This window comes from Catharus ustulatus, chromosome 20 (genome assembly GCF_009819885.2).
Source record: "Catharus ustulatus isolate bCatUst1 chromosome 20, bCatUst1.pri.v2, whole genome shotgun sequence".
NCBI lineage: Eukaryota > Metazoa > Chordata > Aves > Passeriformes > Turdidae > Catharus > Catharus ustulatus.
In genome coordinates, this window is record NC_046240.1 from 5,767,688 (window position 1) to 6,004,007 (window position 236,320).

Here is a 236,320-nt window from a genome sequence, read left to right on the forward strand (position 1 = left end):
GTGGGGAAGGAAGGTGGCTCTGTCAGCTCAAAGTGGCACAGGGTGGAGGAAGATCATCTAGATCTCAAGTGAGACCCAACAGGACAGGGAATAGGAGCACCTGGGCTCAGAGCTTCTTAATTTTTGGCCAGACTTCTTGGGAAGGGGAGGCTGGCAGCCAACAGGAGGGATTGGGATGGATGTTGGAATGGATGCAGGACTGGGATGAGGACAGGCAGAGAATGGGTGTAGATCCATGGCCAAACCTCATTTGTCACAAATGTCTCCTGCAAGACTCAGCTCTGGCAGAGGGACCTGTGGGAATCTGATGCAGAAGTCTGTGGGAACAGCCCAGGAGGGCTGTGACACCCAGATGCCACCCCACCTTTCCAGGGACAGCTCTGGCTTTGTGCTGGCAGTGCACAGGTGCAGGTCCTCTCCTTCCCCAAGTCCTGGTCTAGGATGGGTTAGAAACCTTGCACTGACTTTCTCTGAGGAACAGGAGGCTGATGCTGGGGTTTGCCTTGCAGAGCTGGACATACCAAATCCTTGGTGTGCTGCTCTCCTGGCTGGGGGTGGGTGCTTTGAGCAGGGTCTGGGGTGCAGCTTTATGCTGGAGCTGGAGCCTCCCAGGGGCTCTGCAAGGCTGGAGTTCTGGGGGAGCCAGAATAGATGGGGCTGGGCCAGGATGTGGGGATTAACCCCAGTTTAGGGTGTGAGATGCCATTGGGGTTGCAGTGGGCTCTGAGGGGTCTGCATGGAGCCTGGGGCACTTCTCTGACTGGTGTAGCCTGGATGGGCCAGTGCAAACCTGGACAAACATCAGGGTCCCAACACGACTCTTCCACATTCCCCTTGCTCCCCTGGCCCGGCTGCCAGCGAGCTCTTCCCTGCAGGAGGTGGCTGCACACCAGGAGCTGTCAGAGCACCATGCCTTGCATTTATCAACCTGCTTACAGAGCCTCCTGCAAGAGGAGATGCCAGGGAAAGGTAACGAAGCGATGGAGAAGCTGGCTGATTTCCTTTTGCTGGGACTGTGCTGTGGTTAAGGCACCCAGCAGCAGGTCAGATTTGGGAATTCATTTCCTTTTCCCAAAGAAGAATGCTGGGGGTTTTGTTTTTTAAGACACTGAAGGACTTTGCCAGGAAAACTGCAAACTGCAGTTGGGCTCTCAGAGCAGTTGCTCACTGCGAGCCACTGGACCCAATGGAGAGGAGATGTGGCTGGGGGGCCTGGCATCAGAGTGTCACCACCAGTCCTTGTCCTCCACTGCTTGTCTCCACTGCAGACACCTTCCAGGTGTGCCCAGCTGTGCACCAGACTTGGGGTTGTTTCTGTCTCATGTGATGGTATTAAATGTCCCATGGGATGGGGATGCTGGAGAGTGATGTGATGGTGGAGCTGGGTACCGTCCCAGGTGTGGTGTTGCTGTCTCCCACCTCAATTCACCTGGAAGCTCTGCTGAGAAATCTTTGAGAGCCAAGACCCTCTGAGGGATCCAGTACAGAGAGCAACCAGTCCTGGGAGAGATAAATGAAGACTCTGAGCTGCAAGAGGAGTAATACAGGCATGGGAACAGCTCAGTGATTCTATTCCAGCCCCAAAGGACCAGATCTCTGGGAAGCTGGTCCCACACTGCATCATGAGGGTAGCAGAAAGGGTCAAATGCAGCCACTGCCTTCTTCAATGTTAAACCCTTTCATCTACCTGGGAGAAGAATTTGAGGTATTGAGGACCTGTTGCCAACCCTTAAATCTCTCTTTGGGCAAGAGAGTGGACAGTGCTGCCAGCATCAGGCAGAGATGGGCAGCCTGAGGCTGAGGGAGCAGGACATGGCCAGCATGTACCCAGGACAGGACAGATCCTGCATCTCCCACTGTCCTGAGCCCTCACACTGCAGCAGCCTCAGACACTGGGCTCTCCTGTAGAGAGACTGGGTGCTGCTTTACAGGGATTAAAACGCAGCCTTAGATGCATTTTTCTCTTTCCTCGATTTTTTTTTGCATCCTCGAGGTGCCCCAAAGGCACCCACAGCACCTGGGCAGACGGTGGCCAGGGACCAGGGATGGTGTGTGGAGGTCCTGCATCAGGCAGACAGAAGGATTTCAGGCCAGTTAAAACCTCTTTGGGAACGGCCTCTCCAAGCCCAGCAGCCACAAGGATGCTGTTGCAGGTGGCTGCAGTGCCAGCCTGGTGGCAGACACCCAACAACCCGTTTGGGTGGCCCTGTCCCCGAGCCAGGCAGCTGTCCCTGGGGAAGGCAGAAGGGCAGTGCCTGGGCACGGGCAGTGCTGGCACCCGGCTCTGTTGGAGAGGGCAGGTGCTCCCGGGGTGATGCCCAGTGTTTTGGCGGCTCTGAGCCGGGACATCGGGAGGTTTGGGAGAATCTGCCCCCCACAGTGGAGTCTGAGTTGAGCTCTAACTCCTGCCAGGTCCTGCCAGAGCCGTGGTCCCTCTGCCCAAAGCCACTGGCTCATTTTGGGGCAGAGTGAGCACCGCCCAGGGACAAAGGAGCCCCAGGAGGGCCCCTGCCTGTCTCCCCCCTTCCTTTGCTGTATCTCTCCCCTTTTCTGCCCCCCTCCCCCTTCCCCCCGTCTCCCAGTCTGGCTTGCTCTAAACCAGTGCTGCGGGATCAGCTGATGCTTTAATACTGGCCCTGGCGACAGCTGGAGGATGCTGCTGCCTGCGGGGGCTTTGCTCAGTGCCACCCCCCTCCCTGTGACCGATGGGGACCCTGCGGCTGTCCTGCACCGGCCCCACCGCGGTGGGCACCACGGTGGGCAGCTGGCCAGTGTCCAGAAATCCAGTCTGCACAGGGATGGAATATATTGGCGGGAGGGAATGAGTCCAACCGCATTCCTCCAGCCCTCACCGGGACTAGGGACGGGCACTGCCCAGAGAGGCAGTCTGTGCCATTTTACCGTGGGTTTTCCCTCCTGGAGATGGAGGAGAGGGGCGAAGGAAAGGAGGGGGTCTCGCCCCCTTCTCTGTCCGCCAGCGGGGCCGGTCCCGGTGCCAGGAGAGGCGGGCCGGTTTCTGGAGGAAGGGCTGCCTGTCCCCCGTCCCCCCTCCTTCCACCGGGGCTGGCGGCCAGCCCCGAAGTTGCGGCGAGGCGGGAGGACACACGTCCTGTCCTTCCACCGCCCCCGGGCTCCCCCCAGCCTCCATCCCCGCATCCCTCCCCCGCGCTCCTCCCGACCGTCCCGCCCGGGCAGCCCCGCCGGTCCCGGGGCGGGGGGAGATGGCTGCCGGGGCTCGGAGGTCGCCGAGACACCTGCTGCCACCGGGCCCCCCCCCGTGCACACCCGCTCCGCTCCCGCTCCCTCCTTCCTCCGCTCCCGTCCCTGCCTCCAGCCGCCGCTGCAGAGCCGCCGCCGCCGCCGCCAAGGACGAGCCGGGACCGACGGCGGCCGCCGGAGCCCCCCGCCAGCCGCGGCGGGGCCCGACCCTGCCCCGGGGGGCTGCCCCGCAGCACGGGAAGCTTTGGGAGAGCCGAGCCCCCGGTGGGACGAGCCCCGCCGGAGCCGCGGGGCATGTAGGCACCGAGCAGCAGCGGTCCCGTAAGTACCGGGCGGGCCGGGGGCAACCGGGGCCCGACGGGCTCCGCTGCCGCCCTGCCACCGCCGCCAGCAACTTTTAGGGATGAGGAGGTTGTTTTCTCTGGGGTGGGGGTTCTCCCTGCCCGTCTTCCCCTAGCTCAGCATCCCTCCGCATCCCCAGAGCTCCTGCTCGCATCCCGGGCACGGGACGGAAAGGAGCCTTGATCCTGGGCGCTGCTCTGGGGGGCTCTGGGGGAGAGGGAGGAAGGGAAAACTGAGGAGACCTCCCTGGGTGCCACCAGCCCTGTGTCCCCCGCCGCCACCTTGCGTAACCCAGCTGCAGGCAGGACACTTGGCGTTTATTTTTGGTTAATCCATATTCGACCTTTTTAAGCTGCGTTTCGGTGCGTGCGTGTCTGGGGCCCTGAGCATCGCCCCGGCCCGCAGCCCCCGGCCCGCAACTGTTGCTGTCGGAGGCGCGGGCGAGGAAGGGGAGGGTGGTGAGGAAGAGAAGGGTGATGCCGGGTGCTGACGGATGAAGGTTGAAAGGAGACGGTGCTTGCCGGGGGCTGCCAGTGCTTCTCTCTCCCGAGTCATCCCCCCTGCACGGGGACAGGGATGAGTTTTCTTTGAGGAGGTTTTGCTGCTTTCTTTCCCTTCTGAGGGGCTAGATCGAGGTCTCCTTGCTCCACAGGGGTGTCCCCATCGGGGAAATGACGAGCCTGGCACATTCTGATGCCCTCCTCTGTGCCCCCTCTCCTCCCCACATGGCTCCCACCAGGTCTGGCTTTGCTCTGTCCTTTCCGTCCATCAGCAGCACTTCCTCATCCCCTGGCGCAGGCTGCGTTTTTCCTCTGATTTCAGGCTCGCAGGCTTTTTTTGGGGGATAAGGTTTCTCTTTCCTGAATGATATTTAGCATTTTGGAGTTTTATTTCTCCCATTCCTGAGGTCAAAATATCTGCATGAATTCTCCCTCTCTTGGAGCAGGGAAAGGAGTGAGGGCAAAAAAAGAGGTTTAAAATGAGGAGCAAACTTTCCCTGTTGTATTAAAATGACATTTCAGGATCTGGTGAGAGGTGAGGGTTCTGTTGGTGCCTTTAGCATGAGGTTTCTGTGGCTGTGGTGCACCAGGGGAAGTTGTGCCTAGGAAGATGGTTAACCTGCTCAAAACTACCCCAAAGCAACAAAAAACAAGTGCCAAAGCCACCAAGCAGCTTTGTGGTACCCTCTGGTCCTTGGGGAGGCTGCCAGGAGGTGGCATTGCCTTGCCCAGGCTCCCAGCCATGGCCACCTTCCTCCTGATCCTGACTGGCCACGGGCCCTTCACTTGGCTGGAAAACCTCCCTTTTGGGAAAGTCTTTTCCCAAGGGACCAATTCTGCAGTGCTTCCTGCAAGGGGTTGGAAAATGTGGATTTTCTTTTAAGTTGTCAGGGGCTTTGCTGTGTTGTGCTGAGCCCAAGACCAGCCCCAGCTCTGGCAGCAGCTCTGGGATGGCTCAGCTTCTCCCCAGCCTCCACCACTTTCCTGCTATCTGTCATTCCCCCACAAAAAAACCCCGAATTCTCCTGTACTCCTCTAGCTCAGTATGAGAAACAATGGGCTGGAAACACATGGTGTTAGCTGGGCTGGAGGAGCTGGTTGCCCTTTGCCTCCCAAATTCAGCCATTTTGGAGCAGCCTTGTCTCCAACCTGCACATGGAGCCCTTGCCAACCACAGGATCTCTGTCCTTAACCCTTCCATCCTCTTCCATGTCCACCAAGGGCTGTGGTGAGCCAGCCTGACTCTGTGGTGGCACTGGATTCCTGGAAAGGATGGAAATTCATTGCCCTGGTTGTCTCAGCACTGACTGAATGATGAGCCCATGCCCACCTCCCCTCTGCTGCTGCCATTTGTGCTCTGGATGTGAGGGATGGGGATATTTTCCACCTGCGGCTTGGTCCATGAGAAACCAGATTGCTCAGCCCTATCCCCAGTCCCAGCCAGGAGCAGGGGGTGACAGAGCTTGGCATGGCAAGGGACAACCACTGGTCTGTGCCTGGATCACTCAGTACTGGAAAAGGCTCCTGAGTTGGGCAAGAGATGAGTTGAGGAAGAGGAGGATACGGGCCTGGAGTAGGTGAGGTGCCAGGGCTGGCGCGAGCAAACCCCATCAATCACCACAAGGGCCCAGAGTATATTTAAATGTCCTTGAGGAGGGCTCAGACGGGCAGTGCTGCTGGCAGGGCGGTTCTGTTTGTTTTGGGTGGCGTGTTGCTCCCCTTCCTCTCTGCTCGGGTAGCTGATGCCGGATTCCCGATGAATTATTTATCACAGGACTAAAAATACTTGGGAATTTGCAGTGAGGAGCAGGCAGTGCAGGCTGCCCTGCCACTGAGCTGGCCGTGCCGGAGCATGGGACGCTGCCAGCATGGCATGACTCACCTGCTGCCCTCTCTGGCCAAGGGGCCCTGGCTGCGGCCATCGGTGTGGCGTTGTGGCTCCTGCAGCTCCACCAGCTGTGATGTGGGGTGGGGTGGGGGATGCAGTCAGGCAGGGGGAACCCCCTGGGTGATGGTGGGTGCTGGGAGTGGGTGATTCCCTATGAAACTCACCTGGTTGAGAGAGATGCTGCCCAGTGAGCATCAGTGCCCGGACAGGTGCCCGAGACTTCCCGGTAGCCATGGGGTACAGGAGTGAAATGAGTGGTTTGTGTTCCTTGTCTCTCTGGAGGTGACAGCCCCAGTGCTCAAATCTGCACCAAGCAGCTCTTGCAGGGTGCCCAGCCAGGCAGCTGTTGGGTTTATATCCTGCATTTTCAGTCCAACACGCCGGCAGTGTTTCGCAGTGTGCTGAAGCAGTGTCCGTCACTGCGGCATGGAGCAGCGATGGGGTGCAGGTCACTGGGGCAGCCCAGACCCCAAAAACAGCTGGGACTCAGTAAGAGGAGCATCTGGCTGTGCTGGAGACACGTTAAGCAACAGCAGCTTTTAATTGCAAGTGACGTTTCTTAGCACCAGCTGGCACCTTGCTGCATGAAGCAACACTGGTGTGTGGCTGGTGCCACTGTGGAGGGCTGCTTGTCCCCCTCCCTGCTGCCCAGCTCGGCATGAGGGTCACAGCCCTGGGGGAAATGGGACTCAGAGGGGCTTGGATGCCCCTGGCCACAGGTTGGTTTTGCTGGTGGTCTCTGAGAGGTGAACTCCAGCACAAGGGTGCATCAGGGTGGGCAGGGATGTGTCCCCCTTCAGGGGACTGTCACCCCAACTGCTGCAGTGTGAGCACCCACTGGCAGTGAGGAGCTGGGGATCTGGCAGAGAGAACGTGCCCAAAGAGCCCCTGAGCGCCTGGATTTGGGGTGCAGCCAGCAGAGACACAGTGTGAAGGGTGTCCCATCTGGGTGGGCTCTGCCAGCAGCGGGGACACACTGCAGGTAAAGAGAAGAGGAAGGAAAGCTGAAGGATGCTGTGGAAAACTTGGAGGGAATACTTGGAGATACGGAGCCAGACAGGTGCATTGGTTGGGATTTTGTGGCAGAGGAGAGGCTGAGGTACAGTGATGGGCAGAGACAGGCAGCAGGACAGGCAGGGGACCAGCTACTACAGTGACTGTGATTTGCAAAATCCCAACAGGCAGGGTGCAGACCTGGACCATCCCTCAAGGGCAAAGACTTTGAATATGGAAGGTGGCTGGCTGCTGCAGAGAGAGGCACCAAGGAGCTGCCAGCCCCTCCTGGCACCTGTCCCTGCCCCTGACTGAAGGGATTGTAGGGACCAGTGTAGCAGTGGTGGCTTTTGGGTGGGACGGGAGGGCAGCAGGAGGGAGATGGTGATGGGGTGATGAGGACAGGGTGGTGGTGGGAAGCAGGACTGGCTGAGAAGAGTTAGTGGTTGATAAGACTGGAGACAAGTGACACAGCACTGAGGGGTACAGTGGTGGTGAGTGCAGCCCTGTGGTCATTCCTTCACCACATGTCCAAGAGAGGTCCAAGGGGTCCCCTCATTCCCTGAGGCCAGCCCTCCATGGTGACATCCCAGGGCAGTGGGGAGGGCTGGGGCGAGCGGGGCTCAGGGTCCTGATGTGCAGCTGGATGCGAGGGCTGTGTCCTGTGCTGGCAGGGACACGCTGGTGGACATGGGCAGAGCGCCGGCACACACTCTGCTACTGTGGATGGTGCTGGGCTGCTCGGCCGCCTTCACGGACATCCTGCTGCCGGGCCCTGAGGAGCCAGTGGTCAACGTGGCCGTGGTGTTCGGGGGCACGTCCTACCCTCTGCACATCCGCTCCCGCCTGAGCCCCCAGAGCTTCCTGGACATGCCCCTGGAGATCCACCCCATCACTGTTGTCGTCAACAACACCAACCCCAGCACCCTCCTCACCCAGATCTGCGACATCCTCGCCAGCCACAAGATCCACGGCATCGTCTTTGAGGATAACGTGGGCACGGAGGCCGTGGCCCAGATCCTTGACTTCATCTCCTCCCAGACCCAGGTCCCTATCATCAGCATCAGTGGCGGGTCTGCAGTGGTCCTGACCCCAAAGGTGAGGTGCTCACTTGGCATTTCCAGGGGGGATGTAAGAAATGAGGAACTGTTAGAGCTGGGTAGGGAAGGGATATGGAAAGCTGGAGGGCAGAGGAACTGCTGGGCTGCAGCCTTTGGGATCAGGGGCACTGGTGGATCAGTGTCTGTGGCTGACTGGGGGGTGGGACATGGTGGGGACTTCAAGGAGGGGCCCCATTAATGGGATCTGGGATAGGATCTCAACTCCCTGTGGAAGGGCCTTCCCTGGTGTGCTGCTTCCTGTGTTCACCACAGGATGCTGGGTTGGTGGCACTGGGGCAGTGGCAGGGTTATCACAACCTTATCTTCCTCCTTCTCTGCTGGGGCTGGATCCTGCCCTGGAATAGCCAGGTGGGCAGCATGAAGAAGCCTTGCTCAGCTGTGGTGATAATCTCAGGTGCACCACAGGATTTGTGTCTTTGCTCCTCGCTGGCATCAGAGACTGTCAGTTACTGTCACCTGGGAACTGTCACCTGGGAACTGCTGGTGGCAGGAGAGCTGGAGCCAGGCTGGAGGGTCCTGGGTGTGGAGGTTTGGGTTATCCCCTCACAGCAGCTCATCCCACCCTGCCTGGGCTGGGTGCTGGAGGGGTTTCAGTGCTTGCTCTTCCTGGTTGGAGATCCTGCCCTTCTTCAGGGAACAGATTTTGTGCTTTTCTTGCATAGTGGTTTGGGGTCCAATCCTCCTGGATTGCCCCCCACAGCCCTGCCTGTACCCACTGAGGCTCGTGGAGCACCTTGAACTCATTGTGGATGGGTGGCACTGGGTGCAGGGGGCTTTGGTTGGTGCAGTGAACTCAGGTGGGTGTAGAGGGCTCAGATGGACCCTGGAGCAATGGAAAAATATCCACGGCTTTGCTGTCCGGGTGATTTTCTGCAGCTTTCTCCAGGGCTTGGGTATTTCAGGGTCAGTGGAGGGATTTGTCTTCTCCTCCCTGTCTGGGATTTTCTGGGGCTCACCCCAGACCACTTCTCTGGAGGTGGAGGGGGTCTGGGTGGCAAAACCCTGCTGCCTGCACGTGACCTTCGGCAACTGCCATTCGCTGAATCATTTAAGACAGAATCAGACCAATTAAGGTTTGCTAATGAGAGGCCAGATGGCCGGGGAGGTGGAGCGGGAGGGAAGGAGCCACACAGGCTCAGGCTGCAGGTAGTGAGATGAAGCAGGGATGGGATTTATGCTCCTGGCAGAGCTCTTGCCCACCTCCTTCTCCTGGTTTAAGGAGAATCTGATGATCTCCTTTGGAGGATGGAGGAATTTTTGGTCAATGTGCTAAGAAATGGATGTGAAGCTGCAGGAGTTGACCCTTTGCATGGGGTGAAGTTCTTAAGAGGAGGGTTAGTCTGATTTTGGGTATCTCCAGCCCGTGGGCTGCACCAGTTCATGGCAATCTTGAACTTTCCATGATGGCAAATTCAAGGAGGCTTGCATGGGTGCAAGAGACCTGGATCACGATGCCAGAGCAGCCCCTGATCCCTCTCCTCCCTCAGGAGCCCGGATCAGCTTTCCTGCAGTTGGGTGTCTCCATTGAGCAGCAAATCCAGGTGATCTTCAAGGTGCTGGAGGAATACGACTGGGGCTCCTTTGCTGTCATCACCAGCCTCTACCCAGGCTACAACATCTTCCTGGATGTCATCCGCTCCTTCACGGATGCCAGCTACTTTGGCTGGGAGCTGCAGGAGGTGCTCACCCTCGAGATGAGCCAGGACCAGAGCAGCTCCAGGACGCAGCGGCTCCTGCGCCAGATTGACGCCCAGGTGCTCATTGTTTACTGCTCCCGAGAGGAGGCTGAGTATCTCTTCTCCATGGCGGAACAAGCCGGGCTTGTGGGGCCTGGATATATCTGGATTGTGCCCAGCATGACAGTGGGCAACATGGAGGTGCCACCCTCCTCCTTCCCAGTGGGGCTCATCAGCGTGGTGACGGAGAGCTGGAAGCTGAGCCTGCGGCAGAAGGTGCGGGATGGCGTGGCCATCATTGCCATGGGGGCAGCCAGCTTCTTCCGTGCCCATGGCTACCTCCCAGAGGTGGGGCGGGACTGCTGGACCCCCACCAGGGCCACCACCACCAACACAAGCTTCTACCGGTGAGGCAGGGGATCCCTGGGATGGGTGGGAAATGGGAGGAGCGGGGAAAAGGTGAGGGAAGGGGTGGGGGAGGAGGGGGATGGAACTGGTGAGCAGCAAGGATGATGCTCACTGAAGGCTGCAGCTGATAGTCCACACCTCTTGGCTGGGATTCTCCTGGAGCACCTCCCCAGAGATCTCCCAGCATCTCCCTTGCCTTTTCCCATGTTTCTTGGCAACTCAGGACCCCTGAGGGTCTATCATAGCTCTGTGGCACCTTGGGGCTGCTGTGGCAGTCTGTGCACCCTCAGCCCTGCACTGGGCCATCATCCTTGGTGCCTCCTTGCTGGAAGAGCTTTTTCCAGCTCCCCTGTGCCCCTTGCATGGGGGCTAAAGCTGGTCCACAACTCTCAGCCCCACAGCCTGGGTGGAGGTGGAGGTGGAGGTGGAGGTGGAGGTGGAGGTGGAGGTGGAGGTGGAGGTGGAGAAGGAGAAGGAGAAGGAGAAGGAGAAGGAGATGGAGAAGGAGAAGGAGAAGGAGAAGGAGATGGAGAAGGAGGAGAAGGGGGGCTGTACAGTGCAGGGCCATACAGCCAGAGGCTTACAGGCTCTGTGTCCCACCAGGCACCTCCTCAATGTGACGTGGGAGCACAGGGACTTCTCCTTCAATGAAGGTGGCTACCTGATCAGGCCCACCATGGTGGTGATCACGCTCAACCAGCACCGGCTCTGGGAGATGGTAGGACCCCCAGGCCCCCTGGGATGAGCACTGCAGGGTGGCTGGGCAGGGTGAGCCTGAGACCAGGCACAGGCTGGGGTCCCACCCTGGGGTGGGTTTTACCGTGCAAAACCCAAAAGTACCGTGGCTGGTCCCAAAAGCACCCATGGTGCTGTGGTGGGGATTTGCAGCAATGGTGAGCACCCAAGCTCTGCCAAGAGTTGTCAATTTTCCCTTGCAATTCAGGTGATAAGTTCAAAAAAAGTCAGAAATTAAGATGCCCACCTCTGGAGAACAGCAGCCAAACACTTAGATCTGAAACAAGATGCATGGGGTGTTTTTTGGTAGTTTAAAAGTATTTTGGGTAAGGTTTGGCCAGGTTTGTGCTCACCCGAGTGTGAAGCTTGGGGCTCAGGAGGAAGCACCTCACCCCATGGTCTGGGGGTGTGTGGGGAAAGGGATGCTGAGATGGGCCTCACCAGGAATAAGCCCCAAAGGTGGGAGGATGGATGTAGGATTATGTGTGACCCACAGAGCCCCACGCTGGGGTGACCATGCGCTCTCCCTTGGGGGCAGGTGGGCAAGTGGGAGAAAGGCATCATCCACATGAAGTACCCGGTGTGGCCCCGCTACGGCTCCTTCATGCAGCCCGTGGTCGACAACCGGCACCTGACAGTGGCCACCCTGGAGGAGAGACCCTTTGTCATCGTGGAGAACACGGACCCCAGCACGGGGGTCTGCGTGCGCAACACCGTGCCCTGCCGCAAGCAGACCAACTCCTCCCAGAGGTGAGCAGGAACGTGGAGCTCGGCAGTTCTGGCCACCACTCCCTTGGCACTCCTTGGATCAAACAGCATCTCTGTTTGGTCCAACCCATCTTTCCTGGTGTGTTTCCAGCGGTGATGGCCTTGTGGATCCCTACACCAAGCTGTGCTGCAAAGGTTTCTGCATCGACATCCTCAAGAAGCTGGCCAAGACGGTGAAGTTCTCCTACGACCTCTACCTGGTGACCAACGGCAAACACGGCAAGATTGTCCGTGGGGTCTGGAACGGCATGATTGGTGAGGTAGGGATGGGCATGGCTCAGAGCCCTGCTTTGACACTCCCTGGAGAGCACCACTCACCCCTGACCTGGGGCTTTCCTGGTGAGGATGGGATTTGTGGTGGGACTGTGGGCAGGGGACAGCTTGGCATGAACTCCTCAAGATGAACACCCCCACAGCAGGCTGTGTCTGTGCCACTGCTCACTTAGGAATCTGATTTTTTTGTTTTTCAAAAAGGCAGAAATTAAGGCTGGAAATGCTAGAGATGAGAAAATGCCTGGGGAAAGTGGTCTGGGTCCCTCTGCTTGTCCCCCTGCCCATCCCAAGCCCACCTGCCCCTTTTCCAGGTGTACTACAAGCGTGCAGACATGGCCATCGGCTCCCTCACCATCAATGAGGAGCGGTCTGAGATTGTGGATTTCTCCGTGCCCTTTGTGGAGACGGGCATCAGTGTCATGGTGGCCCGGAGCAACGGCACCGTGTCCCCCTCCGCCTTCCTGGGTGAGCCCTGTGTCCCCCTGTCTTTCTGCACGTTCATCCCATGCTTCCTACAAATGCAAATCGGAAATATTGTTTGGTTTTAATAACTTTCAAGGAAAAAAGCCTAAGTCATAAGGGAAGGAGATTGTGCTGTTGGCTTTGGGGCTTCTTCCTTCTCTGCCTGAATAATCCTTTTATTATAGAGATGGAAACTGGAGACTGAGGCTGGGCTCAGTGGTTTTCTCCTCTTCATTTTTTTTGTGTGGAGGAGGGAGGATGGGGACGTGGGGGGATTTGCCAGCTTGGAGCTCTCCTCTGGGGACACATCTCTGCCACCATCACCAGAGGCAGTGGTTAAGACAAATGTAGGAAACCACCAGTGCTAAAAGTTTTATTTAATGAGTTTTACACCAGCAAAGCTGCAGCCTAGGAAGGGGAGGAGACTGGCCAAGGTCGTCAGGAAATTCAGCTCGGGCAGGGCTCTCAGCTCTTGGCAAGGGCACAGCAGCAATGTCCCAGCTCAGCTGGGGCTGGGCTCTTGTGTGGGGAGGGGGCAGGTGGGTGCTGGGGATTCCATGGAAGGAGGGACCACCAGCCTGGGCACATCCTCCTCATCCTCCATGCCACAGAGCCCAAAGTCCCACAGAGGCAGGGTCACCTTCACCAGCCCCAGGGACAGACGGAGCATCCTGCCCTGGTTTGGCAGGACCAGGGTCTGCTGTCCCCATGTCCCCATGTCCCCATGTCCCCATGTCTCCTGGCTCTGCGCTAATGAGCCACAGCCCCGTCAGGGGAGGCCTCTCCTCCCTGACAGCAAAGGACGCGCTGACAAATGGACCTCGGCGGCTGCTTGTTGACGGCTCAGATGTGTCCCCAGTGCTCCTGCTGCTCCATCCCAGATGATCCTGGGCAGGCAGGGGCTCATTGCCTGTCCCCACTCATGGGGGGCTCTCCCCAGGGCTCAGCAGGGCTGGGGGGCTGGTTCTGTGCCTGATGCAAGCACAGTCCTGTGGCCAGAACCATCATGGGGAACAACCTGTGATCCCATGGGAAATTCTCCTGCAGTGACCCTGGAGATGAGCAGCATTTTGTAAACATCTCCTTGTTGGTAAGAATCTGATTTAGTCTAGGTGGGGAAGCATGGCTGCATCCCCTAGCTCTGCAGCAACCTCCTTCTCTCCTGATTCCCTGTGGAGATGTTTGGCCACGGTGCTGCCAACTCCAACTCCTCTGCAAGGCGGGGCAATAAGCAGGATGAGCCCCATCCATCCAGGAGGGCTCTTGGCAGTCCTCAGAGGACCAGTGGATGTCCTTCGAGGCTCACAAAGTTGTACTTGCTTTGCAGAGCCTTATAGCCCAGCCGTGTGGGTCATGATGTTTGTCATGTGCCTCACTGTGGTGGCCATCACCGTCTTCGTGTTCGAGTATTTCAGCCCTGTTGGCTACAACCAGAACCTCACCAGTGGCAAGAGTGAGTTGGGGAGGTGGGAGCTGGGAGGGGAAACACCTCCCTGGCTGGGCTGACAACTCTCCCCTCTGTTCCCTGTCCCTGCAGGGCCAGGAGGTCCCTCCTTCACCATTGGCAAGTCCATCTGGCTGCTGTGGGCTCTGGTCTTCAACAACTCAGTCCCCATTGAGAACCCCAAGGGCACCACCAGCAAGATCATGGTGCTCATCTGGGCCTTCTTCGCCGTCATCTTCCTCGCCAGCTACACAGCCAACCTGGCTGCCTTCATGATCCAGGAGCAGTACATTGACACTGTGTCGGGGCTGAGTGACAGGAAGGTAGGGCTGCTCATTGGGGTGGGAACCCTAAAAAATCCCTAAAAAAACCCCAACCTTTTAGAAGTTACTGGCAGTGATGTATGTGGAGCTACACATCACTGCCAGTTGGCTGGGCATGAGTGCATAAGCAGAGGGCTGGCTGTGGGGAGGGGACATGCTGGGGACACGCTGGGCACTGTGTGATGCCACGCCCTGGGGCTCCCCATTGCAGTTCCAGAGGCCACAGGAGCAGTACCCACCCTTCCGCTTCGGCACTGTCCCCAACGGCAGCACCGAGAGGAACATCCGCAGCAACTACCCCGACATGCACACCCACATGGTGAAGTACAACCAGCGCTCTGTGGAGGACGCCCTCACCAGCCTCAAAATGGGGTATGGCTCCTGGGATGGGGTACGGCTCCCTGGGATGGGGTATGGCTCCCTGGGATGGGGTATGGCTCCCTGGGATGGGGTACGGCTCCCTGAGATGGGGTATGGCTCCCTGGGATGGGGTATGGCTCCCTGAGATGGTGTATGGCTCCCTGAGATAGGGTATGGCTCCCTGGGATAGGGTATGGCTCCCTGGGATGGGGTATGGCTCCCTGGGATGGGGTATGGCTCCCTGGGATAGGGTATGGCTCCCTGGGATGGGGTATGGCTCCCTGATATGGGGTACGGATCCCTGATATGGGGTATGGCTCCCTGGGATGGGGTATGGCTCCCTGGGATGGGGTATGGCTTTCAGAGCTCCTCCAAATGGCATACAGCACCCCCAAATAACTGTGGCTCCTTGGAATGGGGTACAGGACCTCCCAGATGGAGAAGGGATTTCTCAACTGGGCTACAACCCCCCAGAAGTTGGATGTAAGTCCCCCAGGCTGGATACAGCTGTCCCAGACAGGGTATGGCTCTGTGCATCTTCCCTGGATGAAGTACAGGACCCCCAGACAGGGCACAACCTGCTGCAGATGGGGTGCTTCATTCTGCTCCCCTCAAAAGGGATGCAGCTCACCCCAGATGGGGCATGGTTCCCCCAAGTGGTACACAACTTCCCCTAAGGTTGGATACTTCCCCTCCAAGTGCGGTTACAGCACTCCAGGATGGGTCAGGGACCTCAAGAGCACATAGAACCACCCCCAGATGGGCTACAGCTTTCTGAAAGGGATTGAGCTCCCCAAATAGGCACAGCCGTCCCCCAGAAATGGGCTTTCAGACCCCCCTCACCCTTCCTCCTGTTGGTGGGGCAGGAAGCTGGATGCCTTCATCTACGACGCGGCGGTGCTCAACTACATGGCGGGCAAGGACGAGGGCTGCAAGCTGGTGACCATCGGCAGCGGGAAGGTGTTTGCCACCACGGGCTACGGCATCGCCCTGCAGAAGGACTCGCGCTGGAAGCGGGCCATTGACCTGGCCCTGCTCCAGTTCCTGGGAGATGGTGGGTGCTACCTGAGCTCCTGTCCCCATCCTCACCCCACTCCTGCCCTGCAGATTAACCCAGGGCGCGGGGCTTTGGTCCTCAATCTCTCTGCAGCCTTCACAGCTGACCTCCTCATGGCAGGATGGCAGTGAGGGACTTCACCAGCTCCTTTCAGGGGATATGAAGTCCTCTGGGTGTTGTGGGTGTCATTCCCTCTGGGGCTGTAAAATCCTGGAGATGGCTGTGGACAACATCTGAGGGTCTTGAGGAGAAGCCTGGGAAGAGGACAGTAAACATGGCTGGCTGGCACATGGGTGGGGGACAGAGTCATGAGAGGGCCCTTCAGAGGGACAAGGGGCTGGGGGGATGCTCAGGCCAATGAGCACTGGGTGATTCCAGCTCCAGAAGCTTAAGGGTCTCTTTATCCTCCTCCACCCATAGTAGGATGGAAAGGGACAGGGATGCACTTAGGAAGATGATCCCCAGAGGTGGATTTTCATCCCCTGCACTGTTGTGCATGTCCCAGGTGACACCCAGAAGCTGGAGACAGTTTGGCTGTCAGGGATCTGCCAGAATGAGAAGAATGAGGTGATGAGCAGCAAGCTGGACATCGACAACATGGCTGGGGTTTTCTACATGCTGCTGGTGGCCATGGGGCTGAGCCTGCTGGTCTTCGCCTGGGAGCACCTCATCTACTGGAAGCTGCGTCACTCCGTCCCCAAGTCCCACAAGCTTGACTTCCTCCTGGCCATCAGCAGGGTGAGGGATGCTGACAGGGGCTTTCGAGGGGCCCAAATGTCTTCACACGGTGTCACAGGGCTGGACACAGCTTGGTGGGCATTGTGCTTTGACCTGCATGGGAAGGACTGGAGATATTCTTATTAATGTGAGATCTTGGTGAGAAAAGCCAGCTTTTGGGGAAAGGGCTCAGTCCTGGGAATGACCCCACGTCCTGATTATCATCCCTGGGGAAAAGGGTGATAGATGATGGTGTCACCCACGCTGACAAGTGCTGGGGGTGCTGGGGAGGGGGTGTCTGAAGCTGCCTCAGCAGTATGAATTCAGACCAGCAGGGTGGTGTCAGGGGGGCAGGACCCCACTGACCTTGCTGACAATGAGGGGGGCCTTTTCTCCCCACAGGGCATCTACAGCTGCTTCAATGGGGTGCAGACCCTGTCGAGCCCCGGGCGGGCACCCAGACCCGATGTCACTGCCAGCTCAGCCCAGGCCAATGTGCTGAAAATGCTGCAGGCGGCCAAAGAGATGGTGCAAACAGCCAGCGTGGGCGGCTCGCTGGAGCAGGCCACCCGCACCATCGAGGACTGGAGCAACCACAGCGAGCGCCTCCAGACCACCTTCTCCCTGAGGACACCCCAGCTCGTGGTGCAGAACAGCACCGGCGCACACCGGGAGCCCCCCTCCAGCCTGCACCCCGCCGAGAGGCTGGGGAGAGCCTACGCTGCCAAGGGTGCTCCCCTGGGGCTGCCGCTGCCCCAGCCCATCCCTGTGGACTCCCGTCTGCACGGCGAGGAGAACTGGAGAGGGGAGAACGAGCACCCCCGCCTGCTGCACCCCCTGAAGTTTCGGGGGGGCGGTGTAGGGGATGAAGCCCTCACAAATTTCCCCCATCTCCTGGTGAAGACTTCCCCAGGAGGGGATTACGGGGAGCAGATGCTGGTGGGGAACCACATCGGGGCTCCCCTCCCGCCCCCCACATCCCCCAGGGACCTCCCACCACCGGACATCTACAGGGAGCACAAGCGGCCGTCGGGACGTGGGGACCGGCTGCAAAACAACCCCCTGCTCCAAAACAACCCCCTGCTCCAGAGGGACGGCACGCACGGGGGCTCAGGGACTCTGCCCCGGCTGCTCTCGGCAGCGGAGAAGAAGCGGGAGGTGAGCAGCGCCTTCCTGCCTCCATCCTGCTCTCGCGGAGCCTTCCCCAAAGTCACCAGGACTTGCAGAGCCAGGGCCGAGCCGGCGCGGCCGGAGGCGGCGGCGATGGAGCGGGAGAAGCTGAGCCGATGGGCGAGCTCGGCCCGGGTGCCCGGGGAGCGCGGCGACAAGCGGAGACCCGCGGGGCTGCGGCGCTGCGGGGCCGCTCGCCCGCCCGCCCGCTCCGACGTGCCCGACCTCTTTCCCCAAGCCGAGGCCGGGTACGGCTGCGGCTCCCGGTGCCCACAGGCCGCTGGCCGGCTGCCACCGCACTCTCCCGTGACCAGGCTGCCATCCTACCGGGAGGCTTGCCGGCAAAACCCCCGTGCCACCGCCACCGTGCCGGCGTGCGCTCCCCGCGCCTGCATGAACTCGTACGCCAACCTGCCCCTCTACGCGAGACACCTCTGGCGGGGGTCCCCGCCGCCCCGGGAGCACCCCGGGGTGCACCGCTGTGAGCGGGGCTCCGGGCGCTGGGACAGCGCCTGCAGAGACTGCGGGAGGCGCGGGGAGCTGGCCTTGCTGCGGGCGGTGGGCACGGAGAGCAGGGACCCGCTGGGGGCCCGCGGGGTGGCGAGTCCCTGCGCCGGCGGGTCCTGGCGGCGGGTCTCCAGCCTGGAGTCGGAGGTGTGATGGGGGGACAGGGGAGTGTCCGCACCCCTCTGCCTGCCCTTGGCCCGGGTATCCCCACGGGCCAGCCAGCGGCTCCCGGCCGGGCTCCGGCCTGCCGGGGTCCTGCTCCGCCTGCAGCGGGATGCTCCAAGCGGCTCGGCGGGTCCCGGTGCGCTCTTTGGGGGAGTCAGAGGAGCCCGGCAAGGGCTGGTACATGCTGGGTTGAGTTCTCACTTCAGGCGGGGCTGGCATCGGGGACGCCAAATGCACCGCCGCCGTTTCGCCGTCACGTTTTGGTTTCATTCAAAGGACTCGAAGCGCCATTTCCAGGTCATTAAAAAGACATTTTCAGCTGCCTGGGGACCCTTCTTCCATCCTCCGGGGCTGCCCTCGGCATCATGGAGACCATGAATATTCATGGTCCTGTGCACCCCCTCCCCGTCCGTGTCCCGTTACTGCTGAGCCGCGGCACAGGCTCGTCCCACCGGCGAAGGAAAGCTGGAAAAGGAAAATGGCAACGGCTCCGAGGGTTTAATGAGGAGCCGTGAGCCTGTGCAGAGGCTGGAGCCGGGGTTCATGCCCCCTGCTCAGCTTTGGGGTGTCGGGCACTGCTGGCCCTGGGCTCGGGTCCGTGAGCGATGCTGTCACAGCCGGGCAGGGATCTCCAGCTCGGCACAGCAGCCCCGGGGAAGGTGTGCTGTGGGGAATGAGAAAGAGAAAAATTCCTCCCACCTTCCCAGGCTGATAGAGCCATAAATCAGGTGTGATAGATGAGCCGGGTTTAATTCTTTTCTTCATGTACGTCTGACACAGCCCTTTCCCTGGCGGGCTGGGGCGCGAGCAGAGGCGGCCGCGGCTCACAGCAGCCCCAGGCAGGGGACAGAGACTTTGGCAAATGGCAATTGAGGCTCCGGGGCCCCCAGGGCTGTGCCGGGCGGTTCCAGCCCCATCCCAGAGCAGCACCACGAGGCTGCAGAGCTGCCCGTGACTGACTGGCAGGCTGTCCCAGCCCTCAGCCCCTCTTCTCAGCTGCTTTGGCATCGCCTTCCTCCATGAGCGTCTCCCCGGGAAGCTGCTCTAGAGCTCCTTCTATTTTTTTTATTTTAAATTTTTTTTTTCTGTATTAAAACACAGTTGTTGGGGGTTGCTGGCAGCCACCGAGCAGCCGGGGCCGGGAACAGCGAGGGGATGATGGCAGGGACTGCTCCGGGACATCCCAGCCCTGCCCCAGGGACGGCTGCAAAACCCCGAGGAGGTCCAGAAGGGCCCGGCCACGCGTGGTCCAGGCTCAAAAGCATTGGCAAATCTGGCTGTCCGTCCATCTGTCCATCAATGCATCCACCCATCTGTCTGGGGTTAAATCCAGCCAGTCCCCCCATCCCCCAGCCTGGCTGCCATCACACACTGGTGCCGGCGCTTTAATTCCCTTTACTTATTTATCATCGCAATTGTCTCTTAATGGCTTTGGCAGCCCCTCCAAGCCTCCTGGCGAGGGTGGGAGGTGCTGGTGTATAAATAAAAGTCATAAATAAATAAATCCGATTGAAGAGGAGGGTAGTAATCCAGGCTACCACAGGTGATGGCACCCACTCACCCGGGGCAGCTTTTCCAGCAGAGTGCCCCAGATGCCCCCGGAGTGACAGGCTGGTCCCTGAGAAGCTTCAGTTTCCTTAGGAACTTTCCCTCAAATTGTGGCTCTCTGGCTCAAGGAAGCCAGCATACACAGCTGCAGTCAAACCCGAGCTGAGGTTGGGGCTGTGACAGCAAAGGGGACCAGAAAAGGGAAAAAAAAAGTACTAAAAATCCCCAACCCGCGTTTTAAATTAATTAGTGATGTCCCTGGTGACTCAGCAGAGGCCAAATGGAGCTGTTTCATGTTTTATAGAAGGGCTTTGCTGCAGGAGGCAGAGGACAGCAAGGGACAGGGTAAATGGGGTGCAGGGGGTGCTCCCAGGGGAGGTGGCCCCAGGGTTGGGTGTCAGCACCCAGTGTAAGGCCAGGGCTATTCTGGGTGCCCCATGTGAATGTCCACAACCCTGGCCACCATGGTGGCATTTGCATAATCATCTTTACATGTCCATTGGGATGAAAAAGCACAGTTTTTCTCCCATTCCTGGTGCCAGGCACTGGGCACTGGTGGGAAAGGAGATGTTTGGGGCATGGCCAGTCCAGTGCAGGTGGCATCTGTGACCCTCAAGGACCAAGGAAGGACTGAGCTGCTTCTGCAGCATCTTCCTGCTCGTGGGTACACCAGGGACAAACCTTCAGGGAAGCAGCAGTCTGGAAGCACCCTCTGGCTAAGCTATACAAAGAGGGGCTGGGTAATTTAGTGTTTAACAGACGTTGAGGGATATTATTTCTTTTTGGTGAAATTGTCTAATCAATCACTTTTTAATTCAGCCTGCTCTGGCACTCGGGACACCTCAGGAGGCTGTGGGCTGCTATGAAGAGAGAAATAAGGCTGGATCACTGCTGGGCACCCTCCTCTGGGGCTCAGCCCCACTGTGGGGGGCAGACAGTGTCCCCCCAAACCCACCCCCACCTCTGCCAGCTCTGACATCTCCATAGCAGGTCCTATTTTCACTGCCCCACTGCTCAGCATTGTAAGACCCATCCTGATGAGGAGAGGGGGAGCAAAGCACAGCTCAGCCGCTGGGATGGGGTTCCAATGGCAAGGACACGCTGGTGCTGCTCTGGGGAGATGGTGACTCAGGTTAGAGCGGGTGGAACTGGTTAAATCACAAACCAGTGACACATACAGAGCCAAGAAGGTGCTGGGGACAGCTGCCATGCCTGTGCCCAAGGATGCCTGGGGGAGCAGCAGGTGTAGTCACCTCCTGGTTGCTGCCTCCTGCCAAGGCAAAGCCATGGCACAAAACCTTCCCCAGCTGAGACTCTGCAGCAGGTGCCCTTCCCTGAGCCACTGACAGCTCCTGGGCTGCCCAAATCCATCCAGGGGCAAGGCTGGTGAGCACTTTCCCCAAACCTTCAAACAGCTGAATCCCCTCAGGGACACACAGCTCCTTGATGGTGGTGAAGCTTTGCCTAAAGCTTCAACTCAAGTTCAAAGTTTTTCTTTCCCTGGCCATCGCTCTTCCAAGTGCTGCAATAGACTGAATTCCTCCCCAATTGCCAGTTTGGCCTCAGATTTACAGCCCAAGCCCCAGAATCTGCCGCTGCTTGTGAGGTCCTTCGAGAGAATAACAGCAGAAAGTGTTTATTTCCATCATAAAGATCTGCTTTAATATTTTAACATAAATCAAGCTGCGCTTTATGGTGATAATAAATTTGCTGGCAGAAACTCCTTTGCAGCCTGAGGCAGCAGAGAAATTCAATTTGTTTGGCTTTAAGTGTAAGGAGCCGTAATTGAGAAGGGGAAAGTACAGATGTTTTAATTGAGTTTGCAGCTAGCACCCAGAGTTGCAGTAGGCTAATAGAGAAGAGGTTAGGGTCTCCATTAGCCTCTCCACTTGCCACTTCTCCTTGACCTGCAGCCCCATCCGTCACAGCCATCCCCTCCAGGAATAGCAGCTCCGTGCCTAAGCACGAGGAAGGAAGGGATGGAAAAAGAAGTCAGATCAAACCAGATGTATAATGTACATTTTATTGGTTTTAATCCCATTTTTTTAAAACTAATTACAGTCAGGACAAAGCATCACATGTGAATCTGCAATAATGAATTGTTAGTGCTGATAATGGCCAAATAAAAATAGACTTATTCATGATGAGTGAGAGGAGAAAGCTTGTGCCCTGCACCACGGGGTCACCCAGCATCCCCTCAGCCAGTGCTGGCTGCACTGAACCACCCCCTTCCCGCTATCTCAAGTAATTTTTAAGGCATTGCTATGTCATGTTTTATATGAAAAATGTTCTTTGCTGTAGAGCTTCTTTCTGTTAATCACCCCAATTCCTCGGATATATTTGTTTTGCTGCTGTGCAAGGACAGCGGGTGTCTAGGAATTCATGGATATTTATTTGAGAAGCACTCATGCTCCTTGGGGAGCAGAGTCCTTCCCAGTAAGGTACCACGGCAAAGGCTGGGGCTGGAACACAAGCCCTCAGCATTCCATCACATCCAAAACCTGGATCCAAGCAGCTCTTGGAGGAGCAGCCCCTCAGAAGCCACTGCCAGGGGGAGAGGGGAACACACCGGCCAGGGAAAAGAAGGCACATCTTTAAATGCAAGAGATGGCAGGAGAAAGGGTGCCAGGCTAGGCTCCCTCCCTCCTGAGAAGGGAAGGAAGGGTAAAGGAGATGAAATAACAGAGAACAGCAATGAAATGTGACGACAAGAGACTGAAATGGGCGTGTGGAGGGCAGGAGCTGAGCCAAGGGCCTTGAAGCACATGGGCAGCTCAGGGCAGACAGCCCTCAGCCCCTCCATGAACCCACACCTGCACTCTCATGCAGAGGAACAGCCCCCTCAGCATCTCCAGCTTCCAAAGGCTCATTTCATCAATGCATTCAATTCTCCTGCCAGCTCTGCCCAGCTCCCAGCTGCCACACAGGTGGCTTCCAGCACAGCTGCCCCATGAATCTGCCCTCCAAACTACTGCTTCCTAAACAAGACACCAGCACCAGATACCTGTAAAACACCTTCTTAATTTGGTACTGAAGATGCCACATCAGCTCTCTAGAAGCACTTGGGGATGTTTAAACTCACTAGCAGGGGCTGCCAATGCCTGTTTAGGATCGAGCTGGAGAGAAGATGAACAGTCTCTGCAAATTCTCTCCAGGCAGCTCGGCAAGGACACAGTGGCAGTGCTCAGGCTTGAGAGGTGCAGGGTTTTGCTTTAAAAGCCATGAAGTGGTTTTATACAGCTCCAGGTACTTGCATATTCCCCCAGGAGGAGCACTTCAGGTCATATGGAAACCAGAAAGTCCTACTTGAAAACAGAGCTTGATTAAAAAGAGCTGCAGCTCAAAGCTTTCTTTAGTGAGCGATGACATTTAATATTGCAGCAAGTGCAGAGGGCAGGAGGATCTGCCATGCACCTGGCTTTGAACCTGCTTTGATAACAGGGGGGTTTAAATAGTTCAGGGGAAAACTTTCTAAGTTCTTCCTTCTGTCAGGAAACCCCGTATGATCTGTGCCCTAGGGCTTCTGAACACAGGACCTGGTGACAAAGTGTGGTGTTACAGTGACCACGGCCATCCTGAGAGCAGCGACTCTGCTAGAGCTGCCTAAGGGAGGAGCAGCCCAATTCTGAAAGAAGCAGAGCAGGAGCAGCCACAAGCCCACCTTAACCCTGTGCAGAAACACAAGAGGGTGAATTCAAGCCCAATTCTAGCAGGGTTTCAGGTTTTGCTCGCTTGTTTTGGGAGCTCTGCTGCTGCAGGCAGGGCTGAGCCAGGGCACAGCCACTTCCTCCTGGCACCAGCTCATTCCCCTGAGTTAACACCCACCTTGTTTCAAGGCTAATTACCCAACGCGGGAGCTGGGAACGCATCAGTGTGCACAGCCAGAGCCTCTCGCGTGTCAGGACTGGGTAATTAGCACCTCCAGCCCACACCGATCCCAATCCCGGCCGCTGGAGTCAGGGCCTGGCTGCTTGTACCAGCCCGGGCAAAGCTGAGAAAGGTAGAAGGGCTCTGCCAGAGGAAAGCTCCGAGTCCTGTGCCGGTTTTCATTCCCTTTCCAGTGGGAAGAGCTGTACCCCTGCATGCAGAGGAGCACTGCTCTGCTCAACCGAGCTGCCACAGCAAGGGAGAACAGGATGGAAGTGTGAATGTAAACTCCCAGGCTGGAGAAATCCAGCTATAAGCAAAAGATCCCCAATCCCAGGCAATGTGCACGAACATGATAATGCCTCTAGAAAAAGAAAATGTAACAGCACAAAATTATTTCCTTCTGAATTAGGTCTATTTATACCCTTATGTTTTCCTTCAGCTGGCACAGGAGGTTGGTCTGAAGGAGTCTCAGCAGAAAGAAGAGACTCAGTTATCCCAAACTCCTGCTGGATTTTGCACAGCACATTCCTGCCTTTGGGAGAAGGGACATTTAGTGATGCAGCCAAGGCTGCCTCTCTCCTGTGTGCCGAGACCTGCAGCACACAGAGAACCACAGAGGGACAGACAGAGAATGTGCTGCTCTGCCAGAGCCAAAGGCAGGAACGGCTGGACACTGGTTAACCGTGTAGGCTGCCAAGGGCTCAGCCCCAGGGCTTTGTCTGAGAACCAGAACCGTAACAAGGCTGAGTCCACTCCACCCTCACCCAATGTGGAGTGAAGAAAGTCTGTGTCACCACGCCAACAGCCTGGAAACTTCCCTTCATACTGCCTCTCCCCCTCAGAGCTCCAGAGGGGGAGCTGAAATGCCGGAGTCTCTGGAGCTCCATCAGAGCTTTGACTCACTCAGGACAATATTTGCAGTCACAAACACGAAGCAAGAGAAACCCCAGATGAGCACGAACACAATCCAGAAGCTGTGCCGGAAAGGGGAGAGGTGCTTGTTCACCGTCCCGCTGCCGAACACCAGCTGCGTGTCCTTGCGGCTGCAGTAGGCGAGGAAAGCCGGGATGAGATACTGGATCCCATTCCCAGCATAGGCTCCTGTGATCCCCACCAAGGACTCCAGATCGTGGGTGCAGAAAGCCACCAGCACCGGGGGAATCAGCGTGATGGCAGGAAAGACAATCCTATCCACCACCCACGGGTAGGTGCCCCCTTCTCTGTGGAAAAGGGTCTTCCAGTTGTTGCGCAGGGTCACTGCGATGATGGGGAAATTGGTGCTGATGGTGAAGACCGGGAAGAGGCCCAGGAAGTAGCGAATGAAGGCCACGCTGATGATCTCACAGTTGGTGAAGTTGAGCGTGTACATGTCCATGAGGGAGTCGTTGCGGAAGCAGTAAATGGCAGTGAAGGACAGGAGGCTGTAGAAGGCCAGGATCAGGATGTAATCGAGCAGCACGAGCTTGTTGACGTGTTTCTTCTTGGAGATGGGGGTGATGAGGGACGGCAGGGAGTGCTGGCACATGAAGGAATAGACGCACACCCCAAACAGATTGCGGATGCCCGACAGCTGGGCCATGGACGGGTGACCTTCAGCTTGGCCTCTGCTGATGCGGATGAGGGCCAGAATAATCATGAGGATGAAAGCTGGAGAGAGAGAGAAGGTCTCAGGTCAAGCCCAGGCTCCCACTCCTCATGACCTCCTCCCATTGACTGGCAGTCTTGGCAGCAGCTCTCTCCTGCTATGCAGGAGCATCTCCTTATCTCTTTGATGCACCTCCTTATCTGAGGGTGCTACATTAAAGGTGAGGTGCACAGGAATTAATCATGATTTGCTGTCAATGCCAGTCAGCAGATAAGGGAATGGGCTCAGGCATCTCCCTCCAGTCTCCTTCCCACAGAGATTCACCCTCCCACCCCCAAGAGCACAGGGCTGCACCAAGCCCTTCAGAAGCAGAAGGCTGACATAGCTGGCTTTGGTCCATGGATGCTTCTGCCACACACACACAGGTTAAATACCATCATTTCAAAAAGGCTTAGAGATGTTTGAGCTCTGACTTGGCTCCAGCCAAGCCCAGTAATAGTCCTACACGTTTCCAACTGGACTAATGTTTTCAAGACCTCCCCTATGTGCACAGGAGCAGCAGCTACCAGCAAGCTTTCCTGTCCCTGGGATCTGTCAAGCATGATAGAGCAAGAACTAGCCAGCCATTTCCTGGGCAGGAGGAACAGGCTGTCTGTACCTAATCCCAGGGTGGAGAAGCCAGTCTGGAAGGGACTAAAGCAGCACTGAAAGACTGCTATTAAAATTCATTGTTTCTAGACACAAAGTCTGCTTGTCTACCCTTCACTTATGTCAGGAAAAAGCCTAACAACATTTTACAAAGCTTATTACAAATAACAACGTGCCAGGGACAAAATGAATTGAGGAGATTGGGCTAATGCCCTTATTACTTTGAGGGTGGAAATTTGAGCCAGAGCAGTTACTGTGAGACTTTCATTCCTAGCATGGCATATAAAAGCAGCAGAAAACTAATTCTGGTGTCACAAAAATTGCATCAACCTGGGAAAGATGATCATCAGCTGCTGGAGTTAACAAGTAATGGGGAGAAAAGGACCTGCCTGGCAGGGCAGCAAGCAGTGAGATTTACAGTCTGGTGCTGCAATGGGTGAGCCACTGTGGCTTGCACACAGCTGTCCTTGCACCAGTCTGAGGCACAGGAACAGAGCTGTGAATTATCAGGCAATGAAAAAATCAACAAAATGCTGAGACAACTACTACAGACAACTCTGAATGTCATTAATATAAATCCAGAGGAATTAAGCAGAGCAAGTTTAAGCAGTTCAAGTCTATAGGAGGCTGGCAGGAGTGCTAGGAGTTGGGCAGGCTCACCATGGGGTGACAAGATCACGAGCTTGCTCTGTGCCCAGTCCTGCTCCCAACAACAGGCAGCTGGAGATGGGAAACCCTGCCAGGGAAGGAAACAGCTAGACCAGTTAATGAATGCTGCCTCTTCTTGTGCCCAGCAAGATCAGATTAACCTCACTGAACACTGCCTCCCATATATCCCCAGCCCTCTCCAAAACTCTCTCTCAGAAATTCACGTTCTCCTGCAGCAAACATCAGCTCCATGCTGAACCCTTCCCAAGCCACACTCTGCATTTCATCCTGAGTTGCCTCAGGAAACCTCTTGCTTCCAACTGTTTTCCAGTGACAGAACATGTCTACCAGCCCTCCCCAAACACTGCACTGACAGCAGCACATCCATTCCTTCACGGTACCACGAGGCCAGGTTGTTTTGGGAGTGCTGGGCTCTATTTCCTCCCCAAGGGCAGTCACAGAGAGCTATGGAAGGCATCAGCTCATTGCTCTGGGGGTGTGCAATTCCCCTTGCCTTCACTCAAGCCCAGCAGGTGAGGGGCACTGTGCACAGGGGTACAGTTGTTGTGCCTTCCCCACTGCTCCCCAGAGGGGAGGTGCTTGCCAGCCATATCTGCTCAGCAAGAGACGCAGGAAGAGCTGTGTTCCAGGTGATGTGACATTGCTGCACTCCCCAGGGCTGCACAGGCTACAAGGAAGAGGAAAAGATGCCCTGAGTAATAAGACAAAGCAGGTTGGGCAGCTCTGGAAATGTGCTGAGACTGTACCTTTCCTTCTTGCCTGGGAGAAGTGGTTAGGCTCTGCAGCTCCATCCTGAGCTGGTCCTGTATCTGGGCTAAGACATGACTCACAAGTCTCACACCTCTTCCCCTGCACACTAGACAGTGAATCTTCTCATGCTCTGCTCAACACAGTAATGAGTGACCTATTTCCATCCCCCACTCTCACCATTGACTCAAAGCCCCACCTTCTGCACCAGTACCAACAGGACCACATCAGGGGAGCCTTCAGGCAGGCACCCCATGCTTGAAGAATCTCCCACAGACTCTCCTCTGCCTTGATATGTGCTTTTTTGGCAAGGAACACTCAAGAAACAATTCTTGTGGACTCTCTAAATGATGGATAGTCTTTGGCTTAAGCAACTAGAATTTAATACATTTGTTTTACATTAAATATGCATTTCAGAAATTTATTAGAATTACAAGGAGCGAGGATCCAATACTAAGATCCAAACTAGTTTTGCTTCCAACAAGGCAAGATCTGCTTCCCCTGCCTGAGCACTGAGTGCTCTGCAGATGCAAGATCCTTGAGAGAAAAGGTGCTGGGTAAACTGGAAACACCCCCTGCACAATTCCAGCCTCAGAGAGGACAAAAGCCCTGCCCCATGGTTGTTTTCTCTCAGCCCCTGAGGCAGAAGAGTTTCTCACTCCTGGAACTGGAGAGCTAAAACACTTGCCTGTCAAATTTATCTCTCTGTCCCTGAGAGGAGGCCAACCAAAAAATGAAACTTTGAAACCTAGATATGGTTTGGATGATAAGTCAAAATGAAAAGAAGATGACAGGGTGATGGACAGGCAGCTTTGAGCAGAAAAGAGGCAGCTCAGGATCCTCAGGCACACAAAAAGCTCCCACTCACATCCCCTATCCAGGACAGCAGGCTGAAGGCAGAGTCACTCGACACTATTTCATGTCACCTACTGTTGTCACATCAGCAGTGCAACAGCATTCCTTCCCCACAAGGATCCTGGTGAAGTAAGACATGGATTCACAAAAAAAACCCCCTTGGTGGGTTCTTCTCCACACAGAACAGAGAATACAAGCAATGTATTCAAATATGAAACACCTTCAGATGATGATCAACAACACCCAGAGCCACAAAGCAAGGTTGACAGTGATGGCACCATGGATTGTTAGTTGGTTACATGAAAAATTTGCTTTAAGCCTTGTTTTATATAAATGCTTAAAAAGCAACCAAGGGTTTTTCTTGTCCTGATTTTTCCACAGTGTTAAACCCACTCTAAGCCCCATACCACAGGTTTGGCAGTCAGCAAAGCACAGAGGCCACTTCTTGTCTCATCTTGTCTCCTCTAAATGTTCAAGAATCATTTTTAGTGAAGGATCTAAGTGAGCCTGAGGAAAAAAATAAAGAGGGGCTATGCCATAAAGGAAAATTGTGATGAATGTCATCCCAACCATCCAACTGCCTCTCCTGCAGACTCTCTTTGCTCCCCTCACTTTTTGAAGAACAAATGTTCTTCTCAGATAAAGCAGACCTTGCAGTCAGCCACTGCTGCCTCTCCTGCTTGACTCAGATGTTGATTCAGAGACAGGGCAGTTCTGCTCTGGTTCTTGCAGGTGAAGTAAGGATGAATATGGATGAGCAGACATCCAAAGTAGTACAGTTTGGGAAATATGGGAGTCTGGGGATATTAAGAAATACATTTTTGTGCATTTTGATAGAAACATAACAGAGCTGCAGAGAAGCAGTGAAGATAATCTAGTCATTCTGAGTTTAAGAATCGTTTTACAGTCAGAGAAAACACCTCTGTAAATGAAAAATGGTGTTTGTACATGAGCTTCATCTCTGCAGAAAGGCTATTGCAGAAAAGAAAATAAGTCCAAGCCTCAGACACATTTTTTCCCCTGTCATGGTTGGTTCCTGCAAGAACAGATGCTCAGAATGAGTTTCTGGTTTAACCGCCCTTGCACCCCTGCAAGACATGGTATTTGTGAGATGTTCACATCTTCTCCAGAACATCACACGTGTGCCTGCCACCCCTTGCAGGGAGCAGAGAGGCAGTGGTGTGCAGCCACCCCACGCCTGGCTGCTCCCCCACCCCCAGCCATTTGTCTGAGCTGGTGCCACGACGCGTTTGTGGCAGGGCCATCCGTCACCGCCGGCTGAGGGTGTGACAGAGCTTTCCTGTCCAAGCAGAGAATCAATATGCCAGGAAATAATGATAATGGATCACCCTATCCCAAAACACAGCACTTCCTTCCCTTTTCATACATTAAGCAGCATGATGGATTCCAAGAGGAAGACGTTTTCGGGAGCTTCCTAAACTCAGTGTCTCTGGAAAGGAGATTTCTCCACACCTCAGTCCTGTATTAAGTCAAAACACAGCAGGCCCCTCTTAAACAGAGGAACAGATCTCATTTAGTTTAACATTAGGCAGCTCTGTCATAGAAAGGGTACAAAAACAGGAGCATCTGCTCTGCACACACTGAATGGGCCAGGAACAGGTCATGACAGTCCTACCTTCTGCATCCCCACCTGACACTTGTGCTGTCTACTTCCCTGCTGATGTCTTTCTAGGATGCTGGTGCCCCTTCTCAGAGCCATCTGCCTTCCAGCAGTGATGTGGGCAAGCTGAAGAGCCCACTGTAACTCTGGAACCACCAGGCATTCTGGATCCTGTGGCATTTGAAGTATTAAAGCACAGCTGGAGTCCAACATGCTGGCAGGACAAAGTATCTGAAATTAAGACATTGATTTTTAAATTTAAAACTCATTTAGCCAGTTTCTCTTGCAGAAGCTATATCCTGCCACTTGTTCATGACCTCCAGCTCTCCACAAACTCCAGAACAGCAAGTGATTAACTTCTCCAACCTTCAGAGGGGGTTTCTATATGAATTGACAGTAAAGGGGTAACATGAAAACCAGGTTTTGCTCAATTAGATAAGGGAGCTGGAGTAGTTAAGGATTTGATTTGACAATCACAGAGCCTAAAACACCATCTCTAGGAAGATGAAGGATTTATGAGTGCAGAGGCTGTGGGGAAGCAAGATGGATATGTTCATAGAAGACAGCAATTCTCTGGAGAGAAACGTCAGAAGGAAAAGAGGAAGGAAATTACTTCCCAGAAGAAAGGTATGAGCAAAACTTGTGGAACATCACTGTGGCTCCTTCCTCTAGTGGAGAGCAGGGACTCTGGACAGTGTTACCCTCCCTGCCCTAAAGCCTGAGGCAGGGTCCACATGGCAGGGGACTGTTGCTCATACACAGAAGTGTGATACAGCTCACCAAGAAGGCAAGAAAAAGCCTCTCAGGAACCTCCACTCCCCCAGGCCTGGCTTGTTCCTGCTGCAGCCAACTCAGACACTGCTGCCTTGGGCTTTTCTTCACAAAGGGAAATTTCATTTAAAAAGTACTATCAGGACTTTCTGGCAGCCAAAAGCAGTTAATTTGAGCTTCTCTGCTCGAAGGGCATAATTTCCCTACTTTTCTTCATCAGGCTTGCAGTACCATAACCAAGATTTACAAGTAGTTTCCCCAGCTGTGGTAACAACACCTGCCATTAAAGCAGTGTAGCTGCCCCATCTTAGCCCACATCAGCTGGTCCCACAGACATCTGAACACCAGTAAGTCCACAGGAGAAATATGGCCTTGCACTCAGGTGTTTATCACAGATGCCTTTTCTTAACATATGGGAAGGAAAGCAGCCAGTGAGGCTTGTTTGCTTCTGGGGGAAAATTACCCGTGTAGTTTATGGTCCTCTGTCCAGCAGTCACCTTTGGCAGAAGAATCATAAAACTTCTGCAACCAGGACTCTGCTCTGAGCTCCTCTGCTGGCTTGGCCTATTAACTCTGACAGTCACTTCTCTGTCCAGGTCATAATTTACTATTCTGAGAGAAGGGAATAATACACACTTTGGTGTCTCTGTGAATCCAAACTATGGCTCTGCATGATTTGGAAAGCACTGGCTGCAGAGCACCCATGTCCTGTGACATCCAGGTGCTCTGCAGACTCAGCCACATCTTGCCCATCCTGCCTTGGGCCCTACACAAGAAAGTTTTTTTATCATCTTGTTCCACCAACATCCACTCTGAACAGAAAGCAGCTTTTCAAGCCACAGCACCACTCTGAAAACCTGTGTGGGCACTGTCACCCAGACCCTTCTGCAGGGTTGAATGCGCCCTTACATTTCCAGCTCCTTTTCAGCTCTCAGACCCATCAGTGTCTCCTGCTGCCTGAATAAAGTGCTCTTTTCAGGAGCATCAGCTCCTCAGGCAGGATCTCAGTCCAGCACTCCAAATCACTCTCCATCTGTGTCTGAAGCTCACAAGGCTCTTTCTCTCACACAGGCACTGCTTCACCCCACTGCCCCCCACAAACAGCACTGAAATGAGCTCCTCAGCCGATAATTCCAAAAGCAGGCATGACAGAAGCATAACATTTTAACTAACTCTTCATAAATATATTCACTTCTCTTAGTGAATTATTTACCCTGGGCTCTGGCAGCAGCTTCATCTGCTCCAAAAGGGATATAAGAACATGAAGTAACTTTGTTGAAGCAGCTTGTCAGAATGAACATGCAACAGTGTCCTGATTTACAGTCCAATTCCCTCATCCCCCAGTACACCCTGCAGTGTTAAAGGAGAGAGGTAGAGATCACGGTGATCCCTCCTTAAGCTATTTGCAGAAAGCTCAATTTCTGATGTGAAAAGAGGCCACCCACCTTGAGGACTGTGGGCACTGGCAGACTAATTTCTCAGCAGGGGACTGTAAATGCAGGACTTCACATAACTGTCACCCCCTCCTAAATCAGCCTCTCTGTAATTCTCAATCTCAGCACTTGAAGGGATGTAGCACAGTGACTCCCGGTTTCTGCAGCCAGTCAACTCCAGCACAGATAGTTCTGCTGCTAAGGATGGCAGTGACTGTTACCTGAGACTGCTCACCAGGTGAGATGGTCTGAGATCTCTGCAGAGCAGTGCTGCAAACAGCAGGGCTCTGGTGGAAAGATCACATCTACCACAGAAGCCACCAGACACAAGCCAGCCCCACTAGCACGCTCTGGACAGCCCTTTCCTAGTTTCTGTCCCAGAAGCCTTCTACCAAGTATCCTGGAAGGGAATGGGGTGGAGAAAAGAAGGGTTTAACACAGACTTCTCAGAAATTCTTGTCTGCTTTCCCTCCATCTTATTGGCCAGGGGAAAGAGCTGGGGTAGAGATTTTATTCCTGAGCATGTAACTGTGAGATCATTGTTTGGGCAGGGTTGGGAAGGCTCTGTCTCTAGGGCTGCATTTACTTGAACAGACGAGCTGTGATCCAACAGGGAGAGAGAACTGAGCCTGTTCAACCAAGCCCAGAAGTTTATTACTTTATAAACTATCTCTTCATTAAAATACAATACCTTCTAATAACTGCAATACAGCATCGTGAGCAGCACACAGAGCACAGGCCCCATGTGGGAGCTGTCTGGGAACATTTGGCAGAGACAATTTAATAATAGCAGCAATAATCACGCTACCAATGTCTTTAGAGCCAGCAGTCCTCACCTATAGAGCTGGACATCTCAGGCTGCAACAGGCTGCAATTAATCGGGTTAGCTGCTTAATACACAATAGCCCAATGTTTGCTGCTCAGCTCCACCAAGCTCTGTCCTTTTGTTATCTCTCCTAATCCATATCCTATCCCATGATGCTGCTAGACAGTTATAATCCAATATTATCCAATAAAAAAGAGGTAGGGCTGTGCCCCAGTGAGCTGTATCCCCTCTGCTGTGAGGTGCATGGGAGTTGCCTGGCTCAGTCCCTCTTGTTGGGCTATGCCCTTCAGCAGCTCACCCCTAACAGTGCCCACTTGATCAGGATTGAAGAAATGAGAGGGAAAAAAACCAGCTAGATAAGCAAGTCTCTAAAGAGAGCAATCCATCACCACCATAGATTTAAATCCAGGGGAAAAAAAAAAGCCTGAAATCCAAACAGCAGAATTGGAAATACCAACAGCTCTAAATTTATTGATGGCTTAGTTGGTTTAGCCTTCTGCAGAAAGTTCTGCTCCAATAACCTTGTAAGAGACCTGGAAAAAGGCTCAAAAACTGGCAAAGGAATTACCTAACAACAGCTCTACACTTTCCTGAGACAGAGGTGGAAGAGAGGTGAAAGGAAAGAAGGAATTACACTTTGGGGAAGGACCCTCCTCACCCCATAGGAACAATTTTTACTCACGTGGCTCCAGCATTGGCTGAGCCAACAAGGTTCTAACCACAAATCAAAACAAGCTTCACTGAAGGCACCATCGTCAGGATTTAAACCAAATGATTTTCATGACTGGCCCTTTCTCCAGGGAAGCACAGTGGACAGGCTCTCTGTTGCACCCCTTAGGGTGCCTCTGCTCCATCTCCCAAGGCAGCTTAGGTACCTGCAAAAGGCTGACAAAGCAGTCTCAGGAGCTTTTGCTTTTGGGAAAGGGATGAGAACTTGGGCAGGCAAAGTCTTACTCTTCTGCCAGCTCCTGGAGACCAGAGATCTCTAAGCAAGGATAAGGCCAGCAGTTCAAGCACCAACTGCTGCATTGAATTTAACCACTGGCACACACCAATGCCAAGTGACAATCAGATCTGCAGCCAGGTGTGTAAGCTGCTACTCTTCAGAAGACTGGCAACAGCTCGATTCCTCTGGAAGCCTCTCTGCCACCAGCCCCACTCCACCTGGAGACACAGATCCACCCTCTGTGCTCCTATCAGTCCTGGCAGGGAAGTGCCTTGCCATGCCAGCCTTCTTTCCAGATGAGCTGTCCGTGATCAACAGGCCCAGACAAGAGCCCATCTGTCTGGGCTCTCTAGCAGCACAGCTTTTGGGCTTGCAAGCTCCTCCTTCAACTTTCTCCCTTTAGAGGCTTCAGAGGTGCCTGTCCTGGCTTAGTCCCTTATTCTGGGAGGATGCCAGAGAAAGGGCTGATCCCTGGAACATCTCCACATTCTTTGAACTGGCCCATTTTTAATTTCCAGCTCAGATCCCAGTGTTTAAGCCTATTTTTCAGAGAGAGAATGAGTTGGGGTTTTTTTTATCTGTTAGGTGTGGAATGAGACTGCTGTAGGCTTTGATACCCAATGTGCTGCTTGTGATGAGAACAAGGCTCTGAAAGAGGCTGGTGACATTTGATTATCACCTAGATCAGGAGAAAGAGGGGAAGCAACTTTCAAAGGCAAGGCTGACACTGTTACAAACACCAGCAGAAATGACCTTCACACACAGCTAGCTCTCTCTGCTGCCAAGAACCATCCTCTCAGCTGCTATCATCTGAATCACCAGTACACCTGAGGCAGTGCTGCTTGACATCAGCCTCTTCTACTCTGAAATCCAGGGACTTTCTACTGGGCTGGGGAGAAAAATGTGTGGTGGGTCCTATGGGAAGCACATTGCAAAATCTGTACTGACCTCCTAACTCAGGGAGGCTTGATTGTTTCAACTCATGATGCAAAGCATGGGTCAGATTCCCATCCACACCAAGCCAATGAGCACAGGTAGGCTGAATAAGCCACTGTCCACATGGGAAGGTTTTCTTCCCCCCACACAATAAACAGGTAGGCAGGAAGCTGGAGTGTTGCTCTGCTGCTCAGAGTGCTTTGCAGAACCATTCTCAGCACCACATGGCTGAAACCAGCCCAAGGAAGTGAAGCAAAGGTACAGCTTATACCAGGACAAAGAATTCACATCTGGCCACTGGCATGCAGGCAGGAAAAGTCCAGACAACCACAAAACACTGCCCAAGACCATTCTTTAGGATCTAAGCTCTCTAAACACCAAGCTGTGTTTAACTCACAGCCCTGCTTTTGGAGGAGGTGACAGTTATGTGAGGACATGGGAGAAGCCACTATAACAAATCTCAGCAGTATGGGATTGATCCTTATGCCGGGATCTGCAGCAGGAGCTTTTCTCTGCTCCCTGCATCACATGGCTTTTTGACAAATTGTCTTTCCCAATAAATCTATCCCTCATTGTACACATACGGAATCCGTTCTCCTAAGTAGCCACTGAGGTGCTGTCAGGGTCATTAACTATCATTATCTGGGGCAGCTGTTCCCCAGCGTGCTGACGCAGGAATCAATCAGGCTAAAGTATTAATTTCCCCTACACTTCTCCAAACACTGCCTTTATCCCTCTCCATCAAGCCATGAAAGGGAGGAGCAGTTCTGCCATCATGCCAAGGTTCAGCAATCCTCATACTGGAAGGAGCTGGCTAAAGGGAAACCAATGGCAGATCAGGCAGGCATCAGACTCCCAGAGACAGGATGATTTCTGACTGATGTCTTTACCAGGAAAGAGAAGGCAGGGTGATTGGAATCAGGCCAGTCAGCTGAGCAGAGATCACTCTCATAAAGAAAAAAAAACCATGCAAAACTTTCTCATTTCCTTTAGTATCCCTTAATGTGATAACCTCTTTCTCTGAAGAATGGGGGTGCTTTCAAACCTTTCATGTGCTCAGACAACAAAGGAGAAAAAACAGGCATTCAGGATTTTCACACCATCCAAAGTCAGGATTTATTAACTCAAACTGCTCAACATCTGAGACTTGAGAGCTTAAAATCCAACTTAATTTTCCTGGATGTCAACTGCTTAACCCCATCTCAGGAATTCTCTAGAACAGAGGATCTCTATTCCTCTGCAGTGACTGCCAGTCACTTCCAAACAGGATGAATTCACAGAGAAGGGACAATACCCAACTGCAGTCTGGTCAAGAGTATGGGTGTAATGGGAAATAGTTAGAGAAGCAGCTTTTCTTCTTACTCCAGTGATAAGTATAAACAGAGCTAATTCTATGTCTGAATGGTCTGGATTCACACACCAGGAGACTGTTAACTGGCAGAAATGTGGGTCACTAACCTGCAGAAATGCTCTTTATTAGCCCTGGGTATCAGTCACTCTGTCTAGGTGACACAAAAATAGACAAACCTGAACATAAACCCTCACAACCCACACACACCTCTCAGCCTTTAAGGGCATACACACACAAGCCAGACATGAGGCAGCTGCATCTTTGAATGACAAAGGCATTGAGGAAAAAAAAAAAAAAAAAAAAAAAAAAAAGGAGTGATGTCTTACTCTCCTTAAGGGAATGATCTGTCTTCCCAGAAGTTCTTGACAATATTTTGAAAGAACTCAAGGGAGCAGGACTTCCCAAGGACAACACACATTGGTTTGGGGGTTTCCAATGCAGCACATCCCACCATAAAGGAAGACCGAGGAAAATAAATGCAAGCAGATGATAAAACTAAGGGTGAAGGTCTGACAGAAATGCCTTTTTATCCTCAGAGCAAAATAAAGACTGTCCAAAATCTGTTGTGCATACACTGTGAGAATGAGAAACTTCCAACTGGTGAGTATCACAGCCAGCACCCAGACAGGAGACTGCCCAACCTCTTCTGCCCCCCACACAAACCAGACTAAAACCTCGCCATGTCTGATTGAAAACAATTTAGTTTGTTTTAATCAGAAATTTCATCTTAGACTAAAACCTTTCTCCTCAAAGATTTATTACTCCTGTACAATTGTTCTCACAGATGTTGCTTTGACAAGCACTTGCTTCCAAACAAGACCTTGCCAAAGAGAAGCGTCAGTGGTGTGACTCAGGTTCCATTAATGGTAAAGAGGAGGCCGAGCCTCTGCCAAGACTCACCTATCCATCTCATGAGGGACGTCATGATTTGAAGATACTTGGTCTTCTGCACATTGAAGAAGGTGAAAGGACCCAGGAGGAGCGTGAATGCTGCCTGGAAGGACAAAATCACAGATTAGATTAAAAATCAGAAATTCTGCCAGCAAGATGAATTTATCAGAAGAACAAAGCTTGCATTGAAAGTTCACCTCCAGACATGTCTGTTTGTCATGAAGCATTCTTTGTTGCTTAATTTTACAGCTAAGTTGGCCGAGACACAAGGGGGTCAAGTAAGCTGCTGGGTATCAGAGAACATGCCTGGGGAAGAAGCAGAGCTCAGGATCTCTTGGCTCTCAGCCATTTGCTATCAGTGCTGTAGCACTCCTTTACTGACACATTTCAGTAAAAGCTCTCAGTGCAGCCTTACGGAACGTTAAATATTAAACTGGGGCTTCTTTGCCCAAGTACATGCTCAGTTTCCATGTGAATAGCAATAGCCCTCACCAGTCTGCTTCCATTAGCATTGATGGGGTGGCTTTGGGGTATCCCAGGCTCAGCAGCAATGGAGCCAGCTCTGCCTGGAGCTTTTTTCCCCCATGCTTTAAGTCGCCTGTGTAAAACATAGAGGGTTTTTTATACAGGTAAAAACAGATAGTGGGAGGCTACAGTGTAACAGGTCAGCTCTTGGAAGTTGAAAATCCGTGTAAAGTAAGGGGAAAAGTCATCAAAGAGATACTCATAAGAGAGAACTTAATTCAGTGTGGAAGGTAAAGGTTCTACAATGAAGAACTTCCTCACTGCCCTCTTGGATGTCTGTCAGGAGACTAGTGCATCACAGAATCACAGAATGGTTTGGGTTGGAAGAGACCTTGAAAACAATCTCATTCCAATCCCCTGCCATGGGGAGAGACCTTCCTCTAGACCAGTTTGCTCAAAGCCCTGTCCAAACTGGCCATGAACACTTCCAGGGATGGGACAAATTAAACTGGGGCACATTGCAGCACCAGTCTGTTGCATATCTTCCAGCTGGGCTGCAAAATACATCCAACAAAGATCCATCCTAGGAATCTGGACAATAAAGCTTCCCATGAGAGTTTCTCCTAGCACTTCCTAGAGCACACAAGGCAGCCATGCTATCAGCCCCTGCCCAGAGGTGACATGTCCTGCGCAGCACTGAAGCAGCTGTCAAGCCTTACCTACCCCAGAGAAAAAAGAAAAGGCTTCACTGCAAGAAGAAACAGACCCTGGCTGCAGTCTGAGCAGAGATGAGAGAAGCTACTTGTAAGAAGGAGATAAAATAGGTGGTAGAGAAGAGAGCCCTGCCTGTCCTCCATGGGATGGCACTGGCTAGCAATACACTAACAGGTCCAAATGCTGTAAGCAGGCAGTGCTTACAAAGCCACAGCACACACAGCATAGGTTTATAGAGCATCCCAAAGAGATTTTTAACGACAAATATTCAACATTAATATTTACACATTGCTCCTTTCCATGACTTCTTAACACAGTTCAAGAAAAGGTGTCACCAGAAGCCAAGAACTGGGACTCAAAGGGGCAGGTCTGCCAAGCCTCAAGGTCTCTGTCAGCCCCAACAGAGTCAGGACAGAACAGAATCCAAGCTATTTTAAGACCAGTACAACCCCAAGAAACCTTTTTTGAGACAGTTTCAGAATATCTGCAAGGCAAATTGGAAATGCCTCGCATCACAAGTATTCTCAGGTGACGAAAGTAAACCCAGAAGGGGAGCAGGGGAGAGAACTCTTGGTTTGACACATTGCTTTGTGGAGATATATTCTGATCTGAGACCCATTGCTTACACCAAGTCTTTACTGCTTTAGTGCTCAGATTAAAAAAAAGGACAGGACACATGCACAGAATTCAGATTTGTGAAGCAATTGATGGTTGTTGGAGGAAACGCTGAAATCACACAGAACACGATGCCACAGGCATAACTGGCAAGACTAAAAGCCAAATCAGGTTTAACAGTTATGGGACTCAAAGTTTTAACTTAGAAGCAAACCAGTCAGTTACAAACCTTTCTTTACTCTTCTCCCTCTTGTTCCTTTCTTCTAATTGGGACCTTAACTCCACTCTCCTGCCTACTCCATCCTAGAGCAGTGCATAAACCCCAACAGACTAAATAAACTTTTGACTAAAAAGTGATGTAGGGCAAGGGCCCAAAGCAAACAAAAGTTGACACCAACTGTCTTACTGACAAGTATTCTTGATTTTGTGACTAATCTCTTTCAACCTCCTCTGCCAACACTGCTCAATACAGCCTCCCTTCAAATCAGTTTATAGCTCCTGCATCAGAAAACACTGAACACAGAGAGATGAACTAAGGATGTGATTGATAATTAAGGAACAGGTGTCTGCTGCAAATGAGAATGTTCCAGAACCAATTGGCGAAACATCCCCTCAAACCATAGCGAGGATTGACACAAAATCACCAAGCACCAAAGCAGCTGGGTCTGAAACCCAGATTTGCCTCACCCACCAAGGAAAGGAGATGTGTCAATGTGGATTTGGGGCTCAGTACTGAAAAGAATCAAAAAGCATCCTTAGGTACTGGAAGAACCTGGGTGTCCTTCACCTTTTGCAGTTATTCTCCAGTTCATAGAGCACCTTAAAAAAACAAATCCATTCAGCAAAGGTTTCAACTCTCCTCCTCTCTGGCCACTGCTGTTTAACTCATGGGGAAGAGATGCAAGTTGTTGTGCTTGAATGGTTCAACGTCCCCCCATCCCTTAGGATGATTGGTGTCTTCTGTTTTTAACAAGATCCTGGTCCAAAATAGCCAAGAGAGGGATTATTCTAGTGCAATAGAAATTTCTTACCTTTTCCACTTGACACCCATTAATGATCCAAGATGAATACCCATGGATCAATACAAACAATGCTGAGGCCTGCAATGAGATGAGGTTGCCTTGCTTTGCAGGGATTTGTGCCAACTGTTAGGAAGGGAAGCTACAGAACACACTGAACTGCCTGGAAGAAGAAAGCCTGGGCAGAACTGGACATTAAATATCCACATCAACATCATTTTGAAGTGAAACTGTGTACAGCTCAACAGGATTAAGCACAGGGCAGAAAAAAGGGAAGAGTTTCTCACCCACAGCCAGGATATGAAGACAAGGACTCAGTCCCTGGATTAGAGCTAAGCTCACCATCAGCCACCAGAAGAGTCCCAAGGCCAGGAACCCTATTCAAAAACACATCCTCAAAAGGATGAGAAGAGACCACAGTGCTTAGCAGGAGGATGTCCACTTCCTCTACCTCACTGTGCCAGACACCTCAATGCTCTTCCAAGCCATTAAGTTAATTAGTTTCATAACTTCTCCCTAAGGAAAAAGTAAGCCCAAATAAACACTTCAGACATATACCCAAATTTTCTACCTGATGTTTTCCAAGCTCCAGTTTTTCCCTGAGGGAAATAATTCAAAAAGTACTTCATTACACATGTAATTCAAACAATCTAAAACCTACATGGAAAACTACCAGTCAGCCCTGTCAGAAGTCAAATATGCAGAGCCCCAGCAGATGAAAAAAACCCTCCCAAGTTTTCCAGTTCACCTCTTGAGTCAGCTGAGGTATTTTCTAGGAGTTTATCATTCTCTTCCTAAGAATCAGCAAATAAACCCACCCAAGGCAGAATGGGCATAGTCTACTTTGATTAAGATTTTTCTGCTAGTGAAGTGGTTTATTAGAAACAAGCAGGCATAGGGGGCTGATTCATTGCTAAACTGAAACAAGGTAAAGGAACGTCTCCTTCAGCTAAGAAAGAGAACTGAATCTATTAAATGCTGTCTAAATTCACAGGATGGCAGAGAGAAACCATTACAGTGCTTTTGCACAGGGCTGGCTATTAAGAATTATTCCCTCATTTCCCTCCAAGCTCCTCCATTAAATGGGAAAGGCCAGGTAAATCACCAGGCTCATAGTGAAGGCTATGTGGTTTCCACACACAGCCAAGTAAATGCAAAATTCTTTATTTTTTCTTCCTTTCTCATACTGAAAAACAGCATGAAAATCCAGCATACTAATGACTAGAAAAGATGTGTTTTGTTGCTTTTAATGACATTTCCAGTCAAAAAATGAGAAACCAGTGAGGGTAAAAGAAAGAACAGCAGCTTGTCACCCTGAATTACACTCTTCCCTGCAGGCTAGTAGGAGCCACAAGCAGCACACCAGCTTGCTCAACCCCTGGGAGGGACTTCAAACCCATTCCTCCCACCAAGCCACAGCAACACAGGCACCAAGGTTTGGGATCTTCCCTGAGCTGGCAACTCAGCTGATACCACTTTCCCAGCCTCTGCACCTGTCAGCTCTCAGTACTTCAAAATGAAAAAGCAGGCTGGTCAACTCGTGTCTTATTGCCACAGGGGAACTAACTAGGGCTTACCATTGCCTGGAATATATTTTTATATATATCTATATATTTCCAAAAGTCTATTTTATTAAAGCTCTTATGTTAAAACTTGGTTACATAACCTTGTTTATTGGATTATCTTGCAAAAGCAAGAGTAAGATCAAGCGTTAATAGGACATCTGGTTGGTTTTTATCAGCTTAGCTGCAGCCAAGAGGACCACCAAGACAGCTCTCAACCACTAAGTGATGGCCAGCTAATGCCAGGAGTCTTTCAGACCATACAAACATGCTTTAAGCCAGTCAGAGGGCTGTTTGACCAAACAGGTTCTTTATTGACCTGAAGGGTCCATCTATCACTCAGAACCAGTATGGTTCAATAGCTTTCATCTGCTGCTTAGCATGTGGCTTTTACAGCAGCATCCAATAAAGCTCAGGAAGCACAATTAGCATCCACAATGTGGCTGATTCATGTATTAGATACAGTAGTTACAGCATTATGGCTAGTGCCTGCATACATTTGCAAGAGGACCATCTGAAAAACCAGCCTCATTCCTAACTGTCATCAGAACTTGCTTGTTTTCATGCTACACAAACTCATCTGTAAGAATTGCATCTGGTTTTGGTGCTTGCCAAGTAGTGAATTAAAAACAGTAGCTATTGCTTCTTATTGATTCAGAGCGTTGAAACTTTCAGAAAGATTGGGTGGAAGCAGAGTATGTACCTGAGCAAAGGGAGACCATGATTGTTAAATGCAGCAAATGTGCCAGGAGCAGTGTAAAAAGTGCAAGAGCTTTTGAATAAAATCATTATGCAGCACAGGGCTATCATACCAATGAGAAGTTGCTAAGTTTCAGATAACAGGGCAATGATCCCTCAGTTTTAATGTGAAGATGGAGAGGAAGTGTTGCAGTGCCCACTCCTTAGATACCCATCTCCCTTTTCCTTTCCTCCTCCCTGCCTTTCACACCCTCATTCAAAACTAGAACCCAAACCATAACATTCCTTGGACTTCTTGCTTCCCTTTGATAGAAGTGACATCTCAGACAAACTTCACTTTAGGATGGAATCAGCTCCATCTCTGCAGATACTGATATTTAGATTTCACAGCTGTTGAGCAATGGTACCTCTGCCCCAAAAGACAGCACAGCAAATAACTCTAAAGAGTGGCAAGATAAGATCTCATAAAAGTCACTGGTTTAATAAAATGCATCACTCTCCTTGGAACACTTTGACACTTTTGTAGGAAAGACAAGGGTTGAGTGCTTGATTCTGGACTGTGGGTACACAACATTCCCACAGCAAAGCTGACACCAACAAGACACAGGCTCGACTGAACAGGCACTTCCCAAAGGAAGCTTTGCTTGATTCAGTGCTCAGATGCAAGGAAAGTCTCCTTGAGCATGGCAGGCAAAACCAGACATTTCTTACATGCTGTCAGGAGTGGGAACTCTGACACTCACTCTGCTTCTGCAAGATGTCCCCAAGCTCAGAGCTATTTCACAACTCAGATGAGCACTAGAAGGGACAGATGAAACAATCCAGCAAAACCAGACTGCACAAGTGCAGAGAGCAAACAAGATGTCAGGGAACTGGGATACTCTGTTCCCACCTCAGCTGCTTTTCACTAGTGTGTCACACGTAAGGAAAAAGAAGTTCAAAAAGCAAAACTGGATTTATTGGCATGGGCACAAGTCAGAAGTTTTACTCCTGGTTGGAGGGCTGAACCAGACCTACCACCTTTAGTAATTCCTTAGGAACTGGTGTTGTATTCAGATCCTCAGGGAATTTCTAGGGCTGACTTTGGAGAGAAATATAACATGCATGGTGCATTCCCCACTCCATAAAGATAACAGCTTTGTGGCATTTCAGACCTACCTGCAGCTCTCCCAGCACACACCTGCAGCCTCTGCAAGCTCCTCTGTACTCTCTTCAAGTTGTGGCTACTGCAGTGCTACCCCAAGGTGGGCTCCAGTTACTCCTGCCAGGACCCCAGGGCTTTTTAGCTAAAACACCTTAAGGGAAAAGGGTCTTGAGCATGGCGTCCCCTCTGCCATCTCTTGTCCCCTTCACTAGGGTGACAAGGCCATGTTTCTGTCCTACATGAGCTCATATCTCAAGCTACAGAGCCAGATGGCCTATCAGCAAGGGCGGCGATCCAAGCTTTCCTTGGTAAAGCTTTACCCCTTGCAGCGGACAGTACAAATATAAATACATGGAAAGAGTCTGATTGCTCAGGAAGGAGCTTTTTAAAGAGCTAAAAAAAAAAAAAAAAAAGCTGAAAATCCACAGCCTCTCAAGGTTGGAGGCAGGGCTGCAGCAGGGGCTGTGCTGATAGGCAGTAAGTTATCAGCAGACAAGCTGTTACGAAGCTCAAAGTTGGTTGAAAAGAGATAAACCAGCCACAGAACAAGGATTGCTCAAAGAAGTTGAGAGGCAAGAGGGATTTTAACCTCCAGATCCCCTGCAGAGTCAGGAAGTCACAATGGAGGGAGGCCATAGCCACCAGACAATCCACAAGGAATATTTATAGCTGAAAAAACAAGGGCAGTTATGCTTTGGGTACAGCAGGCAGCTGCCACAGCAGCTCTGGTAATTAACGTGCTGCTCTCGGGACACCTGGCAGAGCTTTATAATCATAACTCACACCAGGCACATTCCTGGCACTGAGGAGCCCTCACCCACCTTCCTCCCCAGTTCCTGCAGCAGGGAGGAGGCATCCTCCAGGAATTAAGACCTCGGCTGCTGCCAGGCTGGTTTTTGCCAGGAAAGCAAAGTGGCCTTTCACCCACAGTACCCTTTCAGCTGGATGCTTCCTCCCAACAGTTCCTGTGCCACAGTGATCCTTCCAAAATGGAAGACTTTCTGCAAGGGATGAAAAGAAGTGCTTGTATCCCCAAAGACACCAACTGCAGTGCATCTGAACACTATCTAGAGATTTTCAAAGGCTCTAGCTCAGCTTGATTCTAACTGGCCACGCAGCAAAAAGGTGTAGTCATGCCAGCTCCTTAAGCTCTGATCTTGCTGGTCATCCAACACACCAAAAAACCAGCTGTGAGCTGGGCAGCCTCCACAGCTCTGGGAGGCCAAGGAAGAGGCAGCACATGGACAGCAAGGCAGTACTTGTGGGCTCTCCTCTCCTCCTGTTTCTGGAGCTAGTCAATCGCTGAGCACCAGGAACTTTCCACTTTGGAAGAATACGCTGAAATACCAGTTCTTTCTCCACTTAATTTGAAGGAATTCAGGCACAAACTGTTCTCAGAAAGTCATTAGGTGCAAGGATTCTGTTCCTGGCATACCTGAGGTGTGCAGGATCACAGCCAGCAGCAAGCTTACGCTCTCTGGGGTAAATACACTTCCATTATCATTTTTCACAACGAGAGAGAGATAGAGGCCAGCAATAACCCCGAGGTGACTAGCATCTAATTTTTTATCATTGGAGTATTTATGGCACAGCCGTTTGCAGCATCTTGTAATCACTTTACTGCCTCCTTGACCCCTGGCTCCCCCTTATTCTGCATCTCCTAATTGCATCTGAACAAGCAGGAGGGAAGCAGCAAAGTGGATAGATGCAGGACAGCTGAATACTTGGGTTGTGATACTTGGAAGGACAGCAGAGGAGGTACAGGGCCAAGTTTGGCTGTACCCCCCACCACCAGCTTGCTCTGATCTCCTACAGCTTATGCAAGTGGAGCTTTCCTCCTTCCTGACACTGGGTGACCTTGAGGAGTTGTTCTGCCTCCCCAATTCATTAGCATGGTATGAGAGATTAATGAGTTTCCTCCAAGAAAGTGTGAGGGCATCATCTTCATGCACAAATACTGCCCCAAATTCCTGCATATTCGTAGCCTCTCCTGGCAGGGCATTGGCAACTCCAACAATATTTATATTGACTACAAAAGCCCCTGGGTTAGACAGCACAAAGCAAGGGAGATGTGGACCAGCATGACACAGATGCACAGAGGGCCCTGCAAACATGTCAAGCTACAAGCTGCCAGGGTTAGGAGGTATTTGGGCTCAGCAAGGATGAATGTTCCTGAAGGCCACTAAGCCCTTGTCTGCCACAACACCAACAGTGCTTACACCACTAAGCCGTTATTTGTCCCCTTTACTTTTTCCCCCCCCTACAAACTTCTCAGTGGAGTTTTGCAGGATTCTCCAGCTGCCTGCAGGATGTAGCTTCAGGGGCAGCATCATCCTGCTCACTGTGTCATGCAGGAGTTGCCTGAAGGGAAGGAAAGTCCCTCACTTTGAAAATGCTTAGCACAAGAGAAGAGATAAAGCCTTGCTGCCTGGGGCTAGTGGGGTGTCTGCTCACTTCCAGCCCTCTTCCCTGTGCAGTGCACACCAAACAAGTGCAACAGGCTTGGGAGATCAGCTCTGCCCCAGAGCATTATACTGACTTCAACTTACAAGATAAATCCCAGCTGCATTATTTGTATTTATAGTCCTGCTTACAGAAGCATGAGCTACGTGTGGGATTTGCTGATGTAGTCCAAAAATCCACATTTTTGGACAAGAGCATCAGTGATCTCACTCAGACATACAGCACAATTTAGGATGGTGTAAAGTTGCAGACTTATTTAGGAGTAAAAAGATATATGGGTCTGTCCCAGAGCTATACTCCACAGCTTCTGATAATATTCATAGCAGCAGAACTGCACAGTTCTGCAGCCCTGGTACTTTCTACCTGTATATTAAAGAATTAATGGTAATTTCAGGGGCTAAGAGATCAAGACTGCTGTCTTCCTCGATGAAAACACTGATGTGAATCAAGCAGGCAGCAAGGTCAGACCTCTGTTTAAAAACAAAGCTGGTGCTAAAGCACTGACCAGAACACTGGAAAATATGCTGTTAAGAAAAAGGCTTATATTGCATTTCCCAGGGGATTGTTTAGCTGACTTAACAGGTCTTCTCCAGCTCTGGCTCCTAGGATGCTGTTGCAATCACTGCAAAAAGTAACACTGCACAGGGAAATGTGTTTATTACTTATTTTCTACAAATGTTCTGAAAACCTAAGATTTGTGGCTCTGCTGGAACAGCCTATTCCAAGAAAGGAATTTTCAAAGGCCCTTTTTAAACCTTTACCACTAGGTGTAGGGAGTGGGTGATCACACATATTAGTTCTGACACCTGCCCTATTCAGGAGACATTGGTCTCCAATATCAGGAGAGAACAGTGTCAGCTTTGGTGCCTTGCTGCCCAAATGAGCTGACTCCAAAGGACAGCTTTATTCAGGGAAAGCAGAAGCATGGCCCCTCAGCCTTAGCAGGGTGGCTGTACTGCACAGCAGGGCTGTGGTTTGAGCCCAGCATCACCTCTGGTGAGCTCCCAACTGCAGAACGCGCAGAAAAGCAAACAGAGATCTATCTAAAGGCACTGCTTCACTCTGTTTGTTTAGCATCCAACACCACATAAGTCAAACCAAGCACCAAAGGGTGCAGGACATTCTTCCTTGAGGAAGCCAAGAGTGTCTGAGCTCACTGATGGCCTCTGCCCATTGTATCCCTGCCTCTCTTGCACCTTGCTTCTCTGAAGGGCTGGTAGCACCTGCAGCACACCTGGCTATGCATTCAGGCAGCATCACAGCACCCCTCCCTTCCAGACAGCCCCTGCCAGCCTGCTGGAAGTGCCAGAGGGGCAGGATCGGTCCTTTGGAAAAGCTCAGTGTCCAAGTGACAAGCTCAACCACAGCTCCACTTAGGAAAAACCCACTTCTCATTGTGAAGTGAACAGACAGCTTTGTACAGAAAACACATTCCAGTCCCCTGCACTATTGATTTTCCAGTGAAAAGAGACAAGCTAATCCATTAATGTTAGTTGCTTCAAAGCATGGTCTTGCAGTTGCTTCAGTCTGGTCCCAAAGGCTGACTCTCTCACCCAGTGTTTGCCTTCTGGCTGATGTTTCTTTTACTCAAAAGGCCATCAGTTACAAGGAAGCAAGAAAAATCACCCATCAGAAGCTGAACTCCAGCTCTTAGGTCACTGGTACAACAAGTTTATATTTCACTTCCACACCACGACACTGATGTGCCTCCCCTCCTGACGGCTCAGGAGGAGCCTCTTTTTCACAAGGCCAGTTATTATCCAAAGATCCCTTTGCATTAGGAAACACAAGCAGTGTGGCAACCTCTAGCAGAGCCAGTTTATCTGTCACAGGCATATGATGAGCAAGCAATTGAAAGGATTTATTGATGAGCCCACAGAAGAACGGACCAGGATGAAGGAGGCAGGATTTATGCCATATTAACAAGGCTGTCTGCCAATTTCAACCTATTAGTTGCACAATAAAGAGTTGAGACTTGCATTCCCATCCCACATCCAGACACCATTTATTTCAGCAGAACTTGGCTCCTATTCCTCTTCAACCACTTCAGACTAAAGCAACAACTTAACTGACCTTTCTTTTTGGAGGCTGAGTAGATGAGAGGCATGAGAAGACTCCAGTCAGCCTCTGAGACAGGGCTTTTAGCCAAGCAAAGCTGTATTTCAGGGGCACCTATAACAATGTGGCCTATTGATATTGATACATAATGCAGTACTAATTCCTCTCATGTCAGAGCAATGCTTCAAAACTCAGCTGACCTGGACACACAGAAATGGCACAATATTCTGGACTCTTGAAAAGCTTTTTCTTATTTTGAAGGCTTTCAGAATTGCCCTTATACACAAAAGTAGCAGCTGCCTTTTTTGTACATTTATTTATTTTTTGTTATAAGAAATATAATGCAATATTTTGGGCAAGAAGGTCTTACCATTAATAACTTCTTATAGGATATGCAGGGTGACAAGCTAATAGTGCCCCAGTCCTGCTGCATCCTTACTGCAAGCTGAAGTAACCTAGAACACAACAATGCTACAGTTTAAGCAATTTATTTAAACAAGATGATGACTTCACACCATCAGGATAAACTTCCATCAGCTTTCCTTCCTTTCTACTGGCTCACTCTGGGAGCCCAGTACAAGTGCCCCAAACCTTTCTGATTGATGTGCTGTGAAATCAGCCCTCCCTGGTCCAGCTCCTGACACTGAGGCAGCTTCTTTCCCCACCACAGGTTCTCAAGGTCTCTAGACATAGAGACCTGTAAGAATAAATATCCAGGAGACAGCAGCTGTGACCCATTTATTACTGAATGTTGCTGCAGGGCACAGCTGAGGAAGGCAGGGCAGAGGAAAAGCACTTGCTGCAAAGGGCATGGTGGAGAAAAACCCAGGTGTCCTTGGAAGAAGTACTCTGCTTGCAGCACTGCTCCAGCTCCCAGTTGGCAACAGACAGCTTAGATCAAGCAGGGATGTACAAGTACTGCCATGAGGGTTCCTCTCGTATCACTGCTGGGAGGCAAAATATAAAAAAAAAAAAAACAACAAAAAGAAAAATCTAAAAAAAATAATCTACAGAAGCCAACAATGGACCGAGAGGCCACAAGAGCGTTGTGTACCAAACAAGCTGGTAAAAGTGCCCCAGTGCAGGTAAATGCATTTGGAAAGATCTATTTTGACAATAAAAATCTGAGATACCTTTACCCAGAGCAAGGCACAGGCAGAGCCAGGAAGGAGAAACGCTGTGGAGGGAAGCAGAGCACGTACAGCAGGCACACTTATCAGCTCAGCCTTTGCATTTGCCGGTACTGAGCAATGGTACAACAGTGTGTGTGTGTCCTCAGAGCACCCCCTGACCCCCCTGCACAGCTCCTGCAGCTGCAGCCAGCCCTGCTCTGGTCAGCGATCAGAGCGGCGGGCCAGGGTGACATTGTCCCCTCCTGAAGAGGGACAGTAAGCGCCTGTGAGCCCGCTCATTTTATTCACTGCACAAGCACGTTTCCAACTGGGATAATCTCCATTAAACCATCTGCGCTGCCATGCTCGCCCGGCCCGCACCCGCTGGGCTGCCTGCGATACTGCAGCATCTGTGAACCGGCACAAGCGCGCGCCACGTCCCCTTCCCAATCAGCTAAAAAAACCAACGGAGACTCAGACAGAACAGATGCACCTGGTGGCTTTGACGTGCTACTGAGCCAGGCTACCAGGAGTACCTGTGCCAGTGCCTCCTCTGAAAGGCACACGGCTCCCCTTGAGAATTTAAGCCATTTCCTTGCCACCATGGGAAGACATCGTGTCCCAGACTGCCAGAAGAGGAGGGCTGAGAACAGAGTAGAGGTTTCCTGGTGCAGAACAGAAGCTTTGTTTGCCAGGGCATGAACACAGTTTGGATCAGACCCTCTGAATGGCTGCTGATCCCCAGGATTTCATCTCTTATTTGTCTCAGTACCTGCTTTCTAGAAATAGGGACTATCATATCACATTCCCACATGACTTGGGCAGAAAGACAAGAAAGTGTTACGATGAAAGATCTGAAACTTCAATCTGCTGCCCCTTCCCCATGACCTCCCCAGCATAGCCCAGTGGAACTTACAGAAAGCATGATAAAGCAGCTGCACTGAAGTGTGAATTCAGCACTGAGGGAATGTGACCCTTCCTCAGCATTGCCAGAGACAGCCAAGGGACCTGGGAGTCACTCCAGCTGTTGAGGACAGAGCAGGGTGGTAACGGGTCTGAAGCAAAGATAGAAAGCCATCGATCTGCTTTAACTGTGATCACTGCTTGCCTTAAACAAGGTCGCTGGGCTGCCCAACACACACCTTTCTTGGAAGAAAATCTGTCCTGCAGGGTCTTGCCCTCACAGGAATGGAACAGCACAGCAAGGCTCACCCTTCAAACCTCCCACGTCTTTTATGGTCCCAAAAAGGAAGCAAATATTAGCAGTAGGTGATGGGAGAGGAGCAGAAGTCTATTTACATATTTCCTGCCCTTGCCTTCACTTATTTATTTGGCAAGTATTTATTTTCCAATGCAATTTATAAACAAGAAGCAAGACAACCATTTACTCAGACAAAGGTTAATAGGGGCCTAGCAGTCTCTGAAGATTCTGCAGACACACTTAGGTGTGAAATCTTGGAGCAGCAATAAAGATGCTGTACAGACAAGCAAGTCTCAAGAGAAGAATTTAATCTGTCTAAATATTCTCATTATGTACATAGTTTTCAGCTTCCATTCACAGTAATCAGAGCAGAGACAGCTTCCAGAAGCCTTTTTAGACAATAGGGCGTGAAAAAGGATTTTTACATCAGCTATTATTCTTCACTCCATCCCTGGATTGAAGAGTCAATGTTTGAAATGGTTTTTGTTGAAAAGAAGACACGGCGTTGGGAGAGAAAAAGTTGACAGGAGGAAGGCAGCACGGGTCTTTGGCAGACTGGTGGGACTTGGCACAAAGCAGCTCCCATTGGCACCATTTGTCCAGAAAACCTCAAATAGATTATTCTCCTCCAAAATAGGTTTTCTCTAGGGTCATGCACAGAGTATGAAATATAACACTACATCCAGAGAACTGCTTCACTGGATCAGGCAAGAAGTTTCAGCTACATCCACACATATTCCTCCTAAAAGTCACTTAAAACTAAATACAGTACTAAGATAAGGTAGGAAAACTAGAGGCAGGCATCTAGGACAAAAGGGCTGATCCAAAAACTCAGCTGCTTTCTTTTGGGATCACAGTGTCCATCTGTCCCCTTGCCACAGGGGAAACTTGTTTGCAAAAAGAGACCTTGTTTGTCCACTGAAACGTGGAACCTGAATTATTCCATCAGGCAAGAATTCAAAATAGAAAGTTAAGAACACAGAATAGTTCTCTATGGGTATGATCCCCTGGGACCAAGAGAAGCTGTACTCTTGATGCATCTCTCCCCTCCTAACTTTCATGTTGCATTTTCCCCTTCAGACAGGCAGGTTTCAGCTCTTCTGGATTGTTCAAAACTCTACTTCTAGACACAAGAAGCCTGGACAAAACGTGTAGAGATAATTACAGTGGTTTCTACTACATTTTTTGCTTGAAGTCAAGTGATTTCCTTGCCCTGCCCTTCCACCCCCAAGTTTCTCTCAGAAAGTTTAAGAGCTCAACCAGTCACTAGTTGTCCACACTGCAAACAGGACAGTGGGGAAAATATTAACCAGGACAGCAGGTGAAAAATTTTGGCCATCACAGCCACTTCAGAGACAGCCCAAACTCAAAGCCAGGATCAGTGCTGTGGTCTGAGTGTTTTATAAATTATTACATCTCTTATCCCTCTCTAAAGAGTTCACCATCCTCCTCATTTTCTGGAGAATGAAATCACACAGGGCAAGCAGGGAGTGGGACTGGAAGAGATGGAGGGAGAACAAGTCCCAGTTTACTCCCACCCTCACCCAGTAGGAAGCATTAGAGACTTTTAACAGAAAAACAAAACTCAGAGGTAATACTGACACCCAGAAGTACCCTGAAAACAATAGCAGTAACCCACTGCAGACTGGTCTGCTCTCCCACAAACAATCCCACCCTCCATCTAAGGGGGCACAGAGAACAACATTGAAGCCTCACCCCAATTACTGAGCAGGAAAGGATTAACCACTAGCAAAGACTTGGCAGATATTTATTCTCCAAATCTACAAGACAAGCAGAGGGAAAAGCTCCTCTGAGAGTTATGTACACAGACTGCAAGTCTAATGCTTACACAGTCTTAATTTTTTTAATTTTGCAAGTCCTAACAACAATTATCTTCATGAATTATAGACATAATATCCGAGAGACACAGGCAGTAATTAATGCATGTCTGCCTTTTCTGACTAGCTCCTTCTGCTGGGTCAGGGAGAGTTATTGAAATTCAGGAAGGAAATCTTCAATCTTCTAGAAGTTTTAAAGAAACAGACTGAGACAAAATTTAATAAAGCAATAACATTTCTCTTAAATAATTAACTAGACTTTGACATTCACTAATATTTCTGAGGCCCGGCTCTTTCGCGGTAACACTGGATGTGATCCACTACATGTCCAAAATGCACTAACTCCAAAATTACCTCTGGATTTCCCTGCACACACACAGCAATCCTCATTCCTTCTACTTAAAATTCTCACTGAGACCCTTAACAGACGCCACACTATGCAGCACTAGCATCCTTTCCTCCTCCCTACCGACATCTGTCTCCAAATACGAGCGCTCAGCACTCCCCAGACTCTAGAGAAGCCATGTTCATCATCCTCTGGGAAAAACCCTGAGTTCAGAGCAAAACCCCAGCACAGCACTAGATGCAATAGACAATCCTGAACTAGACAAAGCTATTACTAAGGCAATGTATAGCACTGGATGTTGTCTAAGCTGGTAGTTTCCATCATCTTTCAAGTAGCAGCATTAACAATTTTATTCACATAAAGAATGGACTCAATGATCCTTGTGAGTCCCTTCCAACTCTGGGTATTTTATATTCTAAGCACTCAAGTGAGTTTAATATACTTCAGTGTCTTGACAACAATTACCCCCAAGTGAATATTACTTAGCCAGCCATTGAAAAACCCAGTGAAGAAAAACCCAGCCTTTGGCAAAAACATCTCACCTGCTTAAGCAATATAAAGCTACACACCAAGATGGACAGAACCCAAACTCAAAACCAGAAGGATCATTATGATGGCCAACAAGTTCAAACACAACCATGTCACCAAGAATAGAGAAGGGGGTATTTGACTAAAAACCAAAAGTTTCATATTTTGTTGTTCACTTGAACTGCATTATTCCTATAACAAAAAAAAATCCCTATGCACTAGAAATAGAGTTTAAATGGCAGCAGTGGTCATCCCAATTCCAGAAGCTCACCAGATAGAGCCTGTAAGCATCAATCCTCCGAATTGGCCCCCAGCACTTGTCCGTGTCGTTGTACTTTGTGCCATCTCCAACACTGCAAGAATGGTTGCCAGTGACACTGCTGGGAAAGGAGGGAGAAACAAAAGACAGTAATTAACTCCTAGCAGATGTCTTCCCCTCTCCTGCATTCAAGAAAGAAGAATGAGCAGAAGCCAATCCTCCTCTCTGTCCCTGACCACACTCACTTCCTTACATTTTCTGGACTGTGTAACACAGCAAGTCACTGAGTACCAGAGATTTAAAGGCAAATTCTTGAATTGCCTGCAGTTATTTGTCAGTTCTGTCATGTAATCATCGAGCTGGCGAGCTTAGATCTTTCATGGTTCGCTGAGGTTTTCCATTTTTGAGATAGAAGTCCAAATCCGGAAGCCCAGATTTGATCAAACCAATTTTTTTTATTATCTGTTTCTTTGAGAAAGGCACCACTCCCAGTCCAGAGGTAAGTCCATGTACCATCACCCCTCACCAGTCTCAGGTTTAGTAAGCATCTCACCCCTCAACTCTTACCCAAAGAGACAGAGAAGGTAACATATTGCAGTACTGCAACCAAACTATGGAGCAACAAGTCTCATGTCTGCAAGTGGTGAAGCTGGAAATATTTCACACCTGAGGACTTGTCTGGAATCAGGTCAGCTACTTTGCAGACAGGCAGGAGGCACTCAGGTGGGGAATACAAAACAACTTCACCTCCCACCCACAAGAGATGAGCTGTCCTTGAGTCATTTCTCCACCCCATGCTTTGGAAAGTACAGCTGATCCTAGTCAGAATTCTTACCCCATGACACCCTAAGGCTGTCCTGCTCCCTGGCAGCACACAGCCCCTCAGGAGTAAGCACACTTACCAGGTCACCTGCATTAGGGAGACTGGCACCGCTGCTGCATAGATTGCCAGATCTCCATAGAGGTAGATAATTATGCAGAAATAGAAGAGGTTGACACCCACTGCAGAAAAAGAAAATATTGTCCACATTCAGCAGAGTACACAGAGACTCTTGTTCTCTGCACTTCAAATATACAAAATTTTGAAGATATTCCATCACCATTTGCCTCCATAGTTTCTGCAGCAAACTCCACCCAAGCTCAGGGAACAGAAACTGATGGGGCATGAGGGGTCTCAGAGCATCACTCTGCCTCCTTCAATACCTGGCACTGACACTAAATAAACCCTCTAGTTCAAGCCCATCCTGCAGTCAAGACCAACAGGTCTCACATAAGTCACCTGCCAGACAAAGCTGTCAACTCTGAACAGCCACAGGCAAACATCCAGGTGATGCTCTCAGACTCAGCGTGAGCACAAAGTAAAATGCAGAGAGAATGTTTTTAGGCTCTGCTGATTCCCAATCCTCTGACTGCAAACCTGCAGGACCTTCACAATATGGATTTGTAGGGATTTGGCCCTGCAGAGCTCAGATTCCAAGGGGCTGAAATGGAGCTGCTTTGGGAGATTCCCTACCACTGGCAACTTCAGCCAAGGCACAATCCTGCAAAGCTTTGAAACTGTTTCTGCATCCCACTTACTCTGATGCCACCACATACACTGTTCCTGCCCCTACTAATTCCTTTGGATAAGTTTTTTCTGTTTTTTAAAAAATTATTTTTAATTTAAAGCCTGCCCTGACTTCACCTATGAGATTAAAAGAAAGTCTTTTACAAATTAATTGGGTGCACAGAACAGCCTTATTGAGGCATGAGACACTGCTGTGAAGGGCTAAAATCTAAGGGGATAAAGAAATGCTTGATGAGACTCCAGGATTCTCTCCTTGTAAGCAAGAATATAAATAAATATATAAATAAATATCACCAACAAATTGGAAGATATTTTATTTCCAAGTCAGATGAGTAACAGAATAAAAGGCTCAAATTTATTTAATTTAGGAAACTGACATTGAAGGAAAACAGCTCAAGAAACCTGCCCATACTTATAAGATGCCACCTGATGCTTAATCCCAGTACAGCTTGAGCAAACCTCACACTCACAGCTGTGGCAACTATCAAACAAGGACAACACTGCTGCAGGAATGAGGACTCCTTCCTACAGTGCTTGGGTGTCCCAAAGCTTTACCATGTTTTGCCATCATACAGCCCCTGGATGTCTGGAAACATTATTAGGCAATCTCCTTTGTTTAAATAAATTATTCCATATGCTGAACCTGCTTAGCATGACAGGGGCTGTGTCAGGAAAGCACTGAGAGAACTCCCCTGCTTCTGTACAGTAGCACACTACATCAGTGCTCTAGAATTGTTCCTGGAGACAAATGGACTTACTGCAAAAATTGTGAGAGCATTCTATATAGTTCTCCCCTTGTTTTCTTGCTCAGTGAAAGATGTCTTCACAATTAGGGAGTCTCTGCATTGTTCTGGAGACAACAACAAACTACTTACCAGTCTTCTCCAATTTCCCATTAGGAAGGGTTGAAGGTTTTAAAAACTATCTGACATAGGACAGAAGCTGCAGAGACACTCAGGACAACACAGACTCAGATAGATATTTTGTTTTGGGATCTGTGACCGGTCTCAGGACCCAGCTGCCCCACACACACAAAATAAAGTTGACATGACCAGCTAAGCCACAGCAGCACCAGCCAGTACTCAGCAGCACTCCCATTCCAATGCAGACCTCTCTGTGTGCAAGAAGCACAGGTGACATTCCTCTCCCAAACTCATGCTCTCCAAGATAGGAAGACTTCAGCATCAGCTCTTTTATAAACTGCTGCTGACCCTCTCTGATCAATACTTTCATTACTGGGCATAAAACAGGGTGAGAAAAAAAAAAAAAGCAATTACTTCCTGTGAGAAACAGCATGACAGATGTGCCTAGAATCTATTACTGCAATAAATGATTGTTCATCCCCAGAAGGAAGCACCCAACATTAAAAAGTAAAAAATTAAATCAAGAAAAAAAGCAGTTTTTCAGAGCAAGCTGCTTCAGAAGAGCACACAGTCTCTTCACAGCCTAAACCTAAGTCAGCTCCCTTTAAGAAAGCAGACAATCTGAAATTGAGATTTATCCCCAGCTTACCTCCTAGGACTGCAGATTCAACTCCTGTCAGATTGTTGAAAATAAGAATCAGTCAAGGGAAAGGAGCAGAGAACTCACTAGAAATCAGGGGTTTTGAGGTCTACTGCACAGCTTTCATCAGCCTTCCCTCTGGAGGCTGTAAAGCCCTCCATCACCTTGGGCTTGGATCCATACTTTGTATATCTTGAGTAAACATCCAGACATTTCCCAGCTGTGAAACCTCACAGGCTGGTGCTTGGAACTAAGAATTCCCCAGTGTGGCCCAGTCTGTAGCCCAGCACTAAGTGGTCACTGAGCAGCTGCCCTTGCTGAAGGCCTTTCTGTGCAGCTGTGGGGAGGGAGGACCTTCACCTGTCTGTCTCTGCAGCCACCCAAAGGCCACAGGGTGGCTCTGAATCAGTGACAGGGACGGAGCCTTACTGCTAAGATCAAAGGGAAAGCAGCAAATGAGTCACAGCTGCCTCAGCCCTTTGCTGCAGCACCTCATCCCATCTGGAAGTCACAAGTAGGGTCAGGCCATGGCCTGCAGCTGTTCCAGCCACCTTCCTGCAGATGGAGTCACCCCTTTGGATGGGGCTGAGTAGACCCTGGGGAGGATCCCTAACACAGAAATCAGATAACTCTGGCTAAAGCAACATTAAGAAGAGGGATTAAGATTTAAGAGTACTAAGCAGTTTATTTAACTTTGCTTGGAAGCTCCATCAGTGCTGATGGAGAGAGGACACATATTCCCAGCACCCTCTACTGGCTGAGAACCAGAGAGGCCGAGAACCTGCCTGGCTTCTGGGGGTCCTTTCCAGCTCCCCTCTGAAGCACACACAAAGAAGGGAACTCCTGACACTTGATGAGAACACAGCCTCCTGTGATCCCCATCCCTCCACAGCTCAATCCTCAGCAATACTGCTAAACCCTGCTACATGACTGCTCTCAAAGCACTTATTAAATACTACTCTTCAGAAGAACATCAAGAGACAGGGATGTGTTCACCATATTTTACATATAGCAAAGCAAACAAGCAACAAAACTTGCCTAAGGTCATAACAGCTCAGTGGAAAGACCAGGAACAAGATATTTCTGACACACTTCACTTCTCTGACTAAAAATATGGCAGCCTAGTCCAAGGTGGATTATTTTGATAGTCCTAAGTGATTCAAATCTACAAAATCCCAGAAGAGGCATATTAAAAAGGTTTTTTTTCCAATTAACTTTAAAATAAAAAATAAAGTTCAAAGGATATTCACTCCTTAAGCCCAGCTGTCCTTCAGAGGCAACAGCTTTACGCTGGTATAACACTGATGTAATGTAGTGGAAAAAACCCAGCCTTCCATCACCTCTTTACAAGGTGGCCAGCAAACAAGGCAAAACATCACTTTACACAAAAAAATGGGGCCTGACAGGCTCAAAACTGCACAGCCATGGTGTCTGATGATGTTCTGTCTCTGTGCAGCATTTCATTGTCCTGCTTTACAGGTTTCAGAATCCTCATCGCTGTGGTTTGCATTTCTATCATGCACAGCAGTGGATGGGGCTTTATTAAAGCAGGGTTACAAGTTTGTTCCCTGGCATACAAAAGACACTTAAAAGCAAAAAGACAAGCCAGCTGTCTATCACATCCTCAGCAGGGACCTCTTCAACAGTTCATGTCCCAGTTCTCTTGATGATTCCCCAGACAATTCCTAGAAGCCCCTATCAGAAGTCTCTCTCCTTCAGACTGCTATTTACAAGGCTCAGGGAAGCCTGAATGTCTTATTCTCAAATGCTACAACCAAAATGCAACTGGAAAACATTACTGCTAGGCTCTACTGCTTCAGACAGTGGAGACCAAAGAGGACAGAGGCAGTTCAGAAGCAGGTGAAGTGCAGTCAGAAAAGGCACTGACTTTCACTTGACTGTATCAAGAAACTGCCCCCATAACCTGCAGTGTTTTGCTGGTTCCACGCCAATCACAGCCCATAAATACTTTATAGAAACACCACACAGGAGGATGAAGACAGTCCACAGAGAGAAGGAACAGCACATTTGGGTGGAATTATCACAAACTCGGGATGCAAACCCACACTGAGAAGTATACAAACTTATAGAACAGCCATACACACAATGTACAGGACCCAAAGGGACTTTGGAAAATGTTCACTTACCTTTATTGAAAAACATGGAAGCCATCTGACCCATTTCCACCCTCTCTGTGATTTCAAAGATATTGGCTGAGCCACGTCTCTCTGCAAGTTAAAAAACAAGAAGTGTTTCAATCAGTCCCTCCACTAAGCCCTGAGGCCAGATTACCTGGATACTTGGGAAGCTCTAGCAGCAGTTTGAAGGACAGTATGTACAACTCCACAGCTGCAGTCACTGGGCCAATTACTCTGCTAGTTTAAAGGTGTTTAGAAAATAAGATGTTCTCATCTTAGTGACCTACAGGGAAAAGATTTTTATCAGGCTGCAGAAGGCAAACTGAATTCTCAATGAGTCTTATCTTGCAAGTGCTGAGGACTTTGGGATGGGAGCATGTGGAATTAAGGTGAAATGGAAGAGGAATCCACTGTCTACAGAGAAGAGGCCTCACACAGGTAGAAGCATGAACTGGGTACTCACGAACTGACAGGATGGGCCGTGTCTCTGCTCGCTCGTAGCCATCTTGGAGGAGAACATCACTGTCAGACACTCCAGAAGAAGAATCCTCATCTTCATCATCCTCCTGGATGAAAAGACAGACCACTGTGAGATATCTGCTGCCCACAGTATAGACTGTGTCACCCTCAGTGTCATGGTCACTTCCAGACAATCAAAGGAAGGTCCCAAACAGGGAGGGGAGGACATGCAAGCAAAGGCAATACCAGGGAGCCCAGGGGATGCTGTGGAGGGCAGAGCTAGCAGAGGGCAGATGCTAGCAGAGCAGGCTGAAGTGAGTGACAGACTCTGTTGCCCCAGCCCCAGGTCACACACATACACAGCAGCACCGCCCAATTCATGTAGTGATAAGTGGCACAAGGAAGTTGGAAACTTCAGGCAGATCTGCAGTATTGCAGAACTGGGAGAAAAAAAAATAAATCCATACATATTTAACCAGCACAAGCAGGTGTAGTTCCTAACTCCAGGGGAAGCCTGGAGTCCTAAAGCCAAGGGTCTAAATCAGTGCAAACAATTATGCCTCCCTCTGATCCAGTAAAGCCACAAGTAAGTTTTATAGCAAGGACATAATTCAGAACTGTCCACAACCTGGGATACTGCCCAAGTAACAGCAAGGACATCCCAGCCTGTCCCAGTTAAATGACCTGAGATCAGCAAGGATTTATAGTCCTCAGCACACTCCAAATAGCACCAATATATTGGCTGCCACCTCTCCACATTCACTGAGCAGCGCTTCTGGGCAAGGAGAGCATGAAGAAGAAATTTCAGTAAGAAATGTGAACAGCACAACAGATTTTTCAAAGCAGGAGCTGAAAATCCTGTCTTTAATGAGCAACCCCACAGGGAGCTAACAGCTATATTTTATATGGCAAAGTTAAGTACAGTAGAAATTTATTTCTTTAGAGTTAATAACAAGGCAAGGCAAAGATGCAGGGGAATGCCAGGAAAATCCTACGTGATAGAAGAACAGGAGGAAAAGGAGAATTAAACCCCACACAAACTTTGCGTTTTTCCATTCTCTTCCATCTCAGCTGGGCGTTTGCAGCAGCCATGGCTTCCACCACAAAGGTCGTAGTCATATAGCTACAGAGAGAAGAATTCAATTGATATCATCAGTAATAGTCAAGAACTGTCACTGAAGAGAGATGGAGAAAAATTCCCATCTGTTTGTAGGAGCAAACAAACAAAGCAAAACAATCCTTTTGCCAGCTCCCCACACACTGTTTTGATAGTGTTTCATCTCAGTTTATTGCTCCCTTCTGCTCTTGAGATTCAGGTGTTCAAGCAGACCACAACAGGCAATAAAATATAACACACCTTCAGATACAATAAGACACTTTAGATATTTGGAAGGCACGTTCCTGGTGTTCCTGTGGGTTGAGGGCAGCAAGAGAACTTTGACCTTTGCTAGAAAGCAAATTTCCTTCCTCTTTTTAGAACCTAGGATAAACCAAGCTTTATTCTGAAGCTCGTGGCAAAGGTACTCTGGTCCCTTAGAGAATCTTACCCATGGCATCAGAAGCAAAGCAGCAGTACAAGAACAAGGAGCACATCACACACGCAGGCAAATACTGGAAGCCAGTGAAAAAGCTGTCCAGGGAGACAGGGAGAGCTACTGATGGAAGGAATATCATTATCTCAGCTAAAACCAGTCCTATAAAGTTAATCAATAAATTTTAAAACCCCCTCAAATCAATCCTATTTAAGGCTGTAAAGTGGTTTCTCACTGAGAAGCCTGTCAAGCTGAAATAAGAGACCAGTTTTTAAACAATAAAGAAGAGCTGAGGCCTGTGTAGCAATTTCCACCCAGGTTTTCCTACACCAAAGGTGCTCAGTGGCATGAGGAAGTCACAAATATCAGAACAAAAGCAACAGAGCTCCCAAGACATGTAGCACTTTGAGCTGTGTCTTCTCAGCTTAATTCAATGCAGTTCTGGTGCACACATTTAGAGGTTTGTGCTCTCCTGCTGACCTTGAAGGTTTGTATGCTGGTACTGAATTCCATATATTGAATTTATGCTTTTAAATTAACGCAGCCAAAAGGAATTGCTTCTAAAGCTCCCAGTTATTGGTAACCCCACAGATCTCACTTTACCAAGCCCTTGCAGCACCCAGCTCTGAAGTGTGGCACTCACAAGCATTTGGCCATACAGTCTCCCTGTACAGCAGCATAGAACAGATCCCAAAAGCTCTGCCTCCAAACCAAAGGCACATTCAGGCTGGCAGAGCTGGTTACTTTAAAAAGCTAGCACTTCAAAATCCATCTGTATAAATGGCAGGAGGGAATTTTGGTTTCTTTTATTTTAAAACCAAGCAAGAAGCAAGCAGGGATTCCCAGCCCACCAGAAGATGGCAATTGTAGCAGTAACTCCTCAGAAATCAGTGCTGCATCCACAGCCTTCAGCTCCACCTGCTGCTCCAGTGAATCAGTGTGACAAACAGGAGGCATCTCCAAGGTCTTGGGCAGCAAGGGTCTAGAGGACCTGGCTGGTCTAGACAAGCCTGGCTACACAGGAATTTGTGTTCCTGACACTTGTAGCTGTGACAGCATTGCCAGAAGCCAAGAGAAAGCTTACACTCCTGCAAGTCACAAAGCAGCAAAGAAAAGACTTGACCCTGTGCTGCCTGTGATCTGGTTGGGTTTTGGGGAACTTATCTGTGACAGAGGCAAGCATGAATTCATTCACAGTGAGGACAATGTCAAAAAGGTAGCTGGGATAAAGGTCCCAGAAGACTCTGGACTGGAGGAAAAGTCCTTACCACCAGCCAGGAAATGGGATGTAGCAGAGTCAGGAAGTGCATCCCTCCCAATTACACCACTGCAGAAACCAACACTCAAGGAGCAGAACAGAGCACACAGGAAAACAGCAAGAGTCTTTACATAGTCCTCACCCAGCTGAACCTCCCAGTCCCCTAAAGACACACACACACACACACATCCTACCTCATGAATCCCAGGAACATCAGGAGGACGAGGCTGACGAGCCACCCTGCTGTGGCAAAGGCCTTGGGCATAGTCAGGGCTCCTGTTCCCACAATGAGGTTGAACATGTACACCAGGCCAACCTGCAATCAGCCACAGGAGCCAGCATCAGAGTGTGCCAGGAATCATCCAGAACACCTCACATACACCCTGATTTAAATGGAGGGGGCAATCTCTGAGCCAGCAGGGTGGGAACAAGTCTATGTGCGAAATAACTGGAGGAGGGGACTGAAATACAAAGAAATCAATGTGTGTGTCAGCACATTTCTGGAGAAAGTTATATTCCCCTCCATTTTTCTAAATATTTTAAATTATTTTTTTCTCTCTAGATTGTATAAAAGTTATAAAGTACATGAGATTTTGTTTGTTTTCTTTTGTTTGTTTGGGTTTTTTTGTTTGTTTTCAAATCACTGCCTTCTACCTGAAGGTCTGTGCTGTAGGTTGGAGTCTCCTTTTTTTCTGACCTGAACACAAGCAGTTATGACTATGAACCTTTCAGGACCTTTTTTTTCTAGTCAAGCAGGAAATATCCAAACAGAATTCTAATTCAAAACCTGCTTGCCATTTTACCAGTTAGAAGCTGAGCATATTCTGAAGAAGGGATTTTACTTTCTGAGGGAAAGGATTTTATCTCCTCTGGCAATGAGCTTTTTCAGTGTCCAGAGACAAAAGAGAAGTCTGCACTTGGACAGAACCCTCTAAGCTATGAATTTAGCTCAATTCAAGATCAAAAAAATCAAAGTTGTTGTGCTCTAGTGTTTTGTGTTATTTTTTAATATAGGTCAGGGTCCCTCCAGAGGAAAGCCAGTAAAGAGCTGTGTATGAGCAGACTTTTCTGGGCATGGAGCAATTAACATCAGGAGAACTATTCCCCAGTGACCCTGGGAGCACTTCACTGGCATAAGCACAGCAAATTCATCTTTTGCTGAACATCCCAGAACACTGATTTTCCTTTGGTCAAGCAGAAATGAGAATGGTGCCTGTAATGTTCAGCCTGCTTAGACATCTTCAGGGAAAGAGGAGAGTCTGAGCCTTTCAGATTACTCCAGGAAATTCATGCAGCACCAGCATCACAACATGGGAGCAGGTGACACTAATCCTTGAGGGCCCAGACATCCCAGTTACTGTCTCACTTCTCCATTTTCTCAGTTGTGTCCTATTTCTGCAGCCTAATATCCACTTCTCCTACATTTAATAATTAATATTTAAAATCCAACACACAGATTTCAGGGGTGGTTCTATATTTATGAGTTCACTTCAAAAAAAAAGGCTTTACAAAGTGCTGTTTTGAAAAGCTGGCGTTTTGTGAAGACCTGTGGCTATGAAAACTGGTATTTCCAGTAATTTAGGAAAGCAGTAATTTGCTCTGCAGTTGCACAAGGACACCACATTACAGGGAAGAAACCTCTTAATTACTCACCTTCAGTGAAGTGGTATAAAACAAATTACTGCAACAGCTGCAGCTAAGTAAACTTTGAGAAATTAAAAGGAAAATGTTTATATAAAGCAACAAAAGGGAAGAAAGTGGGACAGTTTCAATGTCCCAGTCCCTCCTGTTTATGCTAATGACAATTTTGGTTGATGAAAACATTAAGAAAATATAAGTGGGCAGAAGGATGAAAAGCTGGTATGGGACATGAAGCTCTTTTTAGCACTTTTAGATCTATACTTTAAGCACACATTATCCCTTTACTTTATGAAAAGTGATCTGTGCTGTAAAAAACCCCACATAACTACAAACACTAAGCATCTTTAACCACCCTTTGACCTCCATCATCTCCTGAAATGCTGAGGTCATGTCCATGAGGAAGTAGGATTTGCAAACAAAATTGCTGAGGAAAGACAATTTTGAAAAAAGTCTCGTGACCAAACCCCCAAGCAGTGGAACTTACATAGGGAGAGTAAAGCTCTCCAGTGTCAGTGATGCCACCTGCCATCCTGGAGAGGGAGGGGTGCCCCAGAGCCAAGCCAGAAGGGTATTTTTAGGAGAGTGTTTTCAACTTCTGTTGCCTTTAACCTAGGGAAACATAACACTGTGTTATCATTGCTGGGAAAAGGAAGAACTTACAAGTTAGCTTTGGCACATCAATTTTCTGGTATTTGAACAGATTGCAGCAGGATCTTGCCCTTCAAGCAGACCCCACTCGGTTCAATACTCTGTGAGAAGTTTTCATACCTGTTAAACTGGTTTAAAAAGCAATCAAAAGGCCCTGCCCTTTCACAGCATGTGATGATCAAACTTCATCTTCTCCAAACAGCCTGAGGGGCTGTTTCAGATAACTAAAACCTCAAGAGGAAAAAGGACTGCCTTGAGGATGATCTCAAACTGCTGCTTCTCATGCAGCTACTCCTGGCAAACATGTGCCTCCTGCAAATCAGAAAACCAGCCTAAAGTCTCTCTTCCTAAATTCAAGTACAGAAATAAGTAGACAAATGAAATTAAAGACACATCAAGATGCTTTTCACACACCAACATTTCCAAAGTAGAAGTATTTAGGAAGCTTTATATTGTATCAAAAAAACTGGAAGTGTATGGGGGAACTGAAGCCTTCGGGAAGGTTTCAGTGTCAATGATTACCCATAGTTGAATTAAGGGCTTCACACTTCCACACGTGCTCCTGCTCAGCCACACCAGCTGGGACAAACCATCAGAACAAGATGAGCTCCACTAAAAAACACAGTTATACGCTTGTACACCCACGCTGAATGCCAGAAAAGAATCAGGCAGCATAGCTCACTGAGGTCATAACTGGACCAGCCTCAGAAAAAGAGATCAAACACCACCGTTTATAACAAAACTCGGCTCAAAACACTGAAGGCAAACTTGGCAAAGCAGCAAGACAAGGGACGCTCCGGGATTCAGCGTCCCCGTGCAGGCCCCACCCCAGGCGGGGGGAACCGGCCCCAGGGCCCAGCGAGGGGAGCACAGCCCCCCGGCCCCACCCGGCCTGTCCCACACACGAACACTGCCCGTTCCCCCTGCCCTCTCCGGGGGAGCTCCCCCCGCCCCACAGAGCGCCTACAACCCCGGCAGCCCCCTCAACTCCGCCGCTTTCTCCCCACGTGTCCCCACACGCCCGGGTCGCGCCTCTCCAGTGCACACCCCGACCCACACCAGGACCCTCCCCAGGCCTCTCCCCACCCGTCGAGCCCCACCCCAGCCTTCATCCCACGCTGTCCCCACACAGAACCCTCCCCAAACCTCCTCTGAGGGCCGCGTCCCGCCCGGTGTCCCCCGGGACCCCCGGCCCCTCACCGGCAGCAGCGGCAGCGGCTCGTGCCGGCGGCCCCGCCCCCGGCCGCGCGGGGGCACTCACGGCGCACGCGCTGCCCCGGCGCGGGGCCTTCCGCACACGTGACCGGCTGGCGGGGCGGGGAGGGCTGAAGGCCCGGCCGCCATTGGGTGAGGGTGAGGGGCGGGGCGCGGGAGGGGACGGGGCGGGGTCTAAAAGGGGCGGGAGAACGAATGGGCGCGGCCCACAAAGGGGCGTGACAGGAAGAACGGGGTGGGGCCATAGAGGGGCGTGGCCGCGCCGGGGAAGGGCGTGTCCAGGAAGGCAGGAGTGGGAGGGGACGAGATGAAAACACCCACCGCGATTGGGCCACGGGAGGGGCGGGGCAGAGGCGGGGAATGGGCGGGGCAGTGGGGACGTGGAGGGGCGGGGCGGAGCGAGGAAGGGGCGGGGTCACACGGGGCGGAGCGATGACGTCACACGTCCCGTGGCGGGGAGGTGTCGGGGTCTGTGCGCATGCGTGGAAGGGGTAGCGCAGGCAGACCCCGGTGCCGAGTCCCGATCCTTGGGCCCGGATCCTCCCCCAGCCCCAGGGGTCCCTCGGGATGTTGGAACAGGGATTCGGGATGGTTAATGTGGGGGTAATGGTGCGACCTGAGAGATCCGGACAGTGAGAGCCGCCTCTCGCTCCCGAAAGGCGCCAGGCCACGCTGCCCCATCCCTTGGCCTCGCCTCAGACACGGAGCGGGCTGTTGGGTCTCTCCCTCAGTGCAGAGGCCATGAAGATTAACCAGGACACGGTGCTGCGAGGAAAGAAGGTGACGCTGGTGCCCTACACTGCTGCACACGTGCCCCGGTACGTGCCCCGAGCGCTCCCTGGGCGCTCCTGCACTATCTGCTTCCACTTCTCCCTCTGAGGGCAGTGCTGGGCTCAGGAAAGGTGCAGGGCCCGCTCCTCCCTGTGAATCAGTCAGCACAGGTGCCCTCCGTGCCCGGCACTCCATCCCTGTGCCAGCCCTGCTGGCGGGGACAGAGAACTCCACCTGTGCCACTGGGAAGTACCTGGCTGGGAGTGAGCACAGCAGCTCCTCTGTTCAGTGCGGCCTTTCCCTGGTGATGGGGGAAGAGCAAAGCATGTAAAGCCAGGGGATGTTTGATGAACTAGGCATGCCAACAGTTTGTAAAGTCAATCAGCACAAAGATACCAGCGTTAATGTTTGATCAGTGCCCGGGAGGTGATGTGGGATGAAGTGCACCAGAACTCAAAAACATCAGGTTTGCATTGGACACCCCAGACAAAGCCACAGGATGGGCAAACTTCCTCAGTTTGCACAGAGAAATCTATCTGTGTTAGACAGATTGTGTGGAAATTCCCTCTGTGTTAGATAAGGGACTTGTGGATGCATTTTAAGTTGCCACAAAAGCTGGGCTGCTGTTTGCAGAACAGCCTGACCCCTGGAGCTCAGGGAGGGATCCTGCTGCGGTGCTCAGCTGGGCACTGATGTGGGGCTGGGTCCCTTGCCAGGTACCACGAGTGGATGCAGTCGGAGGAGCTGCAGCGACTGACAGCCTCAGAGCCCCTCAGCCTGGAGCAGGAGTACGAAATGCAGCACAGCTGGCGGGATGACGCTGACAGTGAGCATCTGGAATGCTTTCTGAGGGAGGGTGGGAGCCGTGAGCAGGTTCTTTGCATTCTGGGGAGGACCCACAGTGAGCTGAGAGTGCCCCCTGAGTGAGTTCCCGTAAACCAGAGGGGATGTGAGACTTTCTACAACAGTAGCTTGAACTGGTTTTCCCATTACAGCTGATATATACTCAGGGAAGTGGAGAATATCCACTTCCTCGAGCTGTTTGTGTCCTTTTTTTGTAGCAGATTTCAGAGACTGTAGTGATTTATTTCCCACAGCATTTTGTGCTGAGCTAAGAATCATTAAACATCACTCCTGCACAGCCAGCACTCCCCAGGTCTGATTGTTGCAATAAGGTGGAAGTGGGTTGTATTTCTCCTTGATAAATTGAATGATTTTATGGTCACCTGGTTGAGGTGTGTTGATTGAATTGGTTCCCTGACTCTCCTACAGGTAATGAATCACTGCCCATAAAAACCTGGTAGAAATTTAGTGAGCTGGAAAATACTGAAGCTGGCAAAGACCTCAGTCTGGAGCATTTGTCTTAGGTGGCACTAAAAACCTTACTCAGAGTAGCAATAACATGAACCAGGTGAATCACTCAGTCTCAGCTTCTTGTGCACTAAACAATTCTTTGCCCCTACTTGCTGCTGAGTAAGACAAGGCAAGGAGACCTCAGACATGGGAAGTTTTCACAAAGTTTTCACACTTCTTCCACAGGCTTTTTCTAGTCTTGGTGTCTGTGTCACCCTCACAACAGATTTTCCCAAGTATTTGTTTCATTTCTGTGGGTGGGAACAGGCACACCTGGTGTGGGAAGCCAAATTATTAACTCTTCCTTGCTGTTAACACGTGGAAAATGTTCTTCCTCTGTGCTTTACACCTTTAATTTCATTCTTTGGTAATTTATGAATAATTAGCACACTCTGAAGATGCTGCCACATTCCTGTTTTCCCCAGAGTGCACCTTCATCGTGCTGGACTCGGGGCGCTGGCCTGGGCAGGCAGAGGAGAGCTCCATGGTGGGGGATGTGAATCTCTTCCTTACCAACACTGAGGACCCGACCCTGGGCGAGATTGAAATCATGATTGCAGGTCAAGTTCTGCTTCCTAGCTTGGGGTCTGTCACTGTGGCTGTGTGCTGCAGACAGGTGTTGATGTTCCTGCATCAGCTTTATATTCTCATGCTTTACCATGGCTTTTCAGCCCTGATCAGCCCATGGTGTGTCCAGGTCACAGCCTCTTCTCAGAAGTGCCTGGTGTGGCTGGTTTGTCTGCCCTGACTGGATGCTGACTCTGTGCTGTGTCTTTCAGAGCCCAGCTGCCGTGGCAGAGGGTTTGGCAAGGAGGCAACTCTGCTGATGATGGCCTATGGTGAGCGTGGCTCAGTGCACAGGAGCAGGAGTGTGGTGGGGCTGGGATCTGGGAGCACCTAATCCTGGTGATACAGGCAGAGTAGTAGGAGATGCATCTGCCCCATCTTTTATAGATGTGCCACATAATAGGAGTGCCTCTCTCTCTGATTTCTCCTGCAGGAGTGAAAAAACTGGGGATCACCAAGTTTGAGGCTAAGATTGGTCAGGAAAATGAAGCCAGTATCTGCATGTTCAAAAAGCTTCACTTTAAGGAGGTGCAGTAACAGCCCATCTCCTCAGAGAATGTGAGCAGCATTTGTTTGCCCTGTGGCTGAGACTGAGCTGCTTTCTCTCTGTGTGCTCCAGGTTGCTGTGAACAGCATTTTCCAGGAGGTGACGCTGAGGCTGGATGTCAGTGACCAGGAGAGACGGTGGCTCCTGGAGCAGACAAACCACGTGGAGGAGAAGAGCTACGCTGAGCTGAAGCAGCCAGCTGGGGCGCTGGACAGCTGACAGACACCTCCAGACACCAGCTGGGTTTCCAGGGAGAAGTTGGACTTTGTTGCAAGGTCTGGGTGTGGAGGACACCAGTGAGCCAACTCTGGAATTGTTTTCATCCGTCTCCTGCAGCTGTTTTGTCATCTTGTCAACTTTGCACTTTGCTCTGTCAGCCTGGATTACTGCCTGAAACTTGGACCTGGGGATCAGCCACTAACTCACAGGTTTGGCTAGGAATGACTCTCATTTTGATGGGCTGTTCTAACAGAGCCTAAAAGCACCAGCAGTTGATTACTGGACAAGCAGAAACTTCTCTCACTGCTCTTAAATCAAGATTCATCAGCGAGGAGGTTTCATGTACTGGCAGCTCTGTCTTTTTCACTCTTGAATAAAAAACACATCACAAAGATCAGAGGTGCCTGAGCACTACGTGGGGCTCAGCTGCTTTCTTTGGCAGCTCAAGGAGTGGTTTAGAAGTTGTAAAGGACAGCAGACACTCTTTAAAGCCAGTTTCCTGGGGTCTGGTAGGTTGCAGGGGTGCACTGCTGGGTCCTGGCAGGGAGAAGCCCAGATGTGGGTGAGCACAAACAACGGACAAGTTAATATGATGGAAGTTGTTGATATTGGCTGATCAAGATTAGAGCTGAGCCCCACCATGATGAGGGGGCTGAGAGCTGCAGGAGGCTTCTGAGACAAACCCCCTTCAGCTTCAGGGCTGTGCTCCAGATCTGAAAACCTCAGGCCAGCAGTGATGTTGCACTTGATTTTCCTTGGCTACTTTGATGAAAGCAAGAACACACTGAAAGGAGATAGCTCCCTTCTTCCACCAGCTCAGGACTGCTCTGCTGAGCCTGGAGGTTCCATTTGCTGCTCTCCACTAAGATAAGGATGAATTTGGGGGAAATATCTCTTACTGGGGGCAGATTTATTTAGGGCAGGAGTTATCCAGCATCTGCTGCAGTAAATCTGAGATCCATGGATGAGAAAGAGGCACTTGCCTGACTCACTGGACAAACTTCCCTGTGCAGTTACTCAGCCTGACCTCTCCTGCCCTACACAGGCTGTCCACAGCAGGGAAGCTGCTAAGAGGAGAGGGCAGAAGGTAAGAAGGATAACTGATGCTCCTGTGTGTTTTCCTTTGGTAACAGCAGCTGTAATGGCTAATCCTAGACCACAAATTACCTGTTTCAGTAACAGAGGATCAGGTAGTAACTTTCAGCTTTGCCCAGGGATGTTTTGGAGATTGGCAGTCTGTGGAATTTTTAGTGTTGCTGTGCCTGTATTTTTAGGGCCTAGGGGCTTCAGCTTTCCAATTTTAGCTTATTTAAATACATTACTCCTGTGACTAATATTAAAGCCAAGCGTGGGAACAGTGTATCATGGCATTTTAAACAAGTATTTAGTGTGGATTCAGTTGTAGTGAAAGCTTTGTGTGGTGGTAAAGTGGAGAGCAGCTCTACTTCCCGCTGGGATTACCATGACAAGGGCTACTAATCCTCCTGCTCCTCGTCACCTGCTGCAGGCAGGAATGGATTGTCTTCCAGAACAAGATTTACAGAACCTGCTGGGTGAACTGCTGGCTCTGGTGCTCCTTCCCTGAAGTGTCTCATCCTTCTGCCAGAGCAGCAAGGCCAAACTGGCAGGAGAGATGTAGCTGAGCTGGGATTTGCTCCCCTAAAACCTCACCAAGGTGGGAAAAATAATTTAAGCTGTGCTGCCAGGAGGAAGGGGCAGGGTGATGTCCTGTCAGCTCCCCATGCCCAGATGGTTGCTCTGGAGCCAGCAAGGGCCCTGCTTGGCATCCCCGGTCCCCGGCAACGCCGGCGCTGCCCCGGCTCCGCAGGCGGCTGGGAACAGCCTTTTCCTGGCAACCCAAAACAAAGTTGGGTCTGTCCTGGAGCTCAGCCCACCCCAAAGGGGAGAAGAGTCCCAGCAGGGCTCAGACAGGCTTCCCACAGGGAACCAGCTGCTCTGACCAGGCCAAGAGGCAGAAGGTGCTGCTGGGACCCAGTGAGTGCCCCCAGTCCTGCCCTGCCCCACCCTGTGGCATCCGTCCCAGGCAGGGGTGTCCTGCTGCCCCAACGGGATGAGCATGGGAAAACGAGATGGGAGCTCACCTTCCCTCAGAGGGAATCTTGCAGAGAATGAGACAGGTTGGAATGGGCTCCCCCAGCCTCCAGGAAGAAGTGACAGCCTGCACCTCCCCTGGAAATCTGGTGGCACTTTGTCACTGGGGTGTCATTTGAGGTGCAAAGAGCTGTGACCATTCCTGTGCTCAGGTGGAACAGCTTCTTTGCAGATTTGGAGCACAAGAGTGTGCATTAAGGGTGGAATTTAAGATACCAGACAGGCACAGCCCTGTGTTGTCCTACTGTGCCACCAGTCTGGCTTCACTGAGCCACCAAGGGCTACATCCATTCATTCAGAGGGACCTTCCCTCAACTCAGGCTCATCCCAAAAACCTCCATAGGGGCTGGGGGCACATTTGGGCTGCCCCAACAAAGCTGTTGCCCTCCAGCCTGGCCAGCAGACCCAGATTAGAGCTTTGCATCACCCCCCTCCCCCTCCCCACCCCCAGCACTCCCCAGGGGATTAAAGCCCATTAATCACTCCAAGGCATTAACCCCCACTGGGACCAGCCAGTGCCTCCCCAACCCCCTCAACCTGTCCCCTCAGGTGCTGAAGGGTCCCCAAACCAGGCCCAGTGTCCCCCAGGCCCTTGCAAGGCCTCTGCACCCCCTCTGGTTCTGGAAGGATTTAGCTTTAAACCAGATTTGTGAAGTCAGAAAGGTTTATTCCAGTAAACAGAATTTTTTCTTGAGTTCAACAGTATAACAACACCTGATTGCAGCACATGGAAACAAAACATCCACAGGAAGAATTTCCACAAAATACAGGTAATAAAAAAAACAAAAACAGATGTGATTGGAAAAATGCTTATCTCAGGGAAAAAAAAAAAGTCTATGAGAAGCTTTTAAATTAAACAGTGTTGGATTCAAACCCTGATTGGCTGTCTCCAGAAGTGTGCAGGAGCAAAGGAGACTATTATTGCTTGCTGTGCTGGCTCCAGACACCCTCTCCTCTCCCAAAATTGCCCCAGGGCAGGGTGCTGGGCACTCCCCAATGCTGGGCACCCATACCCCTCTTTGCAGCTGAGGAGGCAAAGGGACAGGGTCACTGTGGACGGAGCTTGCCAGGCCAGGGTCAAACACCCCGGCTGTGGTCAGTGGCTGGGAAGGTGGGGTTTGGTAGAAGACATTAAAAGCCTCAGGTTTTGCAGTTAAAGGGTAATTTGGGGGGATCTCAAATGGAGATGGGTTTGGGGGGGAAACAGGGAACAATGAGGACCAGGAGTGTTGGGCATCAGGCCACCCCAAATTCTTGATCCCTCCCTGCTTGTGCCTGCCAGGATGTGCAGGGCTTCAAGGCAGGGCTGGAGGAGCACCCTGGGGATGAGCTTTTGGGAGGGGGCACCCCCAGCACCCCCATCCCAGAACCCCTCTGCAGGGATGCTCACTGGCCACCAAACCCCAGCACCTGGGTCAGGGTGGTAGGGAGCAGCCCCACATCTGCTCATGGCAGGAGGAGAAGAGTGCAGGAGAGGTGGGCATGGGGCTGGGGGGAGCTAGAAGACCCTCATCCTGCCTGAGGGCCTTCACAGGTTGCTGAACAGTTCATTTTTCTTGCTCCAGTCCATCTGGGGTGCCCTCTTGCTGGTGCGCTTCTGGTGCGCCCGCTCCTTGGCCACGGCCAGCGGGATGTCGAGGTCCAGGAGGGAGCCGGATGCTGAATGGCGTTTGTCACCCTCCTGTGCGTGAGGCTGGGGATGAGAGGCAGTGTCAGCCCCGCTGTGTGTCCCCTGCACAGCCCCATGTCCCACTCTCCAGCCTTCCCCCAGCATTCTCAGCCCTACCTCGCTGTGGGTCTCGCTGGAGTTGGGGGACACAGCCAGTGGTGCGGGGCTGGACGGGCTCTCAGACACCGAGTTGGACCGTGGCTCTCCTCCATTTTCCTGAGGGGAGCAGGGAGGGAGGGTGAGATCCAGCCCTGGGGCTTCAGAACAGCCTCCAGAGCTGCAAGTCCCACCCAGGGTGCAGTGAAATCCATCCTCCCCACACGTAATCCCCTGCAAGCTCCAGGCACATAAATACTTCTAGCACTGCCCATCCGGGGCGGGGAAGGATTAAACCCCGGCCTGACTGCCCTGGCTTTAGCGGGAGGAGGAGGGTGGCTGCAGGGCTGGGTTCTACTTCCCTGCTGCAGCATGAGGGCTCCCAGCCCTGGAGCATCAGAAAGCAAAGGAGAGGAGGAAAACAGCCACCTCCATACTCAGCACCACGAGCATCCCCCTTCCTGGAGGACACCAGTTCCCTTCCCACTGGCACCAGCTCTTGTGTGACAGCCTGAGACCCCTGTGGTGTCTGGTGGCATCACCCACCCATGGGCAGAGGGGACATGAACAGGAGGGTCCCTGACTGGAGATGGGCGTAGATGGAATTAAAATCAAGATGAGGCTCTTACCTTCCCTATATCACCGTTGGCAACTGGTTCTGGCAAGGGACCTGTGGGATAAGGATGTGGGCACCGGGTGAGGATGTGTTTGCTTTGTCCCCTTGCCAGTGGAGGGTAAGCCAAGGCTGTACATGGCCAATGCTCACACAGCACTGCCCAGGGTCTGGCCAAGTCCTGAATTTTTAACCATTCACTGCAGCCAGCGCTGTGTCACAGGGGAATGCTGCCAGACGTATTCCCATGATGGCAGCCATGATGTGGAGCCTGGTGACACCCCCTCCCCATCATCCTAGGGACCACTGTGACAGCAGGGAGAGGGCCACAGGGGAGAGCAAAGGGCAGCTGATTCCTGTTTGCTCCCCAAGCCATAAACCCTGCCAAAGTGCAACCCAGGGCCATAAACCTGCCCACGTCAGCCCCACCAGCCCAGCACTGGGCCCTCAGGCAGGCAGGGAGACACCAAACCCAGGTGACTCTGTTTGCTCCCAGGGTGATAAGACCACCTTCCAGGGCTCAGCACCCTTAGATTTGGTGAGAAGGTGACACAGAGCCACCAGAGGTGGCACAAACCCCTCCCAGCAGCACAATCCCCAGCCCACCTGTCAGGTGCTGCTCCGAAGGCACCACCTTGCACTTCTTGAAGAACTCATCTGTGAGGACATCCACCACCAGCAGCCTGGTCTCGTCACCACTTGCCTTGATGGCTGCCACCACGTCACCGTGCTGCTTGCCTTCCATGCACACACCATTCACCTGCAGGCACCACATCACCACTGAAGCCAGGGGACATCCATCCCTCAGAAGCACCACTGAGGGGTCAGGTACCAGCCTTAGTACCAGTCACAATCCCAGCACAGCCACCCCATAGCCACAGGCATTTGTGGCCTCACAGGGATTACCAGTGAAGCCAGAAAAACCTCATTAAAAGCAGATTTTCCTCTGAGTGATTGGCATGGAATCGAATGGGCAAAGCTGTCAGGGAACTCTCAGCAGAACATGGACTCAGGGCTGGCACAAAACTCTTGTGCCATGCCATGGTCTCCAGAAAGCCCAAAAGCTTCACTCCAGAACAGGCAGCAGCCCCACACCCTGGTGGGCAGCAGGGCTGGGGCTCAGTTGGTCCTTGCTCTTGTGGATCATCATCCCACGTGAGCTGGCACAAGCCTGAGCTCATCCCCACCCCCGTCACACCTGACAGCAGGACTTGTGACCATCGTGCACCTTGTCCCCAGCCTACCCCACCCCAGGGGCATCCTGAGGACAGGGGACAGTGCTACTGCTAATTAACCCCTAGACAGCTAATTACTGCTCAGTCCCAGCCCTCCACAGTGCTGCACCCCTGGGTGGGGACCGGCAGGCTGGTGCAGGTCAGGTGGCTGTGCCGTGAGTCACCGCCAGCACCAGGGACACTGTGAACCTTCCTGGCCAAGGACAGCTGTCTCCCAGGCAGCAGGATGTGAGGGAGTGCCAAGCTTTTCAGAGAGACCCCTCAGACCTCCCCTCAGCCCAGCACACCTCGATGATGCGGTCCTGGGGTGCCAGCCCTGCTGCCTCAGCCGGCGAGCCGGGGTCGACGGCGCGCACGTACTGCCCTGGGCGGCTCTTGTCACTGTGCAGGTTGAAGCCATAGCCATCAGGGCCCTTCTTCATGTGGCACAGCCGAGGTCTCAGCTCCTTCTGCAATGGGAACAATCTGTGGGTGAACTGTTCCTGCACCCCCAACACCCAAGGACAGCACCAGGAGCCCCAGACAGCTGCTGGAATGGCAGGGACACCATCCTCAGCTGGCCACCTGTGGGCACTGACACCTCCAGATGGGATGCATGGTGCCAAACACCCTATGATCCTGGGCTCTAATTAATTAATTAGGTGCAGGGCACACTAATTGCAGTGAAACATTGAAGAAACATGTTATTATGTGTGTGTTCCCAGACCACACTCTTCCTTTTGGGATCAGGATTGCAACCGCCATGAAGGTGGAGGAGGAAACACAGCCCAGGCTGCTGGGAAGCAGCCCCACTCCACCCCATCCCACTCAGAAGCTTTGGCTACTGGAGAGGTCTCAGGTGCTGGCACAGGTCCCCTCCATCACCCCCTTTGCCAACTGTAGCCCTTCTCCATGGCAAACCCACGGGCTCAGGGAGATCCCCCACCCCAGAGCACCCCACAGCCAACTGTCAGCAGGGAAGGGGCACACAGGGCTTGGGCAGGCAGCTGGAACCCAGCTGGACCAGCTGTAATGCTGAGGCATCTCCATGCCCCAGCATGAACTTCCAGGATTGCAAAACAGAAACCAGCTCCAGTGGGGCGGTGCGACTGGGATGTTCCTCTCCAGGAGGCAACACCCAGCTCATCTGCACCCGGTTTCACCTTGTCCTGTGGATCCACCAGTACCTGGAGCCAGGGAGCCCTGCTGGGGCAGCCACAGCCACTCACTTAGCCCACTTGGTGCCCTCTAAGCTCCCCACACGATGAGCAGCAGGAAGAGGCAGGAGCATCCTCGGGAGCCTGGCACACAGGAACTGCCTTTGCTCACCCAGCAGGGATGGGATGTCCAGGAAGCATCAGAGGAACCAAATGACATGAACCTTGCACGTGGCACTGTCAGAACTGCTCTGACCCTAGCACCCCATACCACTTTTACAGTTTATATATAAAATTATTTGATCCCACCTTGACCACCAGAGCCTGGGCTTTAATTGGGCTCTCCCAGCAGCCCACTCAGCCTGCTGGAATATCTCTCACCAAGGGGACTAGTATTAAATCTTTCATCCGAAATAATTTTTTCTCTGTTGGTACACAGAGCATCACTGAGGACAGGCACTGCAGGAATTTGCCCTCCCACACTTGCATCAGGTGCACTCCCTGCACAGCAGTCTTGCATCTTGTCATGAAATCACCTTTGCCCACTGCAGGGACAACCTGGGGTGCTGACACCCCATATCTGACACACCGGTGTGGCACGGGGTTCCATGGAAGCCAAGGTGATGCACCTAAGATTGCTAAGCACACCACTGAGATAAAGCACAGATAAAGCCCCAATAAAGCCCCATCCACCTGCACAACGCCTTCCCTCATGGTCAAGGCCGGCCACCACCCCAGCTCCACTTGACAACATCCTGGGAAGGGAGGTGCAGGCAGCACCCAGCACATCTGCCAGGAGTGAAGGTGAACTCCGAGATGTCTCAGCACTGGAATGCAGGAATCGCTCTCCACACCCAGTGCAACAGCCCAGCTGTGGATTCCCTGGCTGGGTGGAGGATTGTGACCCCCACGACTTCGTCCCTTCCACCCTCCCATCCCCCCGTGCCCAGGTAGCAGTGGGTTCACAGGGTGTGACAGCATCCTCCACCCAGGCAGAAATCCCAAGCAATGGTGAGGACAGACAATACCCAAAGTAAGGACAAAAGGCAGGAGCTGCTGGAGCCTGGAGCAAGGCTGCACCTCCCCAGATCCCTGCCCTGGCTCGACCCCGAGCAAGGGGTTCAGGCTCTGGAGCACCCACACTGCCGGTGCCCTTGGCAGCGCTCTGGGGCTGCTCCACGCCGATAGCTCAGGACAAAGCCAGAGGGAGCACCCAGCAAGTGGTGCTGGCAGCACTCCCAGGAGAGGAGGAGGAGGAGGGAGGGCTTCGCTCCCACCCATGCCAACAAAGCCCTGGCAGCCTGGGCTCCCTGAGATGCTGGTGCCATGAATTTTTAGGGGGGGATGGGTGGACAGATGTCTCAGGACACAGGGACAGGTCACGGCAGTGAGGGAGGCACTGATCCTGCAAAGGCAGCTGGCCAAGGCAGCAGCACTCGGTGAAGGGCAGCCTGGCCAAGCCATGACCCGACCACAGCATCCCCCAGCAGCTCCTCCAGCCCAGCGAGGCTGCCAGTGCCAGCCCAAACCACAGAAACCCTGCGGGCAGCCACCATTCTGCCTCACAGGGAGGAAAACAAATGCATCTGATCCTCCAGCAGGCTGAGCACCCCATGGCAGGGCATCCTTCCAGCCCCAAAGTCCCTTTGGGCTGAGCAACGTGAGGCAAGAGGGTTTGGGGCCAACACCCGGGGTGTGAGCAGACCTGTGGCTACGGACCTGGGAAGCGGAAATGCCCCTAATTTCTCTAAGCCGCTGCATCCTGTCCTGCAAGGCCAGCAGCTCTCCCACCGCGCTGGGATTAGCCGCAGAGCCTCGTTACAAGCAATTACAACCTCAGTCAGGGAGGGCAGCGGGGGAAGCTGGAACCAGCCCCTGCACAGCCATGCCATGCCACCCCTCCTCTACACCCAGGGAAGGCAGAGAGACCTCTGTCTGCAGAGATGCCTGCTTGGGATGAGGACTTCTGCAGCATTGCACTGCTCTTCCTACCCTGAAACAGGATTTGGGGCTCAGCCAGATGCTTCTCCCTCCGCAGCATCTCCAGCCACCTGGCAGGACCAGCAATCCCAGGATTGTGATGACCCCAGCTGCACAGTATGTCAGGACTCACTCCCCACTTCCCAGCCCTCCAAACAGCAATTTCAGGACAGCTTTTGAAGCCTCAAGTCCCAGGAAATTCCCCGCAGCCCTACAAGCAGCACCAAGCCTGCTGGCGGCAGCAACATTCCCAGTTACTCAAAGAGGAACACAACAGCTCTGAGGATGCCTGGGCCAGCAAATTCACACGGGTCCCAAAATCTGGCGCACACATTCGGGCTTCATACAAAGGGGATGCAAAGCAGCCTCCTTGCAGCATCCCTGTCACGTCCTGTTTGACTGGAGCTGCTTTTCATGCAGCTGCCTCGAGAGGAAATTTAATTCATTTCCTAATTAAACACCAGCTACCCCGGTGCAACACTCCCAGCGCCGGGGGAACTGCTCCCTGTTACACTCTGAAACCCAGCCCTGGGAGGCTCTCCCAGGTTTTACAAGGAGCCTTGCTGGCAGGAAGGGCTCACACTGAATTTGCAAGAGGGAAGCTGGGGCTGGTAGCACATGCCTTGCCCTGGTACCAGGCCACTGTGCTGGCAGCACCGACGCTGCCCTGGGAACACTGTGTGGTTTGCATGAAACTTTCTCAAGGCACTCCCGAGCAGCTGAAGGCTCCAGAAACAAACGTGGGGGAAGAGAAACCGTCACAAGTCTTGGTGGGTGGACACCCCCATGGCACAGGGCCCCAGGAAACGGGGCTGACCTGAGGGGTGTGAAACTGTCACCGTGCTGGCTCAGCACTGCAGACAAGGGTGCATGGATCAGCTCCCCAGGGAGGCTCAAAACCTCCACCACAGCAGCAGGGGGATTTGCACACTCAAGGTTTGATAGGAGTCTCCCACAACTGCCTCAGGGGGTGTCCAAGCCCCCTGACAGTCCCAATCATGCAGGACCCAGCATGGTTCACAGAGAGAATGGATTCTGCTGGAAGGTGGGAGACACTAACTAAACATTGCTCACCACAAGCAGCTTTCCCAGCTCTTGAGCATCTCCAGGCTTGTTAAACAAATAAAGTCCAACCCAACAAAGCAAACAGGACTCTGACGTGCAAATCTCCCACTTCTCCTGTGATGCCAGGGAATCCCATCAATCCACAATGATGGGATGGGGCTGTGGGGGGATGGAGCAGCCAGACTGGTGCCTGCCAGTGGCCAGGAACAGGCCATCAGTGTCTTCCTGCCTGCTGGAAAGAAATCCCTTTCTGCCTGCTCTGGCTTGGCTCAGCATCCAGCCCAGCATCTTCCCACTCTGCTTGGTGGGTGCCTGGCCAGGGTGGTATCTCTAATCCCACTTGCCTTTTCCACTGGGCCCTGCCCCCAGCCACAAGATTTCCTGTTGCTACCTGTTGAGAAACCGTCTGGGGCCTTGTGGCAATGTCACCCCATGTCACCCGCTTCCTGCTCTAGTGAGGAGAGAAACCACCAGCAGAGAAACCGCCAGTAGTAACTGTGCATGAGCTGTGCCCCAAGCCTGCTTCCCAAAGACCAAGTGAGGAGAGAAACCACCAGCAGAGAAACCTCTAGTAGTAACTGTGCATGAGCTGTGCCCCAAGCCTGCTTCCCAAAGACTGTGGGCAATCCTCAGCCAAGACTGTCCCCAAAGCCCATGAGTTTCTTCAGCTAGGACTGTCTTCCAGAATTCCCATGGGCATCTTCAGCTTCCTAAGCTCTTTCCATCACTCCAGCCAACACAGCGAGCAGGCAGTGATCCCACAGCACGAGAGGGCTCCATCCTCTTTGGGGACAGCACATCCTCAGCCCCCAAGCCTGGCAGGGAACTCACCTGAGCTGCATTAACAATATCCCTTTTATTTTCCCCAGCTCACGGAGAGGTCTGGCAGCAGAAAGCAGAGCACAGTCAGTCTCATATCCCTCAGGGAGCACTGGCACTGTGACATATGGGAGAGCAGGCACGTTGTCCCTGCATGGGGCAGCACCCGAGACCGGCACGGGGCCACACGCAAGGATGGGATGACAGAGGGGACAGTGAGCAAGAGAGACAGAACAGGGATACAGCATGGCTGTTGCCACACAAATAAGCCCATCAAGGAGGTGCTGGAGTGATGTTTTAACCAGGCAGGGATGAGAGCTGTGCCTGCATTGGATCAGCCCAACCAGGGGAACAAGCACAAGGCTAAAGTCCAACAGGAGACACAGCTCAAAACCACCCAATCCTCAGCAAAACCCTATGTGACAACAGCTCAGTGAGGCACCATGGTCTTCCTGGGGCTCAGCATCAACACTGAGAAGGCTCCACTGCACCAACCTCTCTGAGAACAGGTCACAAGATTTCCCCAGAAGGTTCCTTACACTGGGGACACCAGGAGCCTGCTGCCCAGGGAGCCATCCACAGGTCTGTTGTAACAACAAACACGTCTTTGCTGGGTAAATAAAAAGCAGTATTATCTCCCAGAGCGTCTCTTAGGAACCACTTGGGGCATAAAAGGTCAGCTGTTTCTCAACTCCCCACCTTTCTACATCACTTTGTTTGTGCAACTGCTCGCTCCCACGCGTGCTTAAGGTCGACATTCCTGAGTTAGGAAGTGTCTGTAGGAACTGAGTGCCACGATCGAGCCCCCAGCCCGGGAAGGGCTCTGCTATCCCCACTCCACACTCAAAGCACAGTGACTGCCACCAACACCGGCAGTCTCAGCCACAAAACCACCCCCTGCCACGGGTTTTTGGTTGTATTTTGGGGTGGGTTAGTGCCAGCCGCCCTCAGCCCAGTCCTGGGCTCAGCTGCACGCCAAAGCTCGCCCTGTTGCTTTTCTCACGCCGTGTTCCAGCCCCGCAGACAGGGACGGGCCGGAGAGCTCCGGGACTCACCGGGTTCAGCTACGGGTCCAACCCGCCCGGTGTGCCCGCCTGCCCCCGCCCTCACCATTAAGGGAAAAAATAGTTATTTAGAATAAAAAACGCAAAGCAGTCGGGCGCGGCAGGACCCGAGGTTTCCGGGGAGCCGCGTTTAAAGCAAAGCAAATAAAGAAATAATCGAGACCGAAACCACACACGGCGCCCATGGCAGACGCGGCTCCTGCTCGCTCGCTCGCCTGGAAGGCGACGACCCCTCCTCGGACAACACCCTCTGCACCGAAAACTTCCGTGCCCCAGCGCCCCGGCCACTCATTTACCCGCTGTTCGCCTCCGCTGGGCTCCCGCGCCGGGGGCTCCGCCGGCACCGGGGCCGCCTGCCCGCCGTCCACCGGCGGCTCGGCCACCGGCCCGTCCCGCTTCGGCAGCTGATCCTCGGCCGTCGAGTCTACGACGAGGAGGCTGACGGTGCCGGCGGCGGCGCGGATCCGCTCCACCACCTGCTGATGGCTCTCCCGCTCCACGTTCTGGCCATCCACCTCCACCAGCCGGTCCCCAGCGCGCAGCCCCGACCGCTCGGCCGGCGAGCCCGCCTCCACTAGCCGGATGAACTGGCCCGGCTTGCCCTTCTCGCCGTGCAGGTGGAAGCCGTACCCGTCCGGGCCGCGCTCCAGGCGGCACAGCCGGGCGGCGGGGCCCGCGCCGCTGCTCATGGCGGGGGACGCGGCGGGAGCTGCAGCTGGTCCGTCCCGCCACCCGGCCTCAGCGCACTGCGCGGCAACCGGCCCGCCGCTCGCCTTATATAGGGGGGCGGGGCCGGGTGCCGGCTGCCGCCAATGGGAGAGCGCGATGGGATGACGTCCGCCAAATAAGGAGAGCAGAGGGGCGTGTCTATGCAAATATAAACGTGTGGTTATGCAAATGATGCCTGTGGATATGCAAATGTGCCCTCGCCCCGGCGGGGCGGGCTGGGCAGGGCGCGGTGCTGTCGCCGGGCCGTGGTGCCCGCAGCGGGGACGGACCGCTCCCCTCGGGGGTCCGACCGCTCCTCCCTGGGGCTGGGCCACCCCTGCAACCACCTCCGCCTGTCCCTGGGGCCACCCGAAGCCCCCGCGGCAACTCCCGATGCTGGCTGTGCTGCCCCCGCCGTGCATGGGCTCTGCTGCCGTCTCGGAGACAGCCCCGGCGGTGGCCGGAGATCGGCGGGGCGCTCCCAGCTGGTCCCGCTCCGCGGCACATCCCGGGAGGCCTCTCGGGGAACATCCATCCCATACCGCCGCCCAGTTCTCGAGGGCTGCAGTCGGTCCCAGCGCTGCTCTGATTTATAGGGTGGAGGGATGCTTCAAGCTTTGACAGTAAAATAAAATCCCCAAATCGAAACAGCGTGGGAAAGCAGGCTGGGAAGAAGGCAGGTAACTCGCTTTGCAGTGGAAATGAGATACCAGCCCTGGTCCCCCAGCCACCTCTGAACCTTGCTCAGCACCCTAGAGCTGGGGGCCAGAGAGGGGGAAGATGGAGGGACCCCCAGAACCCCAGGGGATTTGCTCTGCCCTGGCTCCGTGTTCTCTGCTCGTGGATTGAGAAGCAGAAGTATCTGCAGGGGGTCATGAGCGTGTGAGATCCTGGGGTTTGGGCTCAGCCGGGGCAGAGAAGGCAGTGACAAGCCTGGGCTGCTCCGGCGATGCCACAGGGCTGCTGTGCCAGGCAGATCTTGCTCCTAAGATTGTCCCAGAGAGGGTGGCACAGAGGAGCCATAGGTGTCTCCAGGGCAGGGCCTGGATGAAGTTCCTGGGCAAAGGTCCTCAGGAGAGCCAGGATGTTTAACCAAGCTGCAAGTGGGGGACAGCTGCATGCCATGGGACGTGTCTCTCACAAGATGCTCTGCCCCAAAACCCTGCTCAGGGACCCCAGCAGCCGAGGAACCCCTGTGTGCTCGGGGTGGCCGTGCTCCAGCTCTGTGGGACCCAGCTGGGAGTGGAGGGTGGACTCATTTGTTTCCTCCACTCGGCTGAGCATTCGCCCGCAGCCACTGGGCCCTGAGAAAAGCGTTGGAGAGGAATCCCACGGCAGCCGGCAGCAAATGCCTGTGGAGAGGAAAACCAGGGCAAGCGTGTTGTGGTATGGCCCCAGGATGGGGGGATCTATCACCCGTGTCACAGCCGTCCCCTTGGCAAGGGGGCTGTGAGCAGCACAGCCCCACAAGTGAGCTTCTGGGAAGGGCAGATGCAAAGCTAAGTCAGGAAACAAAACCCAGCTCCAGCAGGACTGGTCTGAGCACAGGACCATGATAAGGAAGAAAGGCAGCAGCAAAGGAAACAGCTGAAACTGCGTTTGGGTCCAACAGTGCCTGGGGGATGTTGGGCACAGGCAGGACCGTGGTGCCCCAGCTGTCTCCTCCTGCCCTTTGCCTCTTGGAGTGAAGTTAAAGGAGCTCAGGCAGGAGGGGGGAAGGAGAAAAGAGCCAACGTCTGTTTGTGTTGAAGCCATCCAGCATTTTTTTTTTGCAGACATCAGCCAAGCGGCAGCAGCAATGCCATTGGTGGGAAGACGGAGTTATTTGGGGAATGCTGGACTCCGCACCATGAGAACAGCAGGGGAGGAGGTTGGTTTTAATTTAACAGGCCATGTTTACTCTTCCCCTCTCACCTTTGGTCAGTCTGAAATGTGCAAGGAAAGCCCCCCCCGGCAGGAAGGCAGGGAGGAAGGGGCTGGGGTGCTTCCCCCTCCTCCCAGGGCCCCCCAGCCCGGCTGCTCGGCAGCGCCTGTGTGCAGCAGCCTCCCACGTTGCAGACCCAGGGCAGGGATTTCTCACGCAATAAACAATCAGACAGATGCAAAGCCTCAAAAATATTCAGCTTTAATCTGTAAACTTGCAAAGAGAGACCCAGGAGCAGAGCAGAGGTGAAGGAGGCACTGGGGCAGGTGAGACATGAGCAGTCAGGCACAGGGCCAGGGAAGATGCTTATGGGGACAGATGTGCTGGACAGTCCCTGAGTCCTACGTGCAGCAGTGCCATACCCTCCACAGCTGCTCTCTGCATCAGTGCTTCAGCTACACAACCAAATATTCACCATCTGACTGCTCCGGGTAGTGCTCAGGGGAGTGGACAGTGCGCTCGAGAGAGCAAAAGAGCTGGGCTGAGCACCAGGGATGTCCCTGAGCCCCACGGGTGCCCAAGGGAGCAGTGCTTGCTGGCTGAAGGCTCTCAGGCATCTGGTCTCCAGAAAGTGGGTTCCAGCTGCTATTTGCCAGCAGCAGCAAGGCATGGTTGTATTGCATGGGAGAGAAACCCAGCCTGGCCTGGGAGGTGGCAGAGCTGGAGCATCACCCCAGGTGATGCCACTGTGGGCAGCTCCTGCATGAGGCTGGAGATGGTTTAGTCTGGAGGCATTGAAATGAAAAACCCTTTTCTTGTTTAAAAAAAAATAAAAATAAAATTCTCTGATTTCTGTGTCTACAACATGGAGAAGCAAAGTTTTTTCTGAATTGCTTTGCGTACCAGAAGCGCCCCAAGCATTGCTCAGATGCTCCCAGGGGAATTTTACTCCTCATACCAGCTGTGTGGGCAGGGAGCAGGTTTGGCTGGACCCTTCCCCATCCCAGCCCTTCCCTCGAGCAGAGCCAGGATAAAATGGGGACATCATTGGCTTTGTGGTGGCAGGAGGATAAAAGCCATTGGCAGCAACTGCAGAAACGAGGAGCCACAGCAGAGCGTGGGCATCGGGGTGTGGGGCAGAGCTGAGGTTCCTTGGAGGGAAGCCAGAGCCTGGCAGCACCAGGGACACAGGGGTTGGACCAGGCCCTTCCAGTTGGACAAGAGCAGCACTGTGAGCAGGAATAGCTGCACAGGAGGGCAGGACTGGGGGCTGCAGGGGGGCTCATCCATGGCACAGTCCCTCCAGCTGCTCCAAGGGTCCCTCAGTGAGGAGTGTGGCTGTGTCCTGCACCCTGCTCATGTGATGGAGGTGTTGGATCACCATGGCTCGCTGGCCAGGCTGGCAGTCACCACGCCACAGTGATTCCCACGGTGGCACAAAGGTCATTGCTCTGCAGGGCAGCAGGATCTGAATCCTGGCACCAGGGCAAGGGCTCTCCTGATGCACTCTGCTTCACTGTACTGTCCCATCCACCTTGGCTTGTCAGAGCTTGGTTCCCTTCGGTGCTTGAGGGCAGGACTGGGCCCTGCTCTGCCTCCTGCCTGGGGCCCCAGGCCTGCCAGCTCCTCTGGGCCACCCTCAGGAGAAGGCACAGCAGCTGGATTTCTTCTTCTGTGACTCGATGTACTCGTGGATCTGGAAGCGGGGCTCATCCAGCGGCTGCACCGCGCGCTGCTTCAGCTCCCTAGGGTGGTGGGGCTGTGTTACCCCCTCCCACACTGTGCTGGTGTGTGGGAGGTGGTGGGGCTGCAGGGGACACCTCCTTTGCTCAGTCCCTGGCCCCAGGTACTCACTTGGCAATGGCCAGGAAGGCCAGCTCCACGTTCATGCCTGTCTTGGCACTCGTCTCCATGAAAGGCACTCCATACTCCTGCAAGAGCAGCATGACTCCATCAGTGGCTGTGCCCAGATGGCCTCCTGGCCCTCTGAATCACCCCTCTAGCCTGGACAAGGCTTGAGGGTCATCCCCTCCCTGCCTTGCCCCAGGATTTGCATACAAGTGACTGCTGTGCTGCCCCTGCAAGAGCCAGGCAGGTCTGGGCACTCAGAGGGGACGGCATGGGGTCATGGGAACCCTAGTGACATGAAATTGTGTGGGGGGGACTTAGGTTAGACCTTGGCACAACTCACCCTGGCCAGTGATGCTCCATCCTCCGTCCTCACAGCCCTCTCACTGCTCACATCAGCCTGCCAAGGAAAGGAAAACCACACACCAGGCTGGCACTCTAGGGCATCTGGCAAACCAGAAGTGTGGGGTGTTGAGGAGAATGACAGGAACAGAAGAATTCACTGCCCAGAGAATCTGGGATCTGTGGAGCACCTGGGACCTGGGGACACTGAGGATCTGGAGCAGTACCTGAGAGCACCCAGGACCCAGGGAGGCTCTGGTACCCTGCTGAGCATCAAGTGCCCAGCATCATCCAGGATCCAGGGGACATCCAGCCCCAGGGGGATATCCAGTTGGGCACTGGGGCACTCAAGCAGCATCTAGGACCCCTGGAGAGCATCTGAGACCTTGTTGGGCCCCTAGGGTTGGGTGCAGGGGTGCATGCAGGCCTGGGTGGGCATTCCATTGTCAGCAGTATCCAGTAAAGAATCCCATTCGAGGAGCATCCTGTCCCTGGAGCCTCAGCCTGGTGCTGCCACCCGCTGGCTCCCGGGAACACTGCCCTCTCCGACCCCCCCAAACCCCGGGATCACCTCTGCCCTTGGCTGAGCCCAGAAGGCAGCAGAGCCCCATCTCTGCACAGCCATGGGGATGGCAAGGGCACAGCACAGCAAACCCCAGGGTGGGCGAGGACCCTGCGCTCACCTTATTGCCCAGCAGCATGATCACCACATCCTTCTGGGCATACTCGTGGATCTCTGTCAGCCAGGCCTGTGGGGCAGCAGGACTGTGTCAGGGTGAGGAGTACTCCTGTCCCTCCCCCAATCAGCCTTCCACCCCTCAGTACCCCCCTCCCTTCCCTCTCAGCCCTCACACCCCCTCAGCACCCCCATCTCTCCCCCACGAGGACAGAGATAATGAGTTTTCTTGGCACAGGCATTATTCCAGCATCACAGACGAGCAGTCCTGAAAACACCCTGTCTGCTGGCTGCAGCCCAAACTGTAGTTCACATCCTTCCCAAACCACATTTTCTCCCTCAGGCATTCACCATGTCCTTAAACAAAACTCACCCAGCCATGCAGCACCCAGCCAGGTGCCCTGGGATGAGCTCCCAGCTGGCTGGGTCTGGCCAGAACAGCCAGTGTTTACAGGGAAAACAGGCTCCCAACTGCCCCAAACACCCAGCCAGCCCAGCAGGGCACCCACAGCCCATCCTGGGGAGAAACACTCCCAGCCCACGGTGGGACTCACACGGATGTTGTCAAAGGACATCTTGCTGGTGATATCGTAGAGCAGGAGCAGGGCTGGAGAGGAAGAGGAGGCAGAGGCATTGTTACACTGCAGGGTTGTGCTCTGGATGGTCTCCCCATCCCTGCTGCACCCCAAACTCACCCTGGGCATCCCGGTAGTAGGCGTGGGTGACGCTGCGGAAACGCTCCTGCCCTGCAGTGTCCCAGATCTGCCAAGAAACTGCCCTGATGAGAGCAGGGAGAGCAACCTGCCCGAGCTGGGTCTGCTCCTGCCCCTCCCAGCCCTGCCAGACCAGCACGCTCAGCCTCAGGTGGATTTCCATCTGGAAATTTCTTCCCCCCTCCCAAAGCTCACCTGCAACTTCACCTTCACACCATCCACGGCCACCACTTTGTTCTGCAGAAGACAAGGAGAGCACATTTATCAGCCCAAAGCATGTCCTGGTGCATGTGCCAGCCAGCCCTGGCGCTGAGCTGGCATTCCACAGCCCCTGAGCTGCTCTCCCCGGGCCAGTGGGATGAATTTAAGCTGTGGGGCTGGACCTGGGTTGAAGCCTCATTGCTACAAACCATGATCCTGCTTTGGCAGCTACAGGGACAGCCCAGAGCAGCAAACTCTCGAGTCAGGGTGAAGAGCAGAGTCAGCAGAGATGAGACAGCAAGATCCCAGCTGCCTTGGATCCAGTGCCTCGTCCATCTCCTACAGCCAGAGTCCCTGTCCTGTGGCTCCCAAGTCCCCTAATGAGTCAGACTGTCCAGCAAATCCCAGCAACACCAAACTGCTCTGGATCCTGCTGGGAAGCTCTGGGATTCAGCAGCCCCTGGGAAGCTGGCAGAGCTGTGGAAGTGGGGAGGCATGGATGAACCACACATAAATTTGCATTTGTTAATAACATGTTGGTGTGCTTTTATGTTTGCTCACCAAAAAGCCCTGATCTTTCTGATGGGACTCTTCAGCTCCATGCTGCACTAAAAATTGAGCCTGTTTGCAGTAATTTAAGGGCTTTGGATGCTACAAACTGCCTGGGCATGCTCACTGCATGATGCTAGGAGTCCTACTCAGGTTTCCTTGCTGGTGGAGCCTTGCTTGGTTCTTAAAGGACGTAGTAAACACTGAGCTGGAGGGGTTGCATGTAGCACACGGCATGGAAGGAGGAAATCTCCTGGGTCAGGATGGTTTGCAGCCAGGTTGGGCTGGGACTGAGAAAGGAAAGAGGTATTTCCAGCTGAGCTGGGAAGGCAGATATTGAGGCTTAAGCAATCACTGTTCTCATCTTGGAAGCGCAGGGGCTTCTCTCCAGAGGCCAGAAAAAAGAAAAGCAAAAACTACTGAAAAGCTATTTTAATACTCTTAAAGAATCATCCTTGGAGTCTAAAAAGAGAAGACCCCTATAAATAATTCGGTTGCCTGGAATTGTTTGAAATGGAAATTCAGCCCGTGTGGAGATGACAGCATTTGAGCAAATGGGCTGGATAAAACAAAAACATGCCCTAGAAGACCCTGGAGATTACCTAGAGCAGTGAACCATGAGCTGCAGGAGGGGATGCTAGCACGAGGCAGAGCAGATACCTATGGGCTGGCAACACCTCTGGGGGCATTGAGCCCAGCAGATTTTCCTTCTTTCATGGTTTTTTCATAAGGATAAGCCTCATGGCCTCTTCAAACCAAACCCACAGCCCTCTCTCTCCCCCAGTCCCTGATCACCAAGCCCCAGTTCCACGAAAAGCCAAGCACAGGCAGGCAGCACGAGTGGCAGCAAAGGGGAGCAGCTGCAGCTGCGGGGGCAGAGGAAGCTCTGACCGCACTCGGCACGTGTCGGTGGTGTGGGCAGAGCCCTGCCAGGGACACCCCCGTGACTTCCTTCCTGCTCTGCCCTGTGCTGCCAACAGCTGGGCCTCCCTCAACACCCCAGAGAGACCCTGCAGCCGAAATTTGGTGAGCAGAGAGCAGCTCACCAGGATCTGGTAACCCTAACAACTCCTCAGCACCTTTCCAGGCATGAAATTACAGCAACCAGTGTTTGTCCCTGCCAGCTGTTGGCTTTGGCCTGCATGATGGAGCACACTGGCACCCCCAGCCCATGAATGCAGCTGGGATGGGTTAACCTGGACTGTGTGCTGAGTTAAAGGCAAGAGGCAGCAGTACCAGCGAGCTCTTCTGTCTGTTCCTGCTCTCCCAGACAGGGTGGAAGGGTTCCAGCAAGCACCTGCTGCTGGTTGGGAGATAACTGGAGGTACAGAGGCTGGAAACCCCCATTCCCCTCCCCAGCACCCTGTCCTGGCCCAGGTGTGTGCTGGGGGAGGTGAGAGGCTGGCAGCCGTGGTGGTCTCACCCGGAAATCTATGCCCACGGTGGCTATGAATGTCCCGGAGAGAAAGGCCCCGTCTTTGAACTGGAGCAGGAAGCAGGTTTTCCCCACGCCCGAGTCTCCAAGTAACATCACCTGCAAGATGGGCGCAGGGAGAGATGTCAGCAGGACAGGGAGGGAGCAGCACCCCTGACTGGTGCTGAGCCCTCCCCAGCTCCTTCTTTCCCTTCGTTTCATTCCCCAGGGCTGGTCCTTATGGCTCAGGGAAGCCCCACGGGAGCTGGGAGTGGGATAGGATCCCTGAAGGTGCAGCCAAGCAGGGCTCCAGGGCAGCAGAGTATCCCCAGCCATGAGAAAGGGGGAGAGCTGGTGTGAAAGCAAGCACTGCAGCAAGAAGAGACATCTCCTAGCCAGCCCCTGGCCATGTCCCAGCCTAGGAGGCTCCTAGAGAACCGGCCACAGCTCCAAGTGCGTGATGCCACCTCCGCCCACGCTGTGCCCCTGACCCGGGTGTGCCAGCCCGAGGGCTGATGCATGGCTTGGGCAAACCCTGCATGTCCGGGACTCTGTCCCTGTCGGTGCCTGCTGCAGACACCAAAGCAAACACGGTGCCTTTCCCCTCCTGCTAAGCAAACAGGATCAGCCCAGGCTCTCCAGCCGCTCCAGCACTGCTGGAGTCAGGCAGGGAACCATTCTGGGCTCCATAGGCACAGCCTTTCCCGATCCTGTGCTCCTTCTGCCTTCCTGCAGCAACCTGTTCCTGCCCCAGCAATCATTAACCTGACTGCATCTGGCCCCCTGCGAAAAAAAGCAGAGAGCAGGACTGCAGCAGGAAGGTCCATCCCTGCATGCCCACCCTGATGGATGGGTGCTGGAGCTTGCAAAGTAAATCCCTGCAGCCCTGTAGCCTCTGGGGCAGGCAAACACAGTGGGCCACCTTCCACAGACATGGCACAGCAAATGCCAAAGCTGGTGGTTGGAAATGCTCTGCCTCCTGCCACCACTTTGCTGGTCAGATCCTTTCCAGGACTTGTGGGGAGCTGGGAACACTGCTCAGTTCTGCCTCCACCTCACTCCAGAGCAAGCTGAAAACTGATTTTCTCCCTCAAACACGGAAATTGCCCCTCCACGCAAAGGAGTCAGAGAGGGGAGGATAAAAGCAAAGGGAAAAAAGAAGTTTAGAGAAGATGGCAGCGTGCAGGGCCACTTTGGAACGGGCTCAGTGAGGCAGCAGGGGATGTCGGGGCTGGCACCATCAGTGCTGGGCTCAGCCTAGGGCTGTATATGAAATTTAGGGGGTGAAAGTTTCATCAGCCCCGTGCCTCCCCTGAGCTGCTCAGATAAGGAAGGTGCTTCCTGGGGCAACCCTGGGCCAGGGTGGGGAAGAGGGGGACACTCAGGAAGGAGGGCAGAGTGCAGAGGGGCGCAGAGACATCCACAAGCAGCATATTGTGGTGTGAGTGAAGGGGAGCCCTGGGCTGGATCCGGGGCTGAAATGCTTCTCCCACCTCGGCCCTTGGGGTGCTGTGATGGCCTGGATGGGGTCCTGCTCCCCCTCCCTGTGCCACGGGAGCGCTGCTGCGGGGCGGGCAGGAGCCCCTGGCCCTGGGAGAAGTCTGACGGGCTTTAAGGGGGGCAGAGCTCGGTCCTGCTCCTCTTACCCCCAAAGCCCTGCTCCTGCAGCTCCCTCCTACTGCCACCCCCGGGGCAGGGCCCCCATCTCCACCTCCCGGGGACAGAAACCCCAATCCCCGCTCCTGCAGCACCGGGGGACTCCCGGGGCAGAGAAGGGCTGGGGATCAGCCGGGGCTGCCGCCTCCTTCCCCTTCCCCTTCCCCGCTTCTCGGCCGCTTCCTGGGCGCGATCGCAGCAGCGGAGGAAGCGGCGGCCCCCGGGACCCTTCCCAAACCCCTCCTTGTCCCCCCCGAAAACGGGGAGCGAACCCAAACCTTTCCCCTCCGGCAGAGCTGGGAGGGTCCATCCCTGCTCACCCCGCGCCGCTCCCCACCTTGCCGGACAGTTCGTAGTCCCGGGGCAGCGCCGGGGGGTCCCCGCTGCTCCTCGGGGGTTCCCCGCTGCTCCTCGGGGGTTCCCCGCTCCCCTCGGGGGTCTCGCTCCCCGCCGCCCCACCGGGGCCGCCCATGCTGCGTCCGATAGCGGCCGCCGAGTCCCGGAGCCAGCGGGAGCCGCGGCCCCACCCGCCTTCCTCCTCCTCTTCCTCCTCCTCCTCCCCGGCCGATGCCATCCCCGAGGCCGTGCCTCCCTGCCCAGCCCGGGCAGGGATGATGAGGAAGAGGCTGAGGAGTGCAAACCTGCCCCACTGCATCCCCACGGTGCTCGTGTTTGCAGCGGCTTGGCCGGCGAGCAGAGCCCCGGCACATCCCTCCGGACACACCGGTGGGGAGAGGAGGAGCTGCTCACCCCGCTAATGAACAGTCACCCCGCCCCAACAGAGTGTGGGGATGGAGACCCCCGTGCTGCCAAACCCCTCCGGGACAGTGGGGATGGCAGCTCCCGCCCCTTCTGCGCGGCCCCAGCGGGGCTGAGCTGCGCCCCGGGTGAAGCCCGGAGGAAGCGGAGCAGGAGCCGCTGTCCGGAAACCACGAGCGGTGCCGAGCCTGTTCAGCGGTGCCGAGCCTGTTCAGCGGTGCCGAGCCTGTTCAGCGGTGCCTGCGTCTCACCCGGGACGGCTGCCAGCCCTCCCTGTCCCCCCGCTGCTCGCAGCCCCCTGCATCCCACACAGCCTTTGGGACCCAGCTGATACTGTGCCTCATTTGGGAAAAGACTAAGTACGGCGATGGGGGAGAAACACGTGGAGAGAGATGTTGTGTTACCCAAAACTCCACCCTGTAAAAGCCCCATACGAGTCCATGCTCTACAGCTTCCCAAGTCTTCAGTTTTAAAGTCATCACTTCAAGTACAGGAGCCTTGAGCCCTCTCTGATCTACTTTCCCTGGAATATCTCATCTCTCCACATCAAGGATAATCTCAGGGCAGCCCCCTCCCTGCTCACACCACTGGGATTCAGGGGTGAAGCGCAGAGCTGTGCTCCTCGCTGCTCTGCAGGTGAATTCCATGCACGGCCACAGGAGGTGCAGTGCCAGAGATGCCCTCTGGAATGGCATCCACCTCCGTGCCTTCTGGGGCTGCCAGCTCCTGCACCAGCCAAGCCTTCCTCTGCCCCCCGGGAAATGGAACCTGTATTTCCAGTCCTGTAACTGCGCTCAGACCCAGCCAGGGGATTTATAGCTCATATGTGCTCTTTGGCCAAGAAAGTGCCCAGAGCTGGAGGCTGGAGGCACCTGGAGTTCCTGGAAGTGGCTGAACTTCCCTGCAGCAAGATGGGGAGGGGGTTGGAAGGATATAGAAAACCATGCTGGTGCTCCTGGAGATGCCTGGCAGGGAAAGTGCCTGGCTGAGCATCACTTCCACACACTGGCATTTGCTGCGGGAGAAACAAGGCAGCCAGAAGCTGATGGAGACCAGTGGTGTGGCTGAGCCTCCTCTGCCTGCTCATGGCTCAGCAGGGGCACCCTTGGCTGCTGGTCCCTGGGGTGCTTGACCCCAGACCATCCCCATTGGGGCCAGATTTTCCTGCTTCCTTTGCTTGGACTACAGAGAAGATTCCTGTGGGTAATCACATCCCCATGGGTACCAGCCCCAAGGATGAGTTCCAACATTGTCACGATGCTGAAGGGATGACAGTCCATCTGGAGTAAGGTCCCGAGCACTGTCCCTGTCCTGAGCTCCCCCAGGACAGGGGACACAGACATCAGAGCCACTTGAGACCCCATGGCAGCTCTACAAATAGCTCTGGATGGCAGCCAAGTGCTTTTCCCAGGCACTGTCACCATCTGCCTGACTTTTTTCCAGGGCCCTGGGCAGGACACAGGCTGGCATCTCCCTGGCAGAGCAGGGCAGCTCCAAAGTCAACTTTCTGTGTGTGAAGCATAAGGCTGCACTCAGACAAGCCCCATCAAGGGTTTTGGAATATGGAGCTTCATCCTTGCCAGCAGATCAAAGCATGCCAAGAAGCACACAGCCAAACCAAACTCTTCATCCAGCAGCACCCAAAGCAAAGTATCCAATTCTTGGTGCTTACCACAGATTCATAGATTCTGATTTCCCAAATAAAGCTGCTCCCCAAGGGTGAGTGCACAGCCAGGGACCAGGGACTGGGCACTTACCGTGAACCCAATGCCCACAGTGGCAGAGAAGGAGCCAGGAATGAACTTGCCCTGATCAAACTGGACCAGCAGAGATGTCTTCCCCACGCCACTGTCTCCAACCAGGATTGTCTGCAAGGACCAGATAAAGAAGTATCAGTGGAGGTGCAGGTGATGGGGGATCTGGGGGCCAGACATTTGGCTAGGTGTGCTGAGGGATGTGGCAGGAAATGTAGCAGGTTCAAGAAAGACCCACCCCGCCCCAGAACTGTCACATTTGGTTCTGTCACTTGCCCAGAGAGGAATTCCCATCCCTTTGTCCATCTCTTTGATTTGAAATGTGCTCTGGGATGAGCTTCAGACCAAACCCACTGTGCCCTATTCAGAGAGATGGGAGGGAAAGTAAAGCACAGCCTGTCACGGAGAGTGAGCAGTAGAGATGCTCCCACCCCAGCTCGGGAAGCTGCCGGGCAGAAGCAGCCTTGGCTCACACAGACTTGTTGCAAGACCTCTTTGGGAGGACTTTGGAGTCACTGGATTAAGTCCAAAACTCTTTAGTAAAGAGAGCATCTCTTGCAGCTGCTGCACACAGCCGCTGCCACTGTCACACAACCTTGCTGGGTCACTGGGCTGGCTCTGTGCTGCCCTAATATTGTGAACCCACACAACTCCCTCCTGCAGTGATGGGCTTGAAGTCCTGGAGTCTCTCTGCCTCTCCAGCCTCCCTGGGAAGCCCCAGACCACTCCCACACCCGAGCAGAAGGGACAAGGGAGCTGTGCTGGTGTCAGAGCTGTCACCTCCTAAGCAGCTCCCACTCTGCCAACCCACAGCCCTGGTACCCACACCGCACCCCTGGGCAGCTCATCTTCCCTTCTGCTCCTGCCCTCAAAATCCCTGACCTGAGGGAGACCTGCAGTGCAAACAGAACCCCTCCCTTCCCTCTGCTGTTATCTGGGTTTTGTCACAGAGCCACTGGCAAACATTCCCATCCTTTCAGGAAACCAAGGAACTTTCAACCTTTTTGCAGGACACGAATTAAAATAAACACTCTGCTACCAGCCTTCTTGCTAGAAGTGGTTTGAGCTTTGTCATTCAGGAGAGGGGTGTTCCTGCAGCTGCAGTTCTGGCAGAGTGTCCCCTCTGTTACTGGTTCCCTGTCACCCCTGAGGCTGCAGGGATGAGCCAGGGAGATGCTGGGACTAAACCTCCCCACCCTCTGCATCCACTTCTGCTACACTTGGCTGCATCTGGTTTTGCCCTGCTTGGTTTGTGTTTGTGCAGCTCCAGCAGCCTTGCTCTATCCTGTAACACCTCAGTCCTTTGTGTCCACCCTGAAGGGGCTTCAGTACCTCCCCAATATGTGGGGGAGCCTCTGTGCACACCCAGCCCTGTCCTTCTCCTGCCCCAATGTGCCCTGGAGTGTGACCAACCCTGGCACTGCTTCAGGCACTGCATTTCCCCTTGTGAAACACGGGATGAGTGTGAAGGAATGTGTTTAATAAATGCCTGAACAGCCCCAGCAGATCAAGGCCTGATTCCATACCTGGGAGGCCATGTGGCATTCACAGCACCTGGAACTATGGTTCCTGCACCCCACAGGTCCCAAAGAAGTGAAACCAGCAGCCAAGGAGCTTGAGGACCACAAACAACGCAGGGCTGTGGACTGGCAGTAAATCCTGCCTTGCATAAAGCACCACTGCACAACCTGCCTGGAGCCTGTTCATGCCAATACACTTGAGTGAATGTTTGCATCAATGAATCAGCACTTCCACTTGGAAAACACGTCCCAAACACTGAACCTGTCCTGGGAAAAGCCTGACCTGCTGAGTAGAGCTGTTGGCAGGAGGGAGCCCTGCACCTCTGCCAGATGCAGGCTGCTGCACAGACCTGTGTGCTGAGAGGCAGCAGCCTGTGCCCAGATCCACAGCCAGAGATTTCTCCCTCCTCCCTGCCTGGGCTGTTTGCAGGTCACTTGTACATTCAGAGCAGCCTCGTGAGCTGGGAGCTTGCACAGGATCCAGGGGAATGTTGGGAGGCAGAAATCTCTGGGCCAGAGGAACTGGGTCACCCCTTTCCTGGGGGAAATTTCCCTGCCCAAACCCCCCTTAGCTTTTCCCTAGGGCCCAGAACTCTTCCCAGTGTAAAGAAAAGGATATACCCAGGAGCAGCTGGATAGGAAAACACTCCAATAATTCATTACCACGGGGCTCCTGCACCTTAGTGTTGTGTACTTTGGTGTTACATACTATTTCCAGGTAAAATACTGATGCTGGGATGTGCAACAAGACTGGGTGCACCCTGCAGTGCTGTCTTTGGGAACAGTTAATGTAGAGAGCAGCATTAATTATAGAGGGAGAAGAGCTGGTTGAAATGAGCACCAGAAAGCCTCCAGAGCCCAGGGTTTACAGAGAACATGTATAAAAGGCAGATTCCTCTATTAATAATTTAAATGGGATTCATAATAGAGACAACTCATGAATTGCTTCATGACTTAATAATAACAGTAACATTTGCCCTGGATCAGCCAAGAGAGGGCTCTGTGAAGGGACAGCACAGTGGAAATCACTGTGGGCTTCCTGGTTACCAAATAAACAAAAAACAAGAACAAAAACCCCACTGTGGGAAAGATGGGGCTAGTCAGCCCTTGAAACATCTGACTGGACATAAGTGAGTCATGATAATAAAAAGTCTCCCAGTGACGAAATTCCGTGGCTGTCCTGACTCTTTCACCATCCTCAGCCACAGACTGACATCCCCCACTCCTACTCAGCCCCACGTTTTTCCAGGGATTTTTTGTTTGTTTATTTTGTTTTGTTATGTTTTTTGGGGGGTGGGGTTGTTTGTTTATTTGGTTTTTTTCGTGGAAAACTTTAGTAAAATGTTGCAGATTCTTTTTGGTGCTGTCGATCCTCTCTGCCTGGTGGAGATGGAGCAGTGCTTTGCCAGAGCTGGGCAGGGTATAGAGGGAAACCTGACTGAGATCTGGACACTCACTTGGTGACAGTCCCACATCACCACTGCTGAGCCCCAGTGCAATCAAAGCAATCCTTGTTTCCAGCTAAAGGAAATTATTTCCTCTGGGTGGGCAGAGGTAACCTGACTTCTCCACCACCCCAGAGCCCCAAAGCAGGTACAGCTTGTAACACCCTCCTGAAAAGACTTGTCTGCCTGCTCTCCCTACACCTGGAGTTAGTTTTGGAGCTAATTCAAATGGAGATAGATCACCTTCAATCAAAATCATTGCTGGCTTGGCCTGCAGACACACGGCAAAATAATTCAAACTCCCCATACTTGCAAGGAAAAGAGAGATTTTGGTGCAACCTGCCAAGGGAAGGGAGGTTTTGCACGGCTGTCAAGGCAGTGCAGGGAGGCAATGGCTGCAATTCCAGTGCCAGCCAAGCAGGAGGAGATCTGGGACAGTGTGTGTGTGGGCTGAGGTTGTCTTCCCAGTTCATTCTCAAGATTTAACATGCAGAACCTGGACCTGAGCTAAATATAGCTAATGGAAACTTGACAGGGTAAAGCCCCAGTCAGGGGGTGCAGGGAAGGGAGAAGTGCCCTCCACAGGCTCTGGTGTTGCTCTCAACGAGCTGATGAAACCCCAAACCCACAAGTCTGTGCCCAGGTGAGCAGGATTTATCACAACAAATTGTGGCAAATGTGTAGGTGTCCCCCAGCACAGCTGCCTGCAGAGCTCAGCTGGGCCATGGCACTGGGAGAGGTCTGAGGGTGAAGATGTGGCTGCTTTCTGCCCCTCAGCACCCTGCTGTCATCATCTCTCAGGCTCAGACTCAGTCTCTGAGACTTCTTTTCAACCTGCTCTTTGTACAAAGTTGTGCTGCCTCCCCCCTGCTCCAGACAGTACTCAGGGATGGAGCTGGATGCTGCTAGAAGCTGCATCCCTGTGTGCCACAGGGACAGTACAGGGCTGTCCCCACCTGCCCAGGCACCATTTCACCATGGCCAGGACACTTACACTGGCTTGAGAGAGAGCCTGGAGCCCTCTGCCAGCCTGGCTGGGCCCTTGCCTTGGCAGAGGCTGTACCTCAGCCTTGCAGACATGAGCTCTAGAGCTGTGCATCAAACAAAACCTGGCTCACACCATGCAGCAGATCCCTGTTTGCAACCCCCTGTTAACACCTTGCATCAACCACAGCCAAGGAAAACATCCCTCTGCCTTTGGGTCTTGTTCCAGCTAAACCGATCCAGAAATCACACAGGAGGAAGAAAGATTGGCAGTGGGTCAAACCACCTGAGAGCAGAATGCATCATTTTGTATCAAGCAAAACTTTTCTGGAACAGCCCAGAATAAACCTCTGCTGTTGCTGCTTTAGTTAGGTCCTGGCCCATTTCCTCCCCAGGCCTGGGACCAACCAGAAATCATTTAATCCTTGTCTCCAGTCTGCAAAGCTCTCTTGGGGTTTTTCAGCACATCTGCTTGCTCAGACATGAGATCTAGTGAGGTATTTGCTGCCTCACTTCCCTGGAGTGACAGCAGCCCTGTTTCTGCAAGACAAGCAGCCCAGCCAGGAGAGGCAGAAAAATACCACGGGAAACAGCAGGGAACAGGAGACTGGAATATTTTTTTTCCCGGGCAGGTCCTCTGCCCAGACCCTCATTTCCACCAATTTCATTCCTTAACTGCTGCAATTCCTTCCTGGAGAAGAGAGAGTTAAGGCTTTGCAAAGAATCAAAGTTTCTCAACTCATCCCTGGGGATATGTTCTATGTATTCCATGTACAACAGAAATGACAGCTGCTAGTAACTTATAATTTTCTGCTAATCAAGGGCTGGGCACCTTGCCCTGAGTACAAGGAGGTACAGAACAGACTGGGATTTGTGAAGAGGGATCCACAGAACCCCAGCCCTTCCCCTGTCTTGTCCCATCCCCGCTTTTCCCGAGGGTGCCAGTTCCTGCAGAGTCACTGGGGACTGCAGGAAAGCAGCGTGAGGACAGCAGGAGGGAGTGATGCGTGGATCTATCACAAATCAGCATCTCCTCCATGGCTCCAGGAGCTGCAGGGCAGCGCCTGACTGCAGAGAGCAGAAAGCCCTGCTGCTGCTGCTGCTGCTGTCCCCGCAGCACAGCCCGAGCGCCCCGAGCCTTGCGGGGACAGCCCCAGCCCTGCCCGCCCTCCGTGCCACCGCAGTTACAAAACAGGACTGAAAAAAGCACAGTCCCAGGAGCACTGCAAAAGAAGATTTCAAAGCAACAAGGGCAGGAATCTCTGGGACACGGCTCTTTCATGGCAGGGAAGTCCCGGCTAGTTAATCTGCTTCTGGCAAACAGAGCCCCGGGGTTCAGGTGCCCCGGACCCGCCGAGCCTGCACAGGACAGCGGGAGCGGCTGAAGGGCGGCTGCGGGCTGTGCCGCGGGGCTGGCCCGGTTCCAGCAGTCCCGGCTTCCCAAACACGCTGAATCCTGCCACCCCATCAGCCGGGATGTGGCTGGGACCGGAGCCAACCCCTGCAGGCTGCCCATCCCCACAGTGGGGAGAGAGATGGAGAGCTGCGGCCGCACCGGGACGGGAGTGACAGACGGACCCCACCGGGAGACCAGGAGAGAGGAAGGGCAGAGCGACGGAATGTGTCGGGAAGTTCAAGCAGGAACCCTAATCCGTCTCCCCGCTCTGCAGTCCCCTCCCGGGTGCCCCCATCCCCATCCCCATCCCCATCCCCATCCCCATCCCCATCCCCATCCCCATCCCCATCCCCATCCCCATCCCCATACCTTGTGCAGCAGCGCCTCGTTGTAGCCGTCCCCCACCATGGCCGGGGGGGCTCGGGGGTGCCCGGAGATGCCCGGAGGTGTCCGGAGATGCCCGGAGGTGCCCGGGCCAGGCCCCTGAAGCACCGCGGACAGCGCCCGTCCCGCTCAGCACCGCGGGCAGCGCCCGCCCCGCCGGCACCGCCCGGCTCGGTTCGGCACAGCCCGGCTCGGTTCGGCACAGCCCGGCCCGGCACAGCCCGGCCCGCTCGGGCACCGCTGTCCTGCCGTGCCCGGTGCTCGCTGCCGCCACTCACGGGCTCTCCCGGCCGGCGGGGGCGCAGCGGGGAGAGGCCGGTCCCGCCCGGGGGCGGGGAGGCGGCGGGAGCGTCCCCCGGGCCGGCAGAGCCCGCCGGACTCTCCGCAGAGCCGCGGGTCCCTGCCCAGCTCTGTGCAGGGTGATGCAGCCCCCGAGCCTGCACAGCCGCGGGTCCCTGCCCGGCTCTGTGCAGGGTGATGCAGCCCCCGAGCCTGCACAGCCGCGGGTCCCTGCCCGGCTCTGTGCAGGGTGATGCAGCCCCCGAGCCTGCACAGCCGCGGGTCCCTGCCCGGCTCTGTGCAGGGTGATGCAGCCCCCGAGCCCGCACAGCCGCGGGTCCGTGCCGTCGCCGCTGGGAATCGCTGCGGGAGCGCCGCGGGGCACGGCCGGCCCTGGCACAGAGATTTTGGGTACCAGCTCCGGTCAGTGCCGAGCTGAGAGCACGAGGTCAGAGCTGCTCCAGCCCGGATTCACCGCAGGCTCGTTGGCACTTAAGGAGCCTGATGCCCGGTTGACACAGCCCACAGAGCCCACGGGCAGGGGTGAAGCTCAGAGCTGCGTGGTGACCGGTGTGACACCCCAGGGAGGCGGCAGATCGTGCTACCCAGGCCATTTCAGCTTCTTTACCAAACCGGTGCTGAGCCTGGTTTACCCTGGCATGTTCACTTTGGCATCCCACTACATTTACAGAGCTCAGTTAGGACCTTACTTAGAGTAAAAAAAATTGCTATAAGAAACAGGATAACGCTGTGCCTAAACCTGAAGGTGACAGTCAATATCCCGCTGAGATCCTTTTCTTTACAACTCCCTTCAGAGCAATCGGCTGTTGTCGATCTTTACTCAGAAGTTTATTTAAGAGGGACTCGATTCAGTCTCCAATTCTCTCTTCCAGATCAGCAGATGGCCTCAAGCCAGAGGAACAGACCATGTTTCCAAGAGCCATCTGCACCCGTCCGATTGCTGTTTGACTGCCTGGGCCTGACATTGCTAATTATATCTAATAATAATATGCCCATTATTTCCTCTGACTGCGGAGATGGTTCTGCTGGGTTAGATGATTGGACTCAGAACCAACTGCCAGAAAAAAAAATTAAAACCAATAGGGACAGTGGGGTTCAGGCTTGCCTGAGGCCAAAAAGCCCATCCTGCAGCCAGACCATGGCCTCATGCACTGGAAGACCATCAAAAGCACAAAAATAAATGACACCACAAGCCCTGGTGTCTGGATCAGAAAATTAACAGGTGCTTCAACATAGTGCACACACCCCACAGTAGGCAAGGCCAAGAAATAGAGACCAGCAAACCTCAGGGGGGCTTCAACAAAGTTAGGGCAACTCTTAAACACACCAAGAACTTGTCAAAACTCCCAAACTCCCAGGACATCAGCACAATTCCTCCCATGGATGCGCCAGTGCTGTCATTGAGGATGGAGACTTCATGGCACCATCCTGAGTGCGTGCTCATCCTTCTCCTGGCCCACAGGGGTGGTACTGGCTGAACCAAGCTGCTGCTGGGCACCACTGACCCCAGAGACCCAGATCTGCTGCAGGGACTGCACAGCTCTGCCCTGGGCACCCAAACTGTGCAGGCACTCAGACAAACCTCTCCTGCAAGGAGGGGGTGTACAGGACAGTGAGCTTCCAACATCTCACTGGGTCTGAGGCTTCAGGTCTGCTTATCCCTGGATGGGAATCTCTGGCAGGTCTCTGCTGCAGGAGAAGCTCTGGGGCTCAGAGAGAATTCCCTGACTTCTTAGCTCGAGCAACATTTGTTAACTTCCCTGAGCACAAAGGAGAGCAGGGAGGAGCTGCTGTGGCTGCAGAGCCCCACAGAGCCACGCTGTCCTTTCCCTCTGCAGGCACTGGTGCTGCACCAGAGACACACTCAGCCCTGCAGGTTTAACCTCACTGAGGAGGAAGAATATTTTCCTGTCTATCATGTTATCTCCAAATGTAATGCAGCCTAATGAGACAACACAGATTGTTGGCAAAACACAGGCACCAGCCCTGTTCCAAGGGCTTTATCCACTTTCTCATGCTGGAGGATCTGACCCATTGCAGATAAGTTATAGCAGCTTTATCAGAGCCCAGCAGCCCAAAACCTGCATCACTGCCTCCCTTCAGGCACCAAGGAATGCATTTCTCCACCACCCAAAGCAAACCACTTGCTCTACCAGCCTCCCCCAGACCCAGCAGAGATTTCTGGCCTCCAGTGAGCAGTTCATAGCCCAGAGCAAGTGCTGACCAGCTAAAATCAATGCAGAGCAATGAAATCAGAGGAAATGACCTGTAAAAGGCAGGAGTGATTCCAAATGAACCTGCAATTTAGATCCATTATTTGGTGTGTTTGCTGTCAGACTACATCTCTGGTAGCTGAATTACTTGTGTATTTGCCTTGAGAAGTACAGCTCTAACAGTGGAAGATTTAAATCCAGCTCAGGAGTTCCTGCTTCACTGTCCTTCTGCTTCTGCTTGTTCTCTGCTGCCAACCCCATTAATTGCTGTAGCATCTCCCTGGATTGCCTGTACATCTGGAGAAATTGGAGCCTTGCTGAAGTTATCCCTTCCCCATGAGCTAGGAAGGGATCAGAATTTCATCCTCTGAATCCACTGATGGATTCTTAATTTCTTTGCATTAAATAACCCCTGCCTTGGCCCTTTCTGGCTAAGTCCAGCCTCAGGTGGAGCCCAGAGCAAATTCTCCACCACCACAAATGCAGGAAGTATGTTTTGCCACTTTTACTGGCTTTGCTAAATCAGGAGATCTGGGAATGATCTGGATTTATCTCGGTTATCTGAGATGGCAGCGGAAAGGAGAGATCAGACAGTGCCTGCTCAATCAGCCAGCACTAAAGCAGCTACATCATTATACTCAGCCTTATCTCCTAAGGACAATTTCACCAAACTTGCTAAATCTGCCCGTGAAGAACAAACTGAAACAACCTGATTATTTTTCAAAGGCCCTAGATTAAATAACAGAGTTGAGGATTGGAAATATCATTGAAGTCCGGAGAAAACAGGACTCTGGAAAGGCTCAGCTGTGGTGATGGGTGCTACAGTGGGATGAGAACTGGGGAAGATCTGTTTGTGCTGGGCAGGTATTGACTCAATTACTGCCTGTCTCAGGAAGGCTTTGAGGCTTTTTCTTAGGACCAACACCAGAGAGTAAGCCCAGATTCATAATCTTGCAGAACTAGAGCAAAAAAGCATCACCTGACGGTGTTGGGCAGTGTCCTGTTCCTGCTGGGCAGGGGCTGGGAGCGCTCCCAGGGCAGGCAGGGGCTGCAGGGGCTGCAGGGGCTGCAGGGGCTGCAGGGGCTGCAGGGGCTGCAGGGGTGCGGGTGTCAGCTCATCCCACGCCCTGTGCCGTGCCCGCAGCACATCCCGGTGCCTGCCGGGGCTCTGACACGCTCTGCTCGCTGATGGGGCACCGAGCCACGCGAGGGTGCCCGCCCCAGCCCTGCATGCAGCACGGACGGAAAGGCAAATTGATGTGCTCTTGTCAGGGTGCATCAGCGGGATTCCTCAGAAGCGTTCCAGCAACGCATGTCTCACAGAGCAGCCTCGTCTTGTGCTTCCCGGGCTTCTTTCTGTCGAAAAAAAGAGGTCTTGGCTTTCAGGATCCTGCAAACCCCCCGGAGATGCTGGTTCAGAGCGGAGTGCCTTCCCTGCCCTGTGCAGGGCTGTGTTTATCCATTCCCCCGGGCTTCTGGAGCACCTCAGCACCTGTGTCCTGGCTGGGAGCTGTGGGGAGGGCTCTCTGCAGGGCTCTCCCCACTTTGCTCATCACACTCTGTTGCTCTGATTTGTGTCTGAATTGCTCTACTTCCTTTTTTGTTTCACCCTCCAACTGACACTCACTTTAATTGGGATAAACATCGCAGCTCCTCCTGTGACAGACTCTGTGTCAGCACTCTGGGCTTCCTCATTTCTGCCTGCTCTCATCTTGACCTTCTGCTCCAGGAGGATGTTCACACACTGCTGTTTGTTTGGGGCTGGAGCCATCCCCTTTGCAAACCCCTCACTGACAGCCCCTGGCCAGTGTCCCTCTCAGCCAGGGCCCCTTCACACAGCAGGTGAGAGGAGAAATGTTTGAGTAAAACCCCGTGTGGGAATCACAATGCTACATCATCCTCAGGGGATGGGAGGAGATTTTCCTTCACCACTGACACAGTCAGGGTCTCCATGGGTGTAACACAGTCCTGGGGATTACCATGATGGGGAGAAAGTGACCTCTGTGCAGGGAGTCCCTCTGCACTGGGCTGGGCAGCTTCTCTTTCTGTCCAGGACACAAACCTGGGAAAGAGGGAAATGACACCTCACATCTGATGGTGATGGGATAATAATGACACAGTGGATGTGGCTTGAAAAATTCCCCAGCAACTCATCCAAAGTTGCTCTTTGAAGGAATGCTCCTGTCTGGCTTCAGGTAACTGAGAAATCCTCATGCAGCAAATACCCCTGTAGGCACCTTCCCTGTACACGTTCCATCCAGAGCCTCTACCTCCGACCACCTCTCCCAATCCCCCTCTCACTCCAAGGGAAGGGTGGGAAGGATGCACTGTGATTTTCCAGGCAGTGGCAGGGATGCATCCCTAAGGAGGGTGAGGTGGCTGGAGTGGGAAGCTTCTCAGCACAAAGCAGGTTTGCCATCTCCAGCCACTTTTTGCAATTTAGATCTTGCTGTAACTCGCAGTGTTTTGGCTCACAACCAGTCAGCTGGGAAGGAAGGGGTTACTTGGTGACCCAGAGCTTCCTCTTGTCATGGCAAGGCATTGAGAGAGAAGAGGATTCTGGAGGTTTGTGCTTTCTGCTCTTTCCAAGGGGTATATTGGAAGAAAGCCAGGGAGCCAACTTTGCTTTGTGTGTTTGGGTCCCAAAACTTTTAGTGGAAGCATTTAATTCTGGGAAGAACGGCGTTGTCACTCAAAATCCCATAGCTGTCCCAAAAAAAAAGTGGTTTGGGGAGGAAATGAGACACTTCTTCTTGAGAAAACAAACAAAAGCAGCCCAGCTCAAGCTGGCTGCCCACTCCAAAGCCGAGGAACAGTGGTTCAGGGGTTGGATGGCTGTTCACCATCCCAGTCCATCATGGGACAGCAACCCAGCATCAACCAGCCCATCAACCTGCACCCACTCTACCCCTGTCCCTGCATCTCTGCTCTGGCCAGGCCCTCCAAAACTCCCCAAAACCTTTTGGCTCTGTACAGGGGAAGGGCTGTTGGTCCCTGCTGGGATGGCTATTATGGTGGAGGAACCTGCTGTATTTTGGCATTTTCCTGGGAACTCAGTGACTGTTTCAGAAGAAAAATAGAGTCTCTGTCATGGAACACCCCCGGGGGTGAGTCATGAGCCCTGGGTGGAGAGAAGGAAGGAACTGTTCTAAAAAGAAGACATCCAGGGTCTGTGGGTAAGTACTGCCCAAAGAAGTCACAGGAGAAGACAGCTTGGAAAACTCTTAGGACATCCATGTGCATGTGGGCCTGGCTTCATCCTGAAGGATTTTTTGTGAAAAACCACGGAGAAAACTCCACCTCGGGAGCACGAAGCTGGAAAATGAAGATTTTCTTAATTTGGATCCTTTTCCTCATGACAGCCACGAGCACAGGTCAGCCAAATCTGTATCAGGGGTTCTGGGCTGTGGTTGTGGCATTGACCAGCTGATCCCAAACTCTTCCTCGGGCAGTTACAGGGTGTGATCTCTGAGATTCTCTCGTTCCCTGCCATGTGAACTCTGGGAATAAGGCTTTTCTCTTACTCACATACACCCTTCTCTTACTCTCTTACTGCCATACACCCTTGATGGGGGCTCTTTTTTTAATAACTGGGACCCTCTCACCTCCCCACTGCATGGTGGGTGCGCAGGCACAGCTTCCCTCGGGCTGTACCCCAAGGGCTCAGACCCTTCACGGTTCCCTGAGGCAATGCCAGCATGGGTTTACAGCAGCTCTCTCTGTCCCCTGCAGGTGACTGGGCAGTGACAGGCCCCAAGCAGGTGAGAGTGGAGCAGGGCAGCTCACTGGAGGTGTCCTGCAGCTACAAGCCACGCTACAAGCTCAGGTCCAAGTACTGGTGCCGCAAAAACTCTGCCTTGTTTTGCTTCACCTACATCATCCAAACCAATGGCTCAGAGGTGACAGTGACACAGGACAGGGTGTCCATCAGGGACAACCACACAGCAAATTCATTCACAGTGACCCTGAGCAGCGTCACACTGGCAGATGCAGGCCAGTATTTCTGCGGGGTGAAGAGGATACTGGCGATCAAGGGGAGGCACAGCACCCAGGTCATGGTCTCTGCAGGTAAAACAGGGCTGGGAGCAAAGCTGGCATTAAACTTCCCTCTTTTTCCTCCTCTGCAGTGCTGAGGCATTGCCTAGATACCTCCATACCCACCCCCTGCACCTTCATTGCTGGAGAGACTCCTGTGCAGGGTACAGGACAGGGGATGTGGGGTCTCAGCTTTGCTCTGACTTTGTTTTCTTTGCCAGCTCTTTCAAGCACGACTGAGGACAGCAACATGACCCCGCTGACCACCAATCCTCTGTGCCCCAGGGGATGTGGGGAGCCTCCAGAGCTGTGAGTCAGACCTTGGGATCTGGCCAAGCCCCCAACAGCATCCCCTTTTCCCATGCATGTACCTCCCAGCTTTGTGTCCCCATGGAGCATCCTGGGGGTGAGAAGGGTGGCTGGCAGACATGCAAGTGCCCCAGTCCCCATCCTCATTCCCAGACCCTGCTGAAGCATAAACTCCTTTCTCCCACACAGGTCCCACTTCGGTGTCACCTTGCTGCTCCTGCTCAGCATCAAGGTACTCGTGGCACTGGCCATGGTGTGCGGGGCAGCCTGGGTGAGGAGCCGGGGCAGGAGCCGTGACCAGGAAATCCTGCAGCCCTTGGAGGTATCCAGCAGCACCAGGGCACGGGGCAGCCCACCCATCCCAACCTCCTCCAAGCTCCAGGGATGCCCTCCTGCCTGCCTGGCCCCCATCCTGCTGGGGCTGTGCCACCCCTCACAGCCTCCCCGTGCTAAGAGGGGCTCAGCTCCTGGTACCCCTGGAAAGCCTGAGCCCCTCCTGGCAGCCCCTGTGCTGGAGAAGGAAGAGTTTGGGGTGCAAGGAGCCTGTGTCTGTTGAACTGCAGCTGCCAACTGAGGACAATTTTGCAATAAAGGCAGGGTATCCTGCAGGACCTTGTCTGCTTGTCTGTCTGTCAGTCTGCTCCTTCCTTCAGCTGCCAGCACTGCCTGGGATGCCCGTGGCAGCCAATGCTGATGCACATTCTTGTGTGGGGACATGCTGGATTGTGGCTGGGGGGGACAGGGGGTCACAGGGGCCATGCAGGCTCTGCCATGGCTCAGCTGAACTTCCTCATGGAGAGAGGAGCCTTCAGCCCCAGGAGCCTCAGCCCTGCCACCTCTCCCTGATCCACCAAATGCCTGTCTCCAGCTGAGAAATAGCCAGGGAAGGGTGTCCTTCCACAACTCTGCCCCCACTCAGCAACTGCAGGGTCTGGGGACACAGGGGGAGGCCTGGAGGGACCTGATCAGAGCATGGGGCTCCTGAGCCACAGAGGGGTTGTGCTGGGAACAGCCTGGTGATGGCAGGAGAACTGAGTGCTGCTCTGGGATAAGGGACTGGGGTCACCCATTTCCTTCCCCTGGGAAGGACAGGGTGGTCATGCAGGAGCTCTGCCCAGCCTGGAGGATTGTCTGGGGTTTAGGTGGTCCCTGTGTCGTGCTGAGCTGCCTCTTCTGCTGAGTGTTCTGCCTGTCCAGAGGGGCTGGGCAGTGTGGCAGTGAGAGGCAGGCTGTGTCCCCACATAGAGACCATGCTGGAGGAACAAAGGGGAGACCCTTTGAGGGTCAGACAGGGGACAGTGCACAGTGTAATCTCAGTGACCAGGAGAAGTGGAAACTCTAGGAAACAGGAAACTGCTGAATCTCCAGCAGTAACGGAGGTGGTACCAGAGGCAAAAGAGGAAGCGAAGCCCCAGAGACAGAAGGAAGAGGAGCAGCAGGGCTGCCCCGACACGTCCATGTGGCTGCTGCGGCTGCTGGCCCCGGCACTGCTGCCAGGTAAGGCTGAGACCGCCGGGGCTGGAGCCCACCCGGGATCCGCCAGAAGAAGCGGGAGGTGCAGCGGCAGCGCTCCCGCGGGTCCGTGTGTCTGCACAGGCTCCGGGACAGCGACAGTGCCCGACATCCCGCAGAGATTCCTGAGGAAAGCCCTGTCGGTCACCTGCACGTACCAGCCCGGCCGGGAGATGTTGCCGAAATTCTGGTGCAAACGGAGCACACGTACTGGTGTTAGCTGTGTGGTGTTATCTGTGCCGCTTACATCGCCAGCACCTCGAAACTGCAGCCCGAGGGGCGGTTCTTCATTCTGGACAGCTGAGCATTCGGGATGGCCGTGGAGCGTCTGGTCAACGAGGATGAGGGCACGCTGCGCTGTGGGATGCAGAAGCGATTTTTCCCGTTACATCAGAGCGCTGATGTGCAGGTGATCATAACCCCAGCTCTATCCTTGAACGTCTTCCCCACAGCGACAAAGGGAGGAGGTTTCACCCTGTGCATGACAGGAACACGGTGCCCGTCCGGCACCCGCTGCATCCATCCCGTCCTTCCTCCGCATCTGCAGCCCCGGCCGCTCCTCAGGACACCGGCAGCACTTTCCGCTCCTTCCCAGGCTGGCCGGGCTGCAGCTGCTGGTGCTGCTGGCCCTGAGTGCTCCGGGTCAGCCTGCGGGACCCCCCGGCCCCGGGGCAGGGGCAGGGCAGCACCGGGGCCCCGCCGAGCCCTTCCTGCTCCCCTCCGGCTCCAACAAGCGCTGCTGCCCCATTCCCCTCGTGTGTTCGGGGATCCCCTCTGTCCCGCAGCCCCGGGCATCCCCGCGCTCCGCCCCAGCGCTGTGACCGCGCCGCGGGGCGGCCCCGGGGGCGGGCCGGGCTCCCCGAGAGGAGCCGGGAGCGGCAGCACAGCACGTTAAACCCCTCGGCCATGCGGCTCCTGCCCCTGCTGGCCTGGGCGCTGCTTCCAGGTAAGGCTGAGCCAGAGCCCCGGCTCGGGGGATGTGCAGCTGCGGCGGCAGCGCTCCCCGGCTCCGTGTGTCTCCACAGGCTGCGGGGCAGTGACGGGACCCGGAGAAGTGCGGGGACACCTGGGGGGCTCCCTGTCGGTCAACTGCACGTATGAGCCGGGCCAGGAGATGTTGCCGAAATTCTGGTGCGAACCTAGTAGAAACATATTTTTTACCTGTGATGACGACATCGTCATCACCTCGAAGTCGGATCCCGAGGCGCGGAAGGGCCGGTTCTCCATCCGAGACAACCGCACACACCGGGAATTCACGGTGACCGTGGATAATCTGTCCAAGAAGGATGAGGGCACCTTCCTCTGTGGGGTGCGAACGGGAAGATTTGAGTATGATGAGAGTGCTGATGTGAAGGTGATCGTGTACCCAGGTCAGTACTTGTGGGTTGCAGGTCCCCCATGTCCAGCATGGATGTGTCCCCCTCCAGCTGTTTGGAGCAGGGGCTGCAGTGGGGGCAGCCTGGGGCTGATGGGTGCCCATGCAGGTGGGACAGCCCCAGGGTGTGTCCCCAGAGTGTAGTAGGTGCCACCATCACTCATTTCCTATTCTCACTTCTCCCAGGAGCCCCATTCGTGGCACCCAGCATCAGCCATCTCCATTACTGAGATGCACTGTGCTCTCTGTGTCCAATTTTCTCCCTCCTTAGCTCTTGCTGGCCTTTTCTGTGCCCTCCTTGCCTTACTATGAAACACTGGGGAGTTCCTCATTGCACTGTGCTGCCCCATGTCCCACTTGGGACAGGCAGCACCTCTGAGCATCAGGCCCTGGCTTTAGGAAACATCCTTCTGCATTGCCTTGCCAGGGATCAACCCACATAGCAGGACAATATATATGTGGGTTTGTTGTGTTAGTACTAAATGAGGCATGGTGTGCCCAGACCCCCTTTCTGCAGGGTGAATCTGTTTTGTGCATGTTTTGGGGTGGGACTGAGGCTGTGAAAAGCCTTGTGGGCAGGGGAAGGATCTCACAGCACTTTGACCTCGAGATGTGTCCTCTGGATGTGGCAGAGGGGACCCAGCTTCTCCTGCTGTGACAGCACATAGGTAGGTCACTTCTGACTCACTGTAAGACCCACACCATTCTCCCCCACAGAGATCAACCAAGCCTCTGCTCTTTTTATTACAGCTCCTTCCACCCTCCCATCATCGACCTGCACCTCCACCACGTTCTCTGATCTTACTCCCTCTGTAACAGGCCACACAGAGCCAGTTTCCCAGGGGGAAATTGTGCAACCAACATCAAACCCCTCCACCCCTCAAGAGTGAGTAGCAGCCCCTGCTTACAGCAGCCCCTTTCCTCCATGAGCTCTCTGGTGCAGCTGGAGCCCTGCAATCACTGAGCTCTTCACACCTCCCTTAAGGATCCAGACCTCCTGTTTTTGCATTTAGAGACCACTCCACATAGAAGAATTGTTCTGTGTGAGGGTAGTGAGGTCCTGACACAGGTTGCCCAGAGATATTGTGGGTGCCCCATCCCTGGAAGTGTTCAAGGCCATGCTGGATGGGGTTCACAGCAACCTGGCCTAGTGGAAGGTGTCCCTTCCCATGGGAGAGGGTTGCAACTGGATGACCTTTAAGGTCCCTTCTGACCCAAATAATTCTCTAATTCTATGACAGAAATTCTAGTACCTCTAGTCAAATGGGAGAAGTGGTTTTTGTCTGCAGCATCGACCTCATTTCCTTCCCCAAAACTCAGTGGAGACTGTTTGTAGGAAGCCAAGTGCTGCTGCTGTTCTGTTCTTTGTAGCCACACACAGCCCAGCAGACATAGTTGAAAAAGCATGAAACCAGAGTGTTAGATCTTCCCTGCTTCTCTGTTGCTTGTGGGAGGTGATGCCAGCAGGAGACAAAACCAACACTCCCCATCAGCACACTCAAGGGTGTGCTTGTTCACCAACTTTTCCTGCTTGTCCATTACAAACGAGGCCAACAAAGAGTGGAGTTAAACCAGAGCAAATGCAGGAACCTATCCTTAAATCACTGCAGACACAGCAGCTCTCAGACCCAAGCGTCATTTTGGTTCTGCAGTTCTTGGTTTGCTCTGCTCCATGCCCAGCTGGCAGCCTGACCATCCCATGCCTGCTGTGATGGGCAAGCCCTGCACCCCACAGCAGCTTCCTGCAACCCTGCTGCATGCTGGTTCATCCTGAGAAGCTTGACAACATAAACTCTTTTTTCTTGCAGCTTGGACATGGTTGAGCACATCCTCACTCCAGCCGTCATTGTGGTTGTTTTTTTGCTTATAGTGGCTGCTGGTGTTCTGGTAATACTCTCCAGGAAGAAGAAGGGTGAGTGAAGTTGTCAATGCCACACACATCCTGTTTCTGTAACAGAACCTGCTCTGCTTCCCTTATTTTCCTCTCTGTTTCTTTTTCCTCCCCCATTCCCTTCTATCATTGACACCTCCACCAAGGATGTCTCCTTCCCTCCAGGGAACAGTGGGACCATCCCATGGGTGTTGTCCCCTGAGAGCAGGAAATTACAGCTCTTGGGGTGGGTGCTGCTGGGCACAGGATCTGTCTGTGTTGGTCTGGGCACCAGCAGCTTCTCCAGATGGGCTCACTCGCGTGGGCCAGGCTCACACTAGGCCTGATGCAAAGTTTAAGGCCAGTGAGAAGGATGGGGTGGGACAGGAGGGGACATTCCCAGCTGGAGGGTGGGGTCTGGCTTTATTTGAAGAACTGCTCCAGTTCAGATGGCTCATGGAGTGTCAACTTCCTGTCTGGGTTTGTGGCAAGGTTTGCAGTGGCAGTGCAGTTTCTCAATACGTTTCTTTTCTTCTGTTTTCACTCACATCCAGCCCATTCCAGCACAGACATAGAGATGGACAGAACTCACAGCATGTCACCTACAGTAAGGAAAACCTCATGAGTTCTTGGGATTCTGTGCCCCAAGTTCACATGGGGAGGGGAAACGCTGCACCCTGAGCTGCCAGAGCCCCTGCTTTCAGCCAGGCTCGTGGCACTTCAGGCTGGGAGGGATCTTTTGGGCTCTGTTCCCCAACAGAAAGACACAACCAGGGAATTTGTGTGGCTATCACCGAGTATTCCTGGGAAAGGAGTTTAGGATTGAGCTGAGAGGTTTCTCTCCACACCTCTCCAATCATAGGAGATGCTTCTCTGGGTGAAGCAGCCTTGGGAACCTGCAGCAAAGCACACCTGAAGTGGCTGCAGGGTAGCTGCTCCTTGCTTACTGCTTGCAAAGTATTTTCTGGTATTTTCTGCCAGTCCTTGAGGAGGGTCTGGTGTCACTAGAATTCCCCTGGGGAATACTGACCCAGCCCTTGCTTCAATTTTTATTTCCACCCAGTGCCCCTGCAGCCCCCATCAGGACAGGCAGCAGGCTGGGAGATATTCCCACCCTGTGGATGCAGGGTAAGAGCTCATCCTTTTCCATCAGGACACAGAAACCTTGAACTACGCGGCCGTTAACCACGGCATGGCCGAGAGCCTGTACAGCAATGCCGAGGCTGTCCACCGCCTGGAAACGCCCCCCATGGAGTACACGGAGGTCAGGCAGAGTGCTCAGGTAGGAGAATGCCCAGCTGGAGTGGATGGGTGACAGAATGGGCAGGAGGATGGGCTGGGTGGGGAAGGAGGGGGCTGAAAAGGGAAATGCCAAACTGGGGTGCGGGTGGCCCTGGCTGATGTGGGTTCCCTCTCCGGTCCCTGCGGCTGCTCCTGGGTGCTTAAAACCTCACAGAGAGGTTTCAGCAGATGGTGTTTGCCTCGAGCAACCCATGAAGGATGTTTTTTGTTTGTCTCCCTCCTTTCCCAGCCTTTGGAAAAGGAAAGAGAGTCATTATATGCCAAAGTGCAGAAGCCTGTGCCACGGCAGGAACAGATCTACGCCAATGTGCCATCAACTCAGCAGCCCAGTGAAGAGCTCTACGGCACAGTGTGGGGGACATGAGCAAGCACCCAGCCCAATAGGCTGCCCCTGCTGCTGGCAGCACCAACGAGGCTTGCACAGAGGACATGGGGTTGGTGTTCTGCTCAGGCAGGAGCCAGCTCGACAGCAGAGCTGTTGCTCTCCAAGGCTTGGATGTTCCTTTGAAGCAACACCAGAGAGGATGAGGTGGTGTGGAGGCACAGAGAGGGTTGAAGATAAAGTCATCCCTTTGCAAATGCAATTTGGAGTCCTCATCTGTACAGCAGTGGTGCTGGGAATAAAGCTCTCCCCTTGAAGTGGGGTAGTCCAGGCCAGAGCCCCAGCAGGCAGGGTGTGGGAGAGGTGGGCAGGGGAGGTGAGGCTGGCTCTCTGTGCTCACCACGCATCCCTCTGGCTCCTTTGGCTGCATTGTTCGTGTGGGCTGAGCTCCCAAACCCACTGGTCACCTCAGACTGGCATTTTTTCATGCTAATGCCAGCTGGAAGCTCCTGGGAGCCAGGACAGTGGGAAATGTTATATCCAAGTGCATTTGCAGGGGGTGCTCATGAGGAGGGTGAGGTGTATCAGGATCTTGGTGTAGAAATGGCATCTCCCCCATCCCTGGTCCCACAGGCTCCCAAGCAATTTGCTCCTGCTCTTTCTCTTCCAGCACCCCTGAGAAGCCCAACTGGGAGCACACAGCTGGGCTGTAACCATCACCTTGCTCTTCTCTGCTTTGCTGATAACCTTTTTTCTGACACCCACAAAACACTTTCTGTGTGAAGTGTTACTGCTTCATCAGTGACACCGAGAATCTGATGGCATCAGCCACAGTGTGTCACTGTGTTTGTACAGCAGGTTCCCACCTGCTAAAGGGTTTATGGCCACCCTGAAAGCAGCTCCAGCCCCTTGCTGGTGCCCAGCTGGGCTCCAGCAGTGTGAGACCTCAGATCTTTAAGGACAAGGACTCTTGGGGCTCCAGTACAAACTCACAGCCCCACCACAGCTGCTGCAGCATCCCTGCCCACTGGAATATTCCATGTATTCCAGCTCCTGGCATGCTGATGCCCTCCCCTGTGAGTGTTCTCACTTCTCCAGCCGAGTGCCAGGCAATTCATCCATCCACTCCCACAAAAAACAGCTCATAGGGCTGGGTCTCCATTTGTGATGGGCTGGGAGCAGAAAACCTGAGCTCTTACACATACACGGTTCAATGCAAGTGTTTTTGACTAAGAGATGAATTTTCCCTTGCCATGAGAATTTGGGCACTGTAGCTTTTTGTAGCAAGGCTGTTTTCAGGGCTGGGCTGCTGATTTACACCACAGCCAGGAGGAGGCTGGTTCTCACTCTCTCCAAACACCTGAAAGGAGGTTGTAGTCAGGTGCAGGTTGGTCTCTTCACCCAGGTAACAAGCAACAGCACAAGGGGAAATAGAGCACCACAAGGGGAAAGAATTCTGCAAGTTGTGCCAGTGGAGGTTGAGATGGGATATTAATGAAAATTTCTACACCAAAAGGTCTGTGAAGCCCCAGAAAAAGCTGCTGAGGGAAACGGTAGAGTCACAGTCCCTGGAGGGGTCTAAAAGACATGGAGATGTGGCACTTTGGACATGGTTTAGTGGTGGCCTTGGTGGTGCTGGGTTAATGGATGGTCCTGATGTTCTTAGGGATTTTTTGCAACCTGAAGGATTCTAGGTAGGGAGCCTTTTCCTGCTGGTGTGGAGATGCTGAGGCAGCTCTCAGCTCTTGAATCATGGACCAAATTGCTCCTGTCAAAGGGGAAGCCCTTCCAGAGCTCAGCAGGCTGCTCAGAGCCTTTTTTAGCCTGGGGAATCCCTCCTTACGAAAACCTCTTCCTCTCAAAACCCTCAGGGGCGTGGAAGCTGCAGTGCTCCCTCAGTTTTATTGGCAGGATCTGCCCACGAAGTTCACAGGAGGTCATGGAACTCCCAGGAGCTGCTATCACCACCCAGCCACTGCTTCCTGTTTCCTCTGCTGAAATACTTCTCTCCAGTAGCTTTTACAGGGGAAAGGCTGAGAGACCTGGGGGTGTTCAGCCTGGAGAAGAGAAGGTTCCAAGGAGACCTCAGAGCCCCTTCCAGTGCCTAAATGGGGTCCAAGGGAGCTGGAGGGAGACTTAGAACGAGGGCCCAGAGTGCCAGGACAAGGGGAATGGCTTCACAGGAATTATTCCTGTGAGGGTAGAGATGCCCTGGCACAGGGTGCCCAGAGATGGCTGCCCCATCCCTGAAAGTGTCCAAGGCCAGGCTGGACAGGGCTTGGAGGAACCTGGGATAGTGGGAGGTTTCCCTGCCATGGCAGGGGGGTTGACACCAGTGGCACAGGCACACACAGCAGTCACAGGTGGCCACACAAAACCATATGTGCACACTCAAATCACTCACAGTCCCACACACATTCACTCACATCTTAAGGTACACATACACACACACACAAATACTCACTCACACTCATTCACACTCACATTATCCCACATTCATTCACACTTATGTTCATTCACACTCACACATTCACTTACATGCTCACACTCATTCATTCTCACACACACATATCCTTTTGCACACTCACTCTCGCATTTGCACATTCATTCACTCTCATTCACATGGATTCACTCACTCACATTTATTCACTCATTTACTAACATGCTCACGCTCATTAACTCCCACTCATTCCCTCACATTCATTCACTCACATTCACTTACACTTTCATACATTCATTCACTCTCACATTTATTTAACGCTCATTAATTCGCTCACATCAATTCGCTCACATTAATTCCCTCTCATTAATTTCCTAATTTACATATTCTCTCACATGCCCCGCCCCCTCGCATTGGCCACGCCCCCGCCCCGCTCAGCCCCGCCCCCCGGTGCCCGCGCATGCGCAGCGCGGCGGCGCGGCGGGCCATGGTGGCCGGCGGGGCGATGGTGGCCGGCGGGCGGGCGCGGAAGCTGGTGCGGCGCTACCGGCTGGCGGCCGCCACGGCCCTGGCCATCCTCCTGCTCCAGGGGCTCGTCCTCTGGAGCTCCGCCGGCCTCGACGAGGAGGGCCCGGCCAAGGTGTGCCGCGGGAGGGAGGGGGGGCGGCCGGGGCCTTCCGGGGGGACGGTGAGGGGAGAGGGGGCCGTGGTGAAGGAGGGCGGTGAAAGGGCCGGGAGGCCGTGAGGGGGCTGAGGATGACGCGGGAGAGGGGAGGGCTGAGGGGCTCGAGGTGGGCTGGGGGTCACGGGAGGACGGTGGGTGCTGGAGGGGGCTCTCGTGGGGAGCCCTTGGGAGGGACAGTGCCTGGGGGTCGGAGTGTCCCGTGCTCAGGAGTGGGGACAAAGCGGGGGGACTCTGTGGGGCTGGCAAGGCCCAGCCTGGGGTTCCTGGGGTAGGGGGTCCTGCAGCCCCAGGCTGCTGGAGGTGTTGGCGGTGAGCAGTGGATGTTGCTTGGGGGGCTTCTGGCTGCAGCAGAGCAGGGTCACAGCACCGGAGAAGGGGGCCCAGGGTGGGTTGTGTTGGGTCTGGCATAGAGTGGGGGGGATTGATGGGGATCTTGTGCTTGTGGTTTGGGGGATGTTGTGGGAAACTGGGGTCAGGGGCTCCCAAACCAAAGAATATGGAATTCAGAGAGCTAGGACGTTTGTGTGAGCTCCTGTGTAGGTGTTTTGGTGAGAGGTGTCCCTGTGAAGTGGGAGAGTACAAGGACCTTCGGAGCTGCTGATGTCTTTACACCAGAACACCCTGCTAAGGCCAAATGCATCACTTCTTTCTTGTGAGTGTGGGGAAACTGAGGCATGGTCTGGTGAAGGAGTTTACCCAAGGTCAGACACAGAGCAGGTATCAAAGAGGACCCAGGCTGATGAAGCGTGTTGCTGCCGCTGTCCAACCAAGCTCCCACCTCTTGGTTGTTAACTTGGAATTGTTTATTTGTTGGGAACTGCCCAGACTCTGCTATGTCTGTGTGGACCAGTGGCTGAAGCCTCTTACTGCCTCCCTGGTGTGGAGGGATCCCATGGTCAGCAGGTGTAAAAAGCTTTCCTTGAGAGTGAAGAGGTGAGAAGGGGAACAGGGCAGCCCCTTGCAGTGGGAAGCCACTCTTTCAGTGACACCACTCTTTCAGCAGGTGAATTCCCAGCCTTAGGCCTCCTCCTGGGCCACAGGGATGGCTATGAGCACCTTCATGTGCTGCCCTATGCCCATCACCAGCACAGAACCAGGGAATGAATGTGGCAAGGAGAGCGTTGTGGTCTGGAGGCACTGGAAGAGTGAGGGCAAACTGATCTGGCACCAAGGAGTGCCCAACTGCTCCTTTACCTGTTCTGTGACCTTGATCAAATTACTTCACCCATCCTGGCTTCTCCTTCCGTCTGCACCATCCTGCACTGCATGTCTGCTGTTCTCTGTTCCTGCCCTTCACAGCTTCCTGGGTTGGCTCATTCTGCCTTGGTCCTTGCCTGGTTTCCCCATGTCTTGTCCTAAAACTGAGCTGGGCAGCTGAACCACCAGCAGTCCTGGGAACTCACAAACCTCTTTGGAGAAGACAAGAGCCATCCTTAACTTCATGGACAGCCCGAACCCGTTAGCAAGATGGGAAAAGTCCAGTTAACCTTTGTTTCTTATAAAATGCAAAGCTCTCAGTTTCTGTGCCATCCTGCAGCTTCTGATTTTGGCCAGACCTAGAGGAGACACCATTTCCCTAGGGTATTTCTGGTAAAGCCAGAGGAACAGTCCCAGGAGAGTCTGACCTTGCAGAGAGGATTTGTGTAAGTTTGGAATTGCCACAGTAAATGGCTCCTTCCCACTAATGGACAGAGCTCATCCCCACCGTGAATGGGCTGTTAGTGGCTGTGGAGAAAGAGATACTCGAGTCCTGGAAGCGCTGTGGAGCTGGCTGTGCCTCTAGGATCCATCAGTTCTCTTCCCAAGCCCTATTTTGGTGTCCTGCAGGCTCTCTGTGTTCACCAAGCAGATCCTTTATGGGGTGCAGACCTGCAGTATCTGGATCTGTCTCCATCTGCCCAAGTCAACACTGTTTCTCCTGGAAATCTTGTTCCACCAGTATCAAACAACACAGTCCCTATGCAGACTGATGGATGAGAGGGGAAATTCCAATTCCTGCTGTGGTCAGCATGAGTGTCTCCCCACACAAGTGGGAGCCTGAGAGACCAGAGCCTCTGTCATTGTGACACCCACAGCTCCTGAGCGAGCACGTGAGCTTCCTGAAGCTCTTAGTCCGTGGTGGAGCTGGCACCAGTAAAACTCAAACCACAAAGTTTCCTTGTGGGTGGAGCAGAGGATCTGTCACTGCAGTGTTTTAGACACTTGGTCTCTTGTCTTTGTCTGTCCAGGGAGGAGGTGGCAGCTCTCTGGGGCCTGTGTGTTGGTGTGCTCTGTGTGCTGTGGCCACAAGAGAAGCTTCCTAGGAAATGTCTTTTCTTCTGGAGAAGAGATTCCTTGATAGTTCCTTTTCCTGTCAGCTTGTTTTTAGGGGACTTACTTCAGCCATTTTATCTCGGGATTCCTCTGATGACTTTGGAACGTTTTGGTGCTGGTTTTGCCTGATGAGTGCTGGTATATGGCAGAAACCAGAGTCAGACAGAGAGGGAATCCTGCAGAAACCAGGTGCTGCTAGCTCTACTCCTCTCAGTTGCACAGTAGGACCTGTGCTGGGGATGGAGTGCAGGTGGATACGTGACCCACAGCTCTGTGTCACTCTGGGGTGGCAGTGTCACATTGGGGGAGGCAGAACAGGACAAGTCTCTCCAGTAACAAGCAACAGGACAAGAGGTAATGGCCTCAAGTTGTACATGGGAAGGTTTAGGTTGGATATTAGCGAAAATTTCTTCTCCAAAAGAGCTGCGAAGCCCTTGAACAGGCTGGATGAGGAAGTGGTGCAGTCACAGTCTCTGGAGGTATCTCAAAGATGTGTAGATGTGGCATTTGAAGACATGGTTTAGTGGTGGCCTTGACAGGGGGTTAACAGTTGGGTGATCTTAGTGAGTCTTTCTAACCTTAAATGGTTCTGTGATTCTAAGTGAGCTCTGGCTGGTGCCTGAAGTCATGTGTGTGTCAAAAAGAGGGGATGGGAATGGGGATGGGGAGCCTCACTGATTGTCCCACAGCAGAACAATGTGGCCGGAGCCATTCCCTGCCAGGCTGGGGTGGAGGGATCACTCTGCTGTGGTGCAGTAATTAGAAACCCTTGAGTTCCTTGGCTGGCAGCTCTGGAAGGGCTGGCAGTGCTTCTAACAACTTCCCTACTGGGAAAGGCAGCTAAGCATGCTCCTGAGCTGGGAACAATGCTCCTTCCAGGAGGATGAGCAGGACTGTAACCAGGGGTGGGCATCGAGTAAGGGGTGTCCCCAGAGTCAGGTGTGTTGGGGAGTGCAGGGTGTGAGTGGGAGAAGTGACTATCTTCCTGTTGGAACATGGAAGAGACTCTCTCCTCACTTGTGGCCTTCTGGCTGCCCTCTCCTTTGATGATCTGTGGGGAACACAGGTTTATAGCTCTGGAACAGATGGTCCTGCATGGTGACTAATGAAGGGTTTGCTGCCTGTCTCGGCCTCCCGTGACGCCTGTCTGGGTGGAAGCAGGCTTGGCTGATCCCCACCAAACCAACCCTACAGGATTTAAGCTGTGGTTTGGCCGTGGCTGTGCCAGCACAACATGGGTAGTCTGAGGAGTCTGAAATGGGCAGATCATGCCAAGTGCTTTCCAGCCTTTTCACTCTGTGCTTTCTCCTGGCTGTGACCTTCCCAGCAGCTATGCCCTCAGGGGAGTCTTGTGCCAGGGACTAGTTCAGTCCTGCTGTCCTTGTGAGACATCTGTCCATCCTTGTGAGGTGCTGCTGCTCAGGAATACCCCTGGATGTTCCTTACAGCTCCCCGTGGTGCCTGGCACAGCTGCTGGGCAGTCAGGGTTTGGTGGTGCTGTGAGACAGCCCTGGGAGGCCGGGCTGGAGCAGGCAGCTCCTGCCTGTGGTGGGCTGGGACACACAGCCCTGACATCACAGGTACTGCTCACTGGGGAAGGTCTTTCCCCAAACTTCCCAGCTCCCTGCTCTCCCCAAGGCTGACTGTTTCTGCTGGTCAGCCAGCCTGGCAGAGGTCATGAAGTGCAATTAACTGCTCCCTTTCTAAATCTGCTTGGGTCCATGGGAGGCTTTGTGACTGGATTCATCGGGAAGGTGGTGATGGCAGTGCCTGCGTGGAGAGCTGGGATTCAGGGAGGGGAGCATGGGCAGGGCCTCTGTCTATTCCTGTCCAGTGCTTTCAGCCCAAAAAGCACAGCTGTGGCTGCCTGGGACTCTGGCTGTGCTGGGCTAGGGCTCACAGCATGGTTATGGCAGGGAAGAGCTGGTCCAATATCCTCTCAGTGTAATAACCATCACCAGCCAGTACAGCCTAGTGCTCATCTCCAGCATCAGGGATGTCCCTGTGTGCACAGGAGCTCAGAGAGTGGCTGGTGCAAACACAACCCACTGTGTCCGTTTAGTCTGCACACAGAGAGTGAATGGTGTCCCCATGATGGGGGCACAGGCAGGAGGCTGCTCTTGGGTCTTAGCCTGGGGTTTTAGGTGGTGAGGGGGCTGTGTAATGTCCTGTGCTGCACAGCGATTGGTCCTGGAGCACCTGCCGTGCTGCAGCATTGAGCTCTGTGGGGACTGGGAACAGGGATACTCTGAGGAGCATGCTGACAGATCTAGGAGGAAACAGGCCTGAGTTAATGCTGTCTGTCCTCTCTTCTGCATCCACATGGACCTGCAACAGGAGCGGCAGAAAAAAGCTGGGTTTCCTGAGAGCAGCGACGGCTCCAAGGACTCGGACAGCTCTGCTGGGCGCCGGAGCAGCGCCAGCCGGAAGCACGGCCGATGGCGGGGCCGGCCGGACAGCCCCGGGGCCGTGGTGTCCAAGGTGGTGAGAGCTGTCACAGCCAGGCACAAACCAGGATGGAGGCTGCCCGCCATGCTGGACTCCTCCAGCCGCAGGAACCTGACGGAGCTGCGCGGGGAGGCCCAGCTGGCCATCTTCCAGCAGGGTGACACAGGCAGCGTGGAGGGGGCTCCCCAGCCCACCGACAACAGTTTCACTCCCAAGTGCGAAATCACGGGCAAAGATGCCCTGTCGGCGCTGGCCAGGGCCAGCAGCAAACAGTGCCAACAGGAGATTGCCAATGTGGTGTGTCTGCACCGGGCTGGCAGCCTCATGCCCCAGTCCGTGCCTCGCCACTGCCAGCTCTCAGGTGAGTCCTGCTGGAGTGCTCCTGGTCACCCTGGGCATCGGGAATACCCCAGGCAGGCTCATAGGCCACCTTCCTTATGTCACCAAACTGTCCCACCTGGCAAACAGCGGCCTCAATCTGTCACTGATTCCCAGATTACTGCTGCCTCTGTAATCCAATCAAAGCTGTGCCAGCCTTCTTAAATCAGGCTGTTCATCCCAGCCTGCAATTCTGCAGGGGTCAAAAGCAGGCCCAGCTGCATTTTCTGTTTTGAGGCATCAGAGGAGGACACCCCCTTTCCCAAACCCCTCATCAGTGTAACACAAGGGGCTGAATGTGCCACCATGACCTGGCACTGCAGCCAGTTTGGGGTTTGCCCGAGGCTGAGTGCTTCCCTGCTGTCCCCTGCCTTGCTCAGGAGCTGCAGATAGTACATACCAAGCTGGTGGTGGCTGACACCCCTCTCCCTCCTTCCCCGTGCAGGCAAGGTCAGCCCTGTGATCCAGTGGGACGAAAGCCGGCTGCAGCAGGGGGCCCCCAGCAAGCCCGTGCGCATTGCCTACATGCTGGTGGTGCATGGCAGGGCCATCCGCCAGCTGAAGCGGCTCATCAAGGCCGTGTACCACCAGCAGCACTTCTTCTACATTCATGTTGACAAGGTATGTGGTGGGGGGAGGGAGTGGGTGCTAGGAGTGCGCCATCGTTCCCTGGGAGAGGGGGCAGATCTGAGGAACGGGTGGTGGTGAGTGAGGAAAGTGGCTGGATGGGGTTAGTCCTCACTGCTGTGGAGTTGTGACCCTCTGCCACTACTTCTGCAACCCCAGGGAAGCAACATCTGTCCCCCCTAGCCTGTTCACTGCTTCCCTCCTTATGGAGGCTGCTGCAAGGGCTGGCTCCAGGCTGGTGGAAAGGGCTCTGGGAGCATGAGCTCCTTGCTGAGGGTGAGCCATGTTCCCTGGCAGCGCTCCAACTACCTCCATCGTGAGGCTGTGGAGCTGGCCCGGCACTACCCCAACATCCGTGTGACGCCCTGGCGCATGGTGACCATCTGGGGAGGTGCCAGCCTGCTGAAGATGTACCTGCGTAGCATGAAGGACCTGCTGGAACTGTCTGAGTGGCCCTGGGACTTCTTCATCAACCTGAGTGCGACTGACTACCCCACGAGGTGAGGGCCTTGCTGGGGCAGGACAGGGGGCTGTAAGTGTTGGGCTGTGTGATGCTGCAGCAGCCTTGGGAGGGGCAGGGAGGAGTGGGGAGCTGAGGGAGATGGGGTTGGGGATTGCACCCACGTGCTGGTGTTGATGCTCTGGGGCCATGTATGCAGAGCAGCCCAGCCAGTAGCTCGGAAGCTGTTTTTGCCTGTGGTCTGGGTATTGCAGGAGAATATAGAATATGCATGTGAGGCGCCAGACAGCTGAGAGGCTGTGTCTGTGTCTGCCCAGTGATGGAACAAGGGTTTGAGTCAGCAGCTTTGGGCTCCTTGTGTCTAATGGCTCTTGCAGAATTAATGTTTACTGGGCTGCTTCACCCAGGAGCATTAATGATTCCTGATTTGCATCTCAGGACCAATGATGAACTGGTGATGTTCCTGTCCAAATACCGAGATAAGAACTTCCTGAAGTCACATGGCCGAGACAACGCCAGGTAAACTCAGCTAAAGGCGGAGCTGAACTGGAGGAACAGAAAATGAGGGATTTCAGAAAAGAACTGAAACGGCTGTAGCAGGGTGGGGATGTTCTACATCTGCACTTAGCAAGGTGGTTGGCACTCCTAACTCCTCATCCCCTTGCCCAGGTTTATCAAGAAGCAGGGCCTGGACCGCTTGTTCCACGAGTGCGACTCCCACATGTGGCGACTGGGCGAACGCCGCATCCCCGAGGGCATTGTGGTGGACGGGGGCTCTGACTGGTTCTCGCTGACACGCAGCTTTGTGGAATATGTGGTCTATGCTGACGACCAGCTGGTGTCCCAGCTGCGCCAGTTCTACACCTACACCCTCCTGCCAGCTGAGGTGGGTGTTGCTGTGGGCCATGGAACAGATTCTCTTCCCACTGTGCTTAACATCTCTTTCCCACTTCATCCCTTCCCTGGGTAGCTGCAAAGGGTGTTGCTGGTTCTGCTCAGGCAGTTTTGTGCTTCCTCTTTTCCAGACTTAGTATGAAAGAGGGAAGAGAGGAGCAGACAGGTGAGGGGTCATGTTTACATACAGCCCAGCTTTAGGTGCAGTCACCCTCTGGGCCAGATAAGAATTGGTGCAAGCCTGGTCCCTTAAGTGTTGTCCTGTGCTGAGAATGGGGATAAGTTTCTGTTCAGTAGCACTTGAGATCTATCCTTATCCTGTGTGAATGGGGGTCTTCATTAACCACCTGTCCTCTATCCCACTGGGTGTCCTGTCCCTTCCCTTACACAGTCCTTCTTCCACACGGTCCTGGAGAACAGCCACGCCTGCGAGACGCTGGTGGATAACAACCTGCGTGTGACCAACTGGAACCGGAAGCTGGGCTGTAAGTGCCAATATAAACACATAGTCGACTGGTGCGGGTGCTCCCCAAATGACTTCAAACCCCAGGACTTCCTTCGGCTACAGGTGAAAAAGATCCTCCTTTCTCTTCCTCCTCTTTCCCCTCCTCCCTGTCCTTTCCTCTCTGAGCTGTCCTACGGGCACCCCAGGCTGCAGTGCCAGCTGCTGTGCATGTCCCCATAAGTGACTGGAGCATGGCCAGTGTAGTACCCCAGTGGGGCTCAGTGTAGATGTGTCTGTAAACAGGTAGTGGGATTATCCTCACTATACTGTCGTGCAGCCAGGCTTCTGCTCACAGCATTGCTCCTATTCCCAGACTTTCTCTCCTCTGTTTTCCCGCTCTTTCCCGCAAATGTATCACTTGGGGCAAATACCTTTTTAGTAAAACCCCTTCAGAGTGCTGTTTCTTTGGCAGTCAAAATGCCTTGTGATGAAATGTCTCCCGTGCTCTCAGTGAATAGGGACATGGACTGAACGTAGTAGGAGTTTTGGAGGAGATAGACCCAGCCCTGAAAAGAGCAGTGGTGGCAGGATTTTCCAGCAGTCCCATGGACAGAGCTAATGCAGGACTCACTAGTGGCTCTGGTGGGTGGGATCTCATCAGAGTAGAGGAGCTGGATGACACATGGCTGCTTCTGAGCATGGAAAGGGGGAGGTGGTGGGAGAGATGGGGACCCATCTGTATTACCAGTAACTGGTGGTGTACTCCCACTGATCCTGTCGTAGAGGATCCCACATTCAGGCTGGCTGTGCCATGCTGCTCCTTAGCCTGTGCCTTCATGGTGGGTAGGATGGTTCCTGCTGGAGTGGGAGGGCAGAGTGGGTGCAGCCAACACTTAGAAATGCCTGTGCTCTTCCAGCAACTCTCCAGACCCACCTTCTTCGCCCGCAAGTTTGAGTCGACAGTGAATCAGGAGGTGCTGGACATCCTGGACACGCACCTGTATGGCAGCTACCCCGCCAACACCCCGGCCCTCAAGGCCTACTGGGAAAACGTCTACGACCGTGTCGATGGGCTCAGTGGGCTCACCGATGTCACCCTCACCTTCTATACAGCCTTCTCCAGGCTGGGGCTCCACAAAGCCTCATCCACACCAGCAGCCAAGGCTGACAAGCACTGCAGGTGGGATATTTTCTGTAGTCTCAACCCAGGCTCCAAATGGAGGCCTTTATTTTGTGCTGGAAGGATGCTTATGCTCAGATGTGCAATCTCTCTGTCTTATCTCTCCAGATTTGAGCCTCGAGGCTTCCCCTCCAGTGTGCATTTATATTTCTATGACGACCGTTTCCAGGGTTACCTGGTGATGCAGGAAGTGCAGAATTTGGCAACCGGGCAGGCAGAGTCCTTGGAGGTGTGGATGATGCCCCAAGGAGCTCTGAAGCTGTCAGGTCATGGAGGGCAGGCAAACCGTTTGCAAAACCTTGAGGTAAATGGGGTGCTTTCCTCCCTGGCTTTCCCACACTGTGCTGCCCTTCCTCCTCTGCCCCACCTGCATGCCATGGGGATAGAGGAACATAGAGCTGCCATTATGTCTGAGAATAAACCTTTATCTGGGAGTTTATTGGTTTGTTTGTGAGGAGCTGATAGTTGGAGAACAGGCCTTCAGGGGATCTTTTAGAGGCAAGTGAGATCCAGCAGCTGCAGGAGCCCTTGCACAGCTGAATTAGTGCTGGCTTGTGATCTGTGGAGGGTGGGGTGTCCATTGCTTTGGACTCCAAGGTTTATGTGTTCTCTGTTTTGGGGAAGTGAAACACAGAACCTCAGCTGATAGTGTCTCCTCTCCCAGTGTCCCACTGCTTGTGCCTTCTTGTCCTTCAGGTGGGCACAGAGTGGGATCCTAAGGAAAGACTCTTCCGCAATTTTGGAGGCTTGATGGGGCCTTTTGATGAGCCAGTGGCCATGCAGAAGTGGTCACGGGGCCCCAACCTGACAGCCACAGTGGTCTGGATTGACCCCACGTACGTCATTGCCGCCTCCTACGACATCACAGTGGATGCTGAGGCAGAGTTCACCCAGTACAAGCCGCCCCTCAACCACCCCCTGCGCCCTGGCATCTGGACCATCCGCCTCCTCCAGTTCTGGGAGCCTCTGGGGGAGAACCAGTTCCTGGTGGTGCCTCAGACCTTCAACCGCAAGCAGCCTCTCAGGAAGGGTGAGGATGCTCTGGAGTTTGGGGCTGGATGAGAGGGTGTCCCTGTGTGCAGCCCAAAGTGCTTCCCCCTGTGCTGATGACCAGGCAGGAGCCAATTTTCCACTGGTGTCCTCTTGCCCATGTGAATCCTTAGACTGGGCTGTCCTCTTGGCAGCTGCAGAGAGCCCAGTGGCGTGTCAGTCAGGTCCTTCCTGCAGCAGCATCCTTTCCCTTGTGCTGGCGGGGAGCTGGGGTTGCAAGGGGATGGGTTGCTGTGCTCCATCCCTTGGAGTTGGAGCAAGGACCTGCAGGGTGCCAGAATGTTGCTGTGCTGCTCATCCCCTCTCTTTTCTCTCCCTGTCCTCCTTCCCAGACGACAGTGGCTGGCTGCATGGTGGCCCCCCCCACAACGAGTACATGGACCAGAACTTCCAGGGCCTGAGTGGGATCCTCAACCTGCCACGCTCCGAGGCGGCAGAGGAGGATGCGCTGCGGAAGGCGTGGCTGACGGGCAAAGAACTGGAAGACTGGGTGGATGCTGCCATCAGCACCTTCTGGTCTGCAGTGAACGTCTGTGTCAGCAGCCCCTCTGCCTGTGCTTCCCTGGAGATCTGCAGCAAAACCTCCTGGAGCTCCCTCTCCCCAGACCCCAAATCAGAACTGGGACCCGTCAAACCTGACGGGCGGCTGAGGTAGCAGGAGCAGCCGGAGGGCAGCCTTGGGAGCGAGGAGCATCCTCCGTTTCTGATTTGGGGGGTGTCTCTGGACCACATCACCCTGTGCCATTTGCACCATAGTCACTTGAGGAAAATGGGAACCTCCAGGCAGGGGAAAACCTTCCCCTGTGGGGTCTTTTGGGCAGAGAGAGAGGCATGAGGTGGGTCTTTCCCATCTCTGCAGGATTGAGCCCTTGCTGGCCAGGGAGGGTGTGCTGGAGTGCCCATCCCTGTGGGGGCATGGCAGGCACCTGGGAAGAGCTGTGTGTTTGTTACTCCAGGCCTTGGAGCCTCAGGAAAGGGTGATGTGAGAGGGAGGGACGGCTGGCGAGTGGGCAGGCTCTGGACCAGCTCAGCATCCTGCTCAGCCCCAGGCTAGAACTTGGCAGGATGAGCCCTTGCTGGCTGCTGCCCTGGTGGGCTGATGAGGGCCTGGGGATAGGCAAAAGCAGAATGGGTCAAAACCTGCCATGTGCATGGAGCTGCTGCTGGCCCAGGCTTTGCATCTCATCCCTTCCACCCCAGCCCTTTAGTTTGTATTTTTATAAATATATATATAGAAATATATATGATGCAAAGTGCAATAGAGACGAGACCCCGCATTGGCCGGGAAGTCCTTGTGTCTCCATCTCCCCTCAGACTGTAACATACCTTGTTCCCTTGGGTGTCCTGGTGCTATAGGACAGGGTCCTGGGTCGTTTACATACTTTTTTATTATTATTGTTTTGCCATTTGCCCATTTCCGGCTGAGGGCTGCAGGGACCTGTAGCCTGCTGGCCTTGGGGCAGAGTTGCCCCCAGGTTGTGGGACAGCTGCCCAACTATGCCAAATGTCTGGAGCCCTGGTGTGTTGTGCGACAGCGAGCGGGGAGTGCTCAGTGTGTGGTTCAGGTCCAACAAGCCGCACTGTAGACCCGCCACTTCTGTCTCCACTTCAGCAAAAGGACGCCCTGATCCTCTGCCAAAATATCATCCACAGAGCCGATGTTCTGCTGTGGATGAGCTGTGCCTGGAGGGCTGGCCTGTGCCACAGCTCCTTGACCCAACCTTTTCTCCCACGTCAGCAGAAGTTCTCGGGACCTGCTGCACTTCCCTGGCCAAAAAGCAAAGCAGCAGGACGAGGTCCAGTCAGCTCCATCCTCCCTCTGCTGTTTGTGCTCCCCACTGCTCCAGAGGGAAGAGGAGCCACCTTCTCGTGGGAGGGGTTGCAGTGGAGCATCCTCCTTCCCTGCAGTCCCCCCATGCTGTCCTTGGGGTCTGCCTCCACCATTCTTCTCTCCAAGACTGATTCTGCCTGGAGAAGTCTGGGTTTGGTTTCACCCTGGGAAGACACTTCACAGCTGGAGACAGTCTGGAGCCTGTCTGGCCCAACCCTCTGCTCAAAGCAGGATATCAGGAGCTGCTGGGCTTTTGCTGTCCCCATGGATCTGTGCCATCCTAACTTTTCTCCCACGTTCCAGCTTTCTCCGCCCAGCAGGTCATACACTCCCAGTCTCCAGATTTAAGGATGCAGATGTTGCAAGCTGTGTACTGTACGGAGGGGACTGAGACCTCTGTGTGAGGGCAGGTACCTGCTGGAACTCAGCTCCCACGTCCTGCACCCACTGCTGCCTGGGGTGCTCTGGGGCTGTGGGGGAGAGGGGCCACACGGGGGAGGACGCCTAAACTCAGTGTCAGAACCATTATGTAAAGTTGTCTTAAATATGCAACATCACCGCAAATACATCTATATCTCTACAGTTTGGTGTGTCGGGTTTTTGTGGTGTTCTGAAACAGGTGAAGGAAGCTTGGCCATACGCGGTGAGGGGGTAAATCCCTCCTGGGCACCGAGACAGGAGCTATGAGGGTGTTGGGGCAGGGTCACCTTCCTCAGGTGGGTGACGTGTGACCCAAAATCAAGCTCGGGGTTTTCAAAGCCTGTGGCTGGAGAGTGAGAGCTCGGGCTGAGTCCGGTTATATCCTGGCAGCGGCTGCCCTGAGGGTACCCTTCCATGGCACTTAATTAAGGTGTTAATCAGCTAATGAGCGGGCAGCTCCTGCTGCCTGCGGGGCCAGGAGCCTCCCGCGGCACAGCCCAGCTTTCCCTCCGCAGGAGCGGGGCAGCGCTGCGGTTGTGCCGTGCCCGCTGCTCCCGGCACTGACCTGCGGGCTGCCTGCCGCCCGGCCGGGACCGCGGCATCCCGCTAGCCGCAGCACGAGGCCGGGGCACCGCGGATGAGCCGGGCTGGCCCGGCCGCGTGTCCGAAGGGGGAGCCCCGGGAGCCCCGCGCTGAGCCCGCCCGCTCCGGGGCCCGCCCCGGCCCCGCCCCTCCGGGCTGTGGGGCGCGGGCGGCGGGCAGGGGCTGCCGGCGGCGGGGTCGGGATGGCGCAGCCCGCCGAGGCCTCGGGCCACACAGCGACCGCCAGCGCCAGTATGGACAACAACGTCCTGGCCATCGTTATCGCCGCCAGTGAGTGGCGGGCGGGGGCTCCGGAGGTGCCGGGAGCGGAGCGGGGGCGGCCGCCGGGCGGGATCGGCCTCTCGCCGGTGCCTCGCGGGCTGTGCCGATGAGGCGATCCCTGGGGCGGGCGGCGGAGCGGGCGCTGCAGCGGCCTGTCCTGCTGCGGGGTCCGGCTGGGGCTGGGGCCGGAGCGGTGCCGCGGGGGCTGGCAGGGCCGGCGGGGGCTGGCGGTGCTGGTGGCTCCGCGGGTGGCCCGGGGGACCGGAGCCCGAGAGCCCCGGGAAAGAGACGGTGGGTGCCGGTCTCCACGGGTCGGTCCTGCCGCCGCGGTCCGGGATGGGGTGAGCCCCTCCTGGCTCTGCAGGTTGCTCTCGTAGGGAGAGAGAGATGTTGGGTTCAAAGGGGCTTTAGCGCTCTTGGGACGGGCAGCAGGTGGAATCGGCTTCTCCAAGTGCAGCCGCGGGGCGAGAGCGGGCGCGGGAGGAGGCCCGCGGGCTCGTCGAACCAGCGGCTCTCTGCCTCTCCCGTCTCTTGGCAGCCGTGTCCACCTCCGTCTTCATCGTGGCAGTCCTCATCCTGCTGCTGCTCTTGTACCACCGGGACCCCATGTGCTGCCGGTTCCTCTGCTCCTGCCGCCTGTTCCAGACCCCCAGCCAGTATGTGAGTGTCCTCCGAGCCCTCCCTCTCTTCCTCCTGCCCACGCGTCCCCCTCTGTCCCCCGAGCTCCTGTTCCCTCGTGCTGGGTCTGTGGGGCTGCACCGCTGGGTTACCGTCCTGCAGCCTGGCTGGGATTGCTGATGGGTGTGGGTACTACAAGCAGAGCTGGACTCTGCCACCGTGCTCCCATTCCATCCAAGAGATCCATCCATCCACCCACCCACCAAGTCCTGCCTGGTGCCATTGTAGTTGTTTCGCCAAGGCCCAGCACTAACAGGCTCCCCTGCTCTCCACACAGCTCGGGAGGGAGCTTCTCCTCCCCCTGCACAGTCATGTGTGGGGTCGAGCTGTGCTTCATAGGAAGGGGCCCAGAAGGGAAGGGAACTGGAAGCTGAGGGCAAAGGCAGACAAAGCCACCCGCATCCCTGACAACTGGCTCTCTTGTGCACAGCTCCTGGGGAAGGAGCAGTGAGACACAAAGCCCTTTCGCTCGCATCTGTAATTTCCTGGGGCTTTCAGCTAGGGAAGCTGATGGCAAAAGAGCAGCGTGTGTAGCCAGCGTTGCTTTTGTGGCAGTGACTGCCTGGAGAAAGTTCAGCCTCCTGCAAGGATGGCTCTTGAGGGGATACTGCAGGTATCACTTTGCAGTCCCTGGGAGAAGAGTGGACATTGTCTCACTAGCAAGGGGTGGAGAGACTAGTGCTATGAAAGGCAAATTTAATAGTCCAGCACAGGCTGGGAAGTCCCCAGCAGAAATCACAGGGGAAATAGGCTGCACTGATGGTCTGATTGTCTCCACTCCTGTTCCTCTGTCCCCTCCTGTTGCCTGCCCACGGCACACATTGCTGCTGTGCTCCCTTGTCCTGTGGAGCTGCTCCCTGAGGCAGTGTGGGATGCTCCCTGAGCTCTGAGGTGGCAGCTTCAAGTGGATATTCTGCCTTCAGCAAAGGGCTGTGTGGAAGGATGGATGCAAAGAATTGTGTATGGAAAGGGAACATACACAGAATGTATTTCCTTCAGAAAAAGCGAAGCAGTTGTAGTACATGAGGCAGCTTTTGGGCAGGAATAGTTGCATTGGTTTTGCTCATCAGTTACTGCATCAACAGCTGGGTGCTGTTTTCCTGCACCTTCTGTAGTTGCGCTGTAGGGCCAAGACAAACAGTTCCTTGGTTGTTAAGAGCAAAAGTAAATCCTCATAGTCCTCATACCCCTGTGTATCCCTGGTTGCCCTGGAAGTTTCTGGGCTGGTTTTTGCTGGCAGAGATGGGGTTTTCCAAGAGCAAGGTACAGCCATAGCTCAAGTCCTGGCTCTGGCTCAAGGGGTTGTTCTCTGTGAAAAGGATTTCTGCTCACTGTTTGCTCAACACGTTGACAGGGAATCCAGTTTAACTGGAGTAAGACAGTTTGGGAACAGCCCTGCAGATTTGCTTGCTGCATTACCCTGAAATGACAACCTCCGTAGATAAGAGCTTACAAACTCTGTAACCCTGAGCATGTGATGGAATCTTATCTACACTAGTGGAATAGCTGGGTTGTTTTTTGTTGTCCCCCAAAAAGAGATAATTCTGCTGATTTTCAACAAAACCCTGCCCTGGGGTCCAGACTGTCCCTCTGGCTGTGCTCTGCTCCAGCTGGCTCCAGCCCTTGGAGCAGCCCCTGCACGGCTAGGGAGGATGTCCTGGAGCTGTTGGTGTCACTGAACAGGCACTGCCAACAGCGAGAGCTGCAGGAGACACATGGGCAGAGGGAGCAGCTCTTCCTCCCAGGGTCCTGCTGTCCCATGAGAGCTGGTTGAGTTTTGCTCTCTGCCAGGAAGGATATGAGGGATTTTGGGTTTGCTCATGTGCTCCTCGTTCCAGGACCGCCCCCCACCCTACTTCAGCAGCAGCCAGCAGCTGGTGGGACCCCAGCGTGGAGCCTCACGGCTGGAGAGCACTGCTGAGAACCCCGGCATGCAGGTGATGGCAGGGTCCTGCTGGGGGCTGGGTGGGAATGACAGCAAAGGTGCTCATGAGCTTGGAAAGAGACTCTGGTTATGGGGTTTGCCTGGGGCAAAAGGAGCTGGGCAGCATCTTCTGGTGCTATCCACAACTTTGGAAGTGCTGCCAGTCTGTAAAAACCCTGGGGGTCGGTGGCATGTGGGGGAAGGAATATTGCAGAGGACACTACAGTGCCCTGAGCTGTTTGGCATGATGTGCTGGTGGTAAATCCTGGGGGCTTGGGATCCTGCAGTGCAGGTCATGGCATAATTGCCTCCTAGCAGGGGGAGTATCCTACAACTACCTTCAACATTGAACCCCAAATTAACTCAAAGTTGTACCAGGGCATGAACTTCTAGTGGTAAGAGCCACCATCACACTGACCCTTTTCTGGGGATGGGCATTTCTAGGGAGATGAGCTCTTCTGTGTTGGACCCCCAAGCACGTACCAGCTGCCATCCTGGGAGCAGCCCCGCCTGCCCAGCTACGAGAGCGTGCGGAAGAAAGATCGCCAGCGGGAAATCCATCAGATGATTGCTGACAGGTTTGGGCTGTGGGCTGAGCCATCTCAAGAGGTGAGCTCTCCTCCCTGCAGTGGGGGGCTGGCACATGGCAGGTAGCACTGTGGTTTGTATGTGTGTCTTACTTCAGCAGTTGGTGGTAGCTGAGGACTCTGTGCTCTGTGATTGCTTTCCCCTGATAGCTTTTATCTCTGGGACAGCACAAAGTGTATTGGGAGGCTCCTTTGGTGTACATCTGTGCTGGTTAATGATCTATCTCCCCTCCCCCAGTGCATTTGCAGAAATGCCTGTACCAGGAGGCCGGGCAGAACCCCAGGGAGGGGGAGCCAGCAGGCTCTTCAGATCACCTGCTCCATGCAAGTCCAGGCTTGGAGTGTTATTTTTGGATCTCTAAGGCTTTCATGGGTTCTTGCTTCCTTCTCCCTGCAGGACGCTCCTGGGGAGACCCCTTGCTATTACCTTGAAGTGTTTATGGCTTATTTATGAGCTGGAGGCTTTGGTTGTTATGATATTTTAGATTTGCACTCCCACAATAGAAGAGGGAAAAGTGAATGCATCCTGCCAAGTAGGTCCTGTGGCAGCATCCTGAGACACTCCCATTCAGAGACCTCACTGTCTAAAGCAGTACAAAAACGTTTGAAACCCTAAGCAAAGTATTAAAAGTTCACTGATTTACCTGGATTTTGAACTCCTAAAGCTGTACCATAAAGCCTGACATAGTCAGCCCTTGCCACACAGTGTTTGGAGCTATATCTAATGACACCTGCCTGGAAAGTACCAACACAGTGGAAGGTGTCCCTGCCCATGCAGGGGTTGGAACTGGATGATCTTTGAGGTCCCTTGCAATCCAAACCATTCTGTGATTCTATGCCTGGGCAACAAGAGCACAGGAGAGTAAAGCTCCAAAGACAAACACTTGAGGAACATCCTCATGCCACTTCCTGTCACCTGTCAGGAGAAAGCTAGCCCAGCTCTGCCAAAATAAATGTGACAAGGCCTGGAGGTTCCTCTCTCTGTGGAGTGAGACTTGCAGCCAAAACCTGGGTACAACACCTGGTTTATAGGTACTTGTGTAAATCCCAGTAACTTTTCTTTAGTCAAGGGAAAGCAAATGACAGCCCTCTCTTGAGAAAAGTCAAGTTTGTTCTGGCCTTCTGCCAAGTCTTTGAAGAACAGGGAAGAGCAGGAACATGGCACAGAGTGTGAGGGTAGAATATGTCTCCCAGCAGGTTTGTGCTGTGTTCCAGACTGATGCTCTCATCTCCAGGTGTTCCCCAGCCTACAGCCGGCTGCGCAGGGGACTGCGGGGGTTTAATTTCAGGCTGGTGGCAGCTGTGAGCCTTTTTATCCGTGCTTTAAGAAGAGGTGGGATAATCTCCTGGTTATTTCTGATCTGCTGTAATGCTCTTCCTCTCTCCTCAATAGATGCCACCTCCTTATGAGCATGCTCTGAGGCACCCTCCAGCCTTCTCAGGAACAGGAATAAGCTCAGAGACCTTGGACAGACATGGTGTTCCAGACCCTTTCCATGCCCCCCTCAGCTACCAAACTCAGCGAAACACAGCGGTGTAAGGCCTTGGCCTCAGTGTACTGCTGCTTCCCGTGCTGTCAGCAACAGAAGTGCCTGGGATGCCATCTTCATCCACAGGGAATGGCCAGACCTTCACCCAGATCCACAATCTGCTGAGACACAGGCAAGCCCAACCCAGCCATCAGTGACATCCCTCTTGGAGCACAAGAACAACCACAAAGCCGTTGCTGGGTACTGCACTGAGCAGAGGAACCAGGGACATCTGCTCATTCTTCTCACAAAGCCATTGCTGGGTACTGCACTGAGCAGAGGAACCAGGGACATCTGCTTATTCTTCTCTGGCAAACACCAAAGGCAAAGGTCCAGCTGCTGGAGCTGCACAGGGCAAAGCCAAGGGAAAGGTCTGCTAGGCCAGAGCTCCTCAGGAGCAGCATTTCATACCTCTGTGAGGCAGCACTGCTGGCTGTACAAAGGATCAGACCTTAGGCACTGGTGGTGTCGTGCTGCTTCACCTGTTTCTTAGGGTTATCAAGTGTTTTCTATCTGGATTGCCTGCCAGGTGGAAATCCTCAACTGTGCATGGCAGAAGGGATTTGCTGTGGAGCATCTGGCACCAGCAGCCTTCTGTGACAGTGGTTCTGTACAGACCCCACATGGATTTGGATGGGCTCCATGGGTTATACCCAAACACAGACCACCAAGATGAACCATGGGACTGCATTTGCAGGCTGGGAAAGGACAGATGCATGGACTGAACAGCTGGAGGTCTACATGAAGACTGTGATGCACAGGTGGACACGTGTGGCTGACCTAATTCACCTGGTCTTCTGCAGAGCAGAAGAATTGTCTAAATAATGTCAACACCGGTGTCCTTACACTACTGATTTTGATAACCTGTTTTCTACTGCAGAGTCAATGTTTCAGATTGTTTACAAACCTGTAGATAAAAGGAGATCAGTTTGGGCACAAGGCATTGGGGCTCCTTTATTTTGAGCAATACAAGCTCAAAACATCATGTAATGACTCAAAGATAAAAAGGATGAATATCCTGGATAATTCTTTATCATATACCTCCAGCTACTGAGCTTCAAACACCAGCCCAGATTTGGGCATCTTGCCAGGCCCCATGAACTTAATAATGAGTTAGGCCTGTGAACTTGCCTCACATGGCCACTGAATGGAACACTCAGATATTTAAGTTAATCATTGAGGTAAGGTAGAGGAAAAAATCCAGCTTCCGGGTACACAGCATTAGGTGCATGTGGAAAAGGATCTGTTCTGCAGTACTGTGAATTAAGGTACAAACAGAACTAAATGACTAAAAATGAGCAAAAATAGAGGGAATTATTAGCAGGACAAATACTGACACAAGAGTGATTGTAGAGGGAGTTCATCCTGGGGCACAACAGACCAGGCTCTCCAGATACTAAATGACCATGGTAACACATTCCATGAACAGCCAAGATCCTCAGCTGCCCCACAGCATTTATTAAACACTCTTAAAAATGCCAGAAGGTGATCTCAGTGCCTGAACACAGATCAGAAGCACTTCAGAAGCAAAACCAAGTCCTAAAATGGTATCTTCAGAGCCACTCTTGTCCTCAGATGCCAGTATAGCTGTAGTGGTCTGTCCTTCCCATCTGTGCCCACATGACACAGCAGGTTCACAGCATGGTGACAAGTTTGAAGCTTCCTACCTCTGTGGTAGGGACGACACTGATAAAAGTTTTATAAAGGACTGCTCCTTTGGGCAGCTGGCAGATCACATCTCTGCTCTCACTGCTGTGGGGTGGGGGCACGAAGACCTCCTTGGTGTATCTCACAATCCCATCCTCCAGGGCATAGAGCGTCTTGTTACGGCCCATCCCCACCTGGGAGAGGATGAGGAGCATTAGAAAGGAGAGGCTGGACATCCACAGCTAAAGCAGATCTGATCATTGGTCTGCCTCGTTTGATATCCTGGCTTCAACAGCATCTGTTGCTTTATTTTTTAAAATAAAATCACACAACTTGCTTCCAGCAATGGTGCTCAGTATGAGACATGAGACACCCATTCCAGCCTGATGCACCAGTGCCCAGTCAGGTCACAGAAATGTTCTGGGACATCCATTACTTGCAGACCTTCCCTGAGCCCCATGAACACAGGAGCTGCTCTGAGCAGGCTCTGACACCACAGAACACAGGGATGAGCATTAACAATGAGACTGGAAGAGAGGAGCAGTGAGTGTGGGGCTCTGGGGGAAACTGAGAACCAAAGAGAAAGAAAAGGCCTTACGTGAGCGCCGGGATGCCAGCGGATCAACCGCTGCGTGGCCAAAATGTTTCCTGCATGCACAAATGCACCTGCAACAGAGTGACACAGTCAGACTGCAGAGAAACAGCTCCTGGCAGAACACAAATCATTCCAGGACTTACAAATCCCAGCTTTCTGTAGGCATTTTCTAAGGAAAAATTACTTCAAATGCTAAAAGCATCTGAACAAAAACATTGTTAGCGGGAAATAAAAGACAATGCACAGACCATGTCAAAAAGTCAAATCTCTGAGATGATTGCTTCTAGGGTACAAGGCATTTTCGAGCTGCTGAAGGCATTTGTGTAATTACATTTACATTGAGATGTTTCCATCAGCAAAGCTAATAATTATTAAGCACTCAACTGCAAGAATCTGCACTTTGGCTTCTGCTAAGCCTCATAATTCTCTCCTTTGTAAACACTGGAAATGCTCAGTTTTTCCACCCAGCATGGGGGGAAAGTGCAGCGCAGTTATGAGGTGTCCCACAGTGTTCCCGCCTCCTGGGCTCTCTGGAGAGGCAAAGTTAGAAGCAAAGTACATTTTCTGTAGGCAGTTTCAGCTGCTGGCTGCTGGGCTCGTGGTGGGGGGAGCTGACTCACCCTGCACGCCCACCAACGACCCTGGATCATGAGGTTTCACTGATCCTCCCCTTCTCCTGGAAAAGTGCCCTGCCCACCTCCTCCTGAAACACTGAACTGACACAAACCAGGGGAGAGAAGCTGTGAAGAACCCAGTGAAATGCAAATGAGATACCCAGATCTACCTTCGACTTTTTTGAACCCATAGCGTTTCCCAGGGCTGCGGCCTCCGAGGTTTTTCGAGCTGCCCCCACTTTTCTTAGAAGCCCATCTGACAGCAACCAGGCTTGTATGGCAAGTGGTTAGAACTAGGTTAGGAGAAAAAACAACATCATCATAATACATAATTCCTTCTGTCAGATGTAGAAGGTACCAGTTAAGACAGATTTTAAAATTAAAGAACTAGGTTAGGAATAAAAACAACATCATCAGCTGGAAAAACTATAATACATAATTCCTTCTGTCAGATGTAAAGGATATCAGTTGAGACAGGCTTTAAAATTAAAGGCAAAGGAAAGCCTTGGAGGAAACAAAATGTAATTCCTAGATAAATTAGACTGAAATGGTCTGAGTTCCTTGAAAAAAAAGGGCACATCTCAAGTGCTGCTGCTGCCCAAGTAGAATAAAACTCTCAGCAACAATGTTAAACGATGTGCACATATTCCTGTTTCATTCTTGTAAAATGTAGCACAGATGTCACTGGTTGCTCTTACAGTGTTTTGAGAAAAGCTGGGTTGTGATTTGTTTCAGTTTCCCCTTTGAACAAAAGGGATTTACTTACACAGTTACATCCTGAAATCTTATAAATGAGCACACTCCAGTTCAATATAAACATCTATGACCAGCCAGAAATAATCTGAGGAGTATCCAGAAGGAGCATAAGGACTGGACTTGCTGGTATTGGAGGTCTTTTCCAACCTTAATTATTCTGTGAGTCTACGATTAAAGGGTCTAAGAAGGAATACAGAGCCCTGGGAGTGGCAGAAAGGGAGTCTGGAGCAGTTTTTTCATTAGTCCTCCCAGTTTAAGGGAAGTGTTTAAGGCTAGGTTGAACAGGGCTTGGAGCAACCTGGTCTAGTGAAAGGTGTCCCTGTGCCCATGGCAAGGGATCTTTAAATTCCCTCCCAGCCCAATTTATCATTATCTCTAAAATCTCTTCTGTACCACCTTTCATACAGTTAAGAGACAAACCTAATTTTTCCGAATCTTCTATTTAGCCTGTTAAGCAGCAGGTTAGTGCAGAACAGTGGTTATCGTATTTCCTTAATCTGAGCAAAACCACTCGTTTAACTCAATTAAATCATCACAGATACTCAGTGAGCTGGAAATATGTCCCATCACTGGAAGTTTTCAAGCACAGATGGAGCTTAGTGCAACCTGCTTTAATGGAAGGTATCTCTGCCCACGGCAGGGAATTGGAACAAGATGATCTTTAAGATCCCTTCCAACCCAAATCTGTAATTCTATGAAATACTCTTCAGTAAAGGGTACAAACTCTCATTAATTTCAGGAGATGACCCATTAAGTTTTGAAACTTGACAATTTGCAGGAAATTAAACAGAGACGAACTAAAGTTACAGTTTCTCATACGCAAACCCGTCCATCACCACAGCTCCGCCTCTGCTCCAGGCAAGGGCGAAAGCCTCGGCCTCACTCTACCGGCGGTGACATCCCACCAGGGAACGTCCCACCACGAGGTGACCTCCTTGGAGCACCTTCTGCCGAGCTCATGCCTCCCGCTGCCCGGGCAGCCCCCGCTCCCCTCCCCTCAGAGGGAATAAGCTGCCTCAGGCCTCACTCACACTGCCGTCCCAGCGCCGCCATCTTGATGGCGCCGCTTCCCCGTCGTCCTTCCGCTGGGAAGGCCTCGCGCACGCGCGTGCGCTGGGCAGCGATTGGTCGGAGCGCGAGCTGTCGCGAGCGTTCGGACCAATCACCGCCCACTGCACGCGACTCCGGGCCAATCAGCGGCCGGCGCGGGCTTTCCCCTCAGGCGGGCGCGGGTGCCCCTGAGGAGAAGGGGGGGGGATGGCGGAGAGCGATTTGGGGTCTGAGAGCAGCGAGGAGGAGAACCTGCCCTCCTTCGCCTACCTGCTGCAGCCGTCCCAATGCCTCGGCGAGCCGAGCCGCCCGCGATCGCCATCTCCTGATCCTGAAGCGTTGACAACAGAGGTTGTCAAGATGGTGAGCAGCGGGAGCGAAGAGGGGGATGACGAGGAGATGGACGTCGTCCCTTTTCATGAGACGGTCGAGATGAGGGTGGAAGCGGAGCCTGAGCCTTTCAACGTGAGCGCTGGCGATACAGGAGAGGCATCTGGGTTTTGTGCTAGTGGTGACCTGGTGGCTCCTGGGAGCGGAGGGCTGCGGGAAGATCAGGCGCCGTGTGGAGAAGTGGCTTGCGACGGTGAGAATGGTACACGCAGTGCTGGGAGATCCTCCCCGTGCTCCTCGCCACTCGGCTCAGACAGGCCTAGTAGCCCCCCGGTATGCAGAGAAAGGCCAGAAACATCGCTCCCTCTCAAGAAGCGACAATATAGTCAGAAGGAACGGGAGACAATCTGCCAGAATGCGTTGCAGAGAAAGAAGGAGCAAGAAGCAAAGAGGAGGGAGCAGGAGGAGGAGAAAGAGAGGAAGAGAGCCATTGCCAAGATGCTGAGAGCTCAGCGGCCAGGAGAGTGCCAGAAATACATAACAGTGGTGCTAGATCCAGGTAGTTGTCCTCACAGCCTGCACCTGCCTTGTATTGACTGTTGTCTCCTCTCTCTGGAGGCCTGACCCGTGCATCGATTTCAGTCATCTTACAGGTAGAAGGTGGAGAGCAGATCCGTAGTGCTTTGCAGGCTGCCAATTATTCCTGTGTGTTTGAGAGCCAAGCTGTTCCCTGCAGCATCACCTGGAGGAGAAAGACAGTGCCATCACGGGTAAGCGAGCAAAATTTTGATAATCTTGCCCTTTTCTTCATGGGTTATCTGTAGTCATTAGTAATTGTATTTAGCAACCCAAGTAAACACCCTGTAATCTCCCTGCTCAGTGCTCTGAGTGGGAGTCTGAGTGAATTCTAAATAGACTGTGGCCTGTTTGTTTTCATATCTGAACAGATGGGAGGAGGAGATGAATGGACAGAAGAACCAAATGTCCTAGTTCTGCTTGGCCTGGAGGAGTTTTTGTCCATGGCTCGCAACTACAAGCAAGTGAGAATGTTTATGACTTTTGTGCTTCTGGATATATGCCTTGCTGCAAAACCAGTGTTTTGTCATCTCTCTTAGTGGCTGGAAGGTTTTGGTGTGGGAGGAATGCAGGATTTCACTAAAACAGAAATTAATTAAACATTAATGGGTTGTATAATATTAAGTTCTGACAAGCTTTCTTCGCTAGTTAAAATTCACACATTCCTGAAGGGTTACGTCAAATGGGTTTATTTTTTTTCTTTCTGCTCTAACTTTACATGGGATCAAGTATTGCCTGCTTGCCCTGAACAGGATGAACAGACTCATCTGCAGGCCTACCACCAGGGCCATAATTTGCTGTGCTTCTCTGTGTACCTCAAAATGGTTTAACTCCTTATTTTTCCTATTTTTGTTTGTAGAGCGCTGAGGGCTGTGCAGAAAGGCAGGAGACCCTGCAGAGCTATGTAGCTCATGTGATGGAGAAAATGCCTGGGAAAATTCTGGCTCTGGCAGTAGTAGGAGTAGAAAATTATTTCAGGTCAGACTTCTTCCCTCCAAATGTTTCTGTGTTTTCTCTGGCCTTGAAAAATGCCATAGGTGTTTATGTTAATTCCTTCTGGCAAAGACTGGAATATGAGAGTATGCTCCACCTCTTTTTAGGTCTTTGCAAGTTCAGCCAAAACAAAGGCTGCGACAGACAGCAGCGAGTGGGAATCCAGAGAAACGGGGAGAAAGGAGAAAAAAGGAGGTTAAGGACTCTGGCATGGACTTAACCAGAATGGATGTGAAAGAAGTAAGTACTTTTAAAAGAGACATGCAGCCATCATCTGTTGTCTCCCAGTATTTGGACATTTGACCCAGTCACACAATTTTGTGGATGGGAGTACATGGCTTTCATTATTCATTAGTCCATCAGTCTGTGGACAGAGCTCTTTGGGTTGAGCTCCCCATTGCTCAGTTCCTGTATCTGCTCCCACACAGACTCATGTCTTTTGTTCACCTGGATACCGATGTCAGTCTCAGCACCTCTTGCCCTTCATGGCCCATTGGCAAAGCCCACTGGTGGTGGCCTGTTTGTAACAAGAGCCACAGAGGAGCTGAGGCAGCTCAGAGGTGATGATAACTGTCAGGAGACAGACTGCCCCTAAGTACTTCAGTGTCTTGAGTTAGCTGTTCCCAAAGAGAAGAGAGAGTGAAGGTCTTTGTCCAACAGCAGGACTTTTGTGACTCTTTTCTGCTTCAGACAAAAATGGAATTTGATGCAACAAGACTAATTGTGCCATTTGTTGTTCCCAATGGTGATACAGGCCCTGGTGGATCTGCAGCTGAGCACACAAGTCCAAATAAGCACTTTTGAGAGCAGTGAGGAGCTTGGGGAATATGCTGCTATGTTCACAAAAGCTGTGGCTGAGGCACCGTACAAGTGAGTAAGCAGAGGTTTGGTCCTGCCTTTGGAGAGGCTGCACTTTAAGCTACTGGGAAGGAATAGCAGGCACAACACAGGGTATAGTGGTTCTTAAAGGCACAGGTGACAGAGAAGCTGCTATTGCAGCTCCTTCAACACAGGACTTACTCTTGAAATTCATGTCCTGCCCCCAGAGGGGTCAGGCCAGACCCTGGTTTCACGAGCTGGTTTGGGTTGGACAGGACCTTAAAGATAATCTAATCCAAGCCCCTGCCATGGACAGGGACACCTTCCACTAGAGCAGGTTGCATAGTGCTCCATCCAACCTGGCATTGAACACTTCCAGGGCTGAGATATCTGCATCTTCTTTGGGAAACTTGTTCCAGTGCCTCACCGTCTTCAGGTTTCACACTGGAGCCTTGACATCAAGTAGAGCTCTTGCTCTGAGTCAGATTTTTGGAGTGGGAAGGGAATGCGAGTAGGGTTGGCTCTTAGAGTGCCAGCTTTTCTTCTTCAGCATGTAACCAAGAGACATGCCTGAGAATGAACCACTTGGCTCTCTCCATTGACAAGGGAGGACAGCAGCTTGTTGCAGTGATAGCTAGGAAAGCCATCTTGTGCAGTCTCACGCAATCCTGGCATCCCCATCACAGCAGCTGTTGCATTTTCATGTCAGCCATGACAAGAGATGTCATTAAAAATGACATGTAAAAGTGTTTGATTATGGTTGACAGCCAGAAGGTGAATTCTTGTTTACCACTTTGTCTGCAAGTTGGCTTGTGTCAGGATTGCTGCTGGGTACAGGATTGTTTCCTTTTCAGTATCAATCTGTGTCTTAAAGAAATTCATAATGCATGTGAAGAAAACAGGGTCAAATTGTTCATGTTTCCTTTGATGCCAGTTGTGTCTGACAGCTCAAGTGAGGGATGGTGCTCTGTGACAACAGATGGCAGGGACAGGATTTTCTTCACAGCCTCATTGTCTCATTTGCTTCCTCATTCCCTGTTCTTCCTAGGCGGGAGCGAGACAACGCAGCGTTCTCTTTCTACTTGGAGAAGGGCTGTTCTGGAGGAGTGAAGGTGGATCCTTCTGGAAAGGGTCTCTTGAAAGTTTGGAAGAGGCAGATACAGCAATTTAACCGTGTCAGCTCTGAGATGGCTGAGGCTATCGTGTCTGCCTACCCTTCTCCTCAGCTGCTGATCCAGGTGAGGATGCCTCAGGGATACCCAGCACTGTGTGCAGGCAGCCAGCTCATGCAGGGGGTGGAAGAAGTAATTGAATCAGTATTAAATTAGACACAGTGATTCTGTATAAGCAGTTCAGTAAGTCAGTGAAGGAATGGATTCCTTGGCATCCACTGTTCTGGCTTCCCACTGAGGGAGCAGCACTGGCCCCACTCTCTAAGCTCCCAGATGAGACTTGGGCAGAGACCAAGTGAAAAATGAGTGCACATTGTGGAAGGGCAGAGCAGGTAGAGGTGCACAGCTCTGTTTTTTTTGAGCAGTGGATGCAAGTGAGTGATGCCATGTTCCCTTTGTGTTGCTTTAGGCCTATGAGAGGTGCTCCTCGGAGCAGGAGCGGGAGAACATGCTGTCCAACATCACTGTGCACCGCGGGGAGGGCGTGACAGCCACCGCCCGGCGCATTGGGCCCGAGCTGTCCCGACGCATCTACCTGCAGATGACTTCCCACGATCCTGACCTCTGTCTGGATTTTACTGGGTAGCACAGGGATAAAGGGTTTTACTGTTTGTCTAGTTAAGTGTTCAGGTTTGGATTTCACTGGCTAGCTCCAGGGAATAAGGGTTTTACCATTTGTCTGGTCAAGTTTTCAGTTTTCTTCTGTGAAGAAGTGCTTAGATAACACTCACTGATCCTTGTTTAAAGACTTGAAGCACATTTAGACTTTATTATAGCAGGAAAAAAGTTGGATACCAAGTTTCTGAATAGCAGGAGTTTACACAAGAAAGATGGGGAACATCTTCCCTAAGCACTAGAGTTGCACACAGGTTATAGTACTGATGTTGTTTTATTTGTCTTTCTATAAAATAAATAATTTTGAAGAATAACCTTTGCTTCCTAACATGGTGTCTTGACCATAGACAGGTATGTCCTCTGGTGAAAGGAATACTTCCTCTTGCTGTCCTAACTGCAAGGACTTACCTTCTCCTTCCTTTGGGACAAATCCTGATACTAGAGCAATATGGTGCTGCCCCCCCAGCACCTGTGTGAAGTGAGGTTAAAGAACTTTACCTCACAAACAGCCTCTCATTGTTCCACTGTAGCAGATGGGAATGAGAAAGACTAATTTTCAGATATAAGTTCAGAGTGCTCTGAGTCAGTCTCCAGACAGCTTAATCTACAGAGGGTCTTGAAATCTGATTATATGTGCTGGAATTATGAGGTCTAAACAGTTGGCAGAAAAAGCTTCCTTTTAATTAGATTGGGGACCAGGGCCTGTCCGTGCAGCTATCAGCACTTGTGTGCACACAAGGACAGTTCAGGGTTTTTGCAACAGCATTGCTGAGATGAGTGCTCAGAGAATTAAACTGCATTAACTGTGTGGAAGTTAACTCTTTGGAACCCTGCTGCCTCCAGTGGACAATTCCCCACCTGCCCTGCTCGTTCCAGGCATCCAGCAGGAGCCCTGCCCTGGCCAGAAGTGCTGCAGACCTGAATCTATAAATCTATAAATAGGTGCTCAGCAACCTATGCAACACTCATCTGGATGTTTGCAGGAAGGGCTGCATGGAGGAAACATTGGATGCTGTCTGTCATTTTCCTGAGCATTTCTGGATATGGAGTAAGGATCTTTTAAAGAATAGGATGAGTTAGACATCCAAAGCAGAGCTTAAAGGTGTTTGAAGGAAGCTTTGAAAACATGCACCCTCCCAAGGCAGAGGCAGCCCTTCCCTTCCTTTTATCTGATACTTGGGCTGCTGTTCTTTCCTGTGTGATATACCACAACTGGGTTACAGAAAAAAAAATGAAGATTTACTGTTGTGATGGTCTCCCCATAGCACTGCTCCTGGCAGCAATAATCCCAGGTATGAGAACAGGGAATGATTTTGGAGAGCAGTGCAGGATGTATACAGATATTCTCAGAAACTTGCACTTCATTTTAAGTATTCACAAAACCCTTAAGGATATGAAAAACTTTTCCTTGATGGAGATGTTAAAAGGAAATTTTAAAATTAATAATTTCAAATAATTTTAAAGGAGATTCTAAATAATTCACAGACCATTGCAGAGGTGAGTTTTCCTCTCGAGGTGCAAACCACCAAACCTCCCAACCTTCCCCCAACCCCGAGGCTTCCCCTTTCCTGCCAACAGTGCTCCCACAGTGCCACCCAGTGCTGCTGCTGCAGCTGCAGCAGGCAGGAATTATTCCCAAGCCCTTTGTGGCTGTTCCTAAAAGGCCTAATTAAAATTAAAACCATGTTAACAACACAAACATTCAGTTCAGACAAATTGCTGTGAAAACTGTTGTATTGAAAATTTTCAACTCCTTTCAATAGCACATCAGCCTCTTTGCTCCAACACAGGGATGCCCAGCCATCCTACATGCCTGTCATTGGTCCTGGAGTGGGGCCTTAGTGTATTATTCCCATACAGCCATACCACCAATTTTAGCACAAATAAAAATGAGAGCAAGGAATGGATATGTATTAAAAACCTTCCACCTCCAAGTCAGAGCTACAGCTGTCTCCCCCAGGTGATGTGAGGGCTGCTTGTTCCCATTCCTATAGACTGTCACAGTCCTGGTGGATACCACGTGGAAGCAAGGAGTGGTAACAAGTTTAGGTTAACGTGCACAAATAATGGAGTTACAGCCGACTGAGACATGCACAACAAAGATGGTTTGAACAATAGCTCTGCTCTGTGGAGTGGAGCAGCAAACCAACGCTGACTGGTTCAAAGCAGTTTCATCAGAACACAATTCCATAGGAATTCTGGCTGCGTAGAGATGGTGGAAGGAGATGCTGATGAAGCACGTGCCCATCCAGGACAATCACTGCTGCGAGTTGTGCTGTAGCATGTTCTGCAGGGTTTTGTGGTTTTGCAGAGCAGCCACCACGTCCTCGTAGAGGGTGTTGACGCTGACACACAGAGGTTGGTGCTGCAGCTCTGTCAGTTTGCAGGCAGCCAGGGTGCAGAGGATGCAGAAGAGCACAAAGAGCAGGACTCTCAGCACCGACCGCGACCACGAGGGCTTGTGCCGGGGGGGCTGAGGGGGCCGGGAGCTGGAGGCTGGCTCTGCAGTGAGAACATGAACAGCACACAATGTGAGCAATTAATCAACTACAACAGACTGTTCAGGTAAGATACTTCATCCTCTGCTGCAGTTGGCTTTTGTTGTGAATTTTCATAACTTAGCTCTGATAAATAAGTAGATGTGTAGGATTTAACTGCTGAGGATGAAAAGTTTCAGATCCAGTTTCATGGTGTAAAGCACCTCCATGTTGCACAAGATCTGATTATGCAAATGTAGTTCAGTAAACTTAAGAAAAAAAATGAGTGAAGCTCTCATCAGGAACAGCTGGAGAACTTCCTGACTTGTAGCTTCACAGTTGATGGGAACACAGGCACAGGGGGAAATGGCAGAGCAGCAGCGTTTATCAGAACTTGTATAGGCTCCCCCCTACCCTCTCCCACTGTCTCCAGTGGGCTGCACAAAAGCAATTTTGGCAGCATCATAAAACCTGACACAATCCCACCCAAAATGGATGATACTTACTTCGGGTGTGCACTGTTTCCTTTTTAGTTTTCTTTTCCAGCTCCTGTTTGGCAGCTTTCTGAGCATCGTACTCCCGCCTCCTGCGCTCCTTCTCCTCTGCCTTCTCTCGCTTCCGCAGTTCTCTCTCCTGAGCCTCCTTTGCTCGCTGCTCTGCTTCACGCCTCTTCTCCATTTCTGGGGGTTAACAGCAAGTTTTTCCCTTTTATGTAAAGGGTTGTCACTGCCATTTATTACCTTATTATCCCAACTGGAATGCGGAAGCAAATTAAACAACTATCCTCTTTTTTATCGTTTTATTTTGTATTACATACCTTGCATTTTGCTGTACTTTTCTTTCATGTTTTTATAGGTATCCTATAGCACATTCCATTTAGAGATTTAACTATTCCTCAGGACAAGAAATCACATACCCCCCTGCTATCTTTCTCCCTCCAACCCTTTTACCCTACTACTCCCTGAGTACTTTGAGTTTGGGTGGCTACAAGTATGTGTTAAATGGCAATTTTTAGATGGTGATCAGAATGTTTGGGTGTGTTAGACCAAGAGCAATCCTCAGCAGACAGCAGCGGGGTTCTTCATGCCTACCTCTCTCTGCCTGGAGTTTCCGCTGCCGTTGTCGATCTTGCTCAGACTGGATTGCTTTCATGTGCTGCAGTACCTTAAAGGGCCAAGAGAACAACCTGAGAGCTGTGCAGAAGCCTTGTGGCACAGTCAGTTCAGAACAGCACAGTTGGAGTACAGCTGAGGTCAGCTGGGGCTGACCCCCAACCCTCACCTACCCCTACAGCTATGGCACTGAAGAGAACTCACAACTTTTGTGAGTCTCTACAGTTAAAAAGCAGATCTTCCCACTAAAAACAAACATGGCAAACTGGTGCTCAAGGATACAGAGGATCACTGATCATTTCTATTTATGTTTGCCAGAACTTCTCATGAGGTTTTTGTACTATCAGCACAGGCATGGATTATTATGTCTGATTATGCCTCCACTTTCTGGGCAACCAGCATTTAATCCTCTCTTAACTCCACTAATGGAGAAGCATCCTCCTCAGCCAGGTGTTTGCTCTCCACAGGCACAGCAGTAGTGGAAGTCCTGTGCACATGCATCTTACTCCCTGAAAAAACTTCAGGCTCCTGCAGCAGCTGCCCAGCTTGCAAAGTAAACAGAGGAAGAATCACCAGCAAAGCTATGAAAGGAAAAAAAAAGTTGAATAAAAGCAGACTCCTTACCTTGACAGCAGCCTGCTTACACTGATTCTCATCCAGGCAGTCTCCTGCCACTTTAGCCAGGACAGGATCCAGGGGATTGTCCTTCAGATCCAGCCACTTCAGGTTCTGCAAAGAGGCACAACAAAGGGCAGGCTGTAAGAGCATAGCAGTCTCAGAATTATTAAAGAGATCCAAAGCAGAAGCAAAGAACTGCTTAGTTTTTACATGAATGAAACAGGTACAGAAGATGAGCAGAGATGTTTTCAATAGATTGAGAGGATTTTCACTGAGCTGTGGTGCAGAGCCAGCTGAATTTTGGAAAGGACAGTCAGCAGGATGGATGCTTTACCAGAGAAATCAACTTGAGCAGGATCACAAGACCCTGGGCTGCATCCCAAAGCTTTACATAACTGCCCAGCAAACAGTTTTACCTTGAGCTGTGCAAAGCTGACTGGCAGGGTGACCAAGCGGTTGTTCAGAAGGTCCAGGTGCTGCAGATTGACCAGGCGGCCAAAATCCAAGGGCAGCTGTTGCAGCCGATTTTTACTCAAATCCAGCTTCACCAGATGCATCAAACTGCAGAAATCTGACTAAAACCCAAACAAAGACAACCCAGAGAAAGCTGGTCAGCACCTTTATAGAAGGACCTCAGTGGTAAGTACACAGAGACAGCCTGCACCTCACATCAGGCACAAATCCTTGACTTACTACAGGACTGTGATGGAGGAAGATCCTTCTCCTCCTTTGCCTTGGTGAGAGGCAGTGGGACAGATAAGACAGACTGAGAAGGTTATGGATGACACTAGGACAGGAACAAAGCCAAGTCCCCAGTGCTGATGAAACTCCTCTGTATTCACCTGGGGGTGCTCTGGAAGGAATGTACTGCAACCCTCACACAGTCCAACCCTGTACTCTCTCCTCAGCCAAATCCACTGCCAGCACTAACGATGGAGTCATTCAGCCATCCCAGGGCAGGGAGAGTGCCGGTTCTACAGTGCCTGGTGAGCCTCTACTGAAGCTCCAGCTATCTTCCCAAATATTTTACAGCAGACTCATCCCCACGGAGACTCTCTAGCACCTTACCGGCAAGGAAATGAGGTTGTTACAGGACAAATCCAAGACAGTAGCTTTCGGAAGAGCGGCCTGAAAGACAAATAAGGCACTGAATGAACGTGGAGGTTCATTCGAGCCCTTCTGACACCTGCTAGTGCTGCTTCAGCCTCTGCGGTTTCTCCCGCGTCAGTCCGTCCATCCCCCGCGGCTGTTCACGTCATCTCCGGATCCATTTCTGGGTCCAAAAAAATGTTCTTATCCCGGGACAGCAGTGCCCAGCAGCTGCCAGGCCTGCAGGACAAGAACCTTACTGCTTTAAATAAATACCTGCAGGCCAGCTCACAAAACCTTACTGATTTAAACACCTGCAGGACACAGAACCTTACTGCTTTAAATATCTGCAGGACACAAAACCTGCCTGCTTTGAACACCTGCAGGACACGGAACCTTACTGCTTTAAATACCTGCAGGACACGGAACCTGCCAGCTTTAAACACCTGCAGGCCAGCTCACAAAACCTTACTGCTTTAAATACCTGCAGGCCAGCTCACGACCCCCAGCACACAGAACACACCTGCTTTAAACACCTGCAGGACACAGAACCTGCCTGCTTTAAATACCTGTAGGACATGGAACCTTACTGCTTTAAATACCTGCAGGCCGGCTCACAAAATCTTACTGCTTTAAACACCTGCAGGACACAGAATGTGCCTGCTTTAAACACCCTGCAGGCCGGCTCACAACCCACCACACCTGGGTCTCCTTCTCCCCCGGCCGGGGCCGGTCCCCCCCCGCCGGGCGCGGCCGGGCGCGGCCGGGCACTCACCAGCTCCCGCACCGGCACCTCGTTCAGGTCGCACAGGCTCAGGTCCAGCTCGTTCCCATCCAGCTTGTCCTTCAGGCTGATCCCCTTCCCACCGCCCCGCGACATGGCTCCGTCGGTGGCTGCCCGCAGGGGATGCGGCTCGGTTTGGCTCGGTTCAGCCCAGCCCGGCCCGTCCCGGCGTGGCACGGCCCGGCCCCGCCAGCCACTTCCGCGGCCACGTCCGCGGGCCCTGCAGCCGCCGCCGCGGGGCCGAGCGCGCCCGCTGCCGGCCCGGAGCGGGGCCGCAGAACGCGCACGAGCTGCCTTCGGAAAGGATGGAATGCGATGTTTGAGCTCTGCACGCTTCCAAACCTGAGCAACGGGAAAGGAGAGTTAATCCCCGCAGCAGAGAGCAGCCAATAAGGTCTAAGTGCTGTCTCAGAAAGGTGTATTACTTGTTGGTAGAATTGTCTTGTTTAGGTTTAAGGCTTGATCCAGTGATCTCAGACTTAGTAGGAGGTTAAAAAATCTTGGGAAGAAGAATGTAGTTCTGATAGCGGGAACAAGGAATGCAGGATTTATGGGCTACAAGGACATTAGTCAGAATCCCCAAGATAAGGGAGAAGCTAAGAAACCTAACTCAGCAATTAGGTGGAATCAGCTCCAAGTGGGAGATTAAGAAACCTAACTCAGCAATTAAGTGGGATCAGCTCCAAGTGGGTAAAAGTTAATTCTGTCAGGGGCAGATTGTGACCACCTACTCAAGGCTACAGACCCAAGAAACCCATCAACCCAAAATTAGAGAAATACCAATCCTGTGGACTAATTAGCATGGGATGTGAAAGAATCATTAACCAAGAATACTAATTAATATGATAACTAGTTAACTTGTAACCAATGAACATTAATACCTTTGTTTGCTAAAATGTGTAAGTTTTGACAGTCGTCATGCTAGCTTTGTGGATTTGCCATCCAGTGCAGAACTGTAAATAAATCAAATACCTCGACTCTGGGTGTGGGTTGGCCTCTTGCACACTGGGTGGCAGAACCTATTTTGTGACACACTGTCACAGCTCAGGGCACCCCCACAGCTGTCCCATCAGCACTGGGACCTTGGCCAGGCTAACAGGAGTTTAGATCTGGGCTGCATGAAACAGCCCTGCGGGAAGAAGGAGAACTCCCAGCCAAGACCCATGGGCAGGGAGATTTGCATCCAGTCACATCACCTGTCATACACCCCTGCACAGAGAACCAACCAGAGTATTGCCAATAATCCCAACAGAAACCCAGGGATGTACACCTTGTTTTGCAATATCTGATACAGCTCTTTATATCTGTCCACACTTTCTCTAATGCAGGAGGTGAATTCTCTCTCAGTTGGGCTGTTACATCACCCCACAATTTCTCTTCACAGGAGGAATGCTTAATGGATATTCCTGCTTTGCTCCCAAGGCTCCAGTCCCACAGGAGCAGAGCACTCTCCTAATCCTCTGTGAAGAAAGCCAGCGAAAGGAGCCTGAGCAGAGCCAAATTAGTGTTACCTGGTAATGTGATTACAGCAAGGATGACCCGTGAATTTCCTGATCTCTGTGGTGTTTGTGATGTTTGGGACATTACAAAGATATTTTCACTACTGCAGCACTACCCTGCATCACTAATGCATCCACAGGTAGATGCATTAGTTGATTTTTAAGCTGCCAGGAACCAGCATTAGCTCAGAACTGAGCTAACTGAGGCGACAGGAGTCTCTGAACAAAGGCACCCCAAAACAGCATGCAAGGATTTGCCTCATAGAAACTACAATGTAATAATCTGCCTGGGTTGAGGTGCTCCTGTCCAGGAGATAATAGAAGTTTTTCAGAGCATGTTATTGTTCTTCCAAATGTGAGCAGAAATTACAGAGCCTTCATCTGAGAAGAGCAAGGTCTGCTTATCCAACAATCTTCCCCCATTCCTCAGCTTTTCACAGCAATGTTTGTTGTTGGAGGAAAGGCCCAGGGAAGATCTGCTCCAGGGATGGTGGGGAAGCCTCTCACTGCCAGATCTCCAAGGGGGACAGCTGAGTACTGATCCCCTCATTACCCTGAGCCACTGAGGGATTCATCTGATGTGCTGGGCTGTTCCCTTCCATGGCTAGGAGGCACCAAACACAGTCCTGCTCTGGAGAACAGAACCCACAGGGCTCTGAGGGGGTCTGACCAAGACCCTCTGCATCTCTGGGCAAGGTCTTTGTCCATGCAGTGCTACAGAGACTGAAATCTGTGTTTACACAAATCAAAGAGCCTTTGGCTCCTAGCAAGAACAAACAAGGGTGTACATGGGTTACAAAACCTACCTACTTATTTGTGATTAACAGATTTTAAAATCTTGATTAGAAATGAATAATACCTTATGCAATGGTGTATGAAATGGTACTGCTTCAGGGGTCCTTGGCTTTCATCTCAAACAAACCTATACAAATGTCAAGATCATATTAATTTCTGCATAAATCTTGGTTTAATTATTTTTTTAACCACAATCGCCCTCTGGGCTAATGATCATAATGTAGGAAGATCAAGCCAAAAGTCATCTTTATTTTTATTTATTACAGGTTAACATCATTTTTTTCCATGTGGTTATACAATACTGAGAGCTCTGATGCTCCGTCAACACAAAGACAGTTGCTCTGTTCTGGCCAAATGGTGGGAGGACAATTTCTGGCCACAGATGTCACACAGCTTTACATCCCCTGTGGGACTCCAGAAACTCACCTCACTGCTGAGTTCGGTGGGACTGACTGGAAGAGGTATCTGTGCAGGCAGGCTAGAAGGACTTTGAGGCTCACAAGACAGTCAAAGTATAACACAAGGTACATCTGTGCACTCTGCTGGGATTGCAAGAACATTAGCAAGGAGAAAGGAGCAGGAAATGCTGAGGGAAATGGGATGAGCACAGTTGATCTAATTGTGATTTAATGATCCTGAGCTGGCCATGCCAGTCTGGGGTTGGTGACCATTCCCAGGCTCTCAGAAGATCTCTGTGACCCCTCTGCAGCCAAGGCAAATTTTTCACATTTCAAGAAAAAAAAATCTCCCTTTCCCTAACAAAGAAGACGTTGTCACTGCTGCCACCAAACAGACTCCTGTGAACTAGATGCAAATTGGGGAAAATTTTCCTTGTTTCTAAAAGCAACTGTCAGACACTAGAGGTCTGGTGGCAGTTGGTACTTCACTCTGTTACAAGCTCAGTTTTGGCTTTGATGTCTGAGTTTCACCATTCTGAGGTTGATATTTATGCCCTTGTTCATCACCTCCTTTGTGCTTTATACAGATACACTGTGTCTCCTCTTCAGCATCATTCAATCATTCCTCACCTGGTGCCTGCCCACACCTCTGTGCTTAGGTGAGGGGTCTCAGCCTGCCTAACCCTGGAGCAGCTCTGCAGTTCCCAGATGGTCTCTTCTCCTCCACAGAGTGCCTAAAGGTGTTAGTGGGGTGCTGACTGATACCTCATTGAGGGGATGGGGCTGGAGGCCAGCTGGTGACTCTCAGGGCTCGGGCACCAAGTCATAAAGGTGGAGGACATACGTGGAGGCAAATTATGGTGGCTGTCTTGCAACAAAGTCCATCTCTGCTCTTTTGAATGGAGGGGCTTCTACAGGGTGTCAGGCTGATGGAACAGGCTGGGAAGAAGAGATAAGGAGCAGGAATGTACAGGGAAGAAATTGTGGTTCACAGCTTGGGAAGAAGAGATAATGGAGCAGGAATGTACAGGGAAGAAATTGCGGTTCACAGCTTGGGCTGGGAACCGGCGAGACTCTAGAGGTTCCCTCTGAGCCTCCAGTTCCTCTGGCGGACCGGGCAGGGCGAGCTCTCTCTCTGCTTCCCTTCCCCCGGTGCCCTTCCCGGTGCCCCTCCCGGCCGGCGGAGGGTCCCGGGGCCGCGGGCGGGGCCGGGGCGGGTCCCGAGCAGCGCCCCCGAGCACCGAGCGGCGGAACGGGACGGGACAGCCCAGAACGGGCCGGATCGGGTCCCGCTGGGTGCTGCTGCCGCTGCAGGAATGGCCACGGCCCGTCTGGCAGCGCTGCCCCGGCACGGGCTGCAGCTCCTGCGCCGGGAGGGAGAGCGGCGGCGAGCCCCGGGCAGGTAGGGATGGGCTGGGACACGGGGGGTGCGGGCTGGGGGGACTGGGGGATGTCAGGGAGAGGAGTTATAGGGGACAGGGAGTGTGGATGAGAAGGAGTGGGGGCTACGGGGGCAGAGGGCTCTGGGGGCTGTCAGGGATAGGAATTATAGGGGACAGGGAGTGTGGATGAGAAGGAATGGGGGCTGTCAGGGATAGGAATTATAGGGGACAGGGGGTGTGGATGAGGAGTGGGGGCTACAGGGGCAGAGGGCTCTGGGTTGGGGAGCTGTAGGGCACAGAGGCTGCCGAGGATGGGGACATATGGGGGGCTATAGGGCAGCTGCAGAGCGCTGTGAGTGTCCAGCCAGGCCAGTGGCTGCATGTGGGGTGGGAATATTCATCTCGGTGTGTAACCCTTGGCTGCCCTAACACCCTCCCAAAGTGGCAAAGGCAGACTGGTTGCCCTGGATGTGCTTTGCCCCAGCTTGGGAGTGGGGCAGGGATGAACCCTGCACTACTGGCAAAGGGAAGTGAACGCAGGGCAAGGGCTGAACTTTGTGCAGCAGCTCCATCCAGATTGCAGCAATGTGAAATGCATCGAATGGCTTCCCCATCCTCCCTCAGGGCTCTGACCTGCAGTCAGTGTCCCTGTCCCCCTGGGGTCCTGTAGCCCCCAGGGTGCTGGGTGACCCAGCAGGTCCAGGACACCAAGAAGCTCTGGGACTTGGGAAGTCAGGCCAGTTCTTTGCCTTGCTTTTCTTCAATGCTGCCTCTTGGAGAAAGTTCGTGTGAAAAATCAGCAATGGGAAATACCTGACTTTGGAAAAGGTTCTGAAGGATTAGCTGATACTCAGAGTAATAATCACTGGGATAAATGACTTCTAGTGAGCAATTTCAAGAACCAGGTGGGGCATTCCTTGGCTTGCACAAACAGGGTTTGTTTGGGTGGATTTTTTTCAGCTGTTTTGACATTAGGAGTGAGGTGATTGAAGCCACTTCATTATAGGTGTGTGAAGAGAAGATTGCCTCTCAGGATCTGTTCTTACAAAATAGAAGGGAAGCATGATAGAGTTCACTGCAGTTCACTCCAGCTCAGAACTGAAACTTAGGGACAGGAACCCAAAGCCCTTGGAGAAGGACAGCATGTATTTAGAGAGCAAACTCTTTCTAGTAATGTTTTAAGAAAAGCTTACTAAATTCTGCTCCTAGGCTTGTTTATCCTTTTGGCAAGGAGAGTGCAGAGGGCAGAGAGAAGTTACAGTGGGAAACAAGACCAGAAAGTGGCTGCAGGAGGAGTCTGAAAACCTTGGGAACCCTGTCTCTCATTAAACTGTAAAAAAAAAAAAAAAAAAAAAAAAAAAAAAAAAGAAGAAGTAGTAAGTATCTGATTAACTCTTTAGATTAAAGCAGAAATGAGGACAGAGCAGAGTTAATTTTCACCACCCTTTAATTGCAGTCATACTACAGAAAAGACCCAAAAGCTCTTGCTTTGAGGAGAGAAGCTCCTGGTAGGTGTCCATGAGCAAAAGAAGTGGCAGAATCTGTGAACTTCTCCAAGTATCAGCTCTGTATTTGGGACAGTTCCCAAGCTCTGGGGAGGCAGGGCCTTTCCTGCAGGTGCAGAGGTGATGGCACCTCAGGGCAGGTTAGTGTCCTTCACCCTGCAAAGGGGGCACGAGGTTACACTGCCTTGTTTTCTCTCTCATCCCATTTGATAATTTCTGTTAAAGAGACTGGTAAAGAGTTAAAGGTGAAAACAGAGCTGGTTATCTTATATCAACAGCTCCAGACTGTTCACTGGGGCTGGTCACAGAAAAATACCAACAGCTCCTAGGGTTAGTCCAGCATGCTTGCTTCAGTGTGATCATTTCTGCTTCCTGTCATCAGGCAGGAGAGCTCTGGGATTGCTGGGATTTGGCTGCTTTCCTTCTTTTTGCAGGGAGGAGGAGGAGGATGCATTTTTCCCAGATCTGTGATGTCTCTGTTGAGCTGTGTGGCTGAACTAGAGAGTCCTGGGGATTTGCAGGAACTGCCTGTGGATGAGGATTGGCTCATTTGCAGGGTGTCTTGCTGCTGAAACCATGCTGTTAACAAAAGCTTGTGCTCTCCAAAAGTCTGTGCTGACGCCCAAGAGCAAGCAGAGTTTTATTTGCTCTCCTTTGGCTGAGTCAGGGAAATGAGAGCTGGTGTAATATCAGACACTGGTCCTGTTTTATCTCCAGCAGCACCAGATGCTTTGTAGGAAGAGGTGAAGGGTGAATTACTTGTTTTCTGTAACAAAGATGAAAACAGAAATTATTTCTAAATCCTTTCTTTGTAGATGTCTCTTGATACATTCTCTCAGATCAGATATGTGCACTTGCTGCTGGCTGTAGGCAGGAGGGAGACCAGTGCTATGTGATTTCCAGCATGATGCTGCTGATAATGAACATATCTTGTGTCTGCCTCCTTCATTCCACTCACAACCCCCAGTGCTTCCAACAGGCTGCTCTGTTTTATTTCACACCTTTCACTTCTGCCCCTAAGTGATACAGAATTGCTGAAGCACATGGGAATGTCAGACCAGAATTCAGGGAGCTCAGACTCGATGGCAGCTGATGATTTTGCTTTAATGCATTTGAAGAAATTATGTGAGTTAGTGCTTTGAGAGGAGTCAATAACTCTGGGTTACGAGCATGGGATATCTTAGCCTTCTTAACCTCTAATTTCAGTGCTGCTGATGCTTTCTTTTGAAAATGTGAATGCTTGGGACCTCTGAGAGCAAGCTGTGTTCACAGTGTGAAATACAGCAGTATTTTCTCAGTATTTTTGAGCATGTGGCTTTGTAATGATATCTTTTACTGCTCTTTGATGCACTTTCATCCTCATCTTTGGGCATAGGGAGGAAGCCAAGCCATGAAACCTGGAGCTTTGTGCCTTCTTGCATTTAGTATTAAAGTCTGGTTTCTGAAAAGTCAGTGAAACCCTTTTGCTCTTCAGGTCTGGAAAATCTTGAGACAGTAAGCCCAGAGAGCCTGATCTATGCAATGCTTGCCAAGACATGACAGTGTAAGATGTTCCCCTTTTCACTGGCAGTGCAGGGTTGTGCAAGCCCCTCTTTGAAGGCTGCGCAGAGCAGGAGACTCTTGCAGCTGGACACTTTGGATTCGGATCGAATTTTTTCAACCTGGATTTTCTGGTATTTTTTCCCCTCTCCAGTCTCTTTTGGTGGTGGTCTAGTGCTGTTTATTTTTCGCAGAGCTGAGCCTGCTTGGCTCCCAGTGCCCCCTGAGGCGGTGCTGGGGGAAAGAGCTCTTGCGCAACCAGGTCAGCAGCTGCTCCCTGCCCACTGGACAGGGAGTTTAGGGACAGGCTCTGCTGACACAGGAGATGAGGGAGTTGTCAATGTTGAGCATTTTAACAAACAGCCTGAGGGTTCCTCATCCTCCCTGCTGTGACAGGGGACAGGGACTTCTCCACTCGCCTTTCAGCCAGCAAGTGGCTGTGGCTGCAATGGCTTTTACTGCCCTCCCAGGAGCATTCATCCTCCCCTTGCCTCAGGAGAGTTTCTCCTACCTTTTATTTCATAGAACCTGTGTTTATAAAGGCCTTTCTTCAGAGCTTTCTTTCATCTCCTCGTTTATCCGCATGCTTTGCCCAAGAGTTTTCAAGCAATGAAAGTTCAGTTTAGCACTGTTCCTCCCTCCTCCTCAGGCAGTCTCACAGCCCTGATGAGAGTTGGCCAAGAGCTCTGTGAGGAGGGATATCTGAACAGAGCCTGTGGAAGTTTGCACAATACTCCCTCTGCTTAAAAGCAGTGGAGAAAAAGGGTCAGGTTGTTGCCTTATCTCTTGGAGCAGTATTCCCCCGAAGGGAAAATCTCGTTTTTGTTCTCTGGACACCGCCTTTCACTCCATAGGAGGTAACTCCATGCTCAGGCTTGTTTCTCGTGGGCAGAACAAATCTTCTGTGGCAGTAACATTAAGTCGTTGCAGAATATTGATCCCTTAGTAGATGGGTGTTTAGGCTGAGCTGTTTTTCCTCTTTGAGGCAGGGATTTCCCCATTATACATTGAATTATACACAGACTCTGTGCTATGCACCCTACAGGTGTCCCTTAGCCCTGTCCCTCCTGGTTGTCTCCTAAGGTTGGAATGGAGGAGCTGAAGTCGTGGAGGAGGGTGGAGAGGGAATGAGGAGGGACAGAGAACATGGGGGGCTGCATGGGGGGAGAGCAGCGTGATGGGAGGTGGCTGCTGAAGCACAGAGAGGCTTGCAAGAGATGGAGAGAGAAACCAGGGTAGGAACTGCAGTGCTCAGATGGTCAGGAGCTGTGGCTTGAGGGGAGACTGCTGCATTTCCACTGATTATCAGACCTCAGAGACAAACTTAATGATTTTTAAATTAGTTTTCCTATTGCTCTGACCACATCTTCTCATTGCTACTTCTCTTGACTCATTGGCCTCCTTCTTGGCTTCCAGCACACTGTCCCAGCTCCTACTCTGCTTGGTTTGCACTTCTCAAATCTGTCCCTGCTGTCTTCCTTCCCATCTGTCCCAAATTTGCAGTGGGGGCCATCTCCTCCCTGCTGTGGTATTGCCTCTGCACTTCTCCCCCCTCATCTCGCTGCTAGCTCCTTGTTTTATTGATGCTGTTTCAGCCCCATAAACTCTTTGCATTCCAGCTGTCACAGATAGAATGTGTACAGCTGCTCACTGTTGTAAATACAACCATTCCTTTGCAGACACCTCAGCTTCTCTGAACTCTTCTAAACAGTTTTCATTTTGTAGGGTTAACCTCTTCTCTGCTGATTGTTTTGGAGACTGACCTCTTTAATTTTAATTCTCTCTTTCTCATTTATTTGCTCTTTTCAACCAGCTGGGAGAATTTATCTACAAACTGGTTTGGTTGTGTTACTTCACATCTATTTATACTTTTTAATGTTGCAGAATGACCAAACCCAGTTGCCACCTCTCAGTGAACTGCAGAGCCCTTATTCTGCTCAGGCTGTCATGTCTGTGTAGTTTTCAGTGCAGGTGAATGATGGTGGGACCAGGCTGTGCCAGGGCTGGTGCAGGCTCCTTCCCCAGGTTCCCATGGAGGGGTGGAGGCTCTCCCTGATCTGGTACAGACACACATGTGCCTGCCCTGGGGGTTCCAGGGTTGTGCCCCAAACCACTGCAAAGCTTTCCAAGTCCTCTTGGAAATCTTCCTGATCTTGGCCCACTGAAGCAGCTGCCTGTGGTTCCCACTGGTGCAGGAATGTGCATCAGATATTCCCAGTGTCATGGGCAGGCTGATAATCCTCCCACATGGGGAGAGCTGTGGTGACAGGTTCTATTCAGGTCATATTAAATAACCTCTTTTCTTTCCCAGTGCCCTGCACACAAGGATGCCCTTCATGTCCCCCAAGGTGACCAGCAGTTACATCCAGGGACGCACAGACATTCCCCTTCTTGACAAAACCATGGGCCAGTGCCTGGAGGAGACAGTGGAGCGCTTTCCTGACCGCCAGGCCTTGGTCTTCTGCCGGGATGGGGTTCGGAAGACGTTTGCTCAGTTCAAGGAGGAGGTGAGTGCCTTGTTCCCCCCTCAGGTGAGTGGATGGCAGCAGGAGAAATGGGAAACAGTTTCATTGCTGAGTTTCATTGCTCAGGACTGAGATGAGTTGCTTGTGGACCTTCATGCTGGGGCAGGGGGAAGAACAGGTTTCCAGCGTGCACCAGTGCGTGTGTGCTGCCTTCATCCTCCTCAGAGCCTTGGGATGAAAGGGAGTGAGTGGCATATGCAAAATGCTAATATCCCATAGTGAACATTCATGCTTCAGAATTGTCACACTTATCTGATGGGTTATGGTCTGAGTCATGGTGTTTTTCTCTGCTGGGGTAGACTCCACCTTCTGGATTAGTCCCTCTGGCTATCAAGATTTTTATCAAGCATGAAGGCAATGGAGCAAAGTCAAGGACTAGGGCTCACTATCGTATGCACAGATGTGTGTGGGTGTGTGCAATACAAATGTGTGTTTCTCTGTTTTTGGAATGGAGGGACTAAGTACCTGGAAAGTTTCTAATAAATATATGATATGATCTTTGATAGGAAAGAATTGTTTGGTGGGTTTTTAGGCTTACTATGGTTTTGATCACATCCATTCACATAAACAAGATTAGCTGTGTTTACCCTGATTTTAAGAAGTAGGCTGTAATTCAGACCTAAATCAAATGGTTCCTCAAATTCATATTTCCTACAAGGCACATTCTATAAATTCATTTGAGAACTTAACAAAACAATAAAACCTTTCCTGAATGTCTCAGACTATTTATGTATTCTTGACATTTGACATTTTTGACCTGAAATGCACTTACCATCATGCAGAATGGAGTAGTGGTTAATATAGTGGCTGAATCTGAGTTAACAAATCACAGAATCACAGAATCATTAATACTGGAAAAGGTTTCAAAGACTGAGTCCAACCTTTGGCTGTCCAACAGTGCCATCAAGTAGGTCAGAGTACTGAGTGCAATGTCCAGCTGTTTCTTTAATGCCTCCAAAGACAGGACTCCAACACCTCCCTGGGAAGTCCTTTCCAATATTTATTAATCTTTTTGGTGAAGAAATTCCCCCTGATGTCCAACCTGAACCTGGTGCAGTTTGTGGCCACGTCCTCTCATCCTGTCCCTTGACTGACTCCCACCTGGCTACTCCCTCCTGTCAGGAGTTGTAGAGAGGAGGAAGGTCCCCTCTGAGCCTCCTTTTCTCCAGGCTGAGCCCCTCCAGCTTCCCCAGTCACTCCTCACAGGGCTTCTGAGGACAGGAACCCAAAACTGGTCAAAAATCACTTGGCAGAATTTTCTTCACCCAAATCCTTTTTGAAGTGATACCCAGAAGGAAGGCAGATCCAACAGTGTGGTTGGGCCCAGCATGTGAGTAAGGCTTGGTCCTAAGTGGAATTGATGAGTAATTTGGCAGTGTCTTTGGGCAAGAAGTAGCTTGCAACAACATAATTGCCTATTTTGATTTCCTTTCTGCTCTGTTGTATTATCCCAGGTTTGTTATTTTTATGCTTTGAGTCAACCTGGTGAGCAGGGGCTGGTCTGTGCTCCAGGCTCAGAAGCTGCTGCAGCCACGGGCTGATGGAGTGCTCTGGGGAGATACAGTCTGCTGCATTTCAGTTACAAAAATGATGCTTTTTCTCCAGAAAGCAGTGCCTGGAGACCAATATCCCTCACTGCATCCCTGTGTGATCCTCAGGCTCTTGTGTTGTGTTTTTCAGGTGGACCAAGCAGCAGCTGGACTTCTGGCCCTTGGTCTGAGGAAGGGAGACCGGCTGGGCATGTGGGGACCCAACAAATATGAGTGGGTTCTTGTGCAGTTTGCAACTGCCCAGGCAGGAATCATCCTGGTAAGGAGTTTGCTGTGTCCAGGTTTTAGAAATCTATTGGGAAATAGAGACAAAGAAGCAATAGGAAATACTGGAGAATAAAGTTTATTTGTCTCTTTTTTCCATGCTCTTACCTGGCATGTCATCTATAGGTGAATCAAGTATTTAAGGATGATCTGTGCAACTCTGTGTGTCTTTATCCTCCACTAGGGAAGCAGGCTGCAGAGGGAGGAACAGCAAAGAAGTGTTTGCAATGGGTGTTTATAGGAGATATACTTTTCTCTACAGGCCCATTTTTATGTGGGATGTTGCTGTCCTAACTAGTTACCAGCTGGTTAGACCCCCTTCAAAATGTATTACTCTATGGAACAAAGGCTCACTTAAAAATCTAGTCCAGGCTGCATATCCCTAAAAGCCAATTTTCATTAGACAGCATGACCAAAGTGCACCTTATTTAGGCAGTGCACTGTGTTGAGGCTCTGCTCATTTCCTCCATCCTGGCTCGTTCCAGTGTCTGCAGGAATTGGGTGCAAGAGCTTGGCTCAGTAGGAGCCTGTAAGTGAGCTTAACTCCAGTGGCCACTCTGGAGAGCTGGGTGGAAGGTGTTACCTTGATGCCCATCAAGAAACATGACTTGCACAAGAGTTCTAATCTAGTTTAGTGATTGGATCAGCTGCACAACTGGATTAACTCCTGTGAGACAGGAGGTCTGGTTTCTGTTCCTGAAGCTCTGTTCTGACTGTGTGACCTCACATACATCTCTTTTCCAATTGTTTCCTTTCACACAAACACAGAATTCAGATCTATTTTCTGTGAATGTGGAATCCCTGTGGTGGTGAGCTCCTAGTTGTGTGTTGGAGGAGAGAGCTTAACCCTGGGTTAACCCTTTTTTGTTGGAATCTGTGCTAGGGGGGAGGGTGTTCAATGCAAGAAGGTGATCAGATTTTTGTTTCTGGCTCTTCAGGTATCTGTGAATCCAGCCTACCAGGCCTCTGAACTGGAGTTTGTGCTCAGGAAGGTTTGTATGGCATGAACTGTGTGTTTCAGGGGATTGGGGAGGGACATGATGAGCTGCTCCAGATTTGGGTGTTGCAGGGGATTGAGGGGGACATGATGAGCTGCTCAGGATTTGGGTGTATGGGAAGAGCTGGCTGGAGAGCAGGGCTGGTGTGGAATGTGTGAGGGGATTCGGTGGCCGCACTTCTTGCTGCTCTCTGTCTGGTGGAACCTGCTCTATCCTCATGCCTTTCTCTCTGCTAACAGCCAGTACTATCCCAACCCAACCACCCCTGTCAGCAATCATTTACCAGGGAATCAGGGAAGAACTGCAGGACTTGATATCTCCTGTTTAACCCTCCTGCTCAGGGCAAAAATCACCATCTGGGATCTCAACCTTGAAAGTAGAACCTCAGAAAAGACCTCATTTAACCTCAGAAAGGACCAGTCTGCTTGGTAGCTTGATTTCTCCTTCCTAGGTTTGGCTGAGGCTGACTGACCTTGGATTTAAGTCCTAGGTATTGCCACTGTTAACATCTCTTTGCTGTCTGATCCTGCCACCTCACCTACCCTTGAATACCTCCCTGGGTCTGAGTTTGAGATGTGCAGAGCACTGATCAATTTAAACTGTTCAGGCTCCCTTGCTCAAATAATGAGGAATTCAGGTTATTAAACATCTGATGACTAAAAATTAAGATTAAGCAGCTAATTTTTTCCCTGTGGTTTGTTCAGCTATAAATGAAAGACTGATATTAAAGAGAGGGAGCCACTTCTGAATGTTCCCAGCACCATCCAAGTTAGTTTTACCTAGAAAGTGGATAATTTTTAGCAAATTTCTTTTGCATCAGTAACTCTGTAATGGGTTGTTGGGCTGCAATTTGAATTCTGGTTTCATCCTTTATTTAATCCTGCTGGTCACTCCTGTTCTCATGCACTGGGGCTGAACCCAGTGCTGCAGTGGAGCACCATCTCTTCCAGGGTGGGTGTCCTTGGGCTTCTGTCCTATTGGAATGTGCAACTCAGTTCTTCCCTTTTTCCCCAGCAAGGCTTTGGTTTTCCTTTTCACCTCCTCTGATTTTCTCCTGTGGAATGTTGGTGGGGTAAGAGCAGAAATGTGCTTCAGCTCCATTGGGAATTGCTCCTGCCTTGCCCTTCCAGATTTGCCAGCATTCCCAGTTTTGTTATGCACCTTTGACACTGGGATCTCTGGAGTTCCTCACCACCCTAAGGATTTGTTTATTGTGTTTGTTTATTTGCATAACAAAATTTCTGAAGTCTTTAGGGCTTTTTCTGTTGGATCCTGTCCATCTGATTGGTATATAAGGAAATATTTGTGGAATAACCATTCCTTGGATTCCTACTGTATTCCCAGGGCTTTGTGAAAGCAAACTAATGATGAGTTTCCATATTTTACATTCTTTGAAGACAAGGCTGCTGCCATTTAGGTTGAGACCAAGTGGGAGAGGCCCCCACCCAGAGACTCTTATCTTGTACAACATCAGCCCTTCTCCCCTCACACAGCATTTATTTTTCAGAGCTGGTTCAACCAGAATTGTAGTTTGAAGGAATTAGTTGTAAAAAGTTGCAGAGGCCCAAAGCAACCTCAGTCCCCTGGGTCCTGGGCAGCCTGTTCCAGAAAATAGAGCAAATGTTTATCTTCCTTTCTGACAAAGCCCAGAGGGTACTTACAAATAATTTATTGGTGTAGCCTTTGTCTCCTTATTTCCCAGACTCTGAGAAAATGAGAGCAGCTGAGTAAATAATTTATGTAAATAGTTTATTGGACACAAATGCATTTTTTGGAAGATGAAAATGGTTTGCAAATCTGGGTCAAATTCAACAAATCTCTGCTGCTGAAAAAGAAATGAAAATTCTTGGCGTAATTGAGGTGTTTTGTTATGGGATTATGTAAATAAAAAAAGTTTCAATTTTCAAAATAGCTAGTGCTTTAAAAAGAGGTGGAAAAATTTTAAGAAAAGGAACACCTCAAAAAATTCTACCAAAAAAATCTTGGCTTGATCTTTAAGGCAGATTTTAGAAATCCTAGTTTTTCCAAATGTCCTCAAAAATCCTCATTCCAGATCAACACAAATGAATTTGCTTTAACTTTATTTATTTATTCATATTTTGAGACTGGGCTTTTTGTTAGAGTTGAGACTCATAATCTGGAAAATCAGTTGTTTGCCTTGTGCTCAAGGAGGGAACCTTAGGCTGCAGCTCTGCTTTCTTGACCAGAAGAATTCCTCCTGAATCCAGCAGTGGGAAGGAGCAGAGCTCTGGCTGCACAGCTGGATCCAGGCTTGGGGTGCTGGGTGTGCAGTGATGGCACAGCACTTTGGGAGGGTTTTAGGAGTGCACCTCTGTAAGGGCTCATTTACTTTAATCACTGGAGAATTTTCCAGTTCCTGTTCTGCTGGTGGCTGCTCTTTGTCATGTCCACACCACCTAACATGACTTTTCATCAGTTTCTGTCTCCCTTCACAGGTTGGCTGTAAGGCACTGGTGTTCCCCACTCAGTTTAAAACACAGAAATACTATGATATTCTAAAGCAGTCATGTCCTGAGATAGAAAAATCCAGTCCAGGGGGAATAAAGAGCAAAAGGTGAGTTAGGGACATGTGGTGTCTTTGCCCTGACCTCACAGCCATGTCCTGCCTTGTGTCCCCTCAGCTGCACAACACAGGTTTGCTGAAGGAGAGCCACAGGAGGTCTCACATGAAGAGAACCAGTTAGGCTGGCCCAGAGGTTTGCCCTGAGCAGTGTGAGCCTGTCTGGGCACTTTTCTCCTTGTTCTGTTGTTGTTGATGGTATTTTTCTCTCTGCCAGGCTACCTGACTTATCCATTGTCATCATGTGTGACTCTAAGCTGCCTGGCACCTTCCACATGGATGAAGTGATGCAGGCTGGGGACAGCAGCCACGTGAAGCAGCTCAGGGCAGTGCAGCAGAGCCTGTCCTGCAGTGAGCCCATCAACATCCAGTTCACTTCAGTAGGTGCCCTGCCAGCTCCATGCCCTGCAGCTGGGTTCCTCCCTGGGGACATGGGCAAAGGTGTCTGCAATGCCACACATCTCATTTGCTTCCTATTTCCCTCTGAGACCGAGCTTCAAGCTTCTGCAGCAGGGTGGAAAAATTGTTCCAGCATTTCCCCTTCCGCCATTCTCTTTGTTCAGCCCTTTGATGGAGATGAGACAGTGCCAGGTGAATTCTGTCCAGCTGAAATTGGGCTATTTTGGGGGTTCAGGTGCTCTTAAAGAAGTAAAAACAGTCTCCCAGGTCTGATAGGGAAAACAAAGTGCAAGATCACCCCTGAGTCTGCCTGGGGGATCTCTGTGACTGCATAGTGCCCTGTGTCTTCCAGGGGACCACAGGAAGCCCCAAAGGAGCCACCCTCTCCCACAGGAACATTGTGAATAATGCCAATCTGATTGGAGTGAGGCTGGGGATCACACACCAGGTGGGTTTGGTGGGACCAGGTTTGGGGAGGCCTCAGCTGTCACAGAGACACCACGTGTGGAAAATGCTGGGTTTGCTCAGGGGAAGGGCAGGGTGTTTTGCTGCAAATGACTTCGAGGGATATTAATGCATAGCATTTTGCATTTCAATGGAACTCATTGATGTTTCATTTTGGTTTCGTGTGAAGCTTTTTTTTAGGCAAAAAAGCTATCTTTTTGTGGGGGAAAACCATGAAATTAATCACTTTTCATTTTGGTGAATACTCATTTCAAATAATTACAAGACTGTGGATGTTAGCTTTGAATTCTGTTGAATGAAGTTTTAATTTGATTTACATGACTTCGTTTCATGTCATGTTTACAGTCTTAAAACTCTTATCGGGGTATGACCTCTCTATTTGTGGTTTCTTTTAAAAATTTTTAAAGACAAATATTTTCTTTTGAAGTTCTGAAGTACTTATTTCTAACACATCAGCTTTGATCCAGAGAATAGATGAGTTGTTTCAATCAGTCTTCAGAGCCTTTGGTGATTTAAAAAAAAAAAAACAAAGTAAAATGAGTAGCATGTGCCAAGTCCTGCACATTTCATGTCTCTCACAGCACTCCCATTAGTCTCTCTTGGCATGTAATGTATAAACAATACCAGACCAAGTCCAGCAAAAAAGAGACACTGCAAAATTACAGGATGAAATATTGATATAAAAAACTTCCCAAACTGATTTCTATTAAGGGCAGGATGAAATATTGACATAAAAAGCTTCCCAAACTGATTTCTGTTAAGGGCAGGATGTGCCAGCTGCATTTTCACCTGACAGGAACACAGCGGAATGTCAGATTTCCGAGTGGAAAAGTGGAGCAGCAAGCGGATCAGGAGAAATGTGTCTGCTCAGACCTTTGTTCAGCAGGGAGACGGGCTGGACACCCCCTGGGCGGTGTCCTCTCCTCACTGCTGTCTGGTTGATCCCAGGAGACTCGCTGTGGGCTCCCTGCACCTCTGTACCACTGCCTGGCGTCAGTGGGAGGCTGCATGGTGATGGCTCTGCATGGCACCTCCTGCATCTTCTCATCGCCCAGCTTTGAGGGCAAGGCTGCGCTGGAGGCCGTGTCGCGAGAGAAGTGAGAGCCTGTTTTGCTCAGGAGCAGCTCTTGGCCTCGTGGCTCTGCTTCTTCCCCTGCCCCACCTGCCAGCACCTTGCTTGTGCTCTTCCTTCTCACAGTGGGAGAGGCAGATTTGCTGCTGCACTCAATTGCACAGGCACTTCAGGAACCTTTCCAGCTGTGCTTGGGATGTGTCACCCTTCTGAAATTAAGGGATCCCTCCTGTCACCACAGGGCTTTGGCTGGGAAGCACAGTGGTGTCTTGGTTTGCTGTGGCTCTCTGTTTTCACACCTGCCCTCCTTTTCCAAGTCCAGCTCTACTGCTGGGATAGTTGTGTTTCCATATTGTTCCTCAAGTGTAGCTTGGGAAACAAGAGAGCTGTTGCTGTGTCTTCATCATACATGTACATATGTCTCTGTTTGATGCAGATGTATGTGTGTGTGTGCTGATGAGCAGCTCCTCTGCTGAGCTGCCTCTGTGCTGCTGCTCTGCAGCCCCACACGGGACAGATCTCAGGGATGTGCTGAGCTGGGGCTGCTCCAGCTTCCACCTCTGCAGCTCTGCCTTTTTTTTCCCCTTCTTCCTCAAGGTGCTCCTTGCTCCTTGGCACACCCACCATGTACATAGACATGCTCTCCCAACCGGACTTTGACTCCTATGACCTGTCAAGTCTCCGGGGAGGTAAGTCCCAGAACTCAAATGGAAAAGTCCTGAGAACCAGGATATTCCTGGTTCCCTGCTGGCAGGCTGTGTTTAGTTTTGTGAGCAAACATCTCTTCTGGTGGGAAGAATTTAGTTGCATGAGCTTTGTGTTTCCTCTGTTAATTTGATGCTGCATTTCCTTTCCTTGGGGAATCCTTCCATTATTACATATTTTAGGACTGCTTCATCTGAAGGCAGTGTAGGGAAGGACCTTTTTATTTTAGCTGCAAGGGGAGGTGTCAGGAATAGCCTGATTTTCCTCAACTCTTGTCTCTCCAGCCACCACCGTGTGGCAGCAGATGCTTTCTGTGTCTTTCTAGTGCAGTCCCAAAGCAGAGCCAAGCTCAGATTTCTTTCTCAGACCTGAAGTTTCCTGGCTGTTTCATTCATCTCCGTGCTGGAGGGTGTGATACTTGTGCTGGAGCCTCCTCTCCTGTCACAGCCCACCTTGGAAATAGCTGGGCACACCAGCAGCCCTTTTGAGGCAATAACAGTGGGGAGAGAAAGTGGTGCTGGAGCATAAGGAAATATTTTAGCAGGTTACCTAATCATCTCTGCTATGTGCAAAATGATCCTGCTCATCCTGCTCCCCACCAAAGCCCATTTATTACCCTGCTCTTTTGCTCTGTCATCCTAGGTTGGAACAGGTGGCAGTGGGATCTACCCTCTCCCTAAAGGGCTCCTCTATGCAAAGCAAGAGGAAAGGTTTTTGGTTTTATGGGGATGATCAATGAGAGTGTTTGTCCCACTATAAAACTGTGCCTCTCTCTACTCAGAATCATTCCATTTTTGGAGAACTGTAGGTTGGATTGGGTTTGTGTTACAGAGTTTATTTTCCTGTTGAGAAAGGCAAATTGGCCTTGCTGCAGCCTTTGCTTCTAGAACAACTGTTTAAAAAAAAGTTTAGGAAGTGTTTTGACAGGACCCAGTGTATCCCAGAGCATTAAATCTGGGAGTGCAGAGCTATTTGAGGGACCCCTCCTGAGAATAAATAGCTGGTTTCCAAGGTATTTTTCTCTTTTTTCCAGGAGTTATTGGAGGTTCTCCTGCTCCCCCTGAAGTCATGAGGGCAATTATGACCAAGATGCACATGCCAGAGCTTGTGGTGAGTGGTGGTTGCTGTGACCAGAGCTGCAAGGGGTGATTGTCACAGTGAGACAGCGAGTTTGGGACCTCTGGACCTCAGTGGTACCTGGTGGTCCTGGAGCTGCTGGGATCAGGCTGAAGAGGGAAAGCTCAGAGGGAAAGCTCAGAAATGGGGGTTCTGCCTGGTTGCTGCTGAGGTTTCTGGGGAGAAAGCTTCTGAAGAAGACAAGGCATCACACTCAGTGTCATGAGTGAAATTCTGCTGCTCATTTCGGAACTTTCACTGACATTCAGTTGTACACACTGCTGGTGTTATGATGGCAGAGGCAGTGCTGGTTCATGGTGTGGGTGGATGCTTGTATTCCCCTTGCTGTGGAGCTGTAGAGTTTCTTTCCCCATCCTGGATTTCCTGTGAAACCTCATTGTGTGTTTTTTATCGTGTCTGAGTCAGGCTGTGGGGATGGTGCCCTCCACTTGTGCAGCACCAAATGCTGCATTGCCAGCAGGGCAGTGTGTGCTGGGCCCGTGTCCTGCTGCTCCACCCTGGGCAGCGTGCTCCTGTGGGGGACAGGCCACCAGCAAGGGGCTCAGTGGCCCTCTAGGTGCCACCTTTCCTAGACCTGTCCTGCATCTGCAGGGGAATGGCTGAGCCAGAAAAGGACTGTTTGGTTTTATCCTAAAGGAAATTAATTTGGTACCATGCTGCTTCCCAAGGCTGAGGAAGCAGGCACAGTGATGGATAAAATGTGGGTCTGGGAATCAGATTAGGCTGTTGTTTTTGGCACACCCTGACTGCATCAGCACCAGGGTTTTACAGGGACAACTCTGTGCTCTGCCACAGACTAGGGGAACCCAGGGCATCTGTCCTGAAGCTGTCTTGGATGCAGCCAGGTTTTTTTCCCAGATACGATGCTCTTAATGCTGAGCTGAAAACACCAGGGACAGCCTTGGTGCTGCTGCTTGAACTCTTGTCTGGTGACAGCTACCTATTTTTATAGTAAGCTTGAGTTTGGCCTCACAAAATATTTTCAAGCATTACTGTGAGTGTTCAGGACTCATTAGGTGTCACATGTTCCTGTTTTGTAGCAGGAGAAATAATAAAACCCTCCCAAACAGTTGTGCTGCCCATGGGATAAAGAGGATTAAATCTATATTTGTGCCACTGGTCTCATGTTACTCCTGATCCCTCCAGCCCTCAGACAGACACACACAGACTTGTTGGTTTCATCTTTGCAGCAAGAGCTTTATACAGAAGATGTACATAAGAAAATATACAATTCAATTTCTATATAGGAGGCAGAGGAGTTTTCACCCTCTTAAAGGTCATTTACACTGTTACAGAGGAATAAATAGACATATATTTATATAACTCCTTAGGATTAAAAAACATAGTTGAATTGCAACTGTGGCATTGTAATGGCTGTGACAATAAACCACAGTCATCCTGGTGTGCTGCTAGATCCTCTGGGGTAGGGGTGGCAAGGAGAGGAGGGGTGCTTGAGCCACCTTCCCCTCTTGGACATCTTGGTGACCCCACAGAGGGGGAGGGAATCCAGGCTTCAGATGGCTCCAGTTCTGGAGGATCCCAGTACTGCCTCCCTTAAAGGATTTCTGGCCAGTTTGGGAGATTGCTGCCTCAGGGCCACCAGCTCTTGGTCACTGCTGCACCTGTCCCCTGAGCCCTGGCCTGCAGGGATCCCCTCTGTGGGAAGGCAGGGGAGTCTCTGTGTGGCTTGAGGCCAATTTTCCTTATCAAGCAGCTGGGGGAGGGATGCTCCTGCCTTCCCCTTTGCTCCCTCTCCTCTGGAGTGGGAGAGACAGCGCCCAGCTGGTTGATCAGGGATGTGGGTTATGTTTCTTCTGGTAAAGATGAATTGTTCTACTGGCAGGATCTAGCTTGGTTTGTCTTAGTATGGTCATGCATAGTTTAGTTTTTAAAAACGCCTCTTTTGAAATACATAGATGTTGGAAAAGAGTGAGAAGGTGGATTCCATCCTTGTGATCAGCAGAGAAGCAGGGATTGGAGGAGGCTGCAGGTGTTCAGATAGATCAGAAGTGTTTCCTGACAGGCAGGAGAAGCTCAAGGAAGGACTCAGAAGTCAGTAGTTTTCTGATGGTTGAAGTGACCAGTCACCAGGACGGGCCATGCTGGAGCCTTCTAGCCTTGAAAAAGAGAGAAGGGCACATCTTTAAGGGGATTTTTCTAGCAGAGCAGTTAACTTGTAACATCTGTAGATTTTTAATCAGTGAATGAAGCCCATACTCAAACATGGAGTGAAGGAGCTGTTACAGCTTCCCAGAGCAGAGGAAATGGGTTAGTCCTGTCTCTGAGCTACTCTGCCAACTCTCTGTGACTCCTGAGGATCTTACCCAAAGTGCTGATGGTCAGGGAGCACTTTCTTGGCAAGGGAAGGAAACCCAGAGTGACATTTTCAAGAGTAGTGGACAATTCTGATGCCTTAGTTCTGAAAATCCAGGACAGGTGTAGTTTTAGAAACTACAGAAACTACAGCTTTTCACCTTGAATGCAGTCAGTGACCCAAGTGAGTCCCCATCCCTGAAATACAGACCCCTGCATCTGACACCTGCCTGGCTCTCAAGAGGTGCCTGATGAAGTCAGAGGTACTCCCATGAAATTCATGCTCAGCACACTGCAGTGGATTTGTGTAGCTGCATTTTGGCACTGACACCTGAAGGCACTGAGCTTTGTCTTCGGCAAGGCTGGAATAAATAGTTTCCTATTTCATTAGCACTTGTAAACCTGTTTGAGGGAGCTGGACATTAAGTGCTGTAGAAAAAAACAGGTATTATTGTCATGTTGTTCTCACTCTCACCATGGAGGAGTGAGCTGGGATTGAGTTCAGTCAGGGAAAGAAGATTAAGAAGGGTCAGACCTGTAAATAAACTATGTTTAAGTACTGTGGTTTAGAACACTGAAATTTTTCCATGCTTAGAGCAGAACTTTTCCTGCCCTGTATGGAATGACTGGTATTTCCATCTCTAATCCATAAAACCCTCTGGCACTATAAGAGAAATAACCACTTTAGAAAGGCACAGAGCAGCTGGCATTTTGGTCAGAAATTTCCTTTCTCCATCCTGTTGTGCATATCCTTAGTGAGATGGGGATCCAATGGCCACAACAAGGCACAGTGACCACCTCTGTTCATCACTGCACTTTCCTTAACAAATGAGCACAGGTCCCTTTTCCCAAGAGTTTACAAACTTGCAGGCTCGTCCAAAGCCCTCTGGAATCTGTACAAACTTCAGGCCTATTTCTGGGATGGGAAAAAGTAAAATGCTTGGGGTGGAGTGATGACAGTTTTAGCTTTTTTGCTCCTCTGCAGGCTGAACTTAATAGCCCTGGTAGTTTCCAGCTGTGGAAGGTGTCTGTGTGATCTGTTTTCACCGTTGGTGTTTGTCTTGGTAGCTGTCAGGAAAAGCTCAGTGCTGGAAGGGAAGGCAGCTTCATCTGAATCCCTCCTGGCCCAGGACACCTTACCCAAAGAATATTTGCTGTCTTGAACCTCCCTTCTCTGGGATACTCATTTGAAGGCAACAGCCATTGTTTTTAAATACCTGACTGTCCTGGAAGGAATTGTAGCTGCAGAAAGGGAAGTGCTGGATCAAGAGCTGCTCCTTTTGGAAGGTATCTGCTTTCCTATGGGCTGGGCAGTCTGGGGTAAGACTTCCCAGAAATTCCCTGCCCTGGATTTCACACCAGACCTGGAGGACCTTTGGAGGGCAAAGGGCTGAGCATCTTCAGTGGTTAGAAAAGTAAAGCTTGTGTGGTCCCACCTCGGGGTAAGAGTTGGCTAAATCCACCCTTATTTTGATATATGTGTTCATTCCCTTTGCATAACAATTACACCTTGGCTTGATATGGGGTTTTGGTGTTGGGACAGGGTGCATGTCACCATAGTGCCTGAAGCATGATTGAGGCTTAAACCCTGTTACAGTGTAGGGCTTTTGGGTTTTTCCCTGATGTACAGAGATGAAATTTTGGTTGTGTTGCAATAGAAGCTCTGAAGGTTTCAAAGCTATTCTCTGTGTATTTTCAGGATGCTGATTTCTCTATTTTATATTTACTTGTTTTGGCCCAGGCCTGTCTTTAGCCCTGTGTTTGTCCCACAGAGGTGACCCCACCCCTGATGCCACAGGAGCTCCTCAGCTCTGGGAGCTCACAGAGCCAGCACACACCTGTGGGTGGATGGATCAGCTGCTCTAAGCCAAACCCTGGTGGCATTTAGGACTGATGCCACAAAAGCTGTGCCTGAATGAGAACCATCTTACCTGTTTAATGGCGGCTCCCCTTCCTGGACCTCTTGGTGGGCAGCCTGCAGGAGCGCAGGGCCGGGCTGTCCCTGATGGGCTGGCCCCGCTGCTGGGCTGGCGTGGAGCACGTGTCCTCAGCACGGGTACGGTTGCCTTTCAGCCACCTGTGACACAGGGAGGAACAGAGGAGCTTAAAAAGGGGCAAAACCCACAAAAATCAGAGGGCAGGGTGGGGAGGGAGTGCGGCAGCAGCGTCCTGGCACAGCTTGGGGAGGGGCAGTGCCGTACTTGTGCAGAGGTGCCAGCTGGCAGTTGCAGTGCCAGGGGTTTCTGGAGATGGTCAGCGTCTCCATTTTGTCGAAAGGGAAGTTTCTGGGCAGCTGGGTGAGGCGGTTGTTGTCCAGGTGGGCGGTTTTCAGCACGGTCACACCAGCGAACGCGTTGTCTGCAAACTGAAGCACAAAGGTTTCTGGTGAGGAATTTGGGGAATGGGGACTCCAAACCTGTCCAGACTTTGAGTGTCATAAGAACAAGGCACTGGGATACATTGCCTGGAGAAATTGTGAATGTGCCACCCCTGGAAGTGTTCAAGGGCAGCTTGGACAGGGCTGGAGCAGCCTGGTGCCCATGTCAGGGGTTTTGGAAAGGGATGATTTTAATGCCCCTCCCAACCCAGGCCATTGTGTCATTCTATGAAGCACAAAGAGAGCAGGAGAAGGAGGTGTGAGCAGGGGGCTGGCTTGCTGGAAGCTCTGTGCAGCTGGTGGGCTCATGGGTGATGGAGTCTCCTACAAGGAGAGCTGCACCCCAAATCCACGTGGGATTGTCTTTGTGGCCACAGCCCTAAATAAATTACAGTCTGGCAACTCTTTTTATTTTTGAGCCATACTTCTCCCTTCTAAATGAAGATATTTTCTGGTATAATCCTTTCTAGGGCTGGAAACCCTCCCAAGCCTGTTGCCTTGCCTGTCCTGGAGCAACTGAAGGAGGAGTTTGTGGCCTCTGAAGGGGCTGTAGACTTTGGCAGTGCCTGGGGGCTCTGAGTGGAAAGTTACACTTGGCATCTGAGCAATGTAGAAATACAGGCAGGTTTCCAGCACTTCAGCCTCCTCCATTTTTTCTCATTTCCAGCAGTTTTGGTTTTTTTTTTTTTTTTTTTTTTTTTTTTTTTTTTAAGGGATGCTGTAAAATTTGTGTTTTCTTGGTTGACAGGGAGGCTTTAAGGTAGAACCTCCCTTAAGAAAGCTGCCAGAAGGCAAGAGGGGCTACAGACCTGACTCTGCAGCTCTCTCTTCTCTTCCCTCAGCCCTCATCCCTCATCCCTGACATTTTTCAGCTCAAGCTGGAAAGTTGTTGAAATCAAACCCCTCAACAGAAACTTCCATGGCAGTGATGGGTTAGAGAGGGGCTGCCTGACAGAGCACAGAGCTCTTCTTGCCCATCACAAACCATTTCTCCCTGCTCTCAAAGCAGGAGAAAAGCTTTTCCTGAAGGCTGGAGAGGACACTCACTTGGTCTTCCCAAAGCCTCCCAGCCCCAGGAGCTGTGCTCCCATTTCTGAAAAGAGCCTTGCACTTCTCCTGGACCATCAGGGCATGTTCATGCTCTCTAAGCTGAAAAGCTTGACAGAGGCACTATTTTAAGCCGTGAACTTTTGTCATCTTCCAAATTAAGCGTTGCTGGATGGGATTAGAGCTTAGCTAGGAGACTCCCAGATCCCTGTAGCTGTTGGACAGTCAGCATTGCTGGCCTTCTCCTTCCAAAACGAGCTGACCTCAGGAGGCTGGACTGTGCTGATAGCAGGGCTGCTCTGAGGGATGCTGGCACGCCGTGCAGAGGGAGGGAGCTTGGACAGTGGTGTTACTGTCTCAGCTGCTCATTCCTCTCCCAGCCCCATGAGAAGAGTCCACATCTGCTGCTAACAGCTGCTGAGCCGCCTGCCAGAGCGTGTCTTTGGGAAGAACAGGGTGATTTTTATCCCTTATTTAGATGGAGGGTTGCTGCTGTTGAGTTATTTCACACTGAATATGCAGACAGGGGTCTCATGTTGGGGTACAAGGAGGGTCCTGGTCCTGTGATGCTGGGGGGGAATGAGAGCTCTGTGCTGGAGCCTGAGAGCTGCCCTTCCTTTTGCTCAAATATAATTTAGGCTGGGGTAGAATTGCATGGGTTTGCACTTGATCAGCTCAAAAATCTTGCAGCCATGCAGGGAGAGCTAAGGACAGCATGTGTGTGAAGGAGAAAGGGCTGCAGGAAAGGTGCTGGCAGCACTTAGAGCATTTGATGGTGATTTCCTGGATCATGCAGCCTCTGTGAGTAGATGTCTCTTAGCAGTGCAAAGTTCACACGTGGGCTGGATGAGGCCTTTGAGGATTTGAAGGGAAAATGCTGAGCTGGAAGCTTTGTATCTGGAAGCCCTAAAGCTGCAGAAGCCACCCCTCTTAGTGCTGATCCCATCAGCTGATGTCCTGTTGGGCTGCTGGGGAGGAAAGGAGGCACTGGCTGCACAAGAGCCTTTTAAGTTCCTGTCCACAGCTGGTCATTGTTAAAAAAATAAGTCCTTTTTGCTAGCTAGAATTGTTAACCATTGTTTCTTGGCCAAACCAAGGATGCTTGTTTCCCTGGAACACCCCAGAGTCTTTTTTTTTCAACATGTAACCTGGGGCTTTGATATCTCTAGCTGGTACAACATTATGCTGCAATATTTGACTGAAAGTGCCTTAGAATTGCTGCTGTCACAGCATGTCTAAGGTCTTGCTGGTAAGGTCAATAGATCCTTTTCAGGTGTTAAGTTTGCTCAGTCCCATTCTGGAGAGGTTAATGCTCAGATTGGACAAGGACTTAAATACTTAAATACTGAAGTATTACTGAACTGGTTTAGTTCATGTTCTGCACCTGGACAAGCTGTAATTCCAGTTTTTGAGGTTTTTGGGGTGCTATATCCTTTTGATGCGTTTCTTGTAGCTTTCATGGGATCTGCTTATCCCTGTGAGACTGGGAAAAATTCTCCATTTCATCACATCTTCCTGCATGTGGTGGGTGGCTTTGCCATGCAGTCCCAGCCTGCCTCACCTGGATGCTCTTTGGGCTTCCTGGCAAAGCATCATCCCAGGGGGAACTGTTTGGTTCTGCCTGCAGCACCCTCCCCTTCCAGCCATGGGAGTTCACCCAGGACTGCATCAGGATGCTGTGCTGGGTTCTGCTGCACTGCCTGGCTTTTCAAAGGTCCTAACACAAGTGGTTCCCTGAGTGGGATGCTCCTGCCTGTGGATCTGCTTTCTCACAGAAAAAGGAGGGGGTTGTTTTGCCCTTCAGGATACCTGAATGTCTCTCCTCCCCTGCAGTGGGAACAGGGCTCCTTTGTGAGATGCTGCGAGAGTTCCTTCTGAGAGAGCATCAATAAACAAACCTTTCTTTGTAACGTGTCGGGTTGGGAGGCAGCAGGGAGGTGAAGGTCTGCACCCCTACCTGTCTGCAAGGCAGGCCTAAGAAACCAGGACTATTCACAGCCCCTCCACACTCTCCCTCTCCCAACCTAGGGCAGGTACCTGGGCTGAGCAAAGGAGGCAGAGCAGTTCAGCTCTGCAAGGTGGAAGTGCCCTCCACTACAAGGGACATGCTCACCTCTCATCCCTCACCTTGTTTCTGGGAGTATGGAAGGTTCATAATTGTCCTGGAGTATCCCAGATACCTTTCTCAGTGTCCAGTGTCACCTCCAGCTTGGGAGGGAATGCCTTGCATCCATCCAGAGGGCTTAATCAGTTCCAGATAATTTGGTTTTGCATAAATAACTCAACAGAGGGGTGGGGTGTGCTCTCATCCCTGGCTTGAGCCACGTCAGGGTGTTGTCAGTGCCTTGCTGCCTGCAGAGCCTGCAGACCTGCATCTCCCCTCTCCTCTGCAAGGGAGGGATGGCAAACCAAGGGCTTTGCAAAGGGGAAGAAAATCAAGCCCCATGTTTCTGATCTGGAGCAAGTGGAAGGAGAAAGGACTCACCTTCTTCAGTTTCATGTTGTCCAGGTGGAGTGTCTGCAGGTACCGCCCGAAGGACTGGAAGGCGTTGTCAGGGATGACCTCGATCGGGTTATGAGAGAGCTTCAGTTCCTCCAGCACTCTCAGCTTACTCATTGCATTCACAGGGTAGCTGCTCAGCTGGTTCTTGTCCAGGTGCAGGACAGCAAGGTTCTCTACATCCTCCATGGCCCCAGGTTGGAGGCTGGTGAGGGAGTTGTCAGACAGGAAGAGCCAGCGCAGATCTTTAGCCCCACTGAAGACCCCTGGCTTCAGCTCCCGGATTTTATTGCTGCCCAAGTGCAGGATGAAGAGGTTGACAAGAGGGGAGAGGAGCCCTTTGGATAGGTCTGGGATCTTGTTCTTGTCCAGGTACAGGTAGGTGAGATCAGAGAGATCGTTGAAGGCTCCTGGCTTTATGACACTGATCTGGTTGTCGGTGAGATAGAGGTAGACCAGGCTCTTGAGCCCCCGGAAGGCTCCTGTGGAGATCTCCTTGATGCGGGAGCTCTGCAGGTGCAGGGACACCAGCTTCTTCATGTCACGGAAGCCGTTGGGGGGCAGGACGGGGAAGTTGTTCCTCTGCAGGTTGAGGAGCCGTGTCTGCTCGGGCACCTTGGGGATCTTCTTCAGCCCCGCGTTGTCGCAGATGACGTGCTGCAGGTCTCCGCCGTGGCAGTGGCAGCTGGGGGGACATGCCTGCATGGTGGGGACGAGGCATGCCAGCAGGCTGAAGACACTGAGGAGGAAGCCTGACCCATTCATGGTCAGATCTGGAATTAAGTGTGGTGGGAAGAGAAGCGGGAGGAGGAGAGTGATGGGTGGGAGAGAGAGAGAGAGAGTAGCCGGGTTTGCAGCATACTGAACACAGCCCTATTTATAATGTTATTAAAAAGCAAAATCCCTTCCCACAAACCACAGGCAGCAGCCAGTTGGAAACAACTGGCTTTGGGAACTCACTGTGAGCTTAACCCCTTGGCACCAGGCAGAGGAGAGTCCACGGCCCTGCCTGGCCCTGCTGCTGAGCGATGTGCAGAGGTGGTTTTCACCTCTGGAGGAAAATGGGAGGCAAATACTCAGGAGGAACCAATGCAGACCTGCTCTGTGGAGAACCCCCTGAGCAGGGCCCAGAATCATCTGCAGGAGGGAAAGGGGCCTATTTTGGTTGAACAGTATAGCAGGGAGCCCTGCTGAGCTCCACAGCCACCTCCTGCTGGAGCTGCCAGCAGGCTCTGGGGTTTTCTGTAGCTTCAGGTGGTTTGGGGAGAAGCAGCTGGTCTGTCCTCAGAGAGGAAGGGTCCTGGTGGGGGGTGAGGTGCCTTTTTTCACTGATTGAAGAAGAGTTTGCCTAAACAGGGACTAGAGAAGGTGGGAGTGCCACGGGGTCATGCCAAAAGTGCTGCAGTTGTTCTTGCAATGCAGAATTTTGGTTGAACACTTCCAGATCTAGGCTGCATTGAAGATCTGGCCAAGAAAGGGAGTGCAAAGAGAGTCTTAATTTCTACTGTCTTTTCTTATGAACGGTTGAGGATAATATGGGACACCTGGTGCCTTCCAGCAAGGGATGGGGCAGCATCAGAGCCTGCAGGGAAGTGGTGGGACACAGGCTGGTGGGTGTGAAATGCCAGGCAGTGGTGTAGAGGTAGGTGGCAATGCCTGTGGCTCTCGAGACACAGCTGGGAAAAGGGAAAAGGGATTGTTAAAGAGATGGAGAGGTAGCAAAGCAAAAAAAATCACTGCTGGATCTGGGAGTGGCATCTGCCTTGGCTCCTGTCTTAGGGTAACAGTGGCAAAGGTGCATTAACAGGAGATGTCCCCTGCTCTCCCAATAAAGGAGGCTAAAGCAAAGCAGTTAAAAGCCCCAGCGCCTGCTTCTGTGAGTGTGAAGAGAGTGATCCAGGGGTTGTGGGCTGGGGTTTGGAACTGGAACATTTTGAACTGATTTCCAGCCAGTTCCTGGCTGCAGCAAACAGCTGAGACGCGAGCACATAACTGCGAGCTTGTTGAGATTGCTGCTCCTGAGGCTGCTGCAGAGCCCCAGCGGAGCCTGTGCAGGGGCGAGACGGGCTCAAGAAAGGGAGGAAATCCAAGGGCTGACTTAGGACACAGACTGGCTTATTCACGGAGATTTCTGGCTTTTTCCATTGTTGCAGGAGGAATCAGCAGGCGCCACGGAGCGCTCCGGACCGCGTTATGCAAGCGGGCTGGCAGCCCTGCCCTGGTCAGCAGCTGTCAGCCCGAGCAGTGTGTGCACTGCAGGACTCAGCTGGGGCACAAAGCAGCCTTCTGGGGGGCACTGTGGGGCTGGTGAGCTTGTGGCTGAGCAGTGATGTAATGTGGGACCTTGGTGCACTCCAGGCCGTGTCAGCTTTCAGTGTTTGTCCCAGGTGTGATGCCCTGACGTAGAGCAGCTCAGCTCAGCTCTGGAGAGATGCTCCAGGCTCCTGCTGCAGGGACCTCCTGGTTAATATAGGATTTAAAACTCTTTGATGAAAACAATGGTATTTTGGCTCATGCCTGGTTCAGTAGGCACCACAATGGTCATGCACATGCTTTTCTCTCTGGGGAAACTCTTTGAGTGCCTTAATCAGGGCCTTTGAGACAGAGAAACAGGAGGTAGACAGAACCTTCTGTGTTTTCCTTCTTTGCCTTTTCAGTCTGCTGTTCCATGATTCTAAGAGTGCCTCTGAGTGTGCACTGCTCATAAGGCTCAGGCAAGGACCTGGGTGAATGATTGAAAAAGAAAAAAAAAAATCACCTTTAAAGTATCATCTTCTATCTACCAATTGATTTTATTTTTTCTCTCTGAGCAGGTTCAACCACTTTAATTTTCAGTGTGATCATTTGATGAACAATTCCTGCAGTTATGTTGTTCTGTGCAAGAGCAACTGGAGGGTGATATTTAAAACCCTGCTGTGATATTAAAACCCCAGCCTGTGTCTGCTGGGCACTGAATCTGAGGTCTGGTATTTGGATTTCCCATTCCCTTGCAAAACAAAAATCATCTAACAGCTTACTGCTTCTGCAGAGATTTCTGTCAGTGTGGGTCAGGTTGGAGCAAAAAGCTGGTGAGGGCCTTGCAAACCCCATCCATAAACACATCCTACCCATGTGTATTTCTGGAACAAGACCCTTTTCAAAGGTTAAACTGTTCAAACCTCCTTCTCTTTCTTCCTCTCAGGATAAAATTCCCTTTATCAGTTTGCTGGCTGACACTGCAGATCTGGGGGGACAGAGACACTCCCTGCAGGATGTGTGTGCTGTGGCTGTGGACACCAGTGAGTCCTGTAGCTTCCTTGTGGAAATGCTGGGACACAGCTGCCACGATGCTGGTGTGAGGTGGGAAGCTGCGCCCCAGCAGTCCTGAGCCTGCAGCAGAGTTTAGGTGGATGCCAGGTTATTATTGGTGGAATGGCAAGAGGGAAAAGGTGTCTACTCCTCAGCTCCATTTCTCCAGACACAAATGGTGGATAAAAGGAAGTTCTTTCCCTTAGTATTTTTGATTTCCATGCCTCGGTGAGCACATTCCTGTGGTGGGAGCTGTTTGGGCTCTGCTGCAGCTGGCACCTCTCTCCTGGCTGTTTGTGTTTTGAGCTGCTTGCTGGACGGCTCTGCTCTCCCCATGCCAGCTTTTGCAGCCCTCAACTGGCCAGCAAATGTCCAGCCATCCTCAAAAGCCTGCCTGGGTCCCACCTGTGGGTGGTTTGCAGTCTGCAGGTGACAATGGAGCAGTGTCAGTGTCCCTGTGCCGTGGTCATGGGGACCTGGTCCTGGCCAGCTCCTGCCTCACACATCCCCTGGGACCAGCACTGCAAGGACATGGCAGAAGAGGCAGGATTATCCTGCCACCCTCTCTTTCTTAATTGATTAACAGTTCTGCAAACATTCCTGGTGATTTGCAGATGCTGGGCTCCCCTCCTCTCCTTCCCAGAGGTGTTGTGGGCTAAGCAAATGCAGTTTTTGAAGCAGTATAAATATAGATTTGGGTGTTTCTTTGATGTTGCAGGTCTGAACTGGTTTGGTACGATATTGGAGACGATCTTTTCCATGTTTAATCTTAATTTTTATAAGTGTGAACAGTTCTGGCACATCAAGACAGCTCCAGAGTTAAAATAATCCATTGCTCTTTTAAGCCTGATTCTGTAGCTTTTAGGGGCTCCAGATCTGGTTTCCTGTGACCTGGAATGGAACCAGTGTAGCTGCCTTGGGGTGCAGCCCTCCTCGTTTTGGCTGAGGGTGGGAGCTCAGGCAGCTTCTGGGGCTGTCCTGGAGTGCCCCAGCTCCTGTGGAGCTGAGCCCCTGGCACTGGTGCTGGGTTGGCAGCAGGGTTGAGAAGGTGAAATTTCTGCAGTGTCCATGGATTTGTCCCCAGAGCAGAGTGCACTCCAGGCAGAGCTGGAGGAGCAGGGGTGGGGGGCAAAGGGGAGTCCCAGAACCATTTCTGGGTTCCCCTCTCTTCCAGGCAGCACTGCCCCAGCAGCAGCATGCAGGGCTCTGTGTTCACACCTGAATTGCCATTTTTATTTTAAATCTTTGAAGGGTCCCCATCACTGCAGTGTAGGGGCAGCTTGAGCTGGAGGAGGTGAAGGTGGGTCCACCTCCTCCCTTGTGATGGTTTTCTTCCACTGCAGCATGGCCTGCACTGACCTGCTGCCAGTTTGGCTCCCACTGACATCCACCCACCCTTCCCTTCTGCTGATTCCAGCAGCTGCTGGGTGAGGCTCCTGGCCTTTCCTGTGGAGCTCACCCAGCCCTTACAGCCTCTCCCAACCCTGGTGTGTCCACCCTGCAAGGCACCAGATGTTCCCCAGCATCCCAGTGCTCTGGCCAGGGCACTCCTGGTTTGCAGAGCCTCTGATCCATGCAGGACTTCTGACCTTCCCAAATGCTCCCCAGCCATTTGTCCCCTCTATTCTTAAAATGGAAAATGGGCTCCATGTGGTGACAACATCTTTGCTTGTCCTTGTCCTCCCATCCCACCCTACCTTGTTTTTGGGGAGGACCTGATGAGTAGGTGGTTTCTGTAGCTGTGGAAATGGGCTGTGAGAACATCTAAAATGCCTCATGGAAGCAGCAGGATTCTGGAGTTGCAGCCATGTGTTTGGTGGGAGCTGAGCTCTCCAAATCCATAGGGATGTTACCTTTGCCCCTAGAATTTTGCTGAGTTTCCTTCTCCAATAACTTTGAGCACCCCAAAACAGTGATTTTCTACCTTCACCCCACACTTTGTCCATTTCCTCTCACTTTTTCCTTTGGATTTCACTTTTCCCAAATGCATTGGCATCAGCACTTGGGAGGATGGAGTTAATTGCACAGCAAAGAGCATTTAGCACACTGTGGATAAACCAGTAACTGCCCCTGTCTTTGCTGGTTGCCACTGGGCAGCACTTCTGCACTGCTGGCTGGAAGGGGAAAACACTTCCAAGCCTCAAAGCTTGGAGAGAAGAGAGGCTGTTTTAACTGCAGACCACGAAGAGCAGTTTGTCCTCAGTGGGCAATAACAGGAGATTCATTCCAGTGCAGTCTCAGCCTGGGCACACTGGGTTGTCCTTTTGGTCTCCTGAGGCAAAGCCCTTGCGTGCCACAGCACAAAGAAGGTGCTTTGGGCACCTCATATTTTTGGGATCTGTTTTAAGCCCCATCCAAACTGGGACTGTCTGGCAGCTCTCTTGGTGGGGAGAGATGTCAATAGAGTAGCCTTGGAGATTTGTCCTGCAAGACCTGTTTGTTTGTGTCCTGATGTTTTTGACACAAAGATGGTACTGTTGCTGGGGAAGGAAATGAGATCTTGGTTTGACACAGGCTGGATGTGATCAGAAGTTGTTTTTTTTTGCAGCAGCAAAGTTGACCTGAAGGTTCAGGAATATTCCAATACAATTTGGTATAGCAGGATATCTGCAAGGCCAGGAGACACGTGCCCCCAGGGGACAGAAGAGTTTGGGGTGATCTTGGCAGTGAGCAGCTGAGTGAGGGAAGGGTGTTGCTCAGTTGACAATGATTTGGAGCTGGCTGTGGTGGGAAGGACTGGGGTTGACTGGTGGAGAAATCCAAGACAGACACTTGACATGGGTTTAGGGATAATTAAATCCATCCAGCATGTCACACTGAGAGGGGTTCAAAGGGCCTCTTGGACGTCCCTGAGCACATCTCTTGGGTTGCCAGTTTGCTTTCTGTTGTTCATTATGCCCTCTTTGAAGTCTGAAAATCCCTATTATTTCACAGTCAATTTGCTGCTTTTTTTCTGAGGCCAATATTGTGTCCAGCAAAGCTCAGTTTCTGTAGGCTTTAGTTTGGCAGTTCTAGCCCTGCCATCATCATCCTCCAGCGTGGCACAGGCAGAGGGTGATGATGAGGAGGATGAAGATCCTCCCTGAGCAGTGCTCAGCTCCAGGGCAGGGTGTCCTCCAAGGAACTCCTGCCCTCCTGCAGCCCTGACCTTCTGCTCCAGTCCCACCCAGTATAACCCACTTTGGGTACTGGTGGTACAAATCCCAGCCTTTTCATTACAACCTTTCAGCAGCAGCTGGATGTGGAGGGCACTGGGTGTTTTTATTGATGTTGAATGCTGGGGAACCCAAGGAGCAGAGGGCTGATGTGCCTTGTTCCAAGTTATGCAGTAAATAAGCAGCACAGTTGGGAAAAACCCAGGGTCTTCAGAGTCCCCACAGTCCCCACCAGATCAGCCTGCCTCCCAAATGTTTACTAAAGAGACTGGAGTCTGATTGTTCTTACTTTATTTTTAATTTTTAGACGCTTCCCTCTTCAGGCTGTTTTGCCTGTTCCACAGTGACCAGTATTTGAACAGCACTAGCAGGAAATGTTTGGGAAATGTGCTTTGAAAAACAGAGTTCTGCTAAGATGTTCTTTTTATTCCTGGTTTATACAGAGACTTGGGATTCACAAAGAATGAATCTCTTGTTGGTAGGAGCAAGTTAGGCAGCAGTTTGTTTTGGAGCTGTCCTTGTCATCACTGAGGGCAGGACTGGTCTGGGTGTTGGGGGATCACTTGTGGTCCTACAGTAAAAAAAGGCTTTGCAGTCAATTATATTTTGTATTCGTGTAGCTCCTCTCAAAGCCAAGTGTCCAAGCTGGAATCTTTGCCTCTGGAAAGCTTTGACACCAGATACAGCTCCAGTGGAAATTATGGAGCTGACACTGAAATTATTGGGTGAGGTTTTCTGGACTGAATTATACCAGATGACAAGGCTGAATGATGTTAAGTGTCCCTTTGGGTCATGGAGGCTAGGAATCTTCATGGATATCTCCAAGTTTAAATTGGTGTGTGGAGTTTCATGGAAGTGTTGTTTCATCTGCTGCTGACAGTGGATGTGTTGGATGGTCCACGTGTCAGACAAGGGCTGGGAAGGACAGCACTGCTGCCACAAGGGTTTGCTCCATCCCCTGCCTCCATCCCAGCTGGGGAAAACCATCCTAGGAGGGAGATAACATCTTGGAAAGATCTGGAGCAATGTCCTGGTATCTGGCTGCAGAGTGATGTGCTGGTGCAGGCAGGGGAAGGCAGTGACTGGGAAGCAGATGAGGGGCTGGAGGTTGAGACCTGTTTTGCTCTCTGGACCAGTTGGGAAGCCCATTCCTGAGGGTGTCAGGGTGTTTATGGGGACAAGCCACAGGCCAAGGCATCAATTGCTGGTGTTTGGGGTGCAGGGCACTGTGCCAGGCATCTGGAGGAGCCTGGTGAGCCACAGCACTCACAGGATCATCCTGCCAGGGAGCTGCCTGCTCCTGCATCCAATTAAACTGCTGGAGCAACCCAGAGAGGCAGCAAGGATTGACTCAGGGCTTGGCTGGGATCCTGGGGCCAGCACTGCAATTCATCCAGCAGAGTAAAACAAAAAAACAAAGGCGCTGGGATTTTTAATAAGTGTTTAAGGTCTTGGATTTGGGTCTGGTCAGTCATTTGATCCAGCCACAGGACTTGTATTAGTGGGTGGGAGAGAAATGCAGTCTGAGCATGAGAGGCTGTGGGTTTGCCCCCGGCTGGGAGGTTGTCCTTGTGTCTGGGAGCACCAGCCTATTCACAGCTGCTCCTTGGGGGCTGCCAGGCTCCAGGCAGAGCAGTTTGCACCAGATGGTCTCTGCAGCATCCTGGAGAAGTTCTCCTCCAGATTCCTGGATAAAAAGCAGGCTCCAGCTTGGATTCATGCTGACCCTGGTGCAGTCAACAAGAGCATCAGCCGATGTGACTGACTGTGCCCAACATGGGATCCTGCAGCAGCTCCGTGCAGTGGAAAGTGCCAACAGCTCCAGGGTTACTACACACTGTTGTGCACTATACCAGTGTTGTTTTCAGCTCATTCAGGATATTTTCACCCTTGTTCACATGCTTCATCACAGTCCTTTGCAAAGCCCCACATTAATTTGGGGCACAGTGCCTGCAGTTGGGTGAGCACCATGTCCAAGCTGTGACCGTGCAGGCACACCTGGGCACTTACTCTGGAGCAATCTCTGACCAGATCTGGGTGCCAGGGCAGTTTGGTGGGTCAGAGCTGCTCACCTGTCAGTCTGGAGAACTGGAGAAGAAATGAGGAAATGCTTCCCACATCAGCCCTTTCACAGCCATGCTCTCCCAGCAAAGCAGCCACAGGTGACATTACTGGGGTGACATTACTCTGAGTGGGTCAGAGACACCAGAGCAGCGCTCCAGCAGCTCCCACTGCTGAAACACAGCTCCCAAGAGCTGGGATGTAGCAACAATCCCAGAGATGGTGCTGTTGGTGCAGCTCAGAGCTGCCCAGGGCAGCTACTGCTGCCTCAGCCTGGCCACTGAGTTCAGCATAAAGCACTGGAATTTTCCTGTAAGGAGAAGTGACCTTCAGCTGAGGTGGCTCAGAGCCTGCCATCAGGATTAGCTGGGAGGGAGGGTTAGCAGCAAGAAGTGTTTGTCCCACTGTGAGGCTTTGGGTCTGCAAGGGCAGCTGTGCCAAGCGCTGAGTGACCTCGTGATGCTCTCACAAGGGTTACAGGGGCTGATGTCTGCACAAAAGGATCTGCAGCAAGCAGCCATGCTGCAGGACACTCTGTCTCTCACAGAAGTCTGCTGCTGGCTCCAGGGTTTTTCCAAAGTGATGTCCTTTGTTCCCTGAGTTGTTAGAGATGCAAGGTGAACTCAGCACCGTGGCTGCAAGGGCACCAAGGCAAAGTCAGTGTCTGGCAGAGATGGTGTGGAGTCAACAGGACAGTGCTTGGAGAAGCAAGGGCTGAAAAAGAGGATGGCAAAACCCTGGAGTCCTCCAAGAACAGCAGTTAGGGTGTCAAAAGTGCATGACACCCCAAGTGTTGTTGGGGATGGGGTCTGGAGCACTGTGAGGCAGTGAAGAAGGCCATGGCAGGCAGGTGCAGTGGTGCTTTAGCTCCTGTTTCTCCAAGACTCTGGCAGAAGTGTCCAGAGAGCCCATCCACAGCCAGGAGAGCCGGGCTTCCTGTCCCCTGAGCGGCTTGGGACAGCATCCTCCTCACACCACACTCCCACTGCAGTCATGCCCAGCTTTGCCTTTCCTGTGCCTGAAGCTGTGTGGTCCCCTTTCCCCCTGAGACACATTTCCTCTCCTGTGTTTGCAGGTCGCCTATGGGACCACAGAAAACAGCCCTGTCACCTTCATGGGGTCCCCCAGTGACAGCATCGAGCGGAGAACTGACACAGTGGGATTCATCTTTCCCCACACAGAGGTGACCATGACCTTTCCCACATGCTCCAGGTGCTCTGCTCAGCAGCAGACCTCATCCATCCTCCCTGTCTGGCACTGGTGTCTAACTGAGCCCTTCTTCTCTTCCAGGCAAAAATCGTGGATCCAGAAACAGGGCAGCCTGTGCCTCTGAACGCTCCTGGGGAGCTTCTGATCCGTGGCTACTGCGTCATGCTGGGCTACTGGGATGACCCTGCCAAGACAAGTGAAGTGATCACTGCTGAGAGGTGGTACAAGACAGGGTGAGTCTGAGAACAGCCCCACTCCTCCCAGACGGTCCCACAGGATGGCACTGGATGGGGATGCGTGGGTATGTACAGGAGTGCTCGGCTGGGGTTTCCAAAGCAGAGAAAACTGCCCCAGTTTATCCCTCTGATCTGGCTGTGACACTTCAGAGCTGCTTTCAGCACAGAGCCCTTGGTGCTGAGTGTCCCTGGAGAGGGGGATTGTCACTGGCCACTGCTGGATGGGGGGATTGTGGGGGTACAGGGCAGGAGCAGGCACTGCCTCCCCCTAAACCCTGGTGCCTGTGTGGACCCTGCCAATTTCTGTAACAGGAGCTCTTTGATCGCTTCCATGTGTTCAGGTGGCATCTCAGCCATTATCCTGTGATACCACCCTGGCTGGGTGGGAGCAGCAGCCACTCTTCCACCCAGCTGGGACAGGACCAGAAGGGTGTTGTCATTGCAGGGACATCGCGAGCCTGGACGAGCACGGCTACTGCAAAATCATAGGGCGCTGCAAGGACATGATTATTCGGGGAGGAGAGAACATCTACCCAGCAGAACTCGAGCAGTTCCTCCACACCCATCCCAAGGTTGAGGAGGTTCAGGTGAGTGGGAGGAGGTGGGGTGGGTAACAGCTGTTTTTGGGAATCCTGTACATAAAGCTTCTGGGATTGCTGCCTGGAACCTCAATGTCTTTCCCTATTTTCACCATCAAATGTAATATTGGTTAGCAAGGAGGAGGGAGAGGTTTATGGGATGGAAGGGGCAGGCAGAGCTCCCAGCATGGGGCATATGGATTGTGGCAATCCCCTTGTGTTCCAGCTGCACATCTGCAAAGTGCCTGTCATTCTTCAGGTTTTAACTGCCTGTCCACTTTCATAGCTCCCTCTGAAATTCTTACTCAGACAGCAGTTTGGAAGGACAGTTTTTACTAATAATTGCTCAGCTCTGACATCCTGGAAGACTCTTCCAACAAGTCCCTGGAGATAAGGTGTGAGACTTTGTTTCACTCCTTCACAAGACAGCAAAGATTTCCAGGACTGAGCAGCTGCTCCCCGTCTGCTGGGATTGTTCTCCAGGTTTTGTGCCAGACAAGTTTCCCCATAAATAAACTGGTTATTTAGTCAGAGTTCTGCCTATACCAGGCAAGCATCTCTCTTTGGAACAGTCCCAGTGCAGATGGGTTGCAAACCAGCCCTGTTTATGTGGTTTCTAGGGCTTTATGTCACTGCTCTGGACTCAAAAGGATCAACGTGTCTCTAGCAGTTTGAGATACTGGTTCAAGGCAGGGAATGACAGTAGGATTCTTGTGGAATAGTGGGAGCAGACTCTGGAGAGAGCCCAGGTTTGGGAAGCCCATTTCCTGGTGTCACAGGCAATGGCCCACTAAGATCTGTGGTTGTAAGGGTTTCAAATAACCCTTCAATTCAACCTCATCCCTCCCCTGCCATTCCATCCAGAGATCCCAAAGCACTCGTGGCAGCCTATCAAGTCTCCTTGTTGTTTATAAAACCTCTTGCCCCAGTTTTTTGGAAGCAGAGGGATGACAGGTCCATGTTGGTGGGGTCAGGGAACATGTGTGGGCCAGCACTCAGGCCCTGTGGGACATCCCCAAGGGTCACACTGTCCATCTGTCCCCATCAGGTGGTTGGTGTGAAGGATTCAAGGATGGGAGAAGAGATCTGTGCCTGCATCCGACTGCGGGCTGGGCAGGACTGCACCCAGGAAGAGATCAAAGCTTTCTGCAAAGGGAAGGTGGGTTCCCAGTTCTGTTTCCTTCCAGACCAGTACACCCAGTGGCTGCTGGGGACTGGTGGATGAAAGCCCATGGATTTAGAGCACTGGGGGATGCAGCCCTGACAGTGCCAGGCTGTTCCTTTCAGGTTGTGTAGCCCTGGTTTTATTCCTCCCAGATCTCACATTTCAAGATCCCACATTATGTTGTGTTTGTGAGCCAGTACCCACTCACTGTGTCAGGCAAGGTAAGAGGGGGCTGGGGCAGGGCAGGAACCCTGGCACTCTGTCCCAGCTCCTCTCTGAGCCTCTCTCCCTCCTCTCTGCCCTCTATTCCAGATTCAGAAATACAAGCTGAAGGAGCAGATGGAGAAGCACCTGCAGCTCTGAGATTGGGAAGGCAGAGCAAAGACCAGGACAAATCAGCCCCATTTCAGTCAGCTCTGAGTCTGCTTTTCACCTGTGCCTTGGACTAAGCAGTGGAGACTTCCCCTCCCTGACATCAGGCTGATGGCACTTTTAGCCAATAAAACAGAGAGCCTTTTTTTCCCTGTTGGGCTTGTTTCTTTGCCAACAGAAATACTGTGTGTGAGAAGGGATGCTTATTTCTGGATTTCTGTCCAGTTACTGAAAGACCTTATGAAGATTTAAAAATGTTGTGTGTCTCTGAGCAGCTTGGCTGCAGCCATTTCACAGGAGTTGAACAGATGCTGGTGGGTATTTTATTGATGCTCTTGAGTCCAAATGCCCTGGCCTGGCTTCCCAAGGTAGGTGATGCCTTTTCTTCTTGGATGTTTTGAGACTCCTGAGTCATGTAAGAGCGACTGAACTTGAAATGAAGGGCAGGGAGTCCAGAGAATGAGACTTTGCATTGGGGCTCCCTAAAACTGGAAAAACTCACTCTGTTCCCACACCTCCCCCAGGTGTTTCCAGAAAAACCCAAAAAACTTCTCCAAGGTAGACATGGCAATATTTATTTTATTATTTTAAAGAAGATAGACAGTAAGGCTGTTGCAGAAATACCAAAATTCCTGTCCCATTGGCAGAGTGAAGCAGAGCGTACCTGGGACAGCATTTTACGGGAGTTATTTGGTACCTCCCAACCATGAAACACTCCTGTGAGAGGAGGGACAGCAGACCTCCTCTGTGCCAGCAGGAGTGTCCCACCCCAGCTGGAAAGCAGATAATGTTGCTGCCAACTCTCACTGACGTCCTGCTGTCTCCCTCTCACTTCCTTTCCAAGCAGAGCTCCATGCTGTGGCTTCCTCCGGTGGGTGGAGGGCAGTGGTGCACAGGGAGAGAGGAGAAGTGTCAGCAAGGTCTCCATCCTTCACCTTGCAGCTGGGCTGTGGGCTCTACCCATGGAAGCAGACGGTGGGGACAAGTCCCCGGTCCACGTCTGCATTCTGAGAGAAAAAAACATGGATTTGTGTCAGAGTTCTTCTGTACAGTGAGTGTATTTCCAGCAAGTTCCTCTCCTGTTCCCACACTGCTCATGGGGTTGATTTCAGCACTGGTCCTTAACAGATTCCACTCAGGTCTCCTCCCTGCCCTGGTGACCTCTGTAACCTCCCATCCCAAGGGAAGAATTGTTACCTGCATGACAGCAGCTACAGCCAGGGACCCTGGGGACACAGAGGGCCTCTGTGACTGATGTCTAGGGAAGGACTGCTTACCTCCTTTTGCTTCCCACAGCACTAACCCAGGTGCAGAACAGGCCTGCAGTGAGTGGAGCTTCTCCTCCCCTCCGTAATCAATACCTCCACCCTTGGCACAGCCCCTGCTCTGCCCACAGGTGCCCTGTGTACTCACCGTAAATATGGGGCATTGGATAAGAAATGAAGGTGACATCAGCCCTGGCTGGTGAGGACAGACACACTGCTGAGAAAAACAGGGAGTCCTGGTCACAGCCAGCACAGGGGGAGCAGCCCCTGCCACCCCACTCCTGCTGCTGTTCTGGGAGTGGGACAGCACCACCCAGGAGCTCTGGAGATCCTCATCCATGGGGGTCTGAGCCCTGGCAGAGCCTGGTGCCAGGGAAGCTTTCCCTGCCATCCCATGCCTTCCCCAGAGTGTATCCAGCCCTTGCCAGCCAGGACAACTCCCTTGGTGCCCCCTGCCCCTTCCCAACCCCTGGGATGATGCATCCTCAGCTCAAAATACTCACGGAACAGGATAAGCTGGCCCTTTCGGCTGGCAGTGAGGTCTCAGTGTGTGCAGTGCTCCAGGCTCCCTCCATGGCTTCTGCCCTGCCCGTGCCTCAGTCCCACTCTTATAGTCCTCATCGCCTGCTCGGAAACTCCGCGGTGTGGGAAGATTAACCACGGGTGGGTTACACTTCGCCTTTCCGACCTGGGAACGGGAATTGGTCATGGGGATTTCAGAGTTCCTCCTGACTATTAATAGACACAACTACTAACGTCAGGGTGTTTGCACAACCCTGAGTGGGGACAGGCCACCTTCCTCCGCCGGAACGCGGGAAAACCCTTCCCGGCCCCCTAGGAGCAGCCGGGGAAGGATGGGGGGCAGGTCCCAAACCTCGTTCGGACCGTGACACTGGGGGATGATGGTGGGGGGTGACACCGCCACCGGGAGAGGACACTGACCCCGGTATTCCCGGCTCCAGGGCAGGACGCTGACCCCAGCACCCCGTGATTTACATCCAGCATGTCCCCGCTGGGCAGAGCAGGACTCTGTCCCCGCTCCCTGCCCGGTCCCAGCGCCCCGCCCCGGCCCCGCGCACCCGGGGGCGGCCCCGCTCGGTGCGGGCGGTGCCGCGGGGCCATGGCGGCGGCGCGGGGCTGGCCGCGGAAACTGGCGGCTGTCGCTGCGGCGCTGCCCGGCGGGGGTGGCCCGGGACGAGCACCGAGACCGGGTCCTGCCGTGGAACCGGCCCCAGAGCCGGTCCAACAAAGGGGCGCCCCCGCTACAGCCGCGCTCTACGTGCACGTGAGCGGGGACACCGGGGGGACACTGGGGGACACCGGGGCTTGGATTATGTGCGGGGTGCACGGGGAGCGGACGCACGTGGGTCCTGGGGCTTGCACACCTTGAGGGGCACGGGGCTGGCACAGCTGCGGGGTGAAGGAAGAGGCTCGCACACACGTGGCTGCCCGTAGGACACGGTGGGGAGAGCCCTGGGGTTAGCGTGAGCTGGGGGGTCCCCGAAGGGTCACACCGGTGGGTCGTGTGCCTTGTGGGGCAGCTGTGGGGGCACTGGGGTGCATGCACTGGGGCTGTTCCCCCTCAAAATGCAGTGAGGGTGAGCGCAGGGCCGTGCCCCACACGCCCCGTGCCCGCAGTGGCCCTACTGCCGCAAGCGCTGCTCCTACTGCAGCTTCAACACGTACGTGGTGCGGGCGGTGGACGAGGCGGCCGTGCGCGCCTGCCTGCTGCGGGAGGCACAGACCCTGCTCCGCCTCAGCGGGGTGCACAGGTGGGTGAACAGGCTGGGCTCATCATGGGCACTGCTGGGCCCTTCCGTGCCCACCTGCAGCTTCCCACCCTCTGCCCTGCAGCGTCACCTCCGTCTTCTTCGGCGGGGGCACCCCGAGCCTGGCCAGCCCCGGCACTGTGGCGGCGGTGCTGGAGGCTGTGGCGGGGGCTGCCCACCTTCCTGCTGCTGCCGAGGTCACGCTGGAGGCCAACCCCAGCTCCGCCAGCACATCGCGCCTGGCCGGCTTCAGGGCGGCGGGGGTGAACCGCCTGTCCATCGGCGTGCAGGTGAGAGGGGCTGTCCCCGCCGCAGCCCCCGCAGCCCCCGCTGTCCCCATTGTCACCGCGCTCCCTCCGCAGTCGCTGGATGATGCCGAGCTGAGGATGCTGGGCCGGGAGCACACGGCGGCAGAGGCACGCCAGGCTGTGGAAGCGGCACGGGGGCTCTTCCCTGGCCGAACCTCCATCGACCTCCTGTTTGGGCTGCCGGGACAGAGCCGGGATGCCTGGGCGCAGCGGCTGGAGGCGGCCCTGAGGCTCTGTGACGAGCACATCTCCCTGTACCAGCTGACGCTGGAGCGGGGCACGGCGCTGGCAGCGCAGGTGCGAGGGGGAGCCCTGCCTGCACCCCCGCAGGATCTGCTGGCTGACATGTACGAGGATGCCCGCAATGTGCTGGTGGCCGCCGGCTTCCGCCACTATGAGGTCTCCAATTTTGCACGGAAGGTGGGATGCCCCCCACGCTGTGTCCCCCCCATGTCATGCTGGTCCCCCAGCAGGCTCAGTCCCTCCTCTCACCCCAGGGCGCCCTCAGCACCCACAACCTCTCGTACTGGCGGGCTGATGAGTACATCGGTGTGGGGCCAGGTAAGGGGGTGATGGGGGCCAGAGGGGGGGACTGTGTGGCCACATACCCCGTGAACTCTGTTTTCCCCCACCGGGCTGCTGCAGGGGCACACGGGCGCTTCGTGCTGCGGGGCGAGGGCGGCTGCAGCCGGGAAGCTCGAGTCCAGACCCTGGAGCCTGTTACCTGGATGCGGGAGGTGCAGAGCCAGGGACACGGCACCAGGAGTCGGAAGGTGCTAAACCCTCTGGAGCAGTGAGTACTGGGGTCCCTCCCCGTGCCCCCTCCTTGTCTGTGCTGCCCCTCAGCTCTCCGTGTCCCCACAGGCTGGAGGAGCTGCTCAGCCTGGGACTGCGCACAGATGAAGGCGTCACACACGAGGTGAGGAGCCTCCTGTGGGGACACCCCACATCCACCCGATGCTAATCATAGAATGGTTTGGATTGGGTGGATTTGGATTGGGACGTTAAAGCCCATCTTGTGGTAGGCAGGGAAACCTTCCACTAGACCAGGTTGCTCCAAGCCCTGTCCAACCTGGCTTTGAACATTTTCAGGGATGGGATATCCACAGCTTCTCTGGGCAACCTGTGTCAGGGCCTCACCACCCTCACGGGAGAATTTCTTCCCAATATCTAATCCAAATCTGGTCTTTCCATCTATTCCTCCCTTTTCCTGTCCCTCCATTCCCTTCTCCCCAGCCCTTCTGCAGCCCCTTTGGGTACTGGGATGCTGATGCTCCATCACTAACACCCTTCTCTCACACAGCGCTGGGGGCACTTCTCCCCGCAGCTCAGCCTGCAGGACGTGTTCGGGGAGCCAGGAGAGGCTCGGGCGCTGCAGCAGGAGGGCTGGCTCGTCCTGGACAGCGGGTGAGCCCCGGGGAGCCGCGGGCACGGCCGGGGCTCTCCCCAGGACTCCGGGGCTCACCAGCTCCTCTTTCCCAGCGGGCTGCGCTGCACCTGGGCCGGCCTGGCCGTGCTGGACTCGCTGCTGCCCGACCTGCTCTGCCAGCTGCAGCGGGTGCTGGGCACTGCCCGGTGCCCACCGAGGGGGACACCGAGGGACGAGGCGGTGGCCGGGACGGGAGGGCTGTAAGCGGCCACAGTGGACAATAAACCACAGGAGCAGTGCGCTGGCTGAGCGGTGTTGGGGCAGGGGCGCTGGCCGGGGGGGTGTTACTGCAGGGTAAGCCCGTGTATCCCGCTGTTCCGGGTGTTCCGTGTCCCGGTGTCTCAGTGTCCCGGCATGTCGCGATATCCCGCTGTCGCGGCAGTGTCGCAGCCGCACGGCGCATGCGCGGGGGCAGGCGGCGCATGCGCGTGTCTCGCCGCGCCCGGGGGAGCGGTACCGCGCAGCGCCAGCAGGGGGCGGTGCCCGCAGGGTCCCCGCGCGCTCTATCGCGACCTGTCGCGACCTGCGGCGAGTGCGGGCGCAGTGCCGGGGGCCGGGACATGGCGTCACGGCGGAGCACTCGGGCTCGGAGCCGGACTCCCACTGGTACGGCCCGGAGCAGAGCGCGGCTGGGCAGCGAGCGGCCGGGCCGGGCCGGGCCTGCGGCGGGGCCGCGGTGAAAGCGGCCGGAACCAGCCCCTTCCCCAGCAGTGACCTCCTGTCATTATCGTGATAATTCATTCCATAAGGAGCAGGGCCCAGCGCAGGTTAAGGGCGAGCAGCCCTTGGTGGGATCCCCTGAGCTGGGTTTGGTGTTTCAGAGCTGTTCTGCCGCTGCACAGCCTCTGAGCTCCAGCGCTTTGGTACCCGAGCCGTGCCGGGTGAGCACAGCGAATCCGGGCTGGCAGCTGGAGCTGGAAACTTCCCAGCGATGTGCTGTTCCACCTGCAGGGATCTGTGTTTATCTGCATTTATCTTACCCGTTGTCCTTCATCTAGAATGAAGTGTGAGACAGTTCACTCCCACTTGACCCACTTTGGTCTTTGTAGCTTTTCAGAGGTTGTTTTTTTTCAATTACAAGAGATGCCGAATTTCATTGTTTGGTGCAACCTTAAAGAGAAATAATCCCAAAAAATAGTTCAGCTGGGAATGATTAACCAGGCTGCTTGCTTGGGAGAGTAAAGAAGTCTCTTCATTTGTTTTTTAGGCAGGAAGGAAAAGACTTTTGAACGGCCTGCTTCAATAATTGCAGAAGAGCCCGAGCCTGAGCCTGAACCTGAGCCTGAGCCTGTTCCATATGTTGTGCAAGGAGAGGACATCGAGGCACTTGAAATTAATGTAGAGGACCTGAAGAAAGTATGTATGAGTATTTTTACTGTTAGAAACAGCTGTCACTCTCCTTTTGTGTTTTTAACAGAGGGTGCTGCTCATTTACTTAAGACAAAACTCACTCCTGCAGCTGAGTTCTCATGCTATTTTGTCTGCCAGGCTTTTTATCATGATAAAATGTCAGCTCATTAGGTTCAGTTGCTAAAAGTAAAGGATTATAAGTGCCTATACAATCCTTTCAAATGGAAGGATAAGTCATCTACCTCTTCAAAATTACATCTTCAACTTTCTGATCTAATAAGACCTGTGAGTTGTTCAGTAGCTCTCATGGCTTTCCTTCCAAAACTCAGGTCATGGTGTGTGAGTGGAAGCATTTGAGTGACACAGCAGCTAAAATCTCTTCTGGAAAGTGATTTAAAACTCTACTTTTTGTGCCCCTGTTGTAAACCAGGATCCAGAGGAGTAGGACAGTAACTGAGTTGGTATCTGAACAGCTGTGTAAGGTATCTTGTAGGAGAAGAATTGTAGAAGATTTGGCTTGGGAAGGACCTCAGAACTCATCTATTTATACTCACCCATGCCATGTTCAGGGACACCTTCCACTGTTCTGTCCCCATCCAGCCTGGCCTTGGACACTTCCAGGGATGGGGCAGCCACAGCTTATCTGAGAACCTGTGCCAGGGCCTCACTACCCTCACAGGGAAGATTTTTTCCAAATATGTAATCTAAACCTCCTCTTCTACTTTGAATCCATTCCTTCCTTGTCCTGTTGTTACACGTCCACATGAAAAGTGCCTGTCCAGGACCCTTACAGGAGCTGTACTGATATGAGTACTGAATCAGATGGAATAAAGGTGAGTCAGTGTGTACCTAAATGCACTGTGACTGTTTTATTTCCTGAAGCTGCATGCTCCACGCCTTGCCCATGATGCTGGGAGAATTGCAGTTCAGAGGAGTTACCTTGTCCGAAAATACCAGCCCAGGGAGGTGACACATCTTGTAGCACATCCTGTTCCCCCCAAGGCACCCAGGGGACCACTGACTTTTCCTGGTAGGGTTCAACTTCAGCTTCTTACTTCTGGGTTTTGGTTTTGCTAAGCCAAACTTTAGTGACCTGGCTCTGGGATTAGGTATTTTTATGTGTGTGTTGTAGGACCAAGAGAGTTTGCTGATGGCTCTGAAGAGATCCTCCCTCATCACATTTTGGGAAGTCTCCAGGAGTTAAAGATGGAAGCCCTGGCCAGAAAAAACACTCAGGTTGGTTTGTGGAGTTAGGAAAATGCTGCTGTGTGGCACTTTTCCAGAGGAAGAGTGTGGTGTCTGCAGTACCTCTTTATGCTTTCCAGCACCTATCAGGAGCAGGGCAGGCCTGAGGTGTGGTTTTCCCAGCCTTGTCACACTCAGGGGGAGGGTTTGCCTTTGGAGAAACTGCACCAGCAGGTTTTGGAGTCCTGTGTGCAGGACCAGGTCACCGAGGGAACAATTATACAGACTTCCTCTTCCCTCTGAACCCTGCTCATGGTGTTAGGGAGGAGCTGGTGTTGCAGCCACGCCATTGCTGGAGTATCTTATTACTTCCATTGTATTTGAGTGTGTCCCTACTACCCTGGTTTCCTTCCTCTCAGATTGCTAATGTAACAGTGCTGTTGATTTAAAGAATTCTTCTCTTCTCCCCTCTCCCATGTTTTGGTGTGCATGGAGAAGTTCATTTAATGTTTCATCTCTCATCAGCTAGCAGATGCTATTAAGGTTCCTCATCCAGATTCTACTACAGCAGCTTTAAAAGAGGAACATGGAGGAGAGAAGAAAGTAAAGGCACATCAGGCCCAACCAGCAGAGCACAGAGCTTTCCAGAACTGGAGCCATCATATGGCCATGAGGAAAAAGCAGGAGAAACACCTAGGGGGTGAGAAAAGCTAAGGAGGTCTCATTCTCTGAAGTCTGTGTGCAAGTGGAGGGGTTTGATGTCCCCACACCAAACCACAGCAGCCATTGCCCACTAGGGTTGATCCTATTGCCACTGCAGTCTAATTCCACGTTCTCAGAGCTCCCACACTGCTCATGTTGGTGGCTCTGGATGTGGTGGGAAGGTGAGCTGGTGGCTCTGGCTGGGGGGAGGACAGTGGATTTGGCAGGGAGCAGTGTAAGTGGGTTACAGGTGAGCAGTAACAGTGGCAGAGGGTGTGCCCAGAAGTGCAGCACCAATGATGTGATGTTTTTTATTTATAGAAATTCTCCACAAGCCAGAGAATGAATTGCTGATGAACATGTCGGACAATTACAGGCAAATCCAGGAAGAACGTGACCTCATTGACCGGAGTCTCCCTGCCCTGTTTCCTGGAAAGGTGAGAACTCCACTTCCTGTGTGTCCTGATTGTGCTGCTCTTGTGAAACAGCACAGACACTGTTCTGAGTAAGTCTCTGAAGTGCTGTCAGGAGATGTTTATCAAAGCAGCTCTGAATCCCTCAGCTTAGTGTCTGAGCAGAGCTTTCAGGGACATGAAAAATAAAAACCTGAATTGTGCTATCCATGCCAGTCAGGGGAAAGTGGTGATGAGCAAGTGGCATTTCTTGATTCTCACCAAAGACTGTTGTGCCCTGGGAAGTGGCATGGGAACATGTCACAATTGCTGTTCCAGGGGCAGAAAGATCTGATCTTCAGGCTTGGATTTTAGTGATTGCCATGGAGAAGAGGGCATGGGTAAGGCAGGAGGGTAATGGAAGTATTGTGTTAAAACCCTTTTTCCACATTTATAGCAGTATCAAAGAATTTGCATTTGTGTGAGGCTTTGTTTTAATATCATTCAACCTTCACGTGCACTAGATAGAAGAAAATTCTTTTGTCTTTGAAAGCAGCCTGTAGAAATTTTGGCTTGCTCTGCAGAAGGGAATAATTCATAGACTTTTAAAATGCTCATATAGTCAGCACCTCTTGTTTTTAACTTCAAGTGCCTGTGAAAATAGCAGGTAGCTGCACAATTCTGTATCAGTGGGAGCCTTGTTTCCTACCCCAGGGATACCGAGTGGGAAGCGAGTTCTGGAGCCTTCCTGAGCAAATTGGGGATGAATTCACTGGGCTGACTCTGAGCCTGACCAGGACAGAACGTGGGCACCCACAGCCACTCACTCATGTGGGGAAACCCCAAACCATCCAGAGGGAAACAGGTAAGGGAACACTGCAGAGCGTTCATTCCAAAGAAATGGGGCACAAGTGTGGAGGGAGCAACTCCTTCCATGTTGAGCCTCCTCTTTAAAACACTACAAGGCCAAAGTTTGGCAGAGAATGAAAGTTGATTAGGCATATGGGTGTGTAGAGAATGAGCTCTTGAATGGGTATTTTTACAGGTCTGAAGCCTCCAAAGAGGATTCCTTGCCACCTAAACTGGGATAAGAGTCTTTTCCTCAAACATCGACGGCAGGAGCTAAAATCTCTCCTGGAGGAGCTGGGCTTTTATAAACCAGTAAGATCAGTAACAAGGACATTCTTTGTGTCCCTGTCAGGTGCTGTAGAGTAACAAAATTGCCAAGAGTTGGATCTGAAAAAAGTATTAGGAAATTAAAACTTGGTCCCACAGTGCTTTTCCTGGAAGTTCCCACATTTCCAGAGGCCACACCTATGAAAGAGTTGTCTGACCTCCTGAAGTATTGCAAGGAATGATCTAGGAGCCTCAGAATAGGACTCCAAACCAACAGGACCAGGCAAAGAAAAACCTGCCAAGTATTGGTGCAGGACTTTGATTTAGTGCCATGGGGCAGAGGGAAGAGATCTTTACCCATGTGGAAGGCATTCTGAAATAATCTCATGAAGACAGGTGGCCCCTCCTCCTAGAAACAGAAAAAAACTCACTTTTTTGTCTTTGAAACCTGTCTCTGAGGGTGAGAAATGTGTGAAGGACACTTTCTTCATGCATCATTGCTAGTGGGAGTGCAGTCATCTAGGATTCTTGGGAATCTCAGAATTGGTTCTTCCCTGTGTCCCATGAGCATTCTTCGGATGCCTCTAAAAACCATTGTTTTAATGTTGTTTTCTAATGGTGTTTTAATGTCCTTTCTATGTAAAAGAGCAACTGTGAATTGGTCATTTCTGTGTGTGTCCAGGATCTGGAAGGACTGGAGGTGATTGGGAAAGGGCAGCCTTTCACATCTGTCTCAGCTGAAGCTTTTCGACATGCTTCCATTTCTGAAGAGATTGAGACCCTGTAAGTTTTACTTCATGGCATACTTTGTGGCAAAATAAAGAATTTTGGGTGTGCACCACCAGTCTGTGAGGATATCCTTAGCTGTTCTTACCCAGAATGAAGACAAGTCTCCACTGGGACACAATAAAAGGCATATTCCTATATTATAATCACCAGATTTGGGAGCCTTTGTGCCTTGGGCCCTTGTGTCTAAGGAGCAAGAATCAGAGAGAAGTTTTGTTGAGGCTCTTCCTTCAGTCTCCACTCTGTGTGGCTTCAGAGCTTACATCAGGCAGGGTGGGATTCTACTCTGTTACCTCCATTTGATTGTCTTTTTCTAGCCTTCCATCATTAATTTCCTGGTTTTCTCTGTCCTGTCCATCTATAACAGGCACAACCTGAGGGCCTCTTGTCCTTTTTTACTCATGTGCTTCAGGCAGGTCTCATTCTTTAATATTCTGGCTGTCCTGTCCTCCTTGCCAGTGACATGTAGCTAGATGGGTTCACCACATCTGCAGGGCTCTGTCCCTAAAGAGATTACTGTGTGAGAAAACATTAAATGGGATTATTTCTTAGAGTGTCTTGTAAATCACCCCTGGTTCTTCCCCTCTGGAAGTGAGCTTCAGTCCATGAAAATGCTGCCTTTTGTTTTCTTTAGCAGTGACTCCTTTAGCAATGAAGGTGACTCCTTCACTGAGCTTCCAGAAGCTGAAAAAGTTCCATCTTTAGTTTTCTGTGGCCAGCCTGCTCGTTGGATCAAGGACATCACTGCTTGCAGGGTAATTGTGAGATTGTAATTGTTTAGTCAAGCTAATCCTACTTGAGTTCCCAAGTCATAGATGTACAATGAGTGTCATGGGAGACTTACTCTGAAATAGAGTATCCCTGTGTTTGCTCCAGAGAGATCCAGGAGCAGAAGGGCTCTGGTTGTGCTGTGAGGTTCAGATTCCAGACTTTCTCTGTGTAATGACCACTTCTTTGGACCTGCCTTACAAGTTCTCCTACCAAGGCTCAACCCCTTATCTGAGCTGTGACTTCATGCAAGCTAAATCCTGCCAGATGGTGTAAAAATTGTTCTCTTTTTTCCTCTTCCTTGTAGAAGGAAATTGGCATTGCTGCCCGGCTCACCTTTGAGACTGTGACTAGTGAGAAGGCTGAAAGCTTCCTGGCAGTGATGAACGATGGCAAAGCTGCAGTTTGGTACAACTGGATGAGGCTTCCTGACCAGATCCCCTCCAGAGAAGCCAAGGGAGGGAGGATGCCCTGTTTTTACTTTGATACCAGGCCAGGTATGAGAGCTGCTGGTCGCCAAGACCTTTGTACCTCAAGCAGAGAGCAGGAATTTGGGAGTTCCCTGGGATGAGGAGTCTGACTAATGGCAGAGCACTGCTGGGTGATTTCTCCTCAGGAAGCCACCCTGGGTGTCAGAGCTGACTCACCCCAAAAGAGCTGTGCAAGGCAGATTCCTCTCCTGGAACCTAAAGGAAAGGAGGTTGCTTCTGCTCTGAGTGTAAATGGGTGGATATTAAGAAGTGAATGATTTTCTGATGGCAAATAGGGCATAATCTGGAGAGAAAACTGAGCTTGCTGTAGAAGGAGAGTGCAATAGGAGTAACACCAGTTCTGGAACATAGGGAGTGAGAGTAAATCTGGAAGAACAGTAGCTGGATGAAGTGTAACCACCTAAACTATGGGGAAAGAGTCTCCTGGAGAGATAAGGACACTTGGGGTGGTGTTGGAAAAGGGTCAGGCTAACCAGGTGGCTTTTTGCAGACCAATGCATTTTCTCTCCTATTTCAGGTGTAATTTTGCCTGGAGAAACTCGGAGGTTTTCCTTTATTTTCAAGTCAGAGAGAGCAGGCATTTTTAGTGAGCCCTGGGAATTTAGGACACATCCTCTGTTACTAGGAGGAGCTCTGCTTCAGCTGACCCTTTGGGGAGTTGCTGTGTATGAGGATAAATTGGCTGACTTCAGAGAGAAACTGGAGGTAACTGAGCATGTAGCTGGGAAGCTGAGCTTTGAACTTCATATGCAAATAGAGGATAAGGGTGGGAGTGGACAACACGGTATTTTTATTGTGCAATTACTGCTCAGAGTGGGATTTACAGAATGTCTGTACATATTTGAGCAGGTTTGCTAAATGACATGAGGCTCTCTGCAGTATATTGTAATGTTGTTACTAAAGACATGACTGTGTTTCCTCAAGTGTTCACATTGGTTCTTTAAAGAACAAAATTTCTGTTGGTAATTAATTCAATTAGTTACTTAGTGGGAAGGGAATTGACTGCTGTACCCTATGATAGCAGTTAAGGTATAAATTGAAAATTACACTGTACTTTGTACACTGTAGTTTGAGGGGAGGATTTATATAGTTTATTTGAAAAGCTGTTGGAAGTATTGTTCTGCTCAGCAGGGTTTGCAGTTGTTCGTGTCTTTGTAACTCTGTATAATGAGTAGTGTGGTTGCAGGTGGGACTGAACTTGTGTGTTTGCACATGGAATGGGGACTCACACATGTTGTTCTTGTTGTGGGGCCTCAGAGTGAGCTGGCTGCCCGAGAAGGCACTTCTATAGTGAAGGAAAGCCTGAATGAAGTTATTGAGCGGATTCGGACACCCGTGCGCACCCCATCTCCTGTGGAGCCCTCAGAGGAAGAGCTGTTCCACATGAAAAATCCCGAGGTGATGTTTGCTATTTAATGGACTGAAATAAGTGGGGAGGGCAGACCTGTGGGGCTGCTCCATCCCTGGGATTTTGGAGCTGGCAGAGCCTGCCATGGAGGCTTTAACAGCTGGGTTTGAAAGGGAAGGTGCAGCTCATGTTTACCTTTCCTCCATTCACAGTTGCATTATCAGCATCAAGTGGTAAAGCAGCTGCATAAACTATGGAGACAGCGCCTGACTGTGCCTTCAGTGTTGGAGGAGGAAGTGCCCTTGGACCAGAGGAGCACTGCAGAGGACATGGAGAGCACCTTGGAGGCTGCCTCGGCTCGGGGCAGCACCGTTGACTTCCCACGTGGGAAGCGCACACTAGAGAAGGCTCCAAGGGAAAGGAGCGTTGAGGAGGAAGAAGCAGGGCCTTCAGGATGGAACTTGTCCTTGGACGACTTTAAACAGGTGGTCACCTCTGTTCCCACGAGCTGATGGTGTGTTAATTCCCCTGCAAACAGCCCAGGGTGAGCCCACCTCAAGGGCTGCTACCAATGTGTTGTGAGTTTGAGAGATTTACTGTGTTTGCTCTGCTCACCACACCCTCAGTGCTCTTGTAAAGAGATTCCCAACAGAGACTGTGGGCTGTTGTGTGAAGAAGAAAAGAGAACCACACAATATAATAGATATTTTAAGCTCTTTCCCCCTTAGCTTTCTGTCATCCCAGGACAATGTGGGGGGCAGGCTGGACTTAAAGCCTCTTGTGGCTCCCCCAAGGGCCCTTCTCCTTGGAGAGTCCTTTTTATTCATCAGAGAACTAAGGGGACACTCATGACAGGCTGTGGATAAAGTACAGACCTCCCTAGATGAAAGCAAGACTGCTTTGGATTCTCTCAAGGGTTTTTCTGTTGTGCTCTCTTGGAAATCTCTCTGTTGTTTTTATAACTAAACTTTACTAGGGAGCCTTCTAGCTTGATAGAATCCCTGTTTCCCAGCACACCTGAAGTTGCACAGGGGTTTAATATCAGTCTGATGGGGGAATCTGGGATTGTTCCTCAGACCTTGGGTACCTCAGCCATATCCGAGCTGTGTAGGAAGCCACATCTGAGTAAGTGCCCAGTGCAGCCTGGGTTCAGACTGGTGTCCAGGAGGAGAGCTGTGGGCTGCTCCACTGAGCTCAGGGTCTGTGAATGAAGACTGAGAAGTGCTCCACAGCCCCTGTGTATTTTCTCTCACAGGCTATACTGTCAATCCCAGGGGAGAAGCAGCGGGAGGAAGCGCTGACCCAGCTCAATAAGGCAGCTCTGGAGCTGTGTGTTGAACAGAGGCCAACTCAGTCAGACCTTCTGTATCCCCTCTGGTGGGTTACCTTTGCAAGGAAAAGCTTGTGAAAACATTGTGTGATCAACAGTGTCAGCAAGCTCTGTTGGAAGTGTTGTGATTCAGAGTTCACATAATTATACAAGGTCTAGAAGTCATCTTTACACTCTGGTTTTTTATAGCTTAATTGTAGCAGCTGTCTAGGACCCAAATGCCTTTTTTTTTTTTTTTTCTGGAGATAAGTTTAGAATATTAAATGCATGTAATTTTGGAGAGTGTACAAGATTATTTCTGGCAAGATTATTCCAGTCTGTATTTATGAAACCTTTGGGTATTTTCTGTACCCTTTTACTCAGATAACTGTCTCCTCCCTCATACAGTCTCTCTGTTCTTTGCTCAGGCTTTCAGACTGTAAACAGTCATATCAACAGCTTCTAAATTAGAAGGATGCAGGTTCCTCCTGGTAAACACAGAGCAGGTTGACCTACCAATGTGTGTCACGTTGAAGAGCAGACCTAGTTTCACAGTAATATTTATGGCTTCCTGGGAGCCTGTTGATTTGCAAACCATTGAGCCCTCGGAGGGATCTAGCATGAGGAAAGCAATTTAACATCCCCCTGCACAGATATTTAGACAGTGGGTGCTCTGTTGGTTTAGTTGCACAGGGCAGCTGTCAGCTATGAGGTGCCTTCACTCCTGGGCACAGGGTCAAACAGGGAGGCAGTTGCTGCTGTCTCCCTTCTGATCCTGATCGTTTTCTTAGCCTCCAGCTGTGGCGTGGAGCAATTGATGACCTGGTGAGTCACTCTCTGAGGCTCAGATCCCTGCTTGGTTTGACTAAGGAGGACACTTATGTAGATGCTGTTCCAGAAGAAAGAGGTAAATGGTTTTAGCACAGCAACTGCTTTCTGTGGGCTGTTGGAAATACAAAAAACATGATGGAGTTGAACTGAAATGTCAACTTCAACATGTCTCCCTGAGGAAAAAGCATCAGGAAAAAACTGGCAGATTGTGTGACAGTCACAATACTAATTGGGATCTGTGGTTTGGCATTAGTAAAAAAAACACCCCCACAAAAAAAAGCCTTTTAATTCAGCTAGGTCTAACCATGGTTTTCACACAGACTGACCCAGCAAACACTGCCTCAATGAGACCTCTTCATTCCTTATTTAGACAATGAGCTCTTCAAGGTATTGTTTTTTAGTGCACTACATCTCAGATTAATAAAAAGAGGAAAATACACTGCAAAAGTAACATATTCCCATTGTGCTAGTGCAGTGGACTGGACTTTCTGGATGTGTGGATGCTTTTGGTCAATTGAAATCCTTTCTTTCGTAGAGGGAGTAAAGCAAGGAGCAAAAAGAGGAAAGGAAGACAAAATAGCTACTAAGAAAGAAGAGAAAAAGGATAAAGAAGGCAAAAAAAGTAAAGGGGCATCAGGGAAAGGGGTAAGTGTTGGGATGCTTGGTGAACCCTGAGTGCTGGGGACAGTGTGATCCATGCTGAGGTTGTGTATCCTGAGTTTGAGCTGATTTCCAGCCCAGTGAAAGAGGTGCTGCTGCTGGGAAGATGCATCTTGAAGCAGTCTGAGCAGTGTCCTGACCTATGTCCCTTTTCCCCTTGGTCTGGCCCTCATTAGGATTCTTCAGGTGGCAGAAAGCTGAAAGCAAAAGATGAGAAGCAAGGACCTTCCATTTCACTGCAGGATGTGAAAGGGGGACCAGAGTCTGTCAGAAAAAAATATGAGAAGCAGAAGGTGAAAGAGGGAGAACCTGCTGAGGAGATAGACTCAGTTTCACTTGAGATATACCAGGAAAAGCTCTACATTGAAGTGAGTCTGAGCAAAGCTTGTATCATCATCTTGGATTTGGTCTTTTCTGGTAAGGCACACTGAGGCTCAAGGGGAGAGGCAAACATCTTGTTAAACTCAGAAAACTGGCAGACACATGTCCCTTGTGCTGCAGCAAGGTAAGTGTGAAATCCAGATTAATTTGTCTCAGGCTGGAATGTGTGAGCAGAAGTGCAGCCATCACAGAGCCACATGCGGGACTCCTATCTGGGATGTCTTCAGCATTGCTTGCAGACTCTGGAGGGATCAGCTGAATTAATTTTACTTCAGATAATGTTAAACACACTTCATAGCCAGGGAAATTATTACTAGAGCTCTGTTAGCAGCAGGCTGCCACTTCTGTGTGGTTGTGTGTGTGCCCAGGTGAAAATGTGCCTCAAAAACCATCTCTGTCAGTCTCAGCCTCAGGAGTTCTTCATGTGTTTTCACTGCAACTATTTTATTTGAATTTCTGCAGGTTTACAGGCTGCTGGATTCAATGGTGAGTGAAATGGTGTCTTTATTTGAGGATCTAAAGCAGTGACATGCTCTGAAGTTGGAGTGAAGCCCTTTTTATGTAGAAATAGACTTGCTTTTAAAATAATTAAATAAATAACCGTATTTACACAGATGGAGTGGAGATTCTTCTTTTTGAAGTGATTCAGTGATTACAAATACTGGGCTGCCTCTTTCCTGACACACTGTGATGTGAGACTATTGCTAGATCATCTGTTACTTTTACAGATGATGCTTGCCAAGAAGAGACAAGGCAAGAAGTATCACCACCTGAGAAAATGTTAGGACTGGAAAATACAGGTATTTCTGCTAGGGGGAGAATTTAAAAGTGCCAGTTAACATGAGGTATGTTCTTTGTGTCTTGATTGTGCTTGGGTAGCAGGTGAGTGAGCAGGGTGTTCTTGTACTCGTGAATACTGGTACCAGGACAGTAGACAAATATATCCTGGTTTTTATCATATTTTTGGTGGCTTGTCCAGTCTCCCCTTGGGACTTGCTGACAGGAGGCTTCTCTGAGGCATTCTGGATCCCAGTAAAAACACTTTTCCAAACGGTGTGCTACCCTGCCTGGCTTTGCACTCACAGATTTCCTTCTTGTGCTGATCTTGCCATCTCTTTCCATTGAGCTCCAGGTACCCATGCCCCATTCTGAGCCATGCTTTCTTCCAAGACTAATCACTCTTAAATTAGTGACATTTGTGCTATAAAAGTTGTGAGCCATGGTAAGGCCTCGTTTTAGAGCCACCCCTCCTGTCTGTCCATCTGCCAGGGTGTCTGGGCTCATCACCATTTTCCTTCTGTGTGCATCACTGCTGGAAGGAGGCTTTTTGTGGAGGCATCCTAGGTCAGAGTGTGGCACATTGGACTTCACTTGGAGCAGGTTCCTGAGGCAGTGAGCTGTGTGTGGAGTCTGCCTTGGCCTGGAGTCACTAAGTGCCACCTTCCTGCCAAAGCAGCTGGACAGCATTCCCCAGAAAGGCTTTGGCCCTGCAGAGCAGTGACATCAGTGTAGATGGTTAATTGGGGATGCTGATCCCACTGGAGCTCTGAGGCAGCAGATGCCTATCCATGCTGGGCATTGCTCAGCCATGAGTTCAGTGGCTCCAGGTGTGTCCCTTGGGCACGTGCCCCTGTCCCTGGGCTGGCACACAGCTTGGAGCTGCACAGGTAGTGTGAAACGACTGCTCCTTCTGCTGAATTGGTGTCTTCTGCTCTCTCATTTTAACTCCTGTGCTGTCCCTGGGGAGAGGATCTGTTCCTCCCCTTGGCTCCCAGCAGTACCATGGCAAAGCACAGCTTGTTTTTTTCACTGGCCAGGTGGGACTTCTCATCTTTTGAGATGTTTTCTCTTAGTGGGGTGTGGGGAAGCATTTTGGCATCTGTAGCAGCAGGAGCCTCCTCTGGCTTAGTGGGCACAGACCCACAAAGGGAATGTCTCTGCTCAGCATTTCTGGAATGAAAATTTCAGCAACATTTTGAGGATTAAGGAGGAAAAAGGCCTGAAGATGGGGTATGTCTTACAGGCTCTGACAATAGCTCCTGCCTCCCTGGAGATGATTATCAGCTTTGTGAATCTGCCCAACTCAAACTGCTCACGCCATCTGTTTGTTTCTAGGAGAGAGGGCGTCTGCAGGTTCTAGAGGAAACGTGATTGTCTGAGAGGCAGGAATGCTTTCATTTGGCAGCTTTACCTTAAAGGATGGCAAAGCCCATCCATGTCTCCATGGATCCATATCTTCAGTCCAGCCTATTGAAACCAGGCTCCATGTGTTCATCTACCCACTGGAAAATCTGTTAATACAACAGCGCGTAGATGCAAGTTTTACATCAGTCACGTAGAATGGAACAATGTCCTGTGCTGGCATCTTCCCTTCCAAGGGAGGAGTCTGGTGCCAGAGGGCAGGTGGGTGGCCTAGGAGCTCTGCAAAGGAGAACAAACCTGTGAATAGTCTAATTTTTAGTCATAAATATTGCCAGTGCCTCTTCAGGCCTTGGACGAGAGTGTCCCCAGGGGACAAGGTACAAGCAGAATGCAGGAAGGGATGTGATAGGTTGAGCCAACAATTGTGATACTCTGCTGGCTGCTGCAGCTTTTTGTGAGCTAGCTGCCTTTTTTTTTTTTTTCTCTCTCTTTTGCATTGATTTGTGGAAGTAACAGGACAGCAACTGCAGTGGAATTAGAGGTGGCTTCCACAGAGCAGCTTTAGAAACATAAACCTCTTATTTACAGGCCCAGTGTGAGATGTGGGCTCTGTCCTTAGCACAGAGACCCTCAGGGCTGTCAGCCCTGCACTCTACAGGACACTGTGGGCTGAGTCCTTGCAGCCAGGCAAGGAAATTATTCCTTCTCCTCTCCCAGATGTGGGCATTATTTGTATTAGTGTTAATAATTTGTGTTGTGTTTGCTAAATAACCAAGGTGAGCGACCTTCCTGGCCTTGGGAGTTGCATTCCAACCCCATCACGTGAGTGGGGCCTGAAGACACCAGAGAGGATGGGAAGAGGGGGAATTGCAGGAAAATGCTGCAAGCAGAAGGTGACAGTGCGTTTCCAGGGGTTTCTCAGTGGCACAGGGGGTCTGGGTGAGCAGAGGGCAAGCAGTGCTTTGCTGGGTCCCATCCCCACGGTGGAGTGTTGGGCCCTCAGCAAAGAAACCCCACATTTGTACAGCTCCAAAAACCTCTTGGGGTGTTTTCCCCAGAAGAGGTTCACTCTGCTTGTAAAAAATCACTGCCTGAAGAAAGGCAAGCTGTCTGCCTCACCATCTGACCCAGTGAAGCAGGAGCATTGGGAATGGAGGAAGGGGAAGGCTTGGAGCTTGGGCTGCCATGAAGAATGGCAGTCCCTTTCCAGGCTGGGCTGTTCTCTGGGCTGACCTGCAGAGGGTTGGGATGCTGGATGTGCTCTTTTCCCACACTGCGGCTGGGAGTGGGGCTGGATGCTCATTCAGCCTGTTGGGAATGTCAGGCTGCTGCGATCTGCAAAGCCCCCAGAGGCACAGGGCCTCCCCCAGACCTCAGGCAGGACAGGACCCTGGGCACGATGGAGCTCAGCCCTGCACTGTGCGTGGCTGGCAGGAGCAGCCGCAGGAAGGCACGACCCCCCCTCCCACCCCAGAATGTCTCAGCACTCCTGAGATTCCTTTCCATCGTGAAAAATGTCAGTGATATTAAAAAGATTATATATATCTGTAATACTTGAAGGGCTGTCAGTGATTAAAATGGAAGGCAGAGGCCGGGAGAGAGGGGGTGGCATTGAAATGATTGAGAGACATGACTTATTTTGTCATGTCATCTGATGCCTCCCTCTCTCCCCCCAGCCAGGCTCCAGGGAGCTGTTCAGAGCAGGGGAAGAACCCGCTCCAAATTAAGATACTAGGAAAAATAAAAAAAGAAAAAAAAAATTAAAAAGAATTTAAAGAACTCAAATTGCGAGCGTGGCCTGGGGTAGCAGAGAGCTGCGTGGTGGGCAGGGTCGACATCCCTCGGAGCTTCTTCCGCGCCCGGGAACGTGGATTTCTGTCTAAAAATAATAGAAGTGGGGGGGGAGGAGAGGGGAAAAAAAAAAAAAGGAATACAGGCGCGCAGGCAGCAGCGAGCAGCGCCTGGCTGGCTGCCAGGGAAGGGGCAGTGACTGAGCATTTACAGCATCCCCGCCTCCCGCATGCGGCGGGGCAGGGGCTCGGCGCCGCATCCCCCGCGGCCGGTACCGCACCGCGCTGCGCCGCACCGTGCCGGGGGGGGCCCGGCTCCTCCGCCGCTGCCCGGGCGGCCCCGAAGGGGTTAAGCCGGGACCTGCCGCCGGGACCTGCCCAGCCAGCCCGGCAACTCGGCGGCGCGCAGCAGGAGCGGGCGGCTGCGGCCGCCTCCAGCCCGCGCTCGGCGGCGGCACCGCGCAGGTAACCGGGGCTGCGCTCACCGGCACCGCGCTGCGCTCGGGGCACGGGCACGGGCACGGGGAGGGGGAAGGTTCTGGCGGCCGGGCTGCGGGGGATGCCGGGCCCCGGCGGGCAGCTCGCTGCCGTGCCGGCTCCCGGCCCGGCTCGGGCCCCGCGGCGGCTGCGGGAGCGGGAGCGCTGCGGGGGCCGTTCCCTGCTGCTCCCCCCATGGCGGGCGCTGCTCCTCTCAGCCCTGCACCTGATTAAGGATGGAGCTGTAATCCCCCTCCCGGCCCCCCTCCCCTCGCCTGACCCTTCTGCCCCCCCTGCAGCCCCTCCATCCCTGCTCTGCCCCCCCGGCCGTTCCTCTCGCCCCTCCGCAGCCCCCCCGCGCTGGCCGCGGGCGATGGGCACCCAGCCCCTGGGCGATGGGCACCCAGCCCCTGGGCGATGGGCACCTAGCCCCGCAGCCATGTCCTTCTCCCACCTGGCCACCTCTTGGTCAAGGTCACTGCAGTAATTCCATATGAGCTGCTGGGTGCTGCCGCCTTATCTCCCACACGGCTTCTGTTTCAGTCCCTTTATATTCCAGGCGGGGGGGGGGATGATATTGTGTGTGATAAACCCGCAGCTCTTAACCCCGCTGGCAGCTCCAGCCCTGATTACGTTCCTCTCATCCCTGCCCCAGCCCATGCTTCCCATCTCTTTCCATTCAGACTTCCCAGGCCGTCTCATGGCGGGCAAAGTCCAGCTGGGGTCAGGTTTCTGGCCAGGATGAGCAATGCCGGGAGCCTGCCACTGGACCTGGGGTTTGTCCAGCTAGGAAACCTGTTGGAGGCAGAAGGAACCATCCTGCCTCCTCCTCGGACTGCCAGCGTGCTTGCTGGTGCTTTCCAGGCTGGTGGCACCTTTGGAGAACACGACTTTATCTCCACCTGGGTGTTGGTGGAAGGCACAGCGTGGAGCTAAGTCCTGGAGGGCTTTGCTGTGCTGCTGCCCTTGTTCCGGAGGCATTTCCGTGCCAGGCAGGCAGTGGCCTGGCCGTCTGCACCCTGGGCTGTCCCGGCAGGATCCAAAGGCCGTGCTCACGGCTGCATTGCGAAAGGGAATCGGTGCAGGGAAGCGTCTCGAGAGAAACTCCGTCCGCCCGCGAGCGTGGCGGTGCCAGGCTCCTGTCTGACTCACGGGAGATGGTGCTGGCGGAGCTCTGGGGCGCCTGGCTGCTGGCCCGCAGGAGCAGGAGGTGCTGGACTGGTCGCACGGGTTGTGTGGGAGCGTGGTGGGTGCCTGCGTGGCTTGTGGGCACATCAGCACGACCCTGGCCCTGCTCTGGTGGGATGGAGTGGTGTCCTGAGCTGGGAGAGGGCTGGACGTGGTTTGGAGCTGCAGTTCAGGGAGGTACCCGGGAAGGGTGATGGGGTGGACGCTGATAACCGCTGTCTGCAGGCTGCTGTGTGGGGGAGATACTCCTCTGCTCACACGTGTTATCTTGGAGGGGAGAGAAATTGCCAGTGAGTTTTGTCACGGCTGCTCTGAGGGCTCTGGGAGCAGCCCAGCTCCCCAGTCTTGAGGGTGCAGCCCTGCCTCTCCCTCAGCTTGGCCCTCTGACTAAATGAGAGTGAACATTGTCTTCTCACTATGCAGGGAGAAGGTGAGGATTTAGGACCAGCATGGAGCAGGTTGTGATGGGGTCATGTGAAGACAGGTCCAGACTGCCCCACGTCACTGCACCTGTGTCAGTGCAGCGCATCCCAAGGACAGGCACTGCCCGTGGGGAGGTACCAGGACAGCTCCCGGCCATGCCAACCCCTGCAGCCCCTGAGTCTGGGCCCAGAGGAGGCTCAGACAGCTCAGGGTTTTGGTGAGAGGGACACTGCATTATCCATCCTGCTGGCTCACCCGGGGCTGGCTGTTAGCACCCTGAATTCTCCAGCCTCTTGCGGGAGCAAAATTACCAAATTTGCTGGGAAAACCTGCCAGAGCAGCTGCCAGCACTAGTGAGTCGCGATAGGCTCTGACTCATGATGAGCTTTTGGGGTTGCATGATGCACTGAGATGCAGTGACAGCACTGAGAGCCTTGGGCTGACAACTGGGACAGGCAGGGCTGCGTGCAGCTGCAGGAAGTGCACACAGGGGACAGGGGAACTCCTGGCTGCACAAGGGCTGGGAGGGTCTGAAATCAGCTTTGCCAGGACAGTGGAGCTAAGGCAGACAGGATCTGGAGGAGGGAGCTGCCATTTTCAGATGCTTACTTTTAGAAGCAGAAATGCAGGATAGAATCTCCAAATGTTGCTGAATCTGGAGTCAAAACTTGTGGTAGCTCTGCAGTGCTGGGTATCATTTGCCATGAGATTTCCCCTTGAGCGTCCTGTGTGTCCAAGTTGGTGAGCTGTGGCAGCCTGCCAGGGTGTACCTGATGCCACTGTGATGGTCACATCCACCTAGAGAAATGTCCCTGGTGCCAGCCAAGGGCTCTGGGTGTGGGGCTTGGTGGTTGGGGCGATGCTGAGATCTCTGTGTCCCTGTTCCCTGCTGCAGGTGCCGGTGAGGCTGTGGCCGTGCTCGCTGCTCCCTTCTCCACGGTTGCTGCCTGCCCCCAGCAGGTCTCCAGCACCACACAGCCATGACGACCTCGGCGCTGCGTCGGCAGGTGAAGAACATTGTGCACAACTACTCAGAGGCGGAGATCAAGGTGCGGGAAGCCACCTCCAATGATCCCTGGGGACCTCCCAGCTCTCTCATGTCAGAGATCGCCGACCTCACCTTCAACACGGTGGCTTTTGCCGAGGTCATGGGCATGATCTGGCGGCGGCTGAACGACAGCGGCAAGAACTGGCGTCACGTCTACAAAGCCCTCACCCTCCTGGACTACCTCATCAAAACCGGCTCCGAGAAGGTGACCCACCAGTGCCGGGAGAACCTCTACACCATCCAGACGCTGAAGGACTTCCAGTACGTGGACCGTGACGGCAAGGACCAGGGCATCAACATCCGGGAGAAGGTGAAGCAGGTGATGGCGCTGCTGAAGGACGAGGAGCGGCTGAAGCAGGAGCGGGCGCACGCGCTGCAGACCAAGGAGCGCATGGCCCTGGAGGGCATGGGCAGCGGCAGCCACCAGGTCACCTACGGCCGCCGAGCATCGCCCTACGGGGAGGATTACAGCCGGGCACGGGGCTCACCCTCCTCCTTCAACTGTGAGTGTTGCTGGCAGCTCACTCAGGGGAAGCACATGTTGCGTTTGGTTTACACCTGCTTGGTGCCTGTTGTTCTTTTGGGATGGTGGTGGTGAAGCCCATCCTGCACTGCAGGGCAGAGGTTTGGCTGGGCCAGAGGTGCATCCCAGCAGCAGTAGCAGCTGGTGGTTCCTCCAAGCTCGTGGAGCTCTAATGTGTGGCTACATCTCCTGGGGAGGCTGGGCATTGGGACAGAGGCCTGGAAACTGCTGATGTGCTCCCCAAAATACCTCAGTCCTGATGCCACTCCTTCCCCTTTTCCTCTTTTATCTCCCAGCATCATCCTCCTCCCCACGGTTCACCTCTGACCTGGAGCAAGCGCGGCCCCAGACGACAGGAGAGGAGGAGCTGCAGCTGCAGCTGGCACTGGCCATGAGTCGGGAGGAGGCAGAGAAGGTACAGTGGCCCTGCTTGTTCTTGTATCTGTGAATACAGTGGGTCAGTTCCCTGGGAAGAGGCAGATTCTGGGGGCTGCCTGAGGCTGGTGCATGTACCTACAACGGCACCAGGCTGCTCGCCTTGTGTCTGGCATCCAAAATCGCCAGGGAGCAGATGGAGGCGTGGGCTGCCCTGCTCCCTGCTCTCATATTAGAGAGGACAGCACCAGGCTGGGATCTGTCCAGCCTCCCAGACCCCAGGGTGAACTTGGGGGGTCTTCTGGATTTACCCCAACCCTCATCCCCCAGTCTGGCTGTCCTCTTCTGCTGAGGATTTTTGGTCTAAGCTCCCTCAGTTCTCTTGTCTACCCACAGAGTTTTAGGAGGCAAAGCCTTGCCCAGCAGTTTGTGGATGCAGGGCCAGCAGCATTCCCGGGGCTGGGGCTCACTGCATGCAGGTGCTCCCTCCCCCTGTCTGGTCCTTTCAAACTGGGCTAGGAGGAGCACTGGGAAACAGCCCCAGGAGGAATCAAGCAAGTGAGCTGTTCTTCCCAGTGTGAAGCCACCTCAGGCTGTCCCCTCTCCTGTCTGCTGGCCCCTTTTTCACCAAGGATGGATTATTTGCTCACTGGCAACCAGCACGGCATGCGTGAGCCTGTGGGAACAGCCAGTACTCAGAGTCAGAGGGACATGGGGACCAAGGAGCTGCATGGCTGGACCAGTGGGCATCCCCTGGAGCTAGCACCCAGCACCATGAGCTCAGTCCTGCCAGGCAGGGGATGTGCTCTGGAGATGGTGCTTGTTGCTGCCAGTCTTTCCTGCCCAATGGAGGCTCTTCTGGAGGCAGAGCAGGGTGTATATTTTTATCCTGGAATTGGAGTATTTATAGCCTCCTCATGCTGCTCCAATGAGCACTGTAGAAACACTCTCTGGGAAGTGTTGCCTGTTTGTTGGAGTCCATCTGGGCTGCACATGCATGCGCACACATGTATGGGTGTCGACACACGCACACCCCCAACAGGGTACCCATTCTCAGCCTCTCAGAGTCCCCACACTGCTGGAAAAAGTGTCATGGGGCAGTGATCAGGGCCACCGTGGTGGTACAGGGACAGCCTCTCCCCATAGTCTGCTCAGGTCTAGGTGTGGGGCTGGCAGGAATTGCAGACTGAGGCCAGTCAGTGTCACAAACCTCCTTCCCAGCAGGCTGCCAGCACAAGGGGATGCCTTACTCATCCCTTCTCCTTCACTGACTGCACCAGGGTCCTCAAAAACCTCCCAGGGGAGATGCTGACTGCCTAATTTAGGGTCATCCCAGCCTTAATCCAGCAGCAGGTGATGGGATTGGGAGAGGAGCTGGGCAGGGGCTGCAGGGAATCTGAGCAGGAGCTGGTTAGAGAGCACAGGGACACAGGGCTGGGGGTCTGCAGGCAAGGCCAGCTGGATGGGCACAGATGCTGTGCAGGCAGGCAAGGGGCCACAGGAATGGCAGTGGCAAGGAGAGGGACAACCTCCACACAGTCCTGAGCTGAGGGCAAGCTGAAATGTCACGCAATTTCCTCTGTTGCCAGAAGCCACTTCCTCCACTTTCCAGTACAGACGAAGAAAGACAATTGCAGCTCGCGCTCGCGCTGAGCAAAGAGGAGCACGAGAAGGTACCTGTGTCCTGCAGTCCTGGCTCTGCTCTCCTTGCACTTGGTCTTCTCTCTGTGGCACCAGAGCCCAAAGCATCACCTCGCTCTGGTGCCCGCTTTGCTTTCGCTGCTCTGGGCTGTCTGCTGAGTGCTCTCCCAGGGGGCTTGGCCCTGGAGGAGCTGTCTGCTCAGGTGCTGGGACTTTTTCGGGTGGCAGCTCCTGTGCTGGGTGTGTCTCCTAGAGAAGGTGCTGGCTGCAGGGTTGCTGAGCTCACAAGCCCCATCCCTTGTCCCCGTAGGAAGTGAGGACTTGGCAAGGGGAGAACTCCCTGCAGCAGAGACCCGTGGAGGAGACTGCCCCGGGCAGGGACGAAGAGCAAGAAGAAGAAAAGATGAAGAAAAGCCAGGTACAGCACTGGAGGCTGGGTGGCCACACAGGGGTCTCACAGGATCCTGCAGGTCTGCCCCAGGCTCCTCTCACCTCTTTATTCCCTTTCTGTCTGCAGTCCTCTATTCTGGAGCTGGCAGATATATTCGGGCCGGCGCCAGCCCCCTCCAGCCACACGTCTGCTGACCCATGGGATATGCCAGGTGAGGATAACCTGCAGGCTGCCAAAATTTGGGACAGTGGCAGAAACTTGTCCCTTGCCTCTGTTCCTCCCCAGTCCCCAGCTCAACAATGAGGACCTCTGCCTTCTTGTCCCTCTGGTGCCTACTCTGTTACACTTCCAGGTGGTACTGCTGCAAGCCGTGGTCCCACTCAGCATTCCTCTGTGCTCTGCATTGTTCTCCTCTCCCACAGTTTCCTTTTTTTTCCAGATATGAAACCCAAAGTGGAGCCGGTGGCCTCTGCCTGGACCGGTGCAGCGGATCCCTGGGTGCCAGTCCCGGACCCTGGTGGGGAGCCCCTCTCCCAGGCGAGCTCCTCATCCCAGCAAACCTCTGCTGGGCCCTGGGACTTTCCCCCCAGCACCGCTGCAGCCTCTGACCCCTGGGGGAAGGCGCCCATGTCTTCTGGCTTCCCTCCTGCAGACCCCTGGGGAACAGCAGCCCCCCCAACCCCCCAGGGCTCCGGTTCTACACCAGCTCCTGACCCTTGGGCTGCTGTGCCTGAGCAGCCTCCAGCCCCTGGTAAGAGGCTCAATGAACCTTTTGGCTCTGTTGAGGATTGAGGACAGCCTTGACCATCACTACCCTTCTGCAAGTGGGCATCTCTGGGTTCTCTCCCCCTTCCTCCTTCAACCAGCTCCCCAAACACCCTCTCCTCACCTTTCTGACCCTCAGCTGCACCTCTGATCACCCCTCAGCATCCTGAAGACTTCAAGGAACTTTTAGGCTTTATTTTTGTACAGAATAGTCTGCTTTAATTACCACAGCAGATAATAGAGTCATCCCCTGGGAGCAAAGGGCAGCCCCACACCCCTCCAGAAGCAGGGTGATGCTGTGTCCCGTTAGTAATACCTGTTGCTCAACCCAAATGACCCCTGTGCACCCTGCCAGGACCAGACGGAACCGTTGCTGGTCACAGGTGCCACCTTGCAGATGGGAAACAGTTGTAGGACCAGCCTGTGTTTCAAAGCTTAGTGTCACTCTCAGTTCCTCCTTGGTGTTTCCTCCAGCCCTGTGGAGGTCCTGCATGTGTTGCCCCCAGTTTTGGTCCCTGGTGAGGGTTGCAGAACCTGGTCTGGGGGGCAGTGCTTATTGCTAAAGCATTCCTGCAGACCTGTTCCCTCCACCAGTCCCTGCTGGGGCTGGGAAAGGGATCTGCTTGGTGTGGAGTAATGGCTGTGAGCAGCAGGGGTGTCTTGGTCTGCAATGATCCCATGATCTAGCTCATCCAAGCCTTGCCCAGTGCACACTCCTGACCCCCACCCCCATGTCCCGCACTGCACCCTCTCTTCTCTGTCTTCTTGCAGGCAGCCACCCCTGCCTCTCTCCTGCCCTTCCATCTCCTGCCTCCCACCTCCCTGCTTGCTCCCCTCCTTGAGTGTCCCCTCTTCCCCCCAGCTCCAGGGGGGAACGCTTTTGACCCATTTGCAAAGCCGCCCGAGCCGCCGGAGCAGGAGCCCTCCCAGCCGCCCTCCTCGGCCAAGTCCAGCAGCCCTGTGGGTAAGAGCTGGGAGTGGGCAGGTGGGGACGGTGACTGTCCCTGCCTCTGGAGGGAGGCACTTCTAGGGCTGGCCAGGCTGGCTGTAGCTGCTTGCTGGCGTGGCCAAAGCTTGTTCCCACGGGCATGTGCTGTGGCCCCACAGCTGAGGGAGCAGCCCAAGTCTCTGTGTGTAGCCGTGTCCCCAACTCTGCTGTCTCCCGTGGGGGCTTGGGGGATACTTGGGCAGGCCATTAAACAGGCTCAGCCCCACTGCTGTGGCCTGGGCTGTGTTGTCAGCCACCCTGTGCAGTGACAAGGAAGGATGCTGTCACCCTTGGTGTCTCCCAGCTGGCTCATGTGTCTCATCTCCCCTCTCTCCATCCCAGAGCCCGACCCCTTTGGAGACCTGTTCCCCAGCACCAGGCAGGATGGGGCAAAGAGCTTTGACCTTGCCAACCTGGCTGATTCCCTGCCTGAATCCGGCAAGGAGCGGAAGGACTGTAAAACCCCCGAGGCTTTCCTTGGCCCTGCCGCCTCCTCCCTGGTCAACCTGGACTCCCTGGTCGCACCTACTCCGGCCTCCAAGACCCGCAACCCCTTTCTCTCGGGTAGGTGCTGCTGGCCAGGGGCTGGGGAGGAGGTGGGCACAAAGAGAAGGAGGAGAAGGGCTGGGGGTGGCCTGGCTGCCCTGACGTGTCCCATCTGCTCCTTGCCAGGTCTGAGCACGCCGTCCCCCACCAACCCCTTCAGCCTGTCCGAGCAGCCCAAGCCGACGCTGAACCAGATGCGGACCAGCTCTCCGGTGCCCGGCCTGCCCGCCGGCCACCCCGCCAACTCCATGACCTACAGCGCATCCCTGCCGCTGCCGCTCAGCAGCGTCCCCGCTGCCACCGCTGCCCTCCCCGCCTCCGCCAGTGCCTTTCCGCAGGCTGGCACCTTCCCCGAACTCCCCGGCGCCTTGCCGCAGCCTTTACTGCCGCTGAGCGGCCCCCCGGCCCCGCCGTCCGCGCCCGGGGGGCTCAACCCCTTCCTCTGAGCCCTGTGGACATTGTGGACTTTCACCCCCTCCCCAGCTGTTTCGATCCCGCCCGATCTTCCCTTCCACCGAGACTTGGGGGTTTGCTGAGCTGCACGGGAGGGTCCCCACGCAGCCCCTGCCCGTGCCCGCCGTGGGGGCAGCCAGCATGAGCCCCCGCGCTGATGGGAACGGGGGACCCCTTCCCCTGCGGGGGCTGCTGTGGGGGCCGCGCTGGGGCTGCCGGGGGAGCAGCCAGCATGAGCCCCGGGCTTGCCGGGCAGGAGGGACCCCTTCCCCTGCCAGGGGCCGCGGCGGAGCCTCACCGAGGGCTGCGGTGCGGGGGCTCCGCTCAGCGGGCCGGGCGGTGCGCGGGGCTCGGCTGCGGGAGGGACCCGCGGCGGGGCTTTGCGGCAGAACCGCGGGGCAGCGCGGGGAGGGGGCTGGAAGCCGCGGTTCCTCCCGCCCCACGGGGCTCCCCCTCGCCCCCGTCCCGCCGCCACTGCCCCGCAGCCGGGCGCCGCTCCAGGGGCGGGGGCGACGGTGCTCGGGCGCTGCGACGGCGGCTGCGGGTGCCCTTGCGACAATAAACTGCGCCGAGCGAGCCGGTGTACGCCTGTGAGTGCCCCGTGCGACAATAAACTGCGCTGAGCCACCGCGGTGGGCGGCAGCCGGGCGGTACCGGGCTGGGCCGGTAACAGGAGGGGCGGGGTCTCAAGGGGGCGGGGCCTGGGCTACAGCGGGGTCGGTGACTGGAGCGATGGCGGTCAGGGGGCGTGGCCAATGTCTGATGAGGCGGGGTCTCACTGGGGGCGGGGCCGGGGTTGGGGTTGCAGCGGGGCCGGTGATTGGAGTGATGGCGGCTCAGGGGGCGGGGCCGATGCCACGGGAGGCGGGGACTCAATGGGGGCGGGGCCGGGGCTGCAGCGGGGTCGGTGATTGGAGCGATGGCGGCTCAGGGGGCGTGGCCGAGCGGGAGGCGGGGTCTCGGTGGGAGCGGGGCCGGTGATTGGCGCGGCGGCGCTCAGGGGGCGGGGCCCCGGGAGTCGCCGCCATGTTGGCGCCGCTGCGCTGCGCCCGCAGGTACCGGAGGGGCGGGGGGGGCAGGCCCGGCTCTCGGTGAGGTGCCTGCGTGCCCCGCCAGCCCCGCTGCGCCGTCACCGCGTCCCCACCGCTCCGCCAATCCTCCCGCATCTCTCCTGTGCCTTGCGCGTCCTCGCTGCAGCGTCCGCGTCTCCCGAGTTCTCCTGCAACGCCCTGTATCCTTCCTGCATCTCCTCTAGATTCTCCCTGCACCTTCCCGAGTCCCTCCTAAAGCCTTTCCGCGCCCGTACACTTCTGCCTTCCCCGACATCCTCCCCGTATCTCTCTGCATCCCCCTGTATCCTCTCTAAATCCTCCTCGCACTACCACAGCCCCTGCGCGACTTTACACACTCTGTACCCCCGTTCTGCATCCCTTTCCCAGCTCCTGCATCCCCATCCCCAAACCCTGCCTCTGCCCAGCAGCACAGGGCTCTCACTGTCCCCTCCTGCCCCTCACTCCCCTCACCATGAAGAGCCTGTGCCCCCCGCCCGCACCCCCACCACGGGAGGACAGGCTGGTCAGGTCCTGGATGCTGCTCCTGCATTTCCAGCTGTTTGTGCCCCCAAAGTGTGCTGGTGGGGGGCAGCCCTGGGAATGGCCTTCACCCTGCCATGGGAGGGGTGAGAGAGAACAGCCTCCCACTCCAGTGAGTGGGAAGGACTTGTAAGGTCTAGGGGGATGGAGGTGGACTGAGCCCCAGCAGAGCTACTCGGGGCTGGGGCTGGGAATGGGCGTGGGGAGCAGAGCCCTGTCCTGGGGCACAGCAGGACCTGGGCTGCTGGTGTTGGTGCTCTGGTCTGTCACGGCTCTGTCCAGAGGCTGAGCTTTGTTGTGGTGAGCAGGGAACCCCTGAGCCTGTTTGGTGTCACAGGCACACATTTCTAACGGGGATCGCAGCCATGGCCACGGTGGGGACACCCAGCCCCCCCGGTGTCCCTCGTCACACCAACCGCCTGATTAACGAGAAGTCCCCGTACCTCCTGCAGCACGCCCACAACCCCGTGGATTGGTAAGAGCAATGGGGGTCCTCCCCTCCCCCCCATCCTCCTCCTCTCCTTGTGCCTGTGGGGCTCAGGAACTATTTTCTTCCCCCCACAGGTACCCTTGGGGTCAGGAAGCCTTTGATAAAGCAAAGACAGAAAACAAGCTGATATTCCTGTCAGGTAATCAGAAACAAGGCATATTTCATGTCCCCATGTGTTGGTCAGTAGATGATCAGATAAACTGAGCTGTGTCCCAGGCTGGTGTGTGAGTAGCCATGTAGGCATGAGTGACCAGCAAGCAAGAGAGGACCATGTACTGGAGCAGCTCTCTCTGAAAATGGGCTACATTCAGGATCAGAGTCCTTGGCCAGCTTTTAGGAGCAAGAGCTGGAGAGTTCAGGAGACTTTTCTCCTCCATCTCTTGTCTGAGGAGGCAGCAGCTGTTGCCCATAGCAAGGGTCCCCATCTATGAGTGTTCTCCCCATCATGTGTTTTCCTACTTCCTGCAAAGGACCATTCCTCACCCACCTGAGCTTGTTTGCAGTTGGCTACTCCACCTGCCACTGGTGCCATGTCATGGAGGAGGAGTCCTTCAAGAGCAAGGAGATCGGGGAGATCATGAACGAGCACTTTGTGTGCATCAAAGTGGATCGTGAGGAGCGGCCAGATGTGGACAAAGTGTACATGACCTTTGTGCAGGTGAGGGAGGCACAGGCAGGGCCCAGGAGGCTTTGACTGGCTCCCTCAGGGTGTTCGTGTTCAGGCAAGCTGAAACAGTGTATGGGGTGGTCTGGATGGGTCACAGGGGTGGACAGAGGCACACATCTGTCTTTGAGAGAGGCTCTTGGATGTGCTGGAGGGGCACAGAGCAGCTGCCTCTTGTGTGACCTTGGTGCACATGTGTTTTGCCTTTCAGGCCACCAGTGGTGGAGGTGGTTGGCCCATGAGTGTCTGGCTGACCCCAGACCTCAAGCCCTTTGCTGGGGGCACGTATTTCCCTCCTGAGGATGGAGTTCATCGTGTTGGTTTTCGGACTGTGCTGCTCCGGATCGCAGAGCAGGTGCGGGGCTGGAATGGTGTAGCACGCAGGGCTGAACCAAAGGGAGCTCAGGGAAATTGGTCTGGGCTTGAAGGGTGTGACTGAGTTAGGAGATTCAGTTGTGAGGAACAGTAGCCCAGAGAACAAGCCAGAGCTTTGGCTTGGTTAGAAGTGAGTTTCAGCTGATTTAGGGAGGGTGATCGAGAACTGGAAATGTGGTTTGGACTGGTGCAAGGCAAGAACAATTGTCTTTTTCCCCTTGCATCTTAGTGGAAGGAGAACAAAGATGCCCTGTTGGAGAGCAGCCATAGGATCCTGGTAGCACTGCAGCACACCTCAGAGATCCGTGTGCAGGGCCAGGAGTCACCCCCAGCAGCCAAAGAGGTGATGGACACCTGTTTCCAGCAGCTCTCCAGATCCTATGATGAGGACTATGGTGGTTTTTCCAAATCCCCCAAGTTCCCCACCCCAGGTCAGTCTGATCTCTGCTGCTGAGACCTGCTGTGGGGCAGACAGCACTGTGGGGGCAGAGCCCACTCTACAGCCTCCCGTTTTCTCCCTGTCTTCCAGTGAATTTGAATTTCCTGTTCACGTACTGGGCCCTGCACCGAACAACTCCAGAAGGTGCCCGGGCACTGCAGATGGCTCTGCACACCCTCAAGATGATGGCCCATGGGGGCATCCATGACCACATTGGTCAGGTAGGAGTAAATCTTTGGGGGTAAGTCTCTGTCACACCCTGAAAGTGTGATGTGGAGACATCTTCACGTGGTCTCTGCAGGGGTTTCACCGCTACTCCACCGACCAGCACTGGCATGTCCCTCACTTTGAGAAGATGCTCTATGACCAGGGACAGCTGGCAGCCATGTACAGCAGAGCCTTCCAGGTATAGCTCTGGCATCCCTCTGTGCACCTCCCACTCCTACCAGCTGCAAGGACTGGCCTGGTTTGGGGAGCCAAAGCCTGTTCGTTCATGGGCTTGGAGCACTCTACTTCATTTCCTGTTGTTTATCCAGAAGTGCTGCACAAACCCCTGACAGTGCAGCCCCAGGGCTTTGAGCGTGATGGGGGAGGAAACAGCCTTTGGACTGGTCTTTGCAAGTCAGCAGACAGTGCTGCTGCCTCTGACCTCTGTGTAACTCCAGCATTGCTCTCTACTTGCCCATCGTGGATATGCAGTACTCACTGACAGTAGATTTCTGTTGAAGGTCTCACTCAATCTATCCCTCGTTTGGAATCCTTGGCCTTTCAAATGCTCCTTTGCCAACTGTTCAAACTGAAATCTCTCACCATATGTTGCTGTGTCTCTTGCCTCTCCCCCAGTGTAACACTGATGTCCCCCCCGTGTCTCCCACAGATCTCTGGTGATGAATTCTTTGCTGATGTTGTCCGAGACATTCTGCTCTATGTCTCACGGGACCTGAGTGACCAGGTAGGTTCTTCCCTGAGCTGAGCCAAAGGGAGCCACTTTCCCTGCCCTGGGATGTGGCTTGGGGCTGTTTTTCCCTCCTTTCCTTTCCAGCTGAGCTCAGTCTGGAGCACTGCTGAGGCTCATTAGCCAGGCTGCCAGCCCTGCAGTGATGGGGAGCTGGGTGACAGTGCTGTCCTGGAGCTGGAGGTCTCTCTGTTGTGCTTTTCCCAGGCAGGAGGTTTCTATAGTGCAGAAGATGCAGATTCCTACCCGACCACCACATCTGGAGAGAAGCGAGAAGGAGCTTTCTGTGTGTGGACAGCTGAGGAGCTCCGGGCTCTCCTCCCCGAGCCTGTCGAGGGGGCCACAGAGGGGACAACCCTGGCAGATGTCTTCATGCACCACTATGGAGTGGAAGAGGCTGGCAATGTGGACCCCATGAAGGTGAGGCAGAGGGAAGATTTGTCTGGTGCCAGGAGGTACCTGCATCCACAGGCATGCAGGGATGGCAGAGCAGCCCCAAAATACAGTAATTTCATTATTATAAGCCACATCATTTTGATTAAAATTTTGGTCCGAACCCGGAACTGCAGCTTATAATCAGGTGCGGCTTATATATGGACAAAGAATGAAAAGTTGCTGTTTTAGTTTGGAGGACAGGTGTCTGCTGAGAAAGGCAGGAGCTTCTTTTTGAAATGGAGAGTGTAAATCCCTCCCTCCAAATTATTATAAATTTGAAATCAAGGGGATTTCAGGCAAAGATATGGGAATTAGGAATAACAGTTCTTTACTAGGGAAATTAAAATAGAAATACAGTACTACAAAGAACAAACCCCAAACCCTGACAAAGTCAGAGTACAACCTGACACCCGTCAGGCAGGGTGTTGGCAGCAGTCCCATTCCATGGTGGCTGCATCCTCCTGCAGTGACAGATGTGGCTCAGTTGGAGCAGTGCTCCTGTACAAGGTGCAGTTTCCCTCCGGAGCTCCAGTGGTGATGTGGAGAAATCCGGTTTTCCTCTGGAGTCCAGTGGAGAAAGGGGCTCCCTTAGTGTCCCAAAACCTCTGTTTTTATCTTGGTAAGAAATGTTGGGCTCTTCCCCCTGGCTGGAGCAACTCCCAATGGGATGCAGTAATTTTATCAGTCCCACAGTGGGACTCAATGGCCATTAGCAGAAAATGACTGGCTGGAGGAAGGATGGGTTGTGAAAAGATAAAGAACAATGCCCTGCCTGGTTTCAATGGATGGCCCGTTAGCAGAATATCTCCCACAGAGATAAGGATCACTGCCCCCACCCTCAACAGATGGTGATAGAACAGATACCTTTTATCACACTCTGGATTGTAATGTGCAGCTTATAATCAGGTGCGGTTTATATATGGACAAAGAATGAAAAGTTGCCGACACCCGGAAGTGCGGCTTATACTCAGTGTGGCTTATAATCGTGAAATTACTGTACTCAGAGTCCAACACCTCCCAAACCCGATGGCATTCCTAGAACGTGTCTCCCTCTCCCTTCAGGACCCCCATCAGGAGCTGCAGGGGAAGAACGTGCTCATTGCCCGCAGCTCCCTGGAGCTGACAGCAGCCCGGTTCGGGCTGGAGCCGGCCCAGCTGAGTGCCCTGCTGCAGGAATGCCGGCACAGACTGTCCTCAGCCCGGGCACAGCGGCCACGCCCGCACCTGGACACCAAGATGCTGGCAGCATGGAATGGTGAGAGGTGGCTCCACTCTGGGAACACATGCCTTGGCTGGGCCCCCACCAGGGCCTGGTAGCAGCAGGTCCAGCTGGGACTGGAGAGCTCCCACAGAGGCACTGGGATCAGGGACTGTGGTCATGGGCTGTGTGGAAGCAGCTCCACATCTGCAAGGCTTGGGAGTGTCAGGGTACTGTTGTGGCTTTATTTCCCTCCCCAGCTGCCAGCAGAGAGCAGCAGAACTCTTCCCGTGACTCAGTCCAGCTCCTCTGGCTGAGCTGTGGGGAAGGGTCTGAGTTGGGCACCCTGGTGGGTGCAGAGCTCATCCTTACTGCTGCATGGGAGAGGGATCACAGCACTGTGTCTGTCTGCCTGGGGGTCCTGCCTCAGGGAATAACTGCAGGCTCTGTTCCCAGCAGTAAATTAATGAATATTTGGGTCTGGGCTGGAATTATGCTGCAAACTAGAATAGTCTTTAGTTCTGTATCTGCCCACAAGTGAGGGCTCAGCTCTTGCTGGCCTTACAGTACTCTGCCCATCTCTTTGGTGACAGTGAGTGACTTCATTAGTGATTGGAATCGAGCAAAAGAGCTGAGACCTGACCTGCTGGCATCAGGGAGGATGAGCTTCACCTTGAGCATCACTCAAAGGACTGACAGTGACCCTCTCACCAGTTCCATGTGCCCCCCCAACCCATCCTGCTGTCTCTGCCTCTGCAGGGCTGATGATCTCAGGCTTTGCCCAGGCTGGGGCTGCCCTGGCTGAGCAGGGATATGTGAGCAGGGCTGCAGAGGCAGCTGCCTTCCTGAGGACACACCTTTTTGACCCCGACAGTGGGAGGCTGCTGCGGAGCTGCTACCGGGGCAAGGACAACTCAGTGGAGCAGAGGTGAGTATCAAAGAGTCCAAGACTTGCTGGCCACCTTCTGCCCAGACCCCCAGCAGTTCCTGTCCTCTCTTCCAGGACTGAACTGGGAGGGAGGGAAGCTGTTTGTTTTCTGTAGAGCTCCGGTGCAGTTTAGGAAGGATTATTGTCCCCCAGCCAGTGAGGAGGAATTGAGGTCAAAACCTTTCCTGTTCCTCATCTTTCATGCTGGCAAGTGTCTTCCCCTGCCTTCCCCTCCTGTACTGAACCCTGGGCTGTGTGATGGCCACAGCCATTGCTTTGCTTGGTGGCATCTCTTTGGATAGCAGAGACCAGTGAGAAGGGCTTTGCTGGGTTGGAGAACATTTCCACCCTGCTCAGTTTAGAGATTCTGATTTTCCTTCCCTGTCTGCCACTGCAGTGCTGTGCCCATCCAGGGCTTCCTGGAGGACTATGTCTTTGTCATCCAGGCACTCTTTGACCTGTATGAAGCCTCACTGGAGCAGAGCTGGCTGGAGTGGGCCCTTCACCTCCAGCACATGCAGGACAAGCTCTTCTGGGACCCTAAAGGCTTTGCTTATTTCTCCACTGAGGCTGGGGATCCCTCCCTGCTCCTGCGTCTCAAGGATGGTGAGCTCAGGGACCTGGCTGTGTCCTCCATGGACTGTGGTGTGGGAGGTCAGGGCTGATGGCACATGGTGGTGAGGCACTGGGCTGATGGCAGATGTCCTTTGCAGACCAAGATGGAGCAGAGCCCACCCCTAACTCTGTCACTGTCACAAACCTGCTCCGAGCAGCTTGTTACTCCGGTCACATGGACTGGGTGGAAAAAGCTGGGAAGATCTTGGCTGCCTTCTCAGAGAGGCTGCAGAAGATCCCCATAACCCTCCCAGAGATGGCCCGGGCCACTGCTGTCTTCCATCACACCCTCAAGCAGGTATGGGCTGGGGCTGAGTGTCCCCTGCAGGACCTGCTGTAGGAATGGGTGCAGTCACAGCTCTGTTTTCTCCCTCCTGCCACCCACCCTGGACAGGTTGTCATCTGTGGGGACCCCCAAGGAGAAGACACCAAAGAGATGCTGCACTGTGTCCGCTCTGTCTTCAGCCCAAACAAGGTAGAGGTGCCCCTTGCCTGCCAGCCCTTCTCTGCTCTCTGCTGCCTGCACTGCTGGTGCTTCATCCTTTCTCCCAGTGCAGCTGTTGCACCCATCCTCCTCTGTTCTGCCTCTCTCCTGGGAAGCATCCTGTCCTTTTCACCTCTCTGCACCCCTCTTCCTGCACAGAGCACGAGCAGCCTAGCCCAGAAGTGGCTGCAGCAGTGGATGTTATTGCTGCTGGCTGTTTACACTGCTCTCAGCCAGATCCCAGTGCTTTCCCAAGGGGAAACCTTTCATTCTGGTGTGAATGTGTTGTACCCAGTGTGGATGTGTCATGTTCTGTGCAGACCCAGTTAGTGTCTGGGTCACCTGCTGCCTGGAGACACCCTTGCATTCTTGGAAGGGATGAGGCAGTGCCTCACTCCAGTTCTGGGGACCACCAGCTGGGAGAGGTTGGCTTTTCCCAAAGCTTTTCTCCCATTCAGCAGCAGTTGCAGTGTATTGGGCTTCCTGCCTGGCTCTGCTTGTCCTCATCCTGGCTTTGAGATGTATCAGTGCATCCCACAGAGGGGCTGCAGTTGTTGGCTGCATCTGGAGCTGGCAGGGAAGGGCAGCACAGCAGCTGGCACTCATCAGCTTTGGTGGGCAGTGTCCTTGCCTTGGGGATAATGGGTTTGACCTCAGAAAAGCTGTGGAGCTGAGGGAAATAGGACTGGGCTGTGAGTGAGGGGCTCGGTGTTTGGATGGGATTCATCCCTGACCAGTGGGTCCTGGTGCCAGGGACTGGCATGTTCAGTCTCAGTATGTGGGGAGCTGAAGCACCACTTTGCCTCTGTAACCCCAGCTAGGATGAACTGGGGAGGGCTGAGCCATCAGCACAGGATTCTTTGCTCTGTCCTCTCATTAGCTCAGCCCATGGAGGTGTTGCCCCTGCCCCTCTGCCTGTGTGCCCAGCTGTTTAATGCCAGCGTTGCAGGAGGAGGGACACATTCCCAGGGTCATGAGTGAGGCACACAGCTCTCTGTCCTTCCTCTGCCATCACCCATCCAGCAGCACCCTCATTCCACACAGGTCCCTGTTCTGTGTGTGAGGCCTCTGTCCCTTTGAAGGATTACACTGGGTGAAGCAGTTTGCAGGAGCCCAGCACCACTGTTAATACCCCTCTGCCCACAGCTGGTTCAGCCCTTGGTCCCCTGAGCCCACACTGGCAGTTTTGGGGTGTTGAGCAGAACAAATAGCATGGCCATATCCTCTTTGTCCCTGCAGTCTGGCTCCCTCCTGCAAATCTGGTAACAAGCCTGGCTGGTGGGATGCTCCTTCCCCATGGGAGGATCTTTCTCCCCCAAGGTTTTGCATTCCTTGGGGAAGGGAGGAAGATGAGGGCTGGGTGTTCTGGATGGATATTTCCATGGGGGAGTGAAGCCATGATCATGCCAGGGATGCTTGCAGGGGATCTGTGCTTCAAGGGGCATGTGAGAGGCTGCACCTGGAGGCTGGCACCAGGTGGGGTGGAAGTCCAGCTCTATTTTGCCCCTTGTGTGCTCCTCATGTTGTGATGATGGGATGGAGCTGAAGCTGTTCTAGCTGAAAGAATTGTAGCAGGAGGGAAAAGCTCTCCCCCAGAAGAGCACAGCCCTGTGGTCACATACCTCCCCTTCATGAGTGTGCAGAAATGGTAGCAGGATGATCTCTGGCAGCAGCAATGGCTCCTCACCTTGCCGATGAGGGAGGAACGGGGGAGAATCCTGCTTCTGGGAGCAGCCCAGTGCCTCTCAACAGCCATGCTGTGTCACACAGACATGAGCATGCTCCTGTTCCCACCTGCCTCCATCCCCCTCCAGCTGCTCCTCAGCTCTCCCTCCCTGCCTTGGGAAGCTCCCCTAAGCAGAGCAGCCCTGGGTCACCTGCTCCAGGGACGCGGCTGATTTGGGAATTGCCTTTGCCCGTGTCCCTTGTGCCCGCAGGGTGCTGGGGGCCAGGCTTGTGTGCAGGAACACAATTAATTAGGTCGTTCCAGTAATTAATTCCTTACAAACCTCACCCTGAAATCCTTGCTGTAACGAGATGCTGATGATAAAATTGCATTGAGGTTGTGATTTTAAATAGACCCTGGGTCTGGAATAGCCCTTTGCTGCAGGCAGCTCTGTGGGTATGCAAGCAGGGGTGATGCTGGTAGATGTTCCTGTGGGTGTCCTGGTGCTGGGAGCAGGGAGGCTTGGATCCCAGCTCCTGGTATAGATCCCTGGCCTGTTAATGGTCTTTAGGGTAATTATGAAGGATCCCATTATCTCCTCGGCTGCAGAGCGCTCGCCTTCATCCTGGCCCCGTGAGAGGACCTTGGGGAGCTTGTGAGAATAATGAATTTCAGATTGGACATGAATTGGTAATTAATCACTCCTGGAATTAATTCCAGACAAAGGCTAAGGAGGAGGAGATTGAGGGGAGCAGGAGACAGGCTGAGGCAGAGCTGGGTCAAGCAGATGTGGGGTGATGGGACAGGACAGGACTGCAGCAGCCACTATCCAGGGCAGGAACTTGGGCATGTGGTGCCCCCCTGGGGACTCAGGGGTGTGGGCAGCCCCTGCCAGGCATGAGTGAGGCTGTGTGGGTGTCTGTGGATGTCAGTGCTGGGTATTCTGCTGGCCCTGGTGTAGAGGATGCTGTATGCCAGGTGAGAGGTGCCATGGTGGGAGATGTGTGTGCTGTGAGAGGCAGCATTTGGTGCCAACATCCCTTGGTGGCATTGGCATGAGTAGCAGGGACATGCTGTGAGTGTGTCCATGCTCAGCAGACACATGCAGGGCTGGGATTGGGGCAGGCAAGGGAGGGCTGTGTGCTCCAGCAGCAGGATGTTCCCTCTGTGCCTTGGGAAAGGACAGCCTTTTGCTCACCATTTGCATGTGTGTTGGTATGAGGCTCGCTGCCAGCTCCTGGCCTTTCTCCTGATTAGCCTGCAAGCCCTAAGGCTTTAACAAACATTTTCCCTTTCAGAAAAGCTAATTATCCTGGCAGCCCAGTCATCACCTCTGGCTGGTGCTGCTGTGTCAGCCAGGAGAGGCCCTGACCCACTGCTCATTGTTGCCTGAGTTTTTCTGGGAAGCTTGGGGAGGGCAGGAGGAACTGGGCTGCAGGTGGGATGGGGCAATGCTGCAGCTCTTTCTGGGGCTGTTCCTGGGCTGGGCAGGTGTCCCCAAGGAGCTGGTAGGCTGGATTCCTGTGCTTCATCCTGGCTGCTAAGTGTCTGGTGTGGTTAAGGGAGGCAAAGCTGCCACATCTCCATCATGCAAGAAGCATTATAGGGATGTGGCCACTGTGGGACCCTGGGGGAGGGCTGGAGTGGGTCCCTTCAGCTCCCCTCCCCATTCTGGGAGTGTGTGGGGAGTCACTGCCAGCCCCCAGCATGTCAGTGGGCCAGAAGGGACTGGCTGGCTGGCACTGGCTGTGCTCTGCCTCTCACAACTCCTTCTCTGGGCAGGTGCTGATGGTCGCAGATGGAGACAGCGCTGGGTTCCTGTACCGCCAGCTGCCTTTCCTTGCATCCCTGGAGAGGAAGGATGGGAAAGCCACTGCCTACATCTGCAGCAACTTCACCTGCTCCCTGCCTGTCACCTCTGTCCAGGAGCTGCGTGGGATGCTCAGCCCCTGAGCCCCAGTCCTGCTGCCTGCAGGAAGGCACAAGACTGGCATGGGAGCATGGGAGAGAGCCCCAGAACAGAGCCACCCTGAGCACCATCCCAGATGGCTCCTAGCAGTGCCGTGGGGCTGTGCTCTTCCTCACCTGCAGCAGGTTGGGGTCTGCTTGCACTGTTCCTCCAGCAGTGTCCCAGCACAGCTGGCTGTGGTCCTGGGTGGTGTTTTAGGTATGGCCAGGAGACACCCGTGGAGGAACATCTCCTGGCCCTGTGTGAACGCTTGCTTCTCACCTCTTCTTGCTGAGGAAAAGGAAAACAGATTAAATATAAATCCCAGTGTTAGTGGAGAAGTCAGATGGGAAAACTGTTAGGGTTCCTATAGCAACCCAGGGTGTAAACACTGTCAAAAGCACCTGGATGGCTTGGGAGTCAAGTGCTCTTAAAAGTGTTACTGGCTCCAACAGCTGTGGTATTTTTCTGTTGCAGAGGAGATTATAACATACATTAACAATATATAATGCATGGAAAAAACCTGCTGATTACAACTGATGTAAATTTTATTCTCCCTTTCCTCCCCTCCTTCCCTCCTTGTTCTCCCTGCTTCCAAATGGGTGAGTACCAGGTTTTCAGCATCCCTCTGACACCCTGGGCTCCCCCAGCATGGTACCTCACACCCCAGCTGGCTGGGTGCCATCATCTGGCAGCAAAAAGGCACTGCCCACTGGCTTTCTAGTGGGTTGTGCCAGGATTTGGGGGTAACTAGCCAGGAGAAATGCCTTTGAAGTCAAATTGGAATTTTGCACTTCATCTGAGTGCTTTCTGTGCTTGTAGAAGAGGGGTTTTGTTTCCTCTCCTCTCTTGGTTTTAAAAGCCTGAAGTGTTTCTGGAAATCCAGCTGAAAATTGCTGGTTTGGCAGATGTCTGCCTGCTTTCTTCCTTTCTTCTGGGATTTTTTTTTTTTTTTTAACCTGGCATCTCTGCTGATTGATTTGACACCATCCTCAGAAGCGCTCAGAGCGAGTTGGTTTGTGTCTGCCAGGAGAGCATCCTCGGAGAGCAGGGCTGGTGCTGAGTGTCTGTGGGGAAGCCCACAGAGATGCCACAGTGGCAGCTGTCCCTGAGGTGGCACAGGGAGTGCCTGCTGAGCCCATTTTGGTGCTCACCAGCCCCTTGTGGCACACACAGAGTGCTTTCCTCCCATCCTGTGTTGCTTGGTGTCTCTGTGAGCAGCCCCCAGGCAGAGCTGTGCTGTGAAGCTCTGTCAGGATGAATTGGCTTCACCTCTCAGGAAAACAAAAATGAGAAGTTCTTTGTGATGAATAACTGTTGTTGTGGCACCTCTGTCCTCCTGGTGCCTTTGCCTTGCTGCTGTCCCTGAGTGCTGGTGGCCATGTCCTGTGCTTCCCATGCTCTGCCTGTCCCTGGGGCCATCCTGGGCTTCATGGCCTTAGTAGGGGGTGGCTTTGCTTGAGTCCTGCTCAGCTCCCCTTTTGGACCCCTTGGTGCACCTTGGCCAGGCTTGGTGCTGCTCCTCATTGGTGGCTGTGGTGGTTAAACCCCCCAGTGGTGATTCCTGTCCTTTCCTGTCATCCCTATCCTGTCACTAGCCCTCCAATTTGATGGCAAATGCTGTTTTCTGGGGCAGTTACCAGGAGACAGGGCTGGTGGGTGCTGCCCAGGCTCTCGGGAGGATGGTGCAGAGGGATCTCTGGGCTCAGGGGCGCTGTGCCACTTCACAGTGTCTATTTTCCTGTTCCCTTCTCAAATTCCCTTTGGTGGCAGATGCAGGGGCATTCTCCATCAGTGCAGAGGCTCAGGGAGGCTGGAGGCAGCATCCTGTACTCCCCCTGCTCCTTTCCAGCTGCAGAGCTGTAAAAAAAGCTTTCCAAAACCACATCAGTTAACTCCTGTGTTGCTTTTCCCCCACAAACACGGGTTTGCCATCAGGCTGCTGCAGATGGCACAGGGGGACTCCCTCCTGCCCAGAGCTCTGGGCTCACCTGGGTGGGGAGAAGCAGGTTTTCCCTTGGTGTCTTTTTAATATAAACACCTGCTCTAACATTTAACACTGACATTGGGGGGTGTGCAGGGCACCCCATTGCTCAGACCACCAAGGCAGATGGGGGCCTGACACCCACCATGTCCCTTTGGGGGGTCTGGGACACATGGGGTGAGGGGGAGGCAGTGTGAGCAGCCACCCTTGCTGTGCTAATGAGGCTTTCCCTCTAATTAATATTCTCTGGAAAACCCAGCACTGGTTCTGGATCTCTCAGCTTTTATCTCCTGTGGCATTGATGTGATATCAATGGGAGATGGGCTTTGAAAGCTGTTTGTTGTGGGGGATGTTGCATCTGTGGGAGAGGGGGGATGGAAAAGAGCATCCCAAGCCTGGATCCAGTGCCATACCCCCATCCAAAACACAGTTGGGGGTGCAATTTGGGCATGCCAGCCTTTGGGAAGGTACATTGGGCAAAATAATGAGGTTTCCTGACCTGGGCACATGGTTAATTCACACATGAGCACCCCATTGTCCCACACTTGGGTGGCCAAATAGTCAGCACCTGAGCACTGATCTGCTTATGCCTCAGTGGATGATTAGCTTCTGCCTGAGGGTTATTTTGGGCAGGAACAAGCAGATTTTGGTAGCTGGGGGCTGCTGCAGCAGGAGGTTTGGAGGTGCTGATCAGGGGTTGCTATGAAAGTGATGGAAAGGCTCCATAATACCCCAAAATATTAGGGGAACCTATGACAGGCAGGTGCAGGGGGGGCAGGTATGAGGAGTCCCTCCAAAGCCAATCCTGTTACTCTGGTATTCACCCAGAGGGGATTTGCAGCCAGCACGCTGCCAGGGTGAGTCCCAGCCTCCTCTCCTGGGTAATTTGGGGTGCTGCTGCCTGCTTGCAGCACGATGTGGCTGGGGGCACATGTTGGGTTGCACCAGCCCTCCTCTGGCATCCCCTGCAGGCAGTGGAGAGGGCTGGGGGCTCAGCAGCTCCTGCTACCCCTCCCTCCCCAGCATTTGCCTTGCACAGATGTTCACTCCGTCCAGCTCCAAGGAATTCCAGTCTTCCTGACAAGTGAATTTGCTGCTGAGGCTGGCTGACACTTGCTCAAAACGTGCCTCCTTCTTTTTAAACGGTCATTCCATGCAGATTGGTGCCAGGAACCAAGGGGATAGAGCCAGGCTATGCTGTGGGGATCTGTGGGCGTGTCCCCTGTTGCTCAGCTGCTGCCTCAGTTTCCCCTCCCACAAAAGCATGTCCTGGTCATTTCTATCCAAACCCTACCCTGCTCTGCACGGCCCTGGAGTGTGTGTCCTGCCTGGCCACTCCCAGAGAGAGCCCCTGTGTGCTCCAGAGCTGTGCACAGAACTCAGCTCTCCCCAGGCTGGCTGCCAAGGTATTTTGGGGACCATCATCCCCATGTGATGCTCAGCTGCTCTGAACAGGCTCTGCACCCACAGGTCAATGCTTAAAACCAATTTGCCACTTGGAAGTGTCTCATTCCTGCCTGGCAGCTGCAGCAATCCCACTCATCTCTCAAGGGACTGCCAACCTTGGCCACAGCTGGGAAGGCAGGGAGGGCTGGGGAGGGATGGCTGAAGGCCCTATGGCCACTGGCACCCAATTAAGGGTTATGCAATGGGCACTTGGTCATTGCAGGCCAAGGCAGGGGTGCACATGGCCATTAATCCTCCTTTAATATAGTTTTGGTATTCACTGACTGTGGTAAATGTTGCATTAAACCAAAATTAAATGTTTGTTTTGGAGGCTTTACAGAAGAGCAGAGGAGGATGTCCAGGGAGGAAGGTGCAGGTTTGTGGGTGCCTGGGTGGGAGGGGAGTTTTGGGGGTGTACAGAGGAGTCAGAACTGCAGTGGAGGGATGGCCTTGCCATCAGCATGGGGATGTCCCCAGGTGCTGTGCCAGGCTGTCAGTTCAGGTGAGGTGACAGTGGCATCTCTACTGCCTTCTGCCTTTTGTGAGCTGCTGAGATGAGAGATGCAGAGGGTTCCTGGGGAGCCTGGGCTGCTAATCAAAGGGGAACAGGCTTTGCTTTCCATCTGGGGTTTTATCCAGGACTCCAGGAGGGCTGAGGCTGCTCCTCTCCCCACGCCTGGATGGAATTTGGCATTAACTCCTTGTGTCCTGCAGCCTGGCAGGAGCAGGCAGCACTATTTCATGGTATCACCCGAGACTAAAACCCACATCAGGAATCCTGAGGCCCAGATTTTGGGGCCGAACCTCCTGCTGGAATAGCAGCTCCCAGCCCTAGGAGCCAGGTTTATGGCTGCAGCAGGGATGGCCTGAGGCAGTTTCCCTGCTGCCTCTAGGTTGATGCCTGCTGGCTTGTTTGGGGATTTTACCCACGGAGGAGAAACCTGAATGTCCCTGTGTGACCCAGCACTCTCCTCCCCGTCCCTGACACCCATGAATCTGGGACAGGCTTGCAATTATCCACGGATTAGCGGCAGCTAATTTAGTTTGAGTCACAGAAGCTAAAGTGGATCGATACGGGGTGAAGAGTATAAAGGAGGAATCAATAGGTGTTCAGAAATGCAGAAGTGGGGCTGCACATCCCCTTTTGGGGCTGGGAGGGGACATGGCAGTGGGTGGCAGGCGATCCCCGGGGCCATGCATGGCAGAACTGCGACTCAGCACAAGCTTCCATGGAGCTGCTGCAGTTCATGCGGCTCCACGGCGTGCGCGGCTGGGCTGTGACAGCCGGACCCACTGGGCCTAGTGCCGGGGCCAGTGGCGGAACTAGTGCTGGGGCCAGGGCCGGGACTAGTGCTGGGGCCGGGGCCAGTGCTGGGCCTAGTGGTGGGACTAGTGCCAGGGCTAGCGCGGGGCCAGTGCCAGGCCTAGTGCCGTGACCAGTGCTGGGGCCGGGGACAGGGCCGGGACTAGTGCTGGGGCTAGTGCCAGGGCCAGTGCCAGGCCTAGCGCCGTGACCAGTGCTGGGGCCAGGGCCAGGACCAGGGCTACTGCCGGGCCTGGTGCCTGGCCAGTGCCGGGGCCAGTGCCAGGGCCAGTGCCGGTGCCGGCGCGCTCACCCCTGCTCTTCTGAGGATGTCACACCTCCAGGACACCCATTTGATGTTCAGCCACAGTTTGGGTACGAGCTGGCTCGGGCCACCCACAAGGTGTGCACCCCCCGGGCATCCTCACAGCGGGATGGGAACTGCCATGTGCCAGCGACCCCTGGGGTTTCTGCGCTCCCGTGGCCACCAAGGAGGGCTTGGGCTGTGTCCCTCGTGTTTCCTCCTGGCCTGGTAGCAGGGCACGAGGCAGGATCCTTTTTTATAGCTGACAGCCTGTGAATATTTATAGCAGCCTATTGAAAATGGCCACTGCATCCCAAATTAGTCTCGGGGCCCTGGATAGAGGCAGGGTGCAGGGTGCAGTGGCACTGATGTCACCCCTGGCTCCGTGCTCAGGTGGATGGGATGGGATGGAACGGAACGGAACAAGGGATCCTTGTCCCTCTGGGGTTGCATGAGCAGCTCTCAGGTTTTACCTCTGGAACAGGCCCTGCTCCTGGGAGCCTGCTCAGGGTGCCAATAGCACCCAGATTTCTACACCTCTTGGCTCATCACCCTCACCATCTTGTGCTTTAAAACTTGTGTTTTAGTTGCTGTGGATGAGGTCTCCATCCTGAGGGCTGTGGGAGCTGCCACCCCCACCAGATGCTGGGGATGTGCTGCCTCTGGGATGCATATGGGATGTGTTTATCTCCCAGAAAATAAAAGAAATCCCTGTTTTGGTGAACAAATAGAAATTAAAAGGGAAAAAGATGGAGATAAAGTTGTTTCCCATCTCCTGAGGGGTTGGCAGGGATAATAAAGAGAAGAATCTAATTTAGAAGGAGTCTACAAAGACAGAAGTGCTGTAGTGTGAAGCTGCAGCCTGAGCGTCAGTGGAACAAACCCATGGGGATGGGATGTGCAAGAGTAGGTGTTTGGAAACCCTTCAGCCCATGGGCAGGCTTGGCCAGGGGCTGAACTCTGGCAGAGGATGGGCTCTTGCTTTGCTTTCTGTGGGCAGTGATGGCGAGGAGCTCAGGGAGGGCCCAGTCTGGGAGGTCGGAGGAGGAGAGGAGGAGGACCCTGTGCTGGGAGCAGGCAGGCACAGGCAATGAGGCAGAGCAAAAGGAGATAGGAGACAAAATTAGGAGGTAATCAGGCTGGAAACACACCCCGGGGAGGGAAAGCACTGAAGCACTGAGCTGGGTTAACCCGGGTCAGTGCAGGGCAGAGGTTCAGTGTCACTGTCACTGTCCCTGTGACTGCAGAGCTTTGACAGAGCCCCCAGAGGGGCCTGGGCTGGAGGGTACAACAAGGGTCTGGTGTCCTTTGAGGCTTGCAGATCTGAGAAGCACAGGGAAAAACCTCTCTAGGAAGGTGCACAGCACCTCCCCATCCTCCTGTCTGCCGTGCTCTTCTGGGCTCCCTCAGCACATGCTAATGAAGGTCCTGGATGCTGCCACTAATGAAGGGCCTTGGCTTTGATCGTCACCACAGATCCTTCCCCTGTTTCTGCATGAGATCCTTGTGGCACTAATGAAATCCCTGCATCCCTTTTATCTCCCAGAACAGCCAGGGGAAGGGCTGCAGTGCAGTGGGGTCCTGCAGCCCCCCCAGAGGAGTGCAGCACCCAGGCTCCTCCTGAACTCTCTCTCCATGGCAACACTGAGGGATGCTTCTGCTGGATATTCTTAGGAAACCACCAAGGGGAATCCCAGCAGCCTGGGAACTTTGGCAGGGTCAGGGAGCAAATGCCTGTCTGGGTTCAGAGCGTGCCTGTGTGTTCTGTCCACTCACAGCAAATCCCTGTGGATATTGCCCAGAGGCTCTGCTTGGTCCCAGCAGCAGCCACTTATAACCCACTCAGTCCATGCAACCTTTGCAGTGATGACGAGCATCTCCCAGAAAAAACAATTCCAGAATTAACCCCAAAGGCCCTTCAGCCCTTAATTTTCCATCCCTGACCACGTCCTTAGCTTGGCTTTGATGAGCCAAGGGACAGAAAATCCCAGCATTTCTGTAACACAGCACCAGTGCAGCTTTTGGCCTTTGATATATATTTTTCCTTAAAATATTAAAATACTTTTCCTGTCTTTCTTTTTTGCTCTGGTTTATATTACCAGGCACAGTCAGATTTAAGGAAACACAGCCCAGGCAGGGGGGGCTCAGGAGTTCTTGTGGTACATTGGGAGGGGGAAGGCTGGGGCTGTTTCAGGTGAATGCATGAGATGGTTAGCAGAGAAATCCAGCTTCCCTGAGGGTCTCCTTCAGGATGTCTTAGGGCAAAAATCAGCCCTGCAGAGAAAACACATTCTGTGTTATTGCTTGCTGGCTGGGATGGAGGTGTCTTGAGGGGGCTGCCCTCCTCTCAAAATTGTCCCCCTTGTTCCCCCAGGCTGTGCACTGGGGAGCTCAGGCTGTTCCCCTTCATTTGTTGTCATTTATCTATAATTTAGAGTGGGGTTTAGTTATATTCTAATTGAGTTTCATGTGTCACAGCGTGTCTCAAACAGAAAATAAAATATTTAACAACCTCCACTGGTAATAAAGATTCACATTTGCCTCATTCTGGTTCACAGTACATGAATATTCTGCACCGCACTCTGCAGGTATTAACTTCATTCAGATTTCTCCCTGGTTATGCAATATAACAGTAATGACAGAAGCCAGAGCTTAAAAAAATTATAATCAAAACCAACAACAACAAACCAGTTTGATGTCATTAACTCCCCTCTGTTGGTTAGGGGAGCATTAATATGTTCCCTTTCATTGCTGGCTCCTCTGTGTGCATGTGCTCTGTGTCTGCTCACACTATAATGGGCAGGAACTGGAGCAGGAGAAGGGCAGGGGCAGCTCCAGAGCTGGGAGAGATCTGGTCTTGGAGGGCCAGGACCAACTTAGGCTGAAATAAAGCCAGGACTGTGCCTCCACACTGCTGCTGCTTGTGGATGCGGACTAAAGCATCCCTGGTCTGTGCTGGGGCCAGGTCTGGACTGTCACAGCTTAGGTGGTGAAATGGGTCATGCCCATGGCAGGGGAAGCCCACGTGATTTTTGGGTGATAGCTGGTCCCCACAAGGGTGAGCTGTGTCTGTGCTAAGCAAACAGGACCTGGGCACTGTGGGAAGGTGGCTTTTGGGGAAGGTCCTGGGACGTGCTGTTCTGAGGGTGGCTGAGTGCCATAGCCAGACCTCATGGGGGCTTGCCCAGGGCTGTGCTGAGGGAGGTGAAACCACCTGGGACACAGTTGGATCCAGGCTTTCCCAGGAGTTAGAGACAGGCTTTGATGCTGTTGATCCTGTGTTTTGCTGTGGGGCTGCTGGGAGGTTGGTGTGGGGCACCTGCCAGTCCTTTGCCCCATCCCTGGCTGAAGAGTTGGGCTGTTCCTTGGAGAGCTCCCATGGGAAAGGCTGGGGCTGTGGTGCCTTGGGATCTCCAAACCCTCTCATTATTCCAAGAAAAGGGAGGGTGCAGGGACATGCTGGTGCAGAGCATGAGTGGCGTGGGGCTGGCACTGGACTGCCCTGGTGTTGGGGGTTCACATTCCCCTGTGTCCCCTGCACCCCAGAGGGCAGCTGGATCCCCACCAGCTCTGTCCTCTCCCCCCTGACCGTGCACCTCCTGCCCCTGAGACTCATTTTTATCACTGTTGTCTCTGTCCATGTGCTCTGGGCACCCCCAAACCAGGGCTTGGTTCCCCCTCCCAGCCACCAGCCGGGTTAACCCCAGCTGCTCCTGCTGCCCCTGGATTCACCAAGGTGATGATGATTCCTGCCAGGGAGAGGCCACACACAGGCGGTGTGATCAGCTAGAACGTGTGGAACTGGCTAAAAACACCCTGGCACAGAGCAGGGACCCTGGTAGCTCCTGGGGCTGGCCAGGGCCACCCTGCTGTGCTCATCACACCCTCACTCCTCACATGTCCCCATGCCTGGCATGGCTTTGGGGCGCTGCCTCTGCTGCCTGGGTTCCCGTGCATCCTGTGAGCTGCTGAAAATTCAAATGCTTTTTTAATTATGTGCCATGAGGAAAGCAGCCTTGATCTTGAAAGGAGG

The 236,320-nt window shown here is 52.8% G+C and overlaps 18 protein-coding genes and 1 long non-coding RNA gene across 30 annotated transcripts; 12 read left to right on the forward strand and 7 right to left on the reverse strand.

Moving 5' to 3' along the window:
- Positions 1–3,422: 3,422 nt before the first annotated feature.
- On the forward strand, positions 3,423–18,869 carry GRIN2C (glutamate ionotropic receptor NMDA type subunit 2C). Its single transcript, XM_033076976.1, has 13 exons — positions 3,423–3,540; positions 7,617–8,040; positions 9,551–10,146; positions 10,751–10,865; positions 11,421–11,632; positions 11,742–11,910; positions 12,235–12,388; positions 13,713–13,838; positions 13,923–14,152; positions 14,364–14,524; positions 15,379–15,566; positions 16,075–16,307; positions 16,689–18,869. Exons 2-13 carry the CDS (start codon positions 7,633–7,635, stop codon positions 18,114–18,116), a joined length of 4,020 nt encoding a protein of 1,339 aa, XP_032932867.1. The 5' UTR covers positions 3,423–3,540; positions 7,617–7,632; the 3' UTR covers positions 18,117–18,869.
- Positions 18,870–21,685: 2,816 nt separating this feature from the next.
- TMEM104 (transmembrane protein 104) lies at positions 21,686–64,835 on the reverse strand. Of its 2 annotated transcripts, none has more exons than XM_033076891.2 (10): positions 64,795–64,835; positions 63,431–63,555; positions 61,500–61,621; positions 59,557–59,638; positions 58,520–58,622; positions 58,066–58,146; positions 53,751–53,850; positions 52,861–52,966; positions 36,835–36,928; positions 21,686–25,193 (listed from the first exon to the last, which is right to left on the reverse strand). In XM_033076891.2, the coding sequence occupies exons 2-10, from the start codon at positions 63,473–63,475 to the stop codon at positions 24,433–24,435; spliced, it is 1,494 nt and encodes a 497-aa protein (XP_032932782.1). In that variant the 5' UTR covers positions 63,476–63,555; positions 64,795–64,835; the 3' UTR covers positions 21,686–24,432. The 2 variants fall into 2 exon arrangements, with proteins under 2 accessions (XP_032932782.1, XP_032932781.1); XM_033076890.2 differs by having other exon boundaries at positions 52,861–52,969.
- Positions 64,836–65,270: 435 nt separating this feature from the next.
- On the forward strand, positions 65,271–68,660 carry NAT9 (N-acetyltransferase 9 (putative)). The gene is made up of 6 exons (XM_033076844.2): positions 65,271–65,627; positions 66,297–66,406; positions 67,359–67,493; positions 67,713–67,772; positions 67,934–68,028; positions 68,120–68,660. The coding sequence occupies exons 1-6, from the start codon at positions 65,551–65,553 to the stop codon at positions 68,264–68,266; spliced, it is 624 nt and encodes a 207-aa protein (XP_032932735.1). The 5' UTR covers positions 65,271–65,550; the 3' UTR covers positions 68,267–68,660.
- A 2,368-nt stretch (positions 68,661–71,028) lies between these two features.
- SLC9A3R1 (SLC9A3 regulator 1) lies at positions 71,029–80,799 on the reverse strand. The gene is made up of 6 exons (XM_033076843.1): positions 80,352–80,799; positions 74,279–74,440; positions 73,363–73,516; positions 72,773–72,813; positions 72,165–72,263; positions 71,029–72,071 (listed from the first exon to the last, which is right to left on the reverse strand). Exons 1-6 carry the CDS (start codon positions 80,742–80,744, stop codon positions 71,907–71,909), a joined length of 1,014 nt encoding a protein of 337 aa, XP_032932734.1. The 5' UTR covers positions 80,745–80,799; the 3' UTR covers positions 71,029–71,906.
- A 2,066-nt stretch (positions 80,800–82,865) lies between these two features.
- RAB37 (RAB37, member RAS oncogene family) lies at positions 82,866–98,405 on the reverse strand. 3 transcript variants are annotated; one of them, XM_033076930.2, is made up of 10 exons: positions 98,254–98,405; positions 92,543–92,653; positions 88,380–88,490; positions 86,402–86,443; positions 86,189–86,255; positions 86,048–86,100; positions 85,501–85,566; positions 84,819–84,875; positions 84,482–84,558; positions 82,866–84,372 (listed from the first exon to the last, which is right to left on the reverse strand). In XM_033076930.2, the coding sequence occupies exons 1-10, from the start codon at positions 98,290–98,292 to the stop codon at positions 84,267–84,269; spliced, it is 729 nt and encodes a 242-aa protein (XP_032932821.1). In that variant the 5' UTR covers positions 98,293–98,405; the 3' UTR covers positions 82,866–84,266. The 3 variants fall into 3 exon arrangements, with proteins under 3 accessions (XP_032932821.1, XP_032932822.1, XP_032932820.1); XM_033076931.2 differs by lacking the exon at positions 88,380–88,490 and having other exon boundaries at positions 98,254–98,401; XM_033076929.2 differs by lacking the exons at positions 92,543–92,653; positions 98,254–98,405 and adding an exon at positions 90,364–91,108.
- Positions 98,406–102,952: 4,547 nt separating this feature from the next.
- LOC117005443 (CMRF35-like molecule 3) lies at positions 102,953–106,941 on the forward strand. Its single transcript, XM_033077060.1, has 7 exons — positions 102,953–104,155; positions 104,514–104,849; positions 105,038–105,125; positions 105,315–105,595; positions 106,497–106,622; positions 106,722–106,791; positions 106,893–106,941. Exons 1-7 carry the CDS (start codon positions 104,017–104,019, stop codon positions 106,939–106,941), a joined length of 1,089 nt encoding a protein of 362 aa, XP_032932951.1. The 5' UTR covers positions 102,953–104,016.
- A 552-nt stretch (positions 106,942–107,493) lies between these two features.
- On the forward strand, positions 107,494–111,729 carry LOC117005307 (CMRF35-like molecule 6). Its single transcript, XM_033076833.2, has 7 exons — positions 107,494–107,583; positions 107,663–108,007; positions 108,763–108,898; positions 109,821–109,924; positions 110,437–110,489; positions 111,036–111,164; positions 111,414–111,729. Exons 1-7 carry the CDS (start codon positions 107,544–107,546, stop codon positions 111,546–111,548), a joined length of 942 nt encoding a protein of 313 aa, XP_032932724.1. The 5' UTR covers positions 107,494–107,543; the 3' UTR covers positions 111,549–111,729.
- A 2,721-nt stretch (positions 111,730–114,450) lies between these two features.
- Positions 114,451–126,839, forward strand: XYLT2 (xylosyltransferase 2). Its single transcript, XM_033076832.1, has 11 exons — positions 114,451–114,586; positions 119,282–119,753; positions 120,216–120,391; positions 120,695–120,897; positions 121,296–121,376; positions 121,527–121,743; positions 122,143–122,319; positions 123,114–123,376; positions 123,485–123,680; positions 124,073–124,406; positions 124,759–126,839. The coding sequence occupies exons 1-11, from the start codon at positions 114,452–114,454 to the stop codon at positions 125,079–125,081; spliced, it is 2,577 nt and encodes an 858-aa protein (XP_032932723.1). The 5' UTR covers position 114,451; the 3' UTR covers positions 125,082–126,839.
- Positions 126,840–127,446: 607 nt separating this feature from the next.
- LOC117005234 lies at positions 127,447–133,554 on the forward strand. Its single transcript, XM_033076705.1, has 5 exons — positions 127,447–127,550; positions 128,080–128,201; positions 130,058–130,156; positions 130,588–130,752; positions 132,124–133,554. The coding sequence occupies exons 1-5, from the start codon at positions 127,463–127,465 to the stop codon at positions 132,268–132,270; spliced, it is 621 nt and encodes a 206-aa protein (XP_032932596.1). The 5' UTR covers positions 127,447–127,462; the 3' UTR covers positions 132,271–133,554.
- Positions 133,555–133,676: 122 nt separating this feature from the next.
- MRPL27 (mitochondrial ribosomal protein L27) lies at positions 133,677–137,009 on the reverse strand. Its single transcript, XM_033076706.2, has 4 exons — positions 136,903–137,009; positions 135,286–135,408; positions 134,505–134,572; positions 133,677–134,100 (listed from the first exon to the last, which is right to left on the reverse strand). The coding sequence occupies exons 1-4, from the start codon at positions 136,922–136,924 to the stop codon at positions 133,894–133,896; spliced, it is 420 nt and encodes a 139-aa protein (XP_032932597.1). The 5' UTR covers positions 136,925–137,009; the 3' UTR covers positions 133,677–133,893.
- A 58-nt stretch (positions 137,010–137,067) lies between these two features.
- On the forward strand, positions 137,068–141,740 carry EME1 (essential meiotic structure-specific endonuclease 1). The gene is made up of 8 exons (XM_033076702.2): positions 137,068–137,810; positions 137,894–138,021; positions 138,199–138,291; positions 138,687–138,805; positions 138,928–139,060; positions 139,575–139,690; positions 140,688–140,877; positions 141,221–141,740. Exons 1-8 carry the CDS (start codon positions 137,129–137,131, stop codon positions 141,395–141,397), a joined length of 1,638 nt encoding a protein of 545 aa, XP_032932593.1. The 5' UTR covers positions 137,068–137,128; the 3' UTR covers positions 141,398–141,740.
- A 1,402-nt stretch (positions 141,741–143,142) lies between these two features.
- LRRC59 (leucine rich repeat containing 59) lies at positions 143,143–147,716 on the reverse strand. Its single transcript, XM_033076703.2, has 7 exons — positions 147,498–147,716; positions 146,702–146,761; positions 146,050–146,208; positions 145,640–145,744; positions 144,995–145,067; positions 144,410–144,583; positions 143,143–143,928 (listed from the first exon to the last, which is right to left on the reverse strand). Exons 1-7 carry the CDS (start codon positions 147,600–147,602, stop codon positions 143,684–143,686), a joined length of 921 nt encoding a protein of 306 aa, XP_032932594.1. The 5' UTR covers positions 147,603–147,716; the 3' UTR covers positions 143,143–143,683.
- A 3,736-nt stretch (positions 147,717–151,452) lies between these two features.
- On the forward strand, positions 151,453–186,770 carry ACSF2 (acyl-CoA synthetase family member 2). Its single transcript, XM_033076999.1, has 16 exons — positions 151,453–151,600; positions 156,936–157,131; positions 158,830–158,958; positions 159,902–159,955; positions 162,418–162,536; positions 162,760–162,922; positions 163,294–163,389; positions 164,355–164,503; positions 165,076–165,167; positions 166,217–166,293; positions 184,137–184,244; positions 184,352–184,503; positions 184,952–185,093; positions 186,133–186,243; positions 186,402–186,470; positions 186,562–186,770. Exons 1-16 carry the CDS (start codon positions 151,515–151,517, stop codon positions 186,610–186,612), a joined length of 1,794 nt encoding a protein of 597 aa, XP_032932890.1. The 5' UTR covers positions 151,453–151,514; the 3' UTR covers positions 186,613–186,770.
- Positions 168,186–175,404, reverse strand: CHAD (chondroadherin). 2 transcript variants are annotated; one of them, XM_033077001.1, is made up of 4 exons: positions 174,543–175,404; positions 170,835–170,998; positions 170,565–170,710; positions 168,186–168,432 (listed from the first exon to the last, which is right to left on the reverse strand). In XM_033077001.1, the coding sequence occupies exons 1-3, from the start codon at positions 175,320–175,322 to the stop codon at positions 170,569–170,571; spliced, it is 1,086 nt and encodes a 361-aa protein (XP_032932892.1). In that variant the 5' UTR covers positions 175,323–175,404; the 3' UTR covers positions 168,186–168,432; positions 170,565–170,568. The 2 variants fall into 2 exon arrangements, with proteins under 2 accessions (XP_032932892.1, XP_032932891.1); XM_033077000.1 differs by having other exon boundaries at positions 168,186–168,437.
- Positions 186,771–187,211: 441 nt separating the features above from the next.
- Positions 187,212–188,918, reverse strand: LOC117005347. Of its 2 annotated transcripts, none has more exons than XR_004419810.1 (4): positions 188,829–188,918; positions 188,390–188,574; positions 188,035–188,100; positions 187,212–187,628 (listed from the first exon to the last, which is right to left on the reverse strand). It is a non-coding gene; the product is annotated as an uncharacterized LOC117005347 (long non-coding RNA). The 2 variants fall into 2 exon arrangements; XR_004419811.1 differs by having other exon boundaries at positions 188,035–188,103.
- An 88-nt stretch (positions 188,919–189,006) lies between these two features.
- On the forward strand, positions 189,007–191,631 carry RSAD1 (radical S-adenosyl methionine domain containing 1). The gene is given in 10 exon segments (XM_033076909.2): positions 189,007–189,171; positions 189,525–189,658; positions 189,741–189,945; positions 190,018–190,383; positions 190,461–190,524; positions 190,609–190,756; positions 190,828–190,882; positions 191,267–191,370; positions 191,446–191,555; positions 191,558–191,631. Coding segments are annotated over 10 exon segments (1,410 nt in total). The 3' UTR covers positions 191,617–191,631.
- Positions 191,632–191,892: 261 nt separating this feature from the next.
- On the forward strand, positions 191,893–203,324 carry LOC117005345 (MYCBP associated protein). Of its 2 annotated transcripts, XM_033076908.1 has the most exons (19): positions 191,893–191,998; positions 192,600–192,748; positions 193,625–193,772; positions 193,875–193,978; positions 194,453–194,627; positions 194,951–195,066; positions 195,736–195,886; positions 196,067–196,182; positions 196,820–196,920; positions 197,558–197,678; positions 197,999–198,188; positions 198,700–198,887; positions 199,440–199,580; positions 199,743–200,015; positions 200,786–200,907; positions 201,631–201,746; positions 202,206–202,315; positions 202,507–202,698; positions 203,174–203,324. In XM_033076908.1, the coding sequence occupies exons 1-19, from the start codon at positions 191,953–191,955 to the stop codon at positions 203,237–203,239; spliced, it is 2,625 nt and encodes an 874-aa protein (XP_032932799.1). In that variant the 5' UTR covers positions 191,893–191,952; the 3' UTR covers positions 203,240–203,324. The 2 variants fall into 2 exon arrangements, with proteins under 2 accessions (XP_032932799.1, XP_042635794.1); XM_042779860.1 differs by lacking the exon at positions 203,174–203,324 and having other exon boundaries at positions 202,507–203,167.
- A 3,706-nt stretch (positions 203,325–207,030) lies between these two features.
- EPN3 (epsin 3) lies at positions 207,031–215,536 on the forward strand. Of its 2 annotated transcripts, XM_033076925.2 has the most exons (9): positions 207,031–207,108; positions 209,627–210,282; positions 210,599–210,717; positions 212,629–212,736; positions 212,836–212,920; positions 213,149–213,460; positions 214,337–214,438; positions 214,805–215,026; positions 215,135–215,536. In XM_033076925.2, the coding sequence occupies exons 2-9, from the start codon at positions 209,712–209,714 to the stop codon at positions 215,452–215,454; spliced, it is 1,839 nt and encodes a 612-aa protein (XP_032932816.1). In that variant the 5' UTR covers positions 207,031–207,108; positions 209,627–209,711; the 3' UTR covers positions 215,455–215,536. The 2 variants fall into 2 exon arrangements, with proteins under 2 accessions (XP_032932816.1, XP_032932817.1); XM_033076926.2 differs by lacking the exon at positions 214,337–214,438.
- Positions 215,537–216,461: 925 nt separating this feature from the next.
- SPATA20 (spermatogenesis associated 20) lies at positions 216,462–227,537 on the forward strand. 5 transcript variants are annotated; one of them, XM_033076805.2, is made up of 16 exons: positions 216,462–216,516; positions 217,362–217,528; positions 217,618–217,682; positions 218,047–218,201; positions 218,419–218,562; positions 218,812–219,013; positions 219,112–219,242; positions 219,323–219,427; positions 219,899–219,973; positions 220,184–220,396; positions 221,474–221,666; positions 222,369–222,537; positions 222,935–223,143; positions 223,251–223,450; positions 223,547–223,627; positions 227,085–227,340. In XM_033076805.2, exons 2-16 carry the CDS (start codon positions 217,419–217,421, stop codon positions 227,253–227,255), a joined length of 2,223 nt encoding a protein of 740 aa, XP_032932696.1. In that variant the 5' UTR covers positions 216,462–216,516; positions 217,362–217,418; the 3' UTR covers positions 227,256–227,340. The 5 variants fall into 5 exon arrangements, 4 of the variants coding, with proteins under 4 accessions (XP_032932696.1, XP_032932695.1, XP_032932694.1 ...); XM_033076804.2 differs by having other exon boundaries at positions 216,465–216,516; positions 217,336–217,528; XM_033076803.2 differs by having other exon boundaries at positions 216,475–216,516; positions 217,391–217,528; positions 227,085–227,537.
- The last annotated feature ends 8,783 nt before the right edge of the window (positions 227,538–236,320 follow it).

Excerpts from the sequence above, each read along its gene's own strand:
- GRIN2C (XM_033076976.1), top strand. The coding sequence starts at position 7,633 with ATGGGCAGAGCGCCGGCACACACTCTGCTACTGTGGATGGTGCTGGGC. Across the intron at positions 13,839-13,922 it reads GAACCTCACCAGTGGCAAGA|GGCCAGGAGGTCCCTCCTTC; the intron begins GTGAGTTGGGGA and ends CTGTCCCTGCAG. Across the intron at positions 15,567-16,074 it reads GCTCCAGTTCCTGGGAGATG|GTGACACCCAGAAGCTGGAG; the intron begins GTGGGTGCTACC and ends TGCATGTCCCAG.
- TMEM104 (XM_033076890.2), bottom strand. The coding sequence starts at position 63,475 with ATGGCAGGTGGCATCACTGACACTGGAGAGCTTTACTCTCCCTAT. Across the intron at positions 36,929-52,860 it reads ATGCTTACAGGCTCTATCTG|GCAGCATTCACGCTCCTCCT; the intron begins GTGAGCTTCTGG and ends TTGTCCTTCCAG. Across the intron at positions 25,194-36,834 it reads GTCCCTCATGAGATGGATAG|CTTTCATCCTCATGATTATT; the intron begins GTGAGTCTTGGC and ends CTCTCTCTCCAG.
- NAT9 (XM_033076844.2), top strand. The coding sequence starts at position 65,551 with ATGAAGATTAACCAGGACACGGTGCTGCGAGGAAAGAAGGTGACGCTG. Across the intron at positions 67,773-67,933 it reads TCTGCTGATGATGGCCTATG|GAGTGAAAAAACTGGGGATC; the intron begins GTGAGCGTGGCT and ends TTTCTCCTGCAG. Across the intron at positions 68,029-68,119 it reads AAAAGCTTCACTTTAAGGAG|GTTGCTGTGAACAGCATTTT; the intron begins GTGCAGTAACAG and ends TGTGTGCTCCAG.
- SLC9A3R1 (XM_033076843.1), bottom strand. The coding sequence starts at position 80,744 with ATGAGCAGCGGCGCGGGCCCCGCCGCCCGGCTGTGCCGCCTGGAGCGC. Across the intron at positions 74,441-80,351 it reads CCAGCGGAGGCGAACAGCGG|AAGGAGCTGAGACCTCGGCT; the intron begins GTAAATGAGTGG and ends TTCCCATTGCAG. Across the intron at positions 72,072-72,164 it reads CCAGCGAGACCCACAGCGAG|CCTCACGCACAGGAGGGTGA; the intron begins GTAGGGCTGAGA and ends TCTCATCCCCAG.
- RAB37 (XM_033076929.2), bottom strand. The coding sequence starts at position 90,681 with ATGCAGTGGGGCAGGTTTGCACTCCTCAGCCTCTTCCTCATCATCCCT. Across the intron at positions 88,491-90,363 it reads ACTACGAACTGTCCGGCAAG|GTGATGTTACTTGGAGACTC; the intron begins GTGGGGAGCGGC and ends CCCATCTTGCAG. Across the intron at positions 84,373-84,481 it reads GCCTTCCTGGCCATTGCCAA|GGAGCTGAAGCAGCGCGCGG; the intron begins GTGAGTACCTGG and ends CCACCACCCTAG.
- LOC117005443 (XM_033077060.1), top strand. The coding sequence starts at position 104,017 with ATGTGCATGTGGGCCTGGCTTCATCCTGAAGGATTTTTTGTGAAAAAC. Across the intron at positions 104,156-104,513 it reads CATGACAGCCACGAGCACAG|GTGACTGGGCAGTGACAGGC; the intron begins GTCAGCCAAATC and ends TGTCCCCTGCAG. Across the intron at positions 106,792-106,892 it reads GCCCTGTCGGTCACCTGCAC|CACCTCGAAACTGCAGCCCG; the intron begins GTACCAGCCCGG and ends TTACATCGCCAG.
- LOC117005307 (XM_033076833.2), top strand. The coding sequence starts at position 107,544 with ATGCGGCTCCTGCCCCTGCTGGCCTGGGCGCTGCTTCCAG. Across the intron at positions 108,899-109,820 it reads AACCCCTCCACCCCTCAAGA|CTTGGACATGGTTGAGCACA; the intron begins GTGAGTAGCAGC and ends TTTTTCTTGCAG. Across the intron at positions 111,165-111,413 it reads AGGTCAGGCAGAGTGCTCAG|CCTTTGGAAAAGGAAAGAGA; the intron begins GTAGGAGAATGC and ends CTCCTTTCCCAG.
- XYLT2 (XM_033076832.1), top strand. The coding sequence starts at position 114,452 with ATGGTGGCCGGCGGGCGGGCGCGGAAGCTGGTGCGGCGCTACCGGCTG. Across the intron at positions 114,587-119,281 it reads ACGAGGAGGGCCCGGCCAAG|GAGCGGCAGAAAAAAGCTGG; the intron begins GTGTGCCGCGGG and ends GACCTGCAACAG. Across the intron at positions 123,681-124,072 it reads ACCGTTTGCAAAACCTTGAG|GTGGGCACAGAGTGGGATCC; the intron begins GTAAATGGGGTG and ends CTTGTCCTTCAG.
- LOC117005234 (XM_033076705.1), top strand. The coding sequence starts at position 127,463 with ATGGCGCAGCCCGCCGAGGCCTCGGGCCACACAGCGACCGCCAGCGCC. Across the intron at positions 130,157-130,587 it reads CTGAGAACCCCGGCATGCAG|GGAGATGAGCTCTTCTGTGT; the intron begins GTGATGGCAGGG and ends GGGCATTTCTAG. Across the intron at positions 130,753-132,123 it reads GGGCTGAGCCATCTCAAGAG|ATGCCACCTCCTTATGAGCA; the intron begins GTGAGCTCTCCT and ends TCTCCTCAATAG.
- MRPL27 (XM_033076706.2), bottom strand. The coding sequence starts at position 136,924 with ATGGCGGCGCTGGGACGGCAGT. Across the intron at positions 135,409-136,902 it reads GGCGGCGCTGGGACGGCAGT|TTCTAACCACTTGCCATACA; the intron begins GTGAGTGAGGCC and ends CTCCTAACCTAG. Across the intron at positions 134,573-135,285 it reads TGGGTTCAAAAAAGTCGAAG|GTGCATTTGTGCATGCAGGA; the intron begins GTAGATCTGGGT and ends ACTCTGTTGCAG.
- EME1 (XM_033076702.2), top strand. The coding sequence starts at position 137,129 with ATGGCGGAGAGCGATTTGGGGTCTGAGAGCAGCGAGGAGGAGAACCTG. Across the intron at positions 138,022-138,198 it reads GAAAGACAGTGCCATCACGG|ATGGGAGGAGGAGATGAATG; the intron begins GTAAGCGAGCAA and ends ATATCTGAACAG. Across the intron at positions 140,878-141,220 it reads CTCCTCAGCTGCTGATCCAG|GCCTATGAGAGGTGCTCCTC; the intron begins GTGAGGATGCCT and ends GTGTTGCTTTAG.
- LRRC59 (XM_033076703.2), bottom strand. The coding sequence starts at position 147,602 with ATGTCGCGGGGCGGTGGGAAGGGGATCAGCCTGAAGGACAAGCTGGAT. Across the intron at positions 146,209-146,701 it reads ACAACCTCATTTCCTTGCCG|TCAGATTTCTGCAGTTTGAT; the intron begins GTAAGGTGCTAG and ends TTTGGGTTTTAG. Across the intron at positions 145,745-146,049 it reads TCAGCTTTGCACAGCTCAAG|AACCTGAAGTGGCTGGATCT; the intron begins GTAAAACTGTTT and ends GCCTCTTTGCAG.
- ACSF2 (XM_033076999.1), top strand. The coding sequence starts at position 151,515 with ATGGCCACGGCCCGTCTGGCAGCGCTGCCCCGGCACGGGCTGCAGCTC. Across the intron at positions 159,956-162,417 it reads TGGAGTTTGTGCTCAGGAAG|GTTGGCTGTAAGGCACTGGT; the intron begins GTTTGTATGGCA and ends CTCCCTTCACAG. Across the intron at positions 164,504-165,075 it reads GAGGCCGTGTCGCGAGAGAA|GTGCTCCTTGCTCCTTGGCA; the intron begins GTGAGAGCCTGT and ends TTCTTCCTCAAG.
- CHAD (XM_033077001.1), bottom strand. The coding sequence starts at position 175,322 with ATGAATGGGTCAGGCTTCCTCCTCAGTGTCTTCAGCCTGCTGGCATGC. Across the intron at positions 170,999-174,542 it reads ACAACATGAAACTGAAGAAG|TTTGCAGACAACGCGTTCGC; the intron begins GTGAGTCCTTTC and ends TTTGTGCTTCAG. Across the intron at positions 170,711-170,834 it reads CAGCTGGCACCTCTGCACAA|GTGGCTGAAAGGCAACCGTA; the intron begins GTACGGCACTGC and ends CCTGTGTCACAG.
- LOC117005345 (XM_033076908.1), top strand. The coding sequence starts at position 191,953 with ATGGCGTCACGGCGGAGCACTCGGGCTCGGAGCCGGACTCCCACTG. Across the intron at positions 197,679-197,998 it reads AGGACATCACTGCTTGCAGG|AAGGAAATTGGCATTGCTGC; the intron begins GTAATTGTGAGA and ends TCTTCCTTGTAG. Across the intron at positions 199,581-199,742 it reads TCCACATGAAAAATCCCGAG|TTGCATTATCAGCATCAAGT; the intron begins GTGATGTTTGCT and ends CTCCATTCACAG.
- EPN3 (XM_033076925.2), top strand. The coding sequence starts at position 209,712 with ATGACGACCTCGGCGCTGCGTCGGCAGGTGAAGAACATTGTGCACAAC. Across the intron at positions 210,283-210,598 it reads CTCACCCTCCTCCTTCAACT|CATCATCCTCCTCCCCACGG; the intron begins GTGAGTGTTGCT and ends TTTATCTCCCAG. Across the intron at positions 213,461-214,336 it reads TGAGCAGCCTCCAGCCCCTG|CTCCAGGGGGGAACGCTTTT; the intron begins GTAAGAGGCTCA and ends TCTTCCCCCCAG.
- SPATA20 (XM_033076803.2), top strand. The coding sequence starts at position 216,488 with ATGTTGGCGCCGCTGCGCTGCGCCCGCAG. Across the intron at positions 218,202-218,418 it reads TGTACATGACCTTTGTGCAG|GCCACCAGTGGTGGAGGTGG; the intron begins GTGAGGGAGGCA and ends TTTGCCTTTCAG. Across the intron at positions 219,243-219,322 it reads TCCATGACCACATTGGTCAG|GGGTTTCACCGCTACTCCAC; the intron begins GTAGGAGTAAAT and ends TGGTCTCTGCAG.